At 43.0% G+C, this 288,358-nt stretch overlaps 9 protein-coding genes across 14 annotated transcripts in view; 4 read left to right on the top strand and 5 right to left on the bottom strand.

The window, feature by feature from the left end:
* The window catches only part of cdc5l (CDC5 cell division cycle 5-like (S. pombe)), a 10,254-nt gene extending 3,463 nt beyond the window's left edge, over window positions 1-6,791 (bottom strand). The window contains exons 1-13 of the mRNA XM_018751387.2: window positions 6,618-6,791; window positions 6,069-6,172; window positions 5,259-5,420; window positions 4,716-4,843; window positions 4,345-4,444; window positions 3,625-3,843; window positions 3,227-3,371; window positions 2,284-2,472; window positions 1,923-2,071; window positions 1,232-1,394; window positions 734-898; window positions 433-513; window positions 57-299 (exon numbers count right to left, since the gene is read on the bottom strand). Of these exons, the coding sequence (XP_018606903.1) occupies window positions 57-299; window positions 433-513; window positions 734-898; window positions 1,232-1,394; window positions 1,923-2,071; window positions 2,284-2,472; window positions 3,227-3,371; window positions 3,625-3,843; window positions 4,345-4,444; window positions 4,716-4,843; window positions 5,259-5,420; window positions 6,069-6,172; window positions 6,618-6,662 (1,893 nt within the window). The 5' untranslated portion in view covers window positions 6,663-6,791. The remainder of the gene's footprint in view (window positions 1-56; window positions 300-432; window positions 514-733; window positions 899-1,231; window positions 1,395-1,922; window positions 2,072-2,283; window positions 2,473-3,226; window positions 3,372-3,624; window positions 3,844-4,344; window positions 4,445-4,715; window positions 4,844-5,258; window positions 5,421-6,068; window positions 6,173-6,617) is intronic.
* Window positions 6,792-57,477: 50,686 nt separating this feature from the next.
* Window positions 57,478-182,760, bottom strand: LOC108918055 (kelch-like protein 29). Of its 4 annotated transcripts, none has more exons than XM_029258233.1 (13): window positions 164,204-164,303; window positions 140,580-140,856; window positions 124,456-124,603; window positions 121,632-122,165; window positions 107,638-107,776; window positions 102,144-102,340; window positions 99,224-99,483; window positions 86,441-86,639; window positions 79,226-79,408; window positions 78,478-78,658; window positions 68,603-68,796; window positions 62,895-63,039; window positions 57,478-59,008 (listed from the first exon to the last, which is right to left on the bottom strand). In XM_029258233.1, exons 1-13 carry the CDS (start codon window positions 164,230-164,232, stop codon window positions 58,825-58,827), a joined length of 2,670 nt encoding a protein of 889 aa, XP_029114066.1. In that variant the 5' UTR covers window positions 164,233-164,303; the 3' UTR covers window positions 57,478-58,824. The 4 variants fall into 4 exon arrangements, with proteins under 4 accessions (XP_029114066.1, XP_018580520.2, XP_029114067.1 ...); XM_018725004.2 differs by lacking the exon at window positions 164,204-164,303 and adding an exon at window positions 182,391-182,760 and having other exon boundaries at window positions 57,479-59,008; XM_029258234.1 differs by lacking the exon at window positions 164,204-164,303 and adding an exon at window positions 182,572-182,760 and having other exon boundaries at window positions 57,479-59,008.
* Window positions 182,761-199,288: 16,528 nt separating this feature from the next.
* LOC108938464 (tribbles homolog 2-like) lies at window positions 199,289-204,407 on the bottom strand. The gene is made up of 3 exons (XM_018759064.2): window positions 204,077-204,407; window positions 202,803-203,095; window positions 199,289-200,454 (listed from the first exon to the last, which is right to left on the bottom strand). Exons 1-3 carry the CDS (start codon window positions 204,344-204,346, stop codon window positions 199,980-199,982), a joined length of 1,038 nt encoding a protein of 345 aa, XP_018614580.1. The 5' UTR covers window positions 204,347-204,407; the 3' UTR covers window positions 199,289-199,979.
* Window positions 204,408-215,382: 10,975 nt separating this feature from the next.
* Window positions 215,383-226,812, bottom strand: napba (N-ethylmaleimide-sensitive factor attachment protein, beta a). Its single transcript, XM_029258601.1, has 11 exons — window positions 226,524-226,812; window positions 225,074-225,153; window positions 223,973-224,089; window positions 222,868-222,914; window positions 221,095-221,172; window positions 220,763-220,818; window positions 220,415-220,499; window positions 220,213-220,317; window positions 218,868-218,936; window positions 217,768-217,818; window positions 215,383-217,142 (listed from the first exon to the last, which is right to left on the bottom strand). Exons 1-11 carry the CDS (start codon window positions 226,619-226,621, stop codon window positions 217,041-217,043), a joined length of 888 nt encoding a protein of 295 aa, XP_029114434.1. The 5' UTR covers window positions 226,622-226,812; the 3' UTR covers window positions 215,383-217,040.
* A 217-nt stretch (window positions 226,813-227,029) lies between these two features.
* mcm8 (minichromosome maintenance 8 homologous recombination repair factor) lies at window positions 227,030-239,385 on the top strand. 2 transcript variants are annotated; one of them, XM_018729627.1, is made up of 19 exons: window positions 227,030-227,639; window positions 228,457-228,719; window positions 228,934-229,020; window positions 229,884-229,966; window positions 230,058-230,207; window positions 230,374-230,477; window positions 230,625-230,823; window positions 232,372-232,457; window positions 232,552-232,700; window positions 233,844-234,042; window positions 234,282-234,312; window positions 234,456-234,596; window positions 234,951-235,092; window positions 235,569-235,764; window positions 236,771-236,990; window positions 237,933-238,142; window positions 238,401-238,477; window positions 238,853-239,042; window positions 239,177-239,385. In XM_018729627.1, exons 2-19 carry the CDS (start codon window positions 228,473-228,475, stop codon window positions 239,267-239,269), a joined length of 2,604 nt encoding a protein of 867 aa, XP_018585143.1. In that variant the 5' UTR covers window positions 227,030-227,639; window positions 228,457-228,472; the 3' UTR covers window positions 239,270-239,385. The 2 variants fall into 2 exon arrangements, with proteins under 2 accessions (XP_018585143.1, XP_018585235.1); XM_018729719.1 differs by lacking the exon at window positions 227,030-227,639 and adding an exon at window positions 228,308-228,327.
* Window positions 239,386-240,596: 1,211 nt separating this feature from the next.
* crls1 (cardiolipin synthase 1) lies at window positions 240,597-246,464 on the top strand. 2 transcript variants are annotated; one of them, XM_029258745.1, is made up of 7 exons: window positions 240,597-241,401; window positions 242,666-242,803; window positions 243,929-244,058; window positions 244,238-244,323; window positions 245,185-245,253; window positions 245,396-245,487; window positions 246,116-246,464. In XM_029258745.1, exons 1-7 carry the CDS (start codon window positions 240,799-240,801, stop codon window positions 246,204-246,206), a joined length of 1,209 nt encoding a protein of 402 aa, XP_029114578.1. In that variant the 5' UTR covers window positions 240,597-240,798; the 3' UTR covers window positions 246,207-246,464. The 2 variants fall into 2 exon arrangements, with proteins under 2 accessions (XP_029114578.1, XP_029114579.1); XM_029258746.1 differs by having other exon boundaries at window positions 240,851-241,415.
* Window positions 246,465-247,132: 668 nt separating this feature from the next.
* On the bottom strand, window positions 247,133-250,241 carry LOC108932365 (leucine-rich repeat neuronal protein 4-like). Its single transcript, XM_018748712.2, has 4 exons — window positions 250,042-250,241; window positions 249,108-249,433; window positions 248,817-248,958; window positions 247,133-248,396 (listed from the first exon to the last, which is right to left on the bottom strand). Exons 2-4 carry the CDS (start codon window positions 249,418-249,420, stop codon window positions 247,448-247,450), a joined length of 1,404 nt encoding a protein of 467 aa, XP_018604228.1. The 5' UTR covers window positions 249,421-249,433; window positions 250,042-250,241; the 3' UTR covers window positions 247,133-247,447.
* A 19,977-nt stretch (window positions 250,242-270,218) lies between these two features.
* Window positions 270,219-273,073, top strand: LOC108942678 (protein DVR-1). The gene is given in 5 exon segments (XM_074559720.1): window positions 270,219-270,337; window positions 271,237-271,796; window positions 271,799-271,965; window positions 271,967-272,042; window positions 272,928-273,073. Coding segments are annotated over 5 exon segments (1,068 nt in total).
* bmp2a (bone morphogenetic protein 2a) lies at window positions 272,768-279,163 on the top strand. Its single transcript, XM_018756921.2, has 3 exons — window positions 272,768-273,109; window positions 273,951-274,291; window positions 276,653-279,163. Exons 2-3 carry the CDS (start codon window positions 273,958-273,960, stop codon window positions 277,489-277,491), a joined length of 1,173 nt encoding a protein of 390 aa, XP_018612437.1. The 5' UTR covers window positions 272,768-273,109; window positions 273,951-273,957; the 3' UTR covers window positions 277,492-279,163.
* Window positions 279,164-288,358: the final 9,195 nt, after the last annotated feature.

Raw genomic sequence — 288,358 nt, 5'->3', positions numbered from 1 at the left:
GGAGCTGTTCATCCCTACATGCAAAGAGAAAAGAAACCCAGCTGAGGAAGAGTGACCTTGTGCAGGTCATCTTCGGAGATTTTCTCATAGGAGTTCTTCTCCAGGTAGGCGATGTGCTCAGCATTGTTGGACCCGGAACCAACTCCTTTTCCCTTTTTGGCCAGGTTGCTGGTGTAAGGATGGTGCAGACTGTCATAGTGGATCATTGTGATCATCTCTTTCTTGATCATCTCTTCTGCCTGCTGCAGCTCTGTCAGCGGGGGGTCCATGTTGGGTGGCCTCAGTATTGTCTCGTTGACCTGTTTCACCGCCGCAAGGAGAGAAGAACCTCAAACATTATACGTGATATACATTGCACATGAAGTGCTCAGTACCCTCAGATGTGTGGCTATTCATATAGAAACTTGAAAGAAAAAAGATAAAACAATGGACCTCTGAGGGCCTGGGCAGATTCCTCTGAACTGCTGTGTGTCGCTGCTTCAATTCCTTCTCACGTTCTGCGTTTCTTGCAGCCTGTTAAAGATGGGGGGTGCAAATAAAATAAGCTTTTCGACTTTGAAGGGTTATACAAGTCACTCAGGATACACAAATTATGCTTCTGAACAGAAACTAAAACTAGTTTAATGCTTTGCTACTGAAATACTTACTGCAGATTCACTGCACCAGAAGTCCTTAAAATGTCATAATGTCTCAGTTCCAGCCCCTGCGAGCTTCTATCCCAGCTGACACTGACCTGTTTGCGCAGCTCAACTTCAGCCGCATCCTCCACGAAGCTTTCATCCACATCGTGATCCTCCAGCTCCTTCTCAATGTTCTCTGGAAGCACAATCTCAAAATCGTTCTTGGGCAGCGGCAGTGACATGAGGCCTATCTTCAGCTGCTCACGGGTTTCTCTTTGCTGTGGGGTACAAGGGGTCAAGCTTTAGTTACTAACACTGAGGAGCCATTCAAGTACCACTATGACTTCACACTATTATCCTCCAAATTAGATTTTTCAAAAGAGTTCCTCCCTGGCCACAAGTCTTCTCTGACTTTTGGGTTTAAGACCAGGCTTTTCAGATTAGTTGTGTAACCCTAACCCACTGTTTGGAATCAGATCTTAAAATTTCACATTGTCCAACATGAGATGTGAAATGTGAGGCCCAACAGAAACTTCAATCCACATGCATGATTTTAACTGCAGTGTTGTCACCATGTGGCAGGTGATCATCATTTGCTCCATGATACTAACCAGGTGCTTGGAGTATGCTGGATCAGCGTAGTCCACTGCACCATCCTCCGTGTTGATGTTCAATTTGTCCCGCAGGGGGGTCCTCAGAGGGGTCGCTCCAACAGTGGATTTTGGAGTGAGACCACCCTGAGGGGTCATACCATCTGACCCATGAGCTGGGGTTCTACAAGAAACACAGAGAAATTTAAACAATATAATAAAACAATCTTATAGACAGAAAAATCAGTGGAAATTGAACCTGCGACCTTTGGGTGCAAAGGCAGCAGCTCTAACCACTACACTACCAGCTGCCCTTAAGAAAAGCAAACTTAAAAGTTCAGAACTTTCAAAAATTTGCAAGTTGAAGGTTTGTAACATGAAAAGCCCATGTCATTTATGTACAAGGATACATGAAAAGTACTTGCGTATATTGAGGAGAAAAAAATCTGCACTGGGAGAGCGAGCAGTACAGATTTTTTTGACGTACCCTTTTGTATATGTGCGTACACACACACACACACACACACACACACACACACACTTTAAAATAAAAAAATAAATAATAAAAAAAAAAACACTACCCCACACACATATACCCATCATTCTGCTTCCCTTCTTCACTGGGACTCTTTGTCCTCTAAATCTCAAACCCAAATTTCAGTACCTCTGAAAGCTGAACAGACCCAGAGAGCAGGAAGAGCTGCTGCTGTACCTGAATGGTGTAGCAAGCACTGTGTTGGGTGTCTGCACCACCTGTCTCTGTGGGGTCACCCCAGAGAAGTCACTCTCGTGAAGAGGGGTGTTCAGGCCCCCTTTTAAGGGGGTATCCACATTTGTTAGTGCCATCAAATTCTGAGCTTCCTGTTGGAAATATCACAGTAAAGTCAGGACAAGAGACCTTGCACCGTAGTGCATAACTTTATACTTCTGGTGCCTTTAAACCCATATATGCTGCAAGACAGCACAACTGAGCACTTCATTGCTTTATATGCTGATAACATCTACAGAATGGCTGCATGAAGTTCTCTTAAAGTCAATTACACAATTTTAGTGAGCACAATGTGTGTACTGGCCTGTAGGATCTTGTCTTGTGCAGCGGGGGTCTTGGGTGTGCGAAGAGCCATGGCGTTGTTGGCAACATTATACTCTGAGAGCAGCGCACTGGATGCAGAATTGGTGATGCCGGACTCCTCGGCCGTTTGTCGCGCGATCTCACTGGCCTGTCCCAGCTTCACAACACCCTCCAGCTCTGCGTCTGAGATCTGAACGCAAACACATGCCAAGTCACAAACAATTAGCATCACTTCATGAAGAAAACCCAATTTAATGAGAGTCAGTACAAAGTTTCACAGAGTCTTTGAATTTTTTGCTATTTCTGACAGAGGATTATTGGACAAAGTAGCATGCATGCTGTATACGGATTAATCAATGGTACATAAAAATGCCAAGAAGGGTGTCTTTTCACAGCATCCTGGTAGCACCAAGACATCAATGTTACTAGGACTACAACAGACAATTTAATAAGATGGCTGAAAAAATAAACTTCAAAAGACTTCACCTGATTTTAAAAGCCTCCAAGCATTACATGTGTTAACAGATAAATGAGACTGTAGTCTATATTACTGAGGTCACTGCTTAGACATGTTGGTGGTAGAATAGTGGTTAGAGCTGCTGCCTTTGGACCCAAAGGACACAGCTTTGAATCCCACTTCCAGTTACTGCACCCTTGAGCTGTATAAACTGGCAAATAATTGTAAGCTGCTTAACATTGTAAGTCGCTTCAGAGAAAAGCATCAGCTAAATGAATTAAATGTGGATGTTCTAGGTTTACATCAACTGCAAATTAAATGGTAACAAGACAGCAGACACTGCAACACTTCAGAACTGGAGTCCCCAAAACTACAGATATTTACAGGTGCTGAATTAGCCTCATGTGTTTTTCTTAGTTCGCATTTGAATGAAGCACAAAAGGTGAAATAACACCTTTTCTCATAATGTCTTCAGGAGCACTCAGACCTGTGGTGCTGGAAGGACCAGCTTGCTCCTCTTCTTGGTGAATTCGGACACCCCGCTCGTCTGCAGAATAGCTGATGGGAGGTCCGACTCCTTCTTCCTCTTCATCTTCTGCTTGTCCTTCTTGCGCTCTCTTTCTTCCCTCTCACTGAAGTGGGCGGGGGGGGTTACATAAATATAAATTTGTTAAAAATAAATGTAACACCAAATTTTACTTTCACAGAAAAATGCAAATATTTGTAAAATATATCCTTTATCACCATAAAATAACCTTTGGATGTTTTAGCTCAGGTTGAAAAACATGAGCTGTATATGTATATTAGTTTCTTGGAGATCAGTGAGTTCAGTGTTATGCAGGACAGGAAGCTCTCATGCAAATCTCTAGCTACACATTTACTCACTTTCTGAGTTCTCCATCCAAATGCTGTTGTCGCAGCCTTTTGAAGTTGGGCTCCAGGGGCTCATAGTTCTCCATGGATGTGTCGTAAAAACCTGGGGCAGGCTTCTTCTCGAATGGGATCTCAGCGTTGTAATCCACACCCCTCTTTTTCTTCCTCTTCTTCTGGATGTCGATGCCGGCTGCTCGTAGCTCTCGTCGTTTCTGCAGGGCAGCCAGGCGTCTGTGAAGGAGAATTCAACCAGAACAATTCACACCTTTAACTGGACCCATGAATTAGCTCTATTTCCAAAATTAGATTGATCACACATTTCAACTGGGCACTCTGCAAGAAAAAAGGAACTCAAACTCAAATTTTACAAAATAGAACTATTGCAATCAACAACAAAGATCACAAGACAGGTCTACAAAAAAAAAAAACCATTAAAAAGTAAGCATTGCATTAAAAGATTATACTCTTGCTTTAAGCAATTCTGGACCAGCAAGTGTTGAATAAATTTAGAGATGCATCTTTTCTTTTACAGTAAAATCAGCTATTAGAGCATAATTTGTCAAGCAAATTCATGAAGGTAAAAACTATATATCCATGAGCTATACTTATAATTTCTGTCTGCATTTTCTATTAAATCACAGACGTTACACATTTACTTGTTTCAAATTGTTTAAAGCAGCTTACTCACTTGCTATAAGGCATATCTCTTAACTGAAACACACAGACACACACCTGGCCTCTTCCAGCTGTTTCTCTCTGGCTTTCCTCTTGGCCTTCTTGCCCTGAGTGTTGGCCAGACGAGCCCTTGCCTCTGACAGCATCTCCAACTCATCTAAATCACATTTTTCAGACATTAGACACCAAAAATAGCACAAATGTCCAATACCATGTGGAATGTTTGAAAAGAGGTCTTATGACCCATCAAATTCTTCCAACAGGAAGAACAGACCTTCTACTGTTACCCAGTCTCCCCCCCATGCATTTCATAAAAACCCTTTCAGTAACATTATTTAAAAGTTAAACAATTACTCTGTTTATCCATTACATTGTTCAAAAAGAGAGACTCAAAACCTATCATCAATATTGTACTAAATGTGTTTTACCTTCATCCATGTCCACAGGGTCAGGCCTGGCTGGCTTGGTCTCTGGATTGGGATCGATCTCGCCTGGTTTGAGCTTGCGTGGGTCGTCCGTTGTGTCCTCCTCATTGTCCCTCTGAGCAGCTTTATCTCTGAAACACATTGTACAGTTCATTAGTGTAGGCAAAAAAAAGAAAAAAAAAAAAGTATTTTCTCTGAACAAACTGCTGGGAACACATTTTAACATGGATCTCCCCCATTTAAAATGGTTTGATTAAAAACAAAGAATTCAACACAAAAAAAGTTGTGCTATTGGAAACATCAGAGAAATGATTTTACAGTTTAAGAATAATGAATCATTTATTAAGAGGGCACAGAGTTTGTCAATTATCAAAGTATTTATTGAAGGGAAAAAAGCAAGTTACCTATCAATACCAAAAAACATATCTCAGGCATTCAGTTACAGGACTATACAACACATGCATTTCTAATCCTCACCAACATACATACACAGACACACATGCACATATATTTCTAATAAACTTGTACTGTTTCTGCCCCACTTACAAAAGAAACTCATAGTGCTCCAAGCACTGGGCAGCTGTCCTGCCGATGATGGGGGCAATGGTTCTCCACTGCGTAGGCATCAGCTTGGCTAGATGAAGAAGCTTTTCCTCCTCCTCACGGGACCACTCTGTCTTCTTAATGCTAGGATCAAGCCACTCGTACCTAATTTGAAAAAAAGAACACAATACTCTGAGCAACAATTTTGTGTTAAATATTGCTATACATAACAACTGATACACCACTTACCTATTACATTAATGTTTTTAACCAAACTCTTCTAAAAATTCAATGGCTTCAAGATTTTATCAGTTGAAACAGCACAATATGTTTTACAAAAAAATAACTACACATACAAACAAAAAGCACCACTTTTCACTTGAACGTGGAAGAAGTTCCACATTATCTCAAATCAAACTGCAGTATTTCACCCAACTGTACTACCTTGATCAAAGGTATTATAAGCAAGAGTGGGAGGGGGCTGCGCTGAACACTCAGTAACTCACATTACAGGATACATCTTTAACGGCTACATTACACAATCCCTCATGTTGTCACAATCATAATGTTCATTATACTATCTTTCTCAATAAAGAGCTGCAGACAGAGCACATTTTCAAAATGAACACTGATAAATTGCACAAGATCCATCTGTTTTTTTTTTTTTTTTTTTTAAACTGTTACCTTTGTGTAATGGATAGGTATGTTTTATAATGAACACTGCAGGTTGAAATCCCACTCAGAATAAATCACTGCCAAGTTCAGCATTATATTGTACTTCAAAAAAAAATAAATAAAAGCATCAGGACTCACCATCTTGCTTTGCACTGTTTGGCTGATTTTCTGTGCAGCAGAGAGGCAATTCGAGACCACTGGTTTTTGCCATATTTCATCACAGCTGCCTTAAGAATTTCATCCTAGAAATAACATAAGACAGGAAAGAAACATTTCCACACATCAGCGTCTTGTCTATATTTTGCCCTTGGCTTGGAACCAGAGAGTAGCAGGAATAATAAATTTAGCGCATCTCTGTGAGATATGACTGCCTCAGACAGCTAACTTTTTAGTTTTTAAGTATTTTATGATCTTACAAAAAAAATACGAAAATGAGACTGAGAGGTAGGAACAGCTGCATGATTAAACATTCCCCACCACAACACAAGCGGATGAGCAAGCTAACTATGACACTCGTCTGGACAAAATTTAAATAAATAGTAGGGTGCATTATTTTAAAAGAGATAAAACACTGTTTATTGATCATCTTTTTTCTGAATACGTATTCAATTGCTAGTTCTCCTGCATCCGCAATGAACACCATCGCCTAGCTGCCTAGCTAACCGGATAATAACGCACTGCGCATACCTCGGTGTTTCGCCAAACACCTCCTTTTATCATAATTCGCGGCATTTTGAAAACTCGGTCTTCCTACACTTCACGTGTCCACAAAAACTGCAATAAACAGATATTTTGAGAAAAAACCGACGACAGCACGTAACGTTGTGCACTGCAAGCCCCTTCAGCCAACTATACGCGCCCCGGAACAGTAACTTCAGAAAACGGAAACTGCCGTCAAGCGCTGCGATTTCATTCGTCCTCTCTCACTGTCGCAAAAACGTTGATGGTGGATGCCTTAACGTGCACCGGAACCACACCTGAAAAGCCGGAAATTGTGTTCGGAAAACTATTTCCGTCTTTTTTTTTGTGTGAAAGTGCAGGCAAAACATGGATGTCGCTGATACTGTACCGAGAGTCACAAATATGTACGTTCAATTTGATCAAATCAGAGTTTTTACTAATTGTTTTTCGCATTTTGAAACATATGTTGTGAGACAGAACCGAACAACTCTGAAGACTAATACGGTCTTAAATCTAATATTGACAACCATAATTTAGCATCAGATTTAGTCAATATAAAAGTAAAAAAAAGTACTCGTACATTTTCCATTGACAGACATTTCCATTTTGTACGATGTAATCTTTAAACATGCCACGAGATGGTGCTAAAGCACAAACGTACTTTTCTGTATGTTTTCTGGAGCCTCAAAATGATTTGCACATTTGGCTCATCAGTTGCCTTTGTTCCTTTTGATAGTTTACAGTCACATTGATTACATTCATATGTCTTAATGTTTTGTTTAAGAGCCTGGGAGAAACACACAACTACTGCGGCAGTCAGATTAGCTGGGAAATCTCAGCAGAGCTTTATGATCTCTATGTAAACTGTTTGGCCTTGTTTCCCCAAGTGCAAGAAGGCCAGGTGGTTGGCAGTTTGGGTCACGCCAGCTGGGCGAAGCCCGTGGTGTCGAATGCAAAGGATTACAAAGGATTAGGTCCCGAAGCGGAAGGGCTACAGTGTGGCTGAAATTCGAGAGAGAGAAAATGGTGCAAAAGAGGAAAACAAACGAATGATGGAAAGTTTAAAAAAAAAAAAAACAAAAAAAAAGACTCTTAAGGTCCCAAAGTCATCCATCACCTTCTCACTGAAGGATGTGGTGAAATTATGTTCAAAGAAAGAACTGAAGTAGGTAATACAAGGATGAAACCAGGGCCAGATTTTGATGCTCGTAGTTTTGTAGTTTCCTGGGTACTTTCGCTCTGACTCATTAAAAAAAAAAAAAAAAAAAAAAAAAGGGATCAACGCCAGTTGATTTATGTTGACATGATGCGCTTTAAAAATGCAGTCGTTTTCTGATGCAGAACCATGAAATTGATTGAAAAACCATTTAAAGAAACTTTCTTAGGAAATTCCTGGAAGTTCGAGGATTGTGTTTTTGAAAGGTATTTTATTGCCATATTTCATCCTTATTTTTTCTTATTTCTCTGCTTTTTAAATTTTTTCCCGTTCTTCACGGGCATTAAAAACTTTGCAGGCCCTAGGCACTGTGTCTACAGCGCCTGATGGGAGATCCAGCACTGGAGGTAAACATAGAAGGTTGTTTTATGGGGAAGTAAAAAATATCAAATGATTTTGAGAAGGACTTCAACAAATAACATTGCTTTTTCTAAAAGAAAAAAAAAAAAAGAGAGAAGAAAGTATAGATTTCTCCAAACCAACAGCTGAAATGTGCTTATCAGTCAGAAACTTCTCCCAGCTCCACCATCCTCTCTCTTTCCAAGTGTGGAATGTGACTGGGGGCTTTCAGCAAGATCTTTTGGAGAGAGAAACCAAGAGTTAAGGTTAGGAGACCGACAGACATGCAGAAAAATCCCATAGCGCAACAGGTAGGCGTCCCACGTGTGGATTTAGACACCGCAGTTCATGGAAACAAAGCTAAATAGACTTTGACTTCATTTTCTTAATGCAACTGGATGTGCCCTGCATGAGGGCGCTTGACATTTTGACCCGGTTTACACATTACAGCGACTGCCGCCAGCAGCACAACTGAGTCACTGCTCTGTACTGCACATCTGAAGAGCACATTCAGAAAATCACATTGCATGTCTTCTTCAAAGTAAGACAAAAAACAGCATCCCTTACACTATTTTTTTTTTTTTTAAAAAAAAAAAAGAAAGTAAAATACACTGTCTCCCCCAGGCTTCCTCTCTCTCGGCCCATGTCTGATCCTGGCAGGGGAGTCGGCGTCGGGCAGAGCACGCATCTGTCCCAGGTTCCCCAGGGCTGCCTGGAGAAGATCGCAGCAACGAGCGCTGCCCTCCTGCTGCGCCGTCAACGGCAGAAGAGCACGTCGGGACTGCCGAGCCGAGCTCAGACCAAACACGCTGTGCGCACTCGCCCCGGTGCTTGGCACCGTCTCCTGCGCATCGCACTCACTCTCAGAGAGGAGACACAAAGACACACTTTACTTATGCATATTTATTCCCGCACGCTGTCATTCACTCATCACGCACACCGGCATGTCCTCTACTCTTTCAAAGCCAGAGGGCACACACTCCAACATGTGCTCTTAATACATTTGCATGTACATGGACACACGAACACATGGACGCATAAACAAGCCCGAAGCATATGCTTAGGGGGAGTCCTTGGGGCTCCTTTGGCACGTTGTTTTTTCACAACCAGGAGAAGACCTGCAAAATGCACACAATTAATATGCAATAATGATACAGGAGAGCTGGGGAAGCTGAAAAAATCAGGTGCAAAGCAGTGAAGGAGCAGGGAGCTCTGAGTTGGGGTTTCCGCCCTCGCGGGCCGGTGAGAGGGCTGCATTATATGCTACACACGGCAGGCGTGCGAGTCCAGTGTTGTGGAACCCCTGGAGGGGGAGGGTCAGTGACAGTGCTCGAATTACTGCTGGATGTGGCCTCTTGCCCCCCGTGTGCACATGAGACCGCTGTGTCTGTGAGACCCCCCCAGCGGCAGCTCCCTGCGGAGGACAGAGGGGGGATTACAGCCCCAATTACAGCACTGAAGCACCCAGCAATGCAGTAAAATGCAAGGAGCCTACAAAGCAAGGGGCTTTATGTGACATCATTAACTCCAAGCATGCCACAGGGGTGCAGTTCAAGGCCCTGTCAGTAATAATAACTTGAAAATTCCAAGAGATGCTCATTTTATAGATGGATAATAGAGAAACTTGTGGGAAAAACCATTTAGTTTCCCAAAATAGCTTGTTTCTGTGAGTAAACGAAAAATTTATCTCAGGATATAACTATTTTATTGCATCATATATAATTCTTGACTTTATTTTTTATTTTTTAAAGCCTAAGTTCTCCAACTATGCAGTGGAATGACATTGACCAATAAGTGACTTAGCTGAGCTGAAGGATAATTTTACATATGAAAACTGTCTTTTTTTCTGGCTTTGCTCTTAGTGGGATTTTTTTGTCCTCAAGCTTCTTTTTCTGAAAACAGAGTGGGGAAAAAAGTGCCATGAAGTCACCGGGACAAACATATATTAATAAGGTTGACCTTGGAAATCCTTGCTTTCTTTAAAACCTCTCAGCTCCGACTGTGCAGGGAATCTCTGCCTGCTGAATATCTGTTGGTGAAGATTAAAAAAAAATTGCAGATTTAAGAACTTAATCCCTTTCTTGTAATTGAAAGCAGGAAGAAAGCATGAAAGAAAGTCAGCGTTGCGATAGATCAAGTGCATCAAATCTGCGAAAGGAACGACTGGAGATTTATCATTTTAATTGTTTTCTGTTTTACTGTCTTTTATCTCACACTGTCACACAACCTAACTCCTGCTGCAGAAATAAAGAAATAAATGCTGGAGTAAAGGATGGCTGCCAGCGCACTGCACATCAGTCATCACATTTTTCATCCCTGATTGGTTGCTTGTTGGAAAAACAATTCACACGAGTTACAGTGAGCTCCAGTAAAAATTAAAAGCAAAACGTGATGGTACAAATATTTTCTCACAGTTCTATTCGACAGATACGTTTCATTTATAATCATCTGACACTTTTCTCTAAAGCAGCTTGCAGGGCTAGGGTACTTACAATTATTTACCTAGTTATGCAGCTGAGTAATTTTTACTGGATCAGTTTAGTGTAATTCTTTGCTGCGGAGCATTACCACAGGAAACGTGATCTGAACCCGGAACCTCTAAAACGAGGGGTAGCAGCTATGAGCGCTAAAACTACAACCATATGCTGCCCATCATCAGTAGCCACATGTCCAGTACAGGGTCACCTTGGTTTGAAACCAATCCTGGACATGAGACCAGCACTCCCAGTTCATCACCGGACAAAGACATGCTCTAAGGACAAATGAGAGTTACTGATTTGCGTGAAACACATCTCTACGAACTGTGGGAGGAAACCAGAGCACCTGGAAGAAGTCCATGCAAACACGGGGAGAACTTGCAAACACCACATAGATTGAGCTCGATTCGAATCTGGATGGAAACCCACAGCTCAGCATCTGTGACATCTCAGCAGGTCCTGCTGCACCACCGTGCCATCCTAAAACTGTAATTGCGCATTTTTCAATTTGCTTTGCAGAAAAGTGAGTAAATGGAGGGTTCGATAGGGTGGGCGTTGGTTTACTGTAATATGGCCACTGAACAGAGAGGGATAATATTTTAAAATAAATTTATTAGATAAAGAAGCACATGCACACCTCTAGGAAGAAGACCCTGAATAAAAAAACATCTCATTGATCCCCCTCCCCACCCCCTACACTAACCCCTTAACCAATCACAGCTGTCTCAAAAATCTCAACCACAAAATCTATATCATAGCCTCAATAGCAGATTCTACAATTCTATAATTTTCAAAACAAGTCATCAACATGTTAATATTAATTCCACACAGTCAAAATGACATTTAAAGCATGAACGCTCTCATAAGTGTATCCGAAGGCATCCTGCAGATACGTGTTCACCCATTTAAAGGCATGGAAGGTTCAAAGCAGGCGAAGTACATTTGCAAAGAGGCCAACGACATATTACACGAACTGGTACATCGTGGTGTCAAATCCAGTCCCTTAACTGCTGCAGCTCCTGTACTTGAGCGGACGTCATGTTTCATGGTCAAAAGAGAGTTCGGTAGCTTTAGCAGCCCTGAGGAGTGGCCTCGGTTAACGTGTCTCCCTTGCTGGAGCCTCTCTGCCTTTAAATTGCTTGATGAGCACCTCTCGTTCCTTAATTATATCGGGGACGTCACATTAGGAGATATTCGGCACTTTCCTTCCGCAGGCCTGGCGTTCCAACTCCAAGGCGGCCGAAAAGGGCGAGGACATCATTCGACTTAATGAAGACTTTGCTGGAGTTTGAGCTCCACGGATCGCCGGCAGCCGAGACGCTGCTCCGAGTCGCACGGGGTCCCTGCGTTACTTATTTACCGTCCCACATATCCTCATTTGGAAGGGAACAAAGAGAAGCAAAAGTCAGGCTTTTTGCTTGGTCTTGAGGCCTAAAAACAGGAAGTGGAACAAGATTCACAAGCGCTGAGAAGAACTTTATAACTGCCCCCTTTGCGATCGATTTTCCCCCCATTATCCAGCTTGCAGCCGGGGTCTAATTCTCCTTGTCTTACGGGTTTATTCAACACGAGTTACCAAAGCAGGGCCAATAACAAGACTCCAGCGCTGCTGTCTAGGTCTGGTCTAAAAAAAAACAATTACGAGGCTATAAATAAAGGGGCAGCAGGTGGTGTAGTGGTTACGGTTGCTGCCTTTAGGGTCAGAGTTTGCAGGTTTGAATCCCACCTCCTTCTGCAGTACCCCTGAGCAGCATACTTACTTGAAATTGTTCCAGTAAAAACCACCCAGCTGTAGAAGTGGGTAAATAATTGTGAGCAGCTTAATACTGTAAGCTGCTCTGGAAAAAAGCATCGGATAAATAATTTTCCTCATCTGGAGCAAGAGTTGGAAAGCATGACAGCTGTCAGTTTACACGTGATCTTCACAGTCAAGTCAGGCAACGTTAAAGTTGAAAGCTAAACCAGGTCACAAGGTTTTTTTTTTTTTTTTTATTCCCGAAGTTTGGAAGCTGAGGGAATGGGCGATCACGTGGATGAACATGGAGAAATGGGTGGCGCGCTCTGCTCGCGGGGCACGTCTCAAATAGGACCGGTGGCGGGACGCAGTCGGCTGAAAAATCCCACGCCGTCAAGCAAAGCCAGCGGACACGAACAAATGAAGAGATCAATTTATTCAGATCATGCAACAGCAAGCATCGCATGCCTTTCCCCCTTTTCCTCGCACAAAATTATGGCTCCGGAATCTTGTCGCCGCAATTGGCGCCAAATTGAGCTCATTTTTACAACGCTTTCGAGTTATTAGGGGCCGCATTTTGTTTTAATGAGACAGCGCTTGAAATGGCTTGGATGTTCAATGTCACGGGACATTTGGCTAGAGGGTCATCTCATGAATCAGCCGGCGTTGGTGACTCACCCTGTTTTCACGAGGCCCGGGGTGAGAGGCGTCCATCAGCGGAGGGATTGACGCACCCGTCGCGGACAGATGCGTTTCACTTGGGAGGCGGCGGCGGGGAAATGGGGACGGCTGAGACAGCGAGTCGCATTATTTACATCTACGTTCATTCATTCAGCAGATGCTTTTGGTGTACAGCCGATAGCGGAAGAAAGCACGTTCAATAAGAAAGACAATCAGGACAGAGCTGGGTCTGAAAGAACGTTTTCAGACCCTTCTTGAACCTGGAAGGGATTCAGCAGTTCTGAGGGAGAGAGGGAGCTCATTCCAGCGCAAAGAATCTATGCGCCTTCGGTGTTGGACCCTTTCCATTGATTATTTAATTGCTTACATGCTTTTCTTGAAGGGGTCTTCACTTTTACTCTTACAGAACCAGTTACTTCTTTCCTGAGACTGGGATCCACAACCTTGAAGAAACAATCTCCGGGATTCATTCTAGCGTTTACAGCTCTAACACAGAAAAAAAATGCAGAACTGCAAAAAGATTCACTCTGAATCCAAGCTTCAAGTTATGAATTTGCCATTAGGCAAAGCCAGCTCTATATGACTATATGTATTTATATATTTATCTATATAGACAGCTACATAACAAACAGTGCAGACTCATAGAAAAAAATCAGTTCTCCGCCATCTAATACTGTAGCCCTCAGAAAATAATAACGGTTATTTTCTGAAGCCGTGGGGTAGAAGAAAATAACTAGTGAGGAAAATCTCGTTAGCAGTTCTCCATCGTATTTGTGCAGTGTGTACAATATTTATGCATTACAAATTGAAATTTTTTTTAACATTTTGTTTTGTTCAACAAAAATGTCCAAAACGCAAATAGTAGAGAGACAGACAAATACCATCAGTCATGCAAAATATCAGTCATTACCATTCATCGATAAATTTGTTCTTATACTCGTGGCTGTTTTTCGTGTCTGTCGAGCGGTGAACTTTTATCATGGGTTATTGAATAATTTTGTTCTACAAGACAGGCCTGTCTGTTCTGATTCGGTCAGGAAGCCTAGAGGGAGATCAAAGCCCGAACGGAGGTTTGCACAGGTGTTGTGTGCGTGTCTGAGGGTTTGGCAGTGTCGCCGGGCAGGAAGCCATTGGCTTTTCCTTCTTGGATGTCTCCCGCCGTCCCGCCCTCCATACTGCCCCCTGCCTCCTTAACCACTTTCTGTTCATGCTCGCTCTGCCTTGTGGGATCCAGAAGGACTTAAACTTTCCTGTCTCCGGTCAGAAGCGGATCTCCTAACAAGTATTTCCTTTGAGATGCTGAAGCTGCTGCCTTGCTCAAGGGTTCAACAGCAGGGGGTCCTCGTGCTGTCAATAGGCCAGATTCACGACTGCTACACCGCCTCCGCTTTCCTGCGGCTGACTTGAACAAAGAGAGTATTCTTATGTTGTCAAAAAATGTTCTTTTTTATTTTGAGTTCAAGGTTTCAGGTTTTTTTTTTTGTTTTGTTTTTTTACTGACTTGGCAAAAAGTCTTAACACTCAGGGATTTTCTGGAGTTCTGGATGAGATGATCTTTTACTCCTCTCGCAATGGAACTATAACACAATATCATATTATTAAGGTGATCTAGGTAAGAAGGAACACATCAGAACTGGACACCCATGTGAGCACCTGCTCAACATGCAGTTGTTATTATGTTAAGAAATACAGTTAATCCTGTTACGTGAATGAAACCGATTATAACCTATCTGTAAATTGTTTAGATGTTGGAATACAAAGTATAAAATCAGCAATCCATCCAATTTCAAGAGACACTTGTCTTAAGCAGGGCTGCGGTGAACCAGAGCCCATTCCAGAAGCACATCTGAAGAGCACATTCAGAAAATCACATCGCATGTCTGGGCACAAGGCGACATCAGAGGGTTTCACCTGAACTGCATGTCTTTGGAGTATAGGAGGAAACCAGAGCACCTGGAGGACCCCGACGGTGCCACGGAGGGAAAAAAGTATGGAATGATATGAAGAAAAAATATTACACACACACACACACACACACACACACACACACACACACACACACACACACACACACACACACACACTTTCAGAACCGCTCATCCCATACGGGGTCACGGGGGAACCGGAGCCTACCCGGCAACACAGGGCGTAAGGCCAGAGGGGCAGGGGACACACCCAGGACGGGACGCCAGTCCGTCGCAAGGCACCCCAAGCGGGACTCGAACCCCAGACCCACCGGAGAGCAGGACCGTGGTCCAACCCACTGCGCCACCGCACCCCCAAAAATATTACATTTACGTATATACTCACAATGCTCTTACTCCTACTTTGCTTCTACAAAAAAATATGCAAATAAATTTGATAGAAAAGGCCAAGAGACACAGTTATTACATTAACTGAGAATAAGCACACCTAAAAAAGTACAAAAAAATCAAGAACGTCTTTCAAATTACTTCTATTTGAATTTTACTGAAGCTAAAACATATATTAAACCCCAAAAACACATCCTACTGCAGAATCAGGAAAAGAAAGCATCAGCTTTATTTTGCCACTGATTCTGGACATGATAAATGTTCCAAATTTTGTCAAAAGAGAACAAATGACATCAGCGGAGCCCGGAAGGGGCTCGGTCGTTAGCAAAAAGAGGGAATTTCAAGATCGCAAGACAAACTAGTTCCTTCCAGCGATTGGATTAGCTCTTCAGATTTACATATTCATTTTTTTTTCTTTGCGCTCTCTAATCAAGAAGCAAAACATCATAGAATGAGATGCTACAGTAGTGTATGGCCATTATCAGCGGTAATGAAGGCCCCCATTCTGGCGATTAGTTCGCTCATGATTTTTGCCTGAGATTTGTCTGACAGCTCCCTTAAAGAAGCCGATTTCGCATTAGTGGGGGGAATTACTCAATTACGGCTGGAGGCAAAAGTGTTCTCATCTATTCACACGCTGAAAGCGCAATCATTCCTCCGATGCACAAGCGCAGGGGAACCACAACAAGAAACACGCTGTTTGTCATTTTTTTTTTTTTCCACAGGAACCCCTCAGAAATTTAGTGATATAAAAAGTGTATATCCAGCCGGGTCGGCTATATGACGCGTACTCGGTTAAAATACCGAAAAAGGCTATTTTATTAGTCGCATATCATAATCTCAGATAATTGGACGGTTTTCTCCGCACAGAGGATATTTAAGTGCTTATTTCAAGTGTTCATTTCTTGCAGACTAATCTTTTTTTTTTTTTTTGTGGAAGCAGTCACACACAGAACAAATTCATTCTTGTGTTCTGGGTCCTCGGGTAACACTGCCATACTCATCAGTATGAACATCCAGTAGCAGAGTAAGAGGCGACCAGCAAGGTTTTCGTTTTTATCACGAGACAACAGAAATGCACCTCTGTTTTCCATGCTTTTAGAGAACACTTGTATTTCCCTGTCAATTTCATTGAAAATCACACGCATTCACTCACACGCACACAGACGAACACACATCTTGCTTTACTTTCCATCCGTTTTTTCACGGTATCTTGTGTTATAACCTGACTTTAAGTGGCTTCATCTGCAAAAAAAGTTTAAAAGTTTTATCTTTCAAAACCACTGAAAATTTCAGTCATTTACCTCTTCTCCCAATGTTACCTTTGTCTCCTAAGTTACTTGTAATTATTCACCCAGTTGCACACCTGAATACCTTTCACGGCATCGATTCAGGGCGGGTACTCTGCTCAGAGGTTCAACGGCAGGGGCGGTGCTGTATCCCAGATGCTTTCATTGCAAAGTGACTGCGCTCACCACTACGCCACCTGCTGCTTCCATATAGGAACTGACAGTAAGGCTGCACGGCTGTTAGCTTTTTTATACCCAATTCTACTCCCGATGGAAGGTCAGCTTCTGTGTTTCTAGGCCCCCTTTCTTCCAGCCACATCCTTCGCAAGACAACACTCTATTTCCCAGCAAAGGCCAGTGTTTCACTTCTGAAGGACTCTAAGGGTCTAACATTTCCATGGTTTTCAAATATTAATAATGAACACCTTACACCCATTAATAACTAAGACTTCAGCGGACGGGCACATTACCATGTGTGGATATGTGGCTCCTCAGACGCTGTTATAAAACTTGTCTCATTCAACCTGGTCAGCTGTGTCGCATACATTTTTCGTGCGAATACTGCAGGACACGAATTCGGCTGCTTGAAAGAGAATGTCTCCATTAATATTTAATGAATCATTTTATTTATGCAATAAAATAAAGAGCCATCTATTTACCGCAGACTGATAGACTGCACACTATAATCTCTGTGTAATAAAACATTACTTCTGGTAACAAATCAAATCGCTTCCTTAGAACTGTCTGGCCGTTTTTGAAATTCTTATGATCATTACCACTCTTGTTTTCATCCTTTATGGCGGTGTAAAGTGTCTGCGGTTACTTTACAGCCGTTGTATTTCCTCACACGTGCTGACAGCGGTGTCTCATAATGAGCTCTGCGTCATTTGATTCCGAGTCCTTTCCACTCGAGCCAAAGTCAATTTGTGTTGATCCTGCAGCCCATGCGAGGAGCGGCTCGGGCCGCCGCCGTCACGTCTCCCGGCAACGCTGGACACTCATGCGATGCCCGCCGTTGCGGTGCTCTCCTTATTGACCTTGCTTGACTGGCCGGCCCCTCCCTTCCCAAGGGTCACATGTATTCTGCAGCTGCATGTCTCACAACAAATGTGCACCATCATGCTGCTGCATGCAGACTTTCTGGGTGGAGACACAGCAACCCCCTCCCATCTTGGTTGACGTGGTAGCAGACCGAGCCTTGGAAGACAAAGGGTCATAATGGAAGCCTGGATGATTCCCCTTAGAAGAAGCTGGATGGGTCAGAACGTGGCACAGGATGTTCCTCACAGCCCAAAAAGATTTGGTTCCCCCTGGTTGTCACACCCTCCCCCCACCAGCTTGAAGAGGGAAGAAAACAAGGATAAGCTTCAGTGTAAAGTGACAAACTGCATTTACATTTATTAATTTTCCAGAGCCTCTTCTCCGAAGATACGTGCTAAATTATTTAAAATTTGAAATAACTAAGAGCAACGCAAAGTACTACTGATTGCTCATTGCAGGAGATGTTTTCAGACGGCATCTTATGTTTATTTTTGATTTTTTTAATAATAATATGGGCAGCAGGGGGCACAGCGGTTACAGATGGCACCTTGCAATCAAAGGACCGGGATTCGAATGGCAAATCCTGATCAAGGTAGACAGCCTCAACTGACACATTAAAAATTACTCAGCTGTATAAATGGGTAAATCACTGTAAGTAGCTTGGTGTACAAACCTAGCCCTGTGACTTGCTTTGGATAAAAGTGTCAGGTGAATGAATAAATAATATCCTGCATTATACAATTCCTTCACTTGCTTTTCCTGTGGCTCTTTTGACATTGCATTAAAACATTTATAGAACACTCTTACTGGGCTGAATGGATTTTTGGCAGATTCAGTTACTACTTACTGCACAGTTTTTTGATATTTGCATCTGCTATATTAATACCTCGATGGCCTTGTAACTCGACCGAGATGAGCATTTCTGCAAAATGAATAGCAGTGATTTTTTTTTTTTTTTTTTTTTTCCCACTTTGTGGGCACTGTATGGATACACTATTCGGCCGAAACAGGATAGGTCCTTCCTTTTAATAATGGGCAGCGGCACGCAAAATGCCACGGCGTAATTAAAGTGCAATGAGAGGCCTGACAGCAGATGATAAATGATGGTGAAAGTGGAAACAAGGTGTCAGTTACTGGCCAGGAGTTTCCAGCAGAAGAGGTAGGGGCGCCGGGGAGAAAGGAGGCTTAATACCCAGGAGGCCGAGGAACCTCTCGATGGAGTTATCCATTTAGAATCAAAGTGCATATTTCAGCCAGCGATGTCGCTTTTGACATCTCACTGCAGCAGATGAAGAGAACTGGGAGGAGGTGGAAATTTAGCAAAGTTGACTGGTAGGTGTGTCATGATTATCTAGGAGCATCCATGTTCAGGAGGTAAACTAATGGAAATATATTCTGCTCACTGTCCCTGCTGCTACAATATTTATTATACATTCAGAACATGGCATTATTTTGAGAGAAATATGTACTCATGGCTATCTATATGTTGCCACGGTAAATATGGAATTTTATTCTCCTTAGCTGCTGACCAACTGATGTACAGAATAAATAAATTTTTAAATATTTTTCAGCTTGATGAGAGTTGAGGATGTTGCTCTGTTGCTTGCTGATGAAGCCAGTTTTTGGCTCTCTTCTCTTTAAGGCAGGAAGAGATTTACCCTGTTTTGGGTAACTTGCTATCTTCTCACTTACTGAAGCGTACACACACACACACACACACACACACACACACACACACACACTTGCTGAAGTCTCTTGGCTCAAGTGGGGGTTGTGGCAAGCCAGAGCCTAACCCAGCAACACAGGGTGCAAGGCTTGAGGGGGAGGGGGGACACCCAGGACAGGATGCCAGTCCATCACAAGGCACCCCAAGCCGGACTCGAACCCCAGACCCACCAAACCTGCTGTGCCACCCTGCCACCGCCTCCTCTTCCTTACTGAAGCATTCAGGTCGTTTTAATCGGTGTTTGCCTAAAATGCATAAGTATAATTTTTAAATGCATCTATGGTGGTATTTCTCACGTATGGCCCAGTCACATTAAGTGAGGATATTTGAGGATATTTAAATTAGTTGACATGCCTGCGTTGATTTCTTAAGAAATCCTTGGTACACCGGGATGAGCTTGGCATGGGGGTGGCGGAAATTTACATCTGGTACAATATGCTGGAAAGTCCACCTGATGGAGTAAAATGTTTAAATGGAAATAAATAAATAAATCAGTTTATTTATTTATGAACGGATAAATAAATGTGTGTATACACCCACACACACAGACACACACCTGTAATATCCGTTATCGTACTTACATCCACATGGTGGTGTATTGCCCTCGTGAGGCCTGTTTGTTTTGTCCCACCAGCTCTCTACTGGAGAAGAAATATACCCTGGTGCAGAGATCCCATTTACCATGATAAATGGCAGAAACATAAAAATGCCTCAGGAAGATTAATCAAGGCTTTTTTTTAATCTTAGTTGGTATCATTTCTGATATTTAATACCCATTCAGTAGTTCTGCTTTTAACACCAAAACACGGCCTTCCTCAAAAATGTAGAACAGTTGATTTTTAACACATCATAGATGACATTACTAACCAATGTGAGCAGTTGCTGTGAAATGTTTCTTGTTTCTTCTTTTCCTTACTGTGAATTTTACTGTCACTGTCATTTTTCCACTTGTTTGTTATTATCTCTTCATTTTGCTCATATTATGATAGTTCTGTCATTCTGTTTTCATAAAGTCTTCTTATTTCAGTAATTACAATGTTAAATTATCATGCTGGTTTCTGCCACCGTACTTAATATGTCTTCCTGTATCTGGTGTATCAAAAAAAAAAAACGGCTTGATTGATTTTCAAAGTTCCCGAACCCCCTGCAGTGAAAAGAAAGATTAGTGACTTGGTGTCTTCCCTTTGGCAGTGTGTGTGTGTGTGTGTGTGTGTGTGTGTGTGTGTGTGTGTGTGTGTGTGTGTGTGTGTGTGTGTGTGTGTGTGTGTGTGTGTGTGTGTGTGTGTTGGTAGGGGGCGGGTGTTTGTACACAAACTGTGACGGTCAAAGAGATGGAGAGAAAGAAATATGTCGCCACAAAACAATTTGGGAGATTAAAGCTCTCACAGTTCCCTTGATTTTAGCACGGTAAAATGGAGCAAGCCATTGTGTCATCTTTCCATAAGGTAAAAATAGTTTAAATGTGGCTCTAAATGTACACACATATTTAACAGGCATGTTGATAACTAATGATATTTTGTTGCAGTTATTCACTTGTACAGGGGGTGCGGTGGTGTGGTGGGTTGGACTGAGGTCCTGCTCTCTAGTGGGTCTGGGGTTCGAGTCCCGCTTGGGGTGCCTTGCGACGGACTGGCATCCCGTCCTGGGTGTGTCCCTTACGACCTGAGTTGCCAGGTAGGCTCCGGTTCCCTGCGACCCCTTGTGGGACAAGCGGTTCTGAAAATGTGTGTGTGTGTGTGTTCTGGAATCTTCTTAAATGTTCCCATGAGTGTTTTCTTTTGCTGCTGTTGTGCTGAATGACTGCTCTGAATCAATAACTGGGAACAGTCTGTTGTATCATCTGCAAAGAATATGTATGGAATGACCGTGAAACGAGGGGGGCGCAGTGGCGCAGTGGGTTGGACCACAGTCCTGCTTTCCGATGGGTCTGGGGTTCGAGTCCCGCTTGGGGTGCCTTGCGACGGACTGGCGTCCCGTCCTGGGTGTGTCCCCTCCCCCTCTGGCCTTACGCCCTGTGTTGCCGGGTAGGCTCCGGTTCCCCCGTGACCCCGTATGGGACAAGCGGTTCTGAAAATGTGTGTGTGTGTGTGTGACCGTGAAACGGTTAAAAACGCCATTGTGCTAAATTTATAAGGCCATTGTTTGACCGAAGGGTATATGTATTTCCAGCAGCCGTTATAAAGATTTTTCATTGCATGAACCCCAGTGCATGAGAGATGAGTGTCCACATATATGTGTATATATTACAGTATATGGCCTATATGTTGTCTGTTGAACAGAGTGGGCTGCCAAACAGGGGTGTTCCAGTGGCCTGCAGTAGAATAGAAATGCCATTCCGCTCTACAGCTTGTCCATTGTTCTCCTTCGTCGGTCTTCTAATGAAATCCCTCTAAGCCTGACAGGGAAATTATTGTTCCGGTCAACAGCCAATTGGCATCCAGGTCCCAATAAATTTTTTTGTAACTGGAATGCACTGTTACGCAGTCAGCCGCCGGTAGTAAGACGCACGTGAAAACAACAGCTTTACCGGATTCCACATCACAGAATGCAGTGAAGTTCACCTTAACATAAATAATGACGTTTTGTCAGCTTTTCCTTTTGTAGCACTTATCAGTTGAGTGGCTCCAGGACTTAAGCGTGTCGCTCACTGAGGAAATTTCTGTTTATGCTACGTGACGGTCCCTATTTTCCGTCGCACGTACACTTACGGATGACATTCGACACGGTGTCCACTTAGAGCTGATTGCTTTTTCTCGGATTAAATGCTACTTTATGTGAACCGAACGGATGATTCCGGCTCCGTGGGCGCTGAACCCAGCAGCCGCAGCGGCGCTCTTTCTCCGTCTCCCCCACGTGTAGCGAAAGGTGGAGATTTCACCCCAATTACACCATGGTTTCTCTTATGAAATTATGTCTACATGCTGAGAAAGTTGTCTTTTTTAGTAATGCCCGCGCTACGGCCGTCTACCGGCCTTCTCGCCGTAGTTGAATCTCCACGCTAGAAGCCTCCGCTTCAACTTTTCCAGGGCTCAATTCTACCCAGTAATTGGAAATCGGACCCTGGGAAACGAAATATACCGGTGACAAGTGGAGAGCGGGAGGCTCAGGTTTGCACCCGCAGACTCTGTGATAAAAATAGGCAATGTGACATTACCGATGGTCGACCCAATGGCCGAGCGTGATAATAAGTGATGACCATCATTGCTTGACATTCCCACCATTAGTGCTGCCATCACACTATCGTTAGAGCGCAATTAAAAATAGGATCCACTATAATGCCGAAAGAAACTTTCCCAAATACCTGCCTGTCACAAAGCTGTGTTTCCTGAAGTCTTACCTCTGAGGACAGAAAAAAATGTTATTACCAAGAAACTTCCCTCTTTTTATCTGTTTCGTTTTTTTTTTTTTCCTCTGGTCTATAAATGATAAGTTATTGAACTTGCACACCAATGAGACAGACCATATGCAAGTGCTTGGCGGAGATGTTATTAAGGTTTTAATTAGTAAGGTTTCACTCCTTTCCGTTTGGACTTCTTGGGCACTTCTTAATTAAATGTTCACTCCTGTCCAATTAAAAATGCAGAAATATTTTTTATCGCTTTCGAATTCTTAGATGCTCCAAAACAGCTTACCCTCTGAAGGTCAAATACCAAAATAGCATCCCCAAAGTATTCCTTGTTTGTTTGAACTCATCCAGTAAAACACTTCTGTCTTGAATTTGTTTGAAACGGCTGAGCAGCTTGGAGATCTTCTTAGAGTCATTGTGTTTGATTTCTTACACAATTTCACAGAAATAGAAAATTCCTGCTTAAATCGATGTAGGATTTAATGTTCTGAGATGAGGGTTAAGATTTATAGTGTGTGAGTGAAAATAAGACTCCCTTTTCCCTAAATCATTGTCTCTACAGTGTGAATAATTAAAGCCCTGTATTACCTCAATCATATTATTTTAGTGTAAAGGAGAAATATTAAGATGTATTGGACCCCGAGAATAAAACTATAACAAGCAGAACAACATGCAAAACATCACAAACAAAAATAGTACCATCATCATCATCATCATCACCATCATCAACAACAACAGCAACAAAATATGTTAAAGTGAAAAATCATAATACATATACACACACACACACACACACACACACACACACACACACACAGACACGCACACACCGTCTGAAACCACTTTTCCCGAGCGGGATTGCGGCAAACCGGAGTCTAATCCGGCAACACAGGGCACAAGGCTGGAGGGGGAAGGGACACACCCCGGACGGGATGCCAGTCCAGCGGGACTCGAACCCCAGACCCCCACAATTATAATAATATGACAAAAATAAAATCTAATATTATTTACCATGTCTTCCAGTAATTGTTACATGAATAATACGTCATATAGGAAACACACACACACACATTTTCAGAACCGCTTGTCCCATACGGGGTCACGGGGAACCGGAGCCTACCCGGCAACACAGGGCGTGGGGCCGGAGGGGGAGGGGACACACCCAGGACGGGACGCCAGTCCGTCGCAAGGCACCCCAAGCGGGACTCGAACCGCAGACCCACAGAAGAGCAGGACCAGGTCCAACCCACTGCGCCACAGCACCCCCTATAGGAAACATTAGATGAAAATAAATTAGCAATAAATTTCAGACAGTTCCAGGTAACAATTTTCTAATGGTGCACAGCTGACTCATATAGACAAAGTCTAATTAAACTCCATGAAATGGAATAAATCAATATACGAATGACCTGTCCAATGTGTACACCAATTTGTTTTCGGGATAGACTCAGATCCACTGTGACCTACAAGGGACAAGAGCTATTGGTAATGGATTTATTGATGGGCAATAAAAATAATATATTTACTCATTAGGTGACACTCAAAGTGTTAGTTAATATCAAAATGCTTCGACACACTTTTAGCTTGATTATTATTCCTCAGCTGGATTTTAATAGCGTGAGTTCAAATGGTGGAAGGGGTTTGGGTAATGGTGGAAAAAACAGCTTTTATTTAGCCTCCATCACAATCAAAACTGAAACAGTCTGGCCCTTAGAATGATGTACTTTCAGAAGCCTGTAAAAAATAGCTGTCTATGGTGCTTCCTTTTAGCAAGGACAGAGTGAGCAGTGAAGTGGTTAAGGACACGGACCTGGAACATGAAGGTCACTGATCAAGGAGTGTCCCAGCTGCATAAGCACTCGGCAAGGTACTCGACCTCAGTCACTACAATAATCTATCCAGCTGTCTTAAAAGACTATTTTCAGTTCAAACAGCTAAGCAAAAAAAGTAATTTGTGTCTTCTCCATCATCTGGCAGAACACTCTCCTTTCTGATCTTTTCTGCAGTACTATGGTATTCTTAATATGAAAGGAAGGGACTAATGAAGCAAAACAACCTGTACCTATATGACACATACGCTGTGCAATGTGCTGTTACTCTATGACATACCTCCTGCAGAATTTAAGGGTTCCATAAGTAAAGGAGCCATAAGTAAACTTTACTTAAACAAAGAATAAAGGGTTCCTTTCAGCATATCCTCGCTGCATTCCTCAAACCTGTTTGCTCAAAATTTCTCATTTGAGATCAAAAATGAACCAGTACATCCTTAGCTTTTAACAATAAAGATAACGTTGTTACCACATTTTTACAACACGTCTGTGGGGTTTCTGTATTCCAAACTGGCTTCTTTCTAATGCCCAAAGGCCTGTTCAGAGTTATAACTTTTACTTTTTAGACCTATTTAGACTTTTAATTGCCATGATAAATGCTGTAAATATAATTTTCATAGTTGGATAACCTGAAAACTCCTATACAGAGCAATGGTATGATTAAATACTGTAGCTACTGTATGTGGGATACTTGTATGAGCTGATGATTAAAGCATCCAGGTTTTGAACCCAGGCTTACATGCTTAAGATAAAAACGGGGTTACAGACTACAAATTTTAAAAAAGTCATACTAACATTCGGGGATTGCACTTGATCAAAATTTTTATTTATTTTAAATCTAAATTTTATTTATTGTCAAATAATCAAATCTACTAATGTTAACGTTGCTTTATGTGTGCTTCCAGATGAAGGTTGACTTCCGTAATGGTTCTCAAGTACGTCTTACCTCTGCCAGCACTGTTGCCCCTTTGCAAGGCACACTTTTCGCTCATTCGTAGACTCGGGTCAGCAGGCACATGAGTGAAAGCCCCAACTGTGACTTCACCAGCTAAATCAAACACAGCTCATTGTGAACCTTTACGAAAAAGGACAGTGAAACAAAAAGGGTGTTGAAGCAAAATCATGATGTTCCCATTCAGTCTCACACTCATACACAGATGCTACAAGCTGAACAACATTTAATCCTTCTGGGTTGGAGGAGCCTTAAGGGCTGTTGCCTTTCACTCCAAAGGTTTACACTTTCGATCCCATTCCTGCTGTCGCCCCCCAAGCAAAGTACCTATCTTGAGTGGATACAGTAGGTAAACCTTTCTGGGGATAAATCACAGTAAAGTTTCTTATGTAAGATTGTACATAACCTTGAGCAAAGGTGTCATCTCTAGAAAGAATCAAATTGTGATGAGGCTCTTAGCCATTGTCCTCCTTATTTAAGTATGCTTTCACATTGCCACCTACATCTTTAGATCACATGAATTCCAGTGAATTCAATATAAGCAGTACTTTATTGCAATCTGAAATACATACAGACACAAATTGTCAGGGGGGTATGTTCTGAAGAAGCGATACTTTTAACATAGTCTAAAAAGAGTACCGAATACCTATAGACATCCAAAAAGGTCTCATCAAGTACTGCGCTGAAGAGCAAAACCGAAAACAGATATTTCCCAGACAGCGGCTGATTGCTCCCAGCGGTGTTTATTAGTACATTTCAACCAAAAAGCTTTTGTGAGGTATCAAGGATGCGAGACAGTCAGACCCAACAGATTATTACCTTAAAGTTATGAGAAATACTGCAAAGTCACAAGGCTGAAAATGCTCAACTTTTCCATCTTCCTAGAATCTCTGAAATCCGCAGTACGTCATAATTACATGCTTTGGGAATAAATTTTAGAAGGCACCAAACGTATCGCTCAGACTGCCAGCTTTCCACCCTCTGACTTCAGTTGTTCTTTTGACATAAAGCGAAAGTCATCGATAAGTTATCACAGCTTACGACAGTGCCTCTCAGCGATAATACATTTAAATATTTTTTCATAAATGGCATAAGGCGATAATTTCTGCTTTATATTCATCGGAATTTCATGCTTCCCTAATTACATTCATTAAAATCAGATGGTTGCCAGCATGCATCATTTACCGTCCTATTGTTTGGTGTGCATCCTCATTTGAATTTAACAGTTACTTGTTGTCTGGCTGTGGGTGAAATTGAACATACTGGCAGACAACCGAAGATAATGATGTCGCAGAGCCGTAGTGTATTACGGGGATCACAAGACAGATGTGGTTCATACAGTCATATCGATGCGGTGTGTCGTTTTCCAAGTTTTGCTGCAGCACCTCGAAATGTTAATGGGTTTGGATGCTCGGCGGTACCGCTCTGCCGTCTGCCGTGTAACATTTCCCACACCAGGCCAAAAAAACCACACTGTTCTTCTGTTCATTCTTCATTGTGATTTGTTGCAAAGGCAAAGACCAACCTTCTCATCTAAGACAGGCGTACAGTAGGCGGGCAGAATGGTACTTTTCCATTTATTCATACGCTTTTCTCCGAAGCCTTGAGAAATAACGAATGGCCCACGGAAGGGGTTATATAGCTCTGTTTTTAACACATTTTAGGTCGAAATAATACCTGATAAATATAGACGTTTGTTTTTAATACAGTGTAAATGCATATATTCCTGATATGTAATAAAAATGTTAGGTTTATCTATGAGTATTATTTAATAAATGCGGGGTGTGGTCCAGGCTGGATGTCCCACTCACCCAGGGGAAGTGCACATGCTATATATCGCCTCTCCTTCCCGATGTAGTGATCGCCGCATGGCCACTGTCTGGGTTGCCAGGCAGGAGGTCACTACAAATGGCCTTTCCAACGTCGCAGCATCCTTAGCAACACCTTCTCGCCGGTTCCCCCCGTTTCCACAGAGCTTGCAACATCGCGGTGCGATGCGACCGACCGAGCGTCCGGCGGTACAGCTGGATGGATAAGCCGGACTTGTTAGCCTTGGTTGGCAGCCAGCCTAAGAGAAGTACAACTCTAACTCCAAAGCCGGGCAGATGAACCTCGTTAGCCCCGTCAGGCCATCCATCTAGGAGAAGGACACTCCGACATAACACCGACCCGGGAACCTCGCTGTCACCGTCCCAGCTTGCTCGGCCATGGCGGACAAACCTCAGGTGTAAAGAGCGCAGCCAGTACTGCGCACACTGCACTCCACCTAAAAACTCCACTGCGCAGGCTGGAAGGGCACGCCAACGTCTACGACCGACATCAACAATTTTCCCTTGCGGCTGCTGCAGCCGGACCTGCCTGTCTCGCACTGGCCTCGTGGCCCACCGGCGAGGCTACAACGGACGTGGGCAGCCCCCTTCCTAAATCTCCGTTCACAGAGTCGAGCCATGATTTGACAAATGGAAAGATACTTTATTAATTTGAAATAATCTTAGGTTTATTTGTTGTGGCTCCATCAAAAGGGTCCAAACTGGGGCCACAATTGCCCTGGCTGGATCTGTGCCTCGTGCATAACGTGCTCTATTGTGTATATGGACCGAACTTGCGCTTTAAGTGACGGCCGCTGATGTCTTGTGGACATTATGGGAGTGATCACTCGGCCATCGGGTCACCTTCCCTCTTCGCCCCTCTCTCTCTCCTACTCTTTCGGAGGTAATTCAGGTGAGATGTTCCCTGGATGCTGTGCCCTGTCCCACCCCCACATCCGCTCAGCCTCCTCTCACTCCCACCACGGGGAGTGGAGGAGCTAAACATTGTGAGTGCTTAGGAGGCGGGTGGGATCTGAACAGTGGGGCTCCGTCTGGCTGTTTGATTAGCGGGTTGGCACATGGCGTACGGTTGGACCTCTTCACCGGTAGTTTGGTGGCACCAGTCTCTTAGATTCATCTTCCACACACACACACACACACACACACACACACACACACACACTTCCCCCACACACTCCATGCTGCGCAGGACTGCTGCGGCCGAAAAAACTACGTGCCTTTCGCGCCACATGGTGTGAACACCGGCTCTGCGGTGGCGGCGGCGCCTCCTGCGGGCGACAGGCGCAGCTGAAAAAAAAAGGAACGAGAACTCGCTTCCTGAGAGACGCAGGGCCCTGCCACGGAGCACACGCAAAATCTCGGCAGCATACAGAAAATGTGTTGGAGACAAGTTAATAAACTGTTTTATCTTCACCTCTTCAGGGGGACATGAATTTCCTTAATAATTCAAGTGTCAGATCATCTCAGATATTTTTAGAACGAAATACGGCCTCATAATTCAAGGGACAGGACTGTTAGAAAGGAAGCAGGGGGAGAAAAAGGTGGCAGAATTGACCCGTGCTGTTTGGGAAAATTATGGTTTATTAAGGAAACGGTGCAGAAACCAGTTTATTTTGGTAATTTTTTGTTCCAGTTCTGTCATTTTATTTAATTGTTTTAGTTTTGTTGTCGGGTTGTTGCGCCTGTTGCCTAATTTATGGTGTGGTGGGACTGTGACACTAATTTCCATGAAGCATTATTTTTATCATTCTAATTATTGAGCAGATGCCCAGGTGGCAGTTTTGCTCACAACAGTGCTTGACATATGGACATAATTTAGCTTGGAAAAATTATTTTAAGTATGCTTCTACTGAAGAGGCAGTACAATGGTGCAGCGGGTAGCGCACGTGCCGCTCAGCTCCTGGGCCGCTTGTCGGAATCCGGCTCAGCGTGTGCTCCTCGTGCTTGCGTGGTGCTCCTCCCACAGTCTAAAGACATGCATTAAGTCTAAATTGCCCTTAGTGTATGTGAGATTGCCCTGCTGTGGACTGACATCCTGTCGAGAGCTTACCCAAACTCCAGGATTGGCTCTGGATCTCTGTGACTGCGGAGCGGACAAGCAGTTGTAGATCACGTTATTTATAACAAATGCTTTTACAGAACATAGTGTCATATTCTGAGAAATCTTTTACAGTTCACATATAACTAGTCCACTTATTCACCCTGGATCTGTGCAGGGTTCACCATCTATTTGTATTGAAAAATTAAAGACATAATCTTCCACTGGTAACATGTAATTCCCAGTATTGCTTGACATGTAGAAGGTAATTTGAAATGTTTCTTTCTCTCACTCTATTTTCTAAAAGAGAAGTGTTTTTTTTTTTTTTTTTCTTCCCGGGGAGAAACTGGGTTGGGCCGTATCAAATGTTATTAAAAAGGGTGCAAAACGGAGAGGTTTGAATGTCAGGCTTCCATTGAAATCCAGCCAACAGTTTTCTGTCAGAGGCTGGATCTTTAGAAAGAACCGCCATTGTTTGTTGCTCATCATTCCAGGGCTTTTGTTTCTTGTTGTTCAAGGTGCAAGGATGTGTGGGCCTATGTGCACGCACTGGGGGTACGAGGCCCAAAGAAACTCTTTATATGAGAGAGTATGAAGCAACACATCGCCAATCCTGGAGGCAGTTTGTTCTGAGCGCACAGTTATCTTTTTATGCGAAGATTAATATCACGCAGCCTTAGTACATGTGCAGGAGCAGGTTGACCTTGCCTAGAATGCCGGCATTGCAAACAATGTCAAACAGTGTTAGTGAAATCAATGATGGACCATTAAAGGCCAAATACAGTTTCCCTCTTGAGGACGTGCATTTAACAGTGCAAGTCGCCAAAGTACATTTTATATGTATTGAAATCTTAACGGAGGTCAGTAAACAAAACAGATCTTGAGGTTTGGCGTATCAGACGCAGTAAAAGCAGGAGAGTTAAGTTTTGCGAAACATTACCCTTGGACTTGCTCACAATTGATTTAATTGAAAAGATTTCACACTCTTCCTCGATGCTAGCAGATGAGGTGGTGCTTTCTAATTGGTAGGTTCTTGGTTCAAATCCCACTCCTGCTGTAGCTCCTTTGATCAAGGCTCCTTCCCTACAAGAACACCCTGCTGTAAAAATGGATAAATCATTGCGAAGTTGACTGTCTAACATTGCAAGTTGTCCTGGACAAAGGCATCAGATAAATAAAGGTTAACAACATGTAAAGAGAGACTAACATCGTGACACAAGAGCTCCTCTAGCTCCGCACAGGCAGTGCCTTCTAACTTAATTAGGCTGCTGTAAATACAATCCATCTTGTGCTGTCATTCACTGGCAGCCATCGACGTCTGATGACATTCCCAGCGTGATCGAGACAAAGCTGGCGAAATTTCTGCGCTTGACATGATTCATTAATACTGGAGTGTGTCCAGTACAAAATCCTTTCATTTACTGGAATGCAGTCAAAGGCGGTTTTTTTAGTGCAGCCATGAAAGCAATTTCTAAGGTTCAGCCCTACTTGGACTGAGTACACTTGCTTTTATGAGTTTATTTCAAAACTAAAGCTATTTCAACAAAGAAACGGGATGAATCGGACATTGTGGCATGGATAATGTCACCATCCATCCATTCGTCGTCCACAACCGTTTGTCCCGAGCGGGGTCACAGTGAGCCGGAGCCTAATCCGGCAACACAGGACGCAAGGCTGGAGGGGACGGGGACACACCCAGGACGGGACACCAGTCCATCGCAAGGCACCCCAAGAGGGACTCGAACCCCAGACCCACCACACAGTGGGCAGCAGCTGAACCCGCCGCGGATAAATATGACCATTTTTTTGCAAATTTGTCTCCTTCACAAAGACTTCCAGACAGCAAAAGGGGCCAGTCAATAGAATATATGGGTGCACAATATTGGATTTATTTAAAGGAATGGGAACCAAAAACATGGCACGTTTCATCAGTCACTCTGCCTTTCTTTGGAGAAACAGTCCTGTACTGCAGCGCATTGATCAGCCGCTTTGGCTGAGAAACATTGAAGTGTTGGTACAAGTTTTCAAGAATTTTGCCATCAATAATAGCCGGCCGATCAAGTATTTATCAAGCAAACCAGCTTACTTTTCCTGGCGATATGTCTATGCTGTTAAATTAGAAATGAGGTCTACCTATTGATGAGAAAAACAAACTCAAAGGTGGGCAAAAAAAATCATTTTCAAAAACATTCTGGTGTCCAACACTCAAGGTTAATATTAGAACCCAAACAAAGACAGATATTAAGTCAGACATATAATACGTGTCAGACGAGTGAATTCTTTGTTGTTTCTTAGATATTGATTAAGCTATTCTTCCCAACCCACTAGACATTAAGAATGCAAGATCTATAAATTACAATAACAACCTTCATCTGCATATATAGTAACCAAAACAAGGTATTTTTGAAACTATGGAATATATAAAACACATTGTGTGCTGGACTGACGATGAAAAGGGCAGATGTTCTGCAAGCAAGGGAGGGCAGGGGTGAGGGCACTCACCTTTCACTCTGTAGGTTCCTGGTTCAAAGCCCATTCCTACTGTAGTACCATTGAGCAAATTACTTACCCTGAAGTGATAGAGGTAGAAAATCCAGGTGTATTAATATGTAAATCATGTAAAGTTGCTTTCCTAATGCTGTGAATTACCTTAAGCAAAGGTGAAAGGTGTCAGCTAAGCAAAAGCTGGTAGCAAAGTAACAAGCTACCTACATTTTTCTCTGAGTGTGAACTTGAAGCTTCATATTTACTTTTATTTTTTTTGCTGACACTTCTCTCCAAAGCAACTTACTTACTCGTTTATGCAGGTGGGTAATTTTACTAGAACAGTTTTTTTGGGTAATTACCTTGCTCAAGGGTACAGCAACAAAAGGTGGGAATCAAACCTATGACCATTGGATCCAAAGGAAGTAGCACTAACTACTGCGCTACTGGCTGTTCCTGCCATTGGCTGATATTCAGTAGATCACATGCATGAAAAGCAACCAGAAGGCTTCAGCATGGAGCATATGGTGTGCTTGAGAATGCATGATGGTCACCCATCCCATCGCTACCGAGAAGGTGGGGTTCGCCAACAGCAGCCAGCAAAACCGCCCAATGAGAAGCCGTCCAAATGCTGCAGATGAACACCTCTCTGTCGCCGGGACAACGCGTTCCATTAAGGTCCATTTGAACCAGTCGCCCTTGAACGTTTGAGCAAAGACAATAGAACAAGAGCTCTCAGCACCAGGCCTGGAGGGGAGCAGCAACGACAGCTTTTGTTTTCGAAAAATAATAGAAAAATACAATATATTTGGTTGTTCAGCTAAGCTAAAACATTGCTTTCTATGTCCAAAAAACAATTATATGTAGGCTTCAAGAGCTCCGAGGGATTATTTGTGAAAGCACATGAAATCATAAATGTGGCGTTATGATATTTTAGAGCATAACTCTGAGAATGCCAGTTAGTATTTGTAGATTCGAGAGCGCACTTGTGTGTGCGTATATTGTACGAATGTATTAATTTGCATTATTTGTTTTGTGCGTTTTCACAAGGCAGCATGGTGCCATAGCGGGTAGCCTTGGTGCCTCACAGATTCTGGACTGTCGGTAAAGAATCCACAAATCCAGCTCAGCCTGTGTGGATTTTGCATGTTCTCTCCATGTTGACACGGCTTTTCTAAAAGTGCTCTGGTTTCGCCACACACTCTAAGGACATGTTTCGAGTGGACGGGTGACTTTAAATTGCCCATAGTGTGTATTTGTGTGCAGGAATGAGTGTGTGCCATAGCTCTGTGATGGACTGGCACCTCGTCTAGGGTGTACCCTGCCTCACGCCTGGTGTTATTTGGATAGACGCCACACCACCCCAACCCTGTACTGGATCAGCGGTTCCTGACGACGAATGAATAAATGAACATATTTTTCCCGAAGCTAACAAACAGAATGCACAGTTTCCAGGATTTTCCCAAATTATTTACCAAACCATCACAGGGTACAGCTCTGGTTAATTGCCCAGGTGGAAGGTAACCCCCCCAATCTACACCTGCAATGGTCGGACTACCAGACTTGACAGAAAGCATCTTTTTTTCATCCAGCTGGGGTTATTCTTTCCAGCACACTACCAAGAGAGGACTCCGCAGCCCTGTACAGCACAGACCTGGTAAGGGGTGCTTACTGATGTCGCTTGCGTGTGCCTTGCACGAGGCTCACCCACAGGAGTCACAGCCCATGGATGAGCGATAACAGCCCTCAAATGCAGAAGGAGCTGAAAGACAGCAAGAAAAAACAACTCACCTGCCAAGATGACCGGTGCCAGGGGAGCCATTTACCACCATCATATTCAAGAAGAGGATGAAAGTAAAAGTGCTGCAAAGACAGGAGACGGCATCGCTCTCTGTGTGTTACGGGTAAAAGTAGAAAATGCAATGGACGCATTACTCTGTATGGTTAGAGCTGCTGCCTTTGGACCTAAGGTCACAGGTTTGAATCCCACCTCCATTGTAGTACCCTTGAGCAAGGTACTTACCCTAAATTGCTCCACTAACATTACCCAGCTGAATAAATGGGTAAATAATTGTAGGAAGTTTTACATTGTAAGTTGCTTTGGAAAAAAGCATCAGCTAAATGAATAAATGTAAACATATGTAACAGCGTTTCCTCAAGTCATATGTGCATATTTACGCACAAGGGACATGCACTGCAGGGACATTAATATCTGTTTAATTAACTAAAGTGCTTTCCAATTTGCATGTAGCTGGTACAATAACCCCAAAAAAATGAAAACACTCCAAACCATGGAGGCACTGTAAGATCTGCCCCATTTACTCTAAATGTAAAGATTATTAAGCTTTATCGAAAAAAAAAAAAAAGATTTATTTTTTCCAAAAAAGGAGATGGCCGTACTTTTCGTGTTATATAAGGAACATAAATAAGCACCATATGGTAAAGTTCACTTGGAACTTTGTGTTCTTTTGTGCGTCTGAAGTTACTAAGACAAACCCTTGCTCCCCAGCATCATTACCGTAGTGCAAATGCATTATAATAATTACAAAGGGCCGCCTGTCTCCAAGCATTAGAAGTCCCCTTCGCCTAATGTTACACAAAATAGACCATATCCCCACTCTGCAGCTACCCACATGTATTATTAAGGAGCTGGGGATGACAGCTCAATTTCGCGACTCTTTGTGTGTCTCCCATAGTCTATAAAAGCAGAACAGAACAGAAAGATGATTAACATGTTGTAACAGAAGTGACCCCAGGACTCCAATTGTAGAACCATAATGGCCAGTGTCTTTTTGAATCACAGCCTTCATGTCTGCATGTGTGTGTTTGTGTGTGTGTGTGTGCGTGCGTGCGTGTGGCTGTTCGTATGTGCCCGGCACCCATTACTCTGTTATTTTCCAGCGGTCTTTCTCGGATATTAGCCGCCCTCATCTCTCACAAGAGCTTAGTCCTTCTTCTCGGATGGCAAGTCTAACAATGAACATGGTAAGCTGGAGTACAGCTCTGAATAATCACTCGAGTTTGCAAGGTGACATTTAAAAATGAGATCTCAATTGTTAAGGGCAGCCATGAGCTACGGACAAAGAGACCCATATGCCGAAGCTTAGAGTCTGTGAAATCTGACATAAATATACTCCCAATCCTCATCTTGATACAATGACCAATTCACTCTTGTTTTTTTTTTTCTTTTTTTTTTTTATGGCCAATACACCACACTGTTATATATTATTGGGGCTAAAGTGCTGTGTGGCTCAAATGAAAATTGTTGGTGAGTCGGGGGGTGAGGTGGGGTGGGGTGGGCTGCGGGGTGGAGACGATGTTTTATTGTCATTTCCAAACCCCTAGAAAGAGGAAATTGTCCTTGAAGCCATTGACTTGAAGCATACTGTTACTCTTAATGTCCCAGCTATTCGTGACAAAACATATTGTAATAGTAATATTCTTGGTTACAATGTTAAAAGCAAAATCATTAATGCCAAGTAATTTGACAAAATGTGTTACATCTTCATCATAATACCTGTTTTGTAAGTCACGCAAGGAAGGCATTGACCTTCACACACACTCGTGCTATTTGAACAGCTACTGTACTATTAATACACTTAAACCAGCTGTATAATTTATAGTTGCAGGCATTTCTCGACCAGCTATGAATCGCTGCAGCACAAAGAAATATGCAGTTAATTATTATTATTTTTTTCTCATCGCCCCTATTTTTTTTTATGCTCGCTCCACGGGGTTCCAATCAAGTGATCTTTTCAACATAAATTGCCCGCATGATTGCAGTTTATTAAACAAACTTTATTATTAGAGCAAACGCATATTTAAGTTTTCAAATATGCCTCGTGGGCTTCAGAGTAATCCTCATTTCGTGAGAAAAGAAACAGCTACATTAGTTTTTTTTTTTTTTTCTTTCCTACAGAAGCCCCCCTGCTGCTCCTTTTTTTTCCAGTGGTTACAAAACCTCACATACTCAGCATTTATTTGAACATGAGAAAAAAAAAAATACACTGAATATCACAAATGTACACTCAGTCATTCCAGGCTCTACCAAGGATGTGACAAATAGAGTCATTCCTTTAAGACATGTAGCTGTCAACCATGACAACAGAAGAGCGGAAAACCAAGCCCCCAAATCCCACCCTTGCAGGGGTGGCACTCGGATCTTCAGCGGGAGCTTCTTCCTCCTCTTCTTCCTCCTCATTGTCTTCATCTGTTGCCTGGCTAATTTTATACAGATCTCCCAAGTGATCGGTGCAGCGAGTAGGGCTGGCCATGCGGCCGGGCTCCTCTCCTTGCTGAAGACCTGTCAGTCCAGACTTTGCCCCCAGGAACCACCTCTCCTGCACTCGTGGTTCACTGCATAATGAAAAATTCCAGCACACCGTTCCTGCTCTCAAACTTACTTTTTAATATCACCCACGATCGGCATGACAGTCTGCAGCCACGTTTATTTTTGCAAAAAACTGACTGGTTATAATGGTCAAAAGTTGCATGTAAATGAATTACAGATTACTTTGGCCACCAGCCCTGGGTGAAGCTTCCGCTTAAACCTGACCCATTGTTCTCGGAACCTGTGCCTCCTGGCATCTTGGTGAGACGAGGAGACTTCTCAGATAAAGCTTACAGTGAAATAGTGGATGTTGGATGAGGCTTAGTTTCCCCCCCCCCCCCCAAAAAAAAGAAAAAAAATGCAGAACAGCTCTTCTTAATAATAAAATTAATCTTAAAACCTTTTTGCTCCATTTTCAATTACTGCTTGTTTAATGCAGAGTTGAGGTCATCCAGAGCCTATCCCAGAAGCATGATGGCATGCTAGGCAGATAGGGTAGAGCCAGGATGGGACCATTGCACACAAATCTAAAACACATACACAAATATTAACACTAAGGGCAATTTAGAGTCATCGATTGCCCTGAAATGCTTCTTTTGGACTGTGGGAGGAAACGAGAGCACTTGGAGAAAACCCGCGACACGGAGAGAAGATGCAAACATGCAAACTCCACGGGGACCCGATTCAAATCCACATCCAAACCCGGAGCCCGGGAGCTCTGAGGTACCGGCGCTACCCGCCGAGTCTCCATACCGCCCAAATTAAAACATTCAGCAATTAATTTCAGTTGAAATGACAGACGTTTCAATGTTTAATCTCTCATTTCTTCTCTTCGGCCACGAGGTCTCTGCGGTTTCTGCGCTTTGGAGCCGAGCCGCTTCTGCCGTTGAAAAGTCTGATTTTTGATTGTGCGTGATGGGGGTCTGGCGCAATGTAATTTATTCCTTGGGTAGAGGGGGAAGAAAAGAAAACCGAGCAGTAAATGTCTGAGCAGCAGGGCATAGAGATGTAGATTTAATTGCCTGGCCAGCTAGTGAAAATACAGCGGACCTGCAGCAGTGACAGACAATACATACATCGCATAATAGCAGCCTCACTGAACTACACCTGGTCTACTTGCACTTATGATGTATTTCTGAGCTTCCCTCTATTTGCAGCTACAAAAGAAGTGTGGCTCTTTCTCTCAGGTACCCATGGATACCGGTCAGCCGGTCCCAGGAGAGTGCTCTTATGTCACCTGTTCTTGTTGTTTTGGAAAATGCCCAGGTACTGTGCTACACAAATGTGGGGGGGGCAGAAGATGATGTCACAGCGGATTTGCCCCCCCGTGACCTCGCCGCCCCCTAGGAAGGCGGTGAGAAGATTGCCACACTTCAGCGCTATACTTGACCGAAGACCTCTCTCATCGCACCTGCAGAAGGTGGGTCACGCTCGGCTTTTCCGGCAGCCCGCTAACCTCCGCGGCTTCCCTTTCATCTCCCGATGAAAGCGGCTCGGGAGGAAGCGTGGCCGGAAGAGCCCGTCCTCCTGCGGGCGATGCGGCCCGCTGACACGTGCGCTACCTGCCGGGCACGGCTGCCAAAGTCGGAATCCTGCTTTTTCGCCGTTTAGATCTCCACGGCTACCGGTGTTTGCTCACCGCACAAGTCCAACCTGTCTCACCTCCGGGGCTGCTTCTCACACCCCACACCTGTTACAGACAATATCAACAACAAACATTCACAAAGCCTCCGTTCCTTGAACGTTGCAAAGGCTAACAGTTCAGGGATGGCTAAAAATAGCGATGTTTAATTCAGTAGTGGCACCATCTGAGTGCGAACACCTGTAGTGGGTCATGTTAAGAAATTATTAGAAATGTCAATTTGGAGATCTAAGGAACACGAAGATGATTTTTTTTTTTTTTTTTCCCCCCCTCCACTGCTTTCCCTCCAGTATTTTTCTCCCTCTGGCTCCTTCTTGCTCTGATACTTGCCCATTTATTTAGAAGCCAGTATTGCACCATCTGCAACAGGCCTACAGGCGTCACTCGTATGTGATTTATGACTCCGTGCCCCAAATAATAAAGGGACCAGCAGAACAGAGTGACTGCAGCAGTCATTGATTTTCCTGTGCAGTTCACACAGGCCTGAGTAAATAATAGCCAACAACACACACTTGGAAAATGGGATCTTCTTCTGATAGCTTTTCTGAAACCGAATACATTTGCCGCCTACGCGGTCACCTTGATGAATTACTTTGCGGCAAAAAAATGTTAAAATGCAACGGGACTTCTGCAGTCACGGGAAGTCGCCCCGGCAATTTCCATAGAAAAGATGTTATGTAAGGCACGGCTGTGTAAACTTTGCCTAACCCTGGTTCCTTGTATCTCGTCCTCCCGGCTCCTTCTAAGCCGAGCGCCCAAACATTAGAAGCATAGGGAGATATTGCCAGAAGAGCAGGGGAGAATGGAAGGAAGAGGGTAAAGGATCTGAGCTCATTTCCACGTGAATAAAAGAAGAGCATCACACACCTACTGTATGCCATAAAGAAAGCTTGAACATATGTAGGTTTCAGGGAAAATTAATTTTCCATAGAATATATGTATGTATATATATATATATATATATATATATATACAGTACATTTATAAAACACATCCTTTTTTAAATTTTGGTGTGCTTTTTTTGTAACAAGAGATATATCCAAGTCATTTAAGTGCCACAGTTAGAAGATGGAGAGGATACAGTCTTTTCAGACGCTCACTGAAAAGATTATATCAATGCATCTGTCGGGCTTCAATACACACCTACATGAATAGACTTCACTTTTTTAAAATCAAACCATAGACATCTTTTTCATCATTAAAATCAGCATTATGTAATTTAAGAAGCAACTGCTTTTCTTTTTTGCCAATACAATCTTTCAAAGTATTTATTATTTATTTTTTTAATAAAGCAAGGTAACATACCTGTTCAATCCATGCGCCAAAATGTTAAATGCTGGATAGAGAAGGTGTGAAAGAAGGAGACAGAAGATGACCAAGCTGTATATGAGCCTAGAGCTTCTAGACCTACCAGTTTTGAGCCGGAAGTGAAGCGCTGTCTCTTCATCACCCTCCACCTCCAGCACTGAGCTGATGCGCTTGAAGGTAAACAACACACAACTTACACTGTTTTTTCAAGTGCCCCATAAATATGCTTTTATCTCTCACTGTGGCACATGTATTACTGAATTTTGTGTGCGGTGTGGGGTTAAAAGAAGGGATTCTGGAGCTGCGGGTGAGCACCACGACCCTGGTCTGAATCTGTGCAGGGTCCTTTATTGGACTTTCTTGTTTACACCATGTTGTAAATACCCTGCCCGGGAACCCTAAATGGCCAGGCACGTGCACGAGCCTCCCCGGTTCACCAGAGGGAAGGGACGGGAGAGCTGCATTTTCTCGTCCCATCAAAAAAGCCTCGCCGTTGCCTTCCTCCCAGTGGAGCTGCCTGAGTTGACGTTTACATTACATTTGCTCATTTAGCAGATGCTTTCTCCAAAGGAACATGCGACTCCGAGAAAGCAAAAGTGCATTTCGCCAACAGACAGAGAGATACGGATAGACAAGCAATTCAAAGTACGGTCACATAGTCCGATAGCACAGTTTCTGCTGATTCACGTTCCACGAATACGGGGATACCTGCATACAGAACTAAGGAGGAGCCATACATATATATATATATATATATATATATTTGTATAAAATGGCAATATATATATAGGGGTCCTCCTTAGTATATAAATAAATATATAAATTATATACATATATACTTTATATTTTTTCTATTATATACATATATATATAAGGGGGTGCGGTGGCGCAGTGGGTTGGACCGGGTCCTGCTCTCTGGCGGGTCTAGGGTTCGAGTCCCGCTTGGGGTGCATTGCGGCAGACTGGCGTCCCGTCCTGGGTACGTCCCCTTCCTCTCCGGCCTTACGCCGTGTGTTGCCGGGTAGGCTCCGGTTCCCTGCGACCCTGTATGGGACAAGCAGTTCAGATAATGTGTGTGTGTGTGTGTGTGTGTGTGTGTGTGTGTGTGTGTGTGTGTATATATATATGTATATAATATAAAACTATATGTATATATAAAATTAGGCATATCTTTGCCCCAGAGATATTAGCACTTTACAGATATTTGAGGGGGGCTCAATACCACTTACTTAGTAATACCACTCAGAAAACTTCTCGAGAAATACTGGGGGTACAATGAACATGTCGCTGTCCCCTCGAAACCAATGGCTCTTTCATTGCAGAGAAGCAGGGAACCAGGGAAGGTGATATATATGAATTTAAAAATCATTCATTATTTATAAGTGGTAAAAGTGTTAAATGAACCACAGATAAAATTCACGACAGGGGAGACAGAAAGATAACAAATAGCAGTAACATAACAAAAAATGAAAAGAATAACATTGGAAGGAGTAATAAAGAGTGACTTAAGGTCTGTCTGGAGGGTAATGATAGTGTTATCTTTAAAGAAAAGAAAATTTGAATCACACCGGTCACATGATATGACTCATCTCTAATTAATTGATTCCCAAGAGACCAATAACAGGGCGATATTATGGGCGTGAACGTCTGCATTGGTGATTCCTTGAGTAAATCATTTAATGACTGCATAAAATGCTCATAAAATAATGGAAAAGAAAGGCAGAATTGTCCAAATGGTTATTTTGCTCAAAGACTTTCCATTTTCATACTTATGGAGCTGATGGAATATATGGTGAAAGAATATGTCTTTCTCTTATCTAAATTAAAAACCATATGTTCACAAAGGTTTGGAACTTTTCACAATAAGTAGAATGAATAAGAAAATCTTGAATAGCGTGTATGAAAGTAAAAGAATATAAAATGGATTTTTATCCCTAGCCTACATAAAAAATGGTCTTGTGGTATAAGTTGAAATGTGCAGGTTCAGAAAAAATACTGGGTTTTGGTATTCCTCCACACTGCCCAGTGGATATTAGCATAATTGGATTTCACTCATATTCATCTGTGAGACCCGTTTTAGTGACCTGGAAATCTCAAAATTAAAACTATACGGAATGAGGAAGAATCTTGCCAATTTAAAAGTCATTGAACAGGCTCAGGAATGTCTGCGCTCAAGAAGACATACAAAATGCAGGAATAAGCGGGATCTCATTGCCTGGCAAGTGGGAACGGCGGCATATGTTTTACACGTTAGAAACGCTGCAAAGGTGAATGGAGCGGCAGTACACCTAGCAGTACACAAGAAAACAACAAAGATGTAACAACATAGCTGAATATGAATTTATATAGTTTGAGATAGGAATTTATGTTCAAATTAACAAAATACTTTGAATTTCAAGTCTTTTTCACACACACATACACACGCTTTCTGAATCGCTTGTTCCATACGGGGTCACGGGGAACCGAAGCCTAACCCGGCAACTCAGGGCGTAAGGCCGGAGGGGGAGGGGACACACCCAGGACGGGACGCCAGTCCGCCGCAAGGCACCCCAAGTGGGAGTTGAACCCCAGACCCACCGGAGAGCAGGACCCGGTCCAACGCTACTGCGCTACTGAGCCCCCCTTCAAGTCTTTTTCCCTAAATTCAAATTATTCCCAAATCTAAAAGATATACATACACGACGCATAAGTTATTTTTTGTCCTGATAAATGTTTCGTTGCAATAATCTTGTGCAAATTTATCTTTGAGCAAAGTCATAATCCTTAGAACTTGCATTTTCATTTAGTGTATGACTTTTTCAACTTTTTAAAATGTGATCAATATTAGTATCGCATACATGCTGTATTCCATACATAGATCAGTGTAACGTCTGGTCATGACAATCAGATTTGTCCATTAAAGATGATTTAAATTTATTTAGCAGATGCTTTTTCTCCAAAGCAACTTCCATTGAACTCTACGTAGTGTTATGAGCCCACACACCTTATTCACCAAGGTGACTTACACTGCTAGATACACTGCTTACAATGGGTCACTCATCCACACATCAGCAGAACACACTCTCTCCATCACTCACACACTATGGGGGAACCTGAACAGCATGTTTTTGGACTGTGGGAGGAAACCAGAGCATCCAGAGGAAACCCACACAGATACAGGGAGAACATGCAAACTCCACACAGACTGAGAAGAGATCAAATCCACCTCCTCCTGCACTACCCAGGAGTGCTACTCGCTGTGCCACCGTGCCACCCATGACTGGGGCAAAACTTCAATTAGACACTTTGCAATATGCTGAAATAATAGGCATTGATGGAAGAGATTGTAAGTATTCATTTTATGCTTTGCCAACATATGTATATGTAATATGACAAATACCTATAATATGGTTAACAGAACATGCATTCACTAAAACATGTTTATGATTTACATACATAGCTTTGTAGACTTGAATTTAAAGACATTTTAAATGTTTTAGATAGGCAGGGATATGTTGTTTTTATTTCTGCAAAAGGTTATACAATTTTCGGAAATGTCTTTCATTCTTCTTTCCTTGTTCTGCAGAGTGATTTGCATGCTGTGCAAGTCTTGTTTTCCTTTATAGCCCTGGAAAGGAAAAAAAAAAGCATTTCTCAAATCCTCCATCTGTTTTTGATTGGAAAAGGCATTAATTTATTTCAGAGATGTCAGGTCGTCCTGGACCGTTCTCATGTGAACCGGCAGGGCTTCCGAACAGCTGAGTTGCGCAAATGGTCAGCAGTTTTCTTTCAATAAAATACCTGGGAGGAAAATAAGTGTGGGTCATTCAAATGTGTTCTCCTCTGAAATGACTTTTCAAATATATAGAAACCTCTGCGAGACAAATTGCTGACCTTGCCTTACTTAAGAAGAGATTCCCGTTGCAAAGAGTCGACCGCAAGAGTCTCCAGCTGTCTGCGCTCATGTCTCCCTTTGCTTCTATCATTGTTTATTCACCGTCCACGGAGAAAAAGCAGCCTGCAGCCTGCCCTGGATCCCCTTCATCCAGACTGTGGCCCTGACTTCAACACTCGCTATTGAGAGGAAGGGACATTCAGAAATATGGACGAGAAGAAGCCGCGTATTTAAGCAAACGGGGCAGCAGGGTGGCACAGTAAAGTTTACATGTTCTCACCACGGTCACGGGTTTCTCCTGGTGCTCCGATTTCCTCCCACAGTCCAGAGAAGTGTGTTTCGGGTGAGTTGGTGACTCTGATTTGCCCATAGTGCGTGAGTGTGTGATCGCCTTGCAATGGACTGGCGTCCCTTCCATAGGGTTCCCTGCATGGCACACTTACACCACAAGGGACAACTATTTATTGACAATAAATGAATGATGAATAAATGTGAGCAATGTAGCACATCTGAACTGCGCTAGCATAGTTACTGGAGTATGAACTACTTAGGTGGAATATCTATTACAGTAAGTCAGAGAAATATACGATAAGCTTATTCTAAATTTTAAAAAAAAAAAAAAAAAAAATGAAATACCATCAGATTAGAACATCCCCATGAGTCAGGTGACCATTTAAAAGAGAAATATAATTAAATATAGCAGCAAGTAAAGTATATACATCAGCTGAAGGTACTGATCAAATATACGATGAGAATACGGATGTAAGAACTGGGTTTGGTACAGAGTGTACAGGTAGTGCATGTTAGGGCTGAATGCCATTTTTATGTTCTCCATTGGTGAAACCTTGCTGAGCCTTCACTCTCCCTGAGAAAAAACATGTAGCATTTTGTGGGATTTATGTTTTCATCACACACACTCTTGTTTCTCGCTCTATCTCCTTCTTACATTCTGCCTTCTTCCAGAAAGAGTAAATTGAGTGTCGGGCCTATTCTTATATTCAGTGCGAGGACCATCAGCTTCACGCGGTATAAATATCATGTGCCCTCCACTGAAATTATGACAAAATGGAACACAGATTCTCAGAGGAGTGTGATGTTTGATTTTTGTGTCGGGAAGCTTTTTGTTATTTTTACTTTCCAGAAGGACATATTACTCTCTTTTTTATCACGGTGCCATTCAGTGTGTTATCTCTCTAAGTGTAATAGCATGGCAGGGTGTTCAGTCAATCAGAAACTCAGAGCTTAAACCCCAGGAACCTGAAGGCATTACAACAAATGCAGTTGAATCCACTGTACTTGATGTCCAGGAAGTGTAAAGCCTATTTGACGGAAATGTTCGTCAAGCTCCTCGCCAGCGCAGCATCACGAGCGCCGGTTACCTTCATCTCTGCGTAGCTGTCAGAAATTCAGGTGGAACACAAAACATTTCAGAAGCTCACTCTTTCCCAGGACTTGTCACTTTTTTTTAATTCAAAAGTTATCGAAGCCTTCCTACCACACTTACAGATTTCAAAAGATTTTATCTCATGTCGTACTGGGGAAAAGAAACTGATTGAAGGAAAGCATCTGGACCAAGGAACAGACGTGGAATCTGCAGAAATGGCAAAAACAGACAAAGAAGGACCTCTAATCTTAGCAACTATGGAGAAATCATTATTCCTAATATAAAAGATGTTTTCAATAAGCCAGACAGAAGAATATGTTCCGCCGTGAAATACATTACTTCGCAGCAGGATAAAGGTTTTCAGCCTGAGAAGAGAACAACCTTGAGTCTGGTGCCAAAGTTCAAGAACATCAGAAAACCTGAAATGAGAGGTATAAAAGACGGGAAGCTGGACAGAAGTCAAAGCAGCGGCACTTGCAGGAGAAGCAGAAACGTAAGTCCGCTCGTGCTCCGAAGGGGAAAAATCTGCCGTCATCCGATCTTGGCGGAAGTGGACGGAAGAGCGAAAGGAAGTCAACCCACAAGTTCCGACATGTCTGGAAAGTGCTGCTCAAGAGCTGGGAAGACACGTGGGCTCGTACCCTCAGCGAACTCGTCCACCAAATGCCTTATGAACAAAAGCAAATTCCCAGCAAGCGTACTCAAAATTTTGACCTGTGCTGTGAATAAAAATCATTGTGGACAAATCAAACCTCCGGAGAAGAGCATCTTTCCCAAGGAGGGAAAAAAAGAAATGAGTTGAATGATCATTTTGACTACTTTCATTACAGACAAGGAGCCGCAGTGGCTCAGCAGTGCCTTCGCCACCTTCGCCACTTCATTATTTATTTCTGGGTAATGTAATTGATTGCATTCACTGCAAAGCGCCCTGGGAAAGAACATCTGCCAATTACTCAACGAGAATAAAAACAGGCAAGTGAACTGACAAGACCTAGCTATGAGAAGCAGCTCATCACCGACAAGATTACATCTAAATCCCCAATAATTGATTTGTGCGGAGAGCCCCTGATTTTTGATCCACTGTCTCTCTGAAGGGTATCAATCAGCCCCTCGTTTATCCGATTCACCCAAAAGGACGTTTCTTCCTCGTTTTCTGGCGAAGGACTCCGTCGCTGCCCTCATTAGGCCCAAATTCAAAGCCCATCTTATTTCGTCGCTGTGCTCAGAAAGCGTCGATTCTCTCATTTTCCCGTAATTAGTATTTCCACTGGTAGCAATGCCTATTGATAGTGGTGCTCTGAAATTGGGCCAAGCTAACAAAGTTTCTTTATGACATTAAAAACCCTGCTCTGAGCTCACAATAGATCCGAAAAATCATGAAGAAGAAAACAAAAAAAAACGGTGAAATAAAAAGAGCCAGGAAGACGTGAAATGAAAGGAAAACATCGTGCGGGATGAAGAGCGGCATCGAGCGCCGTATCTGCAAACAGGTGTCGATATGACGGCCGCCGCAAGCACGTTGCTCAAAAGAGGGAATGGATACCGTCATCTCGTCCTATTGGCGAATGCGGCTCTTTCGCCTGGCTCTCCGTTAGCTCGGCGTTCACCTTTCCGTGTCAGCCGGAGTCCCAAGTGACTAAGACCTCGCTTTCTCAGCCTCAGCGGTAGCTGTGAGGTCACACTATCAGCAGAAGGGCCTTTAGCGCCCAGGGGCAAGGCTGCGTATTGATCTCTCCCCTCATCAGACTCCGCAACGCACCAGAGGACTCCAGAAATCGCCACTGTTTTCATTTTCGGTCGAAGAGGCTTTATTTTCTCGGCGACACGATTGCAAATGCACGCGATTCCAGGGAAATTGCTATTTTCGTGCGGCAGGGAGAAATTTTGCCGAGCTGGAGCCGAGGCCGACGTAAACGCACTTATTAAAAATCACGAGCATAATTTCAGGTCCATTGACGTGGCCGGGTCGGCGCCAAACGTTTGCCGTGTGCCGGTCACTCTGCACACGTGGCGTGGTGCCACCATATTCAGATTGCGCATGAGGGGCATCCGTCCGAACCGCTCGCCCCATACAGGGCACGGGGAACCGGAGCCTAACCCGGCACACAGGGCGTAAGGCCAGAGGGGGAGGGGACGCACCCAGGATGGGACTCCAGTCCGTCGCAAGGCACTCCAAGTGGGACTAGAACCCCAGACCCACCGAAGAGAAGGACCCAGACCAACTCACTGCGCCACCGCACCCCCCTTCATGAGGTGCAAACCCTGTGCAATTAATCACTTCAGAATGAAATATTAAACCGGTGAATACAAGAGTGCCTCCATTCACTGCTGTCTTTGGGGACAGGGCACAACAGCTGGTGCTAACGGATGAAGTAGGGGTCATTTAAATCAATGCTTAAATATTTATTTGTTATTAAATTACTTCACTATCCCAAGAGGCACATGTGGTCTCCAGATCCATCCATCTCCTCCTACCTTGGGCTTTTTTTGAATAATCGAAGGAATTTAAATGTTTCATTGATTCATTCATTATCCACTGTGCGTTGCAGGGTTGTGGTGGTCCAGAGCGCATCCCGGAGGCATAAGGCGTGTGGCAGGGTACTCAATGAAACCCATGTCTTTGGACTGTGGGAGGAAACCAGAGCACTCAGAGAAAAGCCACACCGACACAGGGACAACGTGGAAACCCCATATAGAGCGAGGCACACCACCCAAGCCGACCAAGGACTGTGAGGTACCAGAACCACCCGCTGCACCACCATGCTGCACCGAACCTTGCGTTTCATTTATTAATAAATAGCATTTTGAACCGTTACGTGTTTTTAGCTCCTGTGACTGAAAGAACTTCTTCATGTAGAATGAGAGTACAGAGAAGGAGATCGCCAAACAGGGGATAGGATACATGAGCAACAGATTTGTTTTACTGACCTGTTCTGGGGACCAAAATGCATCTCACCCAAAAGGTCAGCGGAGAAAATTTTTCAACAGACTGTTTGGACGAGGAAGAGACAGGTGCCTCAACCGCCCCGTGACCTCTTTCTCCATTTGTCTTTGCAAAAATGCCACTTACTCAGGGCTAAAACAAAAGTAGCTCTTAAAATGCGGGAAATGCAGCATCTGTGATTCTTTACACTCGAATCATGCCGAAAGATAATGTAGGCACTCGGTCGAACCCCTTCTCCTCTTGCTCTTCTGGACTGACTCATTTTCTGGTTCTTGCTGAACTCCTCTGTAAGCAGCCAGATTCACTGGGGCAGACTGCTCCATGATCATGAGAACGGAGCCCAAAGAATACGACTGAATATGATTGGCAGTAACCATAAATGTCCTACAGAGAACAGCTCCAGATGGCTTCCTTTACAGCACAATTTCCAAACGCTACAGTATGCAGTGTCTGTCTGGGTGTGTGTTTGAATTGCATCCTGCTTTTAAGGTGGTTCAATTCATTGAACCTGTTGGCCTCGGGACTGTGTTTTGCTTGTTTGGAAGTTTCAGTTATTTGTTTGCTAGTTTGTAAAAATAGTACATATTCATGGGTGGTACGAGGAGCACATGTGTAAAAGGTGTTAAAGATGTCATCTCTTTTAGAGAAAACTCAAAGTTAGATTGTTTTGATTGTGCAGGAGTCTCCTGATCCCCACCATTTAAATTTATTCATTTAGCAGAAGCTTTTCTCGAAAGCGACTTCCAATGAACTCTACGTAGTGTTACCAGCCCACACACCTTATTCACCGTGGTGACTTACACTGCTAGATACACTACTTACACTGGGTCACTCATCCATACATCAGTGGAACACACACACACACAATGGGTGAACCTGAACAGCATGTCTTTGAAGTATGGGAGGAAACCAGAGCACCAGAAGACCTTACACTGCTAAACACACTACTTACACTGGGTCACTCATCCATACATCAGCCAAACACACTCTCTCTGTCACTCACACACTGTGGGTGAACCTGAACAGCATGTCTGTGGACCTACTCCAAATTTCACTCATATGTTTAAAGAACTGATCTTCTTGAATGTACAGTATGTTTCCATATACATATTCGTATTATATTCAAAGCCCATGGGCAAGGCTAGTAAGTTAAATATGACAAAAACATAGCGGTCAGATAAATATGTGAGGAAACTGCTTTTGTTTGATCCAGGTATCAGGAAACATCCCCAAAAAGATTGAGTACGAAGTGATTTCTGCAAGAGAAATGGTATAATTAATAGTGCTGTCTGAAAAAATACATATTAATTTCAAACTTTAATCTGCAAATATCCCTTTTCAACTAATCAAGGTAAAAGGGGGGGAAAAAAAAAAAAAAAAAAATCCAGTTTCTTGTGCTCTAAAAATAGACCTCTTTGTCAACTTCTTTTTATTTCGAAGTGAATTTCCTTAAATTGATAGCAGATCTGACAGGCCACATCAGGAAGACAGAAGGACATGATAATCTCAGGGTAGGAGGGCCGTGTGTGGTCTAAAATTGGTCCGTCGGGATGCGATGGGGAGATAATTCTGTAAGTGGTGGTGAGAGTTCGCTGAATAACTGCCACCATCATCCCAGCAGCAGTCCAACTCCTCCGCACTCCGGAACAGGGAAGGCGCTCGTCCAGATGCTGAAGGGCTGGAACGAGAGCGGCGCTGGCACCCGGGCTCCTTGGGAGCAAATAAAACAACCGTCGACCAAAAACTGAACACGAAGGGCGTTTCAACACGGTATTCGGCTGAAGTTCTCAGTAATTGCTATAATGTAAATCCTCAAGATAAAGTCGTACTAAATGTCCCAGAGGAGAAATTTAAACCTTTGGACACAGTGGCCAAACTGTTGAGGAATAAAAAAAACACCTATTACCACTGTTCCATTAAAACCCTGCATTTTCTCCACAAGTAAATATGTCACCCTTACCAGTGCTGTTGCAGAGCCAAGACCATCATTATTATTATTTGTCCAATCAGCTTTATAATCATTTACCCATTTATGCACTCTTACTGCATCAGTTCAGGGTAAGTACCTCGATTGTGGGTACTATAGCACGAGGGGATTCAAACTGAGAACCTTCAGGGCTGTGGCCTTGCCATCTGAACACTTGCTGCGGTGCCCCCTGCCTGGTGATCTGCTCTGTATCTGCCAAAGGCTTAACTCGCAGCATCCAGGATGCAATTCCAGCACGGCACCTAATCGCCTAAATCGTTTCCAGAACCACAACAGAAGGTCTTTTTTTTTGGGGGGGGGGAAATTTGGCATAAAAAAAAAAAAAAGAAAACACATTTGAGTACTTCAGGCATTTTTACCCGACTTTTACACCATAGAAATTAAAGTGGCATATCATTTTTGCACCTAAAAGAAATTCCGAAAAGACTTTCGCTGCTGCTTTTGCTCTGGGTGCCGCAGCAGGGACTCGGCTCTTTTGAGAGACGAGTCATACGCTGAAGGCTCCTGCACCGCCATCTATCCTGGGATGAGCCTGCAACCTTGAGGCTATAGCACGAGTGCGCGCCGCCTGCTGCTCTGCAGTTTTTAATCCACCGCGCTCTTGCACGCGGTTTATGTTAAGCAGCACAAAAAGGGAACGTTTAAGAGTGGGCTGAGATTACAGCCCCCGCGGGGACGCGCAATGGAGGGGCTTTCGGGGGCTTCTCGGGGCCCGGCCGGCGGGCCGCAGGGGGGTCCCTCTCGTCCGGTCCCAGCGGAGGCAGCTGGCGGACATGTCCTCGCGCTTAAAAAAGGCAACGTGTGTGTTCACTCGCACCTGGCGCTACGCACATGCTGACTTAACACTCCCGTGTTCTGGAGACGGAACTGGGCATAAGACCCCCAAGGGCTGGCGCAGCGCTAAACGTGTGAAACGTGTGCTTGTCTGCAGGAGGGAACGGGAGGAGGCCTGGGACGTAAGGCCTGGGCTTGAGCGTCAGACAGAGACCGCAGGCATTTTTTAATACGCGTTGAAGGTTAGGTCCCCCGCTAATTCAAGAGCCACGGGGTTCGAATGCTCTATTCTGAATTTCCACTGTAATGTCACACGATCTCCCTTCATTTGCCGTTTTCTGTTTTTTAAACAGACTCCGAAACTTGGAAAGGAGGAAAAAAAAATGTTCAGACTGACCTTTTTCCTGGCAGATAGTGGGAGTGAGAGTAATATCTAGGGAAGTTTGTAAAGTAACAATAGGCCTGCGAGCAGCAGCGCAATGATATTTCTGATAAGTCGACCACATCTTTTATCTGCTCCTGCACATCTCCAGCATCGCCAGGGGCTGAGACTGTGTCTCCCACAGCGACAGTGTGCCCAGAATCAACTCGTCTTAGCTCATCTTTAAATAACACACAGGATTTTATGATGATTTAAACTGATCGTTAGAATAAATCGCTAAATTAATTGAGAAAAATAAAAGAGGGGGTTGTATTTTTGAGCAGTTACTAGCCTGACCTGTAATCCCATTTGTAATACTTTAACAGATATGCCTGGTGAATGATGTATGGCATTTTCTATTGACCTTGTTTTCGCCGAAAATGATCATGTTTAAGGCGTTTCCGTCACCGACGGCATCTTTTTTCCACAAATTAAATGCAACATATAGTCATGAAGCTGGGGGAGGAATCGAATGGACTGCAGCTGCTCTGACCCATTTGGCGATCGCACCCCCAGTGACAGCAAGGAGATTATAAAATATAAAACGACAGATCAAAATACATAGCACAGTAATAATTTTTCAGGCGCACATTAGGCAAAATAGGAAAGACACTCAGAAAGTCATTGAAAACAACTTAAAACAAGGAGTCATTTCAAAAAAGGCTTTAAGACATAAGCAGTACATTTTTAAAAGGCTCCATTCCACTGGTCCAGCAGGGGGACCGCAACAAATATGTGTAAATTTAGCAACGTAATTTTGTCTCATTTTTCTGTTTCTCCACAGACTTTTTATTACAGTTTGAAAGTCTCTTTATTCCCAACAGCTCCTTGCATGCATGCATTTCTTACAAAACAAATGTGTGTTGTTCCATGCTGAGTTATTACTTTCCTGTTTCTCTTTTGTTACCCAACAGATAGTTATGGAATACATATTGGGCAACTTTCCTCCTGTGGTTAATTTGTGTTGCGGTTAAGAAGTAAAATCCTAGCAAGACAAAATAGTTCACAACGCTGTCAAGGGAAACTAGGCGGGGAGAGTGTGTTCCCCTCTATGTGTTACCAGCAACTCGCAAGTGCATGGCAGACCTGTAGGAGGCGCTGTAACTGAGCAATCTCCCTGAGATCCCCCCTAATGAAAGAGCAAACTGGAATGTATGCAGCCCTTTTTGTGCAATGTCAGCAACTAACTTTGTATCATTTAGGTCATAATTGATACCACTGGGAGAGGGTAATCTCATCGTAAAGCAGTAATTAAGGGTACAAAGAAATTGAAGTTGCCGGATAGTTGATTTATTTCGCCAGCATAGCACACATCACTGCACAACTGAATGGAAGCCTTTAATTGTAGCAAAGAAATGGTTTGGTAAGAGAATTCCCTGCGGTACGGGATGTAATAACTCAAGGAAGCAGGTAAACTGCCCTCAGAGACAAACCAGCAAATCAGTGAAAAGTCCTGAACATCCAGTCATGCAGTTTTACGTATTTAGACCTGAACAGTTCCCTCAGTAGATCAGTCAGTGGGACTCGCAGGTGGTCCGGCCAGATCGCGCGAGGAACGGACTCTTGTGGGAATTTTCTGCTTCCTTTTCCGAACCCAGTCGCCGGAAAAAAAGCAACAATTATCTGAAGCTCTTATCAACGGAAAAAAGCAACCTAAGTAAGTCTTGTGTCCAAAGTGTCAAAAATAACCTCCTACAACTCTTTGGGGACGCAGTGTAATGTGATCCACGCCAACTACATAATTGAAAACTTGGCCGGAGCGATAAGACACTTCAGAGTGTCGGTTTCTCACTGTAAGCGCACTGCCAAGTCCTAAAGCCCCCTCCGAAGAGGAAGCTCCTCCAGCTGAAGGCCTCGCCTCGCGCTTTGCTTTCTGTCGAAAGCAGATCTGTCACGTTTGTTTCATTTTTGTTATGGAACACATATTGGGCAACTTGTGTTGTGGTTAAGAAGCAGTCCTATCACGACAAAATAGTTCACAACGCTGTCAAGGGAGACTAGGTGGGGAGAGTGCGTTTCCTTCTATGTGTTGCCAACAACTCGCAAGTTCGTGGCAGACCTGTAGGAGGCGCCGTAACTGAGCACTTCCCTTTAGCTTTGCAGTTGTGGTCTCCGGTTACAGTTCGACCGTTGGCACCTACAGTATTCATACACGGTACTGTTGAAATACACTGTCATATTTCCAGCCAACTTCACGTAAGAAAATTAATTCTATCCCGTGAGCAAAGTCCATCAATAAGGCCACGGTGTTGTAGCAACATTGGACAGCTGAGCTGAAGGGACAATCAGGACTAGTGTAGGAGTAGGTAACTGCGGTAAAACTGTTTTTGATATGGTGCCACAGGGAGTAGATCTCACCCGGCTCAGTCTGTGTGGAGTTTGCATGTTCTCCTCATGTTAACGTGAGCTTCCCGCAGCTACGTCTGCACCCTACCTCAGTCCAAAGACATGAGTCGTAGGTTGTGATTGCGCATTCTAAACTACCCAGAGTATGAGTGAGTGAGTGAGTTTCATTGCTCTGCTGTGCAAATGGCTAAATGACTCTGGGTAGTTTACTATATTGCATTGTAAGAAGGCTGGGACAAAGCCGTCAAATAAATTCCTGCAAATAATAACAACCTGAGACGTGCGGTTTGTTACGCTGCCAACGACAGCAGGCAAACATCAGTTTAACACGAGACTACAAGTGTTCAGAAAACGCCTATACGTTTGGGTTATTGCATATTTTTGGAAGAGCTCTCATTTTTACTGTTTTATTTATGGACTCCTGCTGTAGATTGCTTTGGTAGAGCTCACCTTAGAGTGGGGGGCTCCCCTGGGGGAGGTTAATAAAGATAACACATTGTGCATTTTCCTCTTCTGTAAATGGCAAATGGATTCCTGAAAAATACAAAAAGAAATGCGGTCTCTTGCGGACGTCCAGCAGCCGGATGATATACTGCATCCCCTCCCCCGGGCCGAACGCTGCTGAGAAACAACAGGCACAGTATGAGGAGTGGAATAATGGAACACAAAGGTGTAATTCTACACATGACTGAATGCTAGAGGAGATGGGGCTCACGAGCAGGTGCCGTGACTATTAGAACTAACACGGGTTCCGGAGACAAGGACCGGGCGCTCGGCCGGTGACAGCCCACCATTTACCTGCATCGAAGGCTAATTTTACACGCGTAATGTCTGGTTTTCCATGGGTTTTTTCTCCAAAGGACTAATTTAGAAGATATTTCCACACCCCTCTGTTTCGAAGGGGTTTTGAGGCCAGCGGAAGCCAAATTTTTACCTCCCCCCCTTCCCCAACCCCTGGAGTCCTCATAGGATTTTGGATGTTTCAGTTAATTTCCCCTTGTGCTCAGGCCTGAGACCCCAAAGCTTGAGTCTATTCTTTCAAGCCATCTGTTCAAGATTGGGTATCATCGGCGTCGCCCTTTTCACACGCTCTTCTAGGGAATCTTTTTTTTCGTGTGCAATGACCAGAACTCGGTGCGGCATCCCAGGTGGAAGCCACCTAGAGGGCCTTTAATCTTTAAAAAAACCAAGTCTTTACATATCCTCCGTCCTTCACTGCGGTGCCTTTTCATTTAGCTGTACCTCGCCGTCTTTCATCCGTCACAAAGACTCGCACAATAGCTTTTATAAGGAAGTTGTTTTTTCATTGCACAGCCATTGTCAGTGGAACATTCTTCGCAACTTATAATTATTTACGCACGGTGTTATTATATGTCAGCTTCTGATTTTTCCCACTTTTTTGGATTTTTTTAAAATATATTTACTTTTAACTGGCATTACTACAAACTTTTCCTGTTTTCTGAGGCTAGTTTGATGATCTTCAGTAGACCTACATGGGGTGTTACACAAAATACTGGGTATTGTAAACAGAATACACTTCATGGTATCCACACGACAATAGAAACCTCTTATTAATGTGGAGGTTAGTAATGTGTTATTAATCAATCGATCAATCAATAAGTATGCATATAATGCAGGTCCAGATTCTATCCTGGAACAATAAAGCATCGGACAGGGCAATCGCACGTGCACACACACACAAACACACCACAGTCATTAGATTAGACTGTGGGAGGAAACCCGAGCACCTCGAGGAAACCCACACAAGCACAAAGACAACATGCAAACTCCATAGAGACAAAGCTAGATTTGAACCCGAGTGTAAATCCACAGCCCAAGAGCTGGGGCACCAGTGCTACCCACTGCACCGCCCATAACTAATCACAACACATATCAGTCATGTATTGTGGTTCAGAGTCCAAATGTGTCTCAACACCTCACTGCCCTCCACCGGTACCTCATGCTAACCACTGACATTTTATGAGAAAACCCTCTGCCTAAAGTCTCCAGTAAAACATTCAAGGTCCTTGCGAGTGGTTTTAACAATCATTTTTTTCAGTAACTCATGTTCTGCTCATCATCTACTGTTTGTTTGCTTGTGAACGACTCCCAGTCGCTGGCATTCGGCTCTCCCTCGCCACTTCAGAACCCATCTATGTGAAATGAAGGACTTTCCCCACCAGCTGGGGTTGATTGCACTTGCCAGATAACTAAATACACAACCATATTGCCGTCGCTGCTGCCCGGCAGTTCATCTGCATTTACGCTGCAGATTCAGCCTGGATTACCAGGAGGAACCGAGCTCAGATTCACCTCATACCTCCCATGGAGGAAGGCACACTGCATGACAGAACAGCCATTGACAGCCCCTTGAGATCCTACTTCCACTCATCTTTGACTCCTTTCCCAAATGAAGAGAGGAAGAGACACAAAGAGAGGCTCTTATTTCATCCATGCCCACAAGTTTGCCCCATTCATTCCCCTGATCAGTGTGGTCTCCACTTATGGTGAACCCTTGAGGTCAGCACAGCATCAGCATCACACATTCCTACCAGGACACCTGTTTTCATTTATTCATTCAGCTGATGTTCTCAGGCAAAGCAATTCACAATGTTAAGCTAATCACAATTATTTACCCATTTACACAAGTGGGTACTTTCACTGGAGCAATTTAGGGTAAGTACCTCAAGTCAAGAGTACTACAGCTAGAGGTGGGATTTGAACCGACAACCTTTGGGGCTAAAGAGAGCAGCACTAACCACTATGCCACCAGCTCCCTCCCCCCCACTACCAAACTCCAAACCTGGCTGACTTGGCTGTGATGTTTCACACCTTGAAACGATTCCGGAAACAGACTGTTAATACAAACACAGAGACATACATTAGCAGAGCAGTCCCTCCGAATTTAACAGCAGTTGGCACTCTGTCGCATTCGCACTCGAGCAAATCGCTCTTGAGGAAGCGCGGAACTATGCAAACAGGACACATACGAGATACGAGAGTCCTGGCCCAGTTTACTCAAACGCCAGCTGGGACTCTGATGTATAATTTTGATCGATGAGATGGCAATACATAATCTGAAGGTGGGACTGTAGGCAAGAGTAAAGAGAAAGGGGCTGACAGGTGCCGCCTGGAGCTGCCGGGCGTCCTCACGGGTTGACTGATAGCGGTAGCCGGCCGATCCATTTTAATGCCAGTGGCATTATACCGGCTCCCAGACAAAAAAAAGGCTTCAGCGGGAAAGCGATAGTCAATAAATGGAGCGTAAGCGGACTTGGGGGAAGCAAGAGTAATGATCTGTGCTTTCAGTAATGATGTCACGCAACTTGTGTCACCGGAACGGTTACGCGTCCCGTGCGCAACGCTGCTCTGAAGCCTCGGAGGGTACGGGTCGCGAGGGCGACCGCGGCAAAGGTCGGGGCCCTCCAACCGAAGGCGATTCGTGGCGGCTCGTCGTGCTCCAGGCGAACGCGTGAACGAATTTTCCCGATCCCGTTATCTCCCGCGAGTCAGAGCATACGTGCCGATTCAGCGTTTGCTGCTGTTTTCCTCAGTTTGTAATGGTTAGCTTACACTAAATGACCATTTCAATTCCCGTGGAGGAGAGGATGGGATACGGAGGGCGGGAGAACAAGAGGACATAGATTCTTAGCCATTCATTACAATACTTCCGTACCTGAAGAAATTCACAGGTAACGCCGTTTGACTCCAGTCTAACGGGGGGAAAACCCGTCCAATGAATAAAACAATGTGAGTAAATAAATAAATAAATAAATAAATAAATAAAACCAGCCCGCGATTAGTATGGAAAGCATTCTGGGTTTGTTTGGTTTCTTTTTTCATCTCATTACCTTTCAACACATCCATCAAATGTCTTTTACACTCCAGTGAACCTGAGTTTCTGTCCCTCTACAAAAGAGAAGACAAAGCAAATTGGAAAAGCATGCAGAGGCAGGCAGAGACGCCTTTGTGAGAGAGTCTGTGAATGGTGGTGTGGAAATCAATACGAATACCATGCGCCCGAAAACATACGGCGATGCCAGACCCGCCGTCTTCTGGCTTGTTTCTGTTAGCTCAAATTCTTTGGCTACAATAGAGCATATTTTTACGAATGCCCCTGTGTACTGAGTCACATTATAAGGCTTCGAAAGGTTAAAACACATGAGACTAATCAATAAGGTCATAAGAGTCATACAAGTAGGACAACTTGACACTAGCAATACTAATTTAGGGGGAATATATGTGTATACACACATACGTACATATATATATGATATATATGTGTGTATATATATGTATGTGTGTAAACATATATTATATATATCTATATATATACATATTTGCAGTACATATATACACACACACAGATTCACATAGACTTTGCAGTGAAACCACTTGATAATGAGAAAGATAGACAGTATAAAGGACTATTTTCACAGTGTGTACATGTGTGTTTTGTTCATATCTTTCACATGAATTATGTGCAATTACGTACGCTAGAAGAAGGGATATCAGGTTTTACTGGGTTTTACTGTGGATTTTAATGTAAGCTTAGAAAATTAAATGCTATTGTTTCCTGTAGTTTTTAACATTTATTGTCCAAAACAAGCACCATGTGTGAGGAACAGTGGACAAACAGGAGGGGACGCAAACCCTGTCGGGGTCTTGAAGGTATTACAGTGCCATCTCGTCTACAGTTCTCAGTGTCCTTCCAGGTCACTTCTGCTTTGGCTGGGTGTCACTTCTGCTGCTTCACGTCCCTCCGCCGTGGAAAACTAGCGGGATCAACAGCGCGGACGCTGAACACCGCGTCTGAAGGCATCTCCTCAAATAAAGATTCACTGACTCCTTTGCATGATAGATACTATTATTATAATTAAGGGAATTTGTCACAGACATTTTTTTTTTCCTCTGTTCATATGCATTTTTCTAAAAACATTTATACATAATAGTTCAGAAAATAAACATATTGCCCACCCTAATTTACAAAGCCTTCTACATACACCCACACACCCACCCACCCATCCATCCACCCACATACACTTTTCAAGCCCTCCTCTTGACCAACAGCACTGACAAAAAAACCGAGGAAATCTGTGTAAAAAAATAAAAATTAATTGAAAAAAATTAATCTTTGGGGCCTCAAGTTACTTGTGCTTCGCTAGGGTATAGAAATGGTTCCTCTTATTCAAAGTCCTTATTCAGTTCATAATTTTCTAATCAATTCTTGACTACATGACAGATGTGCTGAAGTGAAAGACTGCACAGCGCTGTTCCTGACAAAAAGGGATGCCATATTGCTGGAAACTGCTTAAAATTCAGCCTTCCATTACTTTTAAAGCTGGTTTTCAGACTTGCTTTTCACCGCAACCCAGTGCGAACATTTGGGAACCTCTGCAACCATTGCAAGTCAAAATTATAAAGCTCTGCCTTCTTAGGGACACCACGGTAAACAACTTAATGATAATAGAGATGGATTTTTGTCATTTCGTTTTAATTTTTTCTCAGAGCTCAGCTGTAAGAAAAAAACAAGCAAGCATCCCCATTAGAAAAGAAAACCCAATCAAACAGTTAACAGAGCAGAGCGAGGGGGGAGGGAAAAAAAAGAAAAAAAAAAAACAATCTACAACATTGCAATCGAACTGACAGCCTAGTGTTGAGAGTAGCGCCACTTCAAACATCCCATCACCGCGCCGGGGGCTGGGATAAGTTACACTGTGTTACAGAACTCGAGGCACCGGCACCGGGCTCTGTTTTCACCGAGCGCTGAAGATTAGCTCCTACATTCCGTGTAGGTGGGTCTCTCGAGGGAGGCGGGCAGGTGGGAAGGGGGGTGTTCGCTCGAGTCAGGTCCGCTAATCCCTCCCTGACCGGGCACAGGGCACGAGGAGAGTCGGGTTCGCCAGGCGTCAGCCGCTCTGGATGTACTTCTTGATGACCACGCAGCCGTGTCTGAAAAGCGGGCAGGGCATGTTCTGCAGCAGCGTCCAAGTATTGGTACAGGGGTCAAAGCTCTCCATGTTGCCCAGCGCCGGCCCCTCGCTGCTGACGATCCCACCGGTGGCATAGATCTTCCCGTCTAGGATTACGGCGCTGCAAGGAAAGAACAATGTTAGAGGTGCACAGCTTGCAAGTATGCCAGCGCGATACACTTTGGTTCTCTCTCTCTCTCTGTCTCTCTCTCTCTCACACACACACAAAAATTTTCCCGTGCCCTGAATTCTGAAAAATGGCACTGACAAACACATATACTGTATATTTGTATTTTTAATTTGTATTACACACACACACACATTTTCAGAACCGCTTGTCCCTTACGGGGTCACGGGGAACCGGAGCCTACCCGGCAACACAGGGCGTAAGGCCAGAGGGGGAAGGGGACGCACCCAGGACGGGACGCCAGTCCGTCACAAGGCACCCCAAGCGGGACTCGAACCCCAGACCCACCGGAGAGTAGGACTGCGGTCCAACCCACTGCGCCACCGCACCCCTCTTAATTTGTATTATTTAAGTAAATACAATAGTAAGTCAAAAAGCACCCGCAATGATCTGTATTGGTAGGTTTTGAATTACCCTTGTATTTACCAGTTTATGTAGCTGGATCACTTTTCTGGATACATTCAGTAAAAAGTACTGGATGATGGCTCACTCCAGGGGTAAAACAGAAGGAGCAGGATGTGAACCCGGGTTTTTCAACTGCAAGACGATGACTCCAATTTGGAGTAGGTGATGCGGTGGTTAGAGCTGCCACAATTGGACTCGAAGGACCAAGGATCGAATCCCACCTCCTACTGTAGTACCCCTGAGCAAGAGATTTGCCCTGAATTGCTACAGCAAGAATTAGCCAGCTGTATAAATCAGTAAATCACTGTAAGTAGCCTAACACAATAGGGGGTGCGGTGGTGCAGCGGGATTGGCCAGGGCCTGCTCTTTGGTGGGTCTAGGGTTCGAGTCCTGCTTGGGGTGCCTTACGACAGATGTGTCCCCCCTCCCCCTCCAGCCTTGTGCCCTGCATTGCCGGGTTAGGCTCCGGCACACCGCGACCCTGCCTGGGACAAGCGGTTTCAGACAGTGTATGTGTGTAGCTTAACATAAGTCATTTTGGGGAAAAGTGTCTGCTAAATGAATAAATGTAAATGCAATCACTATGCTGCCCATTATTTGTCATATATAATAAATAGATTGCATATATGCAGATGCATTGATCTCATATAAAGTTCACATTGTTAGCCTAAAGCCTGATTAAGCGAGTATGCAGGTAAAACATTATGTAGAACCACAAATTATGCCATCGAGGGTCCAAGTCTGGATTCTTTGTACAGCTGAGCAATGCACCAGCCAGTCCATACCAGAATCCCACATATAGGGGTTGAAGTTGAGCGCAAATACTCATGATAAACACGGACAATCCCTCTACAAGCCTATTAGATATGGAGAACGCGTTCGTGGGCCGGATCATCGAAGACTGTCCATCTGCCGCACGTCCATCAGGTAAACAAGCAAAGACTAATCATTGGGCCGAGGCATCGCAACGTAGCCGTGACTGGAGATAAACGCTCTGACAGACGGAGGGCGCTCCGTTGCGCGGGAACTCGCTCGCGCTGGCGCAGCCGTCAGATGGCTGCTGCCACGTAAAGGCGAAAACGCCGGGGCTGGCGTAGGCGAGCTGCTCGACAGTTGCCAGAATTGTCAAAAAATAGAAATAAAGGAAAAATAAATAAATAAAAAGAGTCGCGCAGCATCCAATGCGGTTTGGTAATGAGCTGTGGCGCTCCACCGTGCTACGGGCTCATCACAACCCTAGCAGGAAAGCACCGGTGCCGCTCACAGACCTGCCGCCTGCCGCGGATGAAACGGCTGATGTAGAGATGTCGAATCCGGCCCGCTATCTGAAGCCCGACAGGGTCGGAAGACGGAGGAATAGCTAGCGGCATCCGGCGCCACGGCTGCCGTCGCGGCGCGTAAATCTTTGCTTCCGAGGGTCTCGGACAAAAGGACGGCCGCCGCGTAGCTGTGCCGCCCGTTCCCGCTGATGTTCGCGGATGCACGCAAACCAAAGCGGCATCTCTTATTCAAACAACCCCAGCGTGTCTGAATTCACGTCGAAACAAACGTACAAACATCACTCCACACCGCTCTTCTCTGGGCTTCTCCGGAGAGCAAGGATCAGCGCACCTGGGGCGCGGTATGACGTGAGGTATTTCTTGATTTGCCCGCAAAAACCACGGGTTTATTTGAACCTCTGCAAGCTTGCGGCCTTTCATTTTGCTCGGAACAAAAACTCGGCTGAAACAAAGCAAAGCGCTACGTGGATTTTTGGCTATGAGCGATGAGCTCAGCCGTTTTCCACCGCGGTTCAAACGCCGCCGATGAAAACGGACACAATTTTTCTGGCTAAGTGCGTTCTTTTGTCACTGATCCAAACACACAACCATAACAAACTGGGAGCTGAAAGGACAGAACTCCCACGGGCTGTCCATTGACCAGGCGTATTCGATGCCACAGGATGATTATCGGCCAATGCGATTAAACGGAAAGCGATACGTTCATCTCTGCCTTCGGCCTTATCAGCAAAGACACGTGAGAACATTAAATGATGGGTGCCAGGTCCTTAGATGCTGCTCGTGTGCTGTTCTACACCTCAGCAGTCCTGCAAACGCATGACTGCAGTCCTTTTGTAACCAGAAGACAGAATTAGTCTCTCATGGGGGAATCCGCTATCAGCCTTTTATAACACGGTAAAACATCTCCAGACGGACCGATGGTACCGCAGAGCACCTTCTGCTGGGGGGGAGCTTACATTTCTGAGACTTAAGCTCCACAATTAAAATTCTAATAATAATAATCCGTCTTCATTGTTTAATCTAGGAAGTGTAACAGTGGAATAATCCCAGAAGCCAATTAATAAAGTTGGACAGCTTGTATCTGTGGTACCTCATTTCCAGCGTGACCAGGTGAGGAACAGAACTTGAAGATTCAGAGTAAAAAAAAAAAAAAATTAAACTCAATTTGACTGAAAGTAACCAGAATACCTATTCTATGTTACATGCACATCTCTTTTTTTCACTTAGAGGACATCTATTTCTGAGAATTTTGCATATCCAGCATGCTAGAAAATACTAGCTGGTCTAAATAATTATCATACAACATGTTGTCCTTGAGATAAGGAACACATTTATATTTACTCCCCTGAACAGTTTATTATAAAAAGTGTTTCCCTTCCTGTTTTAAGGAACAGCAATTAAAAGTTGGTAATTTTCTTTTACAGCAAATATTTGTTTTCAAACGGTTTTCAAACACTGAGCCGTGTGTCGATTTTGCTCTTTCTCCAGTTTGAGAGCATGCAAGTCAAGTACACATGCTTTCATTTTTCCACTGACAATATTCCCCGTCTCACAGTCGAGCTATAAAAGCGGTAGGTGGGAGGGGGTTTCACGCATTTACATTCTTTACCCTTGGAAAAAGTTGAGTGGGGGGAAAAAAAAAAAAAAAACAAAAAAAGAAAACAAAAAAAGTCGCAATGTCAAAAAAAGTTATCCTACCGAAAATGTTGATGATATTTTGAGGACTCGGAGAATAACTTAATCAAACGGATGTCAGAGCGGACATAAAGAAGAAGAATGGCAATTTCCTTTGCAGCACCTGCGGTATTCCGCTCCGGTGAGTCATATTTTATGACCTGGGACCACTGTTGAGCCAAACTGCGCGACTGCCAGGTTAGATACCGCGCTGAGACCTGCAGCACCGTGAAGGAGTCGTGATGGAATTAAAAGACGAAGAGGGATGCCGAACGAGGTATGCTGGCACGGGGTGGGGGAGCAAAAAATAAAAAAAAAAGAAAGTCTCACACACACGGGCGATTGTCTCCATTGTTAGCTTTGCGTAGACAGGCTGGCACCGCATCACAAACCGCGTGCCGACCCATCACCGGCACCTTCTCTCGAGGGCAGGCCGACCGCTGTTAAAACGTCTCCTTTACCTGCAGAACTGGCGACAGTGGTTCATGTTGGGCCCCGCTTTGATGTTGCCCTTCTCCGGGTCGTAGATGGTCGTGGCCCTTGCATAGGCTCCGCCCAGGATGAAGATGAACCCGTTGAGGCTCACTGCCGGAGCATACTTGTTATCTGTTTAAAGCACAATTAAAAACACGCTCTTTATATTTTTACGTCAGTTTTCCGTGAAGGTGCAGAGATACGCACTTTTGCATCAGAACAATGAGGCATTTTGAACAGTTTGATCAATTTTGATCTTTAATCTTAACCTTGAAACGCAGCGAACAAAAAATAATAATTGAAAATTCACATTTACAAATTCGGATTCGACGGAGAGCATTGGACAAAGTATAACATTAGTACGCCGATATAACAAAACTGACTGATTTGTTGAGTTACGAAAGACACGAACAGGAATGTCTTGAATGTACCGAAGTTATTGAAAATGCATTTTGATGCACTATATCTTAGGGTTTCAACACCTTTAGGATCTATCAAGAGAACCTGTCATACTAACACTTTTCATAACTATTTAACTGCATTAAAAAACATTCGTTGATATGATATAATAAGCGGTCATATATATATATATATGTCATAAAGCAGTCACATACAAACAACAAAATCATTAACTACTGATCAGTACCGATAAAAAATTGCTATCCTGGTGACTGAAATACATGTTTTTGATAATCTCCCTTTATATTTACAGAATTCAGATATGATTAAATTGACTGATGATATATTTTAAGTCCAAATATTCATAGTCTTCATAACCGTGATTCATGACCTTCAAAACCGCAGTGTATTTTGCAAGCGAACAGTCGTGTAGTTTGTTGTTTTTGAAACAGATTTTTTTCTTTGTGCACAAAGTACTTGATCAGTTTTAATTCATTTGCATATAAGAAGGTTAAGAGCTGAAGTAATGGAAACTAAATAAATCAATATTTCTGGAAATATCCACATGGGCATCTTAAAATGATAAATCACATACTATTACCAATTTGAATATGATAATTTTCCTCTTATATGAGTAATTAAGCAGACCCACAAAGAAACCAGTATGGAACTTTGGCTCATTAAGTAAGTGTCTGTCTCCCCTTTCAGTTATTCCCAAAACATTTTATAACACAACATGCTGTACACAACTGTGACGCTAGTAATGATTCTGCAAATTATGTTTTAATAATGACTTCGGTGGTGTATTTGCACATTTGTCAATTCTGTGACACACGTCGAGGAAGTAACTTCAGTCCTCTTTGCAACTTTGCATCTCACACTCGATGAATAATTTCTACGGAGAGCCTGCGCAATTATTTCTCATATACAGTTATTCCTGCCTGACAAGCGCTTCACCTGAAGCTATGGGCAACAAAGACACACACACACAGACTCGCACGCACACAAAAACGGAGACGAGTCACCATCGGTCATGGAGACATTCATACAGCCCACAGGGAGTGACAGCAGTTCAGAGGAAGGACATTAACCACCCAAGTTCCACTCCTACGTTCCCACATGGGGCTTGGATGGGGTGTGTGCGAGAGAGAGAGAGAGAGAGAGAGAGAGAGAGAGAGAGAGAGAGAGTCAATAATTTATACACACTTGAGAAAATCATTGTGCTGTTTCCCTACAGTAATCATAAATAGTGCATGTTGTTGCATTTTTTCCGAGCTTTTCTCACATGTACAAGGCAGGGAAATTCGAAAAGAAAGACGTTCCTTCATACGGTTCATTTTCGCCCCAATCGCAAATGCGCCTACTGTACGCGTGACCTTTTCCGTCTCCTCTACCTGCCGCTCTCCCCCACCGACATTGCGCCGCGCTTCCAGTTCCCGTTACACGGTGATCCACACCCTCATTTTTGTCTTACAGGCCTGCTTTCTTACCACTTGCTCCGTTGCTTAATTATTCAAACGCGCACCGTTTAATAAAAGCTTATTCAGAGATTTCGAAGATTAATGCTGATGAAGTGACTCTCCAATAAACGCGGAGCCGGCGTTCGAGAAAAACGGCGATAAACAAAGCCGGTGCGGGGTACGGAGTGCGTAAACGGACGTAGAGCAACGCCAGTAATAAAGACGCTGTGAGCCTCAATTAACGGGCCCGTTTCAGAGAGCCCGACCTCACCGGGGACGCGGGCAGCAGAATGAGCCCGAGGCAAAGCCGCAACCAGAAGCCCATTCCTTTAAGACGTGCATAAACACATCTATTTATCACATTCTGTCTTTTGTAAGGCAGCTGCCGGTGCCTTTTTTAAATATAATATTTTTCTTTTTATCATCACCCTTCGCAGCCCTGCCAAAAAACTAAACAGATCTAGGGACAATGACTCTGTTTTCCAACGTTTTTCGGACGAGACTCAAACTCTAATGTGTTCAGGGTTGTTGTGTTACACCCTGGAGGTCCCCGAATCCCACTAATGTTGCAGTAGCCTTGATCAAGGCACTAACTGTGAACGGATACAGTAAGAATACCCCGCTGCATAAAGTACTTTACTATACAAAGTAACGTCCTATTTTCGCCAACAAGCTTCATTAAATGTGTAAAGACTGTGTGCTAAGAAAGGCGAGGAATAGGGTATAAAGTCAAGTGTATGTAATTAAGCAAATAAAAAACAACTAGTTATTTTTAAAACTAAAATAAAAAAAATAAGAAAGCTACATAGAGCAGTTTGTTGCTTCCGTTCCGCAAAAAACTGCAGTACATGAATTGTTGTTTCCATTTTTTTATATTAATTATAACAAACACATACTAATCACCCATCTTTTCTAAATCAGAAAAAAATCACACAAACTTCTGGAGGTTATTTATTTTTTTATAATGCACCAAAAAGGGGTGCATTTGCAGTTTGTGCTATTTTTTTTGTCTCACATCAAAACGAAAATTTAAAAAAAGACGCAATTAAGAGCCACGTCTATGTCTCCGTTTCGCTCTTTCAAATCCTCAAATTAGCAAAATAATTTGCAAAAGTAACGAGCTGTTTGAATCTTTGCTGGGAGCAGTTGGCAGATCCTTTAGGCTTGGTCTAATTTCGTGTATCTCCTTTAATCTCCATTACCCCACTTTTTCGAACCCCTCCCTCCTGATCTTTGATACTCTGCGCCCTTCTTGAAATCATTCCCCTTCGTGAGACCCCCACCAAGCCCGCACCTCCTGCCCACCGCGTGCCGACCCCCACCCATCATGGACCACTGACCAACTGCCTGGACCATGTGGGTGTGGCTTTCAAGTCCACTTCAGCTGCTTGGCACTTTAGAGATGCCCATCTGTACCCCCCCCCCCCACACACACACACACACACACACACACACACACACACACACACACACACACACTGTCTGACACCGCTCATCCCAAGTGGGGTCGCAGCAAACTGGAGCCTAATCCAGCAACACAGGGTGTAGAGCTGGGGGGAGGGGACACACCCAGGACAGGATGCCGGTCCATCGCAAGGCACCCCAAGCAGGACTCGAACCCCAGACCCACCAGAGAGCAGGACCCGGCCGAACCCGCTGCACCACCGTGCTCCCAAGTGCGCCACCTGTACTGTCATAAGGAATTTATTTTGAGAATTATGTCAGCCGTCAGAAGTCACAGTGGGCCCAGGGGGTAGTGCTGGTGCATCACAGACCCTGTGCTGGTTTGCATGCACGTTTACATCCGGCTCAGTGTGTTTTTTGCACGTGTGCTTGTGTGTGAGTGTGTGCGACTGGCATCCTGTCAAGGGTGTACATGTCTCATGCCTTAAGATTTTCAGATAGGCTCCAGGCCACCAGGACCCCGCACTGGGCAAGTGGTTGGTGATAATGGATGTCAAACATTTTTTACACCTTTCTTCCACTTTTTTAAACTTTCTCTCTTGTTCCTAAAAACCCCCAAATACCACTTTAATTAAAATGACCAGGTCCTAAATTTTGGGAAGAAAAAAAAAAAATAGAAGCAAAATGCTAAAAGTGTCCGCTATGCCAGGGCTAAGGCTTCAGCATCAATAGTAATGAGCAACACGATTAAACTGATCGTTTGTTTACCGCGGGGCGGCTGTGAAATTGTAAAACACATTATTCACGGGTCATGCCATGAAATCGGTTTCATCACATGCACTATCACACAGCCATGTAATTTGCACATCAAATTGTTTTTGTACTTCCCAATAACACCAGCTTCTTGTGATATTGCGCCGTGCCCCTAGGCCTGTAATGACAATGTGTCTGTTGGAAAGAACCGCTCTCGCCGAAAATAATATGCGTCTCGCATGAGGATGCAGCGTGCGTAGGTGATAAAGGGCGTGCTGCAAGCTGCTGAGACTCCCCAAAAGTAAACAACCCCGGCTTTTATACGAAGACATAATAAAATGTGACCCTCTCAAGTATGGTTTGGTGCCCTCCAAGATGCAATTACTACCATACACTTTATAGTAAGGTGAGTGGTAAAGAGTGACGGCGAGGTAACTCAACCAGAGGAAAGGACAGATTACACCGGGCACCAATGTCAAAAGATTTATGGTTTCGCACTTTCCTCTCGCTCCCCCGCTGCCCATCCCCCCACATCCACATAAACTCCATCGGGTCCCCCCCTCCGCAGGCCCGTCAGGCATCGTCTCTCTTCTCGCCCTCTTGCATTAAAGATTTTTCAACGCTGAATTTTCATTACGAGAAAAGTTTAAAAGAAATATGAAGTGTAAAATGTGGCTGCTGGCATAGAGGTTAGAGAGGCTACCTTGGGACACAAAGGTTACAGGTTTAAATCCCACCTCCAGCTGTAGTGCCCTAAATTGCTTCACTAAAATTACCCAGCGGAATAAACAGGTTAATAACTGTAGGTGGTTTACCGCTATAAGCTGCTTTGGAGAAAACCATCAGTTAAACGAACAGATTTAAATGTAATCCACATAAGTTTTTTTTTTTTTTTTTTTTTTTTTTTTTTAAACTTGCTAAAGTTGAGCTTTTTGGTTAATCATTTAAGCTCAGTGTCTGTGTGTGTTTTCACCTGCTTTTCCTTTTTGTTACTGGATAACTAAAAGGAAATTAAACTCAGTGAAAGGATGTATTTACAATCCACAAACTCAGTTCACTTGCTCTGGTGATTATATAAATGAATAGAAGGGACGCTGCAGGGAAACAACTAAACAGCTAAACAACATGTATATCAAAACTAAAAATGAAATAAAATGCAAACAACGTACAAAACACACTGTGCTTTGACAAGTACATGTGAACACATAAGCAGTTATATTAATTTAATTGCATAATTACAATATTGCAAAGCATCTTGAATTGCTGGCAACATTAATCTGGATTAATGACAATATTCCAAAAAAAATTTACAAAAGACTCTATGATGTTTTGTTTTTCCCTGGAAGGTGCAGGGGGGGCGGACTGGTGTCTATTTTGATAAAGTGTGACGTTTCGGTGATCCAACAATTCCCGACGCTGCGATCGGCTGTAGCTTCAACCGTGCAGCAGGCAGTAGAGTGCTAATGGAACTGGACTTGTGACTAAAAGGCTGTTGGTTCAAGTCCCAGGAGGGGCCTCGTTGTGGCGCCCCTCCCTAAACCCCCTCGAGCGAAGAACTCTACAAATATTAGCAATGCGTTCTGATATGAAGAAAGAAAAGAGGAGAGGCAACAAGCAAATCAGATCCATGTACGTGGATCATCTGGAACTGCAATGCTGTTCCAAGGGAAGGGCCTCACCGATCATGGGCGACTCTATGAAGCTCCAGGTGTTTGTCTGAGGTATGAAGGACTGCAGGACACCTGCGGAGCGACCCGCTTCGTTCACTCCTCCGAACACGTAGATGCGCCCCCCGCACACCGTCGCCGCCGCAGAGTACACCGGCTTGGGCAGCGGCGACACGGTCTCCCACTGGTTTGTGATGGTGTCATACCTGGAGACAAAAGGCACGTATGATGATACTCCATTCATATGGGGACATTTAAATTTCAAAAGGTCTATTTCTCCTTAAAGTGCCCGTAAACAGCAATATGGGCCCGAGTGTTTCATTTATCATAGTCAAAGGATTCGTGGCACAAGAGAAACTAATCTCTGGGTGGATTGTGGGAAGGATTAACACAATTGTACCAAAGATGAATCTTCTTTATCTCATCCAACAGGAGATGCCTGCAGGTCGGAACTGAAGTGATTGTGCAATATGATATCAGATGAGCCTTTGATTGAGGGGCTGTGTGACCCAGATTCCAAATCCAGATTTAGAAGGGCTACAGGGACCCCGCGAGTGGCTCCTTGGACTGCCTGTTGGGCGAAGGTAAATTGGCCTGGGAACGACAATGGAGCCGAGTCGCTAATGCGGGCTACGGGGTGCCTTTAATAGGTGAACTGGAAACCTGATTTTGTGGCAACAAGTCCTGTTCAGCAGAGATAAACCAGGGAAAAAAAGTATCATCAGAATGACTGCATGTAAGAGCTGCATTTGAAAAAAAGGATTCAATCTTTAATTTAAAAATTGAACTGGTTTATCAGTTAAAAATAACTGGTTAATCAGTTCATTTTGGACTGTTCAGTCAAATAATGACACATTACTGCTTACTCGGTTAATCGTATTTTGTCAAACCGCTTCCACTGGAACATCGCTAGGGATTTTCCTCAATTCTTTACATAAAGCCAAAAAAATCCACAAAGAGCCAAGGGGTGGGACAAAACAGTGGTCAAATAAACACTGCCAGTCAAAAAAGTAAATAACCTCATCTACGAGGTTACGTAAAATTAGACTTTGAATAAAAATGCATCTTTAATGAGAAAACAATGTATTTCAGACGTTGCGCTGTTTTAACGATACATTTAGTACTAATGGGCACAAGCAGTTTAACAGTCTTGCTATGAACACTTATGAACTAAGATGAAACAAATCATTATTTATATGGTCAGGTTCACCCAACGCCGTAAAAATGTTAACATCCAAAAGTTTTCATCTGTCTGTAACACGACACAGAAGGCCTGAGATATTTTAAAGCGACTTTGGCAATTGCTCTTTGATGAGAAAGTCAAAGAGTAAATCCTATTGTGCGATTTACTTATGATAATACCCTTGCCTCTAACAAAGATGGCACACGCTCAAATCTGTGCAAGGAGCCCATCTGTCGTACTTTTTAAGGTTAGCGTCTGTTCTGCTGTAGTTCCATCGCCTTGCCACAGTGTGCATTCACAATATTGCAGCACAAACAAATTGTAAACGTTTTTTTTTTTTTAAATTTTCTTTTATACTAACTGTGCACAGTAGATATGCGGTGTCTGTCGCACTTAAAGGATAGCAAAAGCTTAGCCAGTTTATCTTAATCACGGAAAAAAGAAGACCGTCGTCGTTTTCAGTTGAGATCCTTTCACGGAGTTCAGTCCATCGGCTTAATTCACCGAAAGCAGTTTTCGTATCGGTGCTGTTAGTACTTACTGGAGACAACATGATCTCAAACATAACAATAAAAATGCTGGGACTGAACATTTCCTGTTCTGTAGACGGCGTCCACCCGCGGTGAACACCCGCGGGTAATGGTGGAAAGTCGGAGCACGCGGCTGAAGCGAGCCGTGCTAATCTCCCCGTGTGGCCTGTATCCACAGATGGCGCGCAGCTAACCTTGTAAAACCCTGCTGTGAGCGAGCGTGGGAGGAGCACGGAGGCACTTTGTCTCATTAACGGACCCCCGTTTGACATGCGACGTGCTCCGAACGTGTCCGCGTTGCCTTTTCCAAATGTCCCTCACTTGTTACGCCTCACGTACACGGTATCGTTACATGAAACTACATGTTAAATTCAACTGCGATATTAATTATAGGAGTCGGCGCATTATACAGCGATTAGGGCGAAAGGGCTCATCTGTAGGTTGCTGGGTCAAGTCCCAGTAGGGACGCTGCGACTGAACTTTGAGTAAAGCCCTTAACCCAAATCGCTCGGTCCCACTTCCACCCGCGCTGAACCTAAATATTCAAAGAGAAATCTCAATAAGAAGAGTTGTGAGGACTGTGCGCCGAGAACAAATTTGCCTCTGGCTGCTTCTCCCTGTCACCCAGTCACTAAGGTGTGTGGTCAGAGCCAAAGGAAACTCTGACACTAATGCTGACTCCACATAAGCAGCGCTTCATTAACACGGTATTGCGGTGGGCAGCGCGTCACGATACTTCGGCGCTCGACTTTGCGGTCTCATCAGTGTTTTTACACGGGGGAAAAACTGGCAGCGGTGTCCGCGGAGGACTCCTCACACGAGCCGTTCCGAACCGCTGCGAATTTTAATTGTTCGCTATGCCCCAGCATGTTGATAGATACACACGTTTTTTTTGTGTATTAATTGAAACTTCATCTCTGTTTCCCGGCACACAAATGAAATTATAATCAAACAAACAGATAAGGCGTATTTTCACACGCAGGAGTTAATTGCTTTTTACCTCGACAGTCCGTCCCGTCTACCTGTAAACAACAGCAAACGAAACAGTTTAAGACTTTGGGACAAAGCAAGCGGCTTGTGTTTGTTCTACTGCTAAAAAAAAAAAAAAAGCAATGAAATTAAATGTTGACTGAAGATAATTAGAGAAGTTGGGAGTGAGTTCAAGAAGTTTCCACAGTTCTGCATGAAGAAATGCAGCGTCTGACCTTTGTTGCGACTTCCATGAGTTTGCATTGTCAAGCTTCCATTAACCGCAGCAGACGCGGTTCTAAAGTCATCGCGATTTTCCGTTTCTCTCCGCTGCTTTTTATATATCACTTCGTAATTTAGTTGATGCCTTTCTCCAAAGCGACTTTCAATACTGGGTCTGTGTACTAGCTAATTACACCGATTTACCCTTTTACACAACTGGGTAATTTATATGACATCGATTCAGGATGAAGTACCTTCATCAACGGTACTACAGTGGGAGCAGCAATAAAAATCCAGGTATGTGCAAACGGATGACTATAACCACTACGCCACCTGCTGCCCCTTAATGCCCCTTATATGCGAATGTAAGTCCTGCAGAGCATAACATAATGTTGAGCAATTTACAGTATGTGGACCTTCCAATTTACCAAAACGGGTTCTTGGTCACTAGAAAGAATTAGCGTATCAGAATCATAAGAGACCTTCACGGAATAACATTTTCCAAGTCTGGCTTGTTACACCTGTTCTCAAAAATGCTTCCAACTTCTGTCTCGCACATCTAAAATATAAATGAAATGTTTCATTTCATTTTCACGGTCCAATTCCTTGATATTTATTTTTCATCTTTGGTGTCAAGACCCTAAATCTACCCTCACAGAAAGACAAATTCACAGAAAAGTTGTAAGTCGTGTCTTTGTATCATACTCAGGTTTTGAGTTTGCACCAATACCACCCTGGGAAAGACTATTATTATTCTTTATTTAGCTGACACCTTCTTTCCAAGGCAAGAGTCTTTTATCTACGATGTACCATTTGTAGAGCAAGGTATTCTTACTGCATTAGTTCAGGGTGAGTACCTTGATCAAGGGTACTGCAGCAGGAAGTGGGATTTGACCCTGTGACTTTCAGATAACATTCCTAAAACATTGTCTACCAACTGAGACTAATGAGAAACACCAACCAACCAAAGAACCGACCAATTTCTATAACCGCTTGTTCGAAGTGGGGTCACGGTGAGCCGGAGCCTATCCCGGAGACATTGGGCGCAAGGCTGAAGGGGTGGTGGGACGCACCCTGGACAGGACACCAGAGCCTGGGCAAAAGATAGTGGAGCAATTGCAGGGCAAGCACCTTGCTCAAGGCCACCACAGCGAAATCTGAAAAATTCGGCCCTAAAATATCCGCAAACCATCTACATGCAAGACAGCCTTCAAAAATTTTGTGTCTTAATAACTCATCAATTTTGTTTTGTAATAGTGATTTTATTCTTCATCTGAATGCTTCAAAATATACTTCCTAGTTACAATATTTGTTGCCGAAGCTATTCATGTGCCATGAATATATTCACGTATTTTGCCCATAATGGAGTTCAGTATCGCCACTTTCTAATCAGCACGTAAATCCCACACAAAGGGTCAACGCTCCGGGACCTCTGAGCGTCCTGTTCAGCCCAGCCGTCGCGTTGAAGATTAAAATCAGCCCATAGCACCCGGTCATACGACAGCTGTATTAATATAACAAAACTTTCTTTGAACGGGTACTTCTAAGAAACTACCCTTCAGCAGTTTGCAGTGCTGTGAGACTGAACATGAAAAACTACCTACAGTCAAAAGGAAACACCCAAAAGGGAGGGAAATGGCAGAAGGAATACAGATAGAAAATTTAGAGGAGTCTTAGAATGTCTAGCCTGCTTTTGCTCATTCTGTTTGCAAGTTTCCTTAGACTGGAACAGGACAACTTTATACAATAAATAAATAAATAAATAAATAACAAGGAAGGCTAATTTCAAACATCCAGAGACATAGGAAAAGGGGAATTTGAAAACAGAGAGATAAAAGCGCAGCAGGTAGTCAAGTTTTAAGGTTCCTAATCCGATGAAGCACTGGATGTGAGCAATGTGGTACGGACGCATGGCGCAGGATTAATTCATTGTGGTAAACTGAAAGGAATTTAAATTCACCGGGCTACTACACAGTGGAAGGTATAGTAGAAAAGCAGTCAGAATTATGGGCCTTGCTGGTGTACACCTGGCCAAGACAGAGTACAATTTCCCCACATCTGACAGTGACCAGAGTGACAGAGAAGAAATCAAAAAAGTTAAAAACAAATGCGTGAAAACAAAATAATGGGAAAGGATACATATTTGCTCCAAAAATGTGGTGTCAATCGAGTCCTGCTTTTAATGGGTTCTATTAACAGTTCAATTATTAGTATAAAAATATAGTTCGTTTTTTGGTACTGTTTTTAAAAATGGTATTTTCAAGTATTTTTCCATTTTTTATGATATGAAAAAGAGAAAAAAAAAAAAAAAAAAATTGGAAATGCTTACAACAATGTTTCCGGCACCAGAGCCGCTAGTACAGCGTGTCAGAACGAGATTTACAAATAACCTTCAGATGCATCACAAATGTCAGCATCTAAGCAACGCCTCACGACAGCCGCAATATTTCTCAGCCGTAATATGTTGTTTTGAACGGCTCCCGTAAATAAACAAGCAAACAATAGCAGACGTGCACAGTAATGAGGAAATCTCACCTTGAAAGGTCCTCATACTCCCGGGCTGCCGCACCAAGGGTAGCAGCAGTGCTCTGTGCAGTGTCCCATTTTTTTTGGTCGCGATTACAGACGTGCCAAAAGACACCGGAGCACGGCCTTAAGAAACAAACCTACGGAGGGTTTAATTCCGAAAGCGGACAATTTTTTGGTTCGGAGCGCGGAACTGCAAGGAAGATGGATAGCGGGACCTCGAATTAGGGGCCAGGACAGGAGGTCAGAACCGCGGGCTGCGCTGACAGCCTCAACGAGGAAGTGGACCACGGCTTCGTAAACAATGACTCTCGCTCGGCAACATCCGTCACCGTCAGCCTCGAGCTGCGGGCCACGGCGGCATCCAAGACAATAAAGAAAAATTGAGGTGCTGATATATATTTCAATAGCATTTTCTCAGCACAGTATAGGGATCCTAGCGGGACCAGAAATAATAATTTCACGGTGTCTACTGCAAAGACTAGAACCAGAGTGTGACCGTACGCGCATTGCGTCCGTTCATGCCTCTGAGCTACCGCTTCATCAATGAGCGAATACGAGTACAAATACGTTTCGCGTTTCCTAATTTACTTCCTTACTTACTCATCCTTGGTTGATTCTTCTGGTTTATCAGTTAACAAATAGGCTTTTAACAAATGGGTTGTTTTAGATGAACGGTACAAAGGCAGTTTTCGTCAGCTGAACCAGGGGTTCTTAATCTGCGGCCCCTGGACCCTTTTATGGGCTTATGGGAGTCAGTGACTTGCAGGCTTGCCTTGAGCATAGCGCTGCACAGGTTAAAAATAAAACTAAAAAAAAATTACTCTGCTATTACCATCAATTACATAATTCTGTGTGGTATGTTTCAGCGGAATAAACAGAATGTGGTATTTTTTTTCCTCAAATTTCTTTACGTGCATTTTTTTTTCTAAAAAATTAGAGATCCTTGCCAGATCATCAGATTGCAAAGGGATGCATGGCCTAGAAAAAGTTAAGAAAGTCTGACCTAAACACAGAGAAAAATATTTTTATTTCTGCATTTTAAATGACTTTTTGCTTAAATGTCTACATATTTGCAGAAAACATTTCAACACTATCTTTTACGTACATAATAATAATGCAAAACAACAGGAAAAAAGCCCTGTGCAGGGTGCACCACCCCTTGGCCTTGCACCCACTTAATGTGGGATGGGCTCTGGTTCACCGCAACCCTGCTCAGGACAAAGCGGCGATTGAAACTGGATGGATGGATGGATGGATGGAGCTGGAAAAAATATTCAAGGTATCGCCACTCTCCATCTCCATCTCCACCTCTCTTCATCTTCTTCTGTTGTGTTTAAGCCCTCATTTCCTTCCTCAGATCTCCTTCAGCTGCGTCAATTATGTGCATTCTGAATACTGCGGAATTCCTCTGATACAGCCACGCAACCAAACAAAAGATGGATATCAATAAATGTGCGCTGCTTTTCCCCAGCCACCAGACCAGCGGTGCCCGATAGCCTGAAAAGGATGAAGTCAGATGTTTGCCTTACTCAGTAAGCCCGTATCTGATGTAGAACAACAGATACAGAGCTCTGAACAGAATCCACAAATTCGGTCATCCTTTCAAATGCGTCGAGGAGAAGAAAAGAAAAAAACCTCCAACCTCTTTTTTAAGGAACGAAATCCTTTCCTTAACTCAAAAATATTCCAGTCCATAAATATAAAATATACTGAATGCACAATGTACAGCTCACTTCCATTTCAGACCACTTCTGGTCCTGAAGGCCTTCTCTCCCAGACATTGAGAATGTGGTAGTTATTCAGCGTCTCTTCACAAGTGAATAAATCCTTTTTGATGGAGAGGAAGCACAAAACTTAGGGGAGAGTGCAGCAGGTAGTGTCATCAAGTGGAGCACTTGTGACTTCATGCAGCCCTGAAAAAGGGAACCGACCTAAATACCCATCCATCCATTCTCAGTAACTCCTTGTCCAATGAAGGGCCACAGTGGTGTGGACCCTATCCTGGAAACAGAGGACGTGAGGCAGGGTACAGCAGACCACCGCAGAGCCATCGCTCAACAAATCTACAGATGCTCCTCTACATACGATGGTTCGACTTACAATTTTTCGAAGTTGCAATGGTGCAATAGCGATACTAGCTCGGTAGAATCCGTACTTTAAATTTTGAATTTCGATCTGTTCCCGTGCTTGCGATACGCGGTACGATACTCTCTCCCGATGCTGGACGATGGCAGTGAGCCACAGCATCCGCTCAGCCACGCTCGCGGTCTCTGTAGCGATCACGCGAGCAAGTGTAAACAACCGATACCGTGTTGAAAGTGTTTTTTTATTTTGTGTTTTCCCATCCGATCATGTCTGTTAAATGCCCATGTGTGTCTCCTGCTTTAATTTGCCCAGCTCTAGGCTGTGGTAAGTGTTCTGAGCACGTTTAATGTAGGCTAGGCTAGGCAGGGCTATGATGATCGGTAGGTGCGCTACCGTATTCTTTCTCGACTTACCATTTTTCCACTTACGATGGGTTTATCGGAACGTAACCCCATTGTTAGTCGAGGAGCATCTGTAAACAGCTGCAGATAAGTACGCAGGTGTACAGATGGGGGGGGGCGCGGTGGTGCAGTGGGTTAGATCACAGTCCTGCTGTCTGGTGGGTCTGGGGTTCGAGTACGCTTGGGGTGCCTTGCGACGGACTGGCGTCCCGTCCTGGGTGTGTCCCCTCCCCCTCCGGCCTTGCGCCCTGTGTTGCCGGGTAGGCTCCGGTTCCCTGTGACCCCGTATGGGACAAGCGGTTCAGAAAATGTGTGTGTGTGTGTGTGTGTGTGTGTGTGTGTGTGTGTGTGTACAGACGGGTAAAATAGCAAGAGTCAAATTAAATCGAGAGGTTACGCAATAAAATAATAATAGGGAATAAAAAGCAGTTCATGTCGTGGGTCGCAAGCTGGATCTCGTGTAAAATTATGCTGCCTTGAGTATATTCCTGATGAACACAGGCGCTGCCCTGACACAAAAGCTTGGCTCAGAACGTTTCCTCGAGCTGCAACTGCTGTTCTCGACCCTGTTACAAACCTCTGAGGGATAACCGGGGAGCGACGGCTGTCTGACCAGCCGGGAGGTGCCAACCGCGGCAAACGCGGTCCAAGGTACACACAGCAGATCGCATGGCTCCGCTCCAGATCCCAGAGGTGCCATCTGTCAAATTTGGCCCGGGAGCAGGAAGCCGGGCTCCCGGCGAGGAAACCCACCCAGGGTGGGCCAAGGGCGCTTCAGCTCGTGTCTCTGGATGCAGGGGGCAGGTGGGCAGGAAGGATGCAACAAGATGTCGGAGGTAGCGGAACGAGTCGGAGGAAGGCGTGTTAGAACGGAGGCCTCGAGGGCACGTGCAAGGACCCGTGACGTTTCCCGATCCGCTCAAGCCTGCGCGGCGACTTCTGAGGGCCTTCGCTCCAGATGTGCGCGCAATTTGCCAGCGAACCGCGAGGGAATCCGGTCCAATTTGCGAGCCGGGACCCCTTGCCGTTCAGAGATGCCGTCGAGCGCTTCTGCGTCCAAGCCGTCACGCGGGGTGTCACACGGAAATGAACCGCGCAGTATTCCAACACAAGATGCGCTCTGTTTGCTCCAAGCCTGCCCCTCAAAGCGTCACAGCGGCATGAAGGTCCTCCGAAAATGAGCCTCGGCCTCTCCAGTCTCACGAGAGCGGCCACGATGGAACGCCGCAGTTGCCATTCTTGTGTGCGACATGATGTGCGATCAGCTTAACGACTGCTTTTAACCTCAGGGCATCGTTTCTGTGCATAAACAAGTGAACGCTGTATGGTGTCATAAAGGATTTGCATCAGATGCCACAATCGCTGTCCTGTTTCGGACACGGAACAGGGCACGTCAGCAGTCAGCGGCATGACGGTTAGATCCGTCACCTTGGAACGGATGGAGCTGGGTTCGAATCCTACCTCCCACCTTTGTACCCGTCGTCCAGGTACCTAGCATGTGCTGACACAGTGAAAACTACCCAGCTGTATAAGCAATGGGAAACAAACAGCAAGCAGCTTAGTGTCCAAAACCTCATGTTGTAAGTTGCTTTGGAGAAAAGGGTGGGCGACATTAATAAAAAATAATGTATCTGGTGGTCCCGCTCTCATTTTGAAAAGTATGCGTTACCTTCTTATTGTATCCTTTTATTCATTTTGCAGACTTTTTTCTTGGTTATGGTGTAAACTTAATCCATTTAACCATTGACTTCCACTGAGGACCACAACAGAGTTTACACTGATATTAGGTATGAAGCCTGATACATGACATACCACACATAATGAACCTGGGGCTGAAACACATAGAAATAGTTTACTGAAGCCATCCGCCGCCCCCCAATCTTGCAAACCATTTACCCAGGCGAAGACTGCTGTCATAACAGTAACCATCTAGATGCAAACAGGAGGAAAAAGTATACCCCAATTTACCTTTCGACGTGATCCAGGTTTCCTGACACCCCGAGTCCTCCCAGGGTGTACATCTTGCCGTCGTACACCACACTGTTGTGTCTATATCGAGGGACCGTCATACGGGACACCAGGTTCCAATTATCGAGCAGCGACATGTAGCACCACACATCTGACAGCATGACACCTGATTCCATGCCTCCTGCAAAGAGTGCAAATCCATATGCAAACTCACAGTTTCCCCCCCCTTCAAAACAGATGCTTTGTTTGGCCTCTAACGGGTTCAGCCGTACGGCAAAAACTTGATAAATGAACATCATTTGAGCAATACAACTCAAGACCAAAACGCCTCATTTATTTTGATGGTCAATATTTCCACAAAGACCAAAGAGCAAATGAAAATGAGATGCGGGAAAACATAACGCAGATAATGAAAATGAGACGAGGAGCGCAGCGCGAGTATTCGTGCCTTTAAAGTTGGGCTAGTCGACGTCAGCTATGAATCATTCAAGTGAAAATGGCGAGGAGCATTCAACAAGCAAAAAAAAAAAAAAAATTACACGTATAATTCGTATACAAAAAATATTACAGTTCCGGAATCTGTGACGTATCTGTTGGTACTGAGAAGACTTGGCACAACGCGGCTGTCTTCCCTTCCGCTCAACACAAATTACACATACATTAATAACCGTGGAGGGTACAAAATGATTAAAGCACACCCCATTGAATGGGTTTCCAAAATCAAGGCACCCACCGAAGCACCGCGTACCTGAAAGATAGATATTGTCCCCTGCTGAGGTGACACTGAAGAACTCGCGGTCGTAGAAGGGCAGGCTCGCCAGGGGGTACCACTTGTTATTCTGGGGATTGAAGCACGTGACGGCTGTCAGGGACCGCTGGTTCATCCCGATGGCTTGACGACCCCCCACCAGCACGATCACTTCCGCCACACCTTGGGTGGAAACCAGGAGCGAAGAGCGCATTGTTAAAAACCCACCAAACGAATGCAGTCAAAGGACACGGTCACGGGCCCACTTGACCTTAAAATCGCAACTGTGGTGGTGCTAGAAGATTTGTTTTCATTAAACACCTTATTTTCATAACCTTGCCAACGTATTAGGTAGCCTTCTGTGGATGAAAATATTCGTTTGGCATTAAACAGCTTATTTTCATACTCTTGTGGATAAAAATATAAATAACTTGAGTCTGTCATGTGAAAAGAACTCCATAGCTTAATTATTTTAGGTGAGATGGCAATTAATTCCTTGCCATCTGTTCTGTGGCTGTCTGCAAAGAGTGAAATGTATCTTTTGGAGCTCAGAAATGCAAGTTATTTCTTTTACTTTTGTTTGCTTCTGTCCAGCAGGAATGTGCCTTTACTTGTGCTTTACCTCACATTAAAGGGCATTCAGAACACTGCCCTGCGTACGAAATGCCATTTAATTCACTCTCTGTAGAAATTAAATGTCACTTTAACAAACGTTATTGAGTGATTTCAAATAATACACTGACAATAAAACCAAGCTGCTCTAGAGATGTTTCAAATTTCACTCATAATTTCTGTTAAGGTAAAACCGCAGGAGCTTCCCTTCATAATTACAATGGCGGCTTTGTGAGAACATGGACGTTTGTCCATTGATTTCTTTTCAACGAAGAGCGTCAGACATCTCAGAAGGATAAAAGAAATTAACAACGAGGGAGGGGGGAAAAAAAAAAAAAAAAAAAATCACATCACAGTCAGGAACGTGGCTGTCTGGAGCCTATCTTGGGGGCACAGGGTGCAGGGTAGACCAAGGACAGGACACCAGTGTACAGCAGGTCAAACACACACACACACACACACACACACACACACACACACAAAGGCTATTTAGATTCCCCAACTAGCCTGAAAAGGTCTATGGACTGCGGGAGGAAACCAGAGCACATGGAGGAAACCCATGCAGACATGGGGAGAACATGCAAATTTACTTATTCACACATTTATCGCTAACATCTCATGCCTTTTAGCTAATGGCTCTATCCTACACAACTTTCACACTGAGCACAGAAGGGACTCTGAACTGCAGGCAAAATAAGTTTGCAGGGGATGAATATTAATATGGATATGAGCTCTGAAACTGAACCACCTTTCCATGACCTCTAAGATCTCAAACTATCTGGCCACTTGGTGGTCCCACTTACATCTGGTCCTAAACTGAAAGCCTGCACATTCTTGGTTTTGGCCCCAGTGTGGCGGAACGAGGCTTCTCTCTCTCTCTCTCTCTCTCTCTCTCTCTCTCTCTCTCTCTCTCTCTCTCTCAGAGCTGCTGAATCCCTCTCAGGAATGGTCTCAAAAACCTCTCGAAACCTCTTTCAAGCCCACTTCTCTCCCGATCGCCATGCTTTCGCATCGCAGCGCCGACCTTCGCCGTATTTCTTATCTGACTCAATTCTGTTGGCAGCTACTCAAGTAATGTGCACCGGCAAAAACTGTGATATCAGGCAAAAAAAAAAAAAAAAAGCTGCTTCGTGTAAGAATCATGCAGAGAATCATGTAAGCTCTTCATCTGCCGTGACACGCAGTTTTAAATACCGAGTTCTACCGTGTTTCTGAGAAAAGCGTCTTGCTAAATGTAGATTTATTCAAACAGTTCCGTGAGTGAATACGGTTTATGGCTCTTATGACGCTCAACTCGATCTGGAAATTTCTATGTTGTGCAAAATGTAAACCACTGCCTTGCAAACAGATACGGTGTAGTTTTGAAGGCTTTGTATGGGAAAGAGGAGCTCGCTTAGCACGAATGAACCATGTCTTGAAATCGAAAGGCGGAGAGTAATGTGAGGAAATACAGCGGTAACCATACGCTTCGGATAACCAATGGCTCATCTCTCGAGATCAATCCTTCGCGTGTTCGCCTGTCAGCCGTGCGGATGATTGGCTGTTCTCCTCTCCTCCTGTTCCTGCTTTTTAAAGCATAACCCTGTCGTTCTGCCATTCGAGACGTTTTGTTTTCTCGTTCTTGCGAAAGGCAGTCGGTGAGAAACAATAACACAGCGAGTCGGCCTTTTAAATTTCAGAGGAATGTCCACCGGGAATTTCTATGAACTTATGAGGTATAATAAAGAAATAATTGCTGCAGTGTGGTAGACAAAAGGGGGGGTAAAAAAATGCTAAACTATGCCGCCTCTTGCAAAAATAATACATTCTCCCCTCAAACAAGCAACGCAGCCCATTCCTCTGCACCCACCACATTAACGTTGTAAATGCAGTCGATCCCTCACACAACATTTCAGCGCTTTGTGTGGATGAACACAAGCTACTGCGCCGAAAGACATACGTGCGTGTGTGTCAATATGCACTGCTTTTCGTGAAACGCAGCGCAGCTTCAAACTGACTGGCCTGAGTTCCTCACACGCACTACACCTCTGGAAGAGAAAAAGTGTCCCGGGTTCAAGTAGAGCTAGCTTATATATTATACTTCCACAGTATATATGGAGTTATGTATATTCAAAAAAAAAAAAGTACACGTAACGCTTCAACAACGATAACGTGTAGAAAGCTTCAAAGTGAGAATAAGCAGCCCTCATATTGCTAATTTTTCGCATCGTTGCCATCCGACAAACGTTTAATTATTTTTAGGTGTTATTTTCTCATTTTCAATAATAACATTATTTTTAGTTGATTTTTTTTTCTAGTATAAAAAAACGTCCTTCTGCAAACGGCAATCTCTCATTACTTTTTTTTAGCCTCAAAGCAGTGTGCTCTCATTCTAATTTAATATTCTGGCTATGATTGCAGAAGCTCCTTCCGCCGCCGAGCGGTATGCAAAGCCGTCTCCCCCGACGACGCTCCTTCCCTCCTCGGCAAGTGGTGCAGCGACACCTCCTGCGGCGGTGCTGAGTGAGCGCTGGCTGCTGTCCACGTGTGCGTGTGACACAGCTCAAAAATAAAAGAAATTAAAATAAATTAAAAAGGCAACGGGGCTGGGAGCTTATTAAGATCCGAAACGGTAGTCGTTCAATCGGTAGCCGTGTGGCATAATCAGCGTCAAACGCTTACAGAGACGTAGAGAACAATAAACGATGACGCCGTGCTAGCTTGGGTTAGCCGACGCTCGGTTACGTCGAGTTGCCGGAGGCTTCGACACGCCACCCCCTCCCCCCAAACTTGCCCCAACCCAGCTGAGCAGGGTATCAGTGGAGTATATCCTCAGAGTCACTCAATAACTCAAGGGCATGAACTGCCATTCATAGCCCACTTACTCCCTGACACTTCTATTAGAGGAACCTATTTAATTCCTACTGTTGAGCTACAGAAACACCCCCCCACCAACGCCACCCTTGCCCTCCGTCTAGTCAAACACAGGTACTAATCTTCCCCCTAACTGTGTGGACACAATGCAGGCTCAGGCGGAAGACTTATCTCTCCCAGATAAATACTGCGGTACGTGTGCTTGGACTCTGAAGGGTCATGATGGGATCTGGTAATTAGGCCTCCACTCGTAGAGGTCCAGGACCCCCGCTGAGAGCAGGGCCCGCACTCCGGCATCTCAGAAAGACAAACACAATGAGACAGGCAACCGCGGTACAGCACAGTCAGTGGCCCCCTGCCCCAGTTTCTACTACGCCGGCATGAAGCAAGCCAATCGAAGGGCTCCGCACAAATAAAATATGACCAATTTTCGATACGTCAATCAATCGAGTGAATTTAGCCATAGCTAGGACTGCGATACATCTGAGCTTCCAAGTTTAGGAACAACCCTGAACGTGGACAGGGTCACATGCTAACGTATGATTTTGCTGTGATGTAAAAAAGTAAAGAAAGATATAGAAATGTGCAAATAAAGTGTTAAAATTTCAGCTTTCATAGAATCATACAGAACAAATAGGGCAGGAGCTCGTGTAGTTGTTAGCGGTGCCACTTTGCAATCAAAAACCTAGGTTTGACCCACTGCTTGTGCTGTAGTACCCTTAGTCATGGTCCTGACTTTAAATTGATACAGTAAAAATTACCCAGCTGTATAAATGGGTAAATCACTGTGCGCAGCTTAACACCTCAGGTCACTTTGGAGAAATGAATCAGCTAAATGAATAAAAAAAACGCAAATATATACTCAATAAATAAATAATTTTAAAGAAAGTACAAGCTGTCCTACTAGCTACTGTGCTGTATTGATCAAAAATGAGTAATGATGCTGCAGTGCCTGCCCTCTGAGAATACGACTACTCTTCCCGAAAAGGGGAGAAGGAGAAAAAAAAAAAAAAAAAAATCACAGGAACTACTGATGCTTATCCACATGTCTCGGGTAAGGGTGAGACACCTTCTCACATGCAGGACCCCCACGTATGACAACCATTTGACTACCTTTGAAGCGTCTCGCTTCAGACATCATTAGTACGGAAAGACCGGGGACTAACAGGGATGTCCTCCTGCACTTTGTTTCACGGCGCGACCAGGGAGGGACAGCGGAATGACAGAATTACCCTTCGTCCCGCAGATCGTGCTTTGAACCTGATGTCTGCGCTCACAGATCAGGGGTCGCTCAGGGACTCGTGATTTTTTTTATGGATGACATATCACTGCTTCTTTTCCCCCTTCCTTGAGAGATGTGTCTGCAGGACCAGGTGTATCTTCTTTGTGCTTGTCTGCAAATAAAAAGGACCTTGATGCTTCTCCTGCCAACTCCCTAACTCCTTTACGTCTAAGAGACGAAAAAAAGCACAAAATCATGTCCACCATAAAGCATCCTTCGGTTTCGGAGGTGCACGACATGCCTCGCGGTGCCTCTCAGAGAACACAGAGGCTATGAAAGTGATGGTGAACAACACAGTCCAAAATTATGCACTGGATCGCTGCAGAATTTTTATTCAAATTATTTATTTAGCTAATGCCTTTCTCTAAGGCAACTTACAATGGTAGACAATTAACTTTGGAGCAATTTACACATTTATAGTGTCTGGCAAATGTTTTTAGTGTTAAAAAATGTAACAGCTATATTACTTTAAGCAATGTTTATAGTAATATGCAAAATTATAACAAGTACTGTATCTAGCTGTTTAGTCTGAAACAGATATCATCATATAATACATTTGTTTAATTAAAGAACAAAACATTTTTAAGTTTACAGTGGCATCAAAATTCTAATTCCATCACAATCACCTTGGGTTATAGCTGTAAATTAAATTAAAACACTGATTTTTAGACTGGTTGCATACTCTAAATCCATGGATATCGAATGGTTCATTGGCTAATTTAAATGTTTTGAGCCTACACCAAATTACTACAGTAAATTCCAGTAGCCCTATCTTAAATTACAATAATAGCCCTGCACTTGTTTCCTCCCTGTTGTTAAATGGGGGAAAAAAAAAAATCAGTAGTTTACCATTTGTTTTGTAAAATGTACTCCTAACATTATTTGCATGACTAGTTAATATGCATATATTTGTTACTCGTCAAAAGTAATTAATGTAAAATGTTACTAGATAAATGCAGACACTGTGGACACAGTCACATGCATTCCATTCCAAGAAGTAATTTTCTCAGCAGAAATTATTCCCTTCATTTGTCTGACACAAGAAACGCATTCACAAATAAATAAACGCCTGCAAATGATGAATTTCTACATTTTGGTCCAAAAAATGTCGCTCAGAGGAAGGTAGCTGGGAGCGAAGGAAAACAACATTATTAGAGATGGCATCATCTATTTTGTCTGACATTGCGGCATTATTATATAATCTGGTGTGACTTGTGTAATCTCATTATCAGTATTTTGGGAAAGACGTCGAAGCAATTGGCTTGGATTAAATCCCTAAGGTTTTAATCCATACCCTCCCAGCCTAGATAACGGCTTAATTTGTTTGAAGTGCTTCAGTTCACATATTAAAAAGTTCTTCGGAGCAGAACAGTTTTCGCTGTACAGTGTATACGAGTACATACGAGCTGTTTCCCATCTTGTCCGAAGCAGTATGTCTCCATAAAAGCGGCATTAGGCGTCCATGAGGAAAATTACAGAAATGCCAGAGGTTCATATTCTCAGTATTTTCTGTCATTTTCTGGCCCTCTGACCGTGACACCAATGAAACGAACAGGTCCTCGAGTTCCTACGAACACGGACGATGCCCCCCTCCCCCACCTTTATCGATGCGTCACTTGAATTCACGCTGACTTCTCATTCAACGTTAACCGAAAAATATGGATTATTTCCAACTTCAGTCATTTTCAGATCTGGCTGTTGCTCAATAAATTCATAAAATAATTGGGTCTCATTTTCGGGAATCATATCCACATTATCTAGTTACCAGGGAACACAGGAATTAGTGCTACATTCTCACACTTTGTTATTCCACGTTTAGACGGTAAATATTATAGCCATTTTGAGACAGCCGTCGCTGTCTTTTTTCAGTTATGCGTTATGTTAATACCATTTATATATACTTCCAAGTAAACTGGTGCAGTTCATCTTGCCATCATCAGATTGGCACACGCAAAAAAAAAAAAAAAAAAAAAAAAAAAATCAAAGTGCACATAAAATATAACTTCTTGTTGCAAACAAGCATTTATCGTTGTGTATTTTTGATTTGACACTTAAACTGACAGGTGAATATCTCGCTTCAAACAGCTGTAACTCGTAAAACAAGCCTCCGGCATATAAAATACAATTCCATTTGACATGCGTTTTGTCAGAAAGGCGCCACTCAGGTCCGTAGTAACAGTTCTAAATGTGTTTACTTTCCTCAACAGGCGACTGTGTCATATTATTCCGCAAATACTTTTTGACGTTTTGATCCACTGTTAGCTGGCCGCGATGCATAGTTTCCCGCTCCAAGAATTGTGCATGATTAAAAACTCTAGGGTGTCTGAGGATTAGAACCCTACTATGGGTACATTGACATTTGGCAAAAAAGCCCGAATCAAGCAGACTTAAGTAAAACACACCTGGGCACCGCATATGCAAAGCAGCGCATCCGCAGGTGCTCCGACTCGTGGGGAGGAGGCGCGTACCTGCGGAAAGCCGCGGCCGCGTTCGCGGGGTCTGCATGTCTTGGCGAGCGTGAGGCAGCATGTGGTAACGCTTGGCTTCGTTCACCAGGTCGCGGCAGGCTTCGGAGGCCTTGATCAGCTCCTCGTTGTCCACCACGTTCAGGAGGTAACTGGGATGGATGAAGGGCAGTCGGACCACGGCCAGCAGCTCAGACACATGCTGAGAAAGGGAAAGCGAGAGAGCGAGAGGAAGTGGCGGGGCGCGATACCGCGTTCTCGCCCAGGCGTACCGCGCGGATCCAGTTGGACCGACTGTAAGAGCGAAGGAAGGAGCTTAAAAATAAACACACAAGTGGCGGCGAAATCCCTCTGAAAAACAGAAAACATATGAAAATATGAACATAGGACAATTATAAACAGCTTCCTGCAGGCCGGCCTGTGAGGGGAGGACACGACAGGCACATCTAGGTCGAAATGTTCAATAAGCCGAGGGCTGAGCGCCGACTTAAATGAATGAATGCCCTATCTGCAGCACACTTTAAAAATGAGAGGAGGCAGAGGGGGTGTTGCCGGCCGCAGATGTCTTACAGCCACCCTGGCGAAGCCACCCGACGCACACCGTCGATTCCCACACGAACGGGGAAGACGTGAAGGGCGTCGCTGGTAGCAGCGAGATGCAAACGGCTACCGGGGCGATAACGGCGGGCTGCGCAGGCGAGCGCGCCCCACAATTCGCTGGACTCCAGGGGTCCGGAGATTCCAATACAGATCCCCCTCTCGGTTCAACGGGGCTCCGCCGCGCTCCTTCCTCCTGCCACGTACCAAAGCGTGCTCCTCCACACCTGCTTCACCCTCCCCACTGTAGTCCTCTATCCTAGGAACCACACCACGGTACCTGCAGGCAATTCAGGACAACACATCTCAGAAGCGTTCCCTGCACAGCCAGAAGATTGTACTCAAAGGTCGTGGGTTCCGTCATTCGCGAATGCGTCCTTTCAAACCTCTGGTACGGCAATGTGAAAATGACTCGCGTTTACATTTACTTTCATTCATTTGGCAGACGATTTTCTCCAAAGCGACGACCATCTCATCATTTATTTAAGACAATCAAGTAGCCTTCATGAATGTCTAGTACTGACAAGGACACTGTCAGGATTCACTTACCTGACCTATTTCTCGAACGCGACTTACGCCGTTAAGCTTCAACTATTTACCCACTTATACAGCTGGGTAATTTTTCATTGTATCAAAACAGGGTAAGTACCTTTCTCAAGGGTACTACAGCAGGAGGTGGATTTTCAACCTGGGCCCTTTATGTACAAAGCAGCAGCTCTAATTACTATGCTAATGTTGGGGAATACATGTAGCAAAATATTAAATTAATTACATGCGGTACTTTAGAGGGGGTGTGTATTCATCTGACTTACTGTATTATAAACAATGGCTGCCTACAGTTAAGACGCCCACGACTTCAACGGCGAAACAAAAAAGTAACATCCCCAAAACAGTGACTAATTAAATAAACGCATGCATACATAATACGATTTCTTTTAAACACGTGGTCCAATCGGCAAATTATGGTTTTTAACAAATTCCGGAGTCCACGTGTCAGCGGCCGGGTGGCACCGCTCACGATGCTTGCACTTTACTCAGAGGCAAGAGTCAGCGCACCAAATAATTTATTCATCAGTTTAATAGTGTCTAATGTATCTTGACTGGCAGCATTAGGTATTATGGAATTAATCATAGGAAGGCCAATTATTTCAGTTAGTTATCTGCAGGACCGTGAACCAGCAACGAACACTTTTTTAAAGACCTCTCCCAAGACATTCCAATAATTGGTTCGACAATTTTATTTCAAATGCAAACACGCCGACTACTCTTATACGTTACTTTGGGAGAACCGATAACGCATATTAGAGTCTGCAGGGTGAAACTGAAGCATAAAGATTCATTTCAGAACACGTATTAGATTTAAATGCAAAAGACACAGATGAGAAGTTTCCCCCCCCCGGTCTCAATATTGAGAGCACCGAGTGTATTGCTAATCAACGTTTTCATAAGCAAAGGGACTGCCGTTGCATGCAAGCCCCAGCGGACAGCGCTCATTTGTATGAACGTACCCCCGACTAGACGTGTCACGTCCCCATCTGTGAGCGCTCAACACACACACACACGCCTGGTGAACAGGCACCCGCACACAACACGAAACACAAACCCCCACTTACCGCAATTATACAGGCCCGCTAATGTTGGCCAGCTCTGGCTCCACGGGGACGGGCGGGGGGTACCGTGCGTTGCCTTTGATGGACTGACGACACGAAGGTGGGACGGCATGAATTAAACAGTGTCGCCGCAAATTTACCTTGCGGTTGAGGAGATAAATTGCCACAGCTGGGGGGTCTTAGTGCAATATGAGGCTCCTCACAGATGTGACAGAGGTTTCAGTCACGCTTCCCTTCTGACAACTGTTTATTTTCTTTATATTTCGAAAATTTCACTTCGCCGTTGAACTGACCCGGTGAAACGTGCTCTTATTTCACATTTTTAGGCAGGCAGGTTTTTTTTTTTCTTTTTTCCCTCCTTTCCTGATGCAACGAGCCTTGAAATCAGATGCGAGTATTTGTCTCTCAGGAGAGGCGGAGGAGAGCGCCTAAGAACAGTAAGAGGGATGACGTGGAAATGTTTGCAAATGCCAAAGTAAGGTTTCCCCCAAAGCCACGGCGTGTCGTTTTATAGGAAAGAGACTGTCATCTCTTGTCAATTCCAGGCACTGAAATCCTGCATAAAAAGCTCACATGATCCCTGATGTGTTAAGCGAAACACGGCACAGACGCATCAATGATCGCCGATATACACGAGAAAGTTCAACCGCGAGTTTCTCACTAAACTTTGGGCTCCAAAAAAAAAAAAATCAAACAAATCAGATATTGTTTAATCAATATTCTCCTCCTGCTTGTTACCTAATGGGTTAATTGATCGTTTGAGAACACGTTTGTGGGCAGCGCAGCTGCTGTTTATGTCGAATTCCAGCAGCGCTGCCACAAACCCTCAAGTGAAAAGTGTCAGTTTATGTTAGACTGAAAGAAGTACTTTACATCAACCATGAAATTACTCTGAATGTCAGTGCACCTGAAGATAAATTTCTTTTTTGTTTCTCTCTCAGATTAAGATGCTTTGCATAACTAGGCCCAATTTAGGATTGTTCAGTCAATGAATTACGCAAACAGATACGCGCTCACATATACATGCATAAAATGAACGACCTTTCTATTAAAAACCGCGCACATCCTGAGGAATTACTTGCATTTGCAAATATACTCTGAATACCTTTTATTTAAAAAAAAAAAAAAAAAAAAACACTACATTCAATGCATCTATAAACATACTTCAGAAATCTGCAGAGATCTCACGAGAATCCCATTCCATTATGATCAGATGTTCGGTTTCAATTTATTTTTATATAGCACTCACCTCAAGAAGGTGGCATAGGGCCCTGAACAAGAGAGCACATATATCATACACAAAGGGGACAACAAAAGAGTGCAAAAGGTGCTGCGTGCAATCCACATGGAAAATTATTACCAGAACGAGATGGAATTCCCACGATGGTTCAGCTAGGGGTTTAAAGAAAATGCTCCACAATTAATTTTTTTCTAGATAAGAATACACTACTATATGAATGAACTGAATAAACTGAAAAATGTTCGTGTAATTCGTGACAAGGCCACGGGCTACTTTGAATTTATTTTCAAGTGAACTGGTATACGTGGTACTCACACACACACACATCTTCAGAACCGCTTGTCCCATACAGGGTCGCGGGGGAACCGGAGCCTACCCGGCAACACAGGGCGTAAGGCCGGAGGGGGAGGGGACACACCCAGGACAGGACGCCAGTCCATCACAAGGCACCCCAAGCAGGACTCGAACCCCAGACACACTGGAGAGCAGGACTGTGGTCCAACCCACTGCGCCACCGCGCCCCCTTATACGTGGTACTAATATCCTATTTTTCAGAATTAACACTTGTATTATTTCAACTCTTGCAGTATTTTGGGGTTATTGCTGACCTGACACACTTCACTGGTCTGACTTTCAAATGCCTTTTGCCTGTGAAATCACTTAAACATCGTGCAAGGAATTCATTTCATTCTGCGGTTCATTTTGGAAACTTTCCTTTGAAAAGTTAAAGTTGCTGTTTAAGGTTATACGCCAAACCCACACGGTGACCTGAAAACTGTCACATCTGGCTGGGGACATTTAATGACAAACCCAGTTTCATGTGTGCTATATATAATTGACCGAAACAATTTAAGTGGGTGGGAAGAGATAATACCAGTCACTTGACAGTATGTAAGTGACAGTATAACTGAGTATATTTTAAAAGGTTTTACTTAGCTGCCTTATCCCTGCTCTATGCCAATCTGGTAAAAGTGACTTTGAATTTACCGACAAACCAAACTACAAATCAAACACACTTATGGTATTTGCAAGACAAGCAGCCAGTATATTATTATTATTATTATTATTATTATTATTAATCTTTCCCTCTTGTGAACGTAAATTTTCTTCGGTTATACCGTTTAAATGTACCTTTAAGAGGTAGTTTTGCCTGGCACAACTATTATCTTTCACAAAGTTCTAATGATTAATCACTGGCTTGGAATTTAAAAGCGGTCAAAGTCAAAAAGCAGTGAATCATCCATTAAAAAAGCAATTTCAAACAATCAGCGAGGATAACGCTACTCAGAGTCTCGACAATTAAGGAAAAACAGTCCGATTCACCAAGGAGAATACTTTAGTGATACTATATGGGTGGGACATTCTTATCTGGCAATTAAAGGAGTCAATTCAATTTTTAATTTACAAAGTAAGGCAAAAATGGAGCCAGGAGATAAAATGAGGTTTAGAAACCAAAATGCAGGCAAATATTTTACACTGTCAAACAAATAAGAGTCATAAACTGTCATGAAAATATATTGTTTTTAAAGATACAAATACTGTATGTATTATGCTGATCTCCGTTGGCAACTGAGAACAAAGTATCGTGATTGAGAAAACGCACACGGACACACGCACCAGCTATATGATAATATGATTTCCATTTGAGCTTAAGCTACAGAAATCCAATCATAAACTGTTCGTTAAACCTGGCCTAGCATGAATAGATTCTCCTGGCTTTCAAAGCAGTTTGAATTCAGAAAATAAATTAGTATTTCCTTATTCATGCAGCTCTCTCGTATGTATTTATTCCCATGAATATCACCTCTGTCACAAAGTGTAGAAGTATCAGACATAATCAGCTTAAACGCCATTAAATGACGCCTGTAACAGAGATCAATCCTGAAAGATTGTCTTCGTAGCGTGTGCAGCGCCCCGCTGACATAATGCATTCTGACATCTACTATAGACAACACACACTTATGCAAATCTCGAAGTTAAACAATGGAACAAAATTGCTCAAAAGAGGAGGGGGAAAAAAAAAAAAAAAAAAAAAACTGTTGACATTTATGACCCAAAGGGCTTTGGAAAAACAGCCATGAAAATAAGAAAAAACAAAGAACTAACCGATTACGTGTCTAGGCTACTTCTCGGGAGTCTACACGACGTGGGACAATGGGCACTACGTCAACTTCCAGCCGTCCGTTTTATAATATTTAAAGACACCTTCTCCATCCAATGACATTACTGGCTCCCTGTTTATCATTTTGAAGCGAAACAACTGTGTAAATATTAATGGTCTTCTATATTCAAATCTTTTCAGATGATTTTTTCCTGATCCGTTCTCTGCTTTTCTTATCTGCAGCCTTCCTATAATTCGAATTTATGTTGTGCAGCCGAAAATGCAAAAAAAGGAACGTATGACTGTGGGTAGGATCTTGAAAGTGAGATCGTCATTGGCCGCCTCTGCCTAACAGAATAACGACGGCCGGCTGTTGGCGTCAGTAAGGACTTTTTGAGCGGCCGCTCTGAGACTGGAAAAGAGACTTTGCGGGAGTACTTCTCTAGAGGTAGCCAGGATGTGATACTGGCAAGTTAGAAAAAAGATGGGAGAAAATACTTTAATTCGTAGCGTATGGATGCGTTTTGGCGAGATTCATCCCTTAGCGTCCACTTTTTCCCTAACTTGCCACATATTTTTGGGATTCTAGCACCTAACCTCGCTATTCATTTATTTCGGACATCAAGTTGAGTACTTTCTGATAATTCCAACACGTGTGTGGTACTGGCTCTTTCTCCTGTTGACGTCGGCTGATTTTGTGCGTCTACTTTTTTTACGTTCTGCTATCAAGGGCCCGCAACCACTGATGATTTATTTTAACTGATTAATAAAGCCCCTTTATTATTCCAGCCTTCTGCTGACCTCATGCCTTTGTACATTTACATTTATTCATTTAGTGGACACTTTTCTCCAAATCATCTTACAATGTTAAGCTACATACAATTATTTACCCATTTACAGAGCTGTGTAGTTTTACTGGAGCATTTTAAGGCACGTACCTTGCTCAAGGGTACTACAGCTGGTGGTGGATTCAAACCTGTGCCCTTTGACCTGGCTATGCGGTCACCTCCACCCTACACAAGGCCACACCAGTTAGTAATTAGAAGCCGCAGAAATAAAATGTAATTTTTAACTTGCACCATGATATACTGGTGTAGCAGTGAAATAGCTTTACTTCACTGTGTTCCAGTGCTCTGTCAGCGAGTTGTTGTGTACACTGCTTTATAGCCTACCGCTATATTCTTGGGGGCTCTGTGCAATAATATGGGATTAACTGCAATTAAACAATCTTGAAATAGACTATTAATCAGTAACTCTTTTCTCATTATGCTCTTTCTACTTTGAAACTAATCAACTAATTCTTTTCGTGACCAGGCAGTTGAGGATGTTTCATCGTACTTCCTTAAACAGGTAGGAGCTGCCAGACTGCGAAAACACTTTTGCTTGAAGAAAATGATGTGATTTATTTATATCGTCTGAGCTCCAAAACAGGGATCCTTTTTTTTTTCCCCCCACAAAACAGTTCTTAACAAGAGAATGACTTTACATATGGAACACACAGGTGCAACTGTTAAAGCAAACTACATTTGGCAAGTTTAAAAAAGAAAATAACATTCAAATGGCTACAAAACATTTTATTATTGATTATATTTTAAGGATAAACCAGGTTTTTATAAATATGTAGCTATAGCCTAATTCAAGAGGACAAGAATGTTTTTTATGAACAAAGCATCACCAGGCATCATGCAGAGAAAACTAATTTAATGCTTTATTTAAAGGACGAAACATTCAGGCACAGTCAGTGATTTTTGGCTGGGGTGGAGAAGGTTTTCTTTTGGCAGACAAACGAAAGATACAGAGCCCAATGACGTTTAGAGTGAAACCAAATTTGTGACAAAAACAATCAAAGGAATCAATTAACATTTATTACAGCAGTAACTGCAAATATAACTGTTTCAAAGGGATAATAACTGTAATTCCCTGTCACCGTTGACTGGGCTGCGATGGCACTTATTTCCCAACAGCAGCACACAGGAGACACAAGAAACATTTTTGAGAATTAGCCCTCTTGCCAACAACGTAGCAGCTTAATAACTTTTTTGTCCCACCTTGGATCATATTAATCAATTTTTCCTCCCATTTCTTCTGCATTTCCAGTCCAGCTTCGATACTTACGATGATTTCTCGCACTCTGGCTTCCGTGGCGACTACCTGCACCTGGGCAGAGCCGAGAGTCGAGACCACGGGCTGCTCTGAAAACAGGACGGCCGGAGTAGGTTGGACGCCGGGCAAGTGACGCGTGACGGATTGCGGCCGCCCAGTGCCGGCGCCTTGTACGCTCACGGTCAGCTCATTGATCTCAGCCGACTTGAGTTGTCCTGTGAACTGCGCAGCTCCTATTCAAACAGCAGTTCGGATGAGAGACTCGTGTACTGATTTTCCAGCAGCTGAGAACCTACTGGAGAGGCATACGGTGGGATGATCTCTTTTTTGTGTGTGTCAGACTATGTGTGGGTGTGCTGGACTCTTCACGGCACATGGGGTCAACCAGTCAAACCAGGCAAAGTAACTGTGCTCTTGTCTTGGGAACAAACAGTAAAACATAACAAAGCATCTGAATGATAACTATATTTTACTGAAATACCCCAATCCCTCTCTGCACCAAAGAGACCAGTCATATGGACTCCAGTATCCTCAATGTTTGAGAGCAAAGTGTTTTATAACTTCTAAATGTAAACAAAGACTGAATGTCACTTCCTCAAAGTAAATAGTCCTTAGATTCAGTTGCACAAAAACCTTACTACAGACCACAGGCATGTAGAAAGTAGCACACACACAGACACACACAATGTCTACAACCGCTTGTCACAGCAAACCAGAGATTAACCTGGCAAGCAGGGCGTAGGCACACCCCGGGCGGGATGCCAGTCCGCCACAAGGTACCCCAAGCAGGACTTGAACCCCAGACCCACAACAGAGCAGGCTCCAGCCAAACCCGCTGCACCACCGCGCCCCCCTGTACAGAGTAGCGTGAGACATAAATCAATGATACACACTTCACTCAATAAAAGAAGGATTTCAGTAAGAGCTTCCAGCTCCTGTTCTGCAGTATAGAGTATGTGACATAACAGTCCTCGAAACCACCGGGTGCTGAAAACACAGACTACTGTACTACACCCAGCAAAGTCTAAATCATGAATATCACACAGACAACAATTTTGACCAAAAGTATAAATTTCCTTAAAATTGTCTGCGACGACCAAGTTGTTAATTTATTTTTCATTTATCTGGTGGCTTTTCCAAGACAATTTACAACGTCAAGTTTTCCCGTGAAAATATTTCCCCAGAGCTGTGAAACACCTGAACACTGCTTAATTTTTATTGTATTATATTGTATTATGCAGGTGGGCGTGGTGGCGCTGCGGGTTGGACTGGGTCCTGCTTTCCGGTGGGTCTGGGGTTCAAGTCCCGCTTGGGGTGCCTTGCGACGGACTGGCGTCCCGTCCTGGGTGTGTCCCCTCCCCCTCCGGCCTTACGCCCTGTGTTGCCGGGTTAGGCTCCGGTTCCCCGCGACCCCGTATGGGACAAGCGGTTCAGAAACTGCGTGTGTATTCTATTATGCCGTATTATCTATTTATCTATTTATTTACCGTGGTATCTGTTTAAACTGTTTAATTTTTATTTTTAAAGTGTCATGTTTTATGTTGTTGTCTAAAGAACTAAGGGAGTACCACTGTAATTTCGTTGTGTTGCACAGCAGTACAATGACAATAAAGTCTTCAATTCAATTCAATTCAGTTCAATTCAATTCAATTCAATTTATGCATTTATGCAGCTGGGAAATTTTACTGTATCATTTCAGGGTTAGTATTTTAATCAAACGAGGGGCGTGGTGGCGCGGTGGGTTTGGCCGGGTCCTGCTCTCTGGCAGGTGTGGGGTTCGAGTCCTGCTTGGGGTGCCTTGTGATGGACTGGCGTCCCATCCGGGCTGTGTCTCCTCCCCCTCCAGCCTTGTGCCCTGTGTTGTCGGGTTAGGCTCCGGTTTGCTGCGACCCCGCTCGGGATGAGTGGTTTCAGACTGTGTGTGTGCGCGCGTGTGCGCGCGTGTACCTTAATTAAGGGGACTCCAGCAGGCAGCTCCTTTGGTTATGAGGTGATGGCTCTCAACACTAGGTTACCTGTTGCCTGGTTTATGTTCAGTTTGGGAAGAGTGAGTGCAGTTGAGGACGATGCAATGAATATTGCTAGTAAAAGATTCAGCTCTGAAGGGACAGGGCCAGAGGAACCCAAGCATTAGTATCATATACCTCTCAGAGATCGCAACTGCAAAAGTGAAGAAAACCAAACAATTCCTTATTAGCTTGGACCCCTCTACCTTGAATGGCTGACTCCTAAAAAAAAAGGTTCAATAACCATTTAAATAACCATTACACCTCTATCCCGTGAGCTACACTGAAAGAGAAAAGAGTGCTGCTGATCAAACCAATCAGGCCTTCTATGGGAGGAACCAGGCAGAAGAGCGAAAGCAAAGCAACCAATAAGTGTCCTACATCTCTGGGAACTGATGCAGAGAGATAGAGATAAAAAGAAAAGAACAAATGCAGAAAATAAAAATGTGCCATTACTTTAAGATGATGCCCGGATAAGCCTTTACGCTGCTGCTCCTGTAATGTACAAAAATGTTAATATGTATGTCCAAAAAAAATTGTAGGAAGGTGATCAGGAATCGTCAGTATTCCGATAGTTTTATGCGGCTACTCATGTGACGAACATCGGTTCATATGGTGGAAAGAAACCAACTGTACTTAAGAATAACACGTCTGAAACTATACCTCTTTTTCTCCTAATGTAATGCACACATTCTATTTTCTATGAGATGTACGTTGCTTTGGAGAAAAGTGTCTGCTAAATTAATAAATGTAAATGTAAAAGGGAAAAAAAAACTTTTTAACCAAAGTTCTCAAGAAAAAACTGTTTCCAGCAATGGACTCACACTTTCGATTGGTACAGCACGTACAGAAAGAAAACTACCGCTAATATGCTTGATCAAGAAGATGTCTTCATTTCATATCCATAAGTCTATCAGTAACCTCTTCTCCAATGCAGGGTCTCAGTGATCTCGAGCCTATAAGCATAAGGTGTAAGGCACGATACACCCTAGATGGGACACCAGTCGTTCGCAGGGCAACCACACAGACTCACAGAAACTAAGGCCAATTTAAAATAGCCAGTCACCTGAAACATATCATTGGACTGGGAAGAAACCAGAGCACCCGGGGAAACCCACGCAAACACTGGGAAGACACAGACTGTGTGAGATCCAAACCCAACCCAAATGCACTGCCCAGGAGGCGGGAGGCACCATAACTGTGTCTGCTGGGCCACCCCTTACTTTAATGTTTTAATAACAGTAGAGCAGCACATTGTTAATAAATAGCAAACTGCTATTAACACATTGCACGTCTCAAAAATTCTGCAAAATGACAGCTTTTAGGTTCAATACTCTATTCTGAAATGAGTTGTCTAGCGCCAACCCTCAGCTTATACATAATAAATATATCCTGCATGACAATGCTATAGGCATGCTTCATAATGCATAATTAGTGCAATATTTTGGCACTAATGTTATGTGGGTAATTCTGCTTTAGTCAGATGAAAGCGCTATTAATAGCTGCAGTAATGGTCCCATTTTCCTCTTGCATAAATCCAAAGACAAAAGGCATGCAAATATTCACTAGAGCAACGCTCATCTTATCTGCGCCGTATAAAGAAAAGCACAGCGCCTATTGCAACTTTGACAATATGCAGAATGACAACAGCCATTGCTTTGATACACTTCTATAATTACAGTCAACATAATAGGGCAAGAATAAATTATTCAATATTCGACTCTTTCCATTCCCTATAATGATGCCTCTTGTTCTGCGGTGCTTTTTGAATAATGGCAGACAGGTTCACTTACATACGCCATTACCTTGGCTATCTGAAAAATGCCCGTCATTTAGAATTAGCTGAAGAACTATGTCACCGGGGCCATCATCAGGCACTGTGCTGTTTGATGAATATCATTTAAATCAGCTATGTCCACCAGCCATGGAATAAGTCCAGTAATGTGTATGTGCATATCTTTCATTCGACAAGCGCAGATTGCATTAAAGTGGTGAAAATAAAGTGCTGGAATTTAACCTTTAAAGTCAAGGCCATTTTTTTAGATCTTCTCCTGAATTTACACTCCTGAAGCCATAGCTTTACTGTTCAGAAAATACATGGACTAGATGATGCACGTAAGCTACGCCATTATGAATTGACACGTCTCGCGACAATAACGTAATGAACATTATTATTTATTCATTTAATTGACACTTACGGCATTTGGCTGCTAAGCTGCAGTGATTCACCCATTTGCACAGTTGGATATTTTTTATCGTATCAGTTCAGGATAAGTACCTTGATCAAGGGTACTGTTGCAGGAGCTGGGATTCAAACCTGGATCTTTCAGTTGCAAAGCAATGGCTCTCACCACTATTCCACCTGCTGCCCCCCACATTTAGTCTGAAACACAACAACTTTCATAATGACAACCCTGCGAACTAGCCTTTCTGCTTGATGTACAATTTTTTTCCACACTGGCCAAAATTTGCAATTTGCAAAAAACTGTAACAACACATGTGTTTGAGAAATAAGGTTCTTAGAGACAAAGCCCATCATGCGCACTGAAAGCAAAGACCCCTGGATGCCAAAGCCCACATATTTATGTGCGATACTACATTTTCCGCGTATATGTTCCATTACGAACATCCTGAACACGTCTGATCTCGCTGGCGACTCCACGGACTTGAGCAGGTCAAGTGGCAGGCTATCAGAAGTAGAACACAACTGGGCTTGCTTGCAGTATGACCGCTTCACCTTCATCTTCCCAGGACTCAGCACTCAGTGCCCCGGCCATAGAAACGAACGTGCGAATTCCCAGGGTGCCTTTTCATCTATATGGAGTACCGCCGCATTTGACCCACAGTCAAACACTGGACCTTCTGCATCACGGCAAGCGAACTCCCGCTGCCACTCGCATCTGCTCAATCGAGCGGAGTGCAAATTCCCGCACTGCACACGGCTCCCATGGCCCTCTGCTCTCAGTAAACTAACCCTCCAAGCCAGACTTACTCGCCAAATTCTGCACACAAATGAATGTAGATCAGTTTGCTTTTTATGGCGGTAATCAAAATCCGTTAGCTATGCAAATATGAAGAAGGCAGTCAGCCAATGAACTAAAGGCGCGGGCTCCAAGATGCTGGACTCACCTGTACTCTGTTGGCCGGGTCCTTCTTGATCCACTTAATGACGGTCTCATAGACTAACTCCTCCGCCTTGGTGTTGAGGCTGTCGTTGGACAGATAGCTCACAAAGTCCTCCTTGGAGATGTTGAGGATCTCCTCCTGGACTGCCACCTCAGGGAAGTTCTGCAGGGCGAATGCCTTGGCCATGTTGTGGAGCTCCGTGCACCGCATAGCCTCGGCCATCGCCAGGACACCCAGGCAGTTGCTGGCTGTCAGCTGCTTCTCTGCAAGACCGACACCGGATAACGTGTGATTCATGAATTGGGAGCCTGATCTATAAAATATCAGAAGCCAGAAAGTGTGTGCAAGTGTGCATGTGTGTGTGGTGGTTTATATTTATCGAGGTGTGGAGCTGTGACGCAGGGCGAGTAATAACTCAAGCAGCTGGAGGCAAAGGACAAACAAGAAGGGGAATCGATTGGACACAGGAAGCAGGCTGTTCAGAGGTCCCTTGGATTACCACAAGCAGGTAAAGTCCTTTTTTCTGCACAAGCCATAAAAAGGTCAGCTGCAAAGCATCTAAAATAGACATCCCTCGAGAGCTGTGTCTGGAGGTCTTAGATTTTGCAAGCCCTGCCCAAGAGAGACGCCATCCACAACGCATGTAAATGCAAACACATGTATCCTAATGTGCACCTCGTATACTTTGTGGATTACCGGCAAAAAATCGGCGTTGCTCTGTCAAGCTCTACGAAACCTTTACCGGTGATAGGGTGCGTAGGAGAAGGAGTTCACAAAAGGAAGGAGTTGCTCTTTATTAATGCTAACCGAAAGAAAAGAAACAAATCCACTGCAAAGATGGGCAAAATACGCCGAAAAAACCATTAGAGTGGGACTGATAATGTCCGTGTGGATTTAACTACAGCTTAATTATTTAACTGTACCACTTAATCGCTGTCAGCCAGGGGCGTCTTATATCAACAAGTGTAAACATGAAACGTGTGCAAAAAAAAGTTTAAACAAAGGTTACCATCGGAACAAGGCAGGACTGATTACATCAATCAAAAATGAGATTTGTACACAAACTTAAATATACTGCATGCAAATGACACAGTATGCTACCTGCAAAATAAAGTAACTTTAACTCTTACGTTTTTGCTGAAATAAATGTTACTGGATAAATACAGCAGGCAAAACTGCAGTTTTATACAATATTTCGACTTTGTTTAATGATGATAAAAGACCACAAAATATACAGCTCGTCCACTTGCATAAATAAAAGATTTTTTTTAAAAAATACATTAAAAATATCTATGCCATTATTAAAAAGAATTTATAGCTACACATAAAGCTGTGAAAGGGTTTTAAGACAATTTAAATGTTACGAAATTCGGCACAATGCTGCTGAACTACGAGACGAATATAGCGTAATAAATGTGCAACTAGCAGAAAGCCCCCGCTTACTCACAACGTTGAGACCCTAATACCCCGACGAAACATGTAAATGTGTTGAACGAGGGACCCACAATTTATTTTATCTTGTTTTTCCAAGACTGCTTTTCGCTCACCACAGCTGTAGCACTGGACATTTGCGTCATCCTCTATGATTAGAAATGGGGATTGGGAATTTTCATAATCCATTTCAGTTACATAAAAATAGAAAAAAAACCACGGTTGATAAAACAAAGACTGCCTAATGTATCACATTTGGCAAAACGGAACGAGATAAGGCAAATTCAAATTGTATACTGAGGCTAGTCTCAGACCACCGGGTCCACGTTTGGCCACAACATTACTTTTACTTATTACATTAAACAGTAATTTTGGATGTCTGAATTTCAGTGATAATTCTATTTTGATGTTTTTTCTGAGTTTCAGTTAATGCAAGTGACTTTTATTGGATTTTTTTGCTCCGAAGGCCCTTCAAGCACAAATTTGACTGTACGAAAAGGTATTCCCTAAAGGAAAAATACTGTTACTGGTAAGCCATATACACATCACTGAATGGCAAATGTAACAAATTGATTTATTATGAAGTCCTATTAGTTTATATAGCTGTACAAGTGCTGCTAGTATCAGCATTCCCAAAATAGCTGTTTTATGTTATATTTACAGCTACTCATTTTGCCATCAATGCTAATGATAAAATGTGATTTGCATGACGTTAGAAATTCTGTTGTAACAAATTCTGTTCACATATGTTCCGCTGGACAAAACTTGCAATATTTTTTGGATCATTTTCGAACCATATAAAGTCTACAGTTTCATGTCTTAGTACTCAACAACAGATCAGACTTTCCCCCCAACAGAACCTCAGCATGAGAGAAAAAATAACATAAACAAGCATTGACAAAAGACATACTGGTGGCACAGGCGGTAGCAGTGCCGCCTCAAAGCTCCTGGGCTGTTTGGGTGTGGGTTCGAATCGAGCTCAGCGTGTGTGGAGTTTGCGTGCTTCTCTGCGTTTGTGTGCGTTTCACTCTAGCGACTCTACATTTCACTCAGGTGACCCTGCAGTGTGTGTGTGTGTGATTGCCCTGTGGTGGACTGGTGGCCTGTCCATGGTGTACCCTGCCTCAAGCCCTATACTTCCAGGACTGGCTCCGGATCACCGCAGCTCCGCGTAAGGCAAGCGGTTAACTGACAATGACGGAATGAGTTCTTAAAAGTCAGCATAATTTTTTGTGTAAATTCGGGGACTGCAAACACACCAAGCGTGCTGATCACTTCATTTCAGATGTAGTTCAACCTTAGTACAATCTAGGGACAGTGCTGCTTGGAACAATATAAAAGAGAGGAGTCATAAAATGCAGTGCTGTATTTAAACCACCCTTTCCCCCAAAAACATTCAGAATGGGGGAAAAAACAGCTCATCAGTACAGGAACAAAAAAAAAAAAAAGAAAATCAGCGAGGAACAATGTCGCTGCACCGTGAGTCACCTACCCAAGAAGGACACGCAGACTTTGCAAAAAGTATTGAACTGGAATTTGTTGGCCGCTTCCAGCAGCGTTTTCGCATTGGCCGAGTCGATGATGAGGGACCCCGTATAGACGAACTCGAGCAGCTGCTCCAGGACGTCCGCGCTGATGTTGCTCATCGACAGCTCCAGCTTCTCTCCCTTACTGCTCTCCCCCGATGACCTGGTGACAGCAGAGGCGCAGTCAGAGACCCCCGGAGACTGCCCGCCAAGCCATCTCGATGACAGAACTCAGAGGAGGGAAAAATTAACTACGATCGCTATGCGAAATTGAACGCCACCATCTGTTTCTTGACATTAATTATGCATGTACACAAACAGCATCTGAAAGGAATGCGTTTGAGATCCACCTGCCCCACTTTAAATAAACATGCAGAATTAATTTGTGTGAAAGGAATAAATACTCATAGCTACACGTACACACACACAATGACGGATCACGGACGCACATTGCACGGGAACGCATGTATATGCATGTGTGTGTACTCCAACTGCCTCTGCGCTTGGCATTGAAGTCGTGAATTTGCTTCGGCTTTATGAGCAGCACAGGATCGCGTAAGGCTGGGTGCGAATGCAGAAACGGTGCCACGAAACTCAGCATAAAAAATGAAAAGGGTGAGAACGTGGAGAAACATTTCCATATGCATAATGGACTGGGGTCAAACCACAGCACTGGGGAAAGAGAAATGATTTGCCCTCACTTTCTCCCGGGAAAACAAACACTGCTGAATGCTGAGCAAACCTACCCACAAAGACGATTTCGGGTATTTGTTTATCCGACACTTTCCTCGAAAGCGACTTACAGTGTTATGCTTGCATGTCCAACTGCTTTACATTATTTATCCATTAATAGAGGGGGGGGTATTCTTACTTTATCAACTCAGGGTAAATACCTTGATTAGGCAACTGGAGCAAGACTGGGACTGAAAAGCAGCTCATTCGGCCACCAGGCGACAAATCACTACGCCCCCTGATGCTCGCTACCGCCCCCATTAGGCTTTTAACCTGAGCTACAGGACTGACTGTAAATACACAGAGGACAAAACACAGGTGCGTTTGAAAACAGCCAGACCACGATGCCAGATTGGAACTGTATTTATTTCCTGAGAGCCTTCTGACAGCTACTGCATTCAGCAGTCAGATGCAGTGATTTGATATTATTTATAAGTGAGGGCTGGGGGCAGAAATGTGACTATGGATGAGAGGTTGTGGTATTAACACTGTTTGCAGTGGTTGTATTGTTGTGCTGCCCAGAGAGAACCTAAAGCCTCGGTGGAGTTCAGCCTCACGCAGGACAGACGGAGGACGCATGAGAGAGCGGCAGGCAGGACGGCGGGAACGAAGGACCGGTGGGACAGACAGACATATGAATGGTCAGGGCAGAGCGAAGGGCAAAGGGGAAAGAAAGTGCTCTGCCACATGAAGCCAGCAGCCATCCTTCTCGGTGGGGGGGGGGGGGGGGGGGGGGGCGTGAGGTGGGGAGGGGCACTGGGGTTTCCATGACTCGGACCTGGGGGGGGGGGGGGGGGGGGGGTGCTTTCAACAAAAAGGTTTCCCCTACACAAAGCGTCTGTCCCCGCTGGCAAAAAAAATGAGCAAGTAAATAAATAGATAGATAAATAAATAAGTCACCATTGCCTGTGTATGAACCGAAATATTAGTCATCATGCTGTACAAAGTCAACTAGGCAGGGAGGCAAAGGTAAGGGCATAAAGTGGGAAGTGGCAATCTCCCAGTGGCTGGAAAATGAAGAATGTTACTCCTGAAAAGAAAAAAAAGCCAAGATTTATCACTGCAAATGATAATTGCTGGAGTAATAGTGTCAAGAGTCAAATGTAAAAGTGAGGCAGGATTAACTGGTGTAGGGGTTGGGTAGGAGAAAGGAAAAAGTATAAGTCAGGTTCATTATCAGACTGTCAAACTGTGCAACGTGAACTGGCTTGCGCTGCAGATTCTGCCAGGGTGCTTATTTTATGGAGATGTAACTCTTTTTTTTTTTTGGCTTTTTGTAAAAAAAAAAAAAAAAAAAAAAAACTCATCTGCTCTGAATTCAGATTTACTCTGGACCACAACTGGAAAATGGATCATTAAAAGGTAAAGTTAATTTCCCATAGCCTTACTGAAAATGATGAGCACTTAAGTAAATGGCACAAAACATGGTAAATTAATATTCGGAATAGACTGGAGAAAAAACACTGATTGTTGCAAATTCTGCTTATTGGTATATTTCAGAGGCTTAAAAGGAACTCTGAAGGAACTTATCATAAAGATGATCAACTTTTACCAGATGAGGCGCACGAGAAAATACACGGAGCCAATTATTCCAGGGCTGTATTTGTCTTGAATCTTCCCAGCAAGGTATTCAGTTTGAAAGAGCAGAAGCCTGAGTGGTCACAAGAATAAAATTTCCCCCATTCTGCTCCGGCATCACTGATCGCTTCGAAAGCCTCTCAGTTTTGAAAATGGATGTTTTCCACAAAATTAAATGCCAGCCTATTGTAACAGTATGGCTGAAAGCGTAAGAAGTTTTATATTACACAGCGAATGTGATACAGAGGAATGAAACCTCCATATATTGAAGCAGTGGCAGAGCATACTTATTGGAGATCCAGAGAGAGGGAGAAAAAAAAATGAAATTACTGAGGCCAATCTATCTTTTGAGTCTATGCATTAAATGCTAAAAGGGAAGGTAATAGCTTTCTGAGGTCGCAGTGTGCATGCTGAATTTGCACCAGATGGGGAGCCTGTTATATGAAGTGTGCTACTATTTTGTTTTGCAGGCGTTATTAAATAAAATAATAAAAAAAAAAAGGTTAAAACGTTAAAAGGCAGCATAGCAACTAGGAATGAGAAAGCTACAGTCAGTACATGCCAGCAATCTGAAAACAAGACTGGTATCTTCCCGCACAGATGGTTAAAAAAAAAAAAAAAACAGAAAGATAGATTAAAAAAAATTATGGGCTCCCTTAGGAAACAATAATCCCATAATCCCAAAGTAAACTTCACATGTAGCTACATTAAAGCGCATGAAATTGTGACGCGAATATCTGGGACGTTGCTATGGAATGGCACTTTTACAATGTTTATTACTGAAATTATATATATTTCAGGAAGGTGGAGAGTGAAAAGCCTTGTAATAATCTAAGAGTGAACTCCTTAAAGCACAGCTACAAAGTGCACGACTCGTGCTCTATTCATCCTTTCACATCACTGTGGATTTCCAGGAGCAATAAGCGCGGCACCAAGAAACACGTCCATCTAAGCTAAATAATATTTCTTCTGTAGGCGTCTGCTTGAGAGAGCAGCCAGCAGCTGCGAGATAAAATGCGAGGCAGCGTCGACTGTTTTACAGGGAATCCCTAACCTTACATTCCCTATTGTCTTGATGACATATGAAAAGAATATCTGTAATGTACAGAGGAGATTGCTAGGGAAAAAAGTCCTTGTCATGCCAGTACCACACTTTGTCCCAAGGCAGTCTAACAAGTACTGTCAAAAATACTGTAAATCACAGCCAGCCATAAAATGTAATTTGCATTTAGCTTACTGGGCTGAGCTTACTGTAGCTGACATTGAAAGAGCCCGATTTTGCAAACACGGCGACAAGAACTGTGTTGTGTGCAAAGGCACATTTTATATGGATGGTCTTAGTAACCATGAAGTTTGGTCTAAACTAAGAAATACAGAAAATATTAGGTTGAAGTGTAGAAATTAATCATTTTCAACCATTCATTTATTTGTTCATTATCCGTAAGTGGGGGAGGGGCATGGTGGCGAGGCGGGCTTGGCCAGTGCCCGCTGTGTGGCAGGTCTGGGGTTCGAGTCCTGCTCGGGGTGCCTTGCGACAGACTGGCGTCCCGTCCTGGGCGCGTCCCTCACGCCCTGTGTTGCCGGGTAAGGCTCCGGCTCGCCGCGACCCCACTCGCGACAAGAGGTTGTTGATGTTGATTGGCTCTCCCTAAGTGCTTGTCCAGGGAAGGTTCGCGGTGCTCCAGAGCCTGTCCTGGGAGCACAGGGTGCTAGGCTAGGCAGGGTACACCGTGGATGGAACAGCAGTCCATCACAGGGTGTCATTTTTTTTTTTTTTTAAAAAAAAAATATATATTTTAAATGTGTAGCTATCATTTTATCCTGCTGTGTTAAAGCCATTGTAGAAATTTAAAAGATTACTTAAAGTTACCGAAAGCTTCTGCCAAGAGAGTGGGAAAAGCTCCCTTTGTTGAAATTTTTCCACTTTCTTTGCCGTCCGCAAACTTCCCAGAACGCTCAAAGCAACGGCCATAATACGATTCCAGCTAATGAGACTTGTGCTAAAGGTTACGTTCCCCTCCTCGAGAAATGAGACGTACATTAAGGAAGTAAAAAGCTACACGTTCGTGCAATCGGAATGGAACCCTGTCCTTCAGCGGGGAGCGGAGCGCGGTTGAGATGTACCGCGAAGCCTGCGGCGGGGGCTGGGGGAGCCACGTCGACGAACTGTCAGCGGAGCGAAAGGGCCATAAAGGGGACATTCATTTCCGTCTCCAGCCCTGGGTTATGCCAACTAGTGAGGAGGACACGCTAACAAGAATTTCTCTCAGCACAGAAGACCAATTAGAGAGCATCCCATTACTATTTGCACTTTTCATAATTGCCCCAACAGTGCGGGTGCGTCGAGGAGGAGAAGGAGCGGAGCAATCTGTCAGCATGTATCTCATAGTAATATGTACAAATCTTTAGGGCTTCCGACAAAAAGAATACAAAAGGTGCAGCAGCTGAAATATGACAGTAATTGAAAAACAAAAACAAACAAAAAAGAAAAAACATGTCTCCACAAGGGGAAATCCTTAGGACAATGAGAGTAATGGAATCTGAAATAGCTCAAAGTTGCAGTCCTAAAACACGACTGGCTATTTTTTGTGTCCGCGATACTCTTAACGTCTCCGCGACGCTCCGAATTCCATCGTCAACCTGAGCATCATGGGAAAATATTAAATATTCCAATGCATACATGCAATTCAAATCCGGGAGCAAACTGGGCTTTTTAAGGGGAGGGATGGACTTGTGTAACTTTATCCTTAGAGCTACTGCAGATGCATCAGATGCATTATTAATATGCCACACAATTTCTGTAGTCTGCTGGCATATTTCTAAGAACCCCCACCCCCCCCCACCCCAGTCATGGAACACTTTTTGTGCCCATTAAAATGGAAAATTTGTTCATTTACTCAATGGAGATGAAAGGGTAAGACAAGATTTGACCTTTTTGTCCCCCATCCCAAGCATTTGCGATATACATTCATATGAGCAGGAGAAGGAATGGCTACTGGCCCTGTGACAGGAACCTTTGTGTCTTCACACACCTGCAAGAGAGGGGCCGAGGGGGGCGGGGAGCACGGGGGAAGAGAGAAAGGGAAAGAAGCGACACACATTCGCCCTACAAAAGGAACAGATCGCATGAAGAGCTGGAGGAAGGCAAACCTTTTCACCATGTCCTTGAAATACAAGCTGCAGGAAGCTAGAACATTTTGGTGGACTTCAAACTCTTTGCCTTCAACAATAATTTTCAGGTCTGTAAACTCTTTCGATCTGCGCTGCTGGTTCAATTCCTTCAACATCTCTGTAGAACAAGAAACAAAAGAAAGAAAGAAATTGCCATTTTCCAGTTTAGAGAATTCCCGTATAGAAAAGCAAAAACGAGGATTTAAAATCAATTTTAAAACAATGCGTTAAACATATAAAGCGCTAAAAATGTTTCATAGAACACAAGTAAAAAATAACATGGGCATGAAAATAATATACATCCACATAATACATATTTTCACTTAAACATGACTCAGAGAGAGCGTCCCAAAGGTAGCGAAGGTAGAGAAGAAAAAAGGAAATGTACGGGACAAGACGACGCATACACGAATGAGATTATACGTGCACAGCAGAGTTAAAATTCAGTTTTCTATCTGATCTAAACAGGAAGTCCATATTATACCTACAAGTAACACAACTTTGATTTTCTGAGGATGTTTGCTTTGTGCAAATCAGGAAAGAGAAATCCCTTACCTGTGGAAATACATATTCTGTGCCATTTCGTTGCTACGGCTTTAGGCAAATGTGCCCTTTGTTATCATTACTATTATCCATTCTTTCACTTAGCTCACTCTGGTTTCCAAGGCAACTTAGAATGTAACGTTTGTACACTAAGCTACTTTATGATTTATCATATGAATATGATGTACTGATGTACTCATTTGTAGTCATTCAGAATAAGTACTTTGGTCAAGGGTAAAAGAGCAGGACCAGGACATGTCAACTGCAAAGCAACAATTCCAACGACTACAACACCCGTTTCCGACACACACACACACACACACACACACACACACACACACACACACAGAGCAATTACTTTCCTTTGTACAAAACTTAATACTAAGATCCCAATTGTGGTAAAGCTGCCATAGTGGAGCCGAGGCTTTTATCTTCATTTCGCACTGGATATTTTGAGGGATATTTTTAATACGCAAGCCTTCTGCGCGTGTGCTGCAAAGATCAATTCCTTGTTCAATTACAAGAGAATTTCCAGACCAAACGGGCGGCGCAATTTCCCGGGCCCGACAATTCATCAAGCTGACGATTAGCGAGCCACGGATCGCCGTCCCGAGAATATTCATGACGTATCCGAAGCTCTCGAAACGCAACACCGGCACGAAACGGCACAGCAGAATATTGCAGCGATTCAACATTTCCTGGTCCTTTTTTTAAAACATCACATGAAGGAGCCGAACGCCCTTCCTCCAGCTCCCATCGCTCCAGCGCTGGGCGACCACCTGGTGTGCATCAAACAATGTAACGTATATAAATAACTGGGATTCCTTCAGGAAGGAGTTCGGCCTATATAAAGAGAGACAGGCTCCATCCGACTTAGATCAACATCTTCCTGCTTTCTCAAGCTGGAGGAAAAAAAAAAAAAATAAAAAATAAAATGTTATATTTATCTTCCGAGATGAAACAACAGCATTCAACTTCAACAGGCGTCGGATTCAACTGTGAAACATTAACATTTCTAAGAAGCGCAACACATCTCCAAGGGCACGGTTCAGAACGTGTTTGGACAGTACAAAATGCACCTGTGTCCTGTCCTCCCAACGCCCCATCAAAGCAGCGATCGAACTGAAATAATTTAAAGGTAAAACTACATGCAAATTATGAGAACTATGATTTTCAAGGTAGACGGCTTTTGATATGGGCATATGCTAAACCTTGCAGCCTTGATTTTAAATTATTATTATTATTATTATTATTATAATATCATCCCATAATGTGTGAGTGACAGAGAATGTGTGTTTCACTGATGTATGTATGGATGAGTGACCCATTGTAAGTAATGTATCTAGCGTAAGTCACCATGGTGAATACGGTGTGTGGGCTGCTAAATAAATGTATTAATAATAATAAAATGTAAAAATAATAATTATTAGTTGATGTCTTTGTACAAGGTGGCTTATGGTGTTATGTTTGTATCTTAACCGACAATGATTTGCCCACTTATACAGCTGGGGTTTTTTTTTTTTTTAAACTGTACACTGGAACTTTGATAAGTCAGTAAACACACACACACACACACACACACACTTTCTGAACCGGGGTCGCAGGGAACCAGAGCCTAACCCAGCAACACAGGGTGTAAGGCTGGAGGGGACACATCCAGGACAGGACACCAGTCCATCGGAAGGCACCCCCAGCAGGATTCGAACCCCAGACCCACCGGAGAGCAGGACCTGGTCCAACCCACTGTGCCACTGCACCCCCCAAGGCAGTAAACACTCCTGACTTTTACCTTGTCCGAAACCTCCTTTGGGGCTTTTATTTTTCAAAGAGAACAGGACATAAGCTGTCCAGTCTCTAAAGATGTGTCTCACATGTCTCACAATGTTTCAATTAACTGCTGAAGACCTTTCATGAGGCCTTTTACACTGTTATAAGAACAGAAAAAAAACCCAAAGGTTGATCACCTGGGAACTGTCTTTCACGGTTTGTTCTCAATAAAGCGGGTCTTTAAAAAAAAAAAAAAAAAGGGAAAAAAAAACTACACTATTAGTGTTTATTCATTTAACTGACATATTTCTTCAGAACAACTTATAATGTTAAGCCGCTTAAAATTATTTACCCATTTATACAGCTGGGTAAGTTTACTGGAGCAACTTAGGGTAAGCACCTTGCTCAAGGATACTACAGCTGGAGGTTGGAATCAAACCCGTGACCTTCGGGTCCAACGGCAGCACCTCTAGGCACTACGCTGCCAGCTGTCCGCTAAGGTACTTCTCAGAAATGTCCCAATTTATAGAGCGGGGCAATTTTTACCGTATCAACTCGAGGTAAGCACCTTGACCAAGGGCGCTTCAGCTGGACCGGAATTCGAACGGTAAACCTTCAGACCGCGAGGTGACGACTAACCGCTACGCCACCTGCTGTTTCCCCACAGCACTTCGGGGGTTACCTGCTACGTAACCGGCTCCTCGGTGCGCCGAAAACACCCACTTGTTAGAAACCAGAATCCACAGGAGGACGGTTTGCAAGATTTTAAGCACGTGATCCTTCTCCGTTCCGAATGCATTCCAAAAATAATTGATGCGAGATGGCTACGGCGCCGCTAAACCGACAACCTGACCCAAATTCTTTTCAGCTCCCACCACCGTTTAATAGTAAAAGCAGTTCAATAGTCGTCTTTCTTAGGCATCGATTTTGCGGAACTACTTCTGAGAGCAATATTAATGCCAAGCTGACTGATTCGCCCGCCGCACCTAAAAGGAAACCAAGGAAACGAGGAGCTCCATTTAGCGGCAGACGCTGCGGTTACAGATCATGGCTGCGGCGCAAACGAAGGCCGCCCCCGGCAGGGCATCCAAAGCGTGCAGAATTGTATCCTTTATCTCGCACGCGCAGACAATGTCCGACAAATACTTCGCAGCAGCATTAAGAAAAAGTGCGCATCCCGCACAGCAAAGGCTCATTTCATACGTTTAAATCTGAAAAAGCGCGTCTTGAAAATTGACTTCGAGTGCAGATGGGCTTTATATTTTCATTATGTGCCACACGGGCCACTAATACCCAAATTCCTGCGGTGATGGGGAGGGAGGACTCGCGCAGCTGTCTGAAGGAATTATCTCCCGAACGTGAGATCGAAGCACGTGAATAACTCCGAAGCTAATTACTGTCTTTGAAGTGGGTCAATGTTCTCGTGAGATTGACCATCGCAAAATAGCACAGGGGAGGTTTTTTTTTTTTCTTCTTTTTTTTTTTTTCCTGTTTCAATTGAATTAAAAGTATTTGGGGGGGGGGGGGGGGGGGTTCCATCAGCCTTCACTTATATTTCTTGTTTTTTTATTTATTTATTTATTTATTCAGTTGACACTTTTCAACAACTTGCCTGTTTATGCAGCTCGGTAATTCGTACTGTATCAGTTCAGCGTACAGCACAAGGTGGGACTCAAGCCTGTGTCCTTCTAATCCAAAGTGGGAATTTTAAGCACTACGCCACCTGCTGCCTCCAGTACAGGCCGCAAGGAAGAGGAATGACTGGTGTCAAAGAGTATATGAATGCTTACATTATGGAAAAAAAACTGTGCGATGCGTGTTAATGCGCTGGTCACGAACTAAACATGCACGTCGACTGAAAGAGATCACTGACTTTACTGTGTGGGTTTCAGGACGCTGAGAAAGAGATCGGAGGAAAAATATGTATCCGCCTTTAAGCTACAGTTCTGTAGATAGAAAAGAAAGCATCGCAATGCCATTACCAACGTTCAGTTCAATGAAGAGAACTCATAAAAAAATATATTTCATTTGAGGAAATAATTTATCCCCCCCCGCAAAAAAAAGAAAACACACATCTAAAATAAAAGAATAAAAATTAGAGGGGAAAAAAAAAAACAGTGAAAGGCACTTTCAGTGGAAGGAGAGACAAAGGAGCAGAGTCAGAAGAAAGGCAGACAAAGGCCATTGACAGGCACAAAGCTGCTTTATATGAACGCTTCACCAGCGTCTCGTACATAGCCGCACAAACAATAGCAAAGGACACACGATCCCACGTCAAACTGATCAGGACCTCAGCAAACACAGCTAAAACAAACAAACAAATAAAGGAACCCGTCCGTGACGCGCGCGCGTCCGCGGACGTCTGCCGAGATCAAACAAAGAGCCCTTGACCATCGCGATATGAGGCAATCCGTCGGCCCACGAGTGGGACATCGCCGGCCTCACGGAGCGACGTGTCGCACGCTCCTGGGGACATTTCCAGGCTGAAAGCGCCGATTGTCCCGCCGATCGAGCAAACGGAGCAGACTTGGGCGACGCCGGACAGCGCGCGCCGAGCCGGACCGGAAACGGCATCCGAACCCGCAGCCCAGGAGAGGTGACGGCGCAATCGTATATCGTGATAGAACAGTCAAAACGATAGAGAATAATCAAAACGTTGCCATCTTCAGTCCAGCACCTTGCATTTTCAAAACTTCCTCTAGGTTTCCAGAATAAAATTCTCCAGCAAAACTAGCAACAATAATATGACATAAAGTCTTAGAGTCGTAAACCACAATGTTTACCATTCCCCCCTTTCACAAGCAGAAAGTTTCTCTCGTTCGTTTACGGGAAACCGTCTGGAAACAAAGCGCGCGGTTCTCTCGAGAAGGCCTCGACCCGAGCGGCCCGCGAGCCTCCGGTGCCGTAGCGCAGTCCAACAGAAGGCGTCACCGAGGGAAGCCCCGTGTTCCTCCAGCGAGTCCGGCGGGGGCCTGGCTAACACGCACGTGCGCCGCGGTTCAGATGGGAGCAGCGGCCTGCCCGACGTCCCCGGGGGGGAGCGTGCGACAGATCGGGGGGCTGTAATTTGCGGCCACTGCCTGCGAGCTGCGCGGTCACGACTCGAGCCGCGAGGCCTGTCACCCCCTCGGGGAGCGGGCGGGGGAAGGGGGGCCGAGGAAGGCCGCGACTCGGAACAAAACATGCTCCTTCTTGTGAATACGGTTAAGGGCAGCGGGCTGTAGCTGTAAGGCCGGATTCATGATCCGGCTGGTTTCTGGAGCCACGTTGAAGGCCTTTTATCACGTCCCTTTGTTTGGATGTCAACATTTACACTGCTTACTGCATGAAAGAGTACTGCCATTTTCGTGTGTCTCTCTCTCTCTCTCTGTGTGTGTGTGTGTGTGTGTGTGTGTGTCTGGGACGGTAGAGCTGTTCCCTAGCTTAACAAAAAGAGCATATCTCTATGTTATCATAAAATATACCGTATTACACTCGAACCTACGAGTCTGACTCCCAATCAAATCACAGTTTTACAATACTTAGACTCCAAAGTGACTCTTTCTACGATTTGAACGTTGAGGTCCATCGGACAGCAGGTGGTGTAGCGGTTAGAGCTGCCAATTTGTGCTCAGAGAGTCGTGGCTCGAGCCCCATTTCTGATAATACCCTTGATTAAGGTACCCACCCAGAAAAGATACAGTAAAAACTGCCCAGCTGTATAAACGGCCTAATAACTGCAAGTAAATAAATTTAAAGTAATAAAGTGTAAGTAATTTTGGAGAAACATTTCTGCCACAATCAATAAATAACCTAAATAAGAACGTTAAGCAGTGTGACTCGGCGCCTGGGTCTCTTTTATAAAAATGTTTTAACTGGCACTGATGGCAATATTAAGAATTCCGCATTTAAATATGTGCTGCGAGAGCTGGTCTTATTAGTAAAGCACTGGCAGATGGCCTTCTCCGGCGAAGAGCATGACTGAAAAACAAAGCACGCATATGTGAAAAGCAGGAATTTACACACGCGTATGCCACAAAAGGATGCTGAAACACAGATGCTTTATCTGAGATGTTGCCTGCCTTTGGGATTCGTTTTTTGCCTTTTGACAACGCCTAAATTGGAAACTTGATTTCTGAAATGTAATAACTCGGACTCCAGCTTGAGTGACTCAGACTTAATGATCCAGCCAGTGACTCTTGACTCGCTTAACTTGGTGCCAAGTGACAGACTCAGACTCCAACACAAGTGCTCAACAGTCTACCTTTTTATTTATTGATTTATATATTGACTTATTTCATTTATTTGCTTCATGCTTTTGTCCAGCGTGACTCATTGAACGTGAGGTTTGTACACCGAGATACTTAATAGCGTTTTACCAATGTACAGTGCTGCTTGAAAGTATGTGAACCCTATAGGGACGGTTATAATTCTTGCATAGAACATTAAAATAAACGTAGGACATCTAAATCTTAAAATAAACTTACAGATTGAAGAAATTACTATGATTTACACACTTGATTCTACTTACTTACTTGGTTGGTTAAACCAGTTCAACTTGGGCTTCACCTATTTTTGCCCCTGCACGACTTCCATCCATCTCCTATACACACAGTTTCCTCTAAAGCAACATATGGAATTGGTCATTACACACCTACTGTGTCAGATGAGAAAGGAAGCTTCTCATTAAGCAACCATTGTATGGTAAAACTAAGGGACAGGAGGAGTTCAGCACTGAACACAGCAGGGTAATTTTCACAAGAGCAATTCAGAGTAAATACCTTTATCAAGGGTACAACATCAGGAGCAGAATCTGGACCTTAGTCCGTTGAGTGCATGACAATGGCATTAACCACTACAGCACCCGCTGGAGGTTAAGCACAGAGCAGCTGCACACCATTATTGGCCAGACTGACTGTAGTGCATCTTTTCAAAAAAAAAAAATAAAAAATAATAATAATAATAATAAGAATACTTTTTTGACAAATATTTCGAATAAGCAGCTAACTTAAAAAGGTTCTCCCAGAATTCAGAGTCATAAAATTGTATTTATTCCAAATTTAGAGAGAAGGGAGTTACCCATGTAAAATAAGCATATGGATCTGCTTTAAATGAGCCCTATTCTTTTAACAAACCGCGATGCTATTTCCTACTGACAGCTCCGTCTTCGGAAAGCCTTCTACAACAGAAACACGCTGACGCAGCGTTCTATATGTAGGTCCCAGTGCTCGCACAAATAAATATATTATTCATGCGAACGTGTGTGTGTGTGTGTGTGTGTGTGTGCGTGCGCGCGTGTGGTTGCAGGACAAAATGACCATGTGCTTCGTATCTGCAAACTCAGCCTGGAGTGAGAAGACGGTTGCGCTGCTGAGAACTACAGCAGAGAAGAGTGTAAAAAAAGAAAAAGAAAAAGTGAAACTCCTGCATGTCCTAAATTCACTCTGTAAATGACATGAAAAAAGAGGGTTAAGGGGCTACAGAAGTCTAGGGGTATTTTTAGCATTCGTCTTTACAGCGTACGATAATAAGGCACGATAACCACAAGCTGCTGTCAGTGTGATTATCTTTTAGTCCCGTCGAGCTGTCAATTGAAGTGACAGTGGCACAGACAATATGCTTTGGCCACTAAGTGAAAAACTTCATTTCTCCCAAAGAAGAACTGCAAACGCATCATTTCTGGACCTTCATTTCTGCCGCTTTCACAATGAGGTGCAGGGCCAACGTGAAATGGAGCCGTTTCTAGCACAGCACGGAAATACTGCAGGTATCTAACCAGGATTTAACTCGTGTGTGTGCTGCCAGCGCAAAAACCGACATCTCTGAAACATAATTACAATAAATCCCATTAGTGGACAAACATTAGGAACTGCATTTTGGTCTGGCTGCAGCTGATGACTTCAAATGGCAGAGCAAATAAAGCATCGTTGGCTTTTACAAGCTCATCAAATAATGTAATAAGCAGACTATACAGGCTACACATTGACATATGACTCCTATCAATTAACTGCAGATAAACTCATATGTCACTGGAGTTAAATTTCATTGCAAGAGATGTTATACGTGTATCTCTGGATCTCACTCTACCAAGCACAACGAGGGTGTCTATGTCTGCATTTACAACTTCGTCGTAAGGCTGTTTGAACACGTTCAACTTAAAATAAATAAATACACGACTCATGTCTGCCATTTACAAAATCTCATCTTAAAGCAAAGTTAAAAAGATAACTCTGTAACAATGGCTCACACACACAGTCTGAACCGCTTGTCCCAGACGGGGTTGCGGGGAACCTGAGCCTAACCCGGCAACACAGGGCGTAAGGCTGGAGGGGACACACGCGGGATGGGACGTCAGTCTGCCACAAGGCACCCCAAGCAGGACTCGAACCCCAGACCCACCGGGGAACAGGACCCAGTCCAACCCACTGCGCCACTGTGCCCCCCAGGACAAAGCTCAGAAAAAAAGAAAATTATATATAACACTTGCAGGGATATTATTAACAGAATATACTCAATTAATACATTATTATATATCGCAAGATGGAAATATTCACATATGGGAAACCCGGCAGTGTCCCCTTGCAATACGGGAGGGGGTGGGGTTACGGTAAGAAGCTTAGTATACAAACCTAACATTATAAATCAGTTTGGAGAAAAGCTCCAGCTAAATAATAATAATACATGTATTGCTTTAACAAAATCAAGCAATGCTGCAAGGCTTAGCATGTGAAAACAGCAGCAATCAGCCTTGCAATTATAGCTATTAAGTCACTACGGAAAAATGTGATAGCTGAACGAATGAATGTAAATGTTTATATTAGTTTCCGATAATATTCAATACAGGAGTAAAGCACCAGCTAATAATAAATAAATAAATTGGGTACATTAAAAAAAAACTTCATGTGTGTATTCCCTGCGGCAAACTTCATGAACTAAAAATGTAAATACTGAGTCTAATATTGAATTCAATTTAAATAATGTACATGCAATAATATGCAATGGTAAAGAAAATATTACTGGTATTGACGTTTGGAAATTGTCTCTCACCTTCAGCAAACCTAGATGTGTCTGGGGCTTCTTTTCCAGCATCGGACTATTCATAAGGCCTTAATCTTTAATTGGAGTGCTTAAAATATCCCTGCATCTATCTGTGATCCCTGTTTCCATGGGATCAAATGCCTGTTATCATTTCATATTTCATTACTGCAAGATATTCAAAAACATTTTGAATTTTCTTAGGGAGCCTAATGATTTATAGATGACTGTCTTGTCACACAGTATATGTAACATAAAAATTACACATTTTTAATTTACTTGACAAATTTAGTATCTAAGAGTACTGTGCCTTTAACTCAGATAAGCGATTTACACTGGAATTGCTTAAATTGGTTAGCTTGTACTCTGTTTGAACGATCAAAGACGCCATTATTTTTTAAATAATTGCTGCTCTTAGAATCACACTTTTTGTGTAATATTCGAGTTCATCACGTCTAAAGCATGTGCTGTGTGCCTTTCTGAATTTGTTATTTTGCAGGCTAAAGAGGCCATCAGTGATATTGGGCATTGGACAAATGCACCTGTTATAAAATTGAAAATGCATAATTATTTTTCATTTAAAGGAGAATGGAGAGTGGATTCACATTTTAGCACTCATGATAGAATACTTTTATTCTCAGGATCAAAGCTGCTCTATTCTTACTCAGCTACCTGGTGTAATAACTGACAAGAGCAGCGTATCCCCCCACACTGGCTGGGCCCGGACCCCCCGGTCCACAATACATCAATGACCAATAAACAGAAATTCATTGGGACCACTGAAAGGTTTATTTTTAGGTGTATTATAACATTAACATGTATTCATTTCATTAACACCTTTGCCCAAGGCAAACTCTAACTATCATTTCAAAGTTCATTGCAGTTGCTGTGGCCACAGGCTACGCATACAATTGTGGCAAAAAAAAGTTTGGAATTATATGGATTTCTGCATGAACAGCTTCAAAAACGTGATGTGATCTTTATCCGAGACCTAATAAAAAATATAAAGAGCCTTCGTTAAAAAAAAGAAAAAAAAAAAAAAACACATACAACAAGGTACAGTGCCATATTTTTATTCAACACAGTTTACGCAATCAAACCAAGGTCATTGATGTGAAAACTATGTAAACCCCAATATTCACTAAGTACGACCTCCTTTATCGGCAATAATCTCAACCAAACACTTTCTGTAGCTGCTGATCAGACCAGAGTGGCAGCCAGGAGCTATTCTGGCCCATTCTCCTGAAACAAAACTTATTCAGCTCGTGTATGTTTTTGGGAGGTCTTCCTCCAAACGGCCTGATTCAGACATCGCCACTGCATTTCAGTGAGTGTTGTCTTTTCAAAATGTCATGATCCTAAAGTATAATTTGTGTGTTGTTTGTTAAATAACACTATATTCATTATAGGGGGTGCGGTGGCGCAGTGGGTTGGACCACAGTCCTGCTGTCCGGTGGGTCTGGGGTTCAAGTCCCGCTTGGGGTGCCTTGCGACGGACTGGCGTCCCGTCCTGGGTGTGTTCCCTCCCCCTCCGGCCTTACGCCCCTGTGTTCCCGGGTAGGCTCCGGTTCCCCGTGACCCCGTATGGGACAAGCGGTTCTGAAAATGTGTGTGTGTGTGTGTATATTCATTATTATGACAAGGATGATTATCAAATCACATTTTATTAGCCATTCATGCAGAAATCCAGATAATTCAAAGTGCTTGACAAACTTTGTCCTCACAGCTATATGTTATAAGTAACAGAATTACCCAACTGCAAGGTGATGCTCTAGTCATTATGCCAGCTTCTCATTATTCCCATTATTCTTTTTCAAGCATCAGCCAGAGATGATATTTAAGATTCCAAAGAACTCACTCATCACCTTCTCACTAAAAAGTCTGTATGCAAGTGAAATGTTAGTCTGATAAAACTCTGAATATTCCTAGAATATAAGTACAGAAACTTGACATCAGGTTAACGTGCTTATTGATGTCAGAAGGTTTAGATGCTTTACGATTTCGATGTTTCCAAAAAGGAAGGAGACTCCTTACAGCGAGCGTGTCTTTTCCGCAACACTCATAGAAATTTTTTGAGGGATATATGAAAAGAGAAGCATCCGGATTTGCCTACGTCCAATGAATCATCACCATTTCTGCATCTGCTTTAGCTTCCACTAGTAAAAACAGGCCATCTGCGCTTTATTTTTAACTGTTCATAAGTGCAGATCTCCGCAGATCTCTACAAATGTTCTGTATCAAGCTCCTAAATCACAAGGAGTTGGAAAATAAATGAATAAACTGACTTCTGCATTTAAAATAAAGATGACAAAATGAACATATCTATAAGGTCTCTGATGTGAAGGGGAACAGGGGACAGTCACCTCTGTTTCGGTAAAACTTGTTTATGGTAATGCATTTAATAATAAACTTGACAGAGAAGAGGAGCATCCTGCACTTTGTGATCCTAAAAGGAAATTGACTAATGGAAACATGCTTTTGCCTCATGTTTCTTCCCTAAAAGATGGATATCAAATGAAACATTAATGTGATTCTCATCTCTTTACAAAAGTATGTACAAATAACTGTCTCTTACCTAAGATGAATGTCACAACAATTGACCCTTTCCGGTTTCTTTCTCATGAATAAACTTTAGAATGACTACATTTAGTCTTGACTTACACTACAGGCTTCCCTCATGCGATGAGGGTGATTAGTTCCTGAAGTTCTGCTCATTATGTGAATTACAAAACTCCTAATTACCAATAACTTAAAAATACATTTTTTGGTTCCTGAGTCACAGAAGGTTTGCCTAATTTTACATTTATTCAATTAGCAGATGTTTTTCTGCAAAGCAATGGACAAAGATTATTTTTGGAGTATTCAGCTGACACCTTTATCCAAGGCAATTACATCACATTGTAGGAGACACTACATACACACTAAGGGCAATTTAAAAGCAACAACTCATATGAAACACATGCCTGTGGGAGGAAACCAGAGCACCTGCAGGAAACCCATGCAAAAACGGGGAGAAAATACGAACTCCACAGACGAAGCGGGGTATTAAACCCACATCCTATCGCGTGGTCTAGTCACTATGAGGCAGCAGCACTACCCACTGTGCCACCTAAATATGCAGAAATGTGTCTCTTACCTTTTAATTATAAAGGAAAATCCAATTTAAAATCAAGCATATAATAGCAGAATGGTGCTAAATGAGACAACTGTAATAATGTAATTACAGTTACCCATTGTAATGCTTGCAACCCATCTTTGCTGAGGTATTAGTGAAATATAATAACCAACAGATTAACAGCAGACTGAATCATAAAGAGTCACCTGTAATGACACTGCCTTTCAAGAGAATCCCATGCATTTCATCACATGAAGCATTCAACACTTTCTTTGAAACCTTATGGCTCATTACCGTTGCAGATGACAAAGAACCAGAAGATGTTGTTGAGATTCTTACACATGGCTACAAAACAGCTGAGATGTGCAGGAGAAGCAGCACAACATTGGGGGGGGGGTAATAACTGGCATCGCCAAGATGCATATTTTGAAGTGAAATATAATCTTGCAAGTATGAGCAAATTTCACAGATACAAATTACATCTCTATGCAAGAGCAAATTCTAATAATGTGAATGCAATTATGTGGGGGAATGTGGACAGTCCATTTACATCGTGCAAAAATAACAACTAACTGTTTAATGGCCAAAATGTAAAAATACTCTGAAACACATTCAGTACAAAAGGAGTGCATGTGTCTCACGGAGAAAACACTAGAATTAACAGTACCCTTGTCACTCGGCTCAGCGAAATGACAGGAACAAGTCATAAAGCTGGCACACCGTCTGTTTGTAACTTATTTATGTATTTATGTGTTGCGCAATGAACGACCGATACACAGAGACCAAACTTTTTTTTTTTTTTTTTAACTTCCCTGTCAATTAAACTCAAATATTTTAGAGAATAAAGAAAAAAGTGCAAATGGCAATGTTCCCTGTTCGTAACGTTTGTGAAGTCATTGCGGGTTTCTCCTCCCCAGCGATAGAGCCTCCAGCCCTGGGCACTGGCTCTGGGGAAATTATTACAATGTCTGGTGGTACAAAAACCTCTCTCAGCACCTTATTCAGCTCATTACTCTGATAACTGCCTTGTGTTGTGTCCATTTGCGCTTCCTGATTTGGACGAACAACAATGGCGCGCTAACCAGCGCATTAAATATTGCATTTTTGCGACATTTCATTACTCCGGCTCCAAAAACGGACTTATCTCTTTAATGCGCTGTTATTATTTTAAATACTCCTGAGCCTGTCAATTCCATTAGGTTTAAAAACGAATGCTTTTTCGCACATTTGCTTCTGACTCTGCAAAGTTATCCCAGCGAAGGCTCATCAGAAAGATAATGGAAAGAAAAGCGGAAAGGCAACTCGATCAGCCGTACATCACGAAAACGCAGCACAGGAAATCATGTCGAAGCTGAGAAGGGAGTACGTTTCGTACAAGGTTTACGCTTTTATCTAAGACGGGATCCAGCAGACTTCATGCTCATTAATCAATGCGACATGCAGAGGTAGTTGGGGGAATATTAATACGTTTTATTGTTTTCCAAAATAAAGGTATTTTCATCGGTTATTACAAATCTGTATTTGGCCAGCTTACCTTTTGGGTGCCAGGGGTCAGTGAACTCATACTTCCCCATGCCGACCGTCCGCAGCATCTGAAGGCCATTGGTGTTCTCCTGATTGGTTGGAGGCGGGGGCGGGGCATGGGGAACCGTCTGCCCATTGGTCAGGGGATCACTTCCAGGTAGGGCGATGGAAGGCAGGCTAGACGGTTGAATCAGAGGGTGGCTCACGTGGCCGTTGCCCACGACGCTGTGCGCCGGGCGCGGCACCTGACAGAGTCCGCTCAGCGGGGCCATGGTGATGGGCGGCTGGCTGGCAGAGTGCAAGGTCGGGGTCATGCCGATCACCATGCCGGGCAGGGGCTGGGAGGGCTGCGGAGGGAGCTGGAAGTGGGCCGTCATGAGCGGGTGCTGCGAGGGGACCGCGGTCTGGACGGCAGGCTTGAGTCCAATGGCGGGGGCCTGGACTGTTACCCCCTGGCTGTACGCAGGCGCTTGGGGCACCCCGTACGTGTGTGCCAAAAGGCTCGGCTGGCTCACTGCAGCCACCGGAGGAGCCCACAACGGACCTAGACGAAAGGAAATTTAAAGAGAAGAAAAGAAAATATCTCACCCACGTACCAGTTAACCGAGTGGGATCAGTCATATTACTATCATATTATTATTCGTAAATATCAGCAGTATAGCCTGAAATTATACCCGTTTACACAGCTGAAACTTATTCCTGAAGCGATTAAGTTCAAGTTCTCTAGTCAAGGCAACCACTCCTGGGATCTGAACTAACAAACTTCAAGTCAGTGCACTTAACAATTGTTAACATCCCAAGATTAATGAACCAACAAATAACAACATTGACTGATGCCCTCATTTGATCTGAGCCTGTGTGTGTGTGTGTGTGTGTGTTTATGCATCCTACTGTACCATATGTATAACTGGAGCCCATCACTCATGGGCTCATTAATATACAGAGTAGTTCTACATGGAAACTAATGTTCGCAAGGGAATCGGCCGTTTTCATCTCACGAAGCACAAATCATGTGGGAATCAAACACCCTTTGACACCCTTTCAGGTGAAGTTCAAATAAGCTCTTTACACAGTGTGATTAGAGTTGTGCCTTAAATTCTGACTCACTTCCATCCTTTAAATATGCAGTATTAGTTAAATATAAATCCATTAAATATGAAAGACAGAGTAAAAACAATTAGAATCAATAAAACAATATCTGTATTGCATATTATTGTAATGCAGTACAACATAAGTACACCAAGCAGGTTGAAAACTAAACGTTATTTCTTCCACTTAGTGTAGAAAATAATTTTTTTGTTGCATGTTAGTCTTTAAACACGTTCCCGGCAAAAACTTATTTCCAATATCACTTAAATACTCTAGACTTCGTACAATAACTTTAACTCATGTTTGCTGAAGGAAATTATATTCCACTTATATATTTTTTTTCATTTGAGCCATCACTCTTTTAATAATTGAAATAGGTACTTATTAATATAGAATATTGCAATATAAATGCCTTTTTAAATTTTAATAAATCCTTTATATTTCCTGAGTTGCACAGTCAACAACTAATTGCCACAATTGTTATAACACAATAGTTTGAGACAAGGGTCTATTTTCTATTACTTTAAATTAATTGCAACTAAATTCAATTATTTTAATCTCCAAATGTATTCCGTAGGACCACTTGAACCAATGTCAGTTTTTAATGTGGAATTATACTTAGTGTGCTTTCAGTGCAGAGAAAAGCTTTTAGAAGGAAACCTATTTTATTATGTAAATTCCAGCCATTTTTATTCTGAAATTACACTTAAAGAGCGAAAGAAATCTTAACTTTGTCAGACTGTAATACTTTTTGGTGAGATGGAAACTCTGCCGGTGTTTAACGGTACTACATGTGAAAAACAGTGATAAATAATGCTATTTAGATAAAGGAGAAGTGCGACCTACTACACTCAGAGTAGAAAAGAGGTATTTCGGAAATTGAAATTACAACTAGAGCAGTCTAAAGTAATGACTGTCAGTTTGGTTGTGGTTAATTATTAGAGTCAAAAAATATTATATTTGCTGTCAGAGAGAACCGGGCAAAAAGAACGGTGTCAAGTTGAGCCAGGTATGGTGTGGCACCTTGATCAAGGTACTTAGAGTTGTGGTCAATTTTATGGTACCCAAGCAATTGTGACCAACCGCAATAAAAAGAAGCACAAAAGAAAGGTACTCATTTCATTCCTTAAACTGACAGTGAAAACAATAACAGATTAATGAAAAAGCATTTCAACGCTCACATTTTTGCGCAGAAAAAAAAGGCTTGAGTACTTACAAGAATCATTCAGAGATGGTTCTAATTTCCAAAACGCTGTGTAAGAAGCACGCTGCAATTTCGTCCAAGGTTTATTTTTCGAGATGGTTTTTAAGACATATTATTGTGATGTGCTTGTGCACCAAGAAATTTCTCCTCAACTGTACCTTAAATTGCTCCAGTGAAAATACCCAGTATGAGATAAATGGGTGGTTTAAAAAAAAAAAAAAAAAATGCTGCATTCCTGAAATGTTAACAAAAATATTAATTTCCTTATTCCGGAATACAGATGTGTCCGTAAAACGATGAGTCTGGCCCTGGAATGAGCGAGAAGAGTAATGTGTACTGAAGGCCTTGTTGGAACACGGCCCACTAGAACGGCTCTTGTTTTATGGATTTCTCATCTTTCATACCTTTTATCCACCCTTTTGCATTCAGCAGCAGAACGATCTGCCAAATTAGCTGGAGTTAAGGAAAGGCGATAAAGACAGATGTTTCTCCTAGACGGTGGTCATCGCAGGTGACTCTGGCAAAGCAAAAGGGTCAGTACCCATGCTGCTGTTCTCCCTCAGCTGTTTGGCCGGCGGCTCGTCCGTATCCCACGGCGTCGTCTGGTCGATGGGCGTCTGTCCCCACCGGATCCCTGAAGCCAGGATTTGCCCCTGGGTCTGACTCTCGCTTGTTGGAAGTCCAGTAACCTAATTTAAAAAGGAAAGGGGAGCTGCGATCAAACATGCCACCTTTCAATTACAGCCTGCAGAAATAATTGTACCCATTACCAGTTATGCATGACTTTGCTTTGTTAATATTCTGTTCTGCTGCATCTTTGTTTATTTGATCATTACAGATTAATTCCATTGATAATTTTGGAGAAATTCAACTTAGATTAGCGTAGGCTGAATTTAACCAAAAAAAAAAAAAAAAAAAAAAAAAAAAAAGAAGAAAAAATCGTTATCTGCCGCTCCTTTCAGCTGCCTTGAATTCATAAGAAGGTAATCAAAAAATGCAACTGCACTTTTGATGAACGACAATTTAACATAAAATGAATAGAAACGTACATTTCGGGTCCAGGCCCGACTGAAAGGTCTGAGCGATGTCGATGCCGATATCTATCTGCTCCTTAATCAAAAAAACGGATTTACTCACAGGCACACAATTTCAGTCCATATCTCCCAACATGAAATAGTTGAAATTGAGGTTGTGGAGCTGCGATAACCTCAAATCATACCCTCACCTAAGGCAATTAACAGAAAAGACAGGGTGAGCAACCCTGCGGTGTTTCTCATTTGATGTTCGGCTCCTCTTTAAACATGGTTCAACAGGCCAAGCTGGCATGGGCAAAACGCAAACTCTGCCAAAAAGATTCTGGGCAAAAGTGCCATTTAATGGCGAAAAGGACTTTTTAAAAAGGCCCAAGATGTAAAGTTTCCCAAGAAACAAACACAGAGAGGATAGGTGAACATTAAAAAAACGGAAATCATAAAAAGGAGGATCCGTCACAGGACAACCGTCAGCCTTTTATAGTGACATTCAAGCGTAATTATTTTTGTCACTTCTGACATTCAATTACCACCGAGACACAGCTACATAAAAATTACAAATGTCAAAGGTGTTTATCATAGCCTACGAAAATCGCTGCGCCTTATCCGCCACGGCATTAGCTACCTGGCGAAAGCCGAAAATCCTGTAATCCATGTTTAGAAACAAAAACAGCGTGGCATTACACACACCATATCAAAAAATAAACACCTTGCCTAACATACTGTGACCAGCCTAAAGCACATTTCAGAATTAATAAGATATGATATACCCACGGTTAGTGCATGCAGAGGGGGAGAGTATTTTATTAAACTGTTTTTCTGCCACTCTAAGGTCAAAGCTAGAGGCACGATATATTATCGTAATGTGCAAAACTCTGCAAGTTTTCTGGGAAAAATAAAGCAACATAAAAGTTCAAGTATTTCTTTAAATTTGCAATAATCTGAAAAAAGTGAGTATTACCTTAAAACGCACTCTTTCCTTTTATTTACAACATAAATATCACCATACATTTCTAACATGAGGACGCCACAGTGTGGAGCAGGTAGCAGATATGGGTTTGAATCTCATTCGGTCTGTGTAGAGTTTGAATGTTCTGCTCGTGTTCACATGAGTGTCCTCCAGGTGCTCTGGTTTCTTCCCACACTCTAGAAACGGGCTTCAGGTGAACTGAGACTCTAAACCGCCCATAGTGTGTATGGATTTTTGAAAGATTCCGTATACTGTGTACTATTGCAAAAACTGCACAAATTCACTAGCAACGTCACAATGTTTACATATATAGGTTGTATTGTTTTAACAGAGCGAGTTAATTTGAATAAAAATCCAGGTACGCAGCAGAGCGGAGGGAGAAAATGAAATGTAAAAACGACCGTCGTCATAAGCAGGAACCTTTTTGACGAAGAACAGCACATCATAAAAATGCCTTAATTCAAAATTACATGCAGAGAAAAATTATTTTATTCTCTCCAGTCATTTGGCAAATCATGTTTGCCTGCACTTTACAAGCCCCTCCACAACCCCCCTCCCCAGGTGTCCCATTAGGATTCTGCAGTTGAAAGCTTTCCTGTGACTCAACAGAAAGTAGGTTAAAAAAAGGACAGAAAAAGAGAGCAAAAAGTAAACACCTACTTTGCACATTTTCAGATGATAAAAATGAAAGCTCTGTCTCCTCGATAATAATTAAGAACTTGCACATTGCACACGTTATTCGCTCAACGCCCTTGCCCATTCACATTCGCTGTCTGTCTGCGTTATCACTCCGTCCTGGTCCCGGGGGGGGTCGGAGCACATTTATCAGCTCTTCCAGTAGGTGAAATACAGAAAAGCTCTGCATAAACTCAGAAATATGGAATAAATCAGGAGCTGGCCATGAAGACTTGAGAAGAAGACTCCTAAAAACCCTTTAGATCAAAGGTCCTTACAAACACTGATAGGGTGGAGTATAAACAATGTGGAGAGCACCGGGTGGAACAGTCATTATAGCCGTCGCCTCACAAGCATAAAGTCAGTCAGCTTACCTTTGGATCTGAATCCCACTCCTGCTGTACTTCCCTTGATCAATGTACTTACCCTGAACTGACAAAGTAAGGATACTCTGCTTTATAAATAGGTAAATCATTATAAAGCTGATTATCTCACGTTGAAAGTCATCTTAGAATAAAAATGCTGGGTGATATTTAGCTAAATGTCAGTGAACGTTTTTGGAATGACAGGAAGACCATGTGCCATTGGTGGCCAGGGTAGAATTGCATACAGATGTTTCAATGCCAACCTTTATGCCCCATTACGAATGCATGGTACGGGGGGGGGGAAAAAAAAAAAAAAAAAAAGAGGATGATGGTGGTGAAGAATTTTTGAAGCCCACTGCCCAGGGCTACGGAGACAGGGAATACCATGTTTTCCCAAGGAGAAACCTTGCATTGTCAAACGTAGACTGCTCCGACAAAAGGTAATTCACACATTATCGCGCTGTGACACATAAGCCTGTAAGTTTCGTTCTTTTTGTTGACACCTGAAAAGTGTGATTTAGGACATGAATTTTAAAAAAAGCAAAGCTGTGGACATGCTTTGATAGTGCAGAACGGTTGCCAAGCAAAACAGACTTTTTCGTGCCAGCTGACAGATCCCAAGGTCATCGGCGAAGGAGACCACCAGCAAAACCGCTTAAGATCGATAAAATCCAACATCTTCGCATGTTGGCGGCATGGTGGCGAAGCGCATCGTGTGCCTCGGTTTGAATCTTCTAGAGTCTTTGTGGAGTCTGTATCTTCTCGCCATGTTTGTGAGGGTGTCCTTAGGGTGCACCAGGTTCCTCCCAGAGTCCAAAGACATGTTTTGGGTGAATCGGTGACTCTAAATTACTCTAAGCAGTTTTTGTGTGAAGTGAGAAAGAGCAAGAAAGAGAGAAAGAACCCTTTGATGGACTGGAATTCCATTGAAGGTTTACCCTGCCTCACATCTTAGGGTTCCAGGACAGGTTCCACACCACCATGACCCTGAACTAGACAAGCTGTTACTGGTAATGAACAACTGATTACACAACATAACGAAAATTTTATCACCTTCCTTTTTGCCTTTTCCATTCAATTTTGTTGGATACTTGGATATTTACCTTCAGATATGTTGGATGAGAATACTTCTGCTTTAGTTCATACTATACCTCAGTTTTTAGAAAAATATTCCACATTCCTGAAATTATTAAATTTTGGCAACAGGTTCCAAGCACAAAATATTCCAGTACTTTTTAGGATCTGTTGCTTTCTAGAGTGTTCTGGTGTCTTCTAGAATGTCCCAACTGTTGTAGGTAGCTGCACAGTAGCAAACTAAAACTGATACTCCAGAAGAACTAGTGGGATTTGTTTTACATTTACATTTATTTATTAAGCAGATACTTTTCTCCAAAACAACTTCCAATGAACTCTGTGTAGTGTTATCAGCCCACACACCTCATTCAACAAGGTGACTTGCACTGCTGTATCTACACTACTTACAATGGGTCACCCATCATTTTTAACGAGTAAACATTAACTAACCCTAATCAATGCAAAAATCGCCATAAATAAGAACCTTGAAAAAAATTTGTTGCTTCGCGTCACTGAAAATAATGGTCTGAAAAAGAAGAACAGATTTCCACGGCCATGTAATAAACAGTAATAAGAACTACAGACTCCATGCTTTGGCTAATAAGGTAAAATGTGTACGCAGACAAAGAAAAAATAAACCTCAAAATAGAACAGGAAACTAGATCTATAATCAAGTCAACAGAAAAGGTGTGTGGAATTCACCATGTCTAGTCTTTTCTATGGAGAAATGGAACATAAGCAGTATATACCTGTATGCGTGTGTATGTATATATGTATTTTTATACATACATATATATATATACAGAAAAACATCAGAGTGCACCTGTGAGCATGGACCCATGAATCTGGAAGCAAAGAAACTCACTGAGGCAGATGCAAATGTGGCAATTTTCCCATGCAGTAAGCTATTATAAATGTGAAATTCTTGGTCCGACGGGTTGAAAGCCGCAGAACGCGTGACGCGTTGCTATGCAAAGAATGATACCCTATGAGCTCGGAGCGCTGCGGGTTGATCGTTTTTACTGCGGAACGTGCCTATTGCGGCGCAGAATACGGCAATTGCCTTCAGCTCGCGGCCGCGGCCTCCGACGCTCCGCCGATTGTGCCTCGGCGCGCCGAAGGCCGTCCGTCACGCTGTGTCACCAGAACACGCCTCGGGCTGGTAGACGAAAACGGCGCCGCTTCTCGTCTGCTGATCTTTCAGCTTCAGCCGCAGCCACCGGGAACAAGCAGCTCATTCCGTTTTTGAGGCAAAAGGAGGCCTGCCAGACACGGCTCCTGTAGCAACGCCACGGGGGAGCGACAACTAATGATTCTTAAGGAATCGCATATAAACGTGCCTGAAAAACCTCACCGTGTTTATGTTCAATGATTTTGTGATTAGAAACGTAGAATATTATTCAAACCTCTACGCAGCTACTCGTGCGATGTACACCGATTCATATGGCAGAATGTGACAAATTAGCTGTACTTTAGAATCACGTGTCTGCATCCAGGTCTTTTCTTCCGGTGATGTAATTCACTCTATTTTTCCCTAAGACGTACATTGCTTCGCAGAAAAGCTTCTGCCAAGTGAATAAACGTACATGTAAATAATGTAAATACAGGAGCTACTAAGAATAGAAGTAGGATCTACGTTCGAGCACGCAGAAAAGGGTCAACGCCGAAACACAGTTAGTAGGTAATTTTCTTCGTGTTCTTGAGGGTTCCTCAAATGACCACCTTATGAGGTGTTCTAGTACCAGAAAAACGCGGTATACTGCAGGGAGAACTGCCCGGGAGCTCGGAAACAGGTCGTTTTGTTCCCTTCAGGTTAAAGGCTGAGCTACTGACCTACTGATCATCTTTGTAGCAGCGATGCTTAGGACAGAACCAGGACAAAGTGCCCCCCCAAACCACACCCCACACCACCCAAGCTGGTGTCTCAGAGTGTGTCAATTTGTCTCAAGCCCACCGCCAGTCCACCCCAAAAATACTATAAATTATGCCTAATGTCACAAGGGAAAAGTTGTGTAATACATTAAAATAGAACGAATAACAGTAACATTTTCATTAAATTCAATCCTGTCCATGTAACTTTTTTGAATTGCACATATAGTTGTAGTACCAAACATAGGCCTGTATGGAAAGGTTCCTTGCCACTGTACATTTTTTTAAAGGGTATATTTGGAATAGGGATAAGAACATGGTTTTTTATTTTTTTCCCACCCCCCCCTTTTTTAATCTTATTCTTTCTTATTTTATTTTTTATTTATTCCACTTTATATTTTTTAAAGAAATGCAGAAATAAAAGGTTTATTATGTTATAATTGTCGTAAGATGTACTGGGGTTCAAAGAGCTTGCTAGTCACTAAAAATTCATGAGGGGTCATGTATATTAAATAAAATTTAAAAAGAAAAAAAAGGATTTTCTAAAGTAAACTGAGCCTGATACTGACTTGAGGAGGATGGCAGCTATATGGTACATTTAAATATTTCTATATTTTTTTAAATTAAAGCAACGTAAGTCTCAGTCTCTCTCACACAGCCGACACAATTTTTCAACAGAGGCTCAGTTTATTGGGCTGGAACGAATGTCGAGGCCTAGACCTGACAGCACAGACTAGATACAAGAAAATCCAGTGGCATTAATCATCATTAATTAGTCATTAATAATAATGATTATTATTATTACTTCACCAATAACTGTGGACCAGATACAAGAAACCAAGTACTGGGATATGCATGTACTGACTAGAGAGCGGCAGGGTGGTAGCGTGGGTAGCGCTGTCGTCTCCCAGCTCGCGAGCTCTGGCTGCGGATTCGAACCCGACCGAGTCGGCGTGAAATTAGTTTGTTCTCTTCATTCAGGTGGGTTTCCTCCCACAACTCAAAGACACGTAATTCAGGGGAATCTGTGATTCTAAACTGTGCTGCGTGTGCTGCGTGTGCGAGCGCCCTGTGATGGACCGGTGTCCCGTTGAGGCTATACCCTGCCCGACACTCTGCGACTCCAGGACAGGCACTGGGATTACTGAGACACAACCAGAACAGCAGCGAAGGAAAATGGGATTAAAAAAAAAAGATATGCGATACGATAAACCTCCATGGCAGTTTAATATGAGGTGCTGAACTTAGCGCACAAACACAAAGCCGCATGTGCTCGTCGGCGAAGAGCTACGTGAGCAGCTTGGAGTTTATTTGGTGCTTTATTGAGAGGCGCTGTGCGGCGTGCGGCTGCAGACAACACGTCTCCGGCGCTCAGCGACCAACGCTGAATTAATGAGAGCTCTGCCCATGGGTCCTCTACCGCATCCGGCCGTGTCTTCATTGCACGGAAGGAGATCGAATCGAGGCTCAGGGTTATTACCGCCGCTATCTGACCACGGGGTAATGTGGGGTCAACAGAGAGACAATCCGGGGCTAAGCACGATGCGTGCGAGGCGACCCAGTAGGACTCCACGCCGTCTATGGCGGCGTACGACGACTCCTGTATGGCGACTAATGGACACTTCCTTTTTAATTAAGTCACTGTAATTGTACTCAGTGCACCGTATCACTGTAAAAATGCTGTCGCAGCACCTTTTACGATGCATTTTGCAAATTTAAAGAGACAGGAGAACACACGAGGCGACACAGCGGGGTAGCGGGTAGCGCCGGTGCCTCGTAGCACTGGGTTGCGGTTCAGATGCGGGTTTGAATCTCGCTCAGTCCGAGTGGAGACCACACGTCCTCCTCGTGTCCGCTTGGGTTTCCTGGGGGTGCTCCGGTTTCCTCCCACAGTCCAAAGACAAGTGTTTGAGGTGAAATGGTGACTTCAAATGTCCCTTAATGTGTGCACGTGTGAGTGAGTGTGCGTGTGTGTGTGTGTGATTACACTGCATTGGACAGGAGTTCCATCCAGGGTGTACGTTGCCTTGTACACGAGGCTACCAGGATAAGCTCTGGACCACGTCGACCCTGCACTGGAAATACTGTTAATAATGAGGGGAACAAGAACACACACACTGGTGAAATGCAGGGGATTTTTTTAAAAAAAGAGTAATCTTTGATGCCTTAGAAATAAATAAATTAACTGCATATAAATCGTGGAATATGTACAGATACATATTACACAAATATATATTTCTGTTTTTCTTCTGGTAAACTACCTTTAGCCAGAGTCTGAGAGAGCGTGGTTCAACTACAGGGGAGAGAGACAAAGATTAAACGTTACTCGATGTTGAATTCCAAATGTTACTGCGTGTGTTGCAATATTTGTCAAGTGATACTAGCGGGCTTCCTTAGGCTAAGCGCGTTCCCTGCTGAAACGGACTGAACTCGGGTCAGTCCTGCCCACAGTGTTTCAAAGCCCACACTGCAGACATGATTCCACCGAAACTTTTCAAAGTGTTAAACTCCAGCCGGAGAGGGCAGATGTGCATCGGAATTAAATTTTAGAAAAATAAAACTAACTCTGACCTCCTTCACAGTCTACATTCAAACAATTTAAAAAAAAAAAAACATGTTAAATAAGCAACAATAATACACAGCTATGTAATACGCAAATAAATATATACTCCTGGGAAATAAAAGGGGGAGGGGTTCATGGCCTGCTTAACGTGATAAAGTGCAGAGATCCTAAAAATCCCACTAAACACAGATTCTTCTTCTGATGACTTCACCTGCTCCCATGTAGTTCAGATTTAAAATACTATACAAGAGCATGAGGAAAGGAAAAAATAAATAAATAAAAAAAAAAAAAATCAAAGCTGATTATTGCATACCAGCAATTTATCCATCAACTGCCAAGCATAATGTAATCTGGGGATGGAGGGAAGGCAGTTATGGCAGCATTTGAAGTAAAAGAGGATATGGAAAGTATTCCCGCTGAGGGCTGATAAATAAAATGGGGAAACGAGAGCGGAAAGCAAAACGAGGGACTTCAAAAATTAGACCCAAACCAATTTGTCAATGTTAAACTTACACAAAAAACACCTCGCCGGTGCGATCAAACCGCCTTTCCAATCCACCCCACGATTCTGAGTCGTCATGAGCGCAGTGTGCCGGCTAGGTGCCGAGGTAAAAATATCTACAGTATCACATACACGTGACAGGGTATACAATTAGATTACCACCAGTGCAATACGGGACCGATGACCATTGTAAATAAATACAAACTAACCTTCACCCAATTCATCGTATAAAAAGATTATTAGCGCATATTTAGCTGGTGCTTTACAACATTAGACAAATTTTGGAATAATTCATCCATCTATACAGCAGTGGATTCTGACTCTATTAATTGAGGGAAACTATATTGATCAAGGGAACGACAGCAAAAGGGAGAGTTGAACCCACAACCTTAAGGCCGAACTACGCTACTTGTTTGTCCTCACGGTTCCCGCATTTAATATCACAGACTGTCTTAATCTTACTCGTTCGTGTATTTTATTCTTAAATTGCCAGCGTACAACACGGGAAACATGAGCATTAAACTTGAAATGATGCATTTTCGCAGCGTAGGGTCGAGCACGCATGATGTTGTCTGTCGGCGTGATTTGCAATCATCTTGTTAACTGATTGCGAAGCTCGTCGAAAGCTTAAAGGGGCACAATCAGAACAGAAATTAGAGATTCGTCACACGCCAGTCATTGTAATAACATGACAACCCCCAAACGCATATGATAAATCAGCGCAGAATCACTTTAAAGCACTAATAGCAAGACCTTACACCTCTGTGATGACAGTGTATTATTTATATATGAATACACACACACACACACACACACACACACACACACACAGTGTACATATAATGGCATGGTCCCTTTCGGCGTTTACCTTTTAGATAAAAAAAAAAAAAATTAAAGCACAACTATTCTCTTTTGGCCTTACTCTGATTTGCAATTCAAATGATAAAAGGTTACAGGGAAAAAGAACTGAATATGTTATTATAACAGCCCTTAAATATTGTCTTGAGGCAAGAAAGTCACTCTCAATTGTGTTCATGTGGGCGTTGCATTTATGCAAGCAACCTTTTGTGGTTCCTAAATGTATGGCAGCAGGAAAACAGGACACAGTAAGAAACCTGCATTTTATAAGCAAGGCGGAAACTGCAAAACCGTACCCTGTTTTTACTCCTGTGGAAGTAAATGACAGTTACGAACATGCTCGCGCATGTCTGGGGTTTCGAACTGCAGTGTGTTTCTCACGAAGGTCTTCTTTAACGCTACGTGCTGTGGACGAGCATGTAAATTTCTGTTGTTTGTATCATAATGAGATTTGTACTGAAATGCATAAGCAGACACAGGAGAAAATACATAAATAATGCAGAAAAATTCTGAAAGTGTCAAAAACACATTTTTCCAATAGCTGTGGGTACCAATATGTCCCTGTTTTCCTAACACCATGAGTGAAACCGCTAAGAGTGATTACTAAATACTGCAATACCACAAACACTACGGTACCACAGTATCTATCCTATTCTTAGGGCACTCCGTTTCCCAGAATGCAACAGCTCAATTTCTGACCTCCTGTTCGGAACTCGGGGGCACGGTGGTGCAGCGGGTTTGTCTAGGGCCTGCTCTGTAGTGGGTCTGGGGTTCTAGTCCTGCTTGGGGTGCCTTGAAGTGGAGTGGTGTTCCGTCCAGAGTATGTCCCCTCCCCCTTCAGCCTTGCGCCCTGTGATGCTGTGTGTGTGTGTGTGTGTGTGTGTGTTGGGAGCTCTGCACCTTTCTCATGTCGCTCAGTAGCCCCACCCACCGTGCTCTGCTCTGCCCTGCCCTCCACTCCACTCCCATGTGAGAAACCTCGAGATCGTTTAGCACAGAAAGTAACAAGATCCCCCACGTTTACCCCCGTTGAGCAGCCGTTGTGCACCAGCATGAGACCGTGTTCATCATTTTGCTGTTCTTCGCTCAGCAGCATCATTACACTCTTTGGGGACTGACGTTTATTTGTTCACACCAGCATGATTCATCTAATCAGCACCAAATTCACTGTCTATCTCCAAGTGATCGTATGTCTTATCTAACAGCTTCTTTTAGTCACACACCTGAATGACTCAAAACACCTCAGGCACAGGCTGGCGCAAACGGTGCCCCTATCGATCAATACGCACCCGGACATTCGATCAATCAATTAAACAAGCGATCAATCAAAATTCAAATTAACCACTTTTTTAAAAGAAGACACCAACTTTGTGCTTGAAAATATTATGGAAAACGTGAAGATCACAATATTAGACCGTGACAAAAAGATATATATATTTTTTTTTAACTAGGTTATTATGAGATTATAGTGTTTTTTCATATTCAAAGAAAAGGCCACCATTAATTTTTCACAGACATGGCTATCTGTCAGCAGCTTCAAATACCTGCATAATTAATGAGGTTTCATTTGGAGGCTTTGAAATTTCAGACTATCAAACAGCGTGCCAAACTTCCTTTGCTGTCATGGAACAGCACTTTTTCTCGATAATGAATTGTTATAGGAACTAGATCAATGGGAGCGTTATGTTTAATTTCATACTCATAGCAGTTGCTCGACTGCTCTTCTACAACAAGTCGATGGAAAAACAGATCACGAGGGAGGGCTCCGCAGATGTTTTTAAATCACAGCCTCCGCTACGTGGCACCCGGCTGACACGGCGCCGATGGCGGCGTACGGATGATGCAAGGCCGCACGGCTCTTCCCGCACCCCGTAAGGCCGGACCTTTCGACGGTTCGCGGCTGCTGTCGATATATTTAAAAGTCCTTCGTAGCGCGCAGCTGACAACTGAGAAGAGAAAGTAGAGACGGGAGGGAAAAGGGGGGAAGAAGAAAAAAAAAAAAAAGCTAGTGCCACATCTCTGTTACAAATATGTGGAGATGGCCTCCAGCAGAGTCTCATCTGCAATTCTGTTCGGCACAAAAAAGCCCCGTCTTGTCTCGTCCTGAAGGAGCAGCTCTGTAAATGGCACGGCAATACCGCATGGCACCCATATAGATACAATAATTAAAAATAAATCGTCAAGTAAATATTTCAACCGTTTTTTTTTTTTCTTTTCTGCTCTATGGAAGCGGGCTCCTTTAATTACGCAGGGCTTTGAGTGTTACGCATCTATTTCTAACATTTAGTGTTTTAAACTGTTTTTCATTGGATTTCTTTGGAGACGTTAGAGTCTGAACTTCTTACCCTCCCTTTGCCTCAAAGAAATTCACCCATCCATTATGAATGACGGCGCTTTCAGCGGAGGGTCACGGTGGTCCACAGTCTATCCTGGAGGCATACGGTGCGAGCAGGTCAAGAGTCCATCACGGGCCAATCCCCTGCATTACCCGGTCTATTAAGCGGCCCTGGACAAATGTATCTTCGAAATAAAAGTTGCCAAGGTGGTCAGATGACTTCAGTTGTGCCAGTGGGTGACACTGTTGGTCACTTTGAATTAAAGCGTCAGCTGAGCAACAAAAGGAAATATTTTAAAATATTTTACTCGTGCTTTTAACAATGACAGGCACACATGGGTGCAGCTAGGAGCAGGATGCTGGGTACTGAGTGTGCTGTCAGGCTCTCGGTGGTCACGGGAAAGTGCTGAGTACGGCTCTGTAGTCGACACACAGCTGTCCTTTCAGCTTTCGCTATCCGTCTCCGGTGCCCTTTTTTTTTCTTTTTTTTTTTTTTTTTTTTTTTTTTAAAGCAGCTCTTGTAGGGAGCGTGCAAATTTGAGAAAGTCAGAAAGCAGAGCTGGTTATATCAGGGCAGCGAGTGTCCTGCTTCTGCAGAAAACCCATACTGGCCTTTTCTCCCTCCAACGTTATTCAGACAGATGTGCATTTATGACCCAGTTATAAAAAAAAAAAAAAAAAAAAAAAAAAAAAAGACTTGAGTTGAGTCCAAAAACTACATCCCAAAATTATCCTCTCACACACAATCTATCTCCAAATTAGCCTTCAGGCACTGTTTGTTTATCCGCAGCATACAGTACGCATCCATCCCCAGCAACCACTTTTCCAATTCAGCATCCATTCAGGGCAATTGCATACACATAGAATGGGCAATTGAGTCAACGATTCACCTGAAACACAGACCTTTGGACTGTTGGGTTAAAGCTACATGAACACAGCAAAAAAAAACATGTAAACTCCTCACAGGTTGGATTCAAACCCAAGTCTGACCCCACAGCTCAGGAACTATAAGGAACCATTCCTACCTGCCGTATCACCGTGCTGCCACCAATGTACCACGGTATATCTGAGACGTTTCCAAGGATCCTACTTTTACGTTCCTGTATGTGTCAATAGCATAGTGCTTAGAGCTGCTGCTTTTCAACCCAAAGGTCGTAGGTTTGAATCCCACCTCCAGCTGTAGTACCCTTGAGCAAGGTACTTACTCTAAATTGTTCCAGTAAAATTGCCTGGCTGTATAAAATGGGAAATAACTGCAAGTAGCTTAATGCTGTAAGTTGTTTTGGAGAAAAGAGTCAGCCTTAAATCTGTCAATGTAAAACGTAGTACTTTTTGTACAGTACCTAAGTAACTCTGCAGTAATAATGTAACGTCGCAGTCGCACTAGTTAAAAATGTTGCTGTACTCCACCTTTGCAGTAATACTGCGGAAGCGATTACGAAACTAATACCACTGTCAATTCCCACATCTTTACATTTCCCTGCAAAAACAAGTGAAACAGAAACAAACCGCTGATCTTTCACACCTGTGGATTCACCTGTGACGAGAGGAGAAAGTGCCCCGAGACCTTTCCCCGGCTTTCGGTTTCCTTTTATGCCACTCATTGATCTCCAGTAAGCCTCTCCTCGCAGCAGACATCCTCCAGGTGTAACAGCATCGCTTACAAAGGCTCGACACGTACCATTTCCAAGGTCCCGCTTAAATATAAAATTCATTTCTTTGTTTCGGCCTCCGCAATATCTATTTTATTTCTCGGGCTCCGTCCGGGCCGCCGTGTTTTCCTTACTCGATCTTTTCTGACACTGCAGATGACCGTGTTGTAAAAGCACAAGGTTTACTTAAGTAATGCACTTTATACACCTTACACAAGGATACAAGAGAGCTGACCACCTCGCGTCTTCGACAATTCCGAGTCAGATATTTTAATCCATACTTCACACTGTTATGATTTCGCAGTCGGGGGACAAGGAGAGCTTTACGCGGAAAGACCAACGCCCCTTCGATAAGCAAACATTTAGAATTGGCGAGCTATGCAAATTCAGCATCGTGTGACGCCGTGGAGACTTGATATTATCACTAGAGTCAACAGTGACTTTGCCCTGGGAAATAACTATAAATACATTCATTTCAGTTTGTTTCTCAGCTACACTGAATGGGGAGGAGGTGGGGAGGGATCAATGAAGGTCACATTGGGTTTATTATACAGAAACAGATGAACTGCAGGCCACAAATGATTTATTTCAAACAAAGGTAATTAAGATAAGAAATTCATAACCTCGGATCTGATCTTTGTTTTAATTTTATTTCTTCCTCAATGCCTTGCTGGGGCACTGTGAAATCAATTCCTCATTCCAGTTAGGTTAAAACGAATGGCGCGCACCGGGAATGATCACAGTGCTCGTGCGGGGGGGGGGAGAAAAAAAGATTGTACAGGTGATAATGGCTTTATTACAGAACACCACTTTACTGGTCCAGTGTAATTAGAGAATTACATCACATCCTGGCCGCTACCTGAAACAAAATTTAGGTGGTGTGATATTGATGAAAAGACAGGCTAATTTCTATTGGGTGCCGAAAATAAATCTACCATTTTGTTTAACTTCAAGTAGGGGGGGCGGTGGCGCAGTGGGTTGGACCGGGTCCTGCTCTCCAGTGGGTCTGGGGTTCGAGTCCCGCTTGGGGTGCCTTGCGACGGACTGGCGTCCCGTCCTGGGTGTGTCCCCTCCCCCTTACGCCCTGTGTTGCCGGGTTAGGCTCCGGTTCCCCGCGACCCCATATGGGTATACAAACCTAAAGGTGTAAGTCGCTTCCAAGATGTGTGAGATAAATGAGCAAATATATTAATTTAATATGAATTAATCAGAGAAAATGTAAAGGGAATCTTGAAACGCAAGTCAGATACTGACCTTTGAGATGTTTCACTCTAGATTGTCTCTGGACTGCTGTTCTACACTGCAGAGTTAATTATGTAATTAATTATGCTGCCAACACTCTCATACCTGCAACATTTCTGTTGGCGTGGCAGTACTGAGATTAGGCTCATTTGCAAACCCTCGGCCTTAAATGACCCCCGAGAGCATCTCGGAGCGTCCCGTGTTTGACGGATCGGAAGGCGCTCCGAGGGAACGGAACGGCCTCCGCCGCAGCCGCCGACCCCCCTCCCGGAAGCTGAGAGATTACCAGCGGCACGCCTGGGTGAGCGAGCGGGCCGCGCTCCAGCCAGCATCAGGTGGAGAGGACAGAACCGCACACCCCCACCCACCCCATGAAAAGCTGAGTGCAGACAGCGGCACGCACCGCACATACCGACAGCGAAGTACTTCCTTAATGAGCACAGCACACCATCGCTTCAGCATTCCTCCATTTGACACCCACAACTGAGACCCTTAGCGTTTCTGCCAGATCCAACTGTGGTATGTGTGACCCTTTACCACAGTTTGTATGCTTGTAACACGTGTCCGCTTTTATAGTCTCGTACGATACTAACAACACTTTTCAAACATTACTGTTGCTGTAGCTTCCAGCAGTTTCCTTTGGGATTAATTAGGTCCTTATTTGCTTATATATAATCATATCATATCTATATAACAGGGGGTGCGGTGGTGCAGCGGGTTTGGCTGGGTCCTGCTCTCTGGTGGGTCTGGGGTTCGAGTCCCGCTTGGGGTGCCTTGCGATGGACTGGCGTCCTACCCTGGGTGTGTCCCCTCCAGCCTTACGCCGTGTTAGGCTCCGGTTCACTGTTACCCCACTCAGGACAAGCAGTTTCAGCCTGTGTGTGTGTGTGTGTATATTATATTATATATATATCACATACCGGTTTAAACATTAAAAAAAAAAAAAAAAAAAAAAAAAAACGGAGCCACACACCATGAGATTGTCATAAAAGGTTCTACAATTAACAAAGTAATAGCTGATATAAATGTTACTACATAATGAATACATAAGACACAAACTACAACCCAGAAAAAGTGTTGAAGTGAAATTAATAAAATTATAAGACTACAAAGATGGTTGTCAATCAATTTCATTTTTGGTCACAGCAGCAAAATACCAATCTTAGCAATACAGTATATGATATCTGAGTGAAATTCATTTTCTGGAGGCATGCACAGAATTGCTCTCCTTTTTGTCTTATAAAAACACACGTGAATGCAGTTGAAGTTACTTCCACAAAACTCATTCCCAACCTCCTCTTTATGCACATCCTTCTGTTCTCTGCTCATTCCCTTTCCGACCACTTAAGTGGCTTCAACCGCATAGACGCATAAACCCTAAAAATACTGAAATCAAACATTTATTTTGCTATCAAGCATGGCAAAATATATTAGCTTTCAAACCTCAGCCCACCCCACTTTACCTCCTTTTACATTATTAGAAAAAGAAACACTGGAATTTGAGATTTAGAAGCACTGGAAAAGAATACCTTGGTGGTGGAAGCAGTGGAGGCGGGGCCAACGCGCTTGCAGGCCAGGTCGTTGTTGGAGGTGGTCATGGCGACGGAGACAGGGGTGGGGAGCAGGGACGAGATCACCGGCAGTGGGAGGAGCCCTGGGCGGCTGCAGCTGCCGGTTGTGTTGCAGTTGGCGCTGATGGCGCTGTTGGAGCCGGGGGCCCGTTCCCGCCGCTCCCACCCGCCGCGGTAGTCCCTCTCGAAGCGGTTGTGGTGCCGAGACATCTCCTCAATGAGAGCAGGAGCTTGGCTGCAAACGCGGAAGAAATTAACACTGAAACCCATCTGCGGAGCTACTGGCTAGAAACAAGACGCCCACCCAATATATTTACATTTATTAATTTAGCTGATGCTTTTCACTAAAGCAACTTACAGCGTTAGTCTACCTACACTTATTTACCCATTTATACAGCTGGTTAATGTTACTGGAGTAATTTTAGGGGGAGTACCATGCTCAGGGGTACTACAACCACAGGTGGGGATTGAACCTGCAACTTTCGGATCCAAGGGCAACAGCTCTAACCACTACACTACCAGCTGTCTCATACAGAGCACATATGACATTGTAGGGCCGTGGTGGCGCAGCAGGTTTGGCCAGTGCCCGCTGCGTGGCGGGTCTGGGGTTCAAGCCCTGCTTGGGGTGTCTTCTGATGGACTGGCGTCCTATCCTGGGCGCGTCCCCCCTGCGTTGCCGGGTTAGGCCGCGGCCCCGATCGGAACGAGCGGTTCTTGACATTCGTTGGGTGGTTGGCACATTAAGGTACCTCGTCCACTTGGCAAACTCAAAAAAAAAAAAAAAAAAAGGACCTGCTGTGTTCTTGTACATTACCACTCATGGTTTACAGCTCTGACTTCGATGTTCGAGGGTCAACGTCGAGCCAATTTAATTTGCTCTTGGTTCGTTCGCCCACCCGATGCGTTTTAATGCCACTAAACCTGAGCCACTTCATCGGAAAAGAAGAGCGGAGTGACCGGCGTCGAAGGCAGAAGGTGACCGGCTGATGTGAAGAGCAAACCTGGAGCGAAAGCGAGACGGACAATATACCGGGGCTGCACCGTTATCAAACGGCTGCGCTAATACATTTAACGGCGACGAGGCGTGGCAAATGAAGACCTGTACATATTTGCATTATAATTATTCTCATGAAGCGCTTCAATGTGCAGCATGCATACTAACGGAATAATATATTCATTACACCCTTAGTCTTTCAAAGTGTAAGTGTTTATCTACGACTGAAGAAGAACTAATTATTCCAGCTGGAGACCGGTAAGAACTCGATTGCACAAAATTCATCCCTTTTCGTGTCTGCGATTTTCCCGCCTGGCTATTTCAGATACACGGAGGATGCTGATATACAGGGATATCCATGTATTCGGCTAGAGAACAAATTTAGCCACGGCTGCACGGCGGCACGGCCCGGAGCGCCGGCGTCCCACGGTCGCCGGGTCGTGGGTTTATGTCCGGCTCGGTCTGTGAGGCGCTTTGCATGTTCTCTTCATTTTTGGGTGGGTTTCCTCCAGGTGCTCTGGTTTCTTCCCACCGTCCAAAGGCATGCGTTTCAGGTGAATAACTGACTCTAAACTGCCGTGGTGCGTGTAGCATGCGCAAATGAGTGTGTCATTGCCTTGTGATGGTCTGGGGTCCCATCCAGAGTGTACCCCGCACTTTTCCGGGAGAGGCTCCAGACCACCGTGACCCTATACTGGACAAGTGCTTGGCAAAAATAATGGGTTTTTCTTTTTTTTCTTTTTTACATTTTTGTAAAAAACCTTTTTTTTTTTAAAAAAAAAAAAAAAAAAAAAAAAAAACCCTGAATATGCGAGAATAACAAAACAAGGCTTTACGTGTCAAAGTCTTAATTTAGCGTGAGGGAATACATTCAAATGCAGACTTATTTGATAATTATAATTACATTGATAATGATGATGCCACCTAATTGCTAAGCTCTGCGCACTTGTACTGGAGCTGCTGCCAAGAAGCAGCCGTGCAAACAGCATAGAGAACATTCCTCCAGTGCCGTCGAGAGGCGATGACTGCGTCTGGGTCTCTTCCAAAGCGTCCGCAACGCGCTTTGCCACGTTTCAATTTATTGCGCGGGATTTAATATCCCGCATCATTCCTTACGGGTCAATTTATCTGTTCGCCATGTCTGGAAGGACTCTGACAAAGGCAAACATTTACATTTGGTTCTGTCCTTGATGTTAAGGGGAGAGCGTATAGAGCTGGGGAAAGGAGGGCTGATGCCGTGCGTTCGCTTTTACACTCAAGATGTACTGTAATCATCTGAAGGGATGCTATAAATACGATAAAGTGCACTTAATCCAGCAGGAGCCTGAACGCTACTAAAAAGGGAGCGCTGGCAGTCTTCTCTGAAGGAAGGAGATCGTTGCCCAAATAGATGCATTGTTTCAGTATATTCAGAAACGGGAGCACTTGGACTTACAGGATATTAAAATTGCTTTGGGTCTTGGTTTTTAAGCCGGCAAACGGTTCAACTAGAATCAAGTGGTAAGATAAACTTTATTGAATGAGGGGTTTAATGGAAATTACTATTATTACCATTATTCGCTCATTTAGCCGGGTCTTAAGAGTGGCTTCCTGGACTAATTTCCTCTTATTTGTGGAAAAATTAAGGAAAAAGAAATTCCATTTATTTTTTAAAAAAAAAAAAAAAAAAAAAAAAACCTTAAGATGTTCCCTTATATAATCTCATTAAAAACTTGAGTGAATGTTCATATTGCATTAACCACTTCAGATTCATTGCCTCGAAGAAAAAAAATATATTAAGCTCCTTTTGTTGCTTGCAATTTTACCGTGCTGGATTTCTTTCTTTTAAATTGGAGTAATTCAGGGTGCTCAAGGGTGGTGATGCAGGGCCCTTCCGCACCTCTGGGTTACAGGGCTGTGCCTTTAACCGCTACATCGCCTGCAGCGCCAGGATTTGTGTCCTTCTCCACATTTACATTTAGCACAAGATTCACTGTGCATCACCCACACCGCTGAGTGTGTGTGCACTGCAGATGTGTGACTCACACACCATCCGAGATATCCGCCATACGGGCGCCCGCTGAAACCCTCGTCATTCGCACTCCGCAGATCAGTGCATGGAAATAAATGGCTGGATTACAAAACCTGCATCCGACGCCGTACCATCTAATGACCGTCACATGTACCCCCCCCCCCTTTGTTTACACCAGAACACAACGGCGTACAGTACTTAACGTGCCTCGACCAGGTGAGGTGGCCATCTGCATACGCCCTGCAATTTGCTTTCGACGACAGCCTCGTGTGATCGTGCACGATTTTAGGTCAAGGTCTGTTTACACGCGATAATTTGTTTTCTATGTCCGAAATTAAATTGGCATTTCCTTCCAATCGTCTCGTTCAGAAGTCATTAAACAAAACAGTTGTTCATTATCTTAGACTCTGACCTACAGCGGTTCATTATTTTCAAACTGTGAAAGCAAAAAAAAAAAAAAAAAAAAAAAAAAATCCCAGCACGCCTCAGCACTTAGCAATGGTGCATATAAATACAACTGTGTTTAAATTAATGAAAAGAAAAAAATACATAGAGTCCATACTCAACTAGCAAGCCGAGTTAATTTGCATTTTGAAATGCATATCACTGGGTGAGTGATTTCAGTCCACGGTAATGGACAAACATCTTGATCAGAGAGATGTTTTCGGTCAACAGTGCGCAAGCTGACAGTTCTTTCGAGCAGGAAACGTCCGGCATGACTGCAGGTGCGATTTGGAAATGGCAGAATCCACCACGAGCTGCTGCCTTTGGACCCAAAAGTGGCAGGTTTCAGTCTCACCTCCGGCTACAGTACCCTTGAGCGAGGTACTTACCTTAAATTGCTCCAGTAAAATTCCCCAGTTATATAATGGGTAAATAACTGTAAGGAGCTCAACACCGTATGTCACTTTAGAAAAAAAGTGTCAGCTAAATGAATAAATGTACAAAAATGGTACATTTTAAAGTAAAAACCACTAGACTAAGTGCGTTTGGCATCTTATGACACGGAAAGGAGTCTTACTGTGATCTGCAGCTCATCAATATATTGAATGAGAGAAAAATGAAAATTCATTACGCCGACAGCCTCCTGTATGGCGGTTGGCAGGAGAGCGCCACATATAGAACCCCATGCTAACTTTATCAGTCTTGTATATTAATGGAGTAACATTTCACTTTTCTCTCTGTTCCGCTAATGGGACTGAGGCTTTATAATCTGATTTCATTACTGAAAAGCAAAAAAAAGAAAAAGAAAAAAAAACACAACAGCAGGCAGTTTGAAAAGTAAGATTAATTAATGCATCTGATGTCAAAACGCAATTTACCTACTTTAATGAGATAGATTTATTTAACAGATGTGGCTCTACTTCAGTTAAACTCTGTTCAAATAATTACATCTATGTTGGGTCACAAATTACCTTAAGGGGCCTAAATATAAAAAAAAAAATGGATATTCCACTCCTGCAGTGTGTATATCCATCTGTTGATGTGCTGCACTCGCTGTATTTTTCTCTGAGATATAGGCTGTTTTGGAGAAAAGCATCTGCTAAATGAATAAATGCAATATAATGTAAATGCATTATGCACATGCATTAACAGATACATCCACCAAAAAACCGTAAGGGTAACAGCCCATTCCAAACCATGTATATTTTGTCGCTCATCTGCGAGCAGACGGTGGCGGCATTTTTTCAGCCACCAGAGACGAGGCATTAGCGAGAGCGGCGTTACACGCATCCCCCAGCCTCCCCCACCCTCTATTTTCATGGGAAATAAAACCGCAAAGTCAGCCCTTTCGCCGAATCCAGACACAGCATCTTGGACGCCGAAACCAAACCGATCGATAAAGTCAGCTTTCCGCAAGCCGTTAAAGACCTGCTCCATGCGTGGTCCCGACCCGTACACATCACGGAGTTAAGCAGCTTCACTTCACAGGGACGATGTGCTCAGAAAGATATTAATTATTGTTGATCGACGCCTTTGTCCGAAGGGTCTTACACAGGTTTGTACACATTTACCTGAAACTTTTTGCCTTGCGACTTACAACTATTTATCGAATTGGGTAGTTTTGCTAGAGCAATTCAGGGGTAAGTACCTTTTGCAACGGTACTACAGCTAGAGGTGGGAATGGAACCTACACCCTTTGGGTCTGAAGGCAACAGCTGTAACCACTACACTACCAGCTGCCCCTGTACAGTAATTATACCACTGTAAAGTAAGCCACTAACAAAGACCAGTTCCTATTAAGTACTTGGAACAAGGGTGCTATTAGAGGAGCACGGGTTCGAACGCAGGTATGTGAATGCAAAGTGAAAGCAGATACACCAGTACCAGAGGGCGTCTGGCCCGTTACGGCACAGCTTTGTCGTAACACAAGCTAGGGAGTGAAACATAGTATCCGGTAGATCCATGTCCTTCACAAGCTGTTGCTGTTTTTAGTGGACGTGAGCACATCACGGCCTTCTTCTGCCTTTTCAAACCTGACAAGAGCAAAATTATACATCGCGCGTTGGAATTTGACTAACCTGCTCCGGGTAGACGGGACACGGCCGCATTTTAAATTGCAACGTTTCAGCTCAAGAAGTGCGTACTGCTGGAAAGTGACATTGACAAATCACGCGCCTCGCGTCAGCCGTACCGAGCGACGGCAACTTCCGCTTAGCAATTTTTACGCGGCCGCGACTTAGAGCCGCCGCGCCGGAACCTCCGAGTTGCAGCAACGCGACCGTTTTAAGACGAGCTGCCAGCGAACGTAGCACCGCAAGGGCCACCTTCTTCCAGGCAGTGATTAAAACTCGAGTTGATCTGGAGGGAAATTGTTGGAAGGAGAGTCGCACGGTGCCGTCTCGCACTCCCGGGGCTGTGCTCGGACGTGGGTTCAAATCCAGCCCGGTTCGCATGCACGTCAATCCTGTGTTTATGTGGGGTTCCTCGCAAACACATGTTTCTGATAGATCAGTGACTCTGAACTGCCTGTAATGGGTGTGTGTGTGTGTGTGTTGTGTGTGTGTGTGTGAGAGAGAGACTGCCCTGCGATGGACTGGCTCTGGACCACCGTGACCATGTATCGGCCAAGAGGTTATTGATAATGAATGAATGGATTATTGTAAGGAAATTCATCTTACAGCACTGCCACTATAAAAGGGGGCAGAAACCAAGCCCAGAAAGACAGCGGAGCTCTGATGTTTGGCTTGAGCCCATCATGACCACAGAAATTATTCAGAGCGGCCAGCATATTTCACACACCACGCAGCAGCACTTTTAATATGAGTGCTACAGTGTTATAAATAATGTTCTGTGGAGTTGCCACTGCAGATGCTTGATGCACGGATGATTTAGACCAGATTCCGAACCCTGGCTCCACGTACCTCAAGGGAGGGATATGATTTCTCGTCGGCGGGTGTATGACATACATTTTTACAAGGAAAAGATATATCGGTCGGGTACCGAATATGACATATGTCACCACAGAGAGTTACAGCTAACAAGGAGCCTGAGAGGATCATTCAAAGGAGGAGCTAACAGCTACTGATCTGGACTGGCAAAGACAAGACTTAAAGGGCAGCACGGAGGCGCGGGGCGGGGGGGGTAGCACGGGTACCTCACAGCTCCTGGGTTGTTCAGTTACATGCGGGTTTTGAACCCATATCAGCCTGCGTGGAGTTTGTATGCTCTCCCTGTGTTCACATGAGTTTCTGCTAAGTGCTCTGGTTTCCTCCCACAGTCCAATGACATGTGTCTCAGGTGAACTGGTGCCTGTAAATTGCCTGTAGTGTGCGTGCATGGTGCTCAGTTGTGTAGATGGGTAGATCGCAGTAAGTAATGATATCGGGCACTCTAGTAAGTATGTGGCACTGTAAGTCATCCTAGACAAAGGATCCAGTTAAGTACAAATCAAATGCTTTTAGGAAGACTTCACTTTCCTGCTACCAGTGAAATCACCGCCACTTCTCAAGTTCAAAAACCATAGTATTTTATAAACTTTAATTTTGGTAATTACATTTTGCATTCGAGTCCCTTTTTTCTTTAGAAGAAAAAAAACAGAAGAAAAATGTGAAGTAAATTAAATATGCAATCGAATAAAGAGTGTTTCATTTAAACCTGTGACTATGAATACCCATCGAAGTCCTCCAGGCGGAAGCCACCCTATACACACAAACACACACGTGAGCCCCTACAGTCCTGGGGTTTTGTATCGGCGCCCACTCCTCGCTTCAAACACAAGGTATGTGGTAATCGGTGGCAGGACGCCACCGGGAGACCGCCGCTCAGCCCGACCGCTGAATAGCAGCATGCCAGAATCCTCCTGTTACCAAACAGGGCTACCAGGGAGAGGGCGGGGGTTTAAAAAAAAAAAAAAGCCTTATCCATTATTGAATTCATTGGTACGCTTTTCAAACAACACAAGCGCAAATTAACGAAAACTACAGGATTGACGCGTGGACATTAAAGAGTGTCCTTTGACACAACGCATTACGCTAAAAGCATCCTATTTCCAGTTAAAGGCTACCACTAAATGCTGCCGAAAACAAAGAGCTGCACTGTGGAGAGAACGCGATGCGGCGGATAACCCCCCCCCACCTCCCACGTAAAACACCCCTAACCCACAGAAACCTGCCTTGTAATATATTTCACTGCAATATACAGCGCTGCTGAAAAGTTTGAGCAAGCTTGCCGGACACTCCTCTGTGCATACAAATATTGCCCGGGCGAGCGTACATTTTTCACCAGTACCCTAAATACAGAGTTTACCTTTCCGCACAGCTGTGAAAAATATCCGTTTCAGCCAATCACACGTTTGGTAAGAGTTGAAGTAGCTGGGAATTATTTTGGGCAGGTGGCATTCAAGCAGATGACTCTAATGAACCTTTAGTTGGGTCTCAGTTACCTTCTCACACCCATGACTGCTCATCATCTTACACACTAAAGAAATGACACCCATATATTACATTTAACTGGCGCTTTTCTCCAAAGCAACTTAGTGCTGAGGTTACAATTATTTACCCATTTATACAGCTGGGTAAATTTTTTTTAACTGGAGCATTTTAGGGTAAGTGCCTTGCTCAAAGGTACTATAACTAGAAGGGGGCTCAAACCTGCAACCTTTGGGTCCAAAGGCAGGAGTTCTAACCACTACTCTACCAGCTGTCCCATATATACTCTATTCATATACTACTGGAACAGGAAAGAAGGATCTGAGCAAATGTAAGATGTAAAAGCTGCAAAAATAGAGAAAATTGGAAAGGGGGTAAATACTTTTTCACATCACTATAACCTGTACTTGGATATAACCTCACACTGCTGTTCTCCTCTGTAACGCCTCATCGTATTGATGTTAATACATGGCTACTGAGTGCATTACCCTGTCTATGTAGTGACTTCACAAGCGATGAGACCGTCGCCGCGCTTTGGGCGCAACATTAAAAGACTGGATCATCTCGAAAAAAGACGGCAACGCTTTGAAAGTCGAAGGAAAAACGAGACGAGGACGAGCGGCAGCCAGATGGATGGAGTCGATGGCACGGGACGCACCCCTTTCAACACTAAGGACTCAAGCGGAGGACAAGTGTTTATGCGGTGGCCAAGAGTCGACACTGACTCCGCAGCACTTCGCGGCGCCGACGCTCTTTGACTGGTAAAGGCGGCCATACCCTTGTAAAGATAACAGCCTTCACATAAATAAATCAAAGCTTTCGCAAACACAAGAGCATCTAGACTAATTTCCTAAAAATCCAGGTATGCGTTCAGATGGGCTGCCTGTGTACGGAAGCTATGGCAACAGACCCACTCGTTGTTCTCCCCCGCCCTCTCCAATCTGAAATGAGTCACCGCGACATCTCTTTAGACCGTACCGAGCTTCCGCCGTTGCCGATCGGTCCTGTATCACGCATTTGCGCTGGCTAAGAGTCGTCAGCGTTTTCTAAACCGCCATATAATTGGCTTGATTGTACTGAACTTGTATTGAACTGCCCTGTATCAATAGCTTTAGGGTACTGCGGGGATAGCGGATTGTAATGCTAATTACCGCACTTTGTAATTAGGATGTAATCGGCGCTTAAATCCTCATGTTTCATAAATGGCCCTCGGTGATAGGCTCTGCCGCATCGCCGCTCCCGCGCTCCGAACCGGTGACCTTTCCGTCTCAGCTCGACTTCCCGAGCAGTCATGTACCCCTCAGCCCTAGCTGTGACACGGGAGCTCAGGGGAGAGATAACCTGCCACCTGCGCCCTCGCTTGATTTATCATTACCGCGTACTGACGACGCATTTGTTTTTTACGTTCGTTCGTCCGTTGTCATTAAACGCCCGTCCGACGCGGGGTCGCAGCGGTCTGGAGCCTTTCCCGGAAGCATATGTGCATGAGGCAGGGCACATGCCGAGCAAGACCTTATACCACTGCAGGGAAATTTGAGTCTCTCTTTCCCTTTCTCACACACACACACACACACACACACACACACACACACACACACACACACACAGGGCAATGAAATGCACATATTTGGACTATGAAAGGAAATCAGAAAACCTGGAAGGAAGCTACTCCAACGTGGGAAGAGAATACAAACTCAACAAAGACTCAAGATTCAAACCTACATCTGAACCCACAGCTGAGGAGGAGATGTGAGGAACCAGCACAACCTGCTGTGCCAGACTTTATTATGATTATTATTATTATGTTAGTTCGCTGAACCATTAACACAAAAACTTAAAATTCAGTGTCTATTTATACAGCATGGTAGTTCACTAGACCAACTGCAGTTAAGTGCCACGCATGGGGGTACAGCAGCCTCCCGGTTACTGAGCTGGACACGTTCGGCCTGCAGGTTCAAACCGTAAACCATCACGTCACCCGGACGTCACCTGGAGCATTTATGTTCACGACCACAGTTGCGACCTCAGCTTTGAGCCTTTCAGCGCCAAAACTCTCTCCTCGACTTGACAGGGGTACCCCTGCTGACTTCAGATCTCAGAACTGTCATCCTCCAGTCTGCGCGTACCCAAGGCGTGCATAAACCGTCTGCCACGTCCAGTTACACTCAGCCTTTGGCTTTAATAATCTCTAACAAACTGCGACCGGCACATACGGCTGCGCTTTCTCCAAGCCAGGGGAAGCATCTTCGCTTAATTCCATCCATCTTGCGAACCGTTTCGCCGCAGCCTGCCAGAGCAGCCTTTAATATGTAGCAGGTGTTTTTTGCGAAGGCGTAAAGAGCGCTACGCCTGTCACTTCAGTGCTGCCTGCCTCTGCAAACTGCTGAGGATAGAAGCGTAAATGAGCATATGGTTACTAATCAGTGGTCTTTATGAAACTATCAAAATGGCCCTACAGTACCCATTACTGTCGTACCCTTGACGATCCACCCGACAGGTCTCTCAAGGGTCGGAAATTATTTCCAAACGCAAGGAAAGTTCGAGGCATTTTAATATACTCTCCAATATTATGCCTCCATAAGGCAGAGGGCTGTCAGAATTGAAATTGTCCCCAGTGTCCACCAGATCGGTCACTGCTGAAAACACTTTAATTCGACATTTTCTGATGCAAGCACTCAAAAAAAAAAAACACAACTGTATTTCTTAATTCAGCTAAAGCATCAAACTGCCTTTACATACATTCACAGAGCACTCCCACATGACTACTTCACTCTGAACATGGAACTAATTTGTTGATTTTCTATCCTCCATTTGTAGGAACAAATCCCAAAACAGACTTGCAACATCACGAAACAGGCTATAGCATTTCCAGTGTAAAACTGCATATAAAACAAAAAAATTACTTCATAGCACTAATAAAATCTTGCAAGAATGATTTTCCTGGATGGATTCTCCCAAGATGAGAAAATAACAGTGCAAACACAACACTACATCTTTATGCAATATGGCTTCTGTGGGCAAGACAATTTTGTAAATTCCCATGGTCCACTGAATCAGTAAAACCACTTAATTAAACTTCCTTCTGTAAAATGCGCTTCTTGAGTCATGTCCCTGAGACGGACAGCATATTCTGTCTAAATCCAGTCTAGTACCCACAGGTTTGGACTGCGATGGATAACTGGTGCATAAGAGACTTTCTAGCACAGCTGGATACCATTAAAACTAGAGCTCCGAAAATTCAAGGTTTTTCCATGCAATGCGACGCAATAAGCAAACACCCAAAATGAACAGACAGATGAAAAACAAAAATAGCACCCATAGCGATGGCTTTTATAGAGCCTTTGCGTCAAATACCAAATTCCTCTGCGAGTTAATCCACAGTGAAATTGGGCTTTTTAGTAGTAAGCATTTAAAAAAATAAACCTTATCATAAATCCTATTTAACCGTGCATGTTGCTGGTCAAAACTCTAGTAAAGCAAGTCATCCAACAAATATACACCACAGCAAAACATACCTTAATTGGGAAAAATGAGTCAGCAAGTTCCACGCTTGTCTATTGTTAGAATATAAGTGAAACTGGCTTACCATATAATATAGTTTAAAAATACCACATAAAAACAGGAAAGCCATCCAGAAATATAAAATTTCATTGGGCAGTTGGTTGCAATTCGGTGGGATACGAGAAAAGTCTGGATTTTATAGAACTCAGAGGGTCTGATGTGGCGGAACGAGCTCCCTCTATCCCTCAAAAGTGCTGAATCCCTTGCAGAAGGCTCTCAAAACACATCTCTTTCAGACCCATTTTTCTCCTTACCTCCTGACAGTTCCCTAAATTTGTGTCACGCATCTGTCGTGATTATCTTCACATTTCACATCCGAATTCTACAAGCAGCTACTTGTGTAATGCGAGATGGCAAAAACAAACTGTTCTGTGATAATCGTGAACGTATGTAAAGCTCTTTGCCAGTTATGAAATGCACTTTTGCTGCACACCACTTTGGAGAAAAGTTTTTGCAAAATGAATAGATGTAAATGTGAATGTCACAAACACAAACTACACCCCGATCCAGATTCAAAGACTAGCCCTTAAATGTTTGCAACGCAGAACGAGTCAAAATTCAAAAAACACCTTTAATCGGGTGCAAGAGAAAATTTGCAGTAAATATTGCCTACTGTATCAAAATCTGTGACCTGCCCTGTTGGGGATACTCCCTGCAGACTACTGGCATGTCTTCAGAAGACTGACTAATGCAAATGATATTAATGTTCCGAATTATTTTTTAGAAAGGTATGAACGGAATGACTGGATGCATTTGGGAACGATGCTTGTTAGTGCGCCGGCGTAGTTAAAAACTTCCATACATCTGCTATTATTTTTCAACTGCATGCCGACATTGCGCAATCGACAACGTCCCGAAAATGAAAATGAATTTTCGGAAGCATATCGGACTTCAGATTCTCACCACGTGCATGATGTGCGACTACATAAATATGTATTATAGGAACATTAGTCAGACGAGTCTCCAGCTACTGTCTGTCCCTGACGTGCGGTAGACCTGAGGAATGAGTACGCTAAAAGCACTCGGTTTGGAACTGCCTTACTCAACACTCCTTAGGGGAGACATTTCAAGACGTTGTAGATACTTACAAGTTTTATTGTCTCATACTGGTTTGATGAATGGGCTGCCCACTGCGGAAAATGTAGAGAGTTTGCACAGGTGTGGATTCAAGTTTGTTGAGCAACTGTACCTTATGGAGCACTTTGGTAACACAGCAACATCTTCAGTTATGTGCGGCCATTGAAGCGCATCTGTCACGGCAAGTAACCGCTATTTACCTGACACCTTTGTCCAAAGCGGTGCACCGTTGAGCTTGTATACTAAGCTACTTGCAATGATGTACCCATATTACATGGCAAGGTCACTTCACCACATCAATTTGTGGTAAATACCTTGATCAAGTGCATTGCAGCAGGAGAGAGGGTTGGATATCGGGAACTTCAGCTGCAAGGCGCCACCCTGCTGTCAGGTTAAAGTAAAATATACTTGGAATTGGCAGCCTTGATGCAAGGCTTTTTAAAATAAACCTTGTCGTAAGGTAAATGGCACCGCCTCGAAAGTACATACTACAGCTGGTAGAGGATAGAGTTGCTGCCTTTGGACCCAAAAGTCACAGGTTTGAATCTCACCTCCGGCTGTAGTACCCTTGAACACGGTACTTTCCCTAAAATTTCTCCAGTAACAACTACTCAGCTGTATAAATGGGTAAATAATTGTAGGTAGATTGCCATTGTAAGTCGCTTTGGAGAAAAAGCGTCAGTTAAATGAACAAATAAGCAGCGGGGCTGCATAGCTAAGCCGTTAACTGCGGGGAAAACAGTCGATTAGTAGATTCAAGTTCTTCTATTAAAAGCAAAAAAAAAAAAAAACGAACAAACAATATGGCCGAGCGCTCGAGCACTGCTCCGCTTCAAGTGGCCATTAGGACTCTCACATCCCAGCTCGAGGTGGTGGTGGGGGGAAAAACGCAGTAAAAATAAGGGGAAAAAAAAAATCGTTCATCCCACTAGCTCTGGAGCTTAATGGCGTGTCTGAGAATATGATGGGGCAATTCATCCGTGGGACTCAAGGGAGGAGAGGGTTAGCATTAGACGCCAGGGCCGCTGCAGCCACAGGTAAAACATTGCTCTCACAAAGGGCCCTTCGCACGTTACGTGACGCTTCGCTCCACCACATTATTGCCACGGAAATGTTGGGGCGAGAGCGGTGTGAATCGCTCCGGTCCACAACACACACACACACACAGCAGCGTGTTATTTAGCAACATCATCTTTCCACCGTCATCCTCAACGCCGGCAGACCGCACGTGAAACAAGGGGCGTGAATTCGACAGTTACACAAGCAGTCAAGGCATGATTAAAAAATGTCATCTCGATGGAGGGACATTATTTTAGATACGGGCTGCTACGGAATTGTTCGTTTGCCGGCGTGCGTTGAACGCCTTCCCTTATTGTGGGAACAGGAAGTCGGTTCGTTCGGTACAAACGTGGCGTCTCACGCAGGATGAGCAAAGTAAGCGGCGCTTGCCGAACGCCCAGGCACCAAAACAGCACAATCCTCAGCAGATTGTCTGTAAAAGAAAAAAAAAAAAAAAAAAAAAGGCTGTATGGTCCGATAAGTCGCACAATGGCCGTACTTCAAATATCCACATAATGCAGCAGCAAGTAATTCGCAGGCTTCACAAAGCATGGTTAGAAAAAAAGAAAAAAAAAAAAAAAAGAAAAAGATGGTGCCGTCACATCAAAATTTTTCCCCACACATTTAACAGCTGCGCCGTGGGCTGATTAGCGCTGAAAAGTTTCACACGGCACGGGGTATTCGAATAAGCGCTAAATTAAACGGTATCGAATTGCTGAGTATTTTATGCACGGTAATGTGCCAAAGCCGCAGCTATTGACAGCATCGCTGAGCAGACAGGGCTTCATAAAGCGAGCGTCGCTAAGCAGAGAAATAAAGTCAATAGTTTCCCAAAACTGACAAACAATAGCTCTGCTTTCCGGCAACATGCAGATTTGGGAGGATTACGAATGTGCAAAGTGTGAATTGGTTTTGTCAAAAGCTGTTTACATTCACTCTGCATTTAATAATGCAATTAGAACATATTATATAAGCAAACTTTTTTTTTTTTTTTTAAACGCACTTGAATCCGAGACATGCATTAGTCTCTCCTTTCAAATCCGCATAAATACATCAAAAGTCTAATTGCACAAATCACCATATTTAGAAGAAAGTTGCGGGAAAGCATAACGAAGATGGCATTCATAACCGGATTAAGAAATCATGAATTTTGGAATAAACCTGTACTACATGAGCCTTTAGACACGGTACTTCTTGATGACTATCGTTTTAAAAGGTAACATACTCCTGACGAACGATTCCTAAGGTGAATTCTCGCAAACCTAAAATGAAATTACCATTAGTTTTTACCCATTTCCGAGCCCCCAAATTAACACAAATTTATGCAAAAATACAACCAAATTTATTTCGAACGAACGGAATAGATAACTTGGACTTCGGCAGTCATTACAAGAGTTTTCCATTATTAAGTATTGTAGCTACCGGCGTTACTGGGAGTTTGAGCGGGAAAATGGGTTCATTGTAAATAGTTGAATTGCGGGTAAAATGGAATCGTGTTCAACCGCTGTGGGATTGTATTGTGCTGTTAGGAGGTTTGCCTACGTCTTCTCAGCTTCTTCAGAGCCGTTACATACTGTACATTAAAAAAAAAAAAATGTTCACAGAAAAAAAATACATACAGTATTGTGATGGTGCTACAGGTAAGTAGCATAAATAGTTCTCTTTGTGTTTTGGACATAACAGAGCAAGTTTACCCTGATTCTGTGATGTTCTCCTACGTTCTTCCTCATGTTTATTCCAAGTTTGCGGCGCTGTGTGCTGCGGAGTCTCTCTTTGGGGCAGACAGCTGCCGTTCCACACTGCATTGCAGGTAGTGAGCAGAGATTGGGCCTCTTCAATGCCATGCTGTCTGGGTATTGCCATATTTTCAGGAGAGGTATTAAAAAAAAAAAAAAAAAAATAAAAAGATATAATACACACACACACACACACACACACACAGTTTTGGACATTAACAGTTTTAATAAAAAAAGAATTACTGAAGATCCCTGTCACGGGATCCAATCTGCTGTAATACCGCAGTCTGTAATGCACTAAAGACAAAGGACACGAAAACTATGCAGATGAGTAAAGAGTCACTAAACCGGGGTTATGACAGGTAAAACAAGCAAATGAGCAGTTACGGAGGTTGAGAACTTAATGCAGTGGTAACCAAACTGTAAGAGCAAAGAAGATCTCCCGCCACTCGGCTGTCGGCAGGTACGTGAAATTCAAATGCGAGCTTCGGCAATGCAAAGTACTGCCTCGTAAGCTGAAGCAGGGTATTAAATGGGGACAGCTGGTACTGTAGTGGTTACATACGGACTTACCCTAAATTGCCCCAGGAGCATTACCTAGTTGTACAAATGGGTAAATAGTTGTAGGTAGACTAACATTAAGTCAGTCTGGAGAAACGTATCAGATAAATTAATAAATGTAAATGAGACTCCGTGTTAAGTTGAATGGGCAGGTCTCGGGGTACCACTGTATTCCAAATGGTTATACATAATAGGAAAGACTATAATGGACTGCAAACAGCGACAGTGCAGCTGTCAACCCCAATCAAAGGATCGGGGTTCGAATTATGCTGTATATCAAAAATGTACCATGAAATATAAATGTGTAAATCATTATAAGTAGCTTAATGTACAAACATTATACTGTAAACGTCTTTAGAGAGAAGCATTAGCTTAATGAATAAATAGCAATTGTAATAATAATAAAGGAATATGACAACAATAACCACCAGCCAAGCCTAAATAATTTTTTTAAAATATGACACATTTCCTGTCAACTCTAAGCGTGACACTGCAGTGTAAATCAATTTGAGAGGTTTGGCTGGGGGAAAAAGCTACATAAGGCTCTTCTGACAAGTTTATTGTACGGGCGACTCCAAAGGCAGAGCTTACTGTCACCGGTGGAGCACAAAGCGGAGTGCAGGGACTGTGGTGGTGAGGAGGAGGAGGAGGAGGAGAAATCCCTCCCATGTGCTGCGTCTCTCTTCATCCACCAAGGATGAGTCAGTTGGGAACACTCACTATCTCCGCACTTTCCCTCTGCAGTTCTCTACCTGTATTGGAATCGTCTCATTCCTGTCACTCAAACTGCGTTTGTATTTAAGAGAATTACTCCTGTTTTTCATCAATGACCTTTGGTCTTCCGCCACTCATTTCAAACATCAGCTACATGGATTATCAAATGCTGTAACATCAGTTTAAAAAAAAAAAAAAAACAAAAAAAAAAAAAAAAGCAGCCCAGGAATCATTTCTGATAATCATTCATATTGCAGCATGCTCGGCTCTGGGTTTGGATGAGGCCGAGGGAGACACGCGGACAGCGTTCATTTCGAACGTTTATTGCAACGCCAGCACACAACTAGAAGTACAGGCACGGACACAAGTAAACAATGCCCTCGATATGAGGACCCCTTTTCCTCAAGGGCCTACACCTCAAGCCAGCCTTCCCAGGCTGTTTAACACCCCTCAGATTTCCCCTCCTTTTTTTCCCACCACTGGCCAACGCACTCATCCCCTTATATTCCCCGTGAGTCCCCACAGCGGTTGAACATAATTCCATTTTACCCACAATTCAACTATTTACAATAAACCGATTTTCTCGCTCAAGCATAACACTCCCCAGCAACATGGGTTGTTACGATATCTTTATTTTCTATAGTAAGGAACAAATAGTACTAGTTGAATGTGCAACAATTTCCATGAGCAGCACTTTCCACATCTGTGTTAATTAATAAGTTAGTTGTTGACATGCTGATTATGAAACAAAGTTCATTTAACCTCGAAGCTCGACACAAAATTTAAATATGAATGCAAGCGGTGTATTATTGAAAGTGTTTACTTTTCACATACTCCAGCATTAATGGCAATTATTCAGCTAATCCAAATTTAATTAATTAGACGCAAACGCTGTTCTTCAAAGAAGGACATCATCTGCGACAGAAGAGCAGATATTCGCCAATAAATTCAGTTCAAGAAATTAGAGATTCAAGTATAATTACCATTTGTTTCAAAGAGAAATGTTTGAGGGGAAGATACTTTAAGGGCCACATATTAGCCAGTAATTACTGTCAAAAGAATAAAAATGTTTCTGCTGCGTTGAAGCAATGCCAAAATTGTTCCATATCTACAATCAAATTTAAAGTTTGTGCGCAGCTAATTAGACTGTACATACAGACGTACGTACACACATACATACAAGTGTCAAACACAGAAATTCTGCACAGACAATGACTGCAAATTGTCAGATTTGGAAAATAAGGGTGTTTAACCCTACTACGTAAAAACTGCGTGGCTGACAACAGCAGCTCTCACTTTCAGAATTCAGTTTAAATTAAAAATAGGCAAGTACACCTGATTTTTTTCTCCCTATTAATTCTGGGAATTTGCCAGCAACATCTCGCACCCATCTGCTCGCTCAAAGTAGGAATGAAAGGTTCTGCGCTGTGTCTGTAGTTCTCGGAGTTTCAGACATCAAAAGTGGCAGAAGGAGTTGCTGGGATGAGGCCGGGAAGTGTCCTCAGTGAGTTGCACGGCTTCATCTAGACAGCTGCCGGGATCGTCTCAACTGCGCCGAAACAAGGTCTATGGGCGCCTTCGCAACTCTTGCACACTACAGTTGACATCATAGTGCATGAAGACATGAAGCAGATGTGTATTTACAGTCAGTAAAAGTTCACCTTTATCTGTATACTGTATGTGCAATGTCAAAAACTGACATTAAACAAAGGCTGGTCTCGGCACACCTCAAACCCCTAATCAGGGCTAAACTGGAACCGCTCTAGTTTTTCCTACCAGGACCACGCCGGGGATGTTGTCATCTACCTGCTGAACAGAACCTACTCCCACTTGGACAAGAAGGGAAGACTATAAGAACTGTGTTCTTCGAGTTCTCCAGTACATTCAACACCATACAGCATGGGCTGCTGGGGAAGAAGCTTCAGTCAATACACCTGTGACTTTAGTTATGTTTATCTACAGAAGTTCTCTGATGAAAAAGCAACAGTTGGGGTATCAGGAATAGTAAAGACGGTCAGTACAGAGGCTCTGCGAAGGACTTTGTTGAGTACTGCAAACAGAACAAAAGGCAGCTCAACACTGAAAAGACGAATGATGTCTGTGGACTCGAGGAGGTCCAAGGATTTAATGTGTTGATGGAGAACAAGTGGAGGTATCAGGCATATACAAACACCTGGGTGTTGAAGTGGACGACGGGCTGGAGGCGACCTGCAACACTGAAGCTCTGTACAAGAAGGAACAAAGTCAACTTTACTTTGTGCAAAGGCTCAGGTCTTTTGGAGTATGCAGGTGACTGCTGCAGATGTTCTGCCAGCCTGTTGTTGCGGGTCTAGTCTTCCAGGCAGATGCATGCTGGGGAAATGGCACTGCTACAGGTGATACCAGCAGTGGGAATAAACTAATGAGCAAGGCTGCCTCAGTCCTGGGAGATTAGCTGGAGTCGCTGGAGGAAGTGGTGCAGAGAGGGACATCATGGACAATGACTCTCACCCTCAGCATGTCACCTTGGCCAAACAGAGGAACACCTTCAGCAGCTCTGTAATGAGTCCTCCCACTCTTAGGAGGGTAGGGATCTCATTGCCTGCGTGGTACTGAGCAGTCAGAAATACTTTTTCAGTTGTTCACTTATTCGTATCCACTCTATTTTACCTTGATTATAAGTAGTTATGGGGATGAAATTTGTCTTCACCTGCATTGATTGTCTCTCAGCATTTTCCAGTAGAACAGCGACTATAAATATCAACTGCAATCATGCAGTAATCAACACAGAAAAAAAAATGCAAGCAATATGTATGAAAACACGGGACTTTATTAATCCTCGCAGGCAAATTCACAAACGCAGCACTTATTGAAACACAAGGCTCAGCGTTTAAAACATAGGTAGAACTGTGAAATCACTGCTCTGCCTCCCAATCTGTCCGTTATCAATGGCTGCTTCTCCAGTGCAGGGCCCAGCTTGCAAACAGAGGGTGTGAAGCAGGGTACACCCTGGAGGAGATGCCACTCCATCACAGGGCAAAACACACACACACACACACACACACACACACACACACACACACACACACACACACACACACACACACACACACACAGAAGCTGCTTGTCCCGAGCGGGGTTGCAGTGAACTGGAGCCTAACCTGGCAAGACAGGGCGTAAGGCTGGAGGGGGAGGGGACACACCCAGGACGGACCCACTCACTCAACACAGGCAATTTAGTCACTGATCCTCTGAAACATGTCTCTACTGTGGGAAGAAACTGGAGGAAACCCATATAAACCTGTAGAGATGATGCAAACGGCACACAGCCTGAGCTGGATCCAAACCCACGCCACACCCCTGCAGCTGTGAGGTACCGGCACGACTCCCTCTGCCACTATGTCATCAGTGAAACCGAAAATTGAAAAACTCCATTTATTACATTAATATTTACTTACACAGGCCAATATTTATCAAATGTGTGGAACTGTTAAAGGGAGTTTTTTTTTAATAAACAGAAGTATGGTAATCCATCATTTGAGCTTAAATGGAGTGCTGTGTAAAGACTAATTTTCTCTTATCTCCCCCTTGCATGTGAGCAAAGACAGAATGAAGTAGCATCCAGCACCTTCCACGGACGATCGGCGGAGTCGCACCACGTGTTTCCACCCAGACCCCCCACGGACAAGCCTGCTTCGAAGATAGCGGCAAAGTAAGTTCAGACAACTTCCAGTACGCATTTGGCTCATTTTTTTTGTTAATGAGTCACCGTATCTGAAACTTGATCAGTCTCACAGAGACGATGGATAAAATAATGGTTTATGACAATTTGACAGTTTTCCCGTGGGTTCGTGCACAATTCGCTAAAATCACTGCGACTAATGAATAAATTGTTCAAAGTCGGTGAATGTGAGGCCTCTTTCGTCTTCATTCCTGAGGCCTAATTAGTGCCTAAAAGAACAAGTTCCTGGTTAAATCATGGATCTGCTCTGGGTCTCTGAGAAGCCAAATAAATGGGAGTGTAGGTCTTAATGGCCGTGCACTAAAGAGCCAGCGGAAAACAATTTGTACAAGTGCACAGCCCACCACAACCACATTCTCTAACACCATTACTCTCCTGTGCCACTGATTAAGTTGCCACATTGTTCCGCTGCCACATTAGTCATGTATGATTCAAGGAAAAAAAAAAATTACTTGTGATAATTACAAAAAACAAATCCTGGCTTAAAACTTTGTACTTACATTGCACTGGCTCCTTTAATTAAACACATTGGGACAAGATTGGCTGTTCATAACTCACTTTGTTCATAACTCCAAAGTCTATTACTCCAAAATAAAAATCAATAAAAGCTTCATACAAATGTAACTTGGTCTACTTAAACGTTAAGTTGTGCAAAAACCTTGGCTCTGGCTATAATAAACAAAAAATAAAAACTAAGACTTGGCGAGCAGATAGAGATTACACTCACGCTGCTACAGGCAATTTACAAAACATGTGTTAAGAAAATGCAATTAGAAAAACAAATGAACATTTGTACTACAGAAAATGAGTAACTCAACAAGTTGTAACTTGGAAGGTAACGACTAAGAACACTGCTTAGTTAAACTAATCAGACAACACGGAAAAAATACGCACATTACTCTTCAAAGTACACATGGACTGTCGCTACTTAGAACTATAAAATTCAGAGAACATATTTGTTATGGTTTATCTCAGGCACTTAGAATCAATATTGTGTTTTGGAGACTATGATATGGGGCTGCTGTGGAGTCCCGAGCTCCTTTAGAAGGTCAGACTTAGGAAATACTGACCGATGTCAGTATTTCGCTGCTTACAAGCATACATAGAATTAAATGTATTAACTTACTTCATTTTCTCCACAGCAAGTTACATTGTTAAGCTACTTACAATTATTTACCTGCTTATTTAGCTGGGTAATTTCACAGGAGCAAGTTAGGCCAAGTACCTTGCTCAAGGGTACGACAACTGGAGGTGGAATTCAAACCTGCAACCTTCAGGGCCAAAGGCAGCCGCTCTAACCACTGCACTACCAGTTTTGCTTCGCTCTGTCTGGCCAGTTACAATAAATCGAGACATGTCATCCACACTGATTTCTGTCCTCCTCAGAGATGCTACCCCACCAGATCGCAAAGGTCACATTAGAGTCATAAAAATGTACTTTCACCTACCATGGGGGCAGGGGGGGGGAGGAATCTCACTAGTCCATTTCACAAAATCATATATAAATAATAACCCTGTTTAGGATATGCAGAAATAAATAACTGGTCAGAATCATTCCCGCCTAAAGTGTGGAATTACGGAACTTCATCTAATCTCCTTCAGCCTCTCGCATCCAATTCCCCGTAATGCGGCTCGTGCGATGGAACGGAAGGAGGACCTCGATAAGTGTGTTGAGGATGATTGGCAGGGGGGTCATAAGCAGTGTCTCACTCCAGGTTCATTTGCAACACAATGAGAGGTTCTCGACCCCGATGCGCACAAACTGTGCGCGCGCCCCCCTCCTTCCCTCCCTCCCTCCCTCCCCTTCCAATAAAGGGAACAAACAGATGTCATAAGCACTAAATGTCAACGGGGGGCCTGGGGCTTTAGCATACAGCCCTGAGCTCCAAGACCGCAGCGTGTCCAAGTCCGAGGGCTGGAATGCCACTTTCCCCTGGAGGTTATCGACTATGAAAGTTTACCTTTCCGAAAAGCACGCATTTGAGTTTGGCCGCAATTTAACGTGCGCGATAAGGTTATCACCCACTTGGAAGTAGTTGCATATTCATCAAGTGGATTAAAGATAGTTTGCATTACAGCTGCATGATGGCATTGAGAACTTTTTTTTTTTTTTTTTTTTTAATTTACTCCCAGAAAGACTAAGCAGTGTTCGAAGAAGTGACAAATGCCTTTGGATAAAGCTTTAGACAGCAGTGCTGGGATATCTCCCCGGAGAGTTTACAGAAGCGCTGTTAAAAAGGTGATTCTCCTCCGAGTGTAAGCAATTACCCAGGGCAATCTCGGTGGCGAGAAGAACAAGCTCGACTTCTCCACCCCCCCACCGTGTTTATCGATACGTGCTCAGGTTTACGTTGCGCTGTGCACAATACACATCCAGCGCAAAAACTGCACAGAATACAGGGAATGCATCTGACGTGCATTTTTCAAATGCACGTAGGAGGCTCAGGCCATCCTAAAAAAAACAGGGAAAAAGATGAGATTTTGTAGATTAACTGTTCAGTGTGCATATGATTCATTCTGATTAACGGTGAAATGCGTTCTCCAACTTTAGACATGGAAGGGCAACTTCATCCATTTTGTTCATTACTGAGATTTCAGGATTATCAGATTTTCCAAAGAACTGATGACTTCGTTGACAACAGAGTACACTCAAACCGACTCAAACTTTTCTATTCATATGACAGAAATGTCAAGCAATTACGGAAAAAATAAATTCAAACTTAATACCAAAAATTAAACGGAGTGGATGCCGTACTTCCTACTATTCGGTTTAAGGGATGGTTATAAAAAAGTCAGTTTGTTGTTTGCAGTTCCCAGAAACAATGCTTTTAAAAAAAATCCTTACCTTCCAATCTTAGACTACACAATATAATTAATAATTTGTTTTTCGACCGATAATTGTCTTTAAAGCAACTGATAGCTGGCTGTTTTTACCATAGTAGTTCAGAGTACAGTAAGTGCCATGCTCAAGGGTAGTAAAGGAGAGCGGGGTTTGAACCAACACCCTTCCGGTTAAAAATCTATACCCTTAGCTGCTACACCGCTCCACATACAAACGTTCTCACAGTAGCTGCGTGAGGCGGACCAAGGCTCACACAGCCTGGTAAACTGCGATTAGCGGATACACTTCAAATTCAGACACAACATGAATTCCACCTTTTTCTTTCCCCATAGAGTGTTTTCCGACCTTGTAGCCTCCCCTCTACACCAGAATCGACTCAAAGGCACAAAAAAAAAGTGCCTTAGAAGTCAGAATAAAAGTAGCAAATAAATTCACCTGAATGCCGCTCGAGCTGGTATGGACATTTCCACTTGGTTTACATGGTATCAGGACCACATGGTGACCTGGTCGGATTCCAGAGCCCTCAGCTTTTGTGCTCCTGAGATTCCCCAAAAAAAAAAAAAAAAAAACAAAAACACGCAAACATACGTGATATTCAGCATTCGCACGAACGCTGGAAAAGCATTCACGCAGGACATGTGCGTCACGCTTCCTGGTCTTGATACAAGTAAACTTAGAAGCGCTCGGGAGGCTGCTTCTGTGCACTCAGCTATTTCTGGGTGCTATTTCTGGACGTGGCATTGATAGCATTAGCAAAAGCAATTAACCTCGGGGATCGCCATCACTTCCTTACAGTGACAAGGGCTCAGAATGTGGGGGAGGGACGAGAGAAAGAAATAAAGAAAGAAAAAGAAAGAAAGAGGCATGGCCTGGATGTGGTATCGACTCCTTTGTACAAGTGCGAAGCACCGAAGCGGCCCGGATTTCGGGACAAACTGGACGAGGCAAGTTTACGGCTCCCCCAAAAAGACAAGTTCTGCAGAAAGATGAAACAAACACGGTACCGTCAAAAAGCCTCCTGATCTGAATGCAGCTCCGCAGGACTGTAATAATTACGTACACTAATTCTAAATGTCAACAGCTAAATTACGGGAGGCCGGGTCCCTCGTCTCCGCAAGCCGGCTTTGTGCGGCTCAACAACTTACTCCGGGCTTAATGGAGGCCTCTGAATGAGGAGCCCTTTTCATCATCAGCAGCTCTTGTTCCACGCTGCCGATGCCCGCGACTGCGGCGCGACGACAATAACTTCACAAAGGACTTCTCCGCTTCTGACAGACGGATTAAATGAGTCAACGCGACTAGAAGATTCCATCTTCTTTCAAGCAGGCTCCAGGTAACTTAATGCATGTGAACAAATACACATCATCACCACCATCCTCACTACTACTATTCATCATGCACATTAACATTTGTTCAGCGCTGCAATCACACACACACACACACACACACACACACACACACTAATTTAGAGTCACCAGTCCGTGTAAAACACGTCTTAGGGCTGTGGATCACACCCGCAGGCCTGGAGCAGTGAGGCACCAGTGCTACCTGCTGTGCTGCTCCATCATCATCATCATCAGATCCATTATTATTCAGTAGAATAATAATTATCATGGAAACTAAAGCCAATATGCCTATCGAAATCTGGACTACAGCAAACACCGTAGCCTTTCTCATACTGAACGTGTAAAATACGTACATTTAAATTGAATAAAAACCCATTAAAGAATGTATTTGCACAATATTTATATAAAAATGCAAACTGCAGTCTGCGTGACAGTACATTTCCATGTCGCCCAGCGGCTGCGCTATATCTGAGCAATGAAGTTATACATCAATTACAAGGCACATCCAGCACAGTCGCGTCTCTGCATTACATCCACTTGGCCGGTGAAAGGTATGAATGCACAATGCTTTGCGATGACAGCTCGCTATTTTTGGGCCCAGAATGGGGAACGGCAATAAAGAAAAAGAAACTCGGAATCAGCGTCGGGGGGGGGGGAGAATAAATAAATAAATAAAATGAGAGCTAACAAGCGGCAAACGGAACAAAGAGGCAAACGGTCCAAGCAAACTCTCGAGGCAGAAGTGGGTAAATGGAGGAAAATTACAGAAATTCAGGTACATCTTGCAATGTCAGGTCTGATTAAGTGGGAAACAAAGAGCACAGCTGTGCTGCAAGGTGGCCCAGCGAGGGCCATGCCATACAAATGAACGCTGTAACCCCCCCCAAACCCCCCACCTTCCCTCGCTGTGACCCGATCCACATAATGACACTCAGCGGTGAAGGTCCGATGGCCCGAGGACTCGCACCTCACAGCAGCTTCACTCGGTCCCCGCAGAAGGTGGCATCTAACCTATTATGCAAAATAATAATAATTAGCCTAAGATAAAAACTGCTATAAAATTACTTATTCTAATAACTTATACTTATTACTTATTTTAATGGGTCCTCAGAGTTTACCTGAATTCCTACATTTGTAAAAACTAGCAGAAATCAAGCTTAGCTGCATATCTGTCAGTCTACCTAACAACCACTTGCTTTTCTTTACTATAACGATTTTATGCAGTTTAATTTCATTTATATTTTCCCAAAGTCAGATACAGCGCTCAGTTACTATGTATTTTTTTTCCCCCATTTATACAGCAGGGCCAATTTTACAGCATAAATTCGGTATACCTTGATGAAGGGTACTGCAGCAGGGGTGGGATTAGAACCGAGGCCTTTGAGTCCAAAGTCGCAGCGTTAACGTAGCGCAAGATTACGTGATGTGTCCGTAGCTCATTTGGTCCATTTGCACATCAAGAGACGAAGTCGACATCCGTGTATAAATTCTGTAAGAAATTAAGAATGTGTGATGCAGCCCTACATCTTTTGTCGAGGATAAATTAAAAAGAACCCCAACCTGCCAGCAAGTCGAATCACAGTCAGATTTCAATCAGCAGCTCAATCAAGCATAATTAATTAAAAGATGTGATGTTCCAAAAACCAGCATGCATACTGGGGAAAGTGCGGAGAACCATTGGTGCAGATTAATGCTTTGAACCTTAAACCTCGATTAAACCTGCACCCGCAAGACACACCCCTTACACTGACTTCTAGTCACGCTAGCTATAAGTACACTTACATTTATTCATTTAGTTGACTCTTTTCTCCAAAGCAACTTACAATGTTAAGGTGACAATCAGCACACACTTACAATTATTTACCATTTAGGCAGCTGGGTAATTTTTTTTTTTTTTTTTTTTTTTTTTACTAGAGCAATTTAGGGCAAGTACCTTGCTCGAGGAGGGAGTCAAACCTGCAACCTTTAGATCCAAAAGCAGCAGCTCTAACCACTACGCTACCAGCTGTCCCTCGTAGGAAAGAGCAGCCAAATTTGAAACAAAATAAATAATGCATTTCATTTGTTATTTAAATTACTTCTGGAGATTCAACCCTGCTCCATGTTCAGCTAATTAAAAAGGCACCAACGTGAAGTGCGGAGGTGCGTAAAACGTGCGCCGTTGGAGCGATGGAGCGCTGTGCCGCGGCAGTAACGCGCCCGGCGGAAAGCAAAAGAACTGCTCCACGCGAGGGCGGGACAAGCCGCTCACAGCTCCGGGTTCGGACACGGGGCGGAGCCCGGCTCGACCTGCGTGGAGTTTTCAGGTTTTACTTTGGTCCGTGTGCGTTTCCTCCCAAGATCCAAAAAGTGTGTTTTGGGTGAACTGGTGACTAATTCATGGGAGAGAGAGACTGATCGTCCTCTGATGGACTGGCGTCCCATCTAGGGTTTACCCTGCCTTACACACAGTGTTTCCAGGATAGGTTCTTGACCACCGCAACCAGCACTGGACAGAAGGGTACTAATGATGGATGAATGATGCTTCAAACATGTTTCGAAGGCAGCAAACAAATGCACATCAGCGTCTGCACGAGAAAACCAAGCTATTCCTATCCTTTTTTTTTTTAATTTTATTTTGTAATCAGTTATCTTTTAGCCATCTACACACTCAGGAAATGAAGCAGACTGCAATCGATGCAGAGAACACATTTTAATTAGTCTTTGACGGTCGCCGAGGCCTACTCGCACGCATTATAGATTTAGGAAACGTATTTCAAAGGGATGACCTGGTCCACTATAAGGAAAAATCCAATACCCAACACAATATCTGACACACATCCTTGCACCTAATGAAAGTTCCATTATGAATCGTTGTTCATTGATACAGGGGCGGGCACTAAATATATCCATTATAATGTCTTAAATTCATACATTTCGAAATATAAATGCATGCGGAGCTTTTTTTTTTTTTTCTTTTTTTTAAATATTTGCATTTATAGTCGAATAAAATAAAATAGCTTTTTCGAAACGTTACGACCTTGAATATTTTGGTAGGGTAAAAATCACAGCCAAAAGTTCAAACTGGATGCAATAACGTGTCAGTTAAGACATAACCAACTCCGAGAGGCAGACAGGCTGACAGACGGAAAAATGTTGGACAGGTTGACAGACAGAAAAATTTGAAGCCAGACAGATAGAAATGGTAACTGTCAAAGAACGGATGAAAATGCGTGACGCTGAGTGACGACGGAAGTTTTTAATATGCAGTCAAATGAAACGTTAAGCAGACCGGTAACCCCACTTGCATCGTGTGGGGAAAATAATAATACAAGACAACTCATTAAAGCCGCAGCACAGCAGATGTGTTCAGTCTCTTGAACGACACTGACAAAGCAGTGAACATAAAAAAAAAAAAAAAAAAAAAGAAATCAGAACTTAGATAAAGAACAAAAAGTCACGCATGCACTGACCACTTTATATTGCATAATTCACACTTCTTCCTACTCATAATTAATATTTTCACTAGAATTATTTATACGATTATTATTTTCATAATCATTTAACCCCTCGACGCCTGGGTTCGTAACATTAATATATTCCATTCCGAATTCAGCTGCGGTAAGAGGCTGCGAGCGGCCATGTACAACGCTGCTCCTTTTGTCCACCACTAATGTATTTTCCTTGCTTTTACAAAGTCATCTGCGTTGCAAAGCCACATTCAAAGCCGTACTTAAGCATCTCACGACACCCCCCTCAACCCCTAAACACACTATGTCTTTCATTACACATTTATTATGTGAACTTCACTTGGCCCTAGATCCGCGGAGGGGAACCGCTCGTGGCGCAGCTCTTGGATTTCTTTGCAGCAGAGCAGCACGGAGAAATGCACACGTAATAAATCAAAGGGCGGGCCCCTCGAGCCACCAGCTCGCCAGCTGACATTTCGACGGAGATGGTGCCAACGTTCCATCCTGGGCGCCCGATGAAACCATTAAATGAAGCTGTACATTGACGAACGCGCGAGGCGAAGCCAACGAGGAGTCTTCCGCATGGCCAAGACATACATGGTGGGTGGGGGAAGGGGGGCGCAGCAGCTCTTGTTCCACATTCACGTCGAAGGGTTGCGTCGTCCCGCATTCGCATGCCGCGCTGAGAACGTGCACCATCCCATTCCAACATTCTATCAACATTCCAGCTTTCCGAGACCGACATTTCCCTTTCGATTTAGTTTTACTTGAATTTCCTTTACCGTTCATTTTCTAACATTTGTGCTGTCAGGTGCCCAAAGGTTAGCTGGCAGTAGAAAGCACAAAAAGGGGAGTGTGACACTGCTATAATTTAACTTGCTTCCACTGCATTAAGGCTCATGTTTTTGAGTGCTGCTGAAAAACAAGATGAGGAAATGTTGTATATTCATCTGATGAATCGGTCAACAATAGGATGGACGGAAAGTGCAGTGTTTTTTTTTTTCCTTCTTAGTGATTATAGCTGTGATTACAGCATAAGAGCAGGGACATCAAAACTCTGTAGCTCTTATTGGCTGTGACTCTGTGGTTAAAAAGGACTTCGGAGTTACGAAAAAAAGTGAGTTATGAACAGACGTACAGTCCCAGAGGTGTTCATCAGTTGAAGAGCCAGCAGGAGTATAATGTCGTCAATCGTCTTTTTATAACAAGCTACATTTCATGGCTGCCAATAAGAAATTAACTTTTGGGGGAAGAAGAGAAAAACAAACAAAAAAAAAAACGCAACTCAACTGTAAACCCCCTGGCCTATAACAACGCTTGCAAAGCCACATCCTATTCGTTTTATGTAAAGCGACAACCCCATACTGTGTATCTGGTTCACAGATATTACACTCAACAGCCGCGGGTTAGGCATCATGCCGAGACCCCTATGGTGCCCTGGCCCCTGGGAATATCCTTGCCTTTGCCTCTTTATTTGAAATGCCTTAATTGCTACGTGTGGTGCCATCCAGGCAGAGATTACAAGGATTCATTGACAAAAAGGCGATGGCCTTTGTTTTTAAGGAAGTATTAATAAACCTGCGGTGCTCATTTAAATTAACAGTATAAGTCCTTACCCAGAGGCTGCAGAATATTATACAGATGAAAAGGTTACAACCTCATCCTGAGCGAATGCTTTTTTTTTTGCAAGAAAATTAACAAGATAATTAGAAGGAAAAATTAATCAACTCAGAATAAATTCAAATTATTCACGTGTGCACTGGAACAAAAGTGCAGCAAGGCAATTCAAGTGTGAAAATATAGGTCTTTGACATGTTAAACCCTCATATGCTACCCAGAGCAGCCTTTATCTAGCCTTGGGCAAGATAATTTAATAAACCAACTATTCCACTGTATTTGTGATGCGATACAAAGGTAACACAAAGAAAATGAAAGATGTCAGTTGTGTTTTCATAAAAGATGAGTGACAGTACAACGTGAACTCAAGAAGGTGCAATAAAAATAATCTATGATTATGATCCAACAGGGGGGCACAGTGGTGCAGCAAGTAGCACTATTGCCTCATAGCGCTGGGCTGTTTGGGTGTTCGTTCCAATCCGGCTCAGTCCCTGTGGAGCCCACATGTTCTGTGGATGGGAGTAACCCCCTTTCCGTGTCCCCAGCATTTTAAAGATAGGCTCCAGACCACCACGACTCTGACCAGGACAAGCGCCTAAGACGTGTGAGTAAGGGATGCAGGTAACAATTTAAGATCCTTATACTGCTACATAGACCATAATAAATGTCACCTCCATTAATATAACTGACATCAATAAGTGCAGCTCCCAAGTCTAAATACGAGCTGTAAATACCAGTAAAATAAAATCAAATGTGCGTACCTAACTATCAACAAAGGTTGATTAAGCACTGATTTGTGGATCTCACGCAAATTAGAATGTTGTACTTCTACTAAAACTTATTAACGTTATAATTTTAACATTCGATGACAAACACACACACAAAAAATAAAATACACATACACAGTAGCTTCCTTCACATAATTTTAATTTAACTCCTTTCTTAACCTTATCATCAATTATGACATCCAACTGCGAGCCTCCATTCTGGCATTTTTCAAGCAGTTACCTTAATGAAATGTAATTGTATGAGGCTACTCATGGTACACTTCACTAGAAGTAATGGAAAACTATTTCTGTGGGCACAAATGTGTGATATTTACATCCCCAAAGCAACTCATCAAAAGGACATTTCTTACTGTTGAGCACATTTCTTAATAATCCAATAATTTTAACCCTGTTGTGGCAGTCAGTTTGAGTCATGTTCGGTATTTAAAGTTTGGGGAAGTCTTGTTAAAATATATTTAAGTCCTATATAGGTTCTGTGCAGTGAGCATCCTGCATTTGAAAGGCCTCATCAGTGACAGATTATAGATTGTGCCAGAACAGGCATGAACATACATCTCAGATATAAGATGAATGTATCATTTCAGATCCTGGGGATGTGTGATGCACGTGCCTGCTTTGAAAACAACACTGTGCATCTAACTTTTACATAAAGATATTACAATTGCATTACTACCTAGGACATAATTGTGTGAATTCTACCAACTTTCAGTGCAATAAATTGTGTGCAATTTTTTCTGCAAATTTATTAAAGAAAATTTTTCCACGACGGGACCATCGCTTTCATCATATTTTTTAAAAGGGGTCCAGAGTCTAAAAAACGATGATGAACCTCTGCATAATTTTACGTTCAGATGTCGAGTTTAACAAATAAAACACTTAAATAAAATATCCCCCTTTTCAGAGAATAAAAAATAAAAAACGCTATTGTAAGGACACTTATCCTCGTGTGACACCAAAAGGGATCATTGACACTCTCCGCGAAGCCCATTGTGTTAGGTGAGGTCTGACGGCGTCTCACAAAAAGGGCCATCTTTCTATCGCACAAAGGCTGTCATGTAGGCAGTAAGTCAATTCAAGGAAGGAATTTCAAAAATAACTAGGCATGTCATAAGATTTATGGTGTCACCTTGACCGTGACAATCAGCTGAACACTTGGCTGGAGCTGTCGTGACACAGCAGGATTATTTCTAATCTAAGGGCAGAGTTTTTGTTTTACAGGAGAGACAATTAGAGATTATGACACTTTCATAATAGGTAGGCCTACACTCCATCATATTAACATAATTCCTGTGGGGGGGGGGGGGGGGGGGTACATCTTTACATAATAAGGAGGACAGAAGAAAGAGGTATTCTGCAGTTTTCTTTCAGCACTCAAAATTAGATATTCATTTATACAGCACGGTAGCCTTACCTTATCAATTCAGAGTAAATACCTTGATTGCATGGACCAGAAGCAGCAGGAGCAAGAGTTGAACCAGGGACTTCCAACTGCAGAGCAACAGCTCTGACCACCACACCACACCTTCTGCTGCACCAAGAGTAACGTCAATGCACTGGACAACCATGTGGCTACATATTGCAGTAAAATCTTCAACTATTCAAAAAAAAAAAAATAAATAAAAAAGTATATTTGTTAATATATTTTTGGGGGACGTTATGCTTAGAGTAGTATGTTTGAAAATAAAATATCAGCCTACTTTGGAATAAAGAGGTTGGTCATTATCATCAGCTGGTAGCCTATTAGTTAGAGCTGCTGCCTTTGGTCCCAAAAGTTGCAGGCCTGAATCCTAATTCTGGCTGCAGTATCCTTGAGCAATGTACTTATCCTAAAAATTGCTCCAGTAAAATCACCCAGCTGTATAAACGGGTAAATGATTGTAGGTAGATTAATACTAAGTTGGATAAAAGCGTCGGATAAATAAACTAAAGTAAATGTAATCGTACACCTAGAACTCAGCAGGATGTTAAAGTGTTTTAAATCACCGTACTACATGCATGCTGCAATTTTCTTTTCTTTTCTTTTTTAAAGTGCTGCAAGTACACATATGAAAATATACATCTGCCTTTCCCGCATCCGTGAAGAGGCCGAAACCTGAGCTCAGGTGATTTACGAATGTTTACTCGCACTAGATCTGCCCCAACCCACACGCAGCAGTGATTTAGTGCTTTTTAGGGAGTGCTTACAGCTCAACACTGAAACTTTCCCAGAGCAGACACAAGTGTCCACATATGGCTGATTCCATGATTTAATATTTATAAGCATGCATACATTACCTCCAGTGGAAAACGCAGGGCTGCGCATGAGTTTTACGGAATGTGGTGGACGTTACATGAACAGACATAAAGAAAAGGCAAAAGCAAAATACCACTAACGCTGTAGAGATGCAACATAGCTTCACCAAGTAGTAACCGTAACGTCGTCTATTTCGAAGTATGAGCGCTGCGTCTTCTTTTCACATGTATCGCGTGTATAAAACAGCACAAAACTTTGAGACATACGGTTTTATAGAGACTTAACCCTTACGAATACATTAAAAGACATCTGAACACAGCTTATTGAACAGAATATATATTCTACATGGAAATATAAGCAGCAGTTGGTGTAGCGATTAGGGCTCTTTCCTTGGAATCTGAAGGACCCCAGGCTGAAGAACAGAACCGAAACAGTAAGGATGCCTGCTTTAAAAATGGGTAAATCTTTGGAACGAAGGAAACGACGACCTCTAAATTAAAGTTAACGACCACACTTGGCATCCAAAACCTAAATAAAAAAATAAATACGCACACTTTCCCTCAAGACAGACTCATGCCTTGCAGCCCTATAGTAAAAATAAAGTTAAGTTTTTGCTGCTCATGACAAGGACTTGGAGTCTGGCTGAAAGTGCAGAAGTCAAACCCGGAGAGAGCTCTGGAGTCAGTCCGTCACGGCAAAGGGTCAAACGTGCAGTTCGGCCGTGTGCTCCGAGGCGAAACCGGACAGAAACGCTGCGTTTGTAGGAAGGCTGGAAAGTAGATGTGCGATATTGACTACACACTCATTACTATTAGAGTAGAATCAGCAGGAGTCTAAATTAAAGTTGCGTTTAATTAAGTAACTGCCCTTTTGAGGTGGCCAGGGATTGTTTTTAATCAATTCCCGCATTATTTTTTTAACAAAGTTAAATGCAAAAATATTTAAGTCAAAATGGATATAAACAAAAGTTCTATAGCCGCTAATCACAGCATGTGACTTTCATTAGCTAAATGCACCGTCCTGTACACTGAGTTTCACATTCAAAAGGCACAATTTGACATCACCGCAGGAGGAACTGTACATTCCGCACTGAAGCACCCCTGCCCAAGCGGATAAATTACTGTAAAGATGTCTCGACAGAAATTTTAGCAATAAATCATCTCCCTAATTGTCCATTGATTAAAAACACCATCATACGAACAGATGGATTACAGCATTTTCTCCAAGGCATATTCAGACCAAGACATTTTTATCAAAATAATTTGATGTATGGTGACTGTTAAGTAAGGTTATATCCAGCTAAGCTGCAAAATACCGACTTCGACAACTGACTGGCAGCTCCGGCCAATTTACACACAGTATAGAGACGTTCACAAGACCAGCTACAGAAACTGGAATATTGAAATTGAATTATTTCTTTGGGTTCTGCAGTTTATGGAGAACACACTGTGAAAAAGGTGTTTACTACATATTGCTCCACCCCCCCCCCAACTCATCTGCACTGACCATTTATGTTGTAGTCCCCAGTGTGAAATCACCCCAACCAACCCGTTCATTCTCAAAAAAAATAAAAAAAAATTTGACAGCAATGTAACATTACTACAATGTGTTCTGCCTGGATGAACATACATTTTTATGCTATGTATTATTTGCCAGACAGATGCACGCAAAACAGATGCAATTCCAATGCGGGAAAGCAGTGCAGAAGAAAAACACCGATGGCATAACAAGGCGAGATGTTCTTTTTTTGCGCGTGCATATGAGCGCGTGCATCCCTCTCCCGTTTCCGTCGTATGAACACCGATCCTATGGACAGCTCTTCAACTGGAAACACATATGGAACGAAAATTACACTGATAATCTTATCAAAAATCACAATGACCTGATAGAGAGCACATGCAGAGTGCCTTGTACAGGTTCGTGGAATGCGGGAGAATGTCCAAAAAAACACAATATCAAGAATAATTTAAAAAGATATATAAGAACTGCAGGAACCAAATTAATCCCATCAGACCGCTTTTTAAAGTGTAAATTTGATGAAGGAAATTAGTCCCTAATCAGGTGATTTCAAGGAGAGGCAATAATTGGCTTGTCACTATAGTTGTCCATACAGTTATATTGTTATGTTTTGAATATCTGTTTTAGCTGATTGAAAGGATTCAATGACAGCCAGTTAATAATGTACTTAAGAGCAAAATCATGACTAAATACTTGAGTTATTTAATTTCCCAACAAACGAGGTTATGACTGAATACCTGTCACACACATACACGTTACCATTTGCTCAGTCACATTACAACATATTTATGTATTTGTCAAGTACTGTAATTTCATTCAGACAGAACATTTTCGATAATTATTTTAAACCGACTCCACGTTTTAGTCCCTCGGTTTTCAACTAATGAAATCTATTGACTCAGCTTATATCCAAGAGACTGTGTTCATAAAGTGTCTGAAACCACGTCTCTGAGTGACAAAACTGAAATAACTGTAGAGCTCAGGAAAGGTAAAATCTGGAGTGGTTCAGACCTGCTGTAAGTATCAGGGAAAAAAAGCAATATTGGGTAAACTGCGGGCTTTGCCATTTTTGAAGACTACAGAAGAGCACAAATGGGCCAAAACACAGAGCTAAAAACAGAAAACTGCACATAAGTAACTAAAACAAAGGAAGGGAGATATGCAGAATACAAAATATCATAAATCATCTTTTCAAAGTTTGGCTGGGTTGATGCGGGTGACTTTCACTTGGTGTTGGGGGGCGGAAGCTGCGGAGTGACACGCAATTCATCAGTTCAAGAAGAAAAGTACGAGAATATCAAACAATGCAACCCTCACAAATGACAAAAACTCGATATAAAGGAACAACGTGCAATCTGAGGTTCATACACGTACGCACGCACGCACGCATCATATATCGTATATCCAAATATGGGTTTCTCTCGGTAGAACTTGCTTCTACTGATCTTTGAGATGAGAAAAAAAAAAAAACAAGCTGAAAATATCCTGCAAGGGGTAATAAACCCCAAGAAGCGTTTAAAGACAATCAGACTAAAGAAGCTTTCAAAGTGCAGCTCGCGCGGCAGTGGCACTACGGTATTTTCCCCGGTAATCTTTACGCACTTGTTTCACTTCGCAGGCAGCAAAGACAAGTCTTTCCAGGCGCCCCTGCTGAGATCACGCAGAGTAATGTGGCAAATACAGTGGAAACATGAAGAGGGATTCCCACAATATAAACCCCGTTAAAGGAGGACAAGATTTTGTGGCCTCGCTCTGCCAGTAACTTCTCATTCAGCTAAAAAGTGTCTCTAACAGTCAAACAAATGTTTGCTCTGGAAATAAAGCCTTCCGACGGCACGATAAAAAATGAGACTGTAAATGTGCCTCTTTAAAGCGTAGAGGGTGACGGGACATCTTAAAGGCCACACTCCTCAAAAATACAGATGGTCCCCGCTGCACGACACTTAATACGGGCCGAGGTTATGAGATGGGAGAGAGAAGACGGACGAAAGCGAGACGACACGCACAGCCAGACTATTTCTCACATAAGAAATAAAGGAGAACCTCGTGAATCCGGACCGATGAGACGCGACTAAACCTTTGAAGGGAATGCAGACCTAGTCAGCTTTCCAATGTTGTGATAGAGGAGACTTCTGCTTGAACAACTTTTAAAGATACTCGGGATGAATAAACTGGAAATGTTAAAAAAAAAAAAAAAAAAAAGTTGATCCACACTGCAGAAATCCACACGGTGCAATATCACGAAATATATTAGCAGCAAGCAGCAAAGAGCAAACGGATGACAGTTTCCGCAGAAGGCCGACAACATGACAAGAAAGGAGTGAACAGTTACATTTCATATTTATGTCACCTCTCTTATCAACTCATTACTGTACTTAATTTTCCATCTTTATTCATAGTTATTTTACTGATGTAATCACAAGCAACCGTTAGAGTACTTGGATAATTTGTCAGGATGCCGCATGTACATTATGGTCACACAGTCAATTGAAAGCAGTAGAATGAGGAGGTAACGCTCAACATGTCTTCTCACCGTTGTACTCTAAAAGCAATGCAATACCACAATACTTCCCCCAAAAAAAGTACAGTATCTGTAATAAGACAATTATTAGAATAAAAATTAAAAAACCCACATATAAGCTAAAAGAGATCCTAAAATAAATCCTTCATCTGCTAGGTTAAATACATGGCTAGAAACAGAGTGACATACAGTACACCGTTTCACGTATACAGCAGGTCACTGTATACCAGGTACCATCGGTACTTCATCTTTTCCCGGTAAAATGTAGGCCCCTGTAGCATTCCTTCCAAAAAGTTCCCATGCAGCAAAGCTGGGCTCTGCCGTCGCTTCTCCCGTCGCTGAAAGCCCCCAGTAACAAGTTAATGACATCTTTGAGGCTGCCGTCTTCTGCACCGTTTTATGGAATCAGACGCGAAGAGCTTATATTTCATTTTAACTGAGAAGTTCAGTCAGGCCTCTGTTTACCGCTCGTGCTTTAAAGAAGATCTGTCATCTCCTCTCCAACATCCCGTACGCACTTTTTTTTTTTTTTTTTTATTGATATTTTACATCAGCGTTAATACGGACGGCTACATTAAACATTGAGCGTAACCGGAGATTATATCCTTTGCCGTAGAGGCCTAGTTGAAATGCCACAACAGTATATTACTACAAACACAGTAACACATGATTTTTCAGTGTTTACAGCACAGTTACAACCAAGAGACGAAGATGCACAAGGCCTTATGTACTTATAGGGGTGCTTGAAAAAACACATTAAAAAATATGCCATACACACACAGGTGAGATGTATATTTTGAAACAACCCTGGGGGACATGTAAATAGTCAAAGTAGTACAAACATGGGTCAAAATCACAACAGAAAAACAAACTGGCTGATTTTAATTAGTCTCAGTCCTAACAGACCATAAGCAAGAACAGCAATTAGGCCTTGGACTATGTGCCAGCAGCCCGAACACCGGAGAGTCAACATCCGGCACGGCAAAATGTCATCAATGTGGCAACAGTAAATATCCGCAACCTTCGCCAGTTGTTGGACAAGAAGCGATTTTAATCACACCCTGTTACCCAAGAACAAAATGGGTCTTAGACTCGCTCGCTGAAATAAACAGATGGTGGGAAATGTGAATAATCCAAGTGATTATAATGAATGTCTTCTCTCATTAGAACAAATAGATATTTTCTTAATGCTGCTGTTTTGTGGCTTTTTCAGCAGAAATCGTGGACCGAACCAAAAATAATCGGTTATTTTAAGCACGAGTCCATCTTGAGCTGCGAAGACAAAGTGGTCTCCTTTTACCACCACAGCTGTACAGCGCCATCTCAGATGTGTCTTCTATATAGGCTACCACATGGACTGCGTCCTCCTAAACAGCAGTAACAGTTATTCATTTCTCTGACCCCCCATTCAAATTGAATATACAAACCGTTTCATTAGCAATCAGCTTTCTTGCATGAACTTGCCTTGTATGACAATCACGTAAACGTTAAATTGTAATCTCTATCCATGCACGAAATGTCCAGCACAGGGTCCCGGCGGTTCCGAGCTTATCCCGGAAGCACAGGGCACGAAGCGGCGCACACACCGGTCCATAGCAGAACCGCCATGACCATAGAGTAACACACACCATATATTTTCAAAGATTTTGTTTTAAGTCTACACAACTTTCTTACGGAATAATCCATTTAAAAGGGCAGTTACGCACATAGCAACTCTTGCCCCTTCCAACCGGCTTACCGTGCCAATTAGGAAACTCTGGTGGGTCAATTTCGAAAGCTTCGCCCGCTCTTCTTCACAGACTGGGAGATGTAATAGAAGTAATCGTTCGGCGTGTCTGGAGGCCTATTTGTGAACAGGTACACTGTGGTATTTATAGAAATGTCAGCCACCAGGGATGGCAATGCTGGCAGCAGCACGGGAGACAAAGGATTCCTGCAAGGATCTCGTCATCAATTCACAGCAAGCATGGGAATTATTACCCAAGCCTGAGTACAGCCACTCCACGGCCACAGCCGTTTCATTTCTGGAGTGCGACTACAGGCCTTGCATGCTGAGGTGTCATTCAGAGGAAACACAATTCCATAAAAACCTATATGTCCACGGACACCCATTGGAGCCCTGACTATATACATCACAGGTTGTGAAATTCAATGTACCTAGGGGCCAAAATTATTCCAGAAACTCTCCCGCAGAGCCAACTGCACTCCAGGACATAAAGAAAGAAAGAAAGAAAACACCTCTATGTGGGGGAAAAAAAGAAAAAAAGGAAAATGGGACGGAAAATCCGGCTTGTTTGCCTGGGTTAACTGCAATTAAATTTTTCCGCCATATCGGAGACATTAAATGCGGTTCTTTTGATGCGATCTTTGTTACCCAAGCATTGTGCAATTACTTAGCAACATTAATTGAAACCGTAGGGTCCCTGTCTAAGCTCTTTGCTGGGGAATAAAAAGAAGAGCCACCCGGTGCACTATGACAGGAGCCCTGTCAGATTGCTGAATGGAGGTAGGCTGGCTCATCACGGCTAATGATGCCGTTTAACAGTGGATTAAATGAAAGTTATTTTAAGTAAAATAAAAAAAAAGTATCCACTCAGGAGATTTGATACCACACAGAAAACATCCAAAACGTACGAGACTACGCCGCCGCCTCATCCAGCACGCCGAGTGACCGGACGTCATACGTCTTTTTCACACTGCAAAAGTGAACTTGAGAAGTAAATTAACCCTTTCTCATCAATAATCCTTTACACTTACAGCTGCCTTTAATAAAACTGTGTTGCAAGTAGCTGTCAGAGTATTTCTCTCCCATCATTATGTCAAGAACATTTAGTACATTTTTATGTAGCTGAGATGACTTTCAAAGTTATGTCACTTGCACTGATTTACCAATTTATGCAGGAAGGTAGTTTTTACGGGAGCAATTCGAAATAGGTACCTTGATAAGGGGTAACACAGCTGAAGGTGGGATTTGTTTTGAACCTGGGTCCTTCAAATAAAAGGCAGCAGCTCTAACCACCATCTGATGCTCCAAACTAATTAGCATATTCAGTCAAAAACAGTGAAACTGGCACCACACACACACACACACACACACACACTCCCCTTCTCTTAGCACTACCATTAATTTCCCTAATCACTTGTCTTGTGGAAACATAAAGAGCTGTCTTTGATCACGACATGAGAAAAAGCTAGAGACAGATTCTACAGCCTACTGTTAACCACTGTCTGACTTCCACAAATGAAAATATATCAGCTCTTATTTTATGAGTAGCATATTTCATTGTCATATCATGTCATCACTACCCTGCAACTTCTTCCTGCTTATCGACACAGTAAAAGTCAGAAACGGTACTTCAGACATATCTTTCGTACTGCGTAGCTTACGTGTTTCATCGTCAGAAAAATGTGCTTGGTTTATGTTCAAAAAACATGGCAGAGATTGGAGAAATTGTTTCTCGATAATGATGGAGCAACAGCGAGACTCACATAAAGTAATAGTTAAACCAAGTCTTGTCTTTTTAGGTCTGGGTTTAGTCTTGATGCAAGAAGGTCTCAACACCGAAGAGACGACCATCTAGACCTACCACATGGTCACAACAGTCTCCGCAAGGAGACTAGACTTTTTTTTTACTCAAGAATATGGTGTAAAAATCCTTAGATCATTAACCATATACACCAACATCCACATGCTTATATTTAAAAGGGCAACAAATAATGGGGAACAAGTATATATAACCCAAATCTCTTCAGTTCAGCAAGGACTCACAAGGTAAGACTGAAATACATGATGAGTAGCTTTCATAGGACAAGTAGAATAAAAGGAAAAGTATGACAGCCGTGTATCTATGACGATTAGGCAAAAGACATGATTGATGATATTTTCAAGTAGACAGGGTGCATAAAATAATAAGAAAATAAAACAATAAAATAATGGAGTTGGTACATCATCAGAGAACAGTAGTACATAAAGGCAGACTATATAACGTCTAAAAATGTAAACTGCGCACTAGAAATAACGACTGTTGTGCAACGTGATATAAAGTTGGGAGAGACGCAAGAGTAAAAACTGAAGGTTCGGGCCAATAATAAGTGCGCTGGAGCGCCGTGTCTCACATTACCGTGAACGATCGGACCGATCGGGCGCGATTTAGTGCTGAAAACGTCACTTGTGGAAATGGACTCGCGGCAATATTGACACCGAGTCGCGGCGAACACAAGAATCGGGCTGGAAAAGGCGTTTCAAGGCACTTTCGTTTCGTGCGAGGAGCCTTTTTTCCCGAGCGCGACCGAGAGGCGGCAGCGGCACGAGGCAGCGACGGCTCGGCTTTACACCACATTATTATGGCTAAAATGTGCGCAATTACTCTCCGTTTGAAGGTATATGGGACCCCATTATATACCACCATGATGATCATGATCGCGGCACTGACGACCTGCCCGGCGAAGACCGCGAATCGGGCGAACATGGTCGACACCGGGCGGACCGATGCCGATGGTGACAGGGACTCGGCGTCACGTCGCGAGCCCCTCATCCCGCAGGCGACGTAGTTATGCACAAAGTTTAATTGTGTTCTTTTTTGTATGGCCGGAGGGGCCGATTCGTGCTCGGCGCGCCGGAGCGGAGGAGAGGACTGACTGCGCGCTACGACTCGAGCAGCAGCGCCGAAGCGAAAGGAAGGAGCGCTCGCCGCGCACACGCGCTATCTCTTCACTCAGCCGCCTCCTCGGCGGCGGCGCTCACTCCGGCCGCAGACAGCCATGTTCCGCGGCTGCCTTCGCCTCAAAGTAGCGGCGCGTCGACGCGCGACAAACGTTACTCCGCCGCGGCGCGGAATTACTTCGACGCGGCGCTCGTTCGTTCGTTCGCTCGCTCGCCCGCTCGTTCGCTCGCGCGCGCGCGCCGTGCGCCGCTCGAGGGATGACAGCTCGCGCGCGCGAGCGCGAGAGCGAGAGCGAGCGCGCCGACGCCAGTACGCACGTCCACAAAGACGGCGCTCGGCTTCCCGTGTGAGCGAACGCAGGAATAACAACAGCGATAGCGATAATTACAAAGGCAATAATGATGATGAAACAACACAAGAACAGCCGCGAAGTGCTCCCCCCACCGCACTGGCGTTTACAGCTACCCCCAGCGCTGTTGCACTCACCCCCCCTGGCCGCAGCGAGGTCCGAAAGCCCCGTGTTTGTCCTTGTTTTTCCACCACGGCGCTCAAACTGGAAACGCTCCCCTCCGCACAACGAGCGCTGCTCGCATTCTCTGCTAAATAATAAAAAAAAAAAATAAAGAAAATTGGAAAGAGGAAAAAAAAAAAAAAAAAAAAAGTGTACCGGGGGATACAGTGAAAGAGACCCCCCTGCGGGTGGATCAGAAGCCCTCAGCGGATGCGCGCGACAACTTGGCCGCCGCGGTGGAGTGAAGCGCGTGCCGGCGCGTGCCACAGACCCATGCTCCCGACAGCGTTCGGAAAGGACACACTGCCCACCTCATCGCACACACATACACGCTCCACGAAAGGGTTTTAGTCCTCATCTCGCTCCTCCCCCCGGTCACTCCCCCACCCCCCCTCCACTCCCCGAGCTCGAGCCACATCGCGCCCCCTATGGGCCGTCAGGAGTGCACGCGCCTGATTCCGTCAACCGAAAACAGCGCCGTAATTTATACATGATAATCATGCAGCGCAATAATACCCTCCGAGGGAGTGTGTTCTACTGACTGTCTGCAGCGCTGGAAATAAGAAGGGTATATATCACCCCCTCTATAAAATATGATTTGCAACTATATAAGAGAGGTTAGTTTATGTTCACAATTATGCACATACTGTGTATAAACACACTATCGAACTCTGCATTTTTTATTACAGCCTTTCACATTTCATTCCAGCTCCTACACATCATGTGCGGTCGGAACACTATCTGATTCCGTGATTTGTTGTCCTGGAATTCATTTACGGATGTAAAACTGCACATTTTGTAGAAAATGTGAGAATAATAACGAGTTGTGTTTCGGAAAGGTAAACCATGCACAGTGAGTGCGGATATATAATAATTTGTTCATCAGATTCTGAAGGTGCAGAGAAATATTTTCATTGTAGGGCTTTTTTTGCGGTTTTTTAGTTTGTCGCTGCTGCCAAAAAATTCATACAGACTTACATAACTTACATTTGCTAAAGTGACTCATGTTTTCAGCGTTTTAAAGAAGGATTTCTCATGTTTACAACAGTTTTAGAAAGTATGATTGAAGTGTGAAGTTTTTCTTTTAGGAAAATTGTGGGCAATTTAATTTTTTGGGGAGATCTGTGCTGTGGTTCAAATGAAATATATATGCACAGATACATATCTTTATCTATAGCCACACACATAACTGTGTACATATATATATATACACACATTTCATTAATATAAGTCAATATCAGTCCTTGCATCGACTGAGTGCTATATCACTATGGATGGTTAAAATGATTCTATGCCTCCAGCGTTGTGTTCAATCAGTTTTGACCTTCTGACAGCATTCGAGCAATATTGAACCCTAACCATTCATAAGGGAAAAACAAAAATACAAAACTAACATCACAGACCGTGAAAGGGTTGTGAATCTTAATCAGTATGCCTTGGCATATAAAAGCAGTAAGAGGCTGTATGAGGATCATATTACATTTACATTTATTTATTTGGCAGATGCTTTTCTCCAGTGAACTCTGTGTAGTGTTACCAGGCCGCACACCTTATTCACCGTGGTGACTTACACTGCTGGATACACTACTTACAAGAGGTCACTCATTCATCCATCAGTGGACTATGTACACTATGGGGGACTCTGAACAGCACGTCTTTGGACTGTGTATTTGTCATATATATAGGCCTGAAACAGACAAGCAGTTCCTGACAATGTATGAATGAGTGGCTCTATATACATTATGAAGTTTTAAAGAAAAGCAAATATAGGTGGTGTGCCATGTTAATAAGTGGTCAAATGTTAATTTATAATTAGCAGTGGGATAGCTAGTAGTGTAATGGTTAGTGCTGTTGCCTTTGGACCCACAGGTTTGGGCCCCACCTGCAGCTGTCGTACCCCTCAGCAATGTACTTGCCTGGTTTTCCGGTAATATTACCCAGCTATGTAAATAATTGTAAGTAGACTATCATTCCAAGTCACGTTGGAGAAAAGTGTCAGCTAAATGAATAAATGCAATTAATTGACTTTTTCGAGCAGACAGTACTCTTTACTTCTCTATAAGTTCAGTAGCTCTTAGCCTTGACCACTGTCCCTGCTCCTTCGCAGCGCTCAGACTTGAATGCTGCGATGTGTATTGTTGAGGACTTGCTCCCCCCGGGAGGCCTCGCTCCGAGACGTCTCTATCGCGGACCTTGAAAAGACAGTGTCTGAAACATTGCCCTTCTGAAAGTCAGCAGCACGGCCCGTACGTCCGGTGCAGGAGAGATGTGTCGTTCGCTGTCAATCAGTCGCTATTTCGTAGCGGTCTGGAAACCTTCGAGGTATTCCGACATCCATTTTCTTTTGTAATCCTCTGTTTTGGGTTTTGTCCAGAGATCACAATGCGTAAGAGCACATGCTTAGTCATGGCATTGCCCTGAATATGAGCCTCCTTGCTTCTTTCTTATGAATTAATACTATATATACCCTGGTAATTAAATAAGCCCCCCAGCTTAGTAAGGACGATGGTGCTCAGAGCTTCTGCCTTGCGCTCAAGACTCGGGTTCAAATCCCTGCTCCTGGTGTGATACCCTTGATCAAGGAGCTCACCCTGTATTGATACAGTGCAGTACAGATTACCCAGCAGTATAAAAGGATACATCAGTGTAAATAGCTAAGCTATTTAGTGTATGAATCAAACACTGCAAGTCGCTTCGAGAGAAAAGCCTCGGGTAAACATGAACTTCATGATGTGCTGCAGAAAATTCTGCCTTGTATGAAACCAATGTGCACATCCAGTGTCTCTCCTTCGCCAGTGATGATTCAGCTCTTTGACTGACACCTGTGGGCTCTCCGCCCTCCTCTCAACTCTGATTTAGTCTCACAAAACCAAACGCTGCTCATCCGAACGCAGCCTCCCGCACAAACCGTTCATTATTTAATCCACATCTTGTTTAATCATAAAATAATAATATCTCAATCAGTGCAGAGTCAAAAATATTGAAATAGAGTACACAAATGATTTAGTTCATTAAAATGTCATTAAACTAATCCAAATGCTGATGGTCCCCCATTCAGTGCTCATCTGCAATTTAAATTAAGGTATTTCCTTCGTGTATCTCACCGACTCTTGTTTTCCCCACTTTCTCACACCAGAGCTGATCTCAAACAATCAAGGTGCGCAATCTAAATCAAACTGATGTGCCTTAAATCTTCACCCTATAATCCATAAGCATGGCCGAATACACAAATGTAAGGCACACCAGTGTGCCGAATCTTTTCATAACGACATTCCATCATTATTAGTTTTAAAAAAACCCAGATTTTTTTCATGATTGCATTGTTTCCCCATCTGGTTCCTGCTGTTTTGCCGCCAGCTGGGATGCGAGTGGAGGAGCAGCGAGATGCCTCTGCAAATTAGCTGAACGGTGTCTAATTCCCACCAAGCCAGAAGCCGAGCGAAAGACGGACACAAAAAGCAATAACGCAGGAGTTTCCGGCTCTGCCGAGATGTATATTTAAGCGATTCACCTGGACTCTGTTTTTCATGCTCCTGGGTGTTCTATTTATAGAGTGGGTAGCGCTAACCTCCCACCCCTGCTACCCAGGGGCCAATAAAAAGCATGCATAATGTTTTACTAATGCATGCAAAAGCTATTGAACAGTCGGTCACATGTGCTTCCCATCCAACGCGGAGGCCCTCATTCGAAGTGACTTGACTACACTGACAATTTCACTGATGGCACCGGCACGCGCAACCTGGCTGCTCTCCTAAGCAGTAGACAATGACGCCAAAAGATGTCATGCAAATGGAGGAAAAGGGTAAAAAAAGGCATAATGTTCAAGGCATCGTAATTTAAACGTCACTCTTCCACATCCAGCTCAAAGAGCGAGAGCAGAAACCCAGTGTGACACCGGAGTGCAGAAGCAGTCAATGTAGACTATGGAGGAACTGTTTTATGTTTGTAGGGAAACATTAGCAATATACACAATACACATGCAAACATGCACACATAGATGCCATACAGTACACCTTTTATTATGTTATACCTGTATATGAATAATGCATTCATTCATTCATTGACAACAACTGCTTGTCCAGTGTAGGGTCACATGGTCTGCTGCCCCTCTTGGAAACATAAGAAATGAGACATACATCCCAGACAGGACAGCAGTCCGTTCATGTCCGTGGAATGTGGGAGAAAACCCGTACAAGCATGGGCTGAGCATGCAAATACCACAGCGGCTGAGCCAGATTCGAACCTGGGTCCGACAACCCGGGAGAATGGCGGTCCAGCGCTGTCTGCTCTGTCATTACGCTGCCGAAACACAAAATCAGTGCGTGGCATTTCAATAAAACTCATGCCCAGTCTGATCGAATGCTGCGTTTGAATAATTACATTTTTTTTTTATATATAAAACAGCTTCAGTGTCATGAGCAGGAATGTAATTGTTTTTAAATCTAGCAGCAGCATTCAGATGGAGAAGCGTTGTATAATAGCACAAAGGCACTAACATGCAGCATATGAAAAGGCATATAACAAAAAAGAGGAAGTATTAGTTAAGAGAAAGGAGCTTTTTCTTCATAAAAAGAGGTGAACCCTTCAAGCGCTGAGTGTGTTACTCTGAAAGCTCTTCAGCGCAGAAAAGGGCTGGGAATAAGCCTCAAACATGGTGCAAGAACTGACCCGAGAGCACAAAAACGGTCCGTGCGGAAAGAGGATAAATCACCCGCAGTATGTTCCTCGGCATTTTACTTCATGCTGTCGTGTCATCCCCCCCCCCACATTGGGGGCCGCGGCAACAGCCAACCCCAATTCAGTATCTTCCCAAATCTTGTTATGCTTCCCACAGGCGATCCAAAATGAGTCTACCTATTTCCCTCGTAATGTGGCGAGGTTATCATCATGATGAAAGAAGCAGAGTACTTCACCATTATCTCCGTACTCCAGATGTGCCGTACGAGGGCCGGCTAAGTGAAATGATAAGCTGCGGTTCAGGCGCAAAAGGGCATTGCAGCTGGACATCTCGAGTGCACCTCCGGCCTGCCGCTTCTAATCTGCATGGCTCCTTCAGAGGATCTCGGGCGCAGATATAGGGAAATACGAATGCGTCAAAAGTGTCAAGAGGCAGGCAGAACAGGGATAACGGAGAACGGAAAAGGACACTTTGCCTGGATTAATACGCTGATTGAGATGCGCGACAAAGAGTCGATCGGTGGCACGTGCGCGCAGGTGAGTTCCCGCATTTGCCCCCCCAGGTACCCCCCCGGGGCTTATCCTTGGCATACACAAGTTAAAAAAAAAAAAACAAGTGCATACAGTATTGGTCAAAAATGTGAGTTTAGCCGAAGCTGATTTTATTTTTATGATGTATTCAGTTAAGAAGTTTTGTGGGGAAATGAGCCCATGTGTCTTCGCAGCTAGGGTGGAACTGTTTCGTGATGTCTCTGGTGAAATTGTCTTCATATTTCTTATATACACATGCAAACACACACTCATACATAGATGCCATACACCATTTATTATGCTATGTATACATTATTCATTTGTCCAGCGCAGGGTCACAGTGGTCTGGAGCATATCCTGGAATCATAAGGCATGAGACAAGGTACACCCTGGACTGGACAATAACTCATTGAAGGACAATCTCTCACACACACACTCATCACAGGTAATTTAGAGATATCAGCTCACCTGAAAACATGTCCTTGGGTTGTGGGAGGAAATCCACACAAACATGGGCCGAATATGCGAACAGCACGCAGACCGAGTGGGATTTGAGCCCGGGTCCAAACTCACAGGCCAGGATCCGTGAGGCCGCAGCGCTGCCCACCGCCCCACGCAATCGGTACGTGGTATTTTAAAAATGCAACACCCGTTCTCAGATACGTAGGACACTCGTGCGTTCATTTGCTTTCACTCCATACAGATGTTGACCAGGTTGACCAGGTGGACTCACGCCCTTCACTAGCAGCTCTTGCCTTAGCTCGTGACGAGGTATCGTTGCAATCCTTTGAGCGGGACCTTCAGAGAAGACCCATGCATTGGATGCATTCGTCATTTCCGTATTTTAGGGGGGTGGGTAGATGCGAAATGATGGTGAAATGCAATGAAATGCAATGACACCACCTAAGAAATGATGGGAATGCGGTAATTGACTGCAAGCCTAACAGGAGAAGACCACAGAGTCACATTTGATGCTGGGAAGAATTGTGGGGATCAGCGTGCTGCACGGGCTTGCTGTCGACTGTCCTAGTTTTTAATTAATTGCTATAAACAATAATTATACCGTGTTCTTGACGTGCTGGGCCGGAGGGTAAACTCGGGGATGTCCCACGTGTGGAAACCTGCAAGATTTCTGCTGCTGCCGAGCCTATGGAGAGGGACTCGTACATGTACCTCTATAGCGGGGTTTGAATCTTAAAGAGCATTTTTGCACATATTCTAAGTCGAGGGAATAGATGTCCTTAAAGTTTGAAAGTGAGTTTTAAATATATTTCATTTTTGTTACTGCATAGCAACTTTAGAAATGGCAGTGCCCTGCAATCCAGTATTAAAAGGCTGCAATGGAAAAAAGTTTTAATAGCTGTTTTGATTCATAATAGGAAGTCGTTTGCAGCAGGAATAAACATGCCTTTTCTTCCAATATGTGTAACATTTAACTTGGCTGCACCGAAGGTTGTTGCTGCCATTATTCCATTGGTCCGCACATAATGTCTCGTGGAGTGGAGTGGAAAAAAATAAGTTTTCTACGTCGAAAATATAACCGAAGGATTACATTTAATGCAAAGCCGCAAGGGGGGGCGCAGTGGCGCAGTGGATTGGACCCGGTCCTGCTCTTCAGTGGATCTGGGGTTCGAGTCCCGCTTGGGGTGCCTTGCGACGGACTGGCGTCCCGTCCTGGGTGTGTCCCTTTCCCCTCTGGCCTTACGCCCTGTGTTACCGGGTAGGCTCCGGTTCCCCGTGACTCCGTATGGGACAAGCGGTTCTGAAAATGTGTGTGTGTGTGTGTGTGTGTGTGTGTGCAAAGCCGCAAATGCTGAATGCACGCTAACATCAAAAATCAGCGCATTGTTGATCTTTTTGTCATTTGGCAAGTTCAGCTTCTCACGCAATTAAAAAATGAATTTTATAGAATTTCTGCTGTCAGCAAGGAAAACAAGAGAAAAATGCTTTGCCAAATAAAGATTGCTCACATTTTGTGACCCTCATTAATTTTGCACTGATTGGCATATTGCTTATAATTAAAAGTATGATTCCAACAGCAGAGAAAAACGGGGGCAGTGTGTGGATGCTGTTACAAAATAAACCTGCTGCAACAGTGAAAAATCAGGCTTTTTTAAAATCCATAAAAACATAAGAAGCTCAGTAGGTGTGTTTACTGAGTGCCTGAATGGCACATTGTGTTCAAACATCCTTAATATGCCTTTCGCTATATGTAACAGCAGGGATATAAATGGATGTTCTCTACATTCTCCTGATGACTCTTAATGCCTCTTGGTTCTGCAGTTTCATTTTCCTAGTTTTGCTTATGAGCATGACAGATGTGGCAAATCACCACAGTTCCCTTTTGACTGGGACACTTCTTTCATCCTACTTGCATTTATTCATTTAGCTAATGCTTTTCTCCAAAGCGGTTTATAGTGTTAAGCTACTTACAATTATTTGCCCATTTATACAGCTGGGTATTTTTTTTTTTTTAAACTGGGTAAGTACCTTGCTCCAGGGTACTAAAGACAGAAAGGGGATTTGAACCTACAGGTCCAAAGGCTGCAGCTTTAACCACTGCACTACCAGCTGTCCTTTAAGCGCATGCTAAAAATACCCATTTGTTTTTGTTTTAAAACGTTTAAGATTATGGCAAATGCATGCGGAAATGCGAAATGCTGAGTATACAGTGATACATACATGCCTACGCTGAGTAGCTTTTCTTAGACACACGAAGAGGAAGAACCTGACAGTAGAAAATAAGATAATACGTGTGAGGTTGGATGGGCAATATGCCATTTGTCATTTTTTATTTTTAATTGGTGACACATAGGAACACCTAACTACTGAGCTGACTGCCACCTAGACAGCTCTTTTGGATTCGCTAAAAAAACGGGTGGGTAGCTTCAGCTCGGCTGCTCTTCTACCTGGGACACGGACGCGATAGAGTTTGGGGTTAAAATACTCTGGAAGGTTAATTAATTCCTCCAGTGCGGTGGGAAACGCCGTTCCCGGGAGTAATCGATTCCATTTGTTTTAATTGGGCCAGGTGGGTCAACCGAATGCGGTCGCTCTCCGCCTCCTCATGGTCGTCTTTGTTTTACCTCGCTTGGCATGAGGTGGAGGATTTGGGGGGGGGCGCACGTTCAATCTTGGGCCTGCAGGAGCCGCCTGAAAGGTTTGGGATGCCGGAGGGAACGTGGGTAGCAGCATCGGACGGGGACGAACGCGAGGAAAAGGACAAGGCGCGGTGTGTGTGTGTGAGGCATTCCAATAAGGAGCGCGGCAGCACGGCTTTCTACAAACAGCTAATTAAACGGTCAACACCAATTTCACAGGTCATTTCAACAATAAGTCTGTTAAGATTTGTTCAAAGGGCCACACTGTGTTGCAGCGGGTAGTGCCAGTGTTCTGGGTTCTAAACCCAGCTGTGTGGAGTTTGCCTGTTCTCCTCGTGCTCCCATGGCTTTCCTCCAGGTGCTCTGGTTTCCTCCAATGTGTGTTCCGGAAGAGCTGGTAAATCTAAAATTGCCTCCTGTGTGATTGCTGAGGCATGGGCTGGCATCCTGTCCAGGGTGAACCCTGCCTTGCATCCTACATTTACATGTATTTATTTAGCAGATGCTTTTCTCCCAAAGCAGGGAGATGCAGCGGCATGGTGGCGCAGCGGGTTCAGCTGGGTCTTGCTCTCTGGTGGGTCTGGGGTTTGAGTCTTGCTTGGGGTGCCTTGCAACAGACTGACGTCTCCTCCTGGGTGTTTCCCCTCCAGCCTCGCACCCTGTGTTGCTAGGTTAGGCTCTGGCTTGCTGTGACCCTGCTTGGGATATGTGGCTTCAGCCAATGTGTGTGTGCATGTTTTCTCCAAAGCAACTTCCAATGAACTCCATGTAGTGTTATGAGCCCACACACCTTATTCACCGTGGTGGCTTACACTACTAGATACATTGCTTACAATGGGTCACTCACACACTATGGGGGAACCTGAACAGCATGTCTTTGGACTGTGGGAGGAAACCAGAGCACCCGGAGGAAACCCATACAGACACGGGGAGAACACGCAAAGTCCACACAGACTGAGCGGTGATCAAACCCATGCCCTCTCGCACCATCCAGGTGCTGTGAGACAACAGTGCTACTCCCTGTGCCACCATGCTGCCCACACCCTGCCTTATACCCTGGGCTTCCGGGAAAGACCCTGGACCAACATGACCCTGAACTAGAGAAGCAGCTATTGATCATGGATGGATGAATGCATAGATTAGTTTGTTGAAACCTGCTTAAATCCTTCTTTTTCACTTGAAGACGAGCGCAGAGCAATTCCGAGCAAACGCACCTTTCTAGAGAAGTGTTACATGTACAGTCCTCTCAGAATAGAAAGGGATTTATTGGAAAATTGCTTTTATTTCAAAATATTAATCGTGGGATTTTTAAAGTCCAGGCATGCAAGGAAAAAGAAGTAGGGGGGTTGGAGAAATATCTTTTTTTTTAACGCAAACATGAAACATGGTGGAAATACTAATAAAATTACTGAGGGACAAACAAATTAACAGATGGCTCTAACAGCAGTTTGCCTGGGGCTGCGAGCTGATAAGGCAAAATGACGGGCAATTTGGTGCTGTGATTTCTGTACCTGGAGATAATGTGACAGCCGAACGTGGAGAGGGTCCTCTCCGAAACAGACGCAAATGGACAAGCGGCTCTAATATCCCGGTCCGACTCGGGATCTCGGCAATTTCACGAACTGTGATTTACATCCTAATGAGTCGGCAGTCCCTGGTCTTTACCTCGCAGACGCACCTCCGCAACGTGACACGCCGGTGATTACACTTCCAATTAATTGTCCAGAAGATTAATGTGTAGTGATTTCCTGCGCGGAGATTTCCTCAACATGCTGATTGGCACAAAGGTTTTTTTTTTCTTCTTCTTTTTTCATTTGATCAGGAGAATCATTTGAAGGATTTTACTCCTGTATGAAGTTAGATGTTGACTCAAGACCAATTTCAACACCCTGCTAAAGGGCGCAGCCTTGCTACTCCTTTAAACGAGAATCCTGATCCTCGTGGTCGCTCGAACCCTTTACCCACAGCACCGCCGACTTGTCAGAATGTTGAAAATGAATTATTTTTAAAGTTGTCAGCAACACTCTGTATTCGGTGTCCTACATAAACTAAAAAGCTAAAAAGGAGTTATGAAAGTTTTATAAGGAGCCTTTCAAAGAAAGTGCTTCCAAGGTTCACTTTGCCTTTTGTATTTAACATGAATTGTGACTACTTTTTGAATAATGACAAATAATAGTGGTGCTGGGGGGGGGGGGCTCAAACGAAGGGGAGGCATTTATGATTCTTGTTTGTTTAAAGAGACTTTTCATAGTGCGCCGTTCCCATTTTCATCCTTTTCATCTCTCCTCCTGCGTACCTTTGTAAAGGCATCGAGATAAATATGTGCCGATAATAGAAATTTCCGTACCTCCGAACGGCGGCCGAGTCGAAGCACAAGACGCACCGGCGGTAAACGTTCGGTTTTGGAGCAAAACGAAGATAAATAACAATGTGGGGTTTTACATGACAGCCGTGCTCTGTTTGCACTGCCAGAGCCTGGACTCCCAGCTTAGTGTAACGGCGCACGGCGCTGCTCTATTACCCTACGCCAGGTGACTGCAAACAGTTTTCCCCTCCCCTGCACAGGCCACAGGGCCCTGGTCCTGCGACACCCGCAGCATCACCTGCATACAAACTCCAGCAGAAGCGTGGCGGGACTGTGGCCACGTGCCCCCAGCAAGAAGAGGCAGAGAAATCATGCATCGTAAGGCATCGTAATAGAGAGGACCATAGACTGCTGGTGTGTGTGTGTTTGTGTGTGAGTGAGTGGGGGGGGGCGGGCAAATTCCAGCGCGCACTTCTTGACATAACCTCATTGCCTACTACGCTTTTACAATAACATGATAGCTGATCTCCTTTACAATTCCCCGAAGTACCACCCCTCACGGCTGCCCATAAACGACTAATAAAATCTGGCGCGTCTGACATTTCCCAAAGTTTCCCGACTCCGTGACAGTTCCCCGGGCCTCGGCGAGGGAAACTTCTTGAAAGCGGAGCAATAAAGGCTGCCGGATGCTCGGCTCGAAGGGAGAGCTCTCCCGCGACGAACACGCTGTCAGTGACGCCTTCATTACGGAGAACGCGCTCCCGGCTCGCGCGCCATTAGAGGTGCGCCGCGCGGCCCGCACGTCACTCCCGCGACGCGTGTCACCGTCGTCCCCCCCCCCCCGAGTTAGAAGCTGAATTTCCCCTCGGCAGCGAGGCGGCCGTCCTGAAGTGCAATCAGAATAACGTCACGGTGGAGAGGAAATGGCAGCAAAGGGTGCTGGATTATACAGTGGATGCGGTAAATGTTATGTTAAAACACTTGGCAGGGTGGTTAAGAAAGAAGCGCTGGCCTGGGAGGTGGGCCTATACGTTTTTTTTTTTTTCCTCCCCCCCTCCAGACTAATCCCTCGGCCGTATCATCACGCAATTTCGAGACGCTCGCGCCTCTGCTGCTGGAACACACTGATGAATGCAATCATCCATCTTCAATCAACTCAATCTAGCCAGACCACTACAGTCCCCCCGATGATGGCTTTCAATAGCAGCTCTTATAATATATTTTGCCCGTTACGCGCAACCGTTCGGGCACATTTTCCCGTTATTGAACTATAATGAACACTACAGTTGCACGACGGATGCTCAGAACGCAGCCCTTAATGCGTTGTCTTTTAGATCCAGCGCGCCGGGATCGTATATCACATTAAGAACGCGGCCTTGCTCGTTTATCCTGGAGTCACCGTGAAAATCCACTTGCGGTGATTGGAATGACTGGCTCCATCAGCGCAGCTCCAGTACTGGATCAGCAACACGCTCAGCTGGACAAATTTGACCTTTCTGAGGACACGTGGAACGACCGCTTCATTCGCTCGCTTCTCTCCACAATTCAGCGGCTGCGGGTCGGGCAGAAATCTCTCCGGTGTCGTTATTATGATCTTTCATGATATGCGCGGTCTGGCAGTGGAGGTGGCTGCAGTCTCATTTGTTTCACTCTTTTCTTTCTTTCTTTTTTTTAACCACGTTCCTCTGGCCTCCCAAGTGTGAGTATACTATGTCACAATTTGTAATTGATGGGCGCCATCTGCTGGTAACCATGTCCCTGGTAGTATAGAAGATATTAGAAGCACATTGAATGAATGAATGAGTGAATGAATGAATGAATGAAGTCCCATGACTTTACCATGGTGCAAAGAACCTTTTCATAAGACATAAGCTCAGCAAAGGAAGAGTCTTCATCACAGCTGACAACCCACCATACTGATAATCTCTTGATGGCCTTTTGACCTGCAGCGTGATTAATGTTGGATGATTATTAAATGTATGAATGGAAGTGTCACGGAAGTCCTCCCAGGCATCGGAAGAGCCATCAGAATTAGGGGTGTGCCATTTTTATTATCTTTCATTAAATTGCGGTGACATTTTTATTCACTTTTTTTCTCTCTGTCATCAAAACAATTAAAGAGGATTGAAACCTCCTTACTGGGTTATTTTACATATGTGATCCAGCATGAAGTAACATTTACAGTCATTTATTCAGCAGATGCTTTTCTCCAAAGCGACTTCTGATGAACTCTATGTAGTGTTATGAGCCCACACACCTTATTCACCACGGTGACTTACACTGCTAGATACACTACTTACACTGGGTCACTCATCCATACATCAGTGGAACAGACTCTGTCACTCACACACTATGGGGGAACCTAAACAGCATGTCTTTGGAGTGTGGGAGGAAACCAGAGCACCCAGAGGAAACCCACACAGACACTGGGAGAACATGCAAACTCCACACAGGCTGAGCAGGGATCGAACCCATGTCCACTCCCGCCACCCAGGCGCCGTGAGACAGCAGCGCTACTCGCTGTAGCGCCGCGCCACCGTGCAGATGCATTAATGATTATCAGCCTTGCTGTTTTGTCTTAGTGTTTAATATTCATAACACTGAAAGACCTCCAGTCAATACTGCAATCAGCAAAACCAATGTTGTGGAAAAGACAAAAGTGCTCCCTACTGTAATTAAAAAAGAAGCAAGTAGCAAAAAATTTTAAACAAAATGTAGTGCGGTAACAGACAGCTGGTGCTTGGCAGCTTGATTATTTCACAGCATGTGGCATTTCTGAATATAACGCCGTAAATATTGCATTATGTGAGAAAAGGCTTTGCTGAAAATGTGTCACAAGTGTAACTAAGGGGCATAACATGCTGTATTTATTAATGTCATATTTTATTACCTTTAATTTAAGGCTTCAGCCTTGTGGGAGACTGCTACAGAACCACAAGTTCAGATCCAAGGTGTCAAAAGTGTACTTTTATCTGGATATCCTCCCTGATTTGTCTTAAATCTGCATGTGTTATCTTAGTGAAACAAAGAAATAAATAATACGATTGTTCATGTAAGGCCAGGTGACATACCGCCCATTATTTCTCAGTGATATTTTCTGATTTAACTCTCTCTGCCATTCATTTGTTTCAGGAATACCGCTTAAAATGAGCATACGTTAAACTGCGCAGCGTATGATGTCTTCACCGAATATCTAACACTGATTCGCAGCAAAAACAAAACGAAACTAAATGTTAGGTATGAACATCAAAGAATGTCATAATAACGGCACTAAGAGCAAGTTCCACTTTCTATTTGTTGTGGCGCAGGGGGTCGGGGGGGTCATGGAGCACCCACAGTGATTCTCTTTTAGGAAGTTAATTTCAGCATGTGAGGTTTTTTTTTCCTCATTTCGGGCGACATATGCCAGCCTTATTTAGCTCGCTCCTCGCAGAAGCTCTTTGTCCTTGATTCTTCTCCAAGATTGTGCCCAGTGTTTCCATTCTTAAAGGGACAGTGAGATAAGTGCCCCTTTCTGCAGCACATTGATGCCAAACTCATGCTTTTCACCAAATCGACTTACACCATTAAACAACCTGCAATCACCCATGTAGGGAGCTGGGTCATTTTGACAGTCACTATCTTGCTCGAGGGTACATCCACGAGAGATGGGATTCAAACCTGTAACCTCTGAGCCCAAAGGCAGCAGCTCTAATCGATACGCCACCTGCTGACAGATTTACCCCGAGCTTATTTCAAAGGATCAGTACTCTGATATCTGCAGGACCTGATTACCTCCCAGGGCCCCAGGAGAGTGCTGTCCTCCTCCACCTCTGGTTGCTTGGTGACCCCACTCACAAGAAGTCCAAAATCAGAAGCCCATCCGCTTTCCATTTTGCCTCTGATGCGGTAGAATGAGCGCCCTGTGCCCCTCAGAACTGCTGAATCCCATCTGGCATTCAAGCAGGGCCTCAACACATCCTTCATTTCATAGCCACCTCTTTCATGATCATATTTCTATTCCCTCTCAGACTCAGCTGCACAGGCAGCCCATGTAATGTATGACAGCAGACATGGTGCTATTAAATAAACTGCGCTGCAAGCGCTCACGTCTGTGGCTGAAGCTCGTTGTCTATGGTGAAATCTACCTTTGAATAGGCTGAATTGTATATTTCTTTGGAGGAAAGCGTCTGCTGCATGAATAAATGTAAATATAAACGTACCCTTGTTCACAACACACCCTCTATAATGGTACCACTCATACTGGCAGCACTGACTCACATGGGAACTTCTGAAATTCACCTCCCTCACCTCACTGACCCACCCGGGGGGATGCTAACACCCCCTAGCAGGCTTAGGCGTGTATGACCTCATGCCACACGGAGGACTCAACGGGCCCAGCGTGGTAATTGTACCAGGATACACAACGGATCACTGAGATGCAGAGACGGACTCCCAGTGGGGCCACTTGCTGACAGCGAACTCGGGAACGAACAAATGGAGACAGTAGGAGGATATATGATGTTGTTATAAAAAGCTGGTAAATGGAGTGGTACTGGAATTTACTGTATTTTCGGAAGCTGCCTAGTTTGTGCCGAGAAGGCGGAGTGGGAGTTAATTGGGTTTGCGCGCTCATGTTCCACTGGACCAGGGCATGCTGGGTTCCAGCCTGGCGCAGGACCAGACGCTGCCAGCACACATTTATAGATCGTTTCTCAGCACTTCTTTCCTAGAAGAAAACTGAGATGCAGTCGATTAACCACAATATCCAGTTTTTACACAACTGCATCTTTAACATACTGTATGTCATCTACATAATAACCCTGTGATCGGCTGATTTTACATCGGTATTAGTGGTGTCATTCAACTATGTACTACTGCATGGCCTTAGGATTAAATCAATGAATTCAATATCAGTAACAACTGTCAAAACCAGGGTTGCGGTGGTCCGGAGCCTATTCCAAGAGCACAGGGTGTAAGGCAGGGTACACCCTAAACTGGGCACTGGTCTATCAGAGGAAAACCTCACACGTTGAAAATTTAGTCACCAGTTCACCCGAAACATGTCCTTGGACTGTGGGAGGAAACCAGAGCACCGAGAGGAACCCCACCTAAACACAGGGACAACATGCGAACTCCATATATACCGAGCGGGATTCAAACCGATGTCCACTCCCACTTCCCAGGAGCCCCACTGCACCCAGTCACAGTATTGTTTCTAAGCACAAAAAATTACTGGACACTCATATCATTAATAGAATGAAATAAATTCAAGCGAGGATGTGTTTGGCAGTGGATTTGGGGCAAACCATTTATTGATACAGGTTACAATCAAAATATCCAAGGCAGTAGTAAATCATCCACCTTTCACACAAAACAAATATATTATTTCTTCATCATTAGCACCAGTCCCGTATGTCAAAATAAGTCATTTCTGTTCAGGTTAAAAACAAAACACTACGCAAAATATTAAAACGACAAAAAGTTTCTTAACCCTACAGACCTTTCCTAGAGCACGCGTTCCATTTGCCAGGCCCGATTTAGCATCCGCGGGAGATGCATCGCACATATAGAAAGGAAACACCAAGCTAAGTAACACTGAAACACCGCAATGTACCCATGCATACCAATCATCTCACAAAAAAAAAAAAAAAAAAAAAAACGCACTCTCATGATGAGGTACATGAGGAGAAAAAATAGCAATTCTGTCCTGTGTCTTAATGCTTCTACAGAAAGTAGAGTCGCAGCGAGAAGTGAGTTTTCCTCTATTTCGGTATTCGGTTTCATCCGGCACCGACCCCACGCGTCCTCCCAGCTCTTCCGCGCAAGTTCCCGGAGACGCAGCGCGCTTGCGCGTCGCTTCGCTTCCGCTCTTCGGTCCGGTTCGTCCCGCACGGGCGCCCATCGGGCGACCCGACACGTTTCGCCGGTACCGTACACTGCTGAGCGTTGGCACGGTACCCACCGACAGCTCGCACCCGTGCCAATCGGAACCGCTACCGTGACCGAAAACGGCGCAACACCTTGAGAACGCTGAACTATCGGTACGCAGCGTCCCAGATGCTCCTGAAATAACTTACACAAAATGCACCAACAATTAAAAAAAAAGGTGAAAGAAACATACAGTATAGGCACTAATCAACTACTAAAATCTGACATGTTTAATAAAGGGTTCAGATTACTTTTACCCCATTCACTTGACATTTATTCCATGTATCTCTCATGCATTTTATATATAGAACACGAAATAGAGTTTTTTTTTTTTTTAAAAGCCTCAGTCAACTTACATTTAAATAAAATATCAGCACTGGGTTGAAAGAAACATGCAAAAATTATACAGATTTAAGTGATGTGTTGGGAAAGCACATTATTACGCCACCGTTTCAAATAAGTGCATGTCATTTTTGAACCCCGCATGAAATACGTTAATAAATAACGGCAACAAAAAAAAAGAATCGGAGCACAGCATGAATGTTTTAGTCCCTCGGTTTCGGTGGCAGTCGCAAGGAGCAGCCAGATAATTTAAAGCTTTTTAAAAGATGGTTTTGCATTCCTTAGAAACGTAGAGGACATTATGTCATCTGTAATGCCAACAAATGACGGCTTACAGAACGTTACGCTCGCACCTTCTTTTATTAATCAAAGAGTACATATTTCAAAGGGGGAAAAAGCCTGAATAAATTGTAATGGCTAATGTACAGATGGAAAAAAAAAAAAATTACTTATGGTGATACCTACTATCTTGCGAAGGGGCTTTAACAAATACCCAGTTAAGACTGATGTGAGCAGCTCATTTTTATTATCCTTGGCGCTGTACAAAAAGAAAAATAAATAAATAATTGTGCTTCACTTTTTTTTTTCTAACCAAGTAAAGATCAACCTCGCCTGAGACATCCGGCAAGAACAGATTTCCTGCCGCGTGACTCCTTGCCGCTTTGTTCCCCGAGCGAAGCCCGTCGTGACTTCGGCGCTCATCCGAAGAACTTCTCTTCCTCCATATCCACGTGGGGCACGAGCTGATCCGACGACGACGGCTCCTCCTCGGCAGCGCCGCACCCTGGAGCCGGAGCGGGGACGCTGGAGGAGAACCACGGGTGGTCCAGGATTTCTCGGGAGGTAAGGCGCTCCGCGGGCTCGAGCCGGAGGATGCTGCGTATCAGGCACTTGGCCCTGGGGGTGAGGGTCTCCGGGAGGCTGAAGCGCCCCCGGCGTATCTTGGCGAAGAGCGAACCGGGCTCCGGGTCATGAAACGGGTAGCGGCCCACCAGGATCGTGTACAGCATGACCCCCAGGCTCCACACGTCGGCCGCCTTGCCGGAGTACGAGCCGCTCGCGTCGAGGATCTCGGGGCTTACGTAAGCCGGGCAGCCGTGCTTGTCCGACAGGGAGTCGTCGTCTCCCTCCAGCACACGCGCATCCTCCAAGCCGTCCAGCTTAATAAGACTCCTGAACACAAACAACAGATCAACTCGCAGCGATTATCACCGCAGTAAAAATACAGCATGCAACACTCAAAGTGGGTGTGTCTCACAGCACCTGGGTGGTGCGAGAGGACGTAGGTTCGATCCCCACTCCATCTGTGTGGAGTTTTCACGATCTGCCCATGTCTGTGTGGGTTTCCTCCATGGTGCTCAGGTTTCCTCCCACAGTCCAAAAACATGCTGTTCAGGTTCCCTCATAGTGTGTGAGTGACAGAAAGAGTGTGTTCCACTGATGTATGAATGAGTGACCCACTGTAAGTAGTGTATCTAGCAGTGTAATTTTACCTTGGTGAATGAGGTGTGTGGGCTCATAACACTACATAGAGTTCACTGGAAGTTGCTTTGGAGAAAAGTGTCTGCTAAATAAATAGCATAAATTTAAAGTACAACATTTTCCATTCATCTTGTGGTGGTGCTTCAATTACTTCTTACCCCAAAAATATTCCAATCACACATTACCAATAACCACTTATCCAAAGCAGAGGGGCGGTGGTTCAGAGCCTATCCCAGAAACACTATGTGGTAGGGTACACCCTGGATGGGATAGTAGTATATTGGAGGACAATCACTCACACACACGGCAATTTAGACTCCCCAATTCACCCGAAACACACATTTTTGGACTGTGGGAGGAAACCAGAGCACCTGGAGGAAACTCATTTCAATACAGAGAGACAGAGTGATTGCTCCACCCAGGTGCTGAGAGGCACCAGCGCTACCTGCTGCACCATCACGCCACCAACAAAACAGGTTTCCAGCAATTATGGAAGCAGTAAAATATATACATTGAGCAACTTAAGACAACTTATTTTATAACCAATTAGTTTTCACTTTTTATGATGGCTGACTTTGCACTATGATAGTACTCTACCCATTTCTAAGTGATGCCAGCAGAGGGAATAAACTGATGAAGAGGGCTGACTCGTTCCTGGGAGCTTGTCTGGAGGAACCGGTGCAGAGGAGAACTAAAACTCCTGTCCATCATGGACAAGGACTCTAACCCTCAGCACACCACCCTGGCTAAACAAAGGAGCGCTTTCACCTCCTCCGATCCAGCTGTGCTGCTCGGAGGAGCCATCCGAGGTCATTCCCGCCATCAGCCACTGGGTTCTATGAGTCCACGCACTGGTCCAGGGTGCTACTGAGCTGCCTGTACTATTTTTATTTATTTGCACTACTTTTGCCCTGTTATACTTGTCTAAGTGTGACATTTATTTACTCCTGTTTTTATTACAGCATCTTCTGTCATTGTGTTGCTGTAAAAATGCTACTGTAGACCCAAGCCATCTCCTTTGGGATCAGTCAAGGTACCCATTTACCTACCCATCTATTAGTATATGGCTTATGAATTGTTATTAAAAAAGCTTGCAGCGGTGACCCAGTGAAGCTCTGCCTCATTTCTGTAGAGTTTGTGGAAACTTCACCATCGCTCGCTTCCTAGGAAACTTGCAACAGCCAATTATATAACATGGCAAGCAATGGCATCCAAGCAATCTCTGATAACAGCAGGCAAAGATCTGAGAGACAGGGTACCATAAGGACACACTAAAACTGTTGGGCTGCTACGGAGAAGGCGTCAAGACATTGCAGCTCCGCCATGCGGAGGACAAATGTTACTGGGTCAGAGTCCAGACCCCCGCGGGAGCGGGCATCGTCTCCCCCGGAGCAGCCGCGTCAGGGGCAGCGCCGATTCGAACCACGGACGTTGCTGCAGGGCTGCCCGCGCCGCCAATAAATATCAATGAAAGGGCTTTTACAACTCGGCACAGCACGGAGAAGGGAGTGGGCGGTCTTCGCTTTCGGTTGCCAAGCAACAATTCCAAACCGATACCAGTTTAGAACTTGACAAGAACTTGAAATTACAGGTTGTCAGAGGCATGTATTTTAACTTAGAAACAAATAGTTGTGGTCCTCAAACCTTTTACTCAAATTAGACAAATCAAGGTATAGTTGGATGACAAATTCCAAGCTTCCACAGTCCAATCGATGAAAATTACATAGCTAGTTAATTGGAGGGTAAACCGTTGACTAATTTACTGAGTCATGTCAATGTGCTTCGTAGTTTGGTGTCCAACACAATGTGACAGCTTGCCTTCCAGCGAGGACATTAATTGCAACATGTACACCAGAAACAGGTAGAATCATTCCTTTCAAATGTACTTTTAAAGCAGCACTTTGTTCATGTCCTTGTTCCCTAGAGCATTGCATAATTTGCCAAAATGGTATTATTATTATTATTTTTATTCTTTATTTAGCAGGCACCTTTCTCCAGCCCAGCTGGCAGCGTTTACTTCGTAGTTTAAGCAACCTTACCTGTCCTGATTCGTAAAGACAAATTTTCTCAGCTTGAGGTCTCTCAGCACCAGTCCACCGTCGTGGCAGTGAGCGACGGCAGATGCTATCTGGTAGAACAGTCTGGCGGCTTCGTCTTCCTGCAGCCTCTTGCAAGTCCGCATGAAGGAATGCATGTCTCCGCGGCTCCTCTCGAAGAACACATAGGCCAAGGTGTCCCCGAGAACAATGTCTACTATCTGATTCAGGTTCTTGTGCGCAGAAAGGCAGAAGTAGGCCGCCAACGACTCCCGATATCGAATCACATCAAACACCTGAAAAATGAGGGTCGGTGAGAATTACCAACTGAACAAAGTCACAGCATACAGTCCCATGTGTTGTTGATGGTGCTATTCTATACTGTCATTTTTTTCCCCCCACCAAAACATGTTCATGTCACAAAAACAGGGGGTGACACTAGTTAGTTAACAGTGAAGAAAATTGTATATAGCATAACCATAGAAGCCAGGTACATTTATTCATTTAGCTGACACTTTTCTCTGAAGAGACTTACAATGTTACGCTACTTACAATTATTTACCCATTTCTGCAGCTGGGTAATTTTACTGGAACAATTGAGGGTAAGTACCTCGCTCAATGATACTAGAGATGGAGGCGAGATTCAAACCTACAACCTGTGTGTCCACAGGCAGCACTTATAACCTCTACGTTACCAGTTGCCCCACTGCAGACACCTGCAACTGTACCCACAGTTTAAACACACCACCCAAAAAAACTGCCATCCCTATATCAATGTATCTTCTATAATCCCTCCACATTAGCATATTTGATAAATGTCAGAAATTTGACACCGACAGCATTTACTACTTCTATGAAGGCATGTGTCACTAACCTTAATATATCCTTAGTACATAAAAAAAATAATGTGTAACAACATAAGATAAAATCACAGCATTACAGTGACAAAGAACATATAAAAATGTAACATTATTGATGTTTATTCATTTAACTGACATTTCTGCAAAGCCACTTAATTATTTACCTATTTATACAGCTGAGTATGGAGTGATTTAGGGTAAGTACGTTACTCAAGGGTACTACACTACAGCTAGAGGTGGGATTCGAACCTGCAACCTTCCGGGTCCAAAGGCACAAGCTCTAACCTCTCCACGACCAGCTGTCCCTATGAGACAAAGCAAGGCACCCTGGGAAAATCACAGGTGGCCACAGCGAGCCGTGTGAAAGCCAAGCCCTTTAATAGCTGCTCCTCGCAATTACTATGCAACTCAACTCACCTTGCACGTGAACTCTTCTCCGCTGTGCACGTGGGCCGCCCGGAACACGTGATCGCCCTCCAGCACCTCCAACAACACGTACTCCCCGATGCGGGAGATGCAGTGCGGGGAACGGGGGGTGTCTGGGGGGCTGGGAGACCCTAAACTGGGACCGAAACTCGGAAAGGTCTCACTGTTCCCCAGGCAAGGCAGCTCATCCAAGTGATGCGCTTTGGGCCTCGATCTCTCATTACGCGTCACACTGATGGGCTCCGATCTCCTTATGTTCATTAGGATTCGATTTACGCCGCGAAGAAAAGTGCTTTGCGCAAGATCGAGAGCTTTTGAGACAGGAATCGCAACTACACACACACACACACACACACACACACACACACAGAGAAGCCCTGATCCGCCCGTCCCCAACACACACACAGACACACACAGTGTAACAAGTTTGAGTGCAGCTTTAATCTGTTGCGTGTTCTTTGCAACGGCCCAAATTAGTGCAACATCAAAAAGTAACTTTCTAAAAATAACACCGGAGTGCGGATCAAAAACGTGACTTTAGAGACTGGTGAGAGCTTTGGCATTTACTAGAACGGTTCTCGTTCTTGATCCCGGCGGCACGGACAGCTGCTCCCAACAACAGGCTTTTTTCGGTTGTAATGCACGAAAACTGCTTGAAAAAGGGGGGAAAAAGAAGAAAAAAAAAAGTGCAAGAGCAAACCTGGATTAAAGCAAAAAAATAAAAAATAAAGAGACGCGGGTGCGCTACCGTCCGTCCACGGTGAGCGGTGCGGAGCAGCCCGGCGTCGGCATCGCCACTGACTGACTGGTGCGCGCGCGCGCAAGCTGCAACTTCTCGACTACTGCCCAGGTGTCTCGCGAGTCTCGAGCATCCGGCGACAGCGCTTCAGCACTCTCGGACATGGGGCTCTCGCAATGAAGTTGCCCGGTTGACGACGAAGCTGCGATCACGACGGAGTGCGCACGTGCAAACGCGGACGGAGAGTCGCGCGGCGACGACTAAAGTTCAGGGGTGACTGGGGCGAGCGGTCGCGAGCCTTTCCACGACGCAGACAGCACGTTTCGCGTCAGCTCCCCCCCCCCATTCCGGTGCCAAGGACAAAGGTGTTAATCTCCTCCCACGTATCCCTTTGTTTCAGCGACGCAGCCGCTCCTTCGACTCGCTCTTACTTACGCGGCTTGGGATCTACTTCACTGTCCGCGTGCAGCTCAACATTCCCAAAAAGGTTTTCCCGTTTACTACGGCCTCGCACGCCGACCTGCCGCTGATAGCCCCGCCCCTATTTACGTCATGCCGACCTGGCGCTCCTAGTCCCGCCCCTTTTCCGTCCCGCAGTTGTTAGTGACGCCCCTTTACGTCTCAATGTTTTGGTGCCCTTGCCCACGCTCCTTTACGTCTTCCGGTCCCGTTGGCCACGCCCCCTTTACGTTTCACCAGCCAGGCGCTGTTGGAGCCGACAGCTTTTGCGCTGTTCCGACTGGTGCGGTTATTGCAGCTCCTCTGCACATCCATCCCGTGGACCTGGAGCTGTTAGTCCCGCCCCTTTTTTTTTTAAACTCCGACCCCTCCGTATTGGAAGTGTTTCACAAATGGACATCTTCTGTGGACAGGACAGCACTGGTTTTCATTACATTATTCATGTCGCTGACACTTTTCTCCAAAGCAACTTACAGTGTAGGTGCTTATAATTATTTACCCATTTATACAGCTGGGGGGGGCGCAGTGGTGGCGCAGTGGGTTGGACCGGGTCCTGCTCTCGAGTGGGTCTGGGGTTCGAGTCCCGCTTGGGGTGCCATGCGATGGACTCGTGTCCCGTCCTGGGTGCGTCCCCTCCCCCTCCAGCCTTCCGCCCTGAGTTGCCGGGTAGGCTCCGGTTCCCCGCGACCCCGTATGGGACAAGGCACAAGCGGTTCAGAAAATGTGTGTGTGTGTGTGTGTGTGTGTGTATATATATATACAGCTGGGGGAATTTTTACTGGAGCAGTTTAGGGTAAGTAATCGAATAGGGTAAATAAGCAAGCAATCCCTTCATGGGACAACAGCCAGAGGTAAGACTGAAACCTGTGACCTCGGGTCCACAGGCATCAGCTCTAAACACTAAGCTACCAGCTGTCCCCCCACCTCCTTAGAGCTACTGCCCTAGACCCAAACATTACAGGTTTGAATCCCACCTCCAGCTCTATTGTTGAGCAAGGTACTTACCCTCAGTTGCCCCAGTAAAATTTCCCAGCTCTGTAGATGAGTTAGTAATTGAAGTTGCTTTGGGGAAATGTGTCAGCTAAATAAATGTTGATGTAATTAATTCTTGGGGTGTTGGAGCAAGGAGTGTTGCTGTCTCACAGCACCTGAGGATATACATCCAAACACTGCTCAGTCTATGTAGAGTTTGCATGTTCTGTCTGTGTCTGTGTGGGTTTGCTCCGAGTGCTCGGGTTTCCTCCCACAGTCCAAACACATGATGTTCACCCATAGTGTGTGTATGACAGAGAGAGTGTGTTCCACTGATGTATGGATGAGTGACCCATTGTAAGCAGTGTATCTAGCAGTGTAAGTCACCGCGGTGAGTAAGCCTAGTGGGCTGATAACACTACATAGAGTTCATTGGAAGTCGCTTCGGAGAAAAGTGTCTGCTAAATGAATAAATGTTGGACAGGTACTTTATTAATTCCCACAGGTAAATTCACCTGCACAGCAGTTGAACACATGGCACATAACTCGAGGTACTGCAATTTACACCCAAACAAAATAGACAGTTATATGTTACTGGTGCACTAGACTCTGCTCCTCGTGGCATGATGGGGGGGCTGTTGGAAAGAAGGATCCCAGAAGCGCTTCTAAAGGAGCTCCTGGTGATCACTTCATGGAGGGGGTTTAAGCCATTGTCCATAACTGATGCTAACTTCTTCCTCCACTGAGCACTCAAACCCTTGACAGAACTTGCTTTTCACAAGCTTGATGAGTCTGCAGGTGTTTACCAGATGAGATGAGCCCCCCCCCGCACACAACAGAATCATATATGGCATAGGTTAAAAGACCTGAGGCTTCTGAGGATGTTCAACCTGCTCTGTCCTCTCTTATACAGTGTGTCCATCCCGCATTGACTGTACTCTAGAATCACATTTCTGCATCTTCACCTACCCTTCTGTCAGTGTAATCAACTTTTTTATTGATCTCCGAAATGTACGTTGCTTTGGAGAAAAGCATCTGCTAAATGAATAAATGTGAATGAGAATGAGGGCGGTCCAGTTCGTTGTTGATATGGACCCCAAGTACTCGTAGGAGTAAAAAGCTCCACATCTGCAGGCGCAAAGATTCTTTAACAAGGTGGAAATCAACCACCCGCTCCTTTTTGTGGTTGGTTTTTTTTGTGTTAAAGGTCGCTATAAAATGTCAGTGAAGCTAACAAAACATGTCTAACCAAAAACCGGGGGAAACATCTGGGCAGTGGCACCGACTCACCTTTTTCCTGAGGTTTTGCAGCAAAGCAGTTTCTGAAAGTGTCTAATATCTAATAGACATGTATGGCAGTATCTTTCCCTGCATTCTCAAAGAGCTCCATGTCTCCATCACAATAGGGCAGGGTAGCTCCTTGAAGAATTTCACTCACGTTCTTGTTCTTGGTAAAAATGATATCATCCACTTGTAAACGGAGTCAAGTTACACCCTGGAACACACTCTGATCTCTGCTTTGCAGTTAAATGAAATGTACAATACGTGTGTTCTTCCTTAACGCATTTAGCTTGATAAAACGGTGACAAACTTTAATAAATCGTTACTAAGAAAGCTGTAGTCCTGAACAATGATTACAAAAATTTTAGATGTTAGTCGTTTTGTAAGAATTTATAGTAGGGTTAGGTGATGTGCAACATGGGTTTTACTACAATGCTTAAACCAACTGAGCGGAGGACAAAACGACTTTTGCTGCAGCGTTCGATCAAGGAGATCTTCATTGTGATCCGCGATGGCCGTCAGAGGTTCAGAAACCAAATTTCCAGCCTCTCTGCCACCATCTTTTCTCTGCTATCGGCATTAGCCTCCTCCTTCAACCCTGCCCATAGCTCCTTTGTTTGCGAGCCTCTTGTTCTTTGTCCTCCTCCTCCTCCACATGGCTTACAGACAGAGCCAGACGCAGAGCTGTAACGAGGAAATGGAGACTATCAAAGACAGACAGTCGCCCACCTGCTGCTAATCCACCAGCACACACTTGCTGTCTTGACCCGTTGTCTCCTTCAGACTTTTGCCTCTGATATCATTCCGATGCTAAGTACCCATTGATCTATACTTCCTTGTTCACCAGTTTCTTCCACCACATCCAAAAAACATACATCAAGCCTTATCTGAAGAGGTGTTACTTATCTTTTCGCCTGCCACCCCTTCTTTGATTCATTCTTCTAAAGACCTTGGAACTTCTCACCGTCGCCTATCTCCAATCACGTCCGGTTTTTGGATTATTGCCTAGCAAACGCTTTGTGCCCCAATATCATCCTGTGCAACCAGTGCAGAAGTGTTATCTACATTGTCTCTGCTGCCAGAGGTGCGATATCTGGGGAGACGTTAAATGCTGGCAACTCTTCTAGCAACCATGCAAAACAAGGAGTCGAGGGACTTAAGCGGTGAGTCACTTGAAGTGTTCATAATCAAGCGTGGAAAATTCAATGCCAAAGACACTTCTGCTTTTATACTTTATTTTTCTCAAAAATCATATAAATCTTTGAAACTTATTTTAAGCTTCCATCCATCCATACGTCCATCCATCCATCTTCAAAATTTGCTTACCCACTTCAGGGTCATGGGGGTTCAGAGCCTTTCCTGGAGGCAAGGTAAACCCTGGCCGGGACACAAGTCTGTTAAAGTGAAGTGAAAGAGCAATATACAAATTTTTCCCATGTTTTTAAAACATGTTTTTTCCCTACTTCAGCACTGGTAACTCGGTTCAACTCAATACTGACAGGCCTGTACAGCTCACACACCAGAAGGTGGGAGGTGGAGAACAAGTCCAGAATTTTGATGCACATTGTGGAATGCAGGCCCACAGACAAAAATGTGAGCAGCTGGATAGGACAGGCAACCGAGATATTTATGTATGCGTTTTTTTTTTTCTTTTTTCCACATACGGTGAAGTGCAAAGGAGACTGCAATATTTTCATTGTTGGGATTTTTAATCCTGAACTCTGCGATCCGAAACCCACACAGCATGCAAATTATATTTCATAAAATGTAAAATTCTACTTATTATGAAGCATTTTTTCCCCAGACTGACATTTTTATTTATAATGTGCTCACAGCCATGATATTCTGCTAACAACAGAGTGTCTGTCTTCCTTTTCTCCTCCCTCTCCCTACGCACACACATAATTAGCCAAGTAGAGACTAATGACATTGCAGTATTGTCTTATTTCCACCAAGACTGTATGGAATCTGTCTTTTATTGGAATCAGATGCAACAAAAGGACTGATTAACAAGTTAATATACATTCATTCCATAGAGTACAATGCAATGAATGGCTTTAAATGTCTTTTTCTTCAGCTTAACAATTTCTTTCTTTAGTATGTGAAATAGATTCATTCATTCATTCATTCATTCATTCATTTTTTTATTTAAAAAAAAAAAAAAAGTTATCCTAAAACAAATACAGAAAATTCTGGCAAAAGTTCTAAGAAGGTATAATTTTTATCAATTAGCAATACTTACGTGTAGATGAGGGTGGCAAGTTACTAATTTAACTATTTAATTTCTTTTCCTAGACATGTTATTATTTCTATATTTTTTTCTGCAATCATTGCATTACATTTCCTACAAAAAAAGAGCATAAAGGAAGCATATATACTTTATAAGGTTTTTATTAGATGTAGGAAAGCACCTTGCAAAGCACTGTTATAAAGTATATATATATACATATTCCTATACATACATGTACATATATGCAAATATACATCTAAGTACCCCTACTACTTTATTGTCTACCTGCTTCTACAAGTTTAAACAAGTTTCAGTGCCAAACACATTTCTGGGCAGTTAAATTATTTATTCTAAATTTCGAACACCAGTGTTCATTATTCAATAAATATTCCCTTTTGGGGGAAACAATTTTCAGCAATTATATCTTCACTACATACAAATTTAATTTTCAGTGAACAGAAATGCTTAAGAATAAAAAGAAATTCTGAGATCCCAGAAATTAGATTTTCATTATTAATTAGGAATTGGTCATGCCGGGCTAATTCTCTTGTAATTAGGCATACGAAATAGTTACTGAAGACATTAGCGAGAGTATATAAATATATTTCTATACTCGTATCTAGACAGCGTGTTCACTCTATTTCCTTCCATTTCCCTCTATTGCCAAGTGGAAACTGAGCACACTTTAAAACTTCCAGTGAGGATAAGAGATAATGAAGCGGCCATGGCCAGCAGCTGTGTGAGGCAATAAGCCTCAGTCTGATACCCCACCCAGCTGTTTCCATTCGCACAGCCCCATGCCCTTCTGCTACAGCTTTCCATTCTGCCGGTAATCCTGATAACACCCTGCATGGGTGTGTATGCGCGCGCCCGCATGTGTGTGTGTGTTTTTTTTTCCCCTCTCTATCTAATCAGCTCTTGTGGCAAAAATGAATGAAGGGGAGCGCCATCCGTGATAGCAGTTTCCATTTCCTAGCTGTCATATTATGCTAAAATAAACCTCAAAACAGACAGCATCCCATAAGCCCAATAAGGAATGGCACTGAGAATGGGCACAGCGGAAGCTCCGGCAGTTTTGCTGCAGGCTTTTGGGATCAAGTACCACCTATCGACAATTTGAGCGTAAAGGAGCACACACTGCGCAGGCAGCTACTCTTCCAGAGTCAAAAAAATAAAAGGAAAATCATATTTCTCACTTTCGGCATCAAAGGAGAAATAAAAATTCAATTACTCAAGTTAATTCCTAAAACAGAGACAGCGCAGACAAAGTAAATGATAATAGACAGTGAGCCGCAGTTGACTTGCTCCCTAGCTGGCTGTCTCACTGTGTGCAGATAAAAGACAGGAAAATGCATTCATATTTCATATTTCTGGGGGAAAAAATATATATAATTATCTAAAAACATAATGCATCATTTATGAAAAAAAATCAATAATGCTTTTTCTTTAATACTGGACTTCTGCTAAAGACATTACTGCGGATGTGGTCAGGCAAAATAAATATTATGCATAAATCCGGAAATATGCAATGTCTGTACGTAGAGTCACATAAATAAACGCTCGAACCGATGTTCATATAGTGCTGGAGCCTCAGCACTCCGCTGATGAACGCGAGAAGGTGTTTCATCTAAATTGCTTCAGCCAAAGCAGCACTGCTGAAGCTGAGAGGTGGGTGGATGGGTGGGGGTGTATGCAACGGGCACGGCTTAATTCTCCGAGACCGAGGACATCTGCAATGCAAATGACACAAAGATGGCACCGCGCTTCTGTTCTGCCGTCAGCCCTGAACACATAATCTGACATAATCTGCCTCCGAACTTGTCGCCGGTGCCATCGCTGGCTGCTTGCGCACGTAACGAGGCGTCCGGCGGGATCCTTGGGACCTTGAGACCGAGCCCAAAAATAGCAGCACGCCTCCGACACGGGATCCCTGCCTTCGGTTTCATTCTGGGTAACGTTTTGGTGCTTTGCAGATCGCTTCACATTCGATGGTTGTAGACCACAGGGATCCAGGAAAGTCCATTTGGTGATCAGTTATTATCCAGGATAGACTTTCAAAACCTCCTCATAGGTAATGAGCAACTCTGTTGAGAGGAACAATTGTCCACCTATTTTACAGGCGCTTCATTAAGTAAAAATAAATTATTTCGACAGATAATAATCACATGCAATGGAAATAATACATACTATTTTTATACATTTATTTTATAATTGCATGGCACTGTGACACAGTGAGTAGTGCTACTGTCTCACAGCACCTGGGTGGTGCGAGAGGACGTAGGTTCGATCCCCACTCCATCTGTGTGGAGTTTTCATGATCTCCCCGTGTCTGTGTGAGTTTCCTCGGGGTGCTCTGGTTTCCTCCCACAGTCCAAAGACATGCTGTTCAGGTTCCCCCATAGTGTGTGAGTGACAGAGAGAGTGTGTTCCATTGATGTATGGATGAGTGACCCAGTGTAAGTAGTGTATCTAGCAGTGTAAGTCACCACGGTGAATAAGGTGTGTGAGCTAATAACACTAGATAGAGTTCAATGGAAGTCACTTTGGAGAAAAGCATTTGCTAAATAGGTAAATGTTTAATATATGTTTAATAAAATGTTTAAACAATTATTACAAAGTGACTTACAATGTTGGATTTTTTTAAAGAAGATACTTTAATTTAATTATCCATTTAAAGCTGGCTAATACCAGAGCAATTCAGGGTAAATGCCCTGCTCAGCGATGCGGCACAGGGGGCTGGGATCCAAACCCCATTCCTTTGGAGTTAGAGGCAAAGACTCTCACCACTTTGCTGCTGCTGTCCTGTACTATGCAGAAATAATCTATTTTATAACTGCACTGAGGGAACAGAATGACTAATTCATGATTGATAGTACTTACATGTTCCAGACATATTGACCAGCTGTACTGTCAAATGAGTTCTTCTCAGCAGATGCAGCGTCCAGGCTATTGATTCACGGAGTCATGGAGACGTATTGGAATCACATACTATAATATGGTCTGAGCTCCAGTTTGCCACTGCATGCATAAATGGTGGGATACTCTGATGATTATGCTGGTGATGTACTAGACGGAGCAAAGCTTTGCAAATTAAAAATACTCCCGAGTGGAAAAAAATGCTGTTATGTAGGTACTACCAACTGAGGAAGTCATCTTGGAACCGCACAAGAATTTTCCCTCTGTGGTTCTGTGATTTTCTCCATTCCATGTAATAAAAATCTAAAAAAATCCACCATTTGTCAGGCGGCTGCTCAGATTCACTCAGTTTCACTGTCCTGTTTTCAGAGTAACTCGCTCCTCCTGCGGTGCAGAATCAAAGTTTTACCTGCATTTTGAAAATGTTAAAAGAGAAGAAGTGCCTTCATGTTAAAACATTTTAATGCTGCATCTCTGCCAATTAGCAGAACTGCAGTTCATGAGTCCCAGAGCAATAGTTCATTTTTACACTGTTTGGATACTGTGTGGCAGTGCTAAATGAGCAGAGTCACCCTTTACATTATCTCATTATCTTTTCTCTTAAACTTGCCTATTAGTATTTATATCCTCTCTTATTTCTTGTTATATCCTACTGCATTCAGGGTTGTGCCCTCTGATTCTTTGTTCATTGTCATCTGTCTTATTAGTCTCGTCTCCGGCTTCCTAGTGTTGGGGAAAAGCCTGCTACAGAAACACTGATTTTTTTTTTTTTTTTTTTAAATAAGATACCTATTTAAAATAAATGTGCAAAGCCTCTCCGCTATTGTTCTTCCCCACAGCTTTATGCCCTCAGTTGACATCACCATTGTGCCTATAATAAACTGGATGATTTATTTCTATAATGTGTTTCTTGTTCCTCGATTAAAGCGAAGTCTATTTAAAACAAGAAACGGCAAAGTTAAATTGCTGGAGTTATTTTGATTTTACCATTTAAATGCACTATAAGCCCCCTGGGATCATTTTGCATATACTTGGTGAATGAGTTAAAGATTGAAATAATAAAATTTGAATAATGTCAAGGAAGCACAATAAACAGACCATAAAAACCAGGTAACTGGTGTTACAAACTGTTTGTAGATAATTGATATTAAAGCGGTTTTCGAGACAAGTGTTACATTTTATTGCTGTTGTCTCTCTTTCTGGCAGCAAGTTAATTCAAGATGTGAAAGCAAAACGACTGTAAAAGATGAGAGTAAAGGGAGAAACGGTGTTACGGAAGTGTTTTCCTTGTTCTTGGAAGTAGGACTAATTACTCTGCACCATATTACCGGGTATGAGTCACGCGCACCTCCTGGGCCCCATTGTTCGGTCAGAGTTCTGTATTCATGCAGTATATATGCCACACATCATAAGTTACCCAAAGCTGTAATAGTCATTCTGGGGATTTCAGAATAGTTGTACTTAAGTGTGTTGTACGATACAAAATGCATATTTGTTTTATGTAAAGTTTAAGAAAAACTAATTACATGGATCCTGTTATAAATATGTAGGTTTCTTATAAATTTTACATTTTAACTGATATATGTCCTATATGCAGTATATACGGTGTATATATATATATATACGCACAGATATATAAACATATATGACCTAACATATGCACATATATATACAGTTTATATAGTGTGTCTATATATATATATATATATATGACCAAAAACACTTGAACAAATGATCATGTGCAATACGCTACAACATCCACTTTGTTTACACCTACCAGTACTTGGCTTGCTTTGTTATATTTAACAGCGGTTCCATAATTACATGTATTTTATTGGTAGGGATGCAGCTCATCGAAGTGCCAGACCTCAGTACCACGGGCATCTGTGGGACTGTCTCAAGGACGTCCGTGCTGAAAAACTGGTACAAACTCCCAGGGAACATTTTCAAAGTATTCGATTCCCATGCGATGCTGTAAGCCCAGCACCCTACTTAGACGCAATACTTAGGTGCCATTACTCTTGAGGCGGGGGCGTGATGGCGCAGCGGGCTTGGCCGGGTCCCGCTTGCTGGCGGCCCTGGGGTTCGAGCCCCGCTTGGGGTGCCTTGTGACGGCCTGGCATCCCGTCCTGGGTGTGTCCACTCCCCCTCCAGCCTTACGCCCGTGTTGCTGGGTTAGGCTCCGGCTTGCCGCGACCCCGCTCGGGTTTTGCAAATGCCGTTTTTCTCTAAGTAACTTACAATGCTTGGCTATTTACAATGATTTACCCATTTATACAGAAGGGTAATTTTGAGTGTATTCATCAAGGGTAGGTAACGCGATCAAGGGCGCTGCAGCGGGGGGGGGGCGGTTCAACTCTGGGTATTTTGAGCACTCGCTGCTCCCAGTGCCACGTCATATGTACGTATACCCAATTTTCTCACGTCCACATCTTTTCCAAAAACGTAAATGCAAAAAAGAGTTTCTGTCACAGTGTGAAATTAGTTCCGCCGCAGACCACGTCTACCTCGGCTTCTTGCAGGAGAAGCACGTTAAAATCCGTGGCCGAGGCAGTCCTCCTTGTGAGCTGACTTTTTGATTACCAGGGAACCCTGTGGACTCCAGCGATGATCAATGCGTTTCCTGTCCGTCTCTCCCTACCCCGAACCCAGCTCCCGCTCAGCACATACAACATCCAAAACTGCAAACTGATCTTAAGTCTTTCTCACACTTCTGCAAGTTTATTGCACACTTTGGCACAAATACATCTGTAAGTACGAGACGGCACACCTGGAATAAAACTTCGCCAGACGTGGAACGGCCGGAAGCCGACCGTTCCTTTGTCGGCATTAAAAGTCCACAAACATTTAATGTGACAATATTTCTTCTCATTAACGCTTCGACGGCAGCAACGCACTCCTTGCGTTGATAAAAATGAGATATGTGGAGCCGGAAGAGTCAAACGCCGTTAAACCTGAGTGCACATTCTTCCCTTAAAAATGTGCTAATAGACCAAAGACCTGATCAGATTTGTGCGATATAACCTACAATAACAAATAAAATAAAACAGCAGAGCAAGGACTGCACAACTACTGCAGTCAGATGAAGATAAAGGTGCTTTATAATATAGATTAAAAGGATAACGGCTAAATGGTGTTCTCTACTAATGAATATTTCTTGTGCAATATGCAGTATCTAATAAGACACTTGTGGGAGGGAACAAATTTCACATCACATTTACCGCTATTTACTCTTACTGTACCACACACTGACGCCGCAATACGTTAAAATAAACACAACCCTGTAGACAAAACAACTGCATCACAGCACGCGGCATGATTTCCACTCAGCTTATTAATAATAAATTCACATTATATAACTTGTATAATTACCACAGAAAGGATAAATGTACCAAATGTCACTCAGAATATTTACCAGTGTTCTGGAATGTTGACAAGACTATGAAAACTAAACACATTTTTAGATATATATATATTTATGAGATAGTGCTGAAACTTTCCGAAAAGCCCTTAGAAAGGTTATTTAATTGGAATGGAAAATTTAGGAATGGTTTGATCCCATTTCATCGTGAGAGAGAATGGAAACGGAAGCTCAATAAAGGCAGTTTTGACTTAGTGCCGATGCCATTAAGATCGGCGCCGTCGGCCGCGGGAGATCACGGCTATAAGATCGCTGCGGCAATTACAGAAGCTGAACTGCCTACTCTCCGTGGCGTCGACACGCAGGCGCTCGTACCCCGTGCGTGCCGCTCGTTACGCTGCTGCCAAAATATAACGAACGACTCCTGCCGAGAAGCCGAAAATGGCGGTTAACCTTAACGGATGGCTTTGCGCCAGCGGAATGTCTGAGTAATTTGCTAACATCTCGCACACACACACACACACACACACACACACACACACACACACACACACAGGGCTTTTATAAATCCTACTCACACGGCTTCTCGAAGGACAACTTAACATCTAACCATAATGTCTCCGACACACCGCTGCTGTGGCGTCAACGCTTTTCGGCCTTCGGCGACATCTTCGGCTACAGTCGGCCTTCCGAAGGGTCCGTCTTCTCCTCGCACCTCCGTCTTCACCGCCGCGTGTCACAATGTGCGGAACGGTGCGGAAGCAGCAGAGCAATCGTCTCTGTAATGTTCACGCGGTGCATAGAGCAGGTATCCATTCATGAAAATACGCACAATAATGTGACATCCCACATTTAAAATAGAAAAAAGGTAGAGAGAAAAATATGACTTATGGCTACAGCACACCGATGAACACTGATGGCTCGGAGAGTCGGCTATTTGCTCTGGAAATACACGACATAAGCTGAGAAAAATAAAGGTGGGTTAAGGAAACCCTCTTCACTTCAAGTCGCCTTCATCGCCTTGGATGGTCTTCTTGATGCGCAGCAGCATGGTGGTCAGCCACTGGTCGATGCGGGACAACGAGTCGTACTCTTTCACCTAATGCAGGAACACACCGGTGGCACGGCTCATGACAACTTGGACGAAGACAGTTGAAAAGATCCATTACCGCAATACAGACACACACGTGCACACACACAGTCTGAAACCGCTTGTCCCGAGCGGGGTCGCGGTGAACCGGAGCCTAACCCGGGAACACACCCAGGACGGGACGCCGGTCCACTGCAAGGCACCCCAAGCAAGACTCGAACCGCAGACCCACGGGACAGCAGGACCCGGTCAAACCCGCTGCACCACCGCACCCCCTACTGCAATGCTAAACATTCATTCTTCCAATCAAACTTTCCTGATAATTTCCTTGTACAGTTTCAAATCAACAAATAAAAGTTATAATTTAAGCTATATAAGCTGATTAAATGTTTATAAACATTTTTGGGACAAGGTTAAAGTTTCTGCAGTTGCTATAATTTGGTTTTTTTTACAGTCTATTAGCAGCACTTGATTTTGAAGATCAACAGTGCATTGTTTAATATTTGATATATATATATTTTATTTCTTAAAATATAGTACATCTGTCTCGGTAGAGTCAAAGTGGACTGATTCCTACAACGGAATGTCATCCCTTTTGCATCGGGGCGGTTCGGCAGGGAGAATGCAGACTTACAGCCTCAGTAAAAGCCTCACTGTTATGCTCTTCATGGGCTTCCAGAAGTTTCTGTAAAATTAATAGACAATGTGATGATTTTAGTATGAAGAAATGGAACTATGTTTGGAAAATGGCATATTAAAACATAAAAAATGCTCATCAAAGACAATTTTTTTCATCAAAGCCTCATACCTTTTCAATTCCATATACCTAAAGAAAACGATATGGTTTCATACACGTGGGTTTGCATAAGGGATGATACACGGAGGGGCAGCGTGGCACAGTGCCTGGGTGGTGCGAGAGGACATGTGTTCGATCCCCGCTCAATCTGTGTGGAGTTTGCATGTTCTCCCCGTGTCTGCGTGGGTTTCCTCCGGGTGCTCTGGTTTCCTCCCACACCCCAAAGACATGCTGTTCAGGTTCATCCACAGTGTGTGAGTGACAGAGAGATTGTGTTCCACCGATGAGTTTTTGCTTTTTTCACGACCATGATTGTTTCATGTAAGAAAGCGTAATTGAAGAATGTGAAATGCATTGTTTTAATTATATTGTTATATAAGACCGCAGGACTAAAGCGGTAGTCCTTACTTACAGACCGTCCTAATGAACACCCTCGAACGGCGGTTTGGCAGTCACTCTCCATCCTTCGTGTGCAAAGCATCTCACCTCGCAAATGTTCCACTGTTTGTTCCAAAATGTTATTTTTTTTTTTTTAAACATTCCCATAATGTTGGGGAGGAAGCAAACCACTCCATTCCTTTGACCAAAGGCACCAATTACACAAAAAATAACCTAAACAAAAATAAATGTGACTGCATATACTAGATCTCGCCCAGCACCGATTTAAAGAAGAAACACGTTTAATAATTTAGAGAAAACCTTCGACCACCTCTCACGTTTCATGACACGAAATGACTTTAAAATGACACAAAAACACGACACATTTTAAAATAAAAACGAACATCACGCGTATCTATCTAATAAAACAACATTAAGCAGTGGCGACCAATGTGTTTGAAACAAACTGTATTTCAGGGTGTATCGTTGAGAGGAAGAAAAAAAAAAAAAAGTGAACCATTCAGCTTCAGTCACCCGCATTTGTAATTAAACTTACAAACCTTTAACAGCTTGCATTCTCGCGAGTCAGAAAAAGCCGGAAACATTTCTTCGTATTTCTGCAGGGCGAGCTGCAACAAACAAATTGATGATTGCAGATAAATTGCAAGATTTTGCAAATTAAAAATGCATAAACCTTGGACTTATTCAACACATGTGTAGAAAATATGCTGTAATATACAGTACCTCTATCACATTTCCACCCTAATGCTAATGCAGAGTCCCTACCCGGGGGGGAGTTATTAGGCCTCCATTACTCAAACAATGTAAAAACCAAGCAGTCTGGTCAATTCCTATAACAACACATCTAAATTAGTGATGAATATATTTTCATAACTCTCATTTTCATTTGTAAAAATACACTGTAAAATGGTGTAAGCGTAACAAGGTGTAACACAAATTGAACCCTGACGTCCAGGAAAGCCTTGCCTACTGTCTGCAATATTTGCATATAACCTAAAATATTTCTCATCCCTGCAATACCTGACAAGTAATTATGCTGTTGTACAGGACAAGCAACCAACAAACCAACGAGAAATAGACGAAGCAACGAAGGAAAGAAATAAATAAATAATATCTAATTAATAACCAAATAACCATTAAACTACAGTATCTTTCAGTCTTTTTGCAGTTCTTGGAAAAGAGCTCTATATGAAGAAAATATTGAATTATTAAATTATTGTTTTTGCGCTGGGGGCACGGTAGCGCAGCGGGTTGGACCGGGTCCTGCTCTCTAGTGGGTCTGGGGTTCGAGTCCCGCTTGGGGTGCCTTGCGACGGACTGGCGTCCCGTCCTGGGTGTGTCCCCTCCCCCTCCGGCCTTACGCCGAGTTGCCGGGTTGGGCTCCGGTTCCCCGTGACCCTGTATGGGACAAGCGGTTCTAAAAATGTGTGTGTGTGTGTGTGTGTGTGTGTGTGTGTGTGTGTGTGTGTGTGTGTGTGTGTTTTTGTGCTATGTTGTCTTGGTGGTAGTCCCAACATCGTCTCATCGTAGACCGCCATTAGTAGATCGCTGGCCAGCATATATGCACTTCTTACCTTTTAGTATCTACCCCTGTTAGTGATCTTGGGCAAAGTCCTCAATTAACTGAATAAATAAATAAATACAGTGCACACATACACATCGTCTGAAACCGCTTGTCTCATACAGGGTCGCGGGGAGCCAGAGCCTAACCCGGCAACACAGAGCAAAAGGCCGGAGGGGGAGGGGACGCACCCGGGATGGGACGCCAGGCCGTCGCAAGGCACCCCAAGCGGGCCTCGAACCCCAGACCCACCGGAGAGCAGGACCTGGTCCAACCCACTGCGTCCCCCTAAATAAATACTTAAAATAATAATGTATACAGACCTTTGCATTCAATTCATCTACAATAAAGTGGCAGAGTGCAGCCTTGAAGAAGTACTCTTTTGCATTGTGTTTCATCAGAGGGTCATCCATGCTATTGGTTCCACACTGGGAGAAAACAAAGATGCTTCGCTTTAATCACGGAACCGCAAAGCGAAAATTCACATTACGAAATCGCCGAGGCAAGTACACAAACGGAACGAACCTGTTCGTAAATTTCGATGGCCTTTTGGTACTGCTCCAGCTGGGCGCAATAAAAACCAACTTTCACCAGACACTTGCTGGCAGAGCTTTTGGGAAGAAAAATCAAACAGGAAATTTCAAATTAAACTTTAAAAAAAAAAAAACAGATGTAAAGCTTATTATATCAGAGTTTCTTCTACATTTTAATAATTACAACCCACATAGCTGGCTGTTAAATATTTCAGTGCAACTGGACCTAACTGAAACGTAACCAAACACTATAGCAAAAGTCTAACGAAAGGTTTAAGGTGGAAAAATGAGCAACTACAAAACATCGGACCGAAACATATAGCGTAGGGTGAATACTGACCTCTTAGAGTCTTCTCCTTTGTAGTAGTCTGCTGCTTGTTCGTAGTGTGCAATTGCCTGTATGCAGGTCAGCACATGACAACAAATAACTGCTTGCGCTTCATCTACTGCGAAGCCAAAGCTCAAAGCAAAGAAGCCCGAGCCCCATTGACTGAGGATGTGGCAACGAGACATAAAAATAAACCAATCAATTAATAAAAAAAATAAATCAATCTATTACGCTCTTAAAAGCAGCGAGTCGGGATGCAGCTGCAACACCGCGGGGAGCAAATCTGATCTCATCCACTGACCAGTACACCTCGAGATGGATATTTAAATGAAAGCGTGCCTCACCTTTTCAATATCCAACAGTTCAGACTCATACACCTCCGCTATAGTGATATGATGCCTTGCAGCAATAGTGAACCTTCCCTGCTCAGAAAAAAAAAGTCTGATTAACAACGCGCTGGCAAAATTAAAAATGCAGACATCCGAGACTCTTTTTATCTGAAATTTCGGCATAATGGCTCTTGGCTTTTGGTACCCGATTTTTCAATTTGCAGAAGTGAACAATGTAAGGAAATTTATCCAAAACTCTTTTGTGTATGGGGGTGTGGTGGCGCAGTGGGTTGGACCACAGTCCTACTCTCCGGTGGGTCTGGGGTTCGAGTCCCGCTTGGGGTGCCTTGCGACGGACTGGCGTCCCGTCCTGGGTGTGTCCCCTTCCCCTCCGGCCTTACGCCCTGTGTTGCCGGGTAGGCTCCGGTTCCCCGTGACCCCGTATGGGACAAGCGGTTCAGAAAGTGTGTGTGTGTCTTTTGTGTATAAGCAGAAGTGCAGTACTCTGGGTGTACTCTAAGTGGCGCTAGTGCACCATCAGCTGTTTCATGCTTCCTGCTCCCTGTCTCATGTTTGCTTTGTTTCCACCCATTTGTGCAGTGGCAGTGCAAGAATGACTGCCAAGCTTCATCATTCCTCCACCCACCCCAACTGACTTCTCTTCACTTGGTAAGTACAATGACAGTTCATTACAGCAAATTGCTTTGTTTGTTTATTTTAAATTGTTCTCTGCACTTATTTATTTTTTTTTACATTTATTTACTTAGCAGATGCTTTTTCTCCAAAGCGACTTCCAATGAACTCTATGTAGTGCTATCAGTCCACACACCTTATTCACCAAAGTAACTTACACTGTTACATACACTACTTACACTCTGTCACTCATCCATACATCAGTGGAACACACTCTCTGTGTCACTCACACACTACAGGGGAACCTGAACAGCATGTCTTTGGACTGTGGGAGGAAACCAGAGCACCCAGAGGAAACCCCCACAGACACGGGGAGAACATGCAAACTCCACACAGACGGAATGGGGATCGAACCTACGTCCTCTCGCACCACTCAGGTCCTGTAAGAGAGCAGTGCCACTCACTGTGCCACCCCATAATAAATTTAATTATTGACTCTTCATTGCTGTTTACTGGATACAATGAAAACACAATTAGTTCCCGAAAGGTACTGCCTGAAAACATACCCATTAATGACCTCATTTAAGTGTTTGATAATCATGAAGCAATTCACATGTCTGCATCTAGAGCTCTCCATCTGTTTGTGCACTTTTGGTTTGTCTTCTGAGATATGCATCGCTTTGGAGGGACGCATCTGCTAAATGAAAAAATGTAAATATAAAGTGTTTTACATCGTGCTGAAATGATGGGCTGATAGTTATATAGGTGTTTTACAGTGTTTTAGTAAAACCTGAGAAAACGAGTTTGGAATTTTCAGATGGGCTGGGAAAACATCATTATTTTTCCCATTTAAAGGAATGGGAAATAGGCTTTCGGTATCCGAAATTTCAATATCCACCCCATTTTCAGGAATGGATTAATTTCATAAATACAGTGATTGCTGTGTAATGATGAAAGACGCATTAACAAATAAAATGTGTTTGGAATATAATCACACAGTAATGCATATTACCCACCACAGCACTGAATACACACACATGCACACAGACACAAATTTTCCAATCCATCTGGATTTAAAAAAAAAAAAAAAAAAACAACTGACATCCTTTATACTTGACAACACGGCTCCTTAACTTAACCCACTGCAGGACTTACCATGTCTGTATATATATCGATTGCAGCATTTAAGCAGTTGATAGCCTCTTTTGGACGCATTAGGGAAGAGGAGGTAATTTGTGAACAGAGTAATTGCATGGTATCATAGTACTTAATTGCCGATTAAGTGCCACGGCGCCCCTCGTAAGGTAACACCAGCTTGACCGCAGCATTAGTTGCTTCATACGTCTTCGGAGGCTTTTAACCCGCTATAGAATATAATTCCTGGCATGCATGTGAATAAAAACAGCATGAACAACAGCTTCAACGTTTTCAGTTTTGCTTAAATACTCGTTCAGTAACTGCACACGTTTTACTTCAGTAGCAAACATCACATCGAAATACAGAAGAATCAAAATATACATGTCATGGCATGTAAAACAGGTTCTCTACAAACACAGATGGGACTAGACGTCTATTTGTAACTTGGTTTCTTTGTACATCTAAAGTCACCTTTATAACTAAGACACAATAAATAAAATCTTAATAATACAGACATCCCTTGATTTCTTTGTCGTACCTTAATGTACTTCACTGCACCGCATATTATTTAACAGTCAATGGGTCTAAGCTAATTTACTTTAATATTACATTGTCAGTACATTTAGAATACAACGATACGACATGTTCAGTTTCATTTTTATGAAACATTATAGAACAATAGCATTGATTATTTCTACCGTTTTGGTTTATAAAGCACATTTAGGAACCTAAAGAAAACAGTATTATTAAAAAATAAACTTCAGGTGCTTGTTTTGAGAGGGGTGATTTACTCCATGTACTCCACTTAGGGTTAGGGTTAGTGTCAGTGTGAGAGTTAGGGTTAGGTTTAGGGTTAGTATCAGCGATAGTGTTAGAGGTAGTGTGAGGGTTTGTGTTAGGCTTAGGGTTACAGTTAAGTGTCAGTGTTAGAGTTAGGGTTAGGGCTAGGTTTACGGTTAGTGTCAGGGATAGTGTTACGGTTAGTGTGAGGGTTAGCTTTAGGGTTAGGGTTGGTGTTAGTGTTATGGTTAGGGTTGGGCCTTTGCACGAATGTCTGAGACAGATGTCAGCACTGAGCTCACAAAGGACCTGGAAAAGGACGGAGCGCGTCGTCCGGCCTCACCTTGTGGGTTAACCTTCTTGTAGGCATTCCCTGCATCCACGAAGCTGGAGGCGGAGTCATGCTTGTGCTGCAGCTGCATGTGGATCTTGGCCACCTGGCAGAAGGCGTTTCCAGCAGCTGGAATGGGAACCCAGCACATATAGTTCAGGCATCGGAGCTACAGCACTTCATTCTTGATCCTTCTGGGCGGAGCCTACTTCCCAGTCACGATCCTCCTAGATACATGTCCTGCAGATATTTGTTTCCAACCATTGTGTCAAGGTGTAAGGAAGTGCATCTTCACAATCATAGGCTTACCTGCAGAATTTAGCAGAATCAAAGAGCCAGTAATGATTTTTTACTCTAACTCTAACTCTAACTCCAACTCTATCCCCAACCATAGCCCTAACCCTAACAGGGACCCTAACCTTAACACTAAGCCTAACCCTGACACAAACCCTCACCCCTACTTCCTTTCACAAAGTAATATACTGCAGAAGGGTGGTATCCTGTACTATACTTGGAGGGATCTGAATAACTACAAATATTGCATTAAAACAAAATCAGAATGCACTGAGAATCACCTTAATATTAGTTTTCATAATTTAACATCAGTTACCTGTTAATGACATCGGAACAAGTATACCATACATTTATTTAACTAATTAACTCATCACTTTAAGCATGGGTTTTAATGGTGGGTACTACACGTGATCAGAGCAATATCTTACTGACATTAGCACATGATGACTCTGGATGAAGGTCAGCCTCCTAGGGTCAAAATATAAACTTTTCTCTCGGGACTCTGGAGGTCCCATGGCCGAACCCAACAATGCCTGCCAAACATCTGCAGTATCTTTTGAAAGGCGTGGCTTGAAATATCTGGATCCGGTTCTGAGCACGACAACACAAGTTGCAAATGACGGAGTGATTCAAAAACTTCAAAATGCTTCGTTCCATCCAGTACTTCGGCTTTATGCATAGATAATTTTCACTCACAGTGACTCGTTCTTTCTCTGTTCATTGTTTAAATTATTACACCTTATCAGAAACTATTTTAGTAAAACACAAAACATGGATAATAATAATAATAATAATAATAATAATAATAATAAAATATACCATTCCAGTTTTTGGCCATCTTAAACATATTGGCTGCTCTTGCATACATATCACAGGCTTCTTCTACCTTGTGAGCTCCCCTGAAAGACAATATAAAGGAAAATTAAAAGAAAAAAAAAAAAACACAGCCAACACAGCCACGCCCTGTTCCAATATTTCTATTAAAATAAATAGAACCACTACTCTATCTGTATCACTACAAAAAAGGATTTTGCAGAAAAGCACTGTGTGATCCTTTACAGAGCACAGATTTTGTACAAAATGCCACTTAAAAATATTGCAAAAAACAACAACACACATATATATACCAATCATGCAATACAAGGCTATGTTGTTTTGTATATTGTTTTATATATTGTTTTATTAATTCAAATTAAACTTACATTGTTTCTGTTTGAAATGTACGCACAACTGTATCAAAAATTTTAATATAGTGGTCAAAACACATCTAAGTAAGTTGGACAGAGATCAGTTCCCATGTCTGACTGTTTGCTGATGTGTGAGTTTTATAAACTCCCAGCTCCTGAGACGTGTCCCCACACAGAAGAAAAGTGCTGATGACTAATAACATTTTCTCTCGATGTAGTACGAAAGCAGCATGTTCTCGAAAGAAAAGAAACGTGCTTGTCAAAGGCGAGTTCCATTGCTTTCATTCGAACACACGCCACAAATGTTGCAGAAAATCACTGCTTTTCATGTCACTTCAATGAAAGCACCAGTATCAAATTAAGGGTATAAAAATAGTTTTAGACTGGCTATAAAAATCCCTGAATACATAATTCATCAGAGGGAATTATAACTGGGGCAGCAGGCAGTGGGGAGGACATTGACCTGAAGGTTGTGGGTTCAAGTCCCACTCCTACAGTGGTACGTCTGGTCAAGGTACTTACCTTGCATTACTATAGTAAAATTACCCTTCTGTAACAGACAGTGGGTCAAAGAAATAGTCGACCCAATAACATGGAAATGTTTACCCTCATGATGCATACGATCATTTGCAATGAATCCATAGAAGGAGAGACGCAGAGAGAAACGTTGCGAACCAAGCGAACGCGTCAAGCAAACGAGCGTCTCAAGTCAATACAGACGCGCCTTGAACCGCTTTTCTTTCAACATTTGTCACAATCGCACTTTGAGCTGGGAAAAATAAACAAAACACCGAACACCATGGACCATGGTATTTCGCAAATTCCGCTGTATCTGCCTCGTGGTGAATTTTCAGTGTAAACACCGCGCGCGTGTAAGTAAATGACGAAGGACGATATTAATAATAATAATAATAATAATAAATTTAATAAATGTGGCATCAGACTTAAGCCGAGCATGATCATGTCGGCTTACTCAGACACAGGCAATATTTACTGTGTGGCATAAATAAAATAAAAAGAGAAAAAGGATTTTTTTTTTTTTTTTTTTTTTGTCGGCCGGGAGGGGGGGATCGACCGGTTACCCGAACATCCCTCCCAGAAAGGAGCCGGACGACTTGATCTTCTTGTCGGCTTCAGCCATGAGCTGCAGCGCTTCCTTCTCTTTGGCCGAACTCTCCATGATGATGCACCGTCAACACGGGCGCGCTCAACCAGGTCCGCTCCTGCCGCCGAACACGGACGCTGAAGAGGAGGCCGCCGTGTCCGACGATGCGATGCGATGCGACTGCGCGTCTCCCGCCGCTCTTACTCCTGCGTGCGGCGTCCGCTCAACGCAGCGTCGTCACGGCAGTCACGCGCTCAGCTTTGCGTAGCAGTGGGCGCGTGCGACACGTTCGCTGCTTCATTTTTTTGTCGGGAGGTCGCGCGACAACGTCAGCTTTTACACACATTTAGCTGACGTCCGGAGCGACTTGCCTTGTAATTTAAGCTACAACCATTTACCCATTTATACAGCTGGGCCACTTTTACTGGAGCAATTAGGGTTTTTGGTTATTCTGTGTATGTATCTTTGTACCTAGTAGTACTATTGTATCTTTTGTTATAGTCTGTGGAGAAGCATTCAAGCAAGAATTTCATAGTACTTGTACATATGACAGTAAACTTTGAACCTGAATTAAGGCAAGTACCATGCTCAAGAGATGGGATTCTAACCTGCGACCTTGGGGCGCTTTCTCGTTTCCCGTATGAACGTGTTAGGCACCTATACACACGCGCACATATTATATATTACACACACACACACACAAGTATTCATCGTTGAACATACAGATGTCAGGAAGCTATATCATTTATTTATTTACTTACTTTCTTTTTAATTAATTTCCTTATCCCCCATTCCTTCTTATATTAACGTCTAGATTTCACGTGTGAGACGATGGCTCACTATTTTTGCACTTCCCCTCCTGACCTGTAGGGGCGCCCGCGCGCACACAATCCATATCGTCCGACGGCAGGCGCACCACAGAAGAAGTTATTAAGGCGCCACGGTTGAAAGAAATGCTAGGACGTCGTCATTCAGGAGGTGTTCAATTTTTTATTTATTTATTTAAAATATCTTGTGATTAGCATTTATTTTTTTTTTTTTATTTTTGAACTACACGAATGACAGAATGTTCTTGTGAAAGTTGCTCTCCCAGGTACGGGATGCTTGAGCCGTGTCGTTTGGAAGGTCAAGGTGGTGTGGTGAAAAAACAAAACAAACACAGGCCCTGTCTCTGCGGATTAAAAGTTGTGAATTTGTCGTCAAGAACAGCAACAAGCATCCAAATCTCTTCTGTAATGTAACGCACGTTTTCTGTTTTTCTCTGAGACTTGCGTCACTTTCTTTTGTTGGAGAAAACAAGTATCTGCTAAATAAATAAATCATGTGTAAGCAGTTCCATGTTCATGATGTACGAGTTGGTTTGGGTGATTAACTTAAGAGAAATGATGGGTTAGTTTGTTGTTACTTGAGTGTGTTGTATGTTTTTTTTTTTTTTTTGTTCATTTACCTCATGGTTTTCTCCAAGTGACTTAATAGTGGTTTAAATGTGCTCTAGGTGGCGTAGCGGTTAGAGCCGCTGCCTCTGGGTCTCGATCCAACCTCTCGTTCCAATACCTGTGATGAAGGTTCTTGCCCCGAATTGCACCAGTTAAAGTGATCTAGCTGTGTAAATGGGTAGCTGTACAAGTAGCTTCACGCTGTAAGCTGCTTTGAAGAAAAGCATTGGCTACAATAGTAAATATCATGTATCCATGTACACAGCTGGATAATTTTTGCTGAATAAACTTAGGGGTAAATACCTCACTCAAGGCTTCTGCAGTGGGAATTGGAGACAAACCCTGGTACTTTGCCACCTGCTGTCCATTTCCAGTCCTTTGACTCATCGTAGATTAAATGTTCATGTTAGGTAAGAACAGATGTAGGTTTTTGACAGACGGTTAAGAAGTTTGCGTTCTGTTTTCTGTCCACAGGGATTAGAAGAGGAAAATGAGTGAAAACCGGGGAGGCTGGGTGAGAGGTGGACAGTCTCGGGGAAGCTGGAGGGGAGGAAGTGGTGGCCGCTGGAGGGGTGGAGGTGGCAGAGGGTGGAGAGGTGGGGATGGAGGAAGTTGGCGAGGTGGGCGGAGCTGGAGGAGCGGAGCTGGTGGCTCTGGTGGCCCTGGTGGACGAAGCTGGAGGGGACGGTCTTGGAGAGGAGGCTGTTCGAGTCCCACAACAAGGAGTGTAGGTCAAGGTGAAGATTGTTTTTCTACTTCTTATTTCTCCTACACTAGTTGTGTTACAGGCGTGTGTTAGTGTGTGGAATGTGGCATAGACACACTGCATCACAACCTCTGAATCACTCTGCTCTCTTCACTCGAGAGCTCCAGTATGGAGTCTTGATCAGGTATTAGAGGCTTTAGAAAAGTAATGAATGAATTTGTTTCTGACTTTTTCTTCTTTACAAGTGTTTGGGTCTCAGCAGCTCCATGTGACTCAAGGAACTCCAACTGAACGATGTCAGTACAGAGGGTGGAGACTCTACTTTTCTGAAGGTGGTCTTTTAAACTGTAATTGCAATTTTTTAAGAGCTGTACTTATTAGCTGCCATAGACACTGGTTTCTCAGCTTATGAACACATAGGGAGCCAGAGGGCTCTTTGGTACACAACTTATGAGTAACCCCTAAATTACCTTTATCCCTAAGTCACAGTTAATAATATCTTAGTATAAATGTACTTCATATTTATTCACTTGTTAGGTTGTGCATATACTTGGGTTAAGGCAAAATAAATTAAAACACTAATGCTTTTTATTTTTATTTTAATGTCTCTTTTTACATCAAACTACATTAAAATTAATGTATTAAATAATTTTTTTTAACTGTATAAATTAAAGTAAAAAAATAAAGTATGTAAAAAAAAAGTAAGTAAAGTTAAGTAAAAAAAAAAAAATTACTTAAACTATGTCCACTTTGAACTTCCTCCTGACACTGTTGTAATTATGAACTCAAGATACAAAATGTAAAAACTGGATGCACAGTCCACTTAGAAAATACAACACTCTTGTTGTTTGTGTCCATTTACTGTGAATGGTAAGCAGTGTTGAAGTTTGCTCAGCTTCAAACTGAAACTTCAGAAATGCACATTATGAAAATATGCAGTTGAAAAAAAAGCTGCAGGGTAAAATGTTTGTATCTTTCAAAATTCATAACTTGGAAGGTTGTAAGTTGTAGAGCATTATATACACAAGAATTCAGAAAACAAAGCATAGTAAATTGTCAGTGTTGCCTTGTAGTCAAGAATATGAAGGAAATAATTTATAGCTAAACATAATTCAAGTTATGGGTTTTATAGCAGTTGGTGGAATTTCTAGTGATCTTGTGTTTGTTTTTTTTTTTTTTTTTTTTTTTTTTACAGGTTTCACACGGAGTTCGCCGTATGTCCAAAAAATCCAAGCATTTGAGCAGTATTTCTCATCACGAATTGACCTCTATGACAAAGTATGAGAATTATTTCTATGTTGTGCACCTAAGACTGGAATGAAATGATGCTCCGGACACTGGTATTGTACTTGCCTTTGTTTTTATACAGGATGAAATTGAGAGGAAAGGCAGCATTTTGGTGGACTACAAAGATCTGATAGAGGACCAGCAGCTGTCCAAAGCACTGCCTGATCTGAAAAGTGAGCTCAGAGACATGCCAGAGAAGATACTGGATTGTATGGGTCTGGCCATTCACCAGGTATGCCTTATTTTATTCTTTTTATTCATTGCTACAGTCTTTCTCTTTGTTGTCACTCTTGTAGCAAGTAAAAAATATGCTTGTCATGCATTTCTGTGTAATCTTTTGACTGTAATATCTTGAAATATGTGTTGTTGTTGTTGTTGTTGTTGTTTTTTTGATGCAGGTGTTGACAATGGACCTAGAGAAGCATGCAGCAAAACTACAGGAACAGGAAGGGCTGCCCAGTGGGGCAACGGCCATTGTTAACATACCATACATCAATGCCAGGTTACCCATCAATAGCACATATTTGTTATATACAACACTGTGATAGCAGGCAGTTCCAGTGGCAGCATTGTAATTTTTTAAAACATTTTACTCATTATTTACCAATTTGCTGTGTTTACTAACAGGCTTTATTGATTGAGGTTACAGGGTGTACAACTTTGAGCCACTCACCCCACTCAAGATGCTCCGTGCGAACCTGTATGGGAAATATGTGGCCATTAGGGGCACAGTGGTGAGGGTGAGCAACATCAAGCCTCTCTGTGTCAAGATGGCCTTCGTCTGCAACAGCTGTGGAGACACGCAGAGTCTTCACCTACCAGATGGCAAGTTCACTACTCCCACCAAGGTAGCTCATGTACATCCTTCTCAACTCATTTACTGTGTCTTTCAAATTTTTGAGCACTTTTTTTTTTTTTCCAGTGCATTGAAGTAGTAGGTCAAACCCTCCTCCAATGTGTTTTTTAAAGTTAGTTTATATATATATAATATGTATGCTTGGAACAAGACTTTACAGAACTAATTAAAATCTTGCACCTTACTTAGTCATAATTACCAACATTGTGTTGGATTTTAACCCAGAATGTGTACAGGATCTAAATCTTAAGAGTTCTGCCTGCTTCCCACACATCTTCTACAGCTTCCATTTGAAATTTAAATCCTACTGTCAGCTAATTGTGTTCTCCCCTCTGCTATACAGTATAGTTTTTAGACTGGCATTCCTGTAAATCTATAAATGTAGTGTCATAAGGCTATAAACCCCAAGACTGCAATACTGATAAAAAGTCTGAATTAATACTCTACCTTTGCAGACGTTTCCATCATTAATACACTGACTTCCCATCTTACAAACACAGCTGGGACTGGTGACTTGGGACAAGCCACTTGTAGTACTAAATTACAATATAAGTTGCATTTTAAAACGTTGCCCTCCAATTGTTCAGTAGTTAGGTTCTCTGAAACTCTCAGATAAAGCAATAATTAAAAATATCGCTGAAATCTTGTAGCTATCCATCCATTCATTCATTATCAGTGTCCACTTTTTCAACACTACGTCACTGGTGGTCTAGAGCCTATCTTAGAAGTGTAGAGCGTGAGGCAGGGTACACTGTCATTCCATCCCAGTGCAGCGCTTTTATTGTATTATTCTTGATTAATTTCTAACCACATTAAGCTCATTTTAAAATTACTAAAAGTAAAAAGGAATCACCTTCAAAACCTGCTATTCAGTGATGACTGCTGACCATTTAATCACATATGCATGTGTCATTCTTCAGCTTCTAGCAATTTTGATCTCTCTATTTTCTACTCAAGCAATCATTGCTTAATAAATATGTTTTGTTTATTTTCAGGTACAGTACTCTTCTTTAAAAATCTTGGATATTGCTGTTATAAAAATTCCATTGATTTTTTTTTTTTTTTTTTCCTCCCCTTTTAACAGTTTTTATAAGTTTTGAGCTACATTAACATTTAAAACAAATTTTAAATGCCTGAAAATTAAAGTGTCTTTCCTCTACAAACTTAGATTCAGGACAAGTCCCGTTGTTGACCAGTTCATTCAGTAAACATGTGCAATGGTTTTAATTTTTTTTATCGATCACCAACAATAACCAGTGCCAGGCAGGTACTGTAAACACTGTAAAGGCGAGTTGAGTTATGCTGGTCTCACAGTCAGAGTAAGTTGTACTACCATGTAATATCTGAACAGGTCACTTCAGCAGACAAGTTTTAGAAAATAAAACTGTGAAGAGAATGCAATTTGAAAATTGAAAATGTTTGTATATTTGAAAATTCTTCAAATGTTTGCAATACAAGTAACTAGTGTAATTTCATTTTCATTGAATTCTCTTACTGTAGTGATGAAGAGTCCTTAATGTTTTCATTTGAATTTTTTCAGTGTTTGCAGGCACAGTGTCGAAGTCGCTCATTCACACCCTGTAGAAGTTCACCTTTGACATTAACTGTGGACTGGCAGACTATTAAGTAGGTATTTTAGGGATTTAATGATGACTCTTGAGAAAAGGTGCTGGGAATATGAACATGTGCTCAAAGAAGGGCGGTCATGTGTGTTCTCTAGGGTTCAGGAGCTGATTCTGGATGACCAGAGAGAGGCTGGCCGAATTCCACGGACCATCGAATGTGAGCTCACACAGGACTTGGTGGACAGCAGCGTCCCAGGAGACATGGTCACCATCACGGGTGTGGTTAAGGTCTCCAACGAGGAAGGTGCATTACCTCTGTTGAACCTCTCCACACTTGGATAATTTATGCATGGCACTGTGACTGGGACTTTTTCTCAAGACCTGTGTTATCTCCGGCACTTTTATTTTTTGAAGGAACTTAACAAGTCTTTGCCAGGCTGCCAAGTCTTGATATTATCATGTCTCCCCCATTTAAAATCAAAGTTTTCATTTAACAATGGACAGTAAGACATGGATTTAATTACAGACTGTAAGAAAATGCAGAACACTTTGTATGCTTGATTTCTTCCTGTGTAACAGCATAAAAAGAAGTTGTCCATTTTTAGATGATGGGCAGTAGCAAATATGCTTCAACAAATACCGTTATAAATCAAACGAAAATATTAAAAAAAAAAAAAAAATCTCAGGCTAATGCGAACTCTTCAGACAAAGTGAAATGACCAATCACCACTGTGTGTTCTTTTTTCGGCTACAAATATGCATCTTAAAATATATCAAATGCTCCTCCTTTGTTCAAGCAAATTTCTATAGCTGACTTCTAATCAATGTGAACTGTGTTTGCTGCTGGTTTTGACAGGGAGCTCTGTACTGGATAATTAAGTGTTCCTCAGCATGGGGGTGACTTTTTTTTAAAGTGATTCTCAACTTTCACAATAATCACCCACACACATGTCAGGCTTCTTTAGACATTTAAGATACAGTATACACAGATATCACTATGATTAATTAACATGCCTAGAATATTTATTATTATTACCACTGTTGTTATTTTTGTTATACCCTTTATCATTATTTATGGTTAATGCCTGATGAAGGGAACTGCAATAAAAGTGGGATTAGAAACCCTTAAATTAAAGACACTTAACTAGTGTGTTCCAATTCACAGAATATATTGGAATATTTTCAGATCTTTGTGTGTCAGGCCAGGGCAGCTGGTAGCATAGTGGTTAGAACTGCTGCCTTTGGATCTAAAGGTTGCAGGTTTCATCCCCATCTCTGGCTGTAGTACCCTTGAGCAAGGTACTTAGCCTAAATTGCTCCAGTAGAATTACCCAGCTGTATAAATGGGTAAATAATTGTAACCTTAACATTATAAGTCGCTTTGGAGAAAAGCATCTGCTAAATGTGTATGGTTTTCTATCAGTTTTCCTATTGTCTGCATCTTTAGGCAACAGCAGGAACAAGAAGGACAAGTGCATGTTCCTGCTGTACATCAAGGCAAACTCCCTGAGCAATTCTAAGGGGCAGAAGTCGAAGGAGAGAGTGGAGCAGGAGGGCCACGGTGCCTCGGTAGAGTTCTCCCTCAAAGACCTGTATGCTATCCAGGAGATCCAGGCGCAGGAGGACCTATTGAAGCTTATTGTCAAGTAAGAAGAACCACCATGGTTCTGTTGGTGCTCTTATTTCACGTACATAACGGGTTGCGATTGCGTGTCTTCCCCCCCCCCCCCTTTAGTCCCATGTTATGAAAACAGTTAAATGTGTACTTCAGTCAGGGTTGTGTCTATATAGAGTGTAATAATGGTATATATACTCTATATATAAACATAATGGCAACATTCTAATGTTTATGTATTTATTTTTTCTCTTCTACTTTTATGTGCAGTTCACTCTGTCCAACCATCTATGGGCATTTGGTAAGTAAAGATATTTGATGTTTTATAGAGTGTGTTTTTTTTTTTTTTTTTTTTTTTTTTTTTGGGAGCGTACTGTGTTGGACTGCCCATGACCCCCTAATCCAGGGTTTTGCTCTGACACCAGGGTTTGTGTTTCTCTCCAGCTGGTCAAGGCAGGGCTTGCACTTGCCCTCTTTGGTGGATGTCAGAAATTTGTAGATGACAAGAACCGGATCCCCATTAGAGGAGACCCCCATGTACTTGTGGTTGGGGACCCGGGTTTGGGAAAAAGCCAGATGTTACAGGTACATTTACTTTTGTTTGCTGTTTTTTTGTATGTACTTCTGAACTGGGAACTGATCGCATTAAAGATGTATTCTAGAAAATATTATTTATACAGTGTTTACATTAGTATCAACACAGCTTTCCTCTTGTGTCTAAGTTGGACCTTTTGTTTCTATTGCTTTGTGTTCAGGAACTGCCTACATCTTGCTTGTATGAATTTTAATTAAGATTATATTTTCCATGGTAAAGAGTCATTAATGATTTACCTGTGTGTTTCTTCCACCCACACAATAAGGAGACCCTTTTCACAGATGGGTCACACAGTCATTGATATGTTATATCATAGATGTTATATTCTTCATGTGTTTCCTAAGGCTCTCTGTAACATCGCTCCACGTGGCATTTACGTTTGTGGAAACACGACGACCACGTCAGGACTGACCGTTACTCTGTCCCGGGACAGCAGCTCTGGAGATTATGCTTTGGAGGCTGGAGCTTTGGTTCTGGGGGATCAAGGTACTTATATTATAAGACACACATCACCATAATATCATTTTTAGATCACTTATTCCTTACATTAGTGTCTAAATGGTTACAAAGCTTGTTTTGTTACCAGGGGTATTACTTACGTTGTTCTGTATTGGAGGTAAAACGATCAACGTGGATTCTCCTAGAAAATGTGCCATTAAACTGAATAGTAGTAGTTCTATGTCTTTATTTAGCTTATCCCTCTCTGATTTTTTTTTATCTGTGTGTCTATTCCTCCTGTTGCTGCATCAAGTCCTTTTTCTATCTAGAGTCACTTGCTGGACAGTGTTACTTATTTATACAGGTTGTTGTTTACTGTAGCAGGGGTAAATACCTCACTAAAGGGTACACCAGAGAGGTCCCTTCTGGGATTTTGAGCCACTAGCCGTCAGGTTATAAATCCTTCCCGTCCTGTGGTTGTGTGTATATCTCAGATGTGACAGATTTCTGTGTCTCTGCCACAGGTATTTGCTGCATCGACGAGTTTGACAAGATGGGCAGCCAACACCAGGCACTGCTGGAGGCCATGGAGCAGCAGAGCATCAGTCTGGCCAAGGCAGGCATTGTGTGCTCCCTTCCAGCACGCACCTCCATTGTGGCCGCTGCCAACCCCGTGGGAGGACACTACAACAAGGGCAAGACTGTCTCCGAGAACCTCAAGTACGTGCGGCTCCGAATGAAGGACATCATTTGTAAATGGCACCTCTTTGTGAGGGCTCAGGCTCCACTTTTAAACATGGTGGTAAATAATCTCTGTTCAATCAGTGTCCTTCATAATAACATTTCAGTAAAATATGCAACAGTGTACTCTGTCTGTGCTCATATCCAAGGCCATGCTGAGACGCATTGTGAAGGCATTCTGAGTAGAGTCTCAGCCAGACATTAATACCTTTATTAATACCAGCAATGGGTAATGCAACATAAACTACTGTCAACAGTAGGAGGTTAGAGTGTTTGAAGAAGCCAACAAGTAAGGACAAGTGTATACTGTATATACTACAGAAGACTGTGTGCTCACTACATGCTTGAAACTCCAGTTAACTTTGGTGCGAAAACTTATAGTTCAATAAGGTATAATAAACAGATGTGCATGGCTTGCCTCTACTTAGTGAGAAATAAATTCCTACGCCATAAAAGAATCATTAGAACACTAAAGGTGAGACAGTTTTAACTTTCAACCCAGTAGCAGACAAGGAGCTGTGCAGTATGACATGGTGTAAATGTTTATGTCCTTGCAGATGGTGTCAATACAAATAAGAATGCTGTGAGAAGTATTAAGCAGGCAAAAACCTTACCACTTAGGAATTTTTCAGTCTTCTCACAGCAGCAACAGAGATATATTGGAAACATTCACAAATATAAAGGTACACAATAAGTTAGTGTTTCTTAGAAGTGGTCATGTGCCATTATCCAAGTTGTTGTTAACAAGAACAATAATAATAATAATTTAAAATCCGTGATCAAGCAGTAGTGGAGAGGAGCTCAGACTGGAATCTTTCAGGTTAGAGTCCGTGTCTTTAGCCACCTGCCGCTCCTCTGTTTTGGTGTTCAGGAGTTATGGTGAATAGGTGTTTTATGTTCTGTTGCTTTTATGATGTGGGTATAATGTTAAGTCATAACAACTGAAAGTGATTAAAATCATCCTCCTTTATCCGTTCAACCACAGGATTGGAAGTGCACTCCTGTCCAGATTTGACCTGGTCTTCATCCTGCTGGACACCCCCAATGAGGACCATGACCACATGCTGTCTGACCATGTGATAGCCATGCGCACAGGGAATAATGGGATCCGATCGGGCGCCACTGTAACCAGGGATGCAACACATGAGTCCAACATCTCTCTACTGGAGATGGTTGCTGACAAACCCTTATCTGAGCGGCTGAAGGTAAAGTTTTTTTTTTTCTTTTTTGTAATATATGTATATATAAAAAGCATAAAATATTCATTGATTGCTGTTTTAATTATTTTTAAGTAGCTTACAATGAAATTTGAGCAAAACTTCAGATTTAGTTGCACATACATAATGATTGAAACATTATTTATAGAAGACCTCTTGCTTAATGACAGTATGTTTTTTAAATTGTTTATATCTACACTCAACTCTTATACATTTAATGGGGTTTTATACAATGAGATATATGAAAATATGAAAAATATACCTTTCTATACAACATAGGCTACCTGTTGCTTAGTATATTGGTATTTACACCCAGTTACACTGTTATTACACTTTCACGGTGGGTATTTTACACTGTACAGCAGTTTACATCAAATATTATGAAGACAAAGATTGACACATAGTGTCTGAAACCCGAAAGGTGTCACTGACTATTATCTGGCTAAATCTCAAAACAGTGCCCACTAGCATTAGTAAGCCCTTCATTTAGTGATAAAATGAAGATCATTGATGTCAAACATTTGTCAGTAATGCTACACAGCACCTCTAACAGCATAGTATCCATGTGCCTTGCAGAGTGAAAGACATTATGTGATCTTGTTAATTTATATTGTAAACATCTGAGCCAAATTATTAAGAAAAAATCTTTCTGTCTAGGCTGTACCCATAGACTCTAGACCACCATAATCCTCCACTTAACAAAAGGTTAAGGATAATAAATAAAAAACAAGCATATAGATAATAATTTTGTTATGCATAGAATATCTTTTATTTCGGTATTTTAATGAACATTAGGCTATATGTTAGCACATTTTCCCAGAACCTAGTTTTGACCTCCTAACAACAGGAACTCACCTAACTGGGAGATTTCATGGGACAAATTGAACCCTATTTTTCGAGGTATTAATTTTGTAAGATCGTTGTGTGCAGGTCACCTCTGGAGAGACCCTGGATCTGATCCCACACCAGCTGCTCAGGAAGTATGTTGGTTACGCCAGACACTATGTCCACCCCAAGCTATCAGCTGATGCTGCACAGGTGCTGCAGGAGTTCTACCTGGAGCTCCGGAAGCAGAATCAATCTGCAAACAGCACTCCCATCACCACACGGCAACTGGAGTCCCTTATTCGCCTTACCGAGGTAACGTACCATACATGCAGTAGTAAATGCTTGTGCACATTCTTCCCAAAGGACTGCAGATGCATTGCTGTCCAAATTAGTGGTGCAAGTTCTGCAAAAATTGCTTGCTGCAAAATTTAGTAAAACTTGAGCATTTACATTGTATTCCCTGGTATATTTATTGTCCAAAGGTGTGTGTTTTTCCTCTGGTGGTCAGATTCTGAACATCGCTTTATTTCATTATAAAGTTTAATTGAACATGGTGTCGTCATCTTGCAGGCAAGGGCAAGGCTTGAGCTACGAGAAGAAGCCACAAAAAGTGATGCCGAAGATGTTGTGGAGATAATGAAACACAGGTGTGGATTGAAGATACATTTTTACTGAATGGTTTAATTAATTTAATATTATGGACAGATTTTTTTTCCTCCATTAAATTCAGTATAAAATACCTATTTCCTATTATCACAGTATGGTCTTAGTGTAGTATTTTATACTATAGCAATGCCATGGTGTTGGGTAACACAAGCCCTATGATATTCTTCCCTAGTACTAGTTAGATTTTCACTTTTTAGCTGTATTTGTAGTAATTTCCTTGTCATGATTAAGTTATACCAAGTTTTTTTTTTTTTTTTTTTTTTTTTTGCAGTGTCTCAAAAAGTTTTTTTTTTAAAAAATGACACTATTTCCTTTTGCAGGAAACTTATTTTTATATATTTTTCAATTGTCCACAGTTTACTGGACACCTACCTGGATGAATTTGGACGGCTGGATTTTGAACGCTCACAGCTTGGCTCTGGGATGAGCAACAGGTCCCAGAAAAAGAAATTTGTTACTGCGCTCAACCATATAGCAGCGCGGTCCTACAAAACAGTGTTCGAGTACCAGGAGCTGCGGCAGCTGGCCACAGAACTGCACATACAGGTGGGACCTCAAACTTCTTTACAGAAGATTATTGGGCACAAAGCACCCATGAGGCATAAAATATGAAATTATATGCATTGCAGAATCTGTTTTGAGGACGATCTTTTTTTTAATCTGTGTATTTTATGATTCAGGTTGCTGACTTTCAAGGCTTTATCAGTGGCCTGAATGAACAGGGTTTCCTACTGAAGAAGGGACCAAAGACTTACCAACTTCAGACTGTCTAACCAGGAACGCTTGCAGCTTTCTTCCAGCACCTGTTTGCCATGTATTAAAAGGTTAAAGTAGATTAATACATGAAGTTATTACTTAAAGTAATTGTATTACTTAAATGTTTTCTAAAAATTGTGTATATTTTTGGTTATATCAGAGTTTAATATACTGTTCCCTTGTAATCTATTTTTGTGTAGATAAGTGTTCACTACGAAGAATTTTTACTCTCTGAGGAGAGTAGTTATAGTTTAACGCCTGGCAGTTTATAGTTCACTTTTAATCTGGCGTAAATTGGTTTGTCCTGGAGTTAACAATTTGACTGGACAAAAGCAATGTTTTGTTTAATGTTTTTTATTGATTTATGTACAGTATTTATGGCACGATCGGAGAAGTGTACATGCATGTATTGTAACTACTTTTTGAACGTATGTTCGCGCACCAAGAATGCTGAAGAAGCTCAAAATGTATTTTCCAACATGTGAACAAGTTCCTCCTGTTTGTTTCATTTAACTTTTAAATGTAATTATTACTAAGTAAATAAACTGTATACATAATTAAAAGAACACACTGCAGACCCACACAGAGAGTAGTGCAGTGTACAGTACTGTAGTATAACTGGGGACCCCGCATAACCTTCACAATGGGAGGTCAGCGCTACCTGCAAATAATCCACTTTATTCCAGCACTGGAGGCGTTTTCAGTGTTATAAAGTTCTCACGAACAGCAGCTGCTACTTAAAAAATGAAAACAAGTTGTGTCTGTCTGTAAACTAGTCAGATTCGCTTGCAAAAGCAAAAATAGTATTTTAACTTTTATCTCAATCTATGTGCAGCATGAAAACAATTTTAAGACTGTACTGTATATTACTCCATATGGAATAATTACAGTACAGTGTTAAAACTGATTCGACATATATGAAATATCTTAAGATCATAGTAAGAAAATACAACAAAGCAGCTTTATACGTCATCTAAACATGGACAGGTCGTAGGGAAGCGCTGCTGGCTGCCTTTCTTTGACCCGAAGGCTCCAGGAGTCCAGGTTCGATCTTCACCTCCGTATAGCTGTAGTACCTTGAGTAGTAAGGTAATTTACCAAGACAAGTTAGTTACACCCTCTCTGCTGTAGTGGGTAAATAATTCATTGCGACCTTAACTTAAGTCGCTTTGCAGAGCGTCTGCTAAATGTATTCCATTTGAAACCCCCATATTCTTCACCTGTCACATAAAGAGTGTCGCGAAACGAACATTCATTTATTTTCATTTTATCCCTAATACAATCCCCGGTCGCGTTTAATCTCCCAGGCGCCGCACCCGAGCTCTCGTGCTGCCTTGAAGCCGCACTGCTTTTCGTCCTGTCGTAAAACTAGTCGAACCGGAATACGGCACGGTGGCACATGTACGGCCGAAGCGAATGTTACCGATTTATTATTGCACATAAAAATGTGAGGGAAAAGAAGACAGATGCTGTTGTTGACGTCTGAGGAACTTTTAGAGAAGTCGAAGGAGTTTCTTTGGGGAGCGGCTGCTAGTTCTGCCGTGGCATGTTGTTGCTCGCGCTCTGCAGGCGGCACTGGGCGCGCCTGGCCCTGGGCTCCGGCTCCGCTCGCGCGGCTCAACAGCTGAACGGCGCCCGCGGGCCCGCCGCGCTCTGCGCGAGGGAGTGGAGCGCGCGCGGCCACAGGTCAGAGCGGCGGGCGCTCGCGCACAGCAGCAGGCTCGGGATCAGCGTGTGCGCGCGGGGACAGTGGACCGCCACTTCATCATCATCATGCTGTCACACTCGCGGAAGGAGGACTCGTGCGAATCCCCGCGATGGGGGGAGCGCTGCGGCGCTGCTGCTGCTGGGGCCCGGGTTCGGACCCTGCCTGTCCCCGTCCCCCGGCTTCGGAGTGACCTCAGGCTCGGTCCGGCCGGGAGCTCCTCAGGGTCCCGGTCCCAGCCCCAGGCCCAGGTCCTACAGCAACAGGCCCGGACGACCTCAGGCTCAGCCGGAGGGGGAAGAGGAGCTCACCCCCCAGGGCCCCGGGGAGAGAGCAGCAGCAGCAGCAGGAGGAGGAGGAGGAGGAGGACGCGGGTCTGGACCCCCGAAAAGAGACCCCCCGCCGGCAGCAAACCAGGGACTGTCTCATTTGAAAGAGCAGCTGGTAAGGCTCTGCTTGTAAGTACAGGCCTAACGTAACGAGTAGCTGCTGGTTCGAGCCCCACTCAACTCGCTCTGTGTGAGCAATAAATTATGATAATGCTTTTAGTAGTTTACTACACACACATTCATTGAATACATATTTATATTTATACATATTTATCAGTCACGTGTTCTAATTATTATTAGCTGACGTGTTTCTCCCACCCACGCAACTTGGTCTTGGGTACAGTTGTAACACAGTGTAACTTACAAGCTGCTTTCAAATTGTTTACCTATAGAACTGGGTAATTTTTTTTTACTGGAACAGTTTAGGGGGGTACCTTGCTTAAGCCTTCTACAGCCAGAGGTGGGGATTGAACCCACAACCTTTAGACCCAAAAGGCAGTAACTCTAAACACTGTACTATTAGCTCTCTGTAGTTTCAGTCCTGTGTATTTACAACATTGATTTGTGACATTATTATGCGACATTGTTGAAGTTGCGCTCCAACGGTACTGCCTGAACTGTAAGACCGCAAGGTGTGTGTGTCAAGTCCCATCCCCTCTATCGCTACTCTAACAACAAGCAAGACACTGACCTTCAACTACACCGGTATAGTACCTGGCTCTATAACTGTCGATGGACTGTATGGATGGCGGTTGCTGCCGGGAGTCTCTGCTGTAGTACCCTTGAGAAAGGTGCTTCCCTTGCCACCTGGGGTCAGCTGGTAGTGTAGCAGTTAGAGTTATTCCCTTTGGATGGTTGTGGGTTCAAACCCCACCTCCCGCTGTAGTACCCGGCTTGCGCAAGGTGCTTACCCTACACTGTACTACTAAATTAGCCGGCTCTATAAATGGGTAAATAATTGCAGGTATCTTAACGTTGTAAGTTGCTTTGATGAAAAGTGTCAGCTAAGTAAAGGTAATTACTCCACTAAAAATACTCAGCTTTATAAACAGGTCAAAATCTAGATGTTGTTGCAGGCAAAAGTGTCAGAAAAGCAAGTAATTAATATTCATGATGGCTTTTGCCGTTATTAGCCCGTTTTGCGTAGTTATTCACTGGGTATTTTGTGAGCCGCATTGTTCTCGCAAAGGTGGTGTTATTTTAACTGTTCGGGTATTACAGGGTGAAGGAAAAGGTTTGTTTGCCACGAATAAGTTAAAGATCAAAGACAAATTAAAATTTTGAATCAGTGCTTATCCTCTGTATCTTCCATAACTTTGCATTGTTGTGTGTGTTCTGCACCTGATCTGCAAAGACTTTTTCCTCCTCATATTTTTTAGTATGAAAATCCATGGACAATCCCGAACCTCCTGTGCATGGCCAGAATGGGGCTGGCTCCAGTCCTGGGGTATTTGATTGTGGAACAGTATTTCCATCTCTCCCTCGGCCTTTTCGTTTTAGCAGGAGCGACAGATCTGGTGAGTTCTTCAGAAATGCCGACACTGTCATCGATCTGGATAAAGTGAAGGTCACCAGCAGAACGAATCTTCTCGGTGATGCATATAAGAAATGAGTTTGTCCATCAGCACTAAGATAACTAGGAGCACCTAATGTTGCTTTTTTTGTGAGAACTTACAAAGACGCTACAGGTGGTCCTCAGTTTATGACTACCTTCTGTTCCAAAGATCCCATCGTGAGTCGACTTTCTCGCAAGTCGAAAATGTAATTGTATTATTTGAACTGTAAGGGTATACTATAAAGAATTTACGTGAATGATGTATAATAGGGCTTTGTAGTATTTTCTCACTGATCTTAAGATATTTCTCTCACACACATTGTCTGAAGCTGCTTGTCCCAAGCGGGGTCGCGGTGAACCGGAGCCTAACCTGGCAACACAGGGCGTAAGGCTGGAGGGGGAGGGGACGCACCCAGGATGGGACGCCAGTCCGTCACAAGGCACCCCAAGTGGGAATCGAACCCCAGACCCACCAGAGAGCAGGCGCAGGGCAAACCCACTGCACCCCCCTTTAAGATAGTTCATATAAGGAATAATAATATAACTTCAGTACAGTGTTATAATTATGTTTTCACGCAGCACTATTATTTTAACTTTTATTTCTAAATCACTTGTTGCTTTTGCAAGCAAATCTAATCTTTGCTTTTTCTTTTCAGCACCACCGGAACACTCGCTTTTTCACTTGGTAGCTATTGCAAATAAAAAGTAACTTGAAGGGGAATCATTCGCAAACAGTTTTGTAAACAAAATACAGTCACTGTTAGACACCCAAAACATCTACAATAACACCCAAACAATTACAGGCATATGATACCTTGCGGCAGCTCAGTGAGCCAGTGTTGTCATACAGCTGGTGGACAGTTGCCGTTAGACGTTATGACCAAATGTCAGGACTTGAAAATACTTTAATACGGTTGATGGAACGGCCGTCATAAGTCTGAGTTGTCATAAATGCCAAGTGATGTAAGTTGAGGGTCACCTGTATAGAGTGTGTGTGATGTAAATGTTAGCAAGGAGCCTTATGTTTTGCCTAGTTGATGGGTTTTTTTTTTTTTTTTTTTCCTCTCCTCCCATATTTTCCCTGCAGCTGGATGGCTACATCGCTCGCAACTGGGCCAATCAGAAGTCAGCTTTGGGCAGCGCTCTCGACCCATTGGCTGATAAAATCCTGATCAGTGTGCTGTATGTAAGTTTGACTTACGCCAGTCTTATCCCAGGTAAGCAGGACAGCAGCAAACTAGGTGGTGTAAATATCTGTAAGCCATTTTAATATCCCTCTGAGGCCACTGTTAGTTAAGATATCCATACCCAGAAGAATCTTCAACAGCATTTGCAAAGTAAAAATTGTTGTATAAAAGGAAATATAACAAGTGTCAATTTCATATGTGTTTTGCAGCTCCTCTCACAGCATTGGTGATTTCAAGAGATGTAGCCCTCATTGCTGCAGTTTTCTACGTTCGCTATAAAACGATTCCCCCTCCGGTAAGTGTGTTGAAAGCAAGGTCACATTTTTGTGATGCTCACAATACCGTTAATCTGAGCAGAGGCTGTACAGTCATACCTCCAGTTATGAATGGTTGAGTTATGGAATTTTAGTGGAATTTCCTCATTTTTCAAAAGTTTTGTCTCAGAGAAATACAACTTTTTCGCATGCTGCAGTTTACTGAAATTTTTGTAGCAGAGCAAAGGCAACCCGTATTTACCCATTGAGCTGATAGATGGCAGTAAAGTGCACCCATGCAAAATAAGAGCATCCGACTGATTTAATTCGGCTTAGGTCGGAGGTCTTTAGAACTCATAGCTGCTCTAATAGCAGTAAAAAAGATGTTTCTGTGGAGGCACAAGCGCAGATAGTAAAGAAAGTCGAAAGTACTGATGATGAGGAAAGACGAACGGTAGATAGCGAATTGGAGTTTGTAGGGACAGGATATTCGTAGTTTAAGTAACTTTGAGCTTTGATTTTAATGTAGCTCAAAGTTGATATAAATAACAAAATAGCTTAAAGGAATAATGTTTTGTGGCGTGTTCTTTATTGTAGTTATATCCGTTTTTTTTTTTTGTTGTTTTTTTTTTCTTTTTTCAGAACATAACCAGCAAGTTGGTCAAGTGATGGCTGTATTATTATACTTTTATTTCTTGTGATTTATGGCTAAAGTGACTTTGGGGTTATGAACAACACAAACTACAAGTTAGTCAGTCCCAATTATGTCCTGTGTATTTTTTAATCCTTATAGGTAAAAGTGCCTTTTTACCTCCAGGACATCTATGGTCTAAAGTCGTTAGTGATTCTGTCATGATAGGAAATTCTGTTGAAATAAATTCTTTTTCTTGTACTACCCAAAGAGAACTCTCAGCAAGTACTTCAATCCGTGCTATGCCACCGCTCAGCTTAAACCAACGTTAATCAGTAAGGTAAATCCTTCCCGTTGGTCTTTGTTTGTTTGTTTAACGTTGTTGTTGTTTTGAAAAAGCATTGACTACAGTGACATTGTTGATCGTCGCTGAAGGACCGTAAAGGGTGACTCGCCCCGTTGCTCTTTCTGTTGTTGTTCAGGTGAACACTGTCGTCCAGCTGGTGTTGGCAGCAGCCACTTTAGCTGCCCCAGTTTTTCACTACACAGACAGTGCATTCCTTCAAGCTCTCTGGTAAGAGATGAAAATATATTCATTGATTTTCCTTATATTCATTATCAATAACCACTTGCCCAATGCAGCACTGAGGTGGTCCTGAATCTATCCCAGAAAGCATAGGGCATGAGGCAGGGTACACCCTGGATCAGATATTAATCAGTCCCAGGGCAGTCACACACTCATTCAGTCACACATACACGCACGTATCTGTTGCGACTGTGGGAAGAAACCACAGCACCTGCAGAAATCCCACGTGACACAGAGAACATGCAAGCTCCACACAGACATGCACCACATTTGTTCCCACATCCATACACACAGATCAGGAGCTGTGAGGCACCAGCCATACTGACTGTGTCACCGTTTTTCCCTGTCAGAAATTAAAATTTTTTTACGCCATTGCAACATGTCAGAACAAAATATTACCCGGCTTTGTATTTCGAAAAGCACGTAGGTTTATTCATTTTTGCAAGACCAGAGTAAGAGCTCGTAAACTACTGAAAGCCTGACCATGCAGATGTAAGTTTTTAAGTTTGGTGTGCAGTTGATTGTATAGCATAAAGTCATGAATCAGATAACATTAAATGAAAACAAGTTTTCATAATTTATCTTGAATCATGAACTGAATATTTTTCTTTTTCAGGCTTATAACTGCACTGACCACTGCTGCATCAGGTTACAGTTATTATCATTATGGGAAAAAGACCGTTGAAGTTTTGAACAGGACAAAGTGATGTTGCCATGGAAATGACTTTACTGACACAACACGGGATGATGGGGCTGCAGCTGTCCTGTAGAGAATCGGGTTGTGGAAACCCTTCCAAAATGGTGGTAAACTGAAATATGTTTGTAGAAAAAAATAATTTTCATATTGGAGGATGGGAATCTGATATTTTGATATTTTTACAATCATGAACATCTTTGATCTTTTCCTATTCTTTTTGGTCCAAATCTGAAAAAGATTTATATGTAACATATGTGTCACATGTAGCAAATATCTGATATAAATAAAATATAAAAACACAATACATATATATATTTGCGTAATATGTCTGTGAGATATGTCTTATGGTCTAAAGATGATTTTAAGAAAGCCAAAGAAATCTTGATTACTGGAAATATGGTTTCTCAAGATTGGCTTGGTGCTATAATTCAGAATTTTTCTGTAGAAGAATGTGTCAGAGGACCACTGATGACTGTAATAAACTGCAATAATTATTTATTAAATAACACTTTTGAATTAATGCAGATTAAGGAGCTTAATTTTTGTACTGTGATCCTGAGCAGAAAATTGTGACCAATATGGAAAAGTTTACTCATTTTTAGGTTAATTTTTTTAATGGTAATAACAAAATAAACAATTAAAAAATATTTATCGCAAAACCTGTCAGCCATCACTCAGCTGCTTTACTGATTCGTGTAGACATTTCTAGTTTTGTAACTGAGCGCTGTAGGAAATTTAGTAACGTTCATTACACAAATGAAAGTTTAGCGTTAACATCAATACAGTTGAAGACAAGTGGAATTAACTAATCTGGGCACTTGGAAATTTTTATTTATTAAAAAGGAAGTATAAAAAAATACAATAAGGTTTATAGGCATTCATAACTAATTTGAAACGCTGTAATCATGGCATTACGTTGATCAAAAAAAATACAGCGTATCATTTTGAATAATTTAGGGAACCAAGATCTCCAGTTTAAACACAGAAAAGTTCCAAACCAAAAACTATATAAAAGAGTGGGTTATAAACACACTGTTCTATACTAATTTATCTTTCCTTTTCAAAAAAATGCAAAGCAGGCTCTATATACAATTTGTGGAACGCAAAAATATATTCAGTGGAATTTTCATTGGCATTTTTAAAAAAAAAAAATTCTAATCCACTTGTGACAAAGACTTGCTGATGAGAATCTACAGCATGGTAAGCAGCTTAGAATCAATATAATTCCAGGCTCTTAAAGGCGCTGCTGCTCTAAATCCTGAAGATGTTGGTGGAGGAGCCAAGCCTTTCCTCTGGGCTGCAGAAGGCTGGGTTGGGGATGGAGATCAAGCTGGTGAGGTGAGGGCTCGCCAGTGGCGGCTTCTTGCACTGTTTGTACAGGAATACGCTCAGAACCACGGTGACCACCGCGAGAAGTCCGGCTATGCCCGCTAGGGCGTAAAGGTAGGGTTTGTTGTTCACGCCGGTGCTGAAGGCCACGCATGTCGGCTGCGAGGAACCTGCCTGGTTCTCTGCTTTCAAACAGATGTTGTACTCTTGACCCCCCAGCAGACTGAACACGGTGGATCTTCGGAACATGGAGTTGACCCTTTGGGTCATCGGGTAGCCTCCCTCCACCTGCTCTACCTCCAGGAGGTAATGCTCCACGTGGGAGGATGGGGCGCACCACGCGACCTGTACCGAATTGTGCGTGACCTCCCCCACAGACATGGGAGGGGTACCTGGAGGCTCCGAGGCTGGACTTTGACCCGGGCACAAGCAGTTGTGAAACATTTCCCTGCAGGGTTTCTGGAGATGAGTACAAGGGTCGTAATTGCATTTTTGGATTGGACCGCTACCCATTTTTCCAGCCTTGACACCAGTGTCATCGTTCTCATAATAACTGTAGTCGTCAAAATCAACAGGTATTACATCTACACCCTTCGCAGTAGGCTGTTTAAGGTGAACGCTCGACGTAGGGGCCGCAGTGGGGGTCGTGAACTGTAAATCGGAAGTTGTCGGTAACGCGGTGCTCTTTAGCACCCCCGCTGGGGAGGAGAATGCGTTCAGCTGGTGTGTGGTTGACAAAGGGTCTTCGGTGCCTGCCCAGTTCATGTGGTTTTCCAATGTCATCGTGATGTCTTGGTCATCTGTAAACGCACCTGCTGTGGAGGCTGTTCCAGGTACCCCCTCCGATGAGTTGGCTACTGCGTTGCCATAGCTGCAAATGGAAATAAATGGTTACATAAACCTGTGCATATTGTTTAGTTTATTTACATTTATTAATTTAGCTGATGCTTTTCTCCAAAGCGACTTAGTGTTAAGGTTACAATTTTTTGCACATTTGTACAGCTGGGTAATTTTATTGGTGCAACTGAGGTTAAGTTCCCTGCTCAAGGGTACTACAGCTAAAAGTGGGGATCGAACCTGCGACTTTTGGATCTAAATGCAGTAGCTTGCTTGCTTGCTTATTTATTTATTTAGCAAGCAAGCATATTTTTGAATACATTTCATGTGACTGGCTGCTATTGTGAAACTATTTGGTATTATTTTACTATGTTACAAGAATCCTCCACGGATGTGGGTAACGGTGGTCCAGAGCCTATCAGTATCCCTCCTTGTGAGAAATCGTAGTTCTTACCTTGTTCTCTCAGCAGCAGAGACAGGTGGGGTCGTAGTGGGTTGGCGATCCTTCACAGCAATGAAGGGGCTGTTCGAAAAGCTCGGAGATCCAGATGTTGAAAGTGGGGGTTTGCTCTCTGGAGGGGCCAGATCTCTGACACCTGCAAACGGATACCATGCAGTCAGTTTCTCTGTTTACGCATAATATTACTGTGTGTACAGTGACAAAAGCATTACACTGAATTTACACGTTATGGCAGCGCAACACCGTACCATATTTTTGGATCTCAAAACTTGTATGGACACACACCTGACGGTAACACAGTTGACATTTCTGTGGTTACAGAGGAAGAGTTCTGGCACTGTGTGCAATTTTCCAGGGACTTCGTAAACACGCGGTCTGTTGAATTTTGCAGATCGTCTCTCGGCATGCTGTAGGTCTGAGACCAGCAGTCGCAGGTGCCGTTTGACCCAGGCCGTCTGCTGTCGCCGTCGGTGGAATTAACAGAAGGACTCGTATCCATGGCCGTGGTGCTGATTTGTTGGCGCGGAGCCTCCGTTGTGCTGCTTCGAGCCTTTCCGGAAGCACATATGAACACCACGCACCCCACGATCAAGAGCATTTTCGACCACTCCCTGTAAGTTAAAACGGGACACACCTTAAAAACAGCAGATCCACTCATTGCGTACTTGCAGGCGCTTCTGATTTTATAAATTAAAATAATTCCTTATCTGACACCTTTGCCCAAGGGGACTTAACAGTGTTAGATAATCAACTTTACACCAATTTTTCACCCTTTTACACCGCAGGGTTTTCTTACTGCATCAGTTCAGGGCAAGTACCTTGATCAAGAAAACTACAGCAGGAGTTTCAACGAGGATTTGAACCAGGAACCTTCCAATTATAAAGGGATGGCAGTAAACCACCACCAGTTGGTGCTTTTAAATCTGTTTTCTATACAGAAAACATCAGGTAGAATCATATTTTCTCCCAGATTACATCAACATATAAATATAACTATAGAAATATTCTTAAACCTAAGATACAGATTTAATGTGGCTAAACCTCCCACACAGAGAGAGAGACACACACACACTGTGAAATGCCTTCGGTTCCCTCCCTTTCTGTTACACCAAGCAAGTAAAATTCCATTAAATCTCTCTTAATTTTGCAGTTAAATTCACTTTATTTGTCCTCCTCCCCCCAGTCACAGCACATTTAGGACCTAGAAAGCAGATCTCACCTGATGTTCTCCGCGTTCCGGTGCTAAGAGAGGCGCGAGTCCCACAGGTGTCTGCTCGGTGTGGAAGGATGACCCGACTCCTGCCCCCAGCCCAGTGCGTCAAAGTAGCTTTATACCAGCCGGAGACGCTCTCTGGAATGCCGAGGGTGAGGGGGAGTGAGGCCGAGAGCCTGACTCACACCTCACGTCCACGCACACGCGCAGAATTTCGGGAAGGACTAGTTGCGCTTTTTCTCCGTCCTTAAATTACAGGTAGGTCTGAGAGCATGTTTAAATGGCATATAATGTCTCTATCACTTTTTGTATTATTGTCTATTATAGATGGCAAAAGCAAAAACTGCCAAATTCTTTTTCTCTGGAAATGTAAGGCTCCGTGCCGCTGTGTAAACAATCTGAAAATAAGGATTTCATTCAAAAGTTGCCTCCTAGAAATCTGCGCTTGTTCTTTAGTAATGTGCAATATTACTGTTCAGTTATTCTCTGTTAAAGTGTTCTTGATGGAATCCAGATAAAGATGAAAAAAATAATAGACTAAGAAGACAAAAACCCTGCAATGGTAACTAATAGTTATAACAATAATAATAATAATAATGAATAATAATTATTATTATACATATACAGTATACAGTACATATTTTCTCTTGAAGATGGTAGGTCCATATTAGAAAATAGAATGACTTCATAAAGAAATGTTAATTGATGAACAAGGCCAACAACAGCAATAAATCAGATTTTTTTTTTTCTCATACTGTTTTACTGCAAAATAACTTTTCTATTTTTTTAATCTTATTTTGTCTTACTTGTCCACACTTACAGGTATGATGAGGACGACTCAGTGATGTCATACTAGTGTGTGTGTGTGTGTGTGTGTGTGTGTGTGTGTGTGTGTGTGTGTGTGTGTGTGTGTGTACGTGCGCCTTGCATCAGCATTGTGTGAGTGGCTCCATGAGCAGGTATGAATCACTCTCTCACCATGGACACCCCCCCCCCCCGACCCCCATCCTGATCCAACACAGACCACTCCTGAATTTCTGCCTGGCAGCTGCAGAGATAAGAGTTTGGTCAGGGAGCCCAACAGAGCGCGGTGCCTTCGCAGTGCAACGTTGAACTTGTCATGTAATATATTGATTACTTAAATGTGTTTCGAAACATCTCTGAGCTTCATGAAACTGGGCACTGACAATATGAATTATTGCGCCATCCAGCTTTGGTCTTAAGGTCATTTTCTAAGTAATGGTCATGACTTTATGGTCATTAAATTATAGTTACTACGTGAATCTCTGTGAAGTTTCTTATACTCGTTTTGAACTTTTTTTTATTTTTTTATTTTTTAAAATGCCATTCCGTACAAGATAAAAAAACTGATATTTCAAGCATGTGAGAAATGTCCAGGTCTAACGGTCCTCCTTTCATTGTGTCACTAAATCTGCTCTGATTGAGTGTTTTCTCCACCCCTTGCAGATGTGTCCTTGTAGCAGTAGGGCAGCATCCCTCCCCCATGTTTTCTCACAATTAACGCTCCGAACGGGAGTGAAGCACAACAGCACGTGGCCCACGTAGGGTGCTGCCTTTACAGTTTCCTCTTCTCTCATATCACCACCTGGAGAATGAAGGCATCCCTTCTGATAAATGCACAATGCAACCAAAATTCTATTATTATAGTTGGGTTTTTTTTTTTCTTCTTCATTTTCCATTCGGTTTCGTTAGGTTAATCATACTTTTGGTGTTAGTTCATACTGTATGTCAGTTTTTAGAAAGAATATTCCACATTCTTGAATTTGGCAAATTTTGGCATTGAATATTCCAGTACCTTTTATGATCAGATGCTTTCTACAACGTTTGGGAATTTTCTGCAATGTTCTGTTGGCTTCTACAATTGTTCAATGGCTGCTATGTTTCAGTGCTTTTCTGGAACGTTCCAGTGCTTTCTCGAATGCTCTAGATTGTTTGGACACATGCAGAATATATGTAAATTCTTGAAAACTTTCATAAAATTAGTGAAAGCAAGATTCTGTGGCTAAAACTGACACTCTGGTATTTGTGTAATCAGTAAATTTTAATCATAATCAAAAATTAAGAACTCTGAAAAACTTTGTTGCAGTGTGTAACTATTTCTTATACAGGGTCATCATTTACCAAGAATGACAAAAATTCGATTTATTTTTATTTAAAACACAAACCATCAAACAGACATTTGAAGCCACGGAGTTCAACTCCGGGAGACGACATTCCGTCCTAAAGTCCCGAGCCGTATTCTTAGGATCGGAAAAGTCAGATTAATGAATCAATCGGAGGATTAGACAGATCTGCGAATGTCAAAATGCGGCCTGACGCCGGCGTATGTTAGGTACGAAATGGATTCGTGGGTTCAGCAGCTGAAGTGAACAAGGGGACTTTTGGGGACAATAGAGGGAGACACAGTACAGCCTTTAAAGCAGGATGTCTGAAGTGTGCACTCACACAGCGACTATTACCTTCTTATCGTCTGGTACCCTAAGCTACTCGCAATTTATCTGCTTTGACACCTCCTCTCAACTGGAATGAAAGGAATTCAGATCAGATCACTTATTTATTTATTCTTATATATTTAATGTTTAACTGACATTTTGTTTCTCCAGCGTCGCAGTGATTACGGATGAGCACAAAGGTACAATGATTTACCATTTTTGCAGCTGGGTGTTTATTATTTATTTATTTTTTTGGTATCAATACTGGGTAAATATCTTCATCAAGGGTACTGCAGGGGGATTTGAACTCAGGACCTTTGATTACAAGGTAACAGCACTAACTATAATGCACTCTGATCCTTAGGAAGATGTACATTATATGCTTCTTATACATTTATGTTTCTATTGTGGTATGTCAGTTCTTATTATATTATATTTTTATTATTGCAATATTCTATGGGGGGCTGCGGTGGCGCAGTGGGTTGGACCGGGTCCTGCTCTCCGGTGGGTCTGGGGTTCGAGTCCCGCTTGGGGTGCCTTGCGACGGACTGGCGTCCCGTCCTGGGTGTGTCCCCTTCCCCCTCCAGGCCTTACGCCCTGTGTTGCCGAGTCAGGCTCCGGTTCCCCGTGACTCCGTATGGGACAAGCGGTTCTGAAAATGTGTGTGTGTGTGTGTGTGTAATATTCTATATTATAATATATAATTGTGTATATGCAGTACTATATACAGTATAGGGGGTGCGGTGGCGCAGTGGGTTGGACCACAGTCCTGCTGTCCAGTGGGTCTGGGGTTCAAGTCCCGCTTGGGGTGCCTTGCGACAGACTGGCGTCCCGTCCTGGGTGTGTTCCCTCCCCCTCTGGCCTTACGCCCCTGTGTTCCCGGGTAGGCTCCGGTTCCCCGTGACCCCGTATGGGACAAGCGGTTCTGAAAATGTGTGTGTGTGTGTGTATACAGTATATAATAAATTGTATAGTTATATTATACCTTATTATAAAGGCTTCCATATGAAAATGCATAAAGTTCATGTTTTGCAACACTTGAAATGATAATGATACTTTTAGCGCTCTAGTTATAACAACACAATCCAAGCAGTGAATTCACAGAATATTATAAGATGAAGGTTGGTGTCGGTGTGAGCGAAGTGCGTAAGCGTGTGTTTTCAGAGCTCGGTGGAAGGTGATGTGACTGTGCTGTTTACCTCTCTGACCACGGTGAAGAGCTCAGTCCGGCACTGTGAGGTCAGAGACAATCGCTAACAAATGACATCTATTGTGGCTTTAACTCAAATGACACACTAGAAAAAAAAAAAAAGGGAAAAAAAAAAAATCTGGCCCTTCTCCTCCATAATCTTGACACAAAGCGGTATTTGTGTGACAATTTTCACTTCGCAGCCCTGGCAGAAATCCCTGCTGGAGCAGTTGGGGAAGGAAAAAAAAAAAAAAGCCTTCCTGTGTCATAGTAATGTAAAACCTCGCTGTTCCTATTGTCTGACTGGCAAGGGGCCCGAACCCAGCAAACCTCCAGGCTACAGACACCTGCCTCTTACAGGCCACGCAAGAGTAAAAATGGGGAAAGAGGGACAAACAAGGGAAAAGTGTGTGTGTGTGTGTGTGTGTGTGTGTGTGTGTGTGTGGCAGCGAAGGCTACGCAGCTGTGTGCTGATGGAACCCAAGAGGCAATGTTCTTCCCCGTTTCTTCAAAAAAAGAAAGGAAAAAAAACGTAAAAAACACAATGCAGCATTGAAAAGGACTTTAGGCCCAGCGCTTCGATGACTAACCTGCGAGGAATATGACATCACTAAAAAAACCGAACTTTTTAAAGGTTAAATATTATCGCATCCTGTGCAAAATACGCTTTTCTTAGTTGGCGTCACGCTTCATAACGGCAGAAGTTTTACATCTTTCTGCTGGGTTTTTTTGTTTAGAGGTAAAGAGAAGCGTTCCGATGAAGAGCCAACGCAGTAAAATACTTTGTTTCTACTTTTTTGGCTTCTCAGCAGGATGTCTGTAAAAATATAAAACACACATGAATTCTGAACGCTTGCTTAAATGTATAATTTTCCATGTAAAGCAGGTTTTTTTTTTGTTTTTTTTCCCCTCCCCTAAATATACGTTTACGGTTTATGGAAAAGTGTGTGTTTTTCCAGTCATAGTTGCAGTAAAAGTTTGCCATGGCAACCCGCTGTATACGGTATAATCCAGTAAAGCCGTGTGCGATAAGGAAACGTCAGTAACAATCATGAGCTTTTGAGATTTTCTCTGAAAAATGTGCCGAGCCGCTCCGTTATTCGCCGCTCTAACATTTTATCCGCGCAACTCTGGCGCGACACGAAGGTAACGCTTTGAGGCACATCGCTGTTTTCTAGGCACATTATTATTAATTCTGACTTATGACTTTCTTCAACAGATTATCAACTGGAATATTCTGAAAAAAGCAGGTATTTCATGTTTGGTGCTACATAAATACTTCATATTTGTTCGCTTCGATCGGACTTGATCTGTCGGGCTGGAGAGGGTGAGCGATTATTCAAAAATGTATTTACTATAGCTGTATAGAGAATATTAAACGTGTTCCGACAATAAACATCTGGGACACGTGGGACAAGTGAAGCTGTGCGCACAGTGCCAACGTTTGTGACATTTGCGTGCAGCTTCTTCGCTAGATCGTTAAAAATGATTTTGACATCTTCATATTCCAGGTGGAATGCATATAATGATTTAATACTGTATGTTTTAACTGAAGAGAAACATGTAAAAACCATGAGGTTTTTTACATTCATTTAGCAAATGCTTTTCCTCAAACTTTATGTAGTTACCAGCCTACACACCTTATTCACCGTGGTGACTTACACTGCTAGATACACTACTTACACTGGGTCACTCATCCATACATCAGTGGAACACACTCTCACTCACACACTACAGGTGAACCTGAACAGCATGTCTTTGGACGGTGGGAGGAAACCAGAGCACCTGGAGGAAACCCACGCAGACAGGGGAGAACATGCAAATTCCACACAGACTGAGCAGGGACCAAACCCACATCCTGTCGCACCACCCAGGTGCCGCCCTTCTTCACATGTGTGGATGGGGGTAAGAAAAGGACATTTCTCAGCGCATCACAATACAGGTAAAAATGCCAGCAAACAAACATTTCTGGAGTGATTGTTATCCCTGTGTACGCAACAGCAGGTGGGGCTGCGGTGCTTGTGCAGTAAAAATACTCTATTTTCTTCCTCCTAGATCCGCTTCTTATCATTTCTGTACACTATTTTACTGTCTAGTTCATTGTCTCTTACACAGCACTTATTAATACCACTGACTGGGAACTTTGTGGGAAAGTCCTACAACAATTTTAAGAAAATCACATTTGTCTTACTTTTTGTCCATAGATTTAACTGGAGATGTAAAATAACACACAAACTAGTGCATCTGTATTATATTATCACTCACACACTGTCTACAACCGCTCATCCCAAGCAGGGTCGCGGCAAACCGGAGCCTAACCCGGCAATACAGGGTGCAAGGCTGGAGGGGGAGGGGACACACCCAGGATGGGACACCAGTCCATCACAAGGCACCCCAAGCAGGACTCCAACCCCAGACCCACAGCAGAGCAGCACCTGGCCAAGCCCACTGTGCCACCACACCCCCCCTGTATTATATTATATTATATTATATTATATTATATTATATTATATTATGTTTAAGGTTAGTATAATTATAATTATTAGTAACGTAATGTAACAGTTCATTAAAATCTGGTCAAAATTTTGAACACATTCCGATCTCTATTAAGACATTTGTAATGGCCAATATACTAATACGGTGTCAGAACTATCATTTGTTAAATTTTTTGGATATGATTAAGGGGAATGAATGACCTTTCTGCAATCACAGGTTTTCACACAGAGAAACACGTAACTACTCCATCCCTTGGAGACCATTTTCACTATACATAGTGCAGTTCGTCATCATTAAGTTGTACGCGGTTACTGTGTCAGTGCACAGTTCCAGGTCGATCGCATGTGACGCCCATGTTTTATCACCCTGACCATCTGAGACCGAAACTGTGGTTAGTTTTCTTTGGTGGACCGCATTAACATTTTTAAAGCGGATTTGGTGAGGAGGCCATGTTCGGACAGCGGTCGCCCCATGTGTGAGCCCTTGTGGAAGACCAATAGATCAGTCACCAAGCACTGGGTGCAGACAACCGCATCATCATAGGACTGTGGTGCATGAGCTGGTGTCCCATAATCTTGTTGATTATTTTGCATGTCGGGGCGGGTGACATTGCTCACGGTCAAGTGTTGGCTCATCCAAATCTCAAAGCATGGATGGCTTGTGTGAATATCTGCTGTCTTCACATAAGGGTTGGGAAAGTGCGACTGAGTCAAAGTTGCCTCCCAGTCACCACTCGTGGTTTTCACAGGAGTGATGGGCACGGAAATGGTTTCCATTGCAAGTGTTTGGCCTGTGAGGGGAAACCCACACGAATGCGAAGAGAACATGCAAACTCCACACCGACTAAGTCGGGCTCAAACCCACATCCTAGCACATAGCCAAAGAGCTGGGAGGCACCAGTGCTACTCGCTGTGCTGCTGCATTCTCCCTGTGTTAGTGTGAGCTTCCTTCGGGTGCTCTGGTTTCCTTCCACAGCCCAAAGACAGGTGTATCAGGTGAACTGGTGACTATAAATTACTTTAAAAAGTGATTGGTTTGCAATGGACTGGTGTCCAATCCCAGGTATCCTCAGGAACACACTAGGCTTCCAGGATAGGCTCCGGACCACCATGACCCTGCCTGGGACAGGCAGTTTCTGAAGACTAATGGATGGCTGTATTTAATTTTATTTTTTAATTTTTTTAAATTGAGCTTTTTTCTATTTTTGAATGGTACACTCATGGCTTCCTGTTGACCTGCTTCCTAAAAACTGTAAATAAGAACTGTGAAGAGATTCACTACTTCTAGAAACAACTGCAACAGATGCAGAGTGATTAGAGCTACTGTCATTGGATTGGAAGGTTGTAGGTTTGAACCTCACCCTCTGCTACAGTCCTCCTAAGCAAGGCATTTACTCCGAATTACTCTAGTAAGAATTGCGTGTCTGTATAAATGTGTAAATCACTGTAAGTAGCTTAACATTGCAAATGACTTTAGAGAAAGTGGCACAGTGAGTAGCGCTGCTGTCTCACAGGGTCTGAGTTGTGCGAGAGGATGTAAGTTTTATTCCCCGTTCAGTCTGTGTAGAGTTTGCATGTTCTCCCCTGTCTGCGTGAGTTTCCTCCGGGTGCTCTGGTTTCCTCCCACCCTCCAAAGACATGCTGTTCAGGTTCATCCATAGTGTGTGAGTGAGAGAGAGAGTGTGTGTTCCACTGACGTATGGAGGAGTGACCCGGTGTAAGTAGTGTATCTAGCAGTGTAAGTTACCTTGGTGAATAAAGTGTGTGTGCTGGTAACACTACATGGAGTTCATTGCAAGTCGCTTTGGAGGAAAACATCTGCTAAATAAATACATGTAAAAGCATCAGGGAAATAAATAAAACTGGAAGTTAAAGTTGGGTCTTGTGGAAAAAACGTAAATGTTGTAACCGTAGACGTGCTGACAAGTGGCCGTCATCCGTCCGCCGACGATAAGCAGCAGCGTATCCCGGGGACGCCGGACCCCGGACTCTGTCCACAGAAATTAGCTGAGCATCACGGTGACACCATCTGTTTCCAATATGTAGCGTAGCGGAAGGGTGGGTGCTGCGTTCAGCGGGAAAAAGTACAGCCTACCATTCGCTTAAATAGCCTGCGGGAAAGGGCAGGACGGATGTGGGGCATATTGTTTTATCCCGGATTCCGTGAATGTGGCCAACGGCTTCTTCCCTTTGAAGATGGCGAATGTACAATTAGGGAAGAATGTGTGTAATGCCGGCCGTAGGCCGCGCGCGTCGCGCAGTCCTGCGCGACCGCGGAACTCCACCGGGACGCGTACCGCCGTGCCACCGGGGGACCCGCCGGCGTGGGTCGCATTTTTATCTGCTTTTCAAATGGCTTTTGCCACTGCTACAGGCATTCAGACCATCTGCCAGTTTGTAAACTGCGCCCGAAAGCGAAGAGCACAGTCAGACTGTGGGATAAATCGGTCATGCTGCAAAGATGCCACTTGGGAAATTTCACTGGGGCTGGGAAAGCGAAAAGATTTAAAAATGACTAACATAAAGGAATACAACTTGGGGAGTTAACGCTATCGATGTTCTTCAAAAATCGTGGGAGAAATATTTAGGGCGTATTATTTCTATTTATATTCTGTTCATTATTTTATTCTCTTTACTATTTCTAACGCGCTCTTTCCACAGCCAGCTTCCCAGGACAAACTGAAAGAAACTGAACTGACCTGAACCAAACTTTTTTTTTTTTTTTTTTTTCTGCATTTGTATTTACTGTATTGTGTACGATAGTTTGCGATTCGTTTCAGGTTCGAGCCCTAAAATAAATTTCATGCGCATTTTTACATTTTTATACAGGAATGCGCTGGAGCGCTGTTTTTGTCACCGAGGACGACCTATTACTACAGTAAGCCGGTGAATTACTAGAATCTGCTCTTTGACGAGGAGCAAGGAAGTGTGTGTGCAGAAATACAAAGGGAGAGATAAGCCGGATGACAGGCTGTGCGTACGGATGACATGGGCCCGACAGGGGCCCCCCTCTCGGAGCCAGCGTGCTGAAATGTAGATTGCTCCTACAGCCTCTTCACTCAGCTCCCAGAGTTCCCTCCAGCCCCTGCTGAGCATGTTCCAGAGATAACAGTGGCCCCCCTGTGTCCATCCGGTGGATCATCTGCGCGGATGAACAATGACTCAACGGCCGTGCCCAGAATTATGTTCCGTAAGAATCCGGTAGATGTTCTTAGTTCTTATTGCGCACAGCTATTTAATTCAGTTTTACGCTCCTCCACACCGCATGTTGACTGTGACCCACCTTCCACAAGCAAATGATTTCATTCAAGGTTGGCGCACCTTAAAATGACCATAAACGGGTACAACTTTCTGAACTGACGCCCCGCAATTCGCCAATATTCGCAAGCCATTTTACATAATCAGTTTTAATTGTGCATCCAAGTATAGTTTATTGTAACCATTGATTAACTGTGGTGTATAGATCACTTACGGCAGCTACTTATCATTTAAATATGTAATGCCGAAAGAGCCAAAGTCACACGATGTTTTCCAACCGGTAATACATTCACAAAACTGTTCCCTGTGTTTATAAATTTGTTAAACAACAGATTACAGTCAAAAACAATATGGTGTATTTTCTGGATTAAAAACTCAATTTATCTGTAAATCCACTATCAATAACCGCTTGTTCAATGCTGGGTTGCGGTGGTCCGGAGCCTATCCTGTAAGCATAGGGTGTGAGGCAGGGTGCCAAAAGTCCATCTCTATTTTTAATTCAGGTTAATTAACAATAATTGTCATAATGATACATAATTATAACAATTTTGCACCGGTCGGGTTAATTCCTCCGATAAAACATCTTAAGTTGGTCAAGCGTTTATCTACTTTCATTAATCTAACAGGCACTTAAATCATATCAGTGCTGTATTCAAAGTGGTGCTACAAAGACTTTTTTTTTGTTTTTACAACGAACCGCGGTGGAACTCGGATTACCCTCCTCTGAGAATGGTCTTTGTTGACGCTTGAAAACAAGGCCGCATGGAAAGACCACTGATGTTCAAGACTGATTGAAAGATTGGCTGCAATCCAGGTACCTGAGGTACTACGGGATGCTCTTTCGGTGGTCATGACTCATGACAAGCAGAGCTCGAACTGACTGCGACTGACTCGCCCTACAAAGAATGTCGCAGGTATGAATTTGCGTCCCAGTTCAGAAGCAAGACACTTATAAATAAAACGTAATAACCTACACGACTTTAAGACGCATAGTAGAAACTGGCGGTTGGCAAAACCCACCGAAGTGAAGCATATAACGGACCTTTGCGATCACCACTGTAAAACTGTGGTAATAAATACACTCTGTAATAATTCTAGCATTTGGTGCATTTGTTTTAAATGAAAGATCATTCAACACCATTCAGTTGCTTTCTTGTCCCGAAAACACGCTCGCGGGGAGGAATAGCTGAATTAATGTAATCCGTGGATCCATTCTCCGAGTATTCCTGGTTTTGTCGAGAATAAATCAAGCAGATACACTCCTTTTCTTGTCACTCGTCGGGTTGTAATAATAGTATCCCTTGTTGGATTTGCCAGATAAATTTTCCTCTCTGTCAACTTCTGTCTTTCTAGCTGGGCTGTAACCCTAGAATTCAAGGTTGGTAGAGTAAAAAACTACTCTGGAAATGATCAAGCTCCTTGGCACCAGGTGTAAATGTCTTAAAACCCTGTAGTTAATCCCTCTGAAGTCCCAGCAAGTAGCTCGGTGGGTGCTGGAGAGGATTGAAGGCAACCTGCTTCTCCCATTCATGTGCTGTCTTATACCCCAGCACATCGAGGGCATAACCTGGTTGTGCAGACACCTCCTGTTTAACATTGTAGGATTCATCTCACGTTCATCTCGCATCGCACTGTACGCGGCTCCTGAACCAGGCCGTGGTGATATCCTACCTGGACCATTGCAACTCCCTCATATCTGGTCTTCTGTCCTCCTACATCAAACCTCTCGAGCTGATAGAGAATGCCCCTTCACGGGTTGCGTTTGTCTTGCCAATGTGTTCCCATGTACCACCCTTCTCGTCCTCCTCATTGGCTGCCTGTAGCTACCCATGTCAAGTTCAAGACCCAAATTACCGCCTACAAGACCATCAACAGATCTGCTTTCCCATACCTGAGGAACCTGATTGTTTTCTACACCTGGTTAAGCCCTTCACCTCTGCTCACTTTGTGGCTCTCTGTGCAAGAGGTCTGAAATCCAAAGCCTGTACATAGTGTAGGTTCTCGGTTTTGGATCCAGTGTGGAGCAGTTATCTCCCTCTCTCCCTCAGAAATGCTGAATCCCTCTCAAGATTCAAGTAGGGTCTCAAAATACATCTCTTTCAAACACATTTTTCTTCTGATCTCGTATGCCGTATTGGACTAAATCGTACTTTGAGAATTGCATATCTGTACCGGTATTTCTCTGTCAGTGAAATGCACTTTTGTTTACTCTGCATTGTATATCACTTTGAGAGGAAAAAAAAAACTTCAAAATTAATAGTCAGAAATGTAAATGTATAACAAAATCTTTGAACATTGGTATCTATCATACATGGTAGGGGGAACCTGTAGTATGTATGCAGATTAAAAAAAATCCTGGGATATGGCACCAGATTGTATAAATCATTCCTTCCACTAAATCCCAAAGTCATTTATGGGAATATATACACAATAAGTGCATGAATTATAATGCCCTTGTTATTATCCATAACTGAATACAAACTAAATTTAAAACAAATGTAAAAAGCACATATCAAACACTTCGGTCAAAATATTTTACTACTTAGCATTTCAGCAAATATTCAGATACTCAAAGACAGGCTTTGTGGACATGTTCAGATCAAAGGCCTATGGCACACGACTTCTGCGGCGCACATGATTCAGTGTTATCTGTACTTTCCATTTGCGTGTTCTTTTTCCCGTCTTCTGTAATACTAGTATGTGCTTTCAGATGTTCAAGATAAAGTAACCATAAAAAATGTAGCTGGCGATTAATGTGGTTTTGCGAAAATGTTATTCCAGCGCATGGTGGTCCGGGCCACCTTTCCACACACGTCTTTGTTAGACAGTCTGTTGTCGGAGAAGCAGTGAATGTCTGATGGTTTCTTTCTTCCCAAACTGGTCACTCTGACAACAAATTATTTTGATTCGGTATTTTGCAATTTAATTTGTAATTAAGTATTTAAAGAAAAAAAACATGCAAACGTGAATGTTTATATTTATGTTTAAAAAAAAAATTAGTAGGAAGGTGATCAGGAATCATCGATACCCTGAAAGTTCGATGCGGCTACTCGTCTGATGAACGTTGGTTTGTATGGTGTAAAGAAACAAACTAACTGTACTTAAGAATCACACGTCTGCATCTATGTCTCTTTCTCCTAATGTAATGTACACATTGTATTTTCTCTGAGATGTACATCGCTTTGGAGAAAAGTGTTGGCTAAATGTAAATGTAAATTTCAGGACACATGTTGTCTACATTTTTCCCTTTGAAGAACTGTGAATAACTCTGGGGAAATGCATCCGTCTATCCGATTCCTATAACCACTTGTCCTGGTCAGGGTCGTGGTGATCCATAGCCTATTCTGGAAGCATTGAGCACAAGGCTGAGGGGGGGGGGGGGGGGGGGGGGGGGGGTGCGTCATACCTATTGCAGAGTAGCTGTACACACTCACATGCACACTAGCCCATTCACACTCTGCAGGCAATTCAGAGTCACAAACTCAGCCGAACTGCATGTCTTTGGGCTGTGTGAGGAAACCAGAGCATGTGGTGGAACCCAACATGAATATGTAAACTCCACACAGACTGGGTGTGTATTGAACCCACATTTCTCTCGCACCAGCTCTGGCAAAAATATGTCTGTATTTTCTTTCCTATTATATAATTATTACTTCACTGTATTGATGCCTTTGTCCAAAGGACCTTACAATGTTTACCCATTTATGTTAATGCAAGATATACTAACAGACAACTGGTGAATTCATCTGTGTCTTTCGTTAAGAAATAGGTCAAATCTCCATCTCTGGCTGCTTCGTGGTCTCACATACAAGAGATCCAAAATGAAAAGCCTGAAGGTTCTTGGTTCTGGCTCCAATGTACATTTATATTTATTTGTTTAGCAGACACTTTTCGCCAAAGTGACTTCCAATGAACTCTATGTAGTGTTACCAGCCCACACACCTTATTCACCACGGTGACTTGCACTGGGTCACTCATCCATACATCAGTGGAACACACTCTCTCTGTCACTCACACACACTATGGGTGAACCTGAACAGCATGACTTTAGACTGTGGGAGGAAACCAGAGCAAACCCACACAGACATGGGGAGAACACACAAACTCCACACAGACTGAGCAGGTATCAAACCCACCTCTTCTCACACCACCCAGGCGCTGTGAGACAGCAGTGCTACTCACTGTGCCACCATGCCTGATTGAACAATATCCCTCTCTCCCTCAGAACTGCTGAATCCCAGTCAACATTGAATAATTATCCCAAAACACATCTTTCAGACCCAGTTATCTGCTGATCTCCTATCTGTGCCATAAACTGTTAGTATATTATATTTCTCTTTTCTTTGTGTTAGTTCTATATTCAGCAACTCGTGTGATGTGCACTAGCAAAAACAGGAGTACCAGACAAACCGACTGTGAGAATTGTGTGTCAACATCTATAACTCTTTGTCTCTTGGTGACATGCACGCACGTTTGCTCAGAATAGCACGTCGCTTTGGAGAAAAGCATCAGCTAAATGAATAAATGTGAACAAACAAACACGCACTTAGTTTCTCGTTACGTCTGCTAATCAACGGCCTGCAAGTGCTAAAGCCCTCAGTTGTGAGGAAAGTAACACTTGGGATTCCCGTCCATTGAAAAATTCAAATCTACACTTAAAAGTTCTTTACTACTCTGCTCTTCTCCAGTGAAATTATTAGTGCACTTATTCATGACCAGTTGGCTGTCGCAGATACTTTACATTGGCCTTCATGGGTTATCTCTGTGTCTTTGGCTCATCCACCACCGGAGCGGTGGGTCACTGAAGGTCGCGAGGTCACCTCAGGTGAGGTGTCTGCTACACCACTAGACCACTGTAGAACATTCTCACACAATAGTAACACCTTTGTCTACCTGTAAGTTGGCACACCTAGGGAAAATTTGGTACCCAGTTGGCCTTTGACCTTCAGTCCTGTTTGACATCTTGTCTATTTTGATTACTCTTTACATTTGTGGAACTACATCACATTGTCTGAAACCACTTGTCCCACGTGAGGTCCAGGGAGCTGGAGCCTAACCCAGCAACGCAGGACGCAAGGCTGGAGGGGGAGGGGACACACCCAGGACGGGACACCAGTCCATCACAAGGCACCGCAAGCGGGACTCAAACCCCAGACCCAGCAGTCAAACCCACTATGCCCTGCTGTATGGTGAACTCATATAACAGTATTACCATGTATTACTATGAAGGGCACATTAAAATTTGAACTGAAATCCACTAAAAACTGAACGCTCAACTGAAAACATACAAATAAGACACTAAATTAATTCATAATTGTTGGTCTACGGTAGAGGGTGGAATAAATACTGGACTGAATAACATACATCTGACATTTTTATTTATCATGTTAATATACTATATCTTCAGATAGACTTATCGATATGTGTAGGGTCATCCTACGTACCAGGGATCCACGTAATCATGGAGCTCAACGCATTGACATGTGTTCCTTCCTGATGGGATTTTCTTGGCAAAGCTAAGCCTGGACCCCAGGTGCCTTGTTGGAGAATAGATGTCTATTGTTTCTGGAGGTCAGGATTTTTCCTCGCTCATCCTCCTTGTGCTCAGCATTGTGGTAATTATATCTTTCAGCCCTGAAATATGTTGGCATTTATTATAACCACTGATGGATACTTGGAGAATGAATCATCATGATGGTTGGTACTTGCTGATGTTCGGCCACGTAAAGTCTACCCTTATGGGAACTAAAAACACTTTTGTGGCATATCAACAGACCTTGAAACAAGAACCGAAATACATTTGGCAAGGCAAACTATTGATTAAACAACAAAGAAAAAAATCTGCAATCACTTGTTGCAGCCAAACCAGTTCCTTGACATATTCTCCACCAATGTTTTTTAAGAATTTGCATCTGGAATCCCGAAATATGAAGTGCATTAATTGCGTTCAGCTATGTGGAGCATTCAGTCGTTGTGCGGACCGTCATCACTTTCAACAGATCGTTCATCTCAGGAAAGTGTTAAAACGCTTAAGAGAAACTGCGGAAGAATCTGGAAAGTTAATCTTGGGTGAAACCCTGGGCAGCTTAGCAAAACGTTTTGTTTGTAGAATCTTTACTTGTTCTGTATAATTAGTCGTGCACTTAGCTTATCTTTGTGGGCAGCGGTGCCAAGACGCACCTGGGATCAACTTCCTAGGCAGCCCTAAATCACTCTTCTGTGTCTTTGTTTGGGCTCATACTGTATTTTCTAGTTCTCATATTTTATTGACGTGTTTTTCTTTCAGGGTACATGGGGGCTCAGCAGGTTTAGCCAGTGCACGCTCTCTGGCGGGTCTGGGGTTCGAGTCCCGCTTGGGGTGCCTTGCGGTGGACTGGTATCTTGTTGGGGGTATGTCCCCTCCCCCTTCAGTCTTGCCCCCTGTGTTGCCAGGTAGGCTCTGGCCCATCGCGACCCTACTCGGGAGAAGTGGTTACAGACGTTGGTTGTTCTTCTTCTATTTTAAACCTGATTGGTTCATGAGCCCCGATCGTAAGGTGGACATGGGCCTCTCTGGACATAGATATCTGTCCTCTTTGGGGGGGGGTGCCTTGAAATACTTTGTGACTTCCTATTGCTGCCAGTATTCTGTGTAGCGCTTTGGCAGAATCTCGATTGTATTAATAAAACATTTTATTTCAGTGGTTGTAAGAGTCCTTGCTATTCTTCCACAAAATGAAGCAAAGCCTGATAAGGAAACCATGAATGGTGGAGCAAAGGACTACAATGCGCTCTGTAATAAGTAAGGAATCCCATAATTATATGCAAAGCATACAGATTTATAGGCTGCTGTTACCATTAAACATACAATTATTCAGCAGACACTTTTCTCCAAAGTGACTTCCAATGAACTCCATGTAGTGTTATCAGCCCTCACACCTTATTCACTGTGGTGACTTACACTGCTAGATACACTACTTATACTGGGTCACTCATCCATGCATCAGTGGAACACACACACTATGGGTGGACCTGAACAGCATGTCTTTGGACTGTGGGAGGAAACCAGAGCACCCAGAGGAAACCCATACAGAAACAGGAAGAACATGCAAACTCCACACAGACTGAGTGGGGTTTGAACCCATGTCCTTCTGCACCACCGAGGTGCTGTGAGACAGCAGCACTACTCACTATTCCACCCTGTCACCCATTTAAATGCATATTTATATGCCCTTTTTAAATTAGAATTGGTGCTTTCACTGCAGCCCTGTTCAAATTATATCTCAATGGCCACATTATTCAATACGAAGGATCTTTAGAGGTATTAAATGAAAGGAAGACACAGATTAACTGCTGCTCCTTTGCACACTAACTCCCAAAATCTGTGATCTTATGGGACTGATTTCCATTTGTTTGCTTTGCGGTGAAAAAAAGAAAAAAACTACTTTCAAGAAGGAGGTTCTGAAAAAGAGAACAAAAGACAGGCCATTATGCAGCATTATGCACACGAACAATAAACAATCAGTCATTAATCCCGTCACACTCACCTCCGTTCCTATTATGTTTGCATGCTTGAGTACAATAAACACAGCAACTTACAGTGTTTTGAAATGTTATACTATACACACCCTATTACAGACAGAAACTTTGAAGTGTGCAGAATGAAAGAAAATACTGCTGAATGGCTGAAAAATATGCGATTTACCCTCAAATGACATCAGACATGAATTTTGCAAAAGCTGCCGCTAATTTTACTGTTATTTTATTGCTTAGCTGTAACATTTAAATAAAACCGACACTCAGTTTTACACGTTTACCTTGCTACCTTGCATGACACTCTTTGCCCTTTCCCACTACCCTGCTTTGTTAATGACATCACACATTATTTTTAATGTCAAACATAGACTTGCTACTAATTCAAAAAGGAATAATTCAGTTCACACCACTTGCAGTGAGGTGAGGGTGTTAATAAGATCATTTAGCTGGCATTCTTCCCCAGAACAAGCTATTCACAGTCGTTTACTCATTCATACATCTGGATAATTTTTACCTGAGCAACTCAGGTTAAATACCTTCCTGGACTGAAACCCATATCTTCCAAATCTAAGGCATTGGCTCAAACTGCTATGCCCCCTACTGTCAAAGCAGAGTTAATAAAAGAAAAACAGAAGTAAGATGTACACAGCTGGTATAACTAAGTGTCTGATTTGCCAGCGCCACCTCTGATATAAACTAAATCAATCTAGGAAAAAAACAAAAATAAAGGTGAGCATTTTGAACGGCTTTAAATGAACAGGTAACTGACACAAAGACCTTTTGTTGTTTGCCCTACCTTGACTGGATCATAGGCAATTCTCTTTTCAATTGTCTCTTAATATTCATTAAGCCTTTTGTTTCATTGTTCATTGTTCAAAAATCAAACCCTAGTTTCTGACACTAGATCTTGGCTGAGTATTACAGTCTAGAATAAAACACATAATACTGTACGTTGTCATAAATCGGCCCCGTAACATGGAGACAAACGCTAAATTATTTTGTGGTGGGTGTGATTATATTTCATACTTTCTATGAACTGTTATCCCACACACTCACAGTGTGAATCTGGAGTCTGGAGTCTAATGAAGGGTTGGCTTTTTTAGGATTAAGCAGTTATATAACTGAATGCAAGAACATGGAAATTTATTGCAAAAGAAGCATTTTACCTCATTGTACTTGACTTACTGTTTTAAGCTGTGCTAATTTTGTTTAACATTTAAACTCTGTTGCACCCATAGAATATTTCTTCATGACATTATTTTTTTTACCAGTTAATACAGAGCTGCTTTCATAATAGTCCATTTCTTTGTATTGTTGTACTATAAGACATAACAGAAACAGCACAATATAAAAAAATAGACTGTCAGGGGCATAGCACATTTATGATTTGCAAGATGCAAATTTTGTACATCTTGTTTTGCATATCTTTCCTTCTAAAACTACATGGTTTTATTCTAACATATCATTGTTGTAAATCTAACGTAAATATAACAAAATATTTAATTCTAAACTGTGGCACTCATTAATCCCACAGGGTTATAGCTGTAGAATGAATGTGAGTAAACAAGCAACATCCTGTAACATCTTCTTTCATATACATATTCATATATAAATACATGCACTCGTCTATCTATAGTCATATATGAATATAGATACATAAGCGAATATATATATATATATATATATATATATATATATATACAGTATATATATGAATATGTATACATGACGTGTTTAAAGTGTTTAACTCTGCCTGCTTATAACAAGTAAACCCATGTTTGTATAGGGATCCAATATGATGTAGATAGAAGATGTAAAACTTCTGATTTAGTGATAAAAAGCAGCGATGTTCTTTTTCTGCCTAATGTCTATAAATCCATGTTTTTTAGAAGGCCTCCCAAGCATCTCATGTGATAAATACTCTTGTCCAAAGTGCTCACTAAGCTTTAAACAAATAAAAATGTTTTCAAAATATCTTGAAATATTAGTGGAGATATTCCTGCTATTCACTGTGTTTCCACAAGTAGTTTGGTCGCCGTTCGGATACATGATGGAATGCGGACCCAAAGTTCAGCCAAGGAGCTGTTAGCGGTAATGGGAGTTAATGGATCGATCTGCTGTGTCTTGTCCGTAATTTCACTGCTGACTTCAGGAATGTGTTTGATGAGAAAGGATGTTTCTCCTTGCAGTTAGATGACAAAGATCTCTCCAGCTGAGATTTGGAAATACAAGAACTGCTTGACTAAATTAAGAGAAAAGGAGAACATGAATTCATTTTGCATGCCCTGTAACACTTTACACAGGTTTGCTACAACTGTGGTTGTGCTTAATTAACAAAATATTTATCAATAGTGGTCTTTCAAGTCATTACAGTGCCCTTTCAGCAATGCATGCATCCATCCTGTGGGCCTTGACATAGTCATATGAAACATGACATAGCACCTGTGGGCTTTTTGCCATCCATCCGTCCATCCATCCATCCATCCATCCATCTGTCCGTCCATGGCGGTGAGAGCCCGAATGCTTCGGTACGTTTTACCAGAGGGCAGGAGGGTGAAGACTTTCTGTAAGGGGTGCATGGGGCCATCTGCAGTGCGGGCTACAAATCTCCATGATGGAAGGAAAAGAGACTCCGAGGATCTTCTGTCCACACTCACCATCTTCTCAGCTGTCCTCACTACTCAACCCAGAGCCAAATTTCACTGTTTGTAAGCCTTGGGATCGCTAACGCTAAAATGTGTAAAATGAAGGGTAAAACCCACCAACTAAATCCACTGAGAGGATGCACATTAACTGGTTTGTTTTAAAGCAGAACAAGGGGTGGCGGACAAGCTCAGGAATGAAACCTACAGGCATCACTTAGAAATTAATGTTATTTTCAGTGTAACGTTTATCCCCCCCCCAGCGCGATCAAATAGGATCAAATCGCAGGGGTCCGCAATGAATGAAGCACTTCGCACCTGTCCACGTGTCACCTGCTAATGAGAGTTCAGTCGTTTTCAGCGGAGCGCTCAACACCAGGAAGTAACTGGAAGGAAGGTTTAAAAAAGGAAGGAAACACACACACACACACACACACACACACACGATCACAATCACAATACACCTGTGTGCGCGGTGCGAGCGATGCGATGGCTCTGGCGACGTGTGTGTGAAGCTGCGCCTTCACTTCGTCTCGCTGCACTGCTCTGTGCGCGTGCGGCTCCGCGAAGCGCGAGCGCTGGCGGCTGTAGGCGCTCGCGGCCGCCCGTCCCCGCCGTCTTCTGGGACATCATGTTCAGGAGGAGCGGGAAGCGAGAGGAAGACCCGCTGCTGGACGCCGATCCCTGCTCCATCGCCGAGTTCGGCGTCCGGGGCGACATCGTGCGGCTCGTTCAGGACCGAGGTGCAGCGTTTCGCGGTCAACGACACGTGTCCGCGGGGTGCGGTGCGGGAACCCACCTGTACCATGTTGCAAGGGGGAATGGAGGTGCTGCGCTTTACATTTAATTTACAGGATTGTCTTTGTTTTAAAGTGTTTTGAACGCTGAATTGCTCCAGTAAAAATACCCCGTTGCGTGTTCTTATTGCACTATTTTTTTTAATTTTATTTTATTTTTTTTACCCCTCAATATTCTATATTTATTACAACACTATGAGCCAGACATGCTGTTAATCATGCTGCCGACCAGTGGCTTTATCATGTTTCTATTCATAATAAGTCAACTTCATACATCTTATTCATATAGCTAATTCTTTTCTCCAATGCGATTTACAATATTAAGCTACCTACAATTATTTAATGGAGCAATTTAGGGTGAGTGCCTTTCTCAAGGGTACTACAGCTGGAGGTGGGATTTAAACCTGTGACCTTTAGGTCCAAAAGCAGCAGTTCTAACTGCTATGCTACGCTACCAGCTGTTCCAATATGTCCATGTACAGTACCTCTATCAAGGGTGCTCCATTAGGAGCAGCAGTAATTGAGGGGACTTCTGCATTGTATATGATGGGTCTAATCACTGGCGCAGTGGGTTGGCCCACAGTCCTGCTCTCCGGTGGGTCTGGGGTTCGAGTCCCACTTGGGGTGCCTTGCGGCAGACTGGCGTCCCGTCCTGGGTGTGTCCCCTCCCCCTCCGGCCTTACGCCCTGTGTTACCGGGTAGGCTCCGGTTCCCCGTGACCCCATATGGGACAAGCGGTTCTGAGAATGTGTGTGTGTGTGTGTGTGTGTGTGTGTGTGGGTCTAATCACAGCACCACCTGTTGTCTCTCAGAATGTGATTTATCTAAACAGTTTCAATGTCCTACAGGAAGGTTTGCCCCACCGTCAAGTGGTTGGTGTCTAAACTCTTTGCAGAAATATCCGTTCTTCACCTTATGTGTGCTGGAAAACACTGAGGAAGTGACACTGGTGCGGCTGAAAATCAGATTTGACCGAATGCATTACCACTTCCACCACGTGGGCCTAGATGCCTTCAGATTCTCCATTTATGTCAGTTTAAAGACCTTGTTGAAGGGGGCTCATGTGCATAACTGAAAGCTCCTTTTCTCTGTCGTTCAGCTCAATACTGGTACGATCCAACTTAATATGACTGATATTGGAGAGATGTGGAGGAAATCTGAGAGAAACCACGGTCTTAGTATCATAATAAACCCCAGTCTCTTAACCTGGGGTGCGAGTGGCGTAGCTGCAGCACGATGCCACAACCACATGCCAGTGTTCCCGGGCTTCTGCGCGTCTTTGTTAGTAGTCTCCTTGAACTCATCCAAAGAAAATACAGAGCCAAAAGAAATACATTACTTCCCTGTCTCTCTCAGCACCATCTGCAAACCCAGGAGGCTCTACGTTGACTTCAAGGACATTGGGTGGCAAGACGGATAATTGCACCTCATGGATACATGGCCAACTACTGTTACGGAGAGTGTCCCTTTCCTCTTAGTGAAAGTCTAAATGGCACCAATCACGCCATATTACAGATGTTGGTGTATTCCTTCTCGCCTAAAGGGACTCCTCAGCCCTGCTGTGTCCCAGTTAAGCTATCCCCCCATCTCCATGCTTTACTTTGACAATGATGACAATGTGGTGCTGAAGCATTATGAGGACATGGTAGTTGAATGTGGTAACTTGGTTTTTTATACTTTTTTTTTTTTTTTTTAAGAAGCACAAGCTTGTTAAGCTATGGCTGCAGATTTCTTCTCTTTTCCTTTTAAAACTTGATTTTCTATCTACTTTGACCACTTAAGGGGATTTAATAGGGCATGTTTTGAATGTGTGCTAAACTTTTTTTTTTTTCTTTTTTTTTTTTTAAAAAGCAAGGCAGGATAGACAAACACCCTTAATGTGCTCTTGATTTTGTTGCCTAGAACTGTCGTCACCATCACCACCACCACCCCCCAAAGTTCTGCAGCCTTTACATTACTATCGTGGCCATCGAGCCAGTTAATGTTTCGACTGCTTCTTTAAACTATAAGGAAAGTGTCAGTGTAATCAATGTCTTAATAGTTGTGGGAGGGGAGCTTTTATAAATTGAGGAATAAGAGGAAGATGTCTTGTGTTCTGATGAATTCATTATGTTTTTGTACAATAAAATGCCTTTACCTTAACTCTCGACACGTTTCATGATGTTTTATTACTGGGTTTACACAATGTGGAGTGCTTGCATGGATAGGAAAAGGTGTTTGTGTATACGGTTGTCCTTATGTTAGCAGGACAGTGTGTATGGGTAACATGAACAGTTAAGGGGGCTGAGGCCATGAGTTCCACACTGGACAGTTCAGTGTGTCTCACCTCTATAAGCCTAGTGGAGAGTGTGAGTGTGTGTGCGTGTGGGTGACATCAGAGCACCACAGACGCCGGCCCTAAAAGAGGGAGTTCCTCCATCAGCTGCTTCCATTCACTCTCTCTCTCTCTCTCTCTCTCTCCCCTCTCTCACACACACACACATACGCTCACAGTGGCTCTTAGAGCTTCTGCTGGTGTGCCCCTCCTGATGGCACCTCTGTAGCCGGCTTCCCCAGCGCACCTTCGCCCGGCACTGACTGCGAGTTCCGCTACTGGAAGAGAAGAAAGCTGATTGTTGTGGGGCGCGTGGCCGTTGCTACGGATATGTGTAAGAAGAAGAGGACTGTGCGCCTCGGCCTTTCGGAATGACTCTGACTAATGTGGACGCGCTCCCACTGCAATCTGGTAAAGTTACTACTTACTTGTCCTTCGCTTTTACGATGAAGGGGGGGGGGGGACGGGGGGGACGGACACACACCGCTGTCCTGCCGCGCGTCATATTCGGGTGATCACATTCGGATCATAATCATATTCGGATCAATTGCGAGGTTTTTTTTTTTTTTTTTTTTGAACGCTGAAGACGCGCATTTCACGAACACAGACAATACGTGAAGGTTCGTATAGGACTCCACTTGTTCATGATCGCAGCTTTCATTTTTTTTTAGATTTTTTTTTTCTTTCCTCAGAAAAGTTTCCATGGAAATGTGTGAAACTATTCACGCCAGGTGAGGTGTAGTTGCGTAGACTAATATCCAACACGACTCGTCGGAAAAAAACACCCTCGGAATCGCAAACCTGTTTATGTATTTTTCTAAACTTATTTTCGGCGATTTCTTCTATTTGAATCTTGGCGGTTAATATCTCTGAGTTCTATTTCTGTTGCGTGTTTTTACCCCTGGACCCATAACTCTCGAAGGAGATCCCTGTCTCTGCACGAGGAACGTGCACGTGCCGCTATCACGGAGGCGCACTTTGTGCGCGATCGCTTCGATTGGTTAATATAACTCTTCCACGCTTTTACCTCCCTGCAGTGAACTTGACTAGAGAAATTGTATAATAGGATGATTATTCTTCAATATACAGTTTTAAAAAAAACTTCCATCACAATATATCAGAAAGCAAACACAAACCTGGTCCATATTGTCATTATCCTTTGCTCATGATGATTTTATCCAAGATGACTTAGTTTTGGTTAGATGTGATTTATCGAAATTGAGTACTAACTTCTGTTCTTTTTTCTGCTCAGGTTGATCATGGTCTCCGGGATTCGAGCTCTTACAGTACTACTGCTTGGTCAGGTGCTACTCGGAGGTTCCATAGGACTCATCCCCGAATCGGCCTGGCAAAGTCCCCCACTCCCTAAGGATATTCTCAGTGAGTTTGAGCTTCGCCTGCTCAACATGTTTGGCATGAAGAGGAGACCAAACCCCAGCAAGTCTGCTGTGGTCCCGCAGTACATGCTTGACCTCTATCACATGCACTCTGGGAATGGAGAGCAGAGCCTCCACAGGACCAGAAGCTCTCTTGGAAAGGCTGCTGAGTGGTCTGCCAGCAGGGCAAACACAGTCCGCAGTTTTCATCATGAAGGTAAGAGTTCAAAAAAAAAAAAAAAACAACAAACTCTTACAACTCTGGATTTGTGAGGTTTTCTATTGATTTGGAAAAAGTGAACGTGTAAAGTAACTGTCTCAACAAGCAATGTTGTTGTAGCTCAGCATGACCGTTACTTGTGTCCAGTACAATTTACCCGTAGAATGTAAAATTAATTGCTCTAGAATAAAAGAAAGGTTGAAAGAGAAGAGGAAAAACTTGCAAAAATTACACAGAAGTGTTGCAAAAAAGAGACCATGAAGAGTGAAATAATCAGATCTTACAGAATTTACCTATAGAATTTAACTAACCCTAACCTTAATTGTAACCCTTTACACAAACCGATATAAAATTAAAGGTAGGTTTAAAAAGAAGGATAAAAAGCTTGTCAAAAATTCATTAAAGTATTTTAAAAATTACAGTGAAATATCAGGTAATAAAATGTAGTGCCCCATAGTTCATTTCTGGAGTGAACTAGCATATGGATAAAAGTTATTTAGAAGAATTTAGTAGAAAACATCTTCCTCCATTCCTTCAAGCTAATAGTCATACACGTTTGCTTGGACATACTCTAATGGGTGTTTAAAATCTTTTATGAAAATTGTACTTCATACACTTATTTTTGGATTGATAATTACCAGTTAGCGAGTGAATCCAAAACAAATCTTCGAACTCATTCACATACAGATTCATACAGTTCAAAATGACAGTTTCTTGGTTTTTATCAGTTGTTAAACTTCTTTGTTTTGACGGAGAAAAAGAAGGCATCTTCTTTGAAGGTACCCGCACATAGAGTCAATGTCAGAAGTAAAACGAGAACAATAATTAAGAGGAGGATTAGCAAAAGGATTAATATAGGCCTCAAAATCAGCTTGAAGAGCTCTTGAAAGACATAGCTTTGGGGAAGATGTTTTGTTCGACATACCAAAAAAGTTTTGCAACAAGTGGGTAGTGCAAGTAACAAAGCAATTCTTAGTCCTCGAGCAACTAAAAGCTACAGTTCCACATGTTTATGTCATATATTGTGCATTAGTAGAGTGTAACTTGGCGAAAAAGTAAGGCTCTGGTAATGCAGCAAACATCCAAGTGCGGAGTGAAGAGTCTTACATTCATGTGTACTTGGCAGCGAATAAGAGAGCTGGCATGGCAATAGGCCCGTTTAGTAGTCATGTCCTTTCGCATGAGAGCTCACTTTAAGAGTGGCTCAAGTGCTGTACTGTTTGAGAGTAGCTAACAGCCCTTTACAATTACATGTAATCTGAAAATAGTAGCAATATGTTTATGGCTAGCCCTTGGGGTGTTTTTATTTAGTGATTCATTGTGAAGTTGCATGAGTTCACATACAATTTGCAGCAAAGTAAGTAGCCCAATTAAACCATGAGGGAAAATGTTTTGGACACTATGACTAAAGCCTTTAATCAAACCATCATGGTTGTATTTAGCTTTGACTTACAAATTCAAGGAAATGTCAGTTTTTCCAGTACCTACATAGCTTCTTTTTTTGTTTACTTCTGCAACTTAAAAACCTATGATGGCATACGTAATTAAAAAAAACTTTCTTAAGCCCTTGATGTCATAGCTTTTATATAAATAAATAAATAAATAAAACAAAAGAGAACTATGTCGATGTAATATTTGACTTGTAAAGATTCTATTTATAATTCTGAAGTATGGAGCAGTTTCAGTCCATCTTACATATGTGGTCTCTAATTGTACTGAAACCTATATCCTCACATAATATAATTCTGTACAAGATGTTATTATGACTATTATTTTCAAATGTCCATATCTGCTTGCGATGTGATCAACTCAGCAAGGTATTACTATCATTTCCATTCCCTTAGCCTGAACTGAGCAGCTGTTCTGTTCAAATTCATTCCAGCAACATTAAATGTAGTATAATCTATAATGTGATGAGAGACCACTGTTTACAGTGATGCAATACTCCAATAAACCAAACCTTTTATTTGCTATAATTAAAGAACCTTTGTTTTTCTTTTTGAAGTATGTTTATAATATCGGTGTTTCTTGCAACATTTCAAAGAAGCTGGAGTACCTTTTAGCAGGCAAAAGCCTATATTTTGGCTCGGCTGGATTATTTCGATAAACACCCCGGTCCTCATGTTCCAGAGGGTGTTGTTCCAGTTGATTTCTATATTACTGATTGTTTTTTCGATCCAATGTCTTGCATAGTCTCCAATATATGAGTTGATAACCAGAATCGAGACTGAGTAATTAAGATTGCAGCTGGAAAAGAAACCAGCATACTTTATGCATTGAAAGGACCTGGGTCTCTGACCCCAATGTAGACCATCCAACTGGTCCTTGGTAAGAGTGGTTTTCCTCTTCTTCCATCAGAATCTTTGGAAACTCTTTCCAGCCTTAAAGAAAAGACAACCCAAACATTCTTCTTCAATCTCACTTCCATTCCTGATATGGAGTTCATCACATCCGCAGAGCTGAGGATTTTCCGGGATCAGGTAACAGGTGCTTCCAACACTAGCGATGGCTACCATCGCATCAATGTTTATGAAGTTGTAAAGCCTGCCCTTTCTTCCAAAGAGCCTATCTCAAGACTGCTGGACACCAGGCTGGTACAGGACCACTTAAGCAAGTGGGAGAGCTTTGATGTGAGCCCTGCTGTCATTCGGTGGACCACTGAAGGCCAGACAAACCATGGCTTTGTGGTGGAAGTGATCCACCTGAACGATACCAGGAGGGATGCCAGGAGACATGTAAGGATCAGCAGGTCTTTGCATGAGGACAAGGATTCCTGGCCTCAGATGAGACCGCTGCTGGTGACGTTCAGCCACGATGGCAAAGGTCATGTTCTCCACACCCGGGAGAAACGGCAAGCTAGGGCCAAGCAGAAGAAAAAGCACAAAGCAAACTGCAGGAGGCACTCGCTCTATGTGGACTTCAGTGACGTGGGCTGGAATGACTGGATAGTTGCCCCACCAGGATATCATGCTTTTTACTGCCATGGGGAGTGTCCGTTTCCGTTGGCGGACCATCTTAACTCAACAAATCATGCTATTGTGCAGACACTGGTCAACTCGGTGAATACAAACATCCCGAGGGCCTGCTGTGTTCCCACAGACCTTAGTCCAATTTCTCTATTGTACCTGGATGAATACGAAAAAGTTATTCTGAAGAACTACCCGGACATGGTCGTGGAAGGCTGCGGCTGCCGCTGAAAAGCGAAAAGCGGGGACGCTTTGTTGAAGAAACTGTTGAGAAAGCAAATATTTATAAGTAAATACTTACATTTACTCATTTAATTGCATCTGTGGTGTACATTTTTAGTGGAACGCTCCCACACTTGAAGTATAATGATCAGATATGTATTTATTACCGTTATACTTTCTATATATAGTGACTAGCTCATATATATTTATGTGTTATTATGAGTAGGGGGTTTTTTTATGTCCAAGGAAATGTGGGTGGTTCAACTGTGTGCATTTGTTTAAAATGGTATACGTGTGAAAAGCAGTTAAAAATTCCTAATTAATATATGGCCCTAACTTAGTCCTGCAGTAAGAACACAGCATAGCTAATGGTAACATTTTTTAGAAGACTAAAGAGGAGTATAACAATGTTTTGCTTATTTAATTCCCCGTAATGTCTTTGAAATGGAATGTTCAGATTCTCCCGGTGAAAATGTAAACAGGAAGAGGAATGATTTTGAGTCTTCACGGACAACGTTCAGGATCGTTTCTACTACAAAGAAGACAAGAAAGGAGTGCTCAGAAATAGTGTTAATGTGAAATGCTCTTTTGGAGAAGAAGCAATGTGAGAAGTAGTCTTGACACTGAACGTCTAGGATCATTAGTGATAAAAATGACAACTTGTGTGTGTGTTTATTTCATGTACTCTGCCTGTTGCTTTTTTCCCTGACAGGTGTGGATTATATCCATCAAGATTTTTCTTTTACGGTTTATGCTTGCGTACATTTTTTCATTCGTTGTTGTTCCAGTCTTAACCTTTCTGGCTCATCTACATGACTCATCTTTGCTTGGGGACTTCTGTCCTCACATGCTGGCACTACTTCCATAATAATTGACACTAGGTTGTTCATTCTCATCGAGCAAACTGTTTAAATGTCCATGTGCTATCATCATGTGTAATTGGGTTAAAACTCCCGTGACAGCAGAAGGAAGTTCATACAATGTCAGATTTTTTAGATGATTATTGTAGATCATTTCTGTGCCTCAGATTATATAAATTCAATTCAGATTAATAGTTTTAATGGGGAAAAAACTGTCTCTGTTTTGCAAAAAAAATCCAGACTGATAGTCCAGTTTTCAGAGGTCTTATTGGTCACAGATGAACTATAATCACAACTGCAGAAGTAGCTTTTGCCTACATGTTGTCCAGCTAATAAAGAGATTCCAAAAATGTAAATGTTGGGTAACAAGCACTGACAGGTGAATGAAGGATGAAGATGAGTAATAAGAATGACAGAGTTTAAGCAAGGATGAGGGGGAAGAATTTCTTAAAATGGACACTATAAACAGGGTATGAACTCTTCTTCCACACATTTGTTATATGATTTTCAGCAGACCGAATGGGCACAACCCTAGGTCTTGGTGTCCTGTTAGGATTTATTCTTAACACACTCTGGTTATCAATGTGATATTCGTGTTCTCTTATATAAGTTATACTTAAGGAAAGCAATGCTTATGCTGCTTGTTTAAGGTAAACTCGTCTTTTTGGCGGAAAAAGCACGAAGAGTCGCTTGAAGAAATATTGAAGCAGTCAACGCAGGCAGGTGACATTGTGTTGCATTGATATGTTGAACATCTTGATATTTTTACTTGAAGTAAAATGTTGGAACGTCTGTTCCTAAAATCAGACCTGACCACATTTTATGTATGCCTGATAATTAAAAAAAAAAAGTAGCTGCTACTTCCATCATAACATGAGCAGCAATTTCTGCACTGTTCATCTTAAAAAATTTTCCTTGTAAATTGTCTTACTTTTGGAAGAGCTTTTCATAGCTTTTTAGATAATTACTTTGCATTTGAGCTCGGTGGTTCTTAAGTAAAAAGAAAAAAAAATATACGTGTTGCTTTTTTTATGTTAAGTTTTAGGAGGTAAATCAATATATTGATATTTAAATCACCAAGACAATTAAAGGTAGACACAGATCCTCAGGGACAAAACTGATCAGTAAGATTAATACTGAGTTTTGCCCATTGAAACATGTATTGGACAAATATAGCGACAAACGGTAGTCTCTTGAAGGAAATCGGGTTTATGCTTTTAAATTACACAATCTATATTAATTTTGCTGCGCATATGTAAGTTACATACTGTAATTCCATAAAGCTGGAAGTGACTATACAGACAATGTAATTTTCTTGTTTCAGAGTCAGAATTTTCAAAAATGTAATATATTGAGAACTGACTAAAGTAGATTACAGGATGGTTAGATAATCCCGTTGACAAGGTAAAGTAACAATCTTGCAGAGCTAAAAATTTCAGCATACGGTAAAACACTGGGTCCATCAGAGTCAATCGACACGCTTCTCTGCTGTTTCGGAATTAGCCGGAGTTAATAAAATTCCATTTCCATCACTGAGCCCTGTTTGTATAAGAAAGTGTGGTCAGCAAAATACTTAGTAGAATACTAGAATACTTAGAAACAGAATTTCTCAGATGACTTTGGCTTTCCTAACCTCATTAAGTTCATAAAATCCACTGTAATGACACTTCCTAACCCTCATCATCCGCTGCCTGCCTCCCCTGCCGTCACATGACCCACGTACATAACCACCTCCCTCGCAGATGATCCGGCAGGGGTGCCTTTGCTGGGACTGTGGAGGGAATTTGTCTCCGAGCCTCGTATTTACCTATTAAACATGAGCTCGTGGGTATCATCTGGTCTGCATTTGCACCGTAGGGCCCCGGCAAGGAGAAATTATACCCTTAAACTGCTTCGGTGCAGAGCCAGTGGTCCTTGGTACACTCCTGACTAGAGCAAATTGCTTTAGTCTGATTTTGACCTCTACATTTAAATGAATATATATATATATATATATATATTCGTTCTATATATTTATATATAAAAAGAAGCAGAAGTTAAGAAAAAGTTTCCTCGGCTACCTATGGCTTGTAGAGAGAGTGAGAGAGAAGAGAGAATATCCTGACCCTTCATGATAATACTATGGTATTAAGATGGTTGCAAGTTAAATGGCTTGGTTTGGGTGAGTGGAAATTATGCTCTCATCATGCATTACACACTGTTCTCTCGTGGGGCTTTTCTCCCTCAGCCTTTGGAGGAATCAAGTAATTCCTGTTTTAACGACTGGCCAACACCCCAGTCTCACCACGACGCAGCGCTGAAACACATTTGTCACACTCCATAGCTCAGAGGTTATGTGCTCTTCTGTGCTCTCTTTCACTGCTATTGCTTCCGTCATTGCTTCTTTCCCGCAACTTTAACTCCTGCTTTACGTTTGTATAGTTTCCATGATAACTGATAGCAGAAAATAACAATTTACATAACTGCAAAAATGCAAGAATCTCAGCTACGGGATATCAGTCTGAAAATGAACGGCCATGTGCATCGCGTGTTCTGGAAAGTTCTTTGCTAAGATTTTTCAATCTCTTCAGTCCTTAAGAGAAATTGCAAATAGCATTTGTATAGCTTAGTTTGTCTTCAGAGAGGAAAAATTCAGTGTCTCATGGTTATTATTTAGTATCTTGACTGAAAATTGTAGCTGCATTGTAACTTTAAGCCATCCAACATGCAGAGCTGTGTATAACGGTAAAGCAATTTAGGTTAAGTTTCCAAATTGTACAAGAGCAGCTACCCTTCTGGGTCTTCGCTCTACGATTTGGTTACAGAGTTAGTGTTCCCATTCACCCTTTTAATGCTTTTCCTCCGTCTTCATTTTCAAGGGCAATTTCTTTGGAAAGGCAACAAACACTCTACAAATTTAATTTGTTTCGCAGAAAATAACTGAGCAACAATACCACATAATATCATAGCCGTTGTTTGGTGTTTTTAAGAATTTCGTGGAATATTGTATCTTTCATGGTTTATTCTGTTTCTTATTTAGTTTACAGAATCTATTCTCACCAAATGTTTGCATGAAGTTGTTTTGGCGAACAAATGTGGTAAGGGAGCAGTTCCAGTTCTGCGCTGTTTTATACAATAAAAGATGATTCATTGCAATTAAAATGAGAAACTCACTGAAAAAAAAAACCCTGCTTGTCAAGTCCTGCCAAGAGAATCAAATTAAAAAATCCACAACTTCTCAGTTTTCTGCTATTATATGCAATGGATAGGTAGACCACTATTTACTGTAAATTGCCAAAATTATGTGCCTTTAATCTCAAGATGATAAATTACAGCGGATTAAAGAATTTAGCATCTTAACACTACCTTAAAACACGTTTTCATCTAGAAAAGAACTAAGAAGTGGATGTTTAAAAACGCATATCTTGGCCCAGGAAATTGCATACTTCAGTACCCTGACTGTGTCATTTGCTTCTCGGTAACTTGCCATTGGTTATCTCCATCGCTTCCCTCCCTGATGGGTAGTTTGTGTTCCCGGGGACTTCCAGAGAAGCATCCAGTGGGCGCGTGTTTACATTCCTGCAGCTGTAATGCGGTAGCCTGTTTTGCGAGCGCAGTCCCCAGGTGCGGCGTGAGAGGCCCGGAGTAATTACGAAGGAACTCCCAGAACGCCATGACACAACCTTTGTGATAAGCTGCTACTTTGTCGTTTATTTATTTTGATATGCGACCTCCGAAATAACATCCCTGAAGCACAAACTGCTCATTTCGACTGAAGAGGACAAAGACACATTTGACAGACTCATTTTTCATCATACTATACCGGCGCTTTCAACTCGCCCATAATTACCAAGAATATGTCAGCACCTTCGCACACCAGGTTTTTCTCATGTTTCCGCTTATGACTGTCTAAAATGATTTTGGCTTATTTGGAGAGCACAGTTAAAGGTGTTAAAGGATTTTTGAGAATTGTATTCTCTTCCTACTGAATGGAAAAGGGGAAACAAAGGGACCGTAAACAGATTATGGGAAAATGACCCAGTAAATTCAAACGCAGTAGAGTTAACTCACATTCACGTTGCTATGCAAAAATCAGTAATAGCTCCTGACAAGCCCTGTGTGTGGATGTCACGTTTATGAGGATCACAGGAATAAGACTCTGGAGTGTGGATCGGTCTGATGACTTGCCAAGCCCTTGATGAAGAGATGTGTGCAAACACAGCATGCGACAACGACACTCTACTCTACAGCCTTGAGCGATCTATTATAATATTAAATAGTGTAGGGATGTCAAAATTTGTTTTTTTTGCTGGTGCGCTGCATGTCCACGCATTCAAAAATTTTACATTTGATACATTCGTCTCTTGTGGGATTGCTCTTGTCGGGCATTCTGGCATTATTTTCCAGTGCTTGGAGGGTGATCCTTTAGGACATCGAAGCCTCGATGCCTCGACCTGCATTGCTGTCACTGAGTGGAACATAAAGATCAAGGAACCCATCTTTGATGTGGCTCCTTGTTTAAGGATCTCAATGAAACTGAGATTTCACAGGTGGCTCTGGAAGTGGTTTTGTATCACCTTCAGTGTGGAGAGCTGGTAGTGTAGTGGTTAGAGCTTGTACCTTTAGACCTAAGGGTTGTAGGTTAGATCCTCACCTCTAGCTGTAGTACCCTTCAGTAAGGTACTTCTCCTAAAATTACTTCAGCAACATTACTCAGCTGTATGAATTAGCGGTATGTTAACATTGTAAGCTCCTTTGGAGGAAAAACATCAACTAAATGGATAAGTAGCAGATTAGTTCAGACTCTTCCAGGCCTTGGTCACATGTGACCTCAGACAGCAGTTGGGTCACTTTGTGGCCCTGGTCTGCCTCAGAGTTGCCCGTCTCTGGTTTAAAGTCTTTTGTTGCCCTGTAATGCATAACAATTAAGGAGGCGGCACTCAGCTTTTTCAAAACTCTTTGGAGGAAATGACATCCAGCATGGCTGAAAATGTGGTGTCTGCTTATTTCTAACCCCGATCGAACATCACGTGTGAACAAAAAAACGCTTTATTGAGTCCAATTATTTTCTTCACGGGAGATAAGAACAGCCTACTTTTCTATTCCCTTTTTTGCATCTGACATACTCTTGCTCTTGACCATTTTTATCATTACAAGTGCTAATACCATCTCTCTGACCATGACCTGGTAAGATTCATATTTTATCTTTCAACTTATTTAGTGTCAATTTATCCTATGCAAAGACTCTTTTTTTTCTGAAACATTAGCAACTGCAAACCAGATTCCAAAACCAATTTATCCTGTTTTCCTTCCACTAATGAGCTTATTATTTTATTGCACTACTTTCACACACACATTTTCAGAACCGCTTGTCCCATACAGGGTCACAGGGAACCAGAGCCTACCCGGCAACATAGGGCGTAAGGCCGGAGGGGGAGGGGACACACCCAGGACGGGATGCCAGTCCATCGCAAGGCACCCCAAGCAGGACTCGAACCCCAGACCCACCAGAGAGCAGGACTGTGGTCCAACCCACTGCGCCACCACACCCGCTGCACTACTTTCATCCTTGACAAAATCAAAGTTAAATCCATGGCAGAAATGAGCTTTTCAAGAATTATTCAGGCAATACCTGCATGTACTTGTGATGCCATCTTGGACTGTTGTAATTAACAGGAGAAATGTTAATTACAACACAATATTCATCTAGATGAGATTTAGGGACATCTGAAGAGACATCAGAGTTGAAGCATCACTGCAAATGAAGCGAAACATGTCATCAAGCAAGAGCTGGTAGTGTGATGGTTATAGCTGTTGCCTTTGAACCTAAAGGTTGTTGGTTTGAATGACCTGTTACAGTACCTCTGAACAAGGTACTTACCCTAAATTGCAGTAATAAAATTGCCCAGCTGTATAAATGAGCAAATAACTGTTGAAAGCTTTGGAGAGAAGTGTCTACTGCATGAATTAATGCAAATGACTTATGCTAAGTAAATAATTAAAAGTCAGGATAGGTTACAGGAAACAGCAGTTCTGCATGCAGATATAAGAAGCATGACAAATTCATGCAGGTAGTGCAAAATGAATGAGGTGATACGAAATACCTTTCACATTTTCTTGTGCTCGTTCATTTCGGTAAATGCTTAATTGTTGTTTTCCTCCTAAAGGTATTTTTTGTATCAACTTATCATGCAGTAGATCTTTTGAGCGGTAAAAATGCTACCAGCAATTCAGCACAATAATTCAGTGATTCTACCAATATTTCAATACTGTATATTGTCTCTAAAACGGAAGAACAGTACCAGTGTACTCAGAACGATACCATACTGTGTCTGCCTGGTTTGTAAGCGTTACTTTTCTAAGGTTATGAGGTTGTTATTGTCTATGCACGAGAACACCGGGACATATAGCAGCCTTACTTATTCATAAGGGGGAAGTTATTACTGAGCAATAACAGTATGCAAATGGCATGGATGAAATATCTGTCATTTCGCAGTGTCCCCAAAGCAACCTCAAAACTGCGCTGACTCCTACAAGTCAGTTAGCAACGGGTCCTCCCCCAAAACAAACACACCCAGATTCCCTCCCGCACTGATAGTCAGCTGCCTCTGTTTTAGACACCAAAGAACCTGTAATTTCATGTGCCGCAAGCTGTCTCTGTGGTGATTTATTTTGTGTAAATATGTGCTTTATTCCTGCAAGATCCCACCGGCAGATGGTTACAATTAGTCTGTCTCACAATAAACAAAATACACGTTGATATAAATATTCTTCAGGCCACTTCCAACATGTGCGATCATTCTTAGTTATGTGGAGACTCGGCAATTCAATGCGCGAAATCAGAGCTGAGTAGAATGACATGTTATGCTGGACATACTGGAGGTCCCGTGGATTGAGTTTTACTAAGGCACATTTGCTGTGGAGGAGGAAGGCAGAGTTTAAAACAAGCTATTATTGCGCTCGCGGAGATGTTATTGCTAATTAACATCACTTATTCTTGAGTCATCACATTTTTATTTGTCCCAGAATTACATACAAGGTGTATATGCTGAGAGACAACAAATTGTGTTGACGTGTTGTGTAATGTGTTCGAAAAGAGTGTTGAGACAGAGCTGGGAACAATAGAAATTAATTACAGCGAACTGTGTTTTAAGAATTGTATTAAATTCTAGGTATTAAATTATAATTTTTGAACCATTTTAATTATGAAAGCTGTAATATGCAACAGGCTTAAACTGTATTTCACTGGAAAAGTACCCGTCGTAATTCGGAGAATGATTTAAAATCAATACGGTGAAACTTTTCCAAGTCCGTGACGAAAATCAAGGAAGTAGCTATATTCAAACATCAGAACTGTGGCGTAACTCATATTTGTGTTTTCTGCAATTCTTGGTATCTTTTTTAATTTCCTTAAAAATTTTGACGTGTTTAGAAACCCTGAATCATCTTTAGACCGTAGTCTGATTTGACATTTAAGCAACTGGGCAATGGAGCCAGAAGCGAACGGAAGTCTTCGCAGCCGAGCCTTATCTCACGCTTGCAAGAGGAGCGGTCGCAGATGGGGACCGGCCACTTTCACCAGAAACTCGGCAGCTCCTTATTTACTCGACTTCGGAGGTGGTCTTTGTCGGACCCGCGGTGACTTTCTGACTAGTGGCTCATTACCCCGCGACTGCTAAGCCAACCATCCATTCTTGTAGACAGCCCTGTTAGAAGAGAGCATGATCTGGAGGAGATTTAATATCGCTCCCCCAATGGCTGGGATGCCAGGCTCTCGGCTGCGGGCCCTTAATTACTGTGAGGCTCCCTGCCGGAGGTACTCCTGGGAAGAATTCCCTCGGCCTCAACTCCCTCTTTATAACTGATTGCTTCGGACGGGGAGTGGGGGTGCGCAGAGTCAGTTTCCCAGGGATGGGCTGTAGAATTTCGAACCCACCCCACCCGCCAACTTGCTCTCTTCAGCCAAACAACAAAAAGGTGATTTTTAAAACTCCCAGGCTGCTGCCAGGATCCATTCAAGAGTGCAATATTGAGGGAAAATTAACTTTTCAATTGTCCACTAACATTTCTTTCATTCAGTAATAAACCATCAGCCTAGATATATTTCAACAGCCAAGATGAGAAAAATCTTCTAAATAAATACATACATATATATATAAACGCAGATTCAAATGTATTAAGCGAGGTATGATGTAATGCTCTTCATGCTGCCCTATTAATATGTGATACAACATGGTACTTTACATGCATTTGTAAGTATATGCCCTGCAAATATCATTTTATGCAGTTGTGGGCTTTAATTTGCCTTTAAAGTTTAATTATGCTTTTTGACTTAGTTTAACACATTACATTGTCAAAGATGTGTCTACCAGTGATACTGCTTAACAAATAACCCATACCGTGACTGCTGATGTATTTGCTTTGAACGGCTTATCAATCTTATTTCAGCTTACAGTTTCCTTTGTCATTTATACGTTTTTTTTTTTTTGTTTTGAAACACTGCGTCTTGCTTCATTGTTTCAGTAAGCCATTTCATTTGTCTTCAACACCCTTTGTTTTCCAATGGTTTAAACATCTTAAACTCAGTTAAATCCAAAGATGCATGTTTCAGAACATACATGTTTTAGCATGGAACAGTTTAACACATAAATACCATACATACATATATATTTGTATATGCTTGTTTTGTATTTGTATATAAACAAATACAAACATGAGCTATATTAATATAAACACATGCAAATACATATATGACTGCATGTGTGTTATATTTTGTATTTCTATATACATATATATGCATACACTTATACATATATACAAACATAGATATGTGCATATTTATATTTGCATTAGGAGGTGCGGCGGCACAGCAGGTTTGACCGGGTCCTGCTCTCCCGTGGATCTGAGGTTCAAGCTCTGCTTGGAGTGCCTTGCAACACACTGGTGTCCCGTCCTGGGTGCGTCCCCTCCCCCTCCAGCCCTCTGCCCTGTGTGTTGCTGGGTTAGGCTCCGGCTCACTGCAACCCCGCTTGGGACGAGCAGTTTCAGACTCTGTGTGTGTGCATTTACATTTATTCACTGAGCAGATACATTTCTCCAAAGCGAAGTACGTCTCAGAGATGTTATATACAGGTATAACGAAAGCGTCAGAATAAACTAAGAAAACTGAGCCCTGAATCTGATGATTGTTAAACAATTTAATACAGTTTGCCTAACCAGCAGGATTTTCTATATTACGTCGTTTCACTTTTGATCATCACTTTGCCACCATCACTTTCTCCAAAAGGCAGCCGTCACGCCATTAAACACTTCCATAACCTGCGTGCCTGCATGCCTTTTATGGCGCTCTGTAATGAGTTATAGAGCCTCCATCTGCCTGTACCATTTATTAGCTTTTACTTGGCTCGGTTAATTATACCTGCCTCTCGGGAGCACCTACTCCAGAGCAATTAGGGAGGCCTATTAAGTATTTAGTGTTTGTTACAGTTCGTATGGGATAATTGATGGCAGACTTTAGCAAGGTGCTGGTTTGTGCCTCACATCACTTCCTCAGCCGTTTAATAGCACAGTGGGAGGGGAAATAAGAGGTCAAGCACACATGCCATATATGAGCTTTGAGGGATTAAGTTATATATTTTTCTAATTTGAGATCTTCTTCCTGTTCTGAAATTATACTGTACTATTTTGGTTTATTATATGTATACTGTTAACCCTCGTTAACCGGTCCTAATATGACCCTGAGAACGAACCGAATTTTGAAAAACTGGATCACGAAATCCATTCCTTACGAGGAAAAGTTCAAATTTGTCCCAAGACCATCCCAAGCTCACCCAAAAATCACCGTGAATGATACGTAATGCCATGAGGAAAAAGTTGTGTAATGCATTAAACAGAATGAATAGCAATTAATAACATCATTATGACTTTTTTTTAATTCAATCTTGCCCTGAAGCTTTTTTGAATTGCACGTTTGTCTGCTGAGTGTTTTTTTTTTTTTTTTTTTTAATTTTTTGCATCCAAGAAGCTTTTTTTGAATC

Source organism: Scleropages formosus, chromosome 15 (assembly GCF_900964775.1).
Source record: "Scleropages formosus chromosome 15, fSclFor1.1, whole genome shotgun sequence".
NCBI classification, from domain to species: Eukaryota; Metazoa; Chordata; class Actinopteri; order Osteoglossiformes; family Osteoglossidae; genus Scleropages; species Scleropages formosus.
This window is presented reverse-complemented; position numbering and strand designations above follow the sequence as displayed.

Bases quoted from the DNA above. Each gene is read 5' to 3' on its own strand.
- LOC108918055 (XM_029258233.1), bottom strand. From the start codon at position 164,232: ATGTCCATACCAGCTCGAGCGGCATTCAG. The intron at 99,484-102,143 runs GTAGGTGACTCA...TCGGTCTTGCAG, and splicing joins AGTCTGCGTGTCCTTCTTGG to AGAAGCAGCTGACAGCCAGC. The intron at 78,659-79,225 runs GTACGCGGTGCT...CACTCTTTGCAG, and splicing joins GGACAATATCTATCTTTCAG to GAGGCATGGAATCAGGTGTC.
- LOC108938464 (XM_018759064.2), bottom strand. From the start codon at position 204,346: ATGAACATAAGGAGATCGGAGCCCATCAGTGTGACGCGTAATGAGAGA. The intron at 203,096-204,076 runs GTGAGTTGAGTT...CTCATTTTTCAG, and splicing joins GAGAAGAGTTCACGTGCAAG to GTGTTTGATGTGATTCGATA. The intron at 200,455-202,802 runs GTAAGGTTGCTT...GTTTGTGTTCAG, and splicing joins GTCTTTACGAATCAGGACAG to GAGTCTTATTAAGCTGGACG.
- napba (XM_029258601.1), bottom strand. From the start codon at position 226,621: ATGGAGAGTTCGGCCAAAGAGAAGGAAGCGCTGCAGCTCATGGCTGAA. The intron at 225,154-226,523 runs GTAACCGGTCGA...ATTGTCTTTCAG, and splicing joins TTTCTGGGAGGGATGTTCGG to GGGAGCTCACAAGGTAGAAG. The intron at 220,318-220,414 runs GTTCGTTCCGTT...GTTTTCTCCCAG, and splicing joins CCATCGAAATTTACGAACAG to TGTGGAACCAATAGCATGGA.
- mcm8 (XM_018729627.1), top strand. From the start codon at position 228,473: ATGAGTGAAAACCGGGGAGGCTGGGTGAGAGGTGGACAGTCTCGGGGA. The intron at 235,765-236,770 runs GTACGTGCGGCT...GTTCAACCACAG, and splicing joins ACTGTCTCCGAGAACCTCAA to GATTGGAAGTGCACTCCTGT. The intron at 238,143-238,400 runs GTAACGTACCAT...GTCATCTTGCAG, and splicing joins CCCTTATTCGCCTTACCGAG to GCAAGGGCAAGGCTTGAGCT.
- crls1 (XM_029258745.1), top strand. From the start codon at position 240,799: ATGTTGTTGCTCGCGCTCTGCAGGCGGCACTGGGCGCGCCTGGCCCTG. The intron at 244,059-244,237 runs GTAAGCAGGACA...TGTGTTTTGCAG, and splicing joins TTACGCCAGTCTTATCCCAG to CTCCTCTCACAGCATTGGTG. The intron at 244,324-245,184 runs GTAAGTGTGTTG...TACTACCCAAAG, and splicing joins ATAAAACGATTCCCCCTCCG to AGAACTCTCAGCAAGTACTT.
- LOC108932365 (XM_018748712.2), bottom strand. From the start codon at position 249,420: ATGCTCTTGATCGTGGGGTGCGTGGTGTTCATATGTGCTTCCGGAAAG. The intron at 248,959-249,107 runs GTGTGTGTCCAT...ATCCGTTTGCAG, and splicing joins GTCAACTGTGTTACCGTCAG to GTGTCAGAGATCTGGCCCCT. The intron at 248,397-248,816 runs GTAAGAACTACG...TTCCATTTGCAG, and splicing joins TCTGCTGCTGAGAGAACAAG to CTATGGCAACGCAGTAGCCA.
- bmp2a (XM_018756921.2), top strand. From the start codon at position 273,958: ATGGTCTCCGGGATTCGAGCTCTTACAGTACTACTGCTTGGTCAGGTG. The intron at 274,292-276,652 runs GTAAGAGTTCAA...TTCTTCCATCAG, and splicing joins CCGCAGTTTTCATCATGAAG to AATCTTTGGAAACTCTTTCC.